General features: G+C 38.0%; 1 protein-coding gene and 1 long non-coding RNA gene across 4 annotated transcripts; both read right to left on the reverse strand.

The window, feature by feature from the left end:
• Positions 1 to 70,197: 70,197 nt before the first annotated feature.
• Positions 70,198 to 218,652, reverse strand: RSPO2 (R-spondin 2). Of its 3 annotated transcripts, XM_038555332.1 has the most exons (6): positions 218,312 to 218,652; positions 217,399 to 217,663; positions 141,844 to 142,032; positions 123,147 to 123,290; positions 121,066 to 121,254; positions 70,198 to 72,039 (listed from the first exon to the last, which is right to left on the reverse strand). In XM_038555332.1, the coding sequence occupies exons 2-6, from the start codon at positions 217,490 to 217,492 to the stop codon at positions 71,924 to 71,926; spliced, it is 732 nt and encodes a 243-aa protein (XP_038411260.1). In that variant the 5' UTR covers positions 217,493 to 217,663; positions 218,312 to 218,652; the 3' UTR covers positions 70,198 to 71,923. The 3 variants fall into 3 exon arrangements, with proteins under 3 accessions (XP_038411260.1, XP_038411261.1, XP_038411262.1); XM_038555333.1 differs by lacking the exon at positions 218,312 to 218,652 and having other exon boundaries at positions 217,399 to 217,969; XM_038555334.1 differs by lacking the exons at positions 217,399 to 217,663; positions 218,312 to 218,652 and adding an exon at positions 143,269 to 143,287.
• Positions 218,653 to 245,065: 26,413 nt separating this feature from the next.
• Positions 245,066 to 271,139, reverse strand: LOC102154405. Its single transcript, XR_005368530.1, has 3 exons — positions 271,003 to 271,139; positions 263,037 to 263,190; positions 245,066 to 248,462 (listed from the first exon to the last, which is right to left on the reverse strand). It is a non-coding gene; the product is annotated as an uncharacterized LOC102154405 (long non-coding RNA).
• Between the last annotated feature and the right edge of the window lie 17,219 nt (positions 271,140 to 288,358).

Genomic DNA, 288,358 nt, shown 5'->3' on the forward strand with positions numbered 1-288,358 from the left:
CAAGGTGCTTTGATCTCCCAGATACTAGATTTACTTTTGGATGTTAATATAAGGCAAATTCCACCATCTCTTTTATAATTCACTTACTTGACCAAGTTCATACCTCACACTGCAGTGAGTGTGATCTCTTCCCAGAATGGAAGACATTGTCATTTTACCAAGGACATGGGAATACTTACTTTTGGTTGGCCACCATCGACCAGGTAGTTGAAAAGAAGGAAAACTAATGCTGAGATTTGATGACTAGAAGTCAGTGGTTTTAGTCTATGAAATAGAATCCCAAGAAGTGGGACTATGATCCTAGTATCTTATTCTTCCAGTTTCCATCATTCAGTTAACCTCCAGTTTATTTGCTTTAATGGTAACCTATTGGAAAGTATGCGATAGCTTAGAATTTGTGTGATGGCTATCATGTGATAGTTTAGAATGTTGTCCCTGTTTATGCTAGAATCTCTCAATACAGTTATACACTAACATCAATTTGCTTCACCACTTTTTTTTTTGCTTTAACACTTTTTAACATATTTTCTCATAAAATATATTTTGAAAGCTGTATGGCTATGACTTACTAGGTTTTTTCTATGGTAGTTTTCCTCTGATTTTGCTTTCTTTTATATTCTGTAACAGGTAATTTGTTGGTTTTTGTATAGGAATACACTTTATCAAAACTTGCAGAGCCATACGATTCTCAGAACCACTCAAAATATGGCAGCAAATGTACTGTCTATATCTTAATTTTTTAATTAATAAATGTTATAACCATCATATGAATTTTATCCTCAGTAAAACATTAACAAGGATGCTTGGCAATTAACCTTGGCATAAAGTTAAATTAACCTGGAAGATATGTTTTAGCTTGTGTGAATGCAGGATAAGAGAGAAACTTATTGATGAAAATCTCTCCAAACTGCTTGAATCAAATTTCTTTTTTATTCAGTGTGATATAAGAACGAAGCTTCAGTCTTCCCAAGCTTCTAATATTATCTCTGTCATTTACAAAGCCTGTTGGGCAAGTCTGATTATAAGTAGAGCATGTGTCTCAGTGCACCCCGCACTGGCCCCATTTTATACCCATAGCTCCAACACCCTGAGAGTATTCATAGTGACCAATAAATTACATAATCAATCTAATTATTTGTCCCTGGGCCACAATTTGCTCAATTATAATGTGAGATAATTTGACCACATGACATAATGATAACTTCCAACCCCATAACTCTATGGAAGAAATCTATGTTAATTCATATAATTAGTTAATATCATGTAATAATTCATGATTATTTAATATCTGTACTACTTGTTGCATAGGAGTATTACACTGTTGTTGAAGAAAAGCTAAGAAGTTAGGCTAACTGGGTACAAGGGTCAGCCATTCACAAATAAGTTGTATGGTAGAAATACCACTTCAAGTTGATTGCTTGGAAACTGGAACCTATTTCCCCTTATAGACAATTTTATAAACTATTATTAAATGACAAAGTGAATGCAAAATGTTTGTAAGGGGGTTCCCCGAAGAAAAATGCGAAGAGGTTGTAGTAAGCCAGCCTCCAGAGAAGGACTATAAACTGATAGCTGTAAAGCAACTGCAAGCCAATCCCAGGTGAGGGTCACAAAAAATGGACAAAGGGAAACCAAAGTCTCTGATGCAGGAAGAGCCCCTTTGATTTCTTGACAGGATAATGACACAGCATGAGCTAATTTCCCTGGGGAATGATAACCAGATGGTTTCAGAGTGTTGGTCCTAAACCCCTTGTGAGATATGATTGATACGTTTATTCCAAATGCCGAAGAAGATAACAAAGTGGGGGAACTTCCGGCACTTCCTCAACCCCTTCTCCCACCTCCTCCTCAGTTGGCCCAATCATATCTCACTGCAGTTTGAACATTTGTATTTTTCCACCAGGGGATCTCAAAAAAAGAGTAAAGAAACACCTTCAAAAGTAGTCCCTTCTATCCAAGCTCTACAATGGGGAGGAGCCCTGATTTTCAGCTGAAATCTCCCCTTAGCCCAAAGGAGATAGAAGGTTTATTAGTGTGTGGTCCTTGTTGCTTCTCTAGTAAGTGGAGCTCCTCCTCTTTTCTCCCCTCAAAAGTTTCCTTCAAGGAGAATAAAGCACAATGATCCAGAGGAAATTTCACTCTCTCCAGGGAACCATTCCCATTTGTATTTTGGAATATTTGTAAACCTGATGTTTTAAATCAGGGGATGCTTGAATTATGCTAGTTCTAAAACATAGCAGAAAGATTATTCTCGTGATGGTGGTGGCTATATAGGTTTGTGTGTGTGTCCACCTGACAGATCTCTGTTATAAATTTTTCTTGTGATTTACCTTACTTCTAGGAAAATTAAAATTTGAATGGGGAGATTCTGGTCATGTGTTTCAGATGTCTTTATTTAATCAAACTTATACCAAACCAATTAATCAAGGTTATAAACTGATAGGTGAAGTTCCTGACACATGCTTCATCATGCTGCACATCAATGTGCCTCTTCTCTCTATCCTGCTACTAGCAGTATCTTCATCCAGGAACATATTCCATGAATGTTGAATGAGCCTACCTGAGGGGTCAGCAGATCCAAAATTTGGTCTTTTTGAATAATTCCAGTACCTAAAACAATCTTAGAAGAAGGAATAATTAACGATTTATTTTCCTCAGTGAATTCTGCTATGCATGATTTTCCATAATCATTAAAACAACGTACAGTGTCTGCTCCTCAGGCCTATAAGACAAATTTTATTAAAGCAAGAAAACAAACAAAAAATAAAATTCTCTTTAAGCTTCCAGGAGATAGAAAACCATGCCAGTCAGATTTGGGAGTACTTAGTACATTTGAGAATGTAAACACATCTTTCTATTATGATACTGCTATTTAAAAATAACGATTTTATCTGGAAACAAATCGTCTCTGGTTCTAATTTGAATTAGGAATTATAGTGAGATGATGTCACTCAACTAGTTGTATTAGGTAGGATACTGACCTTTTATTAAAATGATTATTCATACTAATATTTCCACTCGAACATCACCCACACACCTTCAAATAGAATCTGTTTTGGTTCCTGTGCAGTTCTGACACCTCAAAAACTACTCCTCCACGTGTTCCTTATTTTAATCAATGACCCTGCCTTCCCTGCAGGTGCTCAGTCAAGAAGCTGTAGTCGCCATCAACTTCTCCATTTTAATTAGGAAAGCTTGGTGAGTAGAACAATGCTTCTTATTTACCACCATAAACAAGTCACTGTTGATAAATGTTTAAGTGATTTTGTCATTATCCATCTGCATATCCTTAGGAAAGACACTTAACCTTTTAAAAAGCCAGTTTCTCCATTAATAAATTCATAGATATAGACTGTAGACATAATTCTGAGATTCTCTAATACTATGCTGCAACTGCACTCATACAAAGCTTTCTCAACAAAAAATTGATAATCAGTTAGTTGCTAACACTTCTTACATCTAGTTTTCCTGTAGGTTGGTTTCCTAATCCATATGCTTTCCAAAGTATCCTGTATTTGATTCTATTTTAGCATTTATCATTATCAAGTATGACTTTCTGTTTATTACCTACTCTTCAAGTAGATGCTGAGATTTTGGAAAATTAAAGTTCACATGTATAGACTATGACCTTTATCACTTTACTTCCCCTTCTTAGCATAGTATTTATCACATAGACTGTCCAAAATAGATTTAAAAGCATTTGAATCCCTACATTCACACTGGCCACCCTAGTCTAATCCACCTTCCTTCTTCTTCGGGATGATGGGGAAAGCCTCTTTAGCTGTCTGCCCTCAACCCCTGTACCTCCTTCAATCCCATAGAGTAGTCAGAATGATCTGCCTAAAGCTCTTTCTTAGTTTCTCATTGCATTTTTTAAAAGCTCTGAAGTCCTTCTCATAGCTTTACACCCGGCCATTGCCTACCTGTAAAGTCAGCTCATGCCACTCTTGCCTCCACTCATCCACTCCAAACACACCAGCCACTTTTGAGTTCCTCCTCCCTGTCTCAGGACGTTTGGTCATGCTGTCCTATCTGCCTAGGATCCATGAGAGTTCTCTCCCAGAAAAAGAGATACAGATTTTCCTGGGCTTGTGATGGGGTTACATCCCAATAAACCCATCATAAATTGAAAATACTGCTAAATCAAAAATGCAATTAATACACCTAATCAACTGAACATCCTAGTTTAGCTTAGCCTATCTTGAATGTGCTCAGAATATTTACATTGGCCTATAGTTGGGCCAAAGTCATTGAACACAGAGCCTATTTTATAACAAGGTGTTGAGTATCTCATGCAATTTCTTGCATACTGTACTGAAAGTGAAAAAAAGAATGATTGTATGGGTAAAATGGTAGTCAGAGTATGCGTTGTTCACTCTTGTAACAATGTGGCTGACTGGAAGCCAGGGCTTGTTGCCACTGCCCAGCATCACAGGAGAGGATCATACCCCATACCCCTAGCCCAGAAAAAGATCAAAATTCAAAATCTGAAGTATGGTTTGTATTGAATGCATATCACTTTCACACTATTGTAAAGTCCAAACATTGCCAAGTCAAACCATTATAAGTCTGGGATGGTCTTTACCTTACACCTTGAGTATTCTTGCAAGAAATCATCCTTTTTAAAAGATTTTATTTATTCATAAGAGACACAGAGAGAAAGGCAGAGACATAGGCAGAGGGAGAAGCAGGCTCTCCGCTGGGAGCCTGATGTGGGACTTCATCCTGGGGCTCCAGGATCATGACCTGAGCCAAAGGCAGATGCTCAACCACTGAGCCACCCAGGAGTCCCATTGCAAGAAATCATCCTAAGAAGTAGCACATTAACCCTTCTACAGCTAATCTACTCAGAATTTCTTTTCTAAAAAGGATAAAAAGGTAACAGTATTTTTGCCCTTCAGGAGTATATTTGCAGTTAGCTAAGTGGAAGATCAAAAATCTTTTAAGTCTAAAGCAAAATTATGATCCACTTCTACTGAAATGCAACCACTTCAGGGATAAAATATCGTAGAGCTTAAACATGTTGTAATGCTTTGCACTGAGATTAGAATTACCCATGAAGAACATCCAAAGATTGTAACTTAAGTTAGTGCTATTCTTCATAGAAATCATACAATATACTTCTTGCCCTTAATCGGCTCACAAGATCATATTATACTTCTAACAACAGACTGTATAGCAACATGCTGCCTTGTTCACACTCCATAAAGCAGCATGACATTCATGGGGACATTTCTCAGTGATTATTCCAAATTTTTCCAAGAAGATGACATCCCAAAGAGAAGAATCACTACAGCCTGATGCTTTCTAGATCTGAAGATTTCAAGAACATATAATAAGTTAAATAGCCTTTAATAAGTGCTTTTCCACTGCCAGTAAAATTAGATTTGGGGTTTTTTCCACTTGCTTAGAAAACCTAGAAATAGCATAGGCAATACTGTCAGTTTATTTATACTTAAAATCAAGCCTCCTTTCATGAGACTTAACGCTATCCTTTACCAAAGCATTTGAATTAGAGGGAAGTTAGAGGAGTTAAAAGCTATTGGAGGCATCTTTTCAGGTATTTTTCCCCAGTGTTTTGGAGGTACTGATGCCAGAGGGATGCGCTTGTAATCACTAAATAATGGGGAGGGACTCTCATGTGTACGTACACATAGGCCACAGTCTAAACCATCAGAAGTTTCTGACCCCAATGTAAATTGTTCTAAAGTCACTATTTAGAAACCAAAATAGCAAAGACATTGATCCTTAAGTACCTGGGAAAGTGGTATACTTCCTATGGGTCTCTGGGAGCCTCTGTGCGCTATGCCCTGCAAATGCAATCATGTTTATATAAGGATTAGTTCTCCTGACAAATATCTGGGTTTTGATTTAGGAACTGAATAGGACTCTACCACAAAGAGCCACTGGATCACAGACAGTGTGTTCTTTTAATTTACTTCCATAAACAGGCAAAAATTGAAGTCAGCTGTCAGCTTAAACGAAATTAAAGAGCTGCGTGTCAGAGCCACAGTTGAATCAAGATCAGTTTCTGAGGTGGGGGTATTGGGAGGTTGGATTTGTAAGCGTCCAAAGAAGATCTGTTGTTAGGTCCAAGAGCTAAGACTTTCACTTTAACTGTGGCTTAGATGTACTGTGCATTGTTTACTTTTCAAAAATTAAATTTAGACTGAAACTAATATCATTCCGAAAAAAACTTTCCTTACTTAAATGATGTACATGATCTCAAAGTATAATACAATAAATGTGCAAACCGTAACCATCCCTAATATAATTATAGCAAATATAGCTCAGTGTGCTGGGCTTGTGGGCTGTGAATCTCCTTGATATGGCCCATCACAAACTCATAATGCTTCTTTTAATGATTTTAATGATTGCCCTAATTCTGTCCTGGTATTTTTTGCTTCTCTTGTCATCTCACAATGACCTTGGTTCTGAGCCAGTCTCCTTTACAGAACATGGTTTTGGTGACTGGGGGAGACATGTAGGCAAAATCTCAAGCCTGGAACTTCTGATAATTCAATAAGCAGTACACACATTTATCATGTCTGTTAAAGTAAGTGCAGACATCTGTGGCTATGTGCGAGGCCTTCAAATTTGGTTAATGTAGGTATAAATGTAATTGGGGGCAATATGACATAGTTGAAAGTACACTGGCTGTGGAGTCAGATCTGGGTCTGATTTGTGACTTGGTTGTTCACTTCTTTGAATATTAATTTTCTCATCTGTAAAATCAGGATAATATTTCATAAGGATTTTTAAAAATGAAATATGATAATGTATATGATGTGCTTATGTAAAGCCAGATGGTGCTGAATAAAACAGTTATTCCCATTGTTTTATTAGCAGCTCAATGCAGCAGATAAAATCTTAGGGCCTACTGTGCATCCAGCACAGTGGAACACACAAAAGAAGTATGAAACAGCACTCCTGTCCTGAAGAAGCTTATCATCTAGTTGTTTGTTTTAATTATGGAAATAAGCTTGGAAAAAAAAAATAATGTGTTATTTGGGGGAGGGGGGGAGTGTCTAAATGAGCGGAAGGAAAACAAGAGTACAAGAGACCAGAGAAAGAAGAGGCAAGTCTGAGTGGAAACAGTGGAGAATGACTCCATGGAAGACATCAGAACTACAATGCATCTTGGAGATGGGCCTTCCCCATGTGGAGTGATTGAAAGGTGACAGAAATAAACATGGCCTATTGGAATGTGTAGCTTCACCAGAGCAGTATTTGTGCTGGTAGCAAGGTACAGTATTTTCTGAAATGTTTCTAGTAATGTTTAACAGGATAATCAAAAGTTGCCTCTCTCTCTCTCTCTCTCTCTCTCACACACACACACACACACACACACACATACAGAAAAGAGTATTTCTTGGGAAGGAGACTGAGATGTTGGGCCAAACAAAGTGAAATCCACATCTTCCTTGTAGAACTTCTCCGAGTCTTTAAAAAGCTAACATGTATAATAGAAATGTAACCTACTGTAGTGTTTAAGGATAAAGCCTTCAGTTGTGCCCTAAGTATTGTAAATCCCATCAGTGATAAAACGCATGGTATGCACTTCTCTCTTCTCCTTGAAGGAGCTTGTAGTAAGGGAAGAAATGTGAGACTCCAAATAAAAGAACAAAGTAGGGTGCAGAAATGACTCTTTGGAGTCATTTTACTCTGTGTAGAGTGAAATCTTGATTTGAATTTGGTGGCCAGGGTTGGTTGGAGAGGGCTGGATTGCTCTGCATTCAAAGATGCAAGGACATTGGAGAAAAGCAAGGTTGAGGGGTGGCCTTCTGACAATGAGGAGCTGGTGGGGGTGGGGGTGATGAAAAAGCAACACAGCAGTTTTAAGAACGGTTGTTTGAGTTAGTGTAATGTGTAAAATTCATCTTTCCTGAAAGTTGAGTAAAACCTATGCTATGCCAAAGCCCCATGTGTCAGGGAGCTTTATCAATTAACTTCTGTATCAGTCAGCTGCTGGGTCAACTGTTGGCCCATCTAGGATGGCTCAACTGGGATGGCTCATCTCTGCTGCATGTGGTCTCCATTCTCCAGTGTGCTAGACCAGGCTTGTTCATTCCCCTGGTATTGGCAAGGCTCTGAGACAGAGCACAGTCAACATCTCTTGAAGCCTACTCTTGAACGGGCACACTGCCACTTTCCAGATTTCTGTCGGCCTATATAAGTTGCAAGGGTGGCACCGGTTCAAAGGGCAGGGAAGCTGTCTCCAGTTTTGATGGGAGGGAAGATCTTTACCAAAAGTGACCATGAAAATATGAGCCACTTGGGAAGCCACCAAAGACTTGGAGTGAGCAGTAAACTTTCCATAAGTCATGGGGTGGGGCGTTGAGCCAAGATTCCTTCACCCTTCAGAGATACTCTGACACCGACTGTGACATGGGTGCTAGGAATATGCAAAAAGTTGCTACAGGATGTGATATACTCCTAGTTGATTTGAACAGGGATTTGATTTGAACAATTCTCTTGTTCAGTATCTAGAGTCATCTTTTAAATGTGGAAATCTTGTGGCGCCTGAGCGGCTCAGCAGTTGAGTGTTTGCCTTCAGCTGAGGGCATGATCTCGGTATCGAGTCCCACATCCGGCTCCCTGTGAGGAGCTGCTTCTCCCTCTACCTATGTCTCTGCCTTCTCTCTGTGTCTCTCATGAATAAATACATAAAATCTTTAAATAAAATAAATAAAATAAAATAAAATAAAAGTGGAAATCTGATCAACTAACCTGGTTAAAATGATTTTTTAGGGTAAATTCTAACCCGCTTACCACCACCTCTGAAATCCTCCTTAATCTTCCCCTTTTCCTGTCTCTCCAACTCCCCCCCTCCTTGCTCATACTAGCCTTCCTTCCCTGCAGCTCCCAACCTCTCCCAACTCCCTGCCATTCCACCTGCAAGCTCTTGACTGCAGACTTTCTTGTGAGAGGGCCTCCTTCCTGTGCATTATGTGGGTTTTAGCTCAAGCAGCATGTCTTTAGAGAGGCCTTCTTGAATCATCCAAACTAAAGTGTCATGTCATCTACCTCTCTCAATCACCCTCCATCCCATCACTCCATTTTATGTCCTTCATAGAACATAGTTATCAGGATTTATCTTGTGTATTCATTGGTTTACAGGCTTCTGTCTGTCCATCTCCATTCACGTGTTAGCCCCAATAGAGGTTTCTGTCTTCTTCATAACTCTGTCCTCCAAACTAGAACAGTAAATATTTTTGAGTAAATGAACATTTAGTGATGGCAGTGGTGATATTAGTTGTCTCCCACATTGTGGAGGCACATTTGTGCTAAGTAATATATCCACCATCACACAGATGGTGAGTTTGATCTTGGACCAACCACTGATCCCCCAGGTTTCTTTTAAAGATTTTATTTATAGGCAGAAGGAGAAGCAGGTTCCCTGCAGGGACTCGATGTGGGGCTCGATCCTAGGACCCCAGGATCACAACCTGAGCTGAAGGCAGACGTTCAACCACTGAGCCACCTAGGAGTCCCCTGATCCCCAGTTTGAACTCAAGATTTCTCACGTCCAAATCCCATGCTTTTAACACCTGTGCCAACCTTTATGAAGTTATCATACCTCTGTCATGTATAAAAACTGAACAATATACCCAACTCTCATTTCAGCAATAATTGGGTAAATTGGCATAGAGAAAGATATTTCACTCCCATGTCTTATTCTGGGTCTGAAGGGAAGAGGACATAAATATTCCAGATTGTCACAGAACTTTTCTTTTATTAAGGAAAACCCGTTAAGGAAGGCAGGAAGAAGAAGAATGTAACATTTTGAGCTCCTGCCATTTGTGAGGCATGTTATAAGTGTTTTGGTGATTAACACCCACACCACTTGTGACAAACACCACTATACAGATGAAGAAATTCAGATTTTGAGAGTGAAGAAATACACACAACTTGGAATTGGTTGTTCTATATAAATCCAAAGTCCATAAATATTCCATGACACCACTGGCTTAATGAGTGGTAGCCATGTTCTTAAGAGTAAAATGTGAAGAGTTTTACTGTCAACACCATCTACATTTCTTCTTTTTCACTGACATTTGAATATTCCCAGAATATAATATAATATTTCTTTATCAAAAACCTAACTTCCCTCTTGTTCAGTAATAACAGAAAGTTATGCCAAATTAAATAAAGCCACATTACTTAAACAGACTCACCAGAAACAAGCCAAAAGGCTGGACAGTGCTCAGCAGTGGATGCAATTTTGAATCTCCCAGGCACTTAAGGAATTTATTTTTCCCTAAGGCAATGTAAAACATGAGCCATCTACTCTTATATAAAACCAATCAAGCCAGATCTGTGTGGCAATTTTACTTAGAAGTCAACAACTGGTCCCTAATCAGTCAAGTTCCTTTTTAACTAAAGCCCGGGTGTGAAGCTCCTTCTGCTTTCATGGAATGTGCATCAAGGAACCACATACATGTGTCAAATGACCAGCCTAGAACCATCAAAACTTGAAATCAACATAGAATAAAATTCTATTTGATGAAGTATCCATTTTTGTGGTTTCTCGGGATTCCTGATGAAGGTTTCCCTGTATTTAGAGATAACTGAGCACAAATTGGCTTTGGCAATGCTCAAGCTCTCTATGGAACCAGGGCTTGCAAACAGTGGCAAGGTGAAAGTAATTTCAATGCCCTTTATCAGAATTATCACAAGAAACAGGGTCATATAAAACAAGTCTGCTTGGAGTTGACAGTGTCTCTCCCTGTCAGCAACTTCTTACTTCCTGATGAAGCATCCGTTTCCCCATCCTTAGGGGAGCAAAGCTTTTACTTCATCCACAATCTTTTGGCAAGCTGCTCACTCTGGATTTAAACTTTTTTTGAAACCATTTCCCTTTCTTCCTCAGATTTCCAAATGAAATGACTTCCCTGCAAGTGCTCTCCTGGCAGCCTTTCTCTCTTAGAAGGTCCCTTAGAAGACACATTTAGACATTCTGTTCCAGCCAGAAGGTCACCAGTGACAATAAGCAGCAAACAAAACACAGATTTGAAGGCATGGAGGGTGATGAAACACAATGTTGTTGGCTGCTTCCCTGCGAGAGCCAGCTGTTTCCTTCTTACAGTCCACATCCATGCTGATAACCAGCAGAATTCTCCAGGGCTCTCTGCCTACAGCCAAGCTCCAGGCTTGTTTGGTGCCATGGAGCAACCAGCACACTTCTGTTAATGCAGGATTGCTATAAAAACCAAAAGGTACCACATGCTCTCTGCTCCTTTCAATGCAGTACCCCCTTCTTTCTAAGATTTCTAAACACATAATGCTCCAGTTGTGCTCTTTAAAGATCTTGCCTAATAGAAAAGACTCAGGGTTTTGGTGTCTGGAGAAATGATATTGCTTTGCTGGTGCATCTATAAAGTCTAGTCTTGATATTTCTTATAAAGGATGGCATCATTTTGATCATGACTTAAAAGAAAATCCCAGGGTACTTAACCACTTCATCATCCTTCCCTGATTTTGAACTGAAAGCTGTCCTTAGGGGGCTGAACTCTGTCCCCTACTTCCAAACCACTTGAAAAGAACCTAGATCCTTTCTTCATGAACAAATAAGCCACATGAATCTATGACACCCTTCCCTCTGGTCTTTACTTCACATGTGCCCTCCTCTCCTTCCTTAGCTTTATTAAAAGTCTTTGGCCCTTTCTTGAACCATTGTCCCAAACATTTGTCCTCAGGGACAGGCCAAAGCTGCAGGTTGACCCAGCCATTCTAGCCTTTGGTACATACAGCTTATCTCCAGATAAATTATGGCTTCTCTTTTCTTCAGAGTTTTCCCATTTTAGAATTTGAAGTATGTTGGTAGACTGGATATTCAGATCTTGGGATACTATGCAGTTATTAAAAAGAATGTGTTCGGTAAACAGTATGGGTACTAATGTAGAAAGATGTTGGGATACATTGTTATAAAATAAAAGGAGTTGCAGGAAAAGGAGCAGTTTATATTACATTTTTGTCTAATATGTGTTGAAATATACATGCTAATTATAAAAACAATATATACTCATGGAAAAAAATTAAAAAGTACATACCTTGGATGGCCACTGGTGGGAGAGAAAATTTAACTTTTCATTTTATACAGTTTTGGTCTCCTTGAATTTGTAGCATGAGCATGCATTTTTTAAAAGAATTAGTAATAATAATAATAAATTGGAGGAGAACTAGTTATATGTCATAGTGTGGTTGGACATAGACTAAGGGAATTTCAGCTTTTCTCCCCTGGGTCAGTAGTTCCATCTACTGTGAAAGCAGTCCCTTGGTAAATGCCGACCCATGCATCTGCTTGATCAGCTGTGCATTCTGATAAACCATGAAACTTCTTTTCTCCTTCAAGTTCCAAGACATAGCACTTATTCTGCACTGAAGGTGCAGCCACACCACCTTCTTTATGGTGGCTCTTGCAATGTTCTCTCCCTTTGTACCATAAGGATGGACTTTGCAAATCAGTTTCTATCAACACCGCACTCTTGATCCATGAACCCATTCAGAAGAGAAGCAGAAGCCATTTCCTCTATTTTTTCTAATGTGTCAGAAAGATTACCCAGGGACTGGCCAGCAGACCATCTGAAACCAGGCATCCAGAGTCTTGGCCAGGAGAGAGGCTGCAGCTCAAGGACTGATCCCCCAAAGTGAGAGCATCAACTACTGAAAGAAGGAAACAAACAGAGCAGGTTATCCAGGGGCTGTGGTGACAGCAGAAAGTTTGGGCAGTAATTGAACAAAATAGGGTGAGTGGTGCCAGGAATTCAAGATCATGGAAGATTGGCAGCAGACCCTGTTCTGCAGCCAAGGGGCTCTGGGGTCAGAAAAGGTACCATCTTTATTGATTATTAAGAAAACTATGGAGGTGAAGGTTCTGTTATCAGAAGTAGAGCATAGTCTCAGAGAGTCACTAGCAAGAGGGCTGACTCATGCTGAGTTGCCTGATTGGCCAGATTCAGACACCTTTTAATCCCTCCACCCTGGGGAAGGATGGGTCATCACACTGCCTGAAATGAGACTGAATTTACAGGTCAAGTCGGCCAAATGGTGAGAGGGGGGACATTTGGAAAGCAGGTTAATCAATAATTTTGTCCCCCCAAGTGGGTGATGAGGGCTAGTTTAGGGCCATATAGCACAAGCCACAAGTGGGGCCAATGTCAGCCTGCTGCTGACGTTAATTTAAAATTTTAGAAAAAGAAAGAATCTATTCATTTGATGGGTCTTCTGCACATTCATTGGATACTAGAACTTGAAATCCACATCCTAAAAGTCTCAAGCTAGGGAGCAAAACATACACACAAACACACATGCACACACAGAAAAAGAAAAAAAAAAAACCTGAAGAAGTAAACAAAAACACCAGAATGACATCCTGCAATCTTGATGGGAAAAGTGATGACTTGTGTGGAGCCCACCACAAGGCCCATCCACAGCCTTGAACCCTGCTTGCAATTTTCTTTTTATGTCTAGATTAGAGGAACACACCCATTTTCCTTAAATCACATTTAATTTGTTTCTTGGAAATTCAAATATGTTCCAAGAGAGCAACTTCCCTATTGGCAAAATCTCCTCTTGGCCTGATCTTTCTCATGTCAGGGTTTGAGGCATTGTCCCTTTCACATCTCACACAGCAGTACTCACTGTTTCATCTGATGGTTTGGGGAAGTTGCAATATTTTCCTATTCCAGCACTGAACTGTTACAGCAGGCTGATTGTTGGAAAGGCGGAAAAGAGTGGGGTGTGGGCAGGAGGTAGTTAGACAATTACATTCTTTCCTTTAGCAGCCAGTAAAAATTGTGGAAGTATAGACAGTCCAACAGGGCCCTGTTAGAGCAGTTATACTCTGCGACCACACCAAATAGAGCTCAAACTGGTGGTAGTATTTATTTCAGTGATACAAATTTCAGGTGGAGAAACACAAAAAACAACTTTGGGCAAATTTAACAAGTCATTTCTTGAGCCATTGAACACCCAGTGAATCAAAACGCCTCCAAATGCCCATATTGGAATTTGAAATAAAACTACATTCATTTAGCAAGAGTGCCTGGTTACTGAAAGGCAATCTGCATTCCTGTTCAAAATCTAGCTAAATATACGTGGTGCTGTCATTTCTAAGGTCTAAATGCAATTCTGAAATTACCTCCCAGAACTTTCTCCTGGTATATTTCCAGGGCTTGTTCTTCAAGAAAAATACCTGAGATTTTCCTCCCATTCCTATTTTCTTGAGTTATTATGGTTGATAAACAGGTGGTGGACACCGTATCCTATTTAATATGCTTCTTCTTCACTCCTTTTGGCAACTATCTAGTAAGCCATTTTATGTTCATTTATTTAAACATTTATTCCATAAACATGTTTTATCTGCTTAGCCTGCATGCATAGTCATGGTGCTTGGAGCAGTGACGACCAAGATGTAAAAAGCAAGAGACTATTTTGTACACGATGATCGCAATAAATATTTAGTGGGTCAATAACTATCATATAGAGAGATGGATGTAGCAATTCACCAGTGGGGCAAAATGAGAATGATCAATTCAATTTGAATGGACAAAGGAAGTTTTTAGAGATAAGATGCTCGAAAGTCTTGAAGGACATGTGTGATATCTGCAAACGTGTTATGGAATGAGTATTTATGTTCTCTCAACATTCAAATGCTGAAGCCCTAACATTTCCCCAGTGTGTTGGTATTTGAAGGTGGGACCTTTGGAAAACAATTAAGTTTAGATTTGATTATGAGAGTGGGCTCTCAGGAGGATACTAGTGCTCTTATTATAAGAAGAGAGACCAGAGCTCTCTCTCTCTGTCTCTTTCTCTCATTGTCATGTGAAGACACAGTAAGAAGGTGGCCAGTTGCAAGCCATGAAGACGGCTCTCACCAGGAATCAAATCTGCTAGCATCTTATCTTAGACTTTCAGCTACCAGAACTGTAAGAACTAAGTTTGTTGTTTAAACAACAACACGCCCCTCCCTTGGTATTTTGTTATGGCAGCCCAAGATGACTGAGACAAATGGTGAGGGGGATGGCACTCCGAACAGAGGGAACAGCTCAGCATTCCAAGGTGCAGGGATTTACAATGGTGTGACCACACTGAGCAAGGGAAGTCCCTTCTGCTGCTGCATCCTAGCGGGGTGTGGGGGTGTGAAGGACTACCCCACCCCCAATACAATATACACCATCTCAAGGGAAGCACAGCCTTCTTGCCTCCCTGAACCATGGCCAATTGTGGATTCCTATGGGAATATTGTAGGCTTCAGATGTTTTAAGGTTATTCATAAACATAAAAACACTGCTTTGCATTATTTTATTTTATTTTATTTTATTTTATTTTATTTTATTATTTTATTTATTTTTTGAAAGCACAAAACACACGAGGGTTTATTAACAAGCTGGAGCTTAGGTCCAAATATACCTGACACAGCGGAGCAGGGACTTGGACCCCGAGGTGGGTTCCAGCTGAATTTTATGGGCTGGTAGTGCACTCACCACGCATGGGACCCTCCGGATAGGGTCCTGGGGGTCTCTTGGATCCCGGATGAGCCCCCAGATGTTGTGCCCAAGATTGCAAATCCAAGAAACCGCCAAGGAGCCGACACCGATGCAAGCACATGAGGGTTTATTAACAAGCTCGAGCTTGGATCCAAGTATACCCGACACAGCAGAGCAGGGACTTGGACCTGCTTTACATTTTATTTTATTTATTTATTTTTTTTTTTGCTTTACATTTTAAAAGCAATTCCTACACATTCCCTAGCTCATTTGATTTGTTGTGCAACTGTGTAGTAAACAGAATTCACCCCATTTTCTTTTTTCTTTTTTTTCAGTATTTGCCCCATTTTCACCCTTGGTTGGCCCAAGGCCACGGCAGCTGGTCACTTCCTCCTCCTTCCTCTCCTTCAGGCTGTCCACAGTGTCTTAGAATTCTTTCATCATAGAGAAAAGGGTCTGCCTCACATAAAGGTGAGAACCATTTCTTAGGCCCTTTTTGATCACCGGCAGCAAATTATGTGACAGGCTTCTAAGAAGATGCTTAGTAAGCAATCCAGAAGGGAATGTGAAGTCCTTTCGTTCCATGTTCCATACCCTGAGTTCCTGTGGCTGCTGCCCTGCCCTGGGACCATACCCTAAGGCAGGGCCACTCACCTGAGTGCTTCCTGTTCCCTGCACACGCTCTTTCTCATGCACCTCTCATGCACCTCAGGGCTTGTCCATCACCAGCTTATTCACTTCCTCATACTTAGCACAGCAAGGAACTAGCAAACATTTGTTATTAAATTAAGTGCACTTTTCATCATTTTGTGACTAAGAGATAATACTCAAGCCTAAAACATTACTTGTAGAGATTTCAGGGATACTTGCCTGTGTGCTATGTGGCAACACCACTTGCGGAGGTTCACTGGGACCCTAGATATCCAAGCAAGGTGATTTTCATGACTTGCTGGGTCCACAGCTAGGAGAAATGCAGAGGACAGCTCCTCTGCTTTGAAAATTCCACTTGTATTATTTCCATAATAGTACTCAAATGCCACCTAACATTTTCTAATCTTCCCTCTTTCAGTGCTATTAGAAATCCAAATACATCTCACTCTGCATAATAGGTAAGTTTCTAATTTTTGTGCTGTAGGAGAGAACACATGATTTAAACCAATGATCCAACAGATTTTTTTTCTTTTTTTTTTTTTTTTGATCCAACAGATTTAAGACAAAAATGGCTGGATCTAATTTTTCTTACTTATTACTAGTTATTATAGTAAACATGTTATTTAAATATTCAATATATTCAAGTAAATTAAATATATTGAATATTAAATTAAATATATTAAAATAAGTTTTAGAAGAGGAAATTCAATAATTTTTATCTTACATCTTTTGAATAGGAAGTAAAGTTCTGGAAGGGAAATAGGACAATATATTAGGGTAAAAAGTCTATTTTTCCTGGGGTAAGAGTTTTAGAAACTTTTCCAAAAAGCTATTTCTTTCTGTGCAGATAATGAGGAAGGATAAAAGAGGCCCACCACACAGCTTGAGCAAGCCTAAAATTTGACATGCAGATGACCAAAGTATGCTGAAAAACAACTTCTTTACTTTCTTTAACTCATCTTGTTCTGCTGATGGCAGAAAAAAACCCTCAAATTTGCCACCAAAAGGCCACTATTGAGAGACTCCTAACTCTGGGAAACGAACTAGGGGTGGTGGAAGGGGTGGTGGGCGGGGGGTGGGGGTGACTGGGTGACGGGCACTGAGGTGAGCACTTGATGGGATAAGCACTGGGTGTTATTCTATATGTTGACAAATTGAACACCAATAAAAAATAAATTTACAAGAGGCCATTATCCCAGTTTTTTAAAAGTTCCTTTTTATTTCACTCTGGTTTAGCTTTATAAATATCCAGTCAATTCAAATTTCAAACTCATTATAGGAGCTTAACTAACATTCACAAGGCTGGGGAGATTTTCCTTGTGCATAAAGGATAAAACTAAACCAAAGAACATTTTGGGTCACCCTGTGTGACAGTGGCCCTCCCCAACACTGGGGCTCTCCCACAGCCACACTTCCCCTGCCCAAGTCCAATGGAGCTCACTTCCACAACTTGGGCTCTAGATTCAAATTCCTAGTCTCAAGTCCTACAGAATTTACTAATGGGGCAATCTTAAGTAAGTTAATTCAATCCTTGGCTTGCTCAATTGTAAAACGGTCAACTGCTTCATAAGAATTAGTGGCAAGGATTAAATGAAATAACACTCATAAGGGAATTAATGCCACTGCCTCTCAAACTATGATGAGTTTCTGGAAGATTTTAAAAATCCCCAAACAGCTGTGGAAGATACTTTTTAAAAAATACAGCAAAGTGAATTATTAGAAATCATATATATGTGTGTATATATATGCAATATACATACACAACACTTTTCCCTTTTTTCTTTATGTAAAAATAAAGGCAAATATATACACAGTAGAAGCTCAGATTACTGCAAAACTTCTAGCCACTGTAATTTTTGTGTTTATCTCGTCATCACCATTGACAGTTTGCATGCTTTGGTCAGTTGGCCACCCTTTGAGTAGCACTGCCTTACATAGTGCCTAGCACAAACATGTACTCAGTGTTAACTACTACTATGTTGATTGAGCCCCAGTAGAAAGAGCAAATAGAACATGGAATAGTATGCATCTTAACTCAAGCTCAGTGCCATCAGTTGGTGAATACTAAGTATTCATTAAATTTGAAATAAACATGAAAATGTCCAAATCACAATGACATCTGTAACTTTTATCCATTTATCATAAAATAAAATAAAATAAAATAAAATAAAATAAAATAAATAAATAAATACTTTAGAAATAATTTCATTTTATACATGAGAAAACTGAGACTCAGAACTGGTAAAGCCTAGCTATACATTAGAATTAGCTGGGAGAGCTTTTAAAAACTACTGCTGCCCAGGTGCCACTCCAGATGAGTTAAATCAGAGTCTCTACCCCTGGGACATGGACCTGGAGATGCTTTAAAACTTGCCCATACTGGGCAGCCCAGGTGGCTCAGCAGTTTAGTGCCGCATTCAGCCCAGGGCTTAATCCTGGAGACCCGGGATCGAGTCCCATATCGGGCTGCCCTGCATGGAGCCTGCTTCTCCCTCTGCCTGTGTCTCTGCCGCCCCCCACCCCCACCCTCATGTGTCTCTCATGAATAAATAAACAAAATCTTAAAAAAAGAGAAGCCTGCCCATGTGATTCTAATGTTTGGGGCTTGGAACAGATTTTCTAATAGAATCTATTGCTGGATAAGGCAGGACTCTTAGGTTCCTCCCTAGTATCGACAATAACATACCAGTTACAGAGGAGAACTCACTGCAGGGGAAACATTTGTCATGGACAATTTAGGTGAATAAACTACTTTGTGAAGACTAAATTTAGGGCAGAGGAGGATCTATATTAAATAGCGGACTGATGAACCTAACTTATGACCCCTACAAAGGCACCTAACTTGGTTTCTCTAAATACCTATTTGGGTGTTTTGTGGACCTCAGGAGGAGCCATTGATAAGCCTGACTAGAAAGGTGATAGGGTATACTCTATATAACCTTCAGATTCAGCTGGGAATTCCAGGCACACTTTTTAAAAATGAGATATCCTATTTCCTCCTTATTTCCAGAATTGCACTCAGAACTCTGACTTTTATGATGTATTATTTTTCTCATTTGGTTTCCCTTGGAAGAGAATGGAAACTCTGAGTCTTGGCCACACTTCCGTCCCATTCTGATTTCCCCATCTAGCAGGCCAGAATGCTTCATGTACTTTCTTTAATATCAATGGAATTAAAATGCATTCTATGGAAAATTTACAATGGAGATTTATGGACTTCAGAAACATAATAAAAATTAAGTTGAATGTTGAAGTTTTCTTAAAGGTAGAGGTGCTACATTTGATGTACTTGCCAATGTTTAGTTTGGGGGCAAAGAATTTAAACTTTCCAAAGATTCTTTTATTTTATTTGTATTCAAAATATTGGTTCCTAGACCTCCCCTGTAGTGTAGAATTCCCTCTGAGCTATTTGGGAAAGTCTTAGGGAGATACACTAATAAGCGGGGTAAATTCGATCACAGCCCAGTCAGAACTGTGGATGTGCTCCACTAGGACAGAAGATGATCTCATGAGGGAGAAGAGATTCTAAAAGAATTCTGCAAACCACTTCCTGCTCTGCCCACTTCACTTTTCACATGCAGTCCTACCAAAATTCTCCCTGTCTTGAAAGGGTCTCTGTGAGTTATGTCATTAGTTTTTAAAGATTCTTCTGCATGGCACTTAACATTTGCCTAATGAATTTGCCCTGCTGGATTGTAAGCTCTGTGTGTATCTTGTTCTATTTCTGGTATTGCAGTACTTAACACAGTGCCTGGTGCAGTGTTGTTCAATCAGTTTTGTTGAATGAATGAAAGAATATGCTTCTTCCCACCCATACCCCCCCACCTACACACACACACACACACACACACACACACACACACACACACGTTTCAGCAATTTTATGTATTTGCCAAGACTACTGGAGAATATCCTCATATTAAAACCTTTTAAGTCTTAAGTTCTTCTTTACAAAACCCACAGACTACTCAAACGTTATACTATTGTTACAAAGTCAGAAACCACTTTTTAAGATGGTTTTATGGAAGGCCTGAAACTTTAAACTCGGACTCCGACTTGGTCCTGGATCTTGAGTCTGCCACTTGCTAGCCATTTACCTAATTTTACAAAGCCTCAATTTTCACATACATAAAATGGCAAGCATTATTAACAATAATGAATAAAATACCACAGACCATGGTTGTGAGGATGGAATAAGAGAATATATAATTTAAAAGCTAGCAGCATTTCTGGCATAGGGTCGGTCCTCAGTTAGTGCTTGTCAAATCTAAATTTTAAAAAGAAATAAAAAAAAAAACCCAGCAATGCCAATTTTGGATGGAAGGCTTCCCGGTAGAACTGGCTGTTTAAAGGTGAGAAGGCTCAGAGTGTCGTTCACCGTAACTGCTCCCTGGGCTCCCCAGCCACAGCTCCTGCAGGATGATCCTTTATTCGGCCTGTGGTTTCTGGAGTCACATCAGAGGTTTGGGGTCATTTGAATTAATATTCCCTCTATAACAATATCAGGTATCTGAAACTCCTATTTTTTGTCCTGATTACTTTTTAAAAATCAGACTCAAGGTTATTCTAGAAACTACAGTATAAAATAATATATTGGTTTGATGACTGTTTACGAAATTAGTTCTAAAAAGTTTACCTAATATTACACTCAGGAACTCACAAACTTTTTTATACTTTGATCTCCTTGATTTATTTTGAAGAATGTTTTGTACCTACTTTTTTTCTGTGTAAGTCTTGCCTTTATCCAAAATCAATAACTGTTTCAACTGTTAACTTCATAACTGCTTATGGAAGTTGTGACTTTAAGTAAATTATTTAACCTCTTTGTACCTAGTTTTCTTAACTCTTACATGGGAATAATAAAAGGATTTATCATCTAGGGTTATATTGATCATTAAATATGTTAATTCATGTGAAGCATGTTTAAAGTGTCTGGCACCTCGTAAGAATTAAATAAATATTTGCTACTGTAATAGTGCTGAGTGGATAAGCTACACACAGACACACACACGGACACACACAATGAAACTATATAGAGACATAAACAGCAATTACTACTTATAGTGACTTTAACTGAAAATATTACTATATTAGTTCATTGTGCTCAGATCGCATACTAAACAGGTATTTCCAAACTTTCATGTAATTGAGAACCAGTGCATACAGAGTCTAAAAATCTCATTAATGTGCCGAGATATTCCTGAGTATTCTGGAGTTTCTCCAACCAACCACCCACATCAAAATATGTCTCATGCTTTTAAACATGGAGATGCCTGTGCCCATGCAGTCCTGTTGAATGAGAATCTATGGGTATTGAGCCAGGGAATACACATTTAAAAAATTTTTATTAAGCAATCTCTATCTATATTCTGAAATTTGAAAATAGCTATGATAAATTGAATTTGTTGACTCAGTATTACCATGACTTATTCACAATAGTGTCATAATACCTCACTATAGTAGGTAACAGAAAAATGTACTGTTGGCCTAATTCACAGAAACCAAGGTCAATAAACAATTACTGAATGCCTCTATGTGTCAGGCAGTAAGTGCTGAGTATTTAAAGATATATAAGGCCATATTTCTTCCCTGGAGATGCATACACTCTAATCAAGTTGCTTATAGTCTAGTTTCAGAAACTACTTCTTGAAATATTCTCATAAAGTCTGTGTCAGCTAACCAAGATCCAGATTGTAATAGCTACTGTCTGAATCTAATGATTCATTTATGTAGAAATGGTATTTTATAATAAGTACACAAGCAGAAGAAGAGAAATCCATCAATTAATCAACAAACAGATCACATTGGGGCAAGAAGAAAAATAAAATCTCTGTAATATAAAACCATGGAAACCACTCATTCATTCTACCAGAACTCTAACCTACCAAAAGGCCAAGTACAGAGTTCTAAAGGAAGCACCTAGTTTTCCCTGGAGTGGGAAAGGGTCATAAAGCTAGTGTGCTTAACATTATTCAGGATTTCCTGCAACCTCTTATATTGCAATTATAGCTAAAACTCAACAGTAAGTTAGAGGGAGCTCAGCTCTAATGGAAATATCTCTCTTACACATTCCAACACATATTCCTCTGGAACCTGAGAGATACTACTGGAGGCCAAATGCATCCTGGTTTCTCACCAACTGATCCCTCCCAAAGTTCAACAAAGCTCAGAGTTAGTCAATCAGAAGTTTGTCAAGAATAGTCTACAGGAGGAGCTGCAAAATAAAGCTCTAACTAAACAAATTTAAATTAAAAAAAAAAACATAGGTCAGGTAGGTACAATAGCTTGAAACAATAAATCTGGGTTGTTCTGGAAAATCATAAAATATAAACTCAGCAAAGTGCAACACTTTTATAACACAAATCTTGAACAGCCTGAGTCTAATAGGGAATAAATTCTGATATTTTACTTTTCCTCCTACTCCTCTTAAAAAGAAGAGGTCATTTTCTTACATTAAAGTGTACTTGTTCTTATCTAAATTGACTGTGAGTTGTTTAGTTTAGATAGTCAGAGGGACAACCAAATGGATAGAAAATACAACATACATATTGAGTTTTCTCCATATCCTAAAATTTTTCTACATTAGACTAAAAAAAATAGAAGGCATATTTCATTTGCATTGTTCACCCCAAATTGAAAAGCCAGTTTCCAATAGAAGAACATGAGCTGAAAAGTTGCCAATAAAATAGCTGGGTTTCATAAGCCATGGGACTGCTTTCTCAGTACAAATAGCATTTGTGGTTTCAAACAGGGAGTCTCTGTGGCTGGGTTCAGTGAACGACGACTCAAATCAAACTTTGTGTAGCTGTTCTGACAAGCAGAAAATGCATCAACATTCTCAAAGCCCACCAAAGACTGTCAGGGATGGGGACTGCCATGCTTCTGTTTGGCCACAGAGTGTCCCCCTCTTCATTCTTTGCTCACCTGGTCAGTTTCTTTAATTCAGAAAGTAGTCCTCTTTCATCCTAGGACAAACTCGAGTTTGACATCTTATGCAAATGGTAAAAATCATGTACCTACGCACATACACACACACTACTGTTAGGCAGCCCCAGTCCTAGATTGAGCTATTGTTTTGCCTTTGAGTTCACTGAGAAGTCCTTTAAAAAAAAAGAAAAACAAAAAAAGAAGAAAGAGAGGGGAAAGGAAGGAAGGAGAGAAATGGGGAGGAAGGAAAGAGACAAGAAAAAAAAAGCATCTTCAATGGGGTGGTAAAGAGAAGTTTTGAGCCACCCTATAGAATACCCCTCTAGGAGTGTCTAGCATCAAAGGATGCTTTTTATATTCAAGGCAGACTCATTCAGTTACTGAGACAAAACCAAAACCCAAGTCTCAACTTTGGGGCTCTTCTTGTTCCAGCCATCTCCCACGAGGCCATGTAGAAGAGAGAAAGTGTTTATTTATTGCTCTATTATGACTGAAACCAGCATTATTTGGCAGTTACTTTCCCAAAAGTTTAATGTCAAAACTTCAATTTCATGAAACAACGGGTTTGGTCAAGGCCAAAATGTTTTGAGAGTAACTTTTTTTCTCATGGTATTTCCATTGCTGGTGCTAGCCAAAACCCAAACTACATACCCAGATGAAAATAAACATAAATCAGAAAACCCCAGAAATGGTCTGAGCCTAGTGTGAAGAGTGAATGAATGATGACTTAGGTTAGCTTGTATTTTATCTGAACTAGATCCTTGATTTTTCTTTTCTCTTTCTTTTTCTTTTGAACTGGTTAGATCAGGATTTCTTTTTACTTTTCTTTAGTTTAGATCCTTGATTTTTATACAAATAAAATTGTTATATCCCCTCCCCCAATAAGAAATATCCAGAAATTTAGCCTACTTCATTAGATGTCAGGCAGATTCCAGTGATTGATGACATATCACAGTTATTTCTTCAGTTATTCCTGGTAAGGGGGCCCAACTAGGATTTGACCTTTCTTTATAATAATATAACAAATATAATAATAATAATATAAAAGGAAACCTTGAGTGTCTACCCTCAAATCACTTGTCCTTGGGGAAAATATGGTAGTACCTTTATGTGAGTTGTACCTTAATGATAGAAGTAATAGAGTCAGAAATTCACTCAGTTATTACCATTTTATTTATTTGTGGACTTGGTGACTTTTTTCTAATATGGACAGGATGAAGCACATAAAAGCATTTATTAAAGGACATATTTTTGCCTGAAAACAAGCCCTGTTTCTGCCCCCACAGGATGTTGGTGCTCTCCACAGACCTCGTGTTGATTACCCTCTGTGGGAAGTAGCGGTCAACTCTAATTAACTAATTTACTTTCAACAAGTGTTTAATTAGGGCCTTTGCCCATATGTTGTGCTCTTTTGAAGATTCTTCACAATGTAGGAACTTGATTAAAATACACAGAATTAGTCTGGTTCTCTGACACGAGTGGACTTTGACCTTGTAGGAAATAATGGCAATCAATTGACAACTATCAAATTCAATAAATACATATCAAACAACCTAGAAAGGCATTGAGCCATCCACACCATAGGGATAAAGTACTGTGGCTTCAGAGAAAAGAATTGAGGATAAATACCTGAAAACCAAAGTACAACATTCAAAAGAAGCAAAATTATAGTTACTGATGGTGGATTGAGAATAATCACTATTTTTTGACTAGTAACTATGTATCAGATGCTTTCTACACTCTATCTCATTTAGTGCTCATGAGAATCCTACAACCAACATCATCCTCATTTTCAGGTCATGGGATCAAACCCCAAGTCCAGCTCCCTGCTTGAGGGGAGTCTGGGGTTGTCTCTCTCCCATCTCTCCACCCTGCACGTGCGCTCTCTCTCTAATATAAATAAGTAAATCCTTAAAAAAAATCGTCCTCATTTTGTAGGTACGTCAGCAGAGACAACTGGCCATGGTCACATCTGACAGGTTGCAGATTTGAGATCCAAACCAGGAAAATCTTAGGGCATCGCAGATGTACATTAAGAAGTGCTTCCCAGAGGAATCCCCAGAGAAATCCCCAGAGGAGCTGGAGGAATCCCCAGAGAAGCTGGCTAAACTGCAGATTCTAACTCAGTGGGTCATGGCTTCTGAGAGTCTGCATTTCTAACAGGTTCCACTTAATACTTATGCTATTGACCCTCCAAACACACTTTGAGTGAAGGGATAGTGAGCATTTCAATGAACTAAAATGTGGTGAACATGACAGAGGCTATTGGGAATCAGAGAGGGTCAGCAAATTAATCAATGACATAGAGATAATTAAAAAAAAGAGAGTGCTCTGGAGGGGCATTTGGCTGGCTCAGTTTGTAGAACATGTGTCTCTTGATTTGGAGGTTGTGAGTTCGAGCCCCAAGTTTGGTGTAGGGATTACTGAAATATAAAATCTTAAAACAAACAAACAAACCTCAAGTTCCATGGCCAGACTGTGACTATAAATCCTTTATTCTTTCTTTCTTAAGTATTAAGACTATATGACTATAAAACACAGATATGGAGGAAGTAATGATTAAAATTGGAGTTTAACAATTGTCTCTTAAAAAAAAAAAAAAAAAAAAAAAAAAAAAAAAAAAAACAATTGTCTCTTAGAATGGCCCAGTCCTGGTAAAACAGATTCCACACCACGTCGATTGCCATCCTTGAAGACAGGGGATAGGAAATGGAGTGTGCCTTTTAAAAACTAAAAACTCTATTATCATAGAGTAGGTAAGGATGAAAGCATTGCTGGAGTAAGCTGAGGTGCTCTTCCCCAGAGTAGGTGCAACATGCAGGAGTGAAGTGCAGACTCAGGCTCTCTGGTTTGAATCCCAGCATCACCCACTAGCTGTTTGACCTTAGTTTTTTAACTTTTCTGTGCTTCTGTTTATATGTAAAATTAAGATAATTACAGCACATGCCTCCAAAGATTTTCCCAAGTATTACATGGGATTTCACTGAAACATGCTCAAAACACTTTCTAACCTGTAATAAAAGCTACGTGTTTCTATTAGGTAGTCTAAACTTGTTTTACCTGATTTGCTGAACATAGAATTAGCTCTGACATACCAGTAGAGAAGAAGCAATGGTAAAAATGAACCTAATTAAGGTAGAGCAAAGAAAATCTTTAAAGCCCAGCTCTGCCAGTAATTTGCTGACCCTGGACAATTCACTATATTTCCCTGGGCCTCAGCTTCCTCACCTGTAGAAGAAAGAGTGTTGAGTGTACTGGAAATGTCAGACATTTCTCTCAGATATAATAAAGATCTATAATTCTATTATGGAATGGGAAAAGAGAAGAGAGGCATGGGAATAAGAATTACTTACTTACAAAGCTTTTAATAAGACTGTTCAACCCCACTCTCCAGATTGCTAGCGCCTCTTCCCACCAATTAAGTCTAAAAAGAAACATAAAAACCTGCATTTGAGTAAGTACCTCCTATGATTCTGATGTATGTTGTCCCCACTCTTTGAGAAACGCCATCCTAGGTAATACAGAAAAAAAATCCAATCTAGAATTGCAGTTTTTGCAAATAATCCATATATATATGTGATCCAGATATGGATAAATGAAATAGTCAACATAATGACAGCTTCTCTTTACTGAGTACATACTCTATGCCATGCCTGCAATAAATGAGATATTTTATGTGTATGTGTATAAAATACTTATTTTTCATGAAATTCCTGCAGATGTTTTGAGCTAGACTTCAAGTTATGTGAGCCGACTAATTTCCTTTTTTAAAAAGAAGAAAAGAAAAGGTGAGGGGAAGGGAAGAATCAGAGAGAGAGAGAGAGAGGGAGAATCTTAAGCAGGGAGAAACCTCATCAAAGTTCAGCCATTGAATGTGGAAGATCAAATGTTTTGTGGACAGAGTCAACATTAAAGGATTACCTGTGAAAATCAACAAAAAATAAATAGCTCTGCATTTGATTTGTTTAGTTTTGATTGTTTTAACAGAGAAAATAATGGTGCTGGGTAATACATATAAGACCAATCTCTTGTTAAATCAGTACTGTACTTAACTTTCTTCTGATATCTGAATGTTCTTGGAAGTACTAGCTTTATATTGTCTGGACTATAGGAATAAATCTTTGACTTTCGACAATTAAAAAAAAAATCTTACTCTCCACATATGTGAGATCTCATAACCCTGAGATCATGACCTGAGCTGAAATCAAGAGTGGGACACTTAACCGACAGGGTCACCCAGGCACCCCTATTAATTTCCTTATTTTAGCCATGTTGAGTCAGGGTTTTGGTTCCTTGCTGCCAAAAATACCCTAACTGATTCACATATTCTATTCAAGGCACTGCAGGTTTAAATGAGTTTCCCCCAAAAGCTCAATGACTCATTACAGAGGAAAAGAGTATCAGACTAGTAAAGTGGTGATAAGTTTCAAAACAGATTTCTTTAAGATGCTATGGAAATGCTGGGGAGGGATAGCAAAGCTTTAGGAGCAGGGAGCCTGAATTAATTCCTGAAAACTGAGCAAACATACTGTGAGAGAGGCGCTGCAGTCACTGTAGGCAAAGGGACTAGCTGGTGCTAAGGCACAGTCTCAGGAGAAGCCCCGCAGGTGAGACAGTGCAAGAAGTGGGGCTTACCTGCCTGACTCAGTAGTATAGATGAGCAGCAGGTCTGTTCAGGTGACAAAAAATGATTTTGTCTCCTCTGGGCACTGTGTGGCAGATGCGTCTGGGATGATTCCATTTTGAAGCTGACAGAACTGAGTTCAAATCCCAGTGTTGCACCTTATTAGCTGTGTGGTCCTGAGGAAGGTTCTTCACCTCTCCAAGCCTCCATTTCCTTGTCTGAAAAGTGGAGTAAATGATGCCTAATTTGCCAGTAATTTCAAGTTGGAAGATAATGAGTATTAAAGTGCTTGGCATGTCATTTTTATTATTAGTTCGATTATGATGAGTATGTGCTAAGAATGCAAAGAAAGAAAGACGTTGTCCCTGGTTTTGTGATGCTTAACATTTACTTGGCAAGAATAAGGTAGAGCAAATCATTTACTGAGAATGGGAATGCACCAGGTAGTATGAGAAGAACTCTTTCTGAACTTAATTTGATTATGACAAACGTTTAATTCATTCGAACACAATATAAACAGGTGATCAAGGTTTCATTTAAGACCATGGTTTCCAGGGGATCCCTGGGTGGCGCAGCGGTTTGGCGCCTGCCTTTGGCCCAGGGCGCGATCCTGGAGACCTGGGATCGAATCCCACGTCGGGCTCCCGGTGCATGGAGCCTGCTTCTCCCTCTGCCTATGTCTCTGCCTCTCTATCTCTCTCTCTCTGCCTATCATAAATAAGTTAAAAAAAAAAAAAGACCATGCTTTCCAGAGCTGCATGGAGAATTGATTGTAAGTAGAGGCAACAGAGTAGGGGAAAAGGCTGTCCTTGGGGAAGGTGATGAGAGAGCGGGAGCTAGAAGCAGTGGCTAAGTAAAGAAAACTGGTAGATTGGCAAGATATTTAGGAGAATTGACTGGATTTGGATTTCATGCCTGAGGTACAAGTCGTGGGTTATGCTTGTGTTTCTATTTAGGAATGTTTCATGTTGATGTCATCCTGGAAAATGTGAAAAGTGAGAGCTAGAGCTAGAATCCTCATCGTTCTCACCTCATCCTGCCTGACGATTGGCTGGCAATTGATTATTCCTGCCCTGCAGTCTGCATTATTGATGTGCAACTTTCAGCATGCTGCATTACAGCTTGCCATTTGTGTCTAAATTTTCCATATTCGGGGTTCTCAAAGTTCAGTCCTTAAGCTAGCAACATCAGCATTATGTCGGAACTTGTTAGAAATGCAGATCCTTGGGCCCCATTCCAGAACGACCGGCTCAGAAATTCTGAGACTGGGCCTCACAGTCTGTGATTGTGGTGGCTCATTAGGTGATCTGGATTCAGGTCGGATTTTGTAGATAGAATCAGGAGTCTACAACCTTCAGCACACCAGGTGAGAACTGTGGCTTCTGATAGAGGCCAGGGAGGCCCTAGGGATAGAGCTACATAATGGAACTTTCTGTAAAATAAGCTCCAACTGGGAGAACTGCAGTGAATTTGGGAAGCTCTGTAGCTGATTTGGCACAATCTGGGTCTTCTTCCCAACGCAAATCGCAACACGCAGAGTAACCATGATCTATACTGTAAAACTACGCCAGGATTAGTCTAGTATCAAAACTTCCAGCCCCACTAGGAGAATAATTGGGGCTGCTGGAATTTGTGAGGGGTCATCAAAAGGAAAAGTGTCACTCAAGCATGCTTCTTGTACACCCTGGGCTATTCCACTATTCTCACAGACAAGGCTACTCAAACTCCAAGAGGCAAATATAATAGCCCGTCATGCCAGGTCAATAGGTAGAATTTTAAGGGTCAATAAGCCATAGTTTTAAAGGCTCCTATTACAACTAGGCCACTGGACAAATGCTCAATTGTCTACTGGCCTCTGTGGTATGACTCCATGCTTCTTGGGGAGGAGGAAGTTTCTTGGCTCTTAGGGAAAGGGGATTAATCCCATCATGACCCCTGGATCTCAGGTCTCAGCTGCCCTGACTAAATGGTGTTCCTGGGTGGGCTGCAAAGTTTGACAATCTCTATAAAATCCCTTCCTGTCAGTTTTTAGAATAAAACCCTCTAGAAAGAAGTATTTTCTTTCTTGTTAAATAATTTATTTCCTCATCAGATGAACTCTTCTGTCAAAATATTGTTGAGAGTGTGTAATCTAAACTGCCTATCCCTGCAGATACAAAAACTGTGCTTCTAAGATCTGCCTTCTCTAATGACGAGAGGCTGTGCTGGACTACCTGTAGCTAACTGCAGCTGCTGACCATCGGTGCTGCTTAGTTTCTTACAGTTCGTCTCCTCCCTGACCCTCTTAGCTAATTATACTAACTGCCCTTCTCACAGACATCCATGGGCAGGATCTAGAAACGTAGGACTACCCAGAGGTCAAATGAGAAATTTTCCATCTGTTTGTTTTTCTCTAGTCTTAATAGGAATTATTGGGGCACCTGAGTGGCTCAGTGGTTGAGTGTCTGCCTTTGGCTCAGGTCATGATCTTAAGGTCCTGGGATCGAGTTCCGCGTCAGGCTCCCCACAAGCAGCCTGCTTCTCCCTCTGCCTATGCCTCTTCCTCTTTCTGTGTGAATAAATAAATGAATAAATAAGTGAATAAATAAATAAAATCCTTTAAAAACATAGGGATTGTTAAGTGCAAGTAGCCATCCAGCTAATTCTGACCTGTCCTGAGGATCATCTGCAACATTTCCTCTACTGCATTGCTATCCATTCAGCACTGTGGCCATCACATCTGGACTCTCAGAACACACTAAGCTCTGAGTGGCCTTGGGCAAGGTTTTAGTCTATGCAACCCTCACTTTGTTTATCTGTAAGATGAGAGCAGTTGTAATGATTAAATACAAGAATGCATGTAAAGTTACTGTGGGACCAAGTACATGGTGATGGGCAAATGTTAGCACTGAGATGATGATGACAATTGTAGTAGACTATTTTGGTGTTCCCCCAGATTCCCTGGGATCCCTTTATACCATTTTTCTGTGCTTTTCCCTAGAGGCTTTTAACATGGCTGTTGGGTGTAGAAATATTAAAGCCCCAAGAGTCATTGGAACTATAGGATACTCCGGAGCTAAGGAAACAAAAAGTATCAAAGAAATGAAGAAAAGCAATTTTCCTTGCTAATTTAACAAAGTGGCTTTACCATAGTTTTATGTTGATACATCTTGATGTTGTGGTCATTTACAATGTCATTGCTCACATCAATGCCAATATCAGTATGCATGCCAGCTTAACCTGATGAAGGAAGTCATGACCTCATGAATGGGCCAGTAGCCAGTAGTGGGGTAAATCATTGGTAGCTATAGGTAGCCATGTGAGCAATTTGATAGAATTCATGGGACTTTATTTGTAAACTCTTAAGTTTTTCCGATATAACTAAGGAGTCTTCAAAGTGACCTAAAAATCCATTAATACTACATAAAAAAACACAATTAGAAAAATGTAGCATATTATTGAATCAGTATGGATTTTCTCCATGACTTATAAGATGCAAGAATGACTGCTATAGAGCTTCCTACTTTCTCACACCTCCTTCACCCCACAGGACCATGGATGAGGAAGCAGAAGGGAGGGCTAGGAATCCTAGATGGGTTGGCCAAAGGAGAAATCCAAGTTCTTGCCCAGATCCTTCTTGTCCACTGTAATTTAGCTGACTGAGAACCTGGTCACCAACAGTCTATGGTATGAAGTCAGCTGCTCAGCAGTCTGTCTTCACATCTGACTTTTTCATCTTTATCCCTACCTCCCGTCCCCCCACCCCACTGCAGAATATTCTGTGTGAATTGTCAATCCCACTAGTGTATGATAATAGAGAGTTTGTGATAAGTTATTGATGCCTATATTTATTTTTCTATATCTATTCAATCTAGCTCAGCCCTCCATAACCTGTGGGAAATCTAACTGCAACATCTTTTTATGGATTCCCTTCCAATGATCATCTAAGAGTCCTGGAACTTCCTGGTAAAAGAAGTCTCCAAGTCTGTGGATTCTATTCTACCATTTCTGACTAATCAGGCCCCTGTGACTCGCTTAAGAACATTTTCCTATGTCAAACCTCATCTCTAGGACCTTCCGACCAGGCTCGTATAGCCATGGTACTCAATGCCATAGTTCTTAATACGAGTTCCCCAACATATGGTCACCTTACCTGAATTCCTATCACCTTTAGGTTTCCATGTGCTACCCCTCTTTCCTCCAGTGCAATTTCCTTTACCCTTCAAATAGAATCATTCTTCTCTGGTCAACCCTTAAGACCATCTGATTTAGAAAAATCCAGCTCTAAGTTTTCATAATAATAATAATAATAATAATAATAGCAACAGTTTACTTTAGTGAACACTTTTATTTCCAATACTATGGTGAAAACTAAAGTTACAGTGAATATTTAAAAACTTACCATCTAATTTTTCAAAAACAGAAAAATATGTGGAGAACTGCAAGACATGGTACTGAGTTCTGTGATAATAAAATTAATATGGCAAAAGAATAGTAGTGTCCATTTTTTGAGAATTTACTATCTCTTTTGCATTGAGCCAAGCATGTTCACTTATACAGTATATATCTCTTCCATTTATTCCTAATAATGAACTGTTTTAGGTACATTTTGAGGTTTATGAGGCACAGAGGTTAAGTAACTTCTACAGTATCTTCAGATAATAAGTAACAGCACTAAGATTTGAATCCAGATCTACTGACAAAGACTACTTTATTTTATTCCCTTTCCTACTCCAACATGGGCACATAACAAGGGGTATTGTAATCAGCTTTGGAGCCTAGGAAGAGCTCTCTCATAGAAAGGATGAAAACTATATATAAGAGGAGACCAAAAGAATATTTAGGTGTTAGCCAGGCAAATGACAAGTGCATGTGTGTGTGTGCATGTTAGGTGGAGAGGGGAGGTAAAGGGTTCCTGATAGACTAGCAAGTGCAGAAGTCCAGAGTCAACAAAGTACATTGTTTATTACTAGTGCTATCTTCTGGTATTTTTGAGATATAAAAGATGGGGAACTCCAAAGCTTAAAAACTTAAACTGCTCTGAGAGTGACAGGGGCCACTGATAGGCTTTTAAGAAGGAATTAGCAAAAAAAAAAAAAAAAAAACAAAAGATTTACATTTTAGAAAGATTATGTTGTATACAGTGTGAAGAATGGGCTGTAGCTGATATGTCTGGAAGTGAAGAGGTCTGATTCTCACCCCCAAATGTGCATGTGTCTTGTATGTATTTTAGTGTATAACTGTGATAGTATATCATATCTTTGTGTTTTATCTTTGTGTACTGGATTCATTTATTCAATGAGTATTTATAGGGCGTTTCTCAGGCAAGAGCATTACAAGAAATAGGATTACAGACCAGTATCCCTTATGAATATAGATGTAAACATATTTAGCAATGTATTAGCAAATCAAACTTAACAATATGTAAAAGACATCATGACCAAAGGAGCTTTTTCTCGGTACTTAAGGTTGGGTTCGCATTTATTTAAATATCAAAGTAATTTACTATCTTATTAGAAAAAGGGGGGAAAATCATATGACTCTTTTCAATGGATGCATAAAAATATTTGACAGAATTACACAGCTACTCAAAAAAAAAAGAAATTTAGCAAGCTGGAAATATAAGAGTATTTCCTCAAATTTCTAAGGACATGTACAAACATCCTATATCTACCTACTATACTATTGGACTTCTCTAAGATTAGGAACAAGGCAATGAACACTTTCACCACTTCTACTCAACATTGTAGGGGATGTCTTAGCAAGCCCAATAAGACAAGAAAAAAGAAATAAAAGACATAAATATAAGAAATATAATTGAAGTGAGCAAGTCCAATTGCAACTGCCACTTCAGATATTTCTGCTGGCACAAAATACCACCACCCCTGGTGTCTAGAGCATAATAAATGCTTTTTCTCTAGCTCAAAACCAAGAATAAACAAAAGCAATTTGCTTTTACTCATCAGGGTAGCAGTAACTTTTCCTATTTTGTCTAGAATTAGGTAAACTCTCCAACTCTGATCCATAATTGAATTTCTCAGGAAGCTTGATTGTTTTAGCATCCTACAGCATGCCCATCAATCCTCTACATTTTTGACACCATTTTCATAGGCTCTAGAAAACAGAAAGTAGCAGATTTTATAAATGTTTTTGTAGGACAGAAAGTAGGAAGTAAAACCCAAAACAGTGCAGAGATTTTATACCTTGATTAAATTTCTGGGGATCCAGTAGTCTGGGATATACATGAATTTTTATCTCCAAAGTGAAAGATAAGTTGCTATACCTATCACCTTTATGTCAAAGACTAATGATATCATTTGTTAGACCTCTTTAGACTTTTTTAAAATTTTTATTTATTTATGATAGTCCCAGAGAGAGAGAGAGAGGCAGAGACACAGGCAGAGGGAGAAGCAGGCTCGATGCACCGGGAGCCCGACGTGGGATTCGATCCCAGTTCTCCAGGATCGCGCCCTGGGCCAAAGGCAGGCGCCAAACCGCTGTGCCACTCAGGGATCCCCTCTTTAGACTTTTGAGACAACTTATAACCTATTTTAGTTAGTATTCTGACCAATGGACTAAGAGACCTAAAGGTCTACCAGTTTTGAGTAGAATCTCTCCAACTTGTCAAAGTTTAGACCGGTGGAACTCATGGAACAAATTAAATTAAAGCATTTTTTTTTTTTTGAAGATCAGGTTGTTGTTTGAAGTCTCTGGTAAGCCCCAATAAGAGAATCATAGTAGAGGTTATGGAGAAAAACTATGCTTTTCTACAACTATTCCCCTTTTGGAGAAAAAACAGCTCTTGGTTTGCAACTGGACCCTGACAGAGAGTGACTGTGGAAAACAAGATGTCTGTGCAACCTGAGCTACCTATCAAGAACTGGGTATTAACTGTTACACCAGCAGATAAAGTTAGTCATGTCCACACCACTCCATCTTCAAGCAGAAGTGTAGCTGGACAGAGCTTTGAAATTATAAACTGCTTGAACAGATAGCTTACATTTCCATTGAAACTACTCCTGTGGCACTGCTATCTGTGTAGAGGTTCATGGGGGAATTCTATAGAATGAATGACTAAGAAAGAAAGAAATTTAGCTTATTTTGAAGATTGTTCTGTGTGATATGTTGGCATCAGCTTGAAATGACCAAGAATATCCTTGGATGAAACATGGGAATGGATATCCTAAAAGGCAGAGTCTTCTTGGTATGCTTCTCTTTTTTTTTTTTTTTTTATTTATGATAGTCACAGAGAGAGAGAGAGGCAGAGACACAGGCAGAGGGAGAAGCAGGCTCCATGCACCGGGAGCCCGACGTGGGATTCGATCCCGGGGCCCCAGGATCACGCCCTGGGCCAAAGGCAGGCGCCAAACCGCTGCGCCACCCAGGGATCCCGGTATGCTTCTCTTTGTAGAGTAATTTGGGACTGTAAAAATGGCCATGCAAGACATAACTTTGAAAAGCAATTTTAATATTCAATGGAAAAGCTATTGTTTTGTGTTGTTCTGTGACCTTTAATTTTTTTTTCAAAATTAAAAATTTTCTCACTATCAATTACAAATGTATGGGGAAATAAAAAATAGTAAAACAAATATTCATTCAATATACTGTAATTTAAAATATTAGAAACATTGAAAATAAAAGCATTTATTTCTTTATTTATAAAAAACAAAAAGCTCATCAAAAGTAGGTTAAACAGTGATTACCTCCTTGCTGTATAAATTACAAAATGGAAAGAGCTTTCTTTACTATGCCTTAGTGAATTGCTTTATGCAGTTTCTCATAGTTAATGTACCATGGTAACTAGAATTTGAATTGTGTTGAGACTAAACCATGATATTTATTTAACTAAACCATGATAAGTGAAATTTGTGCCTATCAGAACCACATAAAGTAATGACTGTATTTTGGTTTTCCACTTTGCCTTGAAGGACAGATGATCTAAGGCATGGGTCTACACTGATCTTCAGGCCTGGTTTGGCTATTTGGTCAGAGACTCAGGAGGGAGAATTTTTGCAGATTAGTGTCAAGGAGGTTTTGGAAAGGGTTATCTGGTCCCTGCAGAATGGGCCCAAAGTGTGAACAGCTATTTCACATGTCAGTGTTCACTGGCAGTCTCCTTTGTGGAAGAGACTTTCAAAAATAACATGAGCAGGATGGTATATCCTGTGTATGTCAAGTCAGTTTCATTCCCAGTCCCCCAAATGTTTGATCCATGGACTCAAGAACAATATGCCATGATGACAGGGATATATCTGTTTTATGCAGGATCAACAACATAGACTGCTCTCGCCAAGCCTAGCCAGATTACCCCCACTTTGGGTACACAAATTCTGAAGATACCAATACTGAGTCCTTAGAGAACTAGCCAGCTGATAAAATGTTGATTATATTGCAGCCCTACCATAGTTCTGGCTGCTATAACAAAATACCACAGACTGTTGCCTTATGAACAATAAAAATTTACTTCTCACAGTTCTGGAGGCTGAAAGTCTAAGATAAGGATGCCAGCAGAGTCAGGTGAGGGCTCCCTTCGGAGTCACAGTTCTTTACTATTCTCACATAGTGAAAAGTGTCTAGAGAGCTACGAGATTTTTTATTGGAGACTTGATCACCTCCCAATGGTCCCACCTCCAAATACCAACCTCTTAGGGATCTACATTTCAACATATGAGTTTTAGGGGACACAAATATTCAGGCCTCAGCAGTCATGAAAGAGACAATGATTTGGCTTTATGAAATAGGTATTTCTGGATTTGCCTCTTCTACCCACAATGCTTCTGTTAAAAATAACATCCACAACTTCTTCTCTATTAGAGTATTCTACATGGTATAGCTTATCCAAGAAATTCATTTTTCAGCCAAAGAAATGAGCCTATGGGCTGATCCTCATGGAGCTTACTAGTCTTACCATGTGCCTCCTTACCCATATAAAAGAAGGTGTGTCAAAGATGTAGTTACGGCACCAGGTGGCGATTGACACTGGAAGTTTGGGCTGTGGCACACATTCTAAGCCAGTGATTTAGATGAAGTGCTGTTTCGCCCAATGTTAGACTACATGGGCCTGGAAACCCAGGAGTGGGTGTAGGTGTGACACCTCCCATTATAGTCCTTTTTTATCCACCTCTAAAACATGTTTTCACTGTTCCTAAAACTCTGAGCTTTTCTGGTTGGAGGATTTAGCACCCAAGAGAGATATTCCTCCACCATGTGACATAGCAACTGTTGCATTGAGTTGGGGACTGAGACTGTCCTTTTGCCAATTTAGGCTTCTTATGCTACCTGGCAAACAGAGCGGAAAGTTACCCCTATGCATCCCAGATGATTGATCCAGATCTGGGGGCTGCACACTTTTCGGTAAAGGGGTAGATAACATACATATATTTTTGGCTTAGTGGGCCATATGTGTTCTGCCACAATTACTCAGCCCAGCTGTAGTGATATGAAAGCAGCCATAGTTCATACTCAAATGATTGGCATGACTGTATCCTTACCAGGCAGGTTCAAGGCACAGAACCAAAAAAAAAAAAAAAAAAAAAAAAAAGGAAAGGGTCTCTTTCTCCTCTGGAGTCACCCCCATTTGATACATATACAAGCAGATGTCCTTTCAAATTCTCCATGTTCCTGCCTGGGCCAATAAAATGGGGAATTCTAATCCTTTAAGAAGTACTGGGAAGAATTCCATGATTTCCTTGCCAATTTTTCATTTCTACTTCTCTCTGGACTTGAAGAATCAGTGAGCATGTACAATTGTGTGTCAGTTTCCACTGAGCTCTTTCTTTGGGGAAGTTTCATACCTGTATATTCCTGAGTGTGTGTGTGTGTGTGTGTGTGTGTGTATACACACACTCTCTCTCTCTCTTTCTTTCTCTCTCTCTCTCTCTCTCTCGCTATATATATATATATGTACCATATACACTCTGTGCTGCCCTGGTCTCCTCTATGTAGTAAGTTTATTGGGAAGTCAGCCCTTGCAAGGACAGAAAGTTATGAAGGTAGGGAAGTCTGCAACTGCTTTTCCTTGTAACTGGTGGGTAAGCTTAGCCTCTTCTTTAATAACATCAGCCCTTGTACCATATTTTATTAACTGATTTCCCTCTCCTAAACCTCTGCGACATTTCAGGATACTCTGAAAAAATTTAAGATGTCTGTTCAAATGACAGTTTTCTATAATACCTAAAGGGTCTTGTTATTCTGAATGGTGTTTTAGGATCATGAGTGTCCCTTAGCATGAGGAGGGGAGAATATAAATTTCCCTTGTAATAGGAAGGTCAAGGATTCTGGAAAGGCAGGAACCCAACAATACTTTTTAAAATTGTTCTAGCCACTAAGCAAGTCACTTTAGATATATCACTTCATTTAATCCTTGAAACAATCCTTTAAAACTTGTAACAAGCTACATATTGTATTCCTATTTTAGATGAAAAATGGTAACTAGAGATGTTAAGTAATGAAGTACTGCTACACAAACTAGTAAGCAACAAAACCAGATGTTAAACACAGATCTCTTTGAATCCATGCTCTTAATTCTTGTGCTATAGTATCAATTAGGAGAGGGGAAATAAAAACAATAGTCATGATCTTTTGTCAACCATCTGTCACTTCTGCATAATAACAGAAACTACCCAAGAAAGAGGCAGTTTATCTGTGGTCATTCCTAAATGAGGGTTAAGTATTCCATAAACCAAACATCTTCCTGTTTATAGAAACCCGAACTCGAGTGTACCCTAAGGCACAATTCCTCACCAGAGATGCAGTTCCTGGCCTCACCTGGTACAGTGATCCATATACGGCTAACACAACTTGTGGTGGAATGATGGAATAAAAGAATTACAAACAGGATTCTGATATGGAAAAATCTGAAGAGGGAGAGCTTCCATGGTCCAACATGTTAGTGTCACGTTTTACACTGTCTCTACTTTGTCAATATTAGGCAATATTCTCATTGTCCTTTATCTCCACAATTTCTATACTGATAGCAATTTTTTTTCCTGTAAGTTATAGAACCATCATGGCCCACTGAAAATCCATAATATATACAATTTATTTTGTATTCCATAATCTTCTTATACATCTTGAATACCCCCCTCCACAGCCACTGTACAAAACTTTGTCTCCTCAAATACCTTCACTCAAAACAAATAACACCACCTACTTTTACTGAGAAGGAAGCCATGTGACATATTTCTCCATTCATCTTCTTGGAATTCTCCATGCCTAGATATCATGAGGATTTTCTTTGTAAATTCAGAATATTTATCTTAAAAAATAGAAGGACAAGTGGAGATGCACAATAGACAACTTACAATAATTTGAGTTACTTTGGTTTATACAGCTAAAAATTCATGTAACTGTCCAGCCATCTGGCTTACACATGGAAGAGAGTAGACTTACTGAATTGGCTGAGAACAAAAGAAGAACCATCTGGTCATCCAACAAGCATTGCTTGAAGGCCTACTCTGAGCAAGAAACTGTAACCAAAGTCAAGGGTAATAGTTTGGTCATATGGGGCTCAATACAAGAAAGGCTTTTTCCAGTTGTTTAAATTGTGAGGCAAGAGTAGTCTATCTTAAAAACCTATAAATATTCCATTTGTCAACCAAATACCTACCAACCACATGAGATATTATAAAAAGTTTTATTTTTTTTCCATTGCAGGAGAGATTAAAATAATTGAGTTACTTTTAACTCAATGCTTCTATGGAATGATAATTCTAGGTCCTTTTCCTTATTCATTCTCTACCCAGAACTCTTTTTATTTCCACATTCCTTTAAAAATGTATCTACTCTCAAGTTTATCTTTTTGCTGATGACTCATAATCAGTTTTCTCTAGTCCTAGGAAATCCTTAAGCACCAGTCCCACTTAGCCCTGCCTACTGGGCATTTCCATTTGGATGTTTTTCTGTCTGTCCAAAATTAAAGTATTTGATCAAACTTATCCTTAACTCAAAACTCAGCTCTCTTTCTGAAATATGCATTTCAATCAATAGCACCATTTTATTCTTTCAGTTACTTTGGCACAAAATCTTGTAATCACCATTGAGGTACTATGTCCTTAGGCCTTAGAATTGATCAATCATGTTGATTCGATATTTCTAATGTTCTCCACCACTTTAAAAAAAATGTTCCACCTACCTTTCCAGATTCATGTCTCTCTATTCCTCAGGCTAAGGATATAGTATCAAATCTCTGTCTTTCTTGCCATTTCTCCAAATAAATAGGCACATTCACTATTCTTATTTTAAGAGTTTGTTGTTTATTAATTCTAACATTTGTCAAAATGTAAATGGATTTGAACTGCATTTCTCTACAGCTACCATGAATAAAAATCACTCACTTCCCTCCACTTTAAGCAGTACATTTTAGAGAATGGAAGGATGAAAGTACATTACTAAAATACTTGAGTCATTTGCAATTCAGAAAAAACTCTAGATAAGTGTGCCTTATATTATTGTTTCTTATTTTTACACATGACAAGGCAAACTAGGCCAACCTACAACATTATTATTGCACCTATGGGATTCCTTTATGAGCTGGTTCTGCAAAGAATGGGCCACAGTCTTTCCTGAATATACAATACTCAGCTCCAGGATTTATATAAATTGACATGTTGCTAGTAGTAATCTCATTTCCCTGCATTGATCCGTGGCTGCACTTAATTTACTAAACTATAAGCACCCTAATGGCAGGGACTTTGTTTTCAAGTAAGCATCTGAATTCTTAGATCCTAGCAGAGTGTGGCATTTTATAAATTTGTTCAGTAAAGAAACCTGGATACTTTTTTGTGTGTGCTTTTTGAAGATATTGTTAAAAAAAATAAAAACACAAACCACAGAATGGGAGAAAATTGGGAAAATGACCTATCTCATTAAGCATTTATATCCAGAATATATAAAGAACTCCTAAAACTCAGTAATAAGAAAAAACAAAATAATTTAAAAATCCAGTTTTTAAAAATGGCAAAATATTTGAACAGATAATTTACCAAAAAAAAAAAGAGCATCAAATAAATGGATGAAAATATGCTAACAACATACAAGTAGGAACACAATGGCATACCACTATACACTTATTAGAATATCAAAAATGAAAAAGACTGACCAAATGTTGGTAAATATGTGAATCAGCTAGAATTCTTATCCATTTTTGTGGTAATGAATAGTACAATCACTTTGGGAAATAGGTTGTCAGATTTTTAAATCTTAAACTTACACCTATGGTAGACCTAGTCATTTCCCTTCTAGAAATCTACTCAAGGTAAAAGAAACCATGTATCTTCATAAAGACTTGCATATGAATGTTCATGACAGTTCTTTCATAATAGCCAAAAACTGGAGATGACCCAAATGCCTATCAACTACTTAATAAATAATTGAATTATGATATATTCATACAAGGAAATACTCAGCAATAAAAATGGATGAACTAATGATATGTATGACAAATATATAAATCTCAAAATAATTATACTGAATGAAAGAAGCCAGGAATAAAGAGAGTGAATACTGTGCTACTCCATTTGTATAAAATTCTAGAAAATTTAAAATACAGTGACAAAAAGCAGGTTACTAGTTGCCTGAAGATAGATAGGAGTTCAAAGAGAGATTACAAAGGAGCACAAGGAAATTTTTGAATGTGTTTTACACTTTAAAAGTATGCAGTTCTTCATTAGTTAAACCTTGATAAATCTGTTGAAGAAGCAGGAGGAAAAGAAGGAGGAGAAAAGAGAAGAGGAAGAGGAAGGAGGAAGGAGGAAGAGGAAGCAGAGAAGAAAGCCCTGCTGTTCACTGTATTTGAGGATCCCTATCATGTGATTAAGTATAGTCACAGAAGAAGACTTGCATTTGTTAAATGAAAATCTCTGAAGATTATTGTTGTAAATGTTAAGATGGACTCAATCGTTTATTCATTTAACCTATATTTATTTAGAACTTATCATCTTCTAGACAGTATTTCAGGTGCCAGAAATATATGTGTGAATAATGCAAGTGAAGTTCCTGCCCTCTTGGAGACTACACATTTTATGGGTTTGAGGGAAAAACATGCTTAACATACAAATAGGTTCCATGTCATTGCCAGGAATAGTGAAGCAGAAGAAGTTGGCAGGAATGATGGGGAGAAGCCTTCTATTTTAGCTTGGATGGTCAGGGAAGATCTGACTGGTGACACTTGAGCTTAAAAAGCTTTTTATAATATTAATGCTTTTAATTCATAAATTTTCATTATTTCATACTTCATATTTTTGAGACTTTGGATAGCAAATTAATGTTCTGAATAGTAACTGGTATTTCTTTGACCCTTTATGTGACTTACCTCCTCAAACTTAAGAAAGAATTTTTGGGGTTTGGTGGTGGTGGGGTAAGCTATAGAGACTTTAACAAAATATATATAATTTAAAGGCCTGTGAGATTTCTAAAAGCCAAACACCAATTAGGAAACCAGTTTCAAATTAGAATCATCTCCCTTAATTACCACTTTGAAGGGAATTACCTTGCCCCCATAATAGAACATGTAGCTCCCTTTCATTTTGCAGCTGAGTCTAAGTATTCTGTTTTTTATTTACCTGTTCTTGTCTGTACTGATTTTTACATGTCAGAATCAATATTTTCATAGCAGTTAGTGCTGAGATCATCTATATGATCATATTGGCACATCTGTGTTATTGACGTTCACTCATCCATCCCAGAATGCACTAAGCAGTCACTATGCTTTGAGCGCCAACAGTAGCATGTGACTGTGGCAATGAAACAGATATAAACCTTGAACTTGAATAACTTATTGTCTGCTAAGGGTAATTACATGGAAATAAAGGAGAAATAAAATTATCAGAGGTAATTGAATTACAAGATAAAAGAGAAGGAGAAAGGCAACTTGTCAGACCCACAATCATGGGATGTCCTCAGTGGTCTTTCCATGAGATGAAATTTCTCCCCCTCTTTCTTCAATGTACTGTACCTAGTTCTTTGGAGACAACTAGACTTGGTCAAATCTCTGTGGTAGCCTCAAACATCTTTCCAGTACTTAAACTTTCTCCAGCTGCTCATCTGAAATGGCAGAGCAACAATAAAGATTAAAGGATATAGCAAATACAAAGTGTCTAACAGATTAGACGTCTATCTAATGTTCATTCCTTTCTCCTATGTTTTATTCATCCTACACACCCAAGTCTGATTTTATACTTCGAAACTTTAAAAAATATTGTAAAATATTTCAGATACAAAAGAGTTTAAGTAATAAGATGATAAAATCTGCTTCAGAAATAAAAGTTAATTGATAGTTGACATATCCTGTGTACCAGACCCCCTTATCTCCCAGTAGTACCTCCTCCAAAGGAAGTAATTTCTATCCTGACTTTGCTATTAACCCCATGCCTTTCTTTATATTTTTCTTATATTTTTAGAATTAATTCATATATGCTACATATGTATACAGAGTTGCTTTGTGTGTTTTTAAAGCTTTACATAAATAACATCATACTCTACGTATTCTGAAAAGCAGACTTTCCCGAAATGTCTTTGTAAGATGCATCCTTGTTGATCTGTATAGAGTTAATTCAGTCAATTCTCTGTTCACACTCTTCCATCACGTGGACGTTCCATGAATTATTTATTTATTTTTCCTCTGGCTGGTAGGCTAAACAATGCTGCTCCAACACCATTCATAGCTATACAAGATGTCCTATGCAAATGTGTGAGACTTTCCAAAGGGTATAGTTGGTACTGAAATTGTTGGATCATGAAATGTGCATGACTTCTATTGTCAAATCCCACCAACAGTGTATGAATTCCGACTTTCCTACATTCTCACTAATTCCTGGTATAGCTATATATAAAATATTTTTTCAAGTGAAATGGTGTGTATTGGTGCTTCAGTATGGTTTCAATTTATGTTTTCCTTTCTACTACTGGACTTCAGCATCTTTTTACATGCTTATTGATCATCTGGGCTGCTTCTCGGATGAATAATTTTTGCCCATTTCCTCAACACATCTTCACAGCAGAATATCTCACACTTTTATCTTCTCCAACTTTAAATTTGTTAAAGTTTTGATAGAATGCACTTGAACCTTTTGGAATATTAAAAAATAATAAGATCTTCCTCACCAACCTTCTCCCCAACCACCTCAGTTTTCCTCATTGTAATGAACTTTTCTTCAGATCTGAAATATGAAAGTGCATAGGCATCATTGTTTCCTTAGTACTGCCTGTGCATTAAGAAAAAGGAAAATAGTAAGTAGAGTAAAATTTCGAGTTCTATGGCAATGTTTAAAGGACTAGAGAGACCACAAGCAGTCAAGAAGCTTTCATTACCCTTGAGCAGAGAGACAGGATGAAGATAAGAGAGAGCTCGAGCTGTCCTTCAATATAGCAGTCCCAGGAACCAATGGCTCATGCATGAATATGTCTATCCTCATAGAGGATGCTGAACACCGAGTTGTATAGAGATGAGGAAAGGGAGTCAGCATCTGTTAATCAAAGGTTCTTCATGAAGACTGTGAAATCATGTTGGATGTTGCTTCAAGGCTCTCTGACATTAAAAGGAATAATATGCCTATGACTTCTATTTATTGTCTGTTGTATAGAAAATACTTTACATACTAGGTCATTGGATTTCTCAACACTCCTAACAGTCTGTTGAACCATTTCATAGATGAGGAACCTGAGGTTCATCCCCGGGAAAAGTTTACCCATAGTCCCGGCTGACAGGTTACAGATCTTGGATATTGCTTGCCATGTGATAAAATCTATATATTTAATTGAAATTGATGGGAAGGAGAGTTTAGTTTGGTATTCTCAAGTTCAAATTACATAATTACCCACCTAAAAGTAAGAATTACCAGTTTACTGGGAAATGTCCAGATTGTTTCACACCATACTTCATGTGAAGTATGAACTTCATGAAGTGAACACCACTTCATGTGGTGTTTCTTTACAAGGATGCTATCATGTGTTTATATATATATCATGTATGTATAAACATGTGTTTATATCATGTGCATATAAATCTCTGAAAGTTGGATACCAGGTTATAACCTGAGAAAGATCTGTCTGGAAAACCAAACAGATGGACATTTCTAAACATACAGTGTTCTCATCCTCGTACATATTCCCCTGGATATTGTTAAGGAGAATAAGTCACTTTTATGCAGCAACCTTCTGGGTTTATCATAAAAATGATAGAGCCTAAGATTTAGGCAATTTGTGAGCAATTTTCTTTCCTGCGTGTGGGGAAAAAAATCCCTAGGATCCCAAGCTTTCATATGCTAGCCAACATGAAAGCCTCCAGTATTTGTTTCCAGAGCTCCCTAAAACATTCCCAACTGTCCCAAGCTCTCCATTCTTGGAGGCCATGGGAAGTAATCTAATGTGAACTCAAGGAGTCTAACTGCTGGTACTAAAGAGTAGATTGCTACTTGAAGAAGTTTCCCAGATGAAAACCCCAATGTCTTTTATACAGAAATTAAAACATTTGTTTTAAAAGGTGATGTGTTCCCTCTGAAACTCTTTGTGCTTTCAGCAGAATGAGTCCAAGCCAATTTGGAGGGGGGGGTGGTATTCAACTTTAAAACTCCCATAGCCATGAATCCACAGAAGCTGTTTACTCCCTTTGAAGTTTCCTTTCACTTCAAGCTGACAGGGTTTTAGCCAAGTTTGGCTTCAGGGGACCTTCAGAGATTGTTCTCTGCCCAGGTTGAGTCCTCTCTGTGTGGTGGTTTAGCCCTTGGCTTAAATTTCACAGGGAGGACCCAAGTTGCTGAAGTCCAAGGCAGAGAGGATAAGTGTTTCCAGCACAGGAAGAGGCTTGTGAGAGGATAGCGTATGTATATGTGTTCATGTCGGTGTGTGTGTGTGTGTGTGTGTGTGTGTGTGTTGCTTTGGTTTTGCTGAAATGAGCCCATGAGATGTATATTGAAAGCTAAATTGCACTTAGTATGTTCTGAACATTTACGTTTATCAGATCTAGAAATAAATTTGTTTCAAAATGGTAATGATTATACAATGGTTATTCTCTCCATATCATTATTTTCCATGTAATTATTAGCTGACTTGAGATAATGATGAAATAATCTTGGTAAATGGTCTAATAAAAAAATAGTGTCATGCCAAATCGACCGTGAGCAGCAATGAAAAAGTAGCACATGAAAGTGGTTAAGTGTATTACCCAAAGTTCCCATTACTGTATTCAGCCATCTCGCCTTACGATGCACTAATATTTCTCTTAAATAGGGTCATGGATCATTAATTCCCTGGCCTTGAAATCTCTTATTATTAGAAGTGTTACTTAGCAACTTTTAGACATTGAAGTTACTCCAAATAAGAGAAGCCAAAAGGTCTGTTGGTCTGTTCACTCTTATTGTAAAAAACGATTGATGTCCTGTCCTGGAATATTTTTCATTTGCTTTCTTAGAATTATATTGTCTTGACTGGGATAGGAAAAAAAGAGTAAAATATGAGTTTCCTTGGCTCCCATAAATTAGCGAACAAAATCACAAACATATTTGATGTTCATCTTATATGTCTGCCTCACTGTTCTTCATCTATGAAAATGACTCTCTTCTCTCCTCCAAATGTTGTATTAGTGTTCAAATAATATACGCTACCTAATATCCAGCTAATAGATGCAGCAGGCTCATATAAATCTATTTCTTTTGCTACAAGTTTGATTGCATTGGCTGTAGTATTTTGCTAAAATCTGTCAGATTTATCTTGATTATGCTAACTGGTGAAGCCACTAGACCTATTTCAGAATGAGAGCACCACTTCCACTATGTTCCTTTTATACTTTAATATACACTTCCATTAGGCACTCATCATCCTGTATCACATGGTCATGCTTACTTCCAGGGCTGAATTCATGGGTGGGTGATCTGTGCGATCACGCAAGGCCCATGGTTAGCACGGCCCCACTCGTGGTTAAATGCTGCACTGTGGCTTTCTTAAAATTCTTAATTTTTGAAGAAGAGACTCTGCATTTTCATTCTGCACTGGATTCACATATATAGCTGATCCTGCTTATGTGTCTATCTTCTCTACTGGAGATAAATTATTTAAGAGAAGGAATTGTACTTCTTGATCCAATCCGATGCATGTCGTAGGGATTAAGTTAGCATCATGGAGAGCATAAACCTTTGATTACTCATAATACAACCTGATAATACATTATTACTTTGTGTCAAGCCTTGAACAGAAACTTCAACTTTTGAGTGGGAGTTTGTGTCTACCCGATTCAGTCAGTATATTTTAGGTGTATCAGTAATGTCCCTGGAATGCTTTGGGTACTAAAGCATGAAAAGTTAAGGATCAAAGACACAGTTGTTCCCAAGAAGGAGCTTAGAGTTAAATGTAATAAAACTAACATCTGATAATAGAAAAGGTTATATGATGAAATTTTAAAAATCTCATATAGTTATTAAGTTAGCATAATTCTTACTGAATAATGGGGTCATCTAGCAAGTAGTGGCCATCAGCTACCATCATTCTCTTTGTTCTATTTATAAATAATGCTTGCCTTTGTTAATTTTTTCCCTTAAATTAGATCTCAAAATCTGTTTCTTTGGGATACCTTCATGTACTACTGGTGAGAATAGAAATTATGATAAACTTTCTATATGGTAATTTGAAATCATAATAAAAAAAAGTCTTAAACATATGCAAACCTATTGACCCGGGATTTCTATTCTAGGATTTTCTCCTGAAGCACACTGCATCTGTAACAGCAAAACATTGGAATAAATGCCTAATAAATAAATCATTTTAAAATGACATACAAAATATTTATATTATTTTAATAATATTCGGGTAACTATATATATGACAATAAAAATAAAATATAAAATAATTATGAAATCATATTTGAGCCAGTATGATTCGAATTTTATTTTTTTATGTATAAATGCATTAAGAAGTGGAAATAAGCATACAAAATGCTAAAAGGTATGCTTTTTTGGGAGAAGAGATTCTAGATCATTTTTGTTTTCTTTTTTACATTTCTGTATTTTAAAAATGATTTTAGGGACACCCGGGTGGCTCAGTTGGTTAAGCTTCTGCAGTCAGCTTAAATCATGATCTTGGGATCCTAGGATGGAGCTCTGAGTTGGGCTCTCCGCTCAGCAGGGAGTCTGCTTCTCCTTCTGCCCCTCCCCCTGCTCAACTCTCTCTTTCTCTTTCTCTCTCCAACAAATAAATAAAATCTTTTAAAAATTAAAAAATAAAAGTTAGTTTTAAAAGAGTTTTAAAATATCAGTTTTCAATGTTTGAGAAACCTCCATCTTTGTTAAAAATACTAACCTCAAGTTATATACATGTATATCAAAGATTGTAATTAGAATGTAAAAACCCTTAAGCTATATTTTAATTTTCCAAGAAGAGATGCAAACCCTAATTAATCCTTAAAGGCAATGATGTTGAACATGGGAAGTGCTCCTTTATACCAGTCTTTCAAAAAGTATCACTTGGAAATCGTGTCGTGGGCAAACACCAACTGTCCAACTTTGCAAATCGTACTGCATCACCTTAGGGGCATAGGAAAACAACAAATCTTCTCTGGATGTGTGGCAAATGCCAAAGTAAATATGTATGACCACAACTATTGGAAACAAGTCTCTTTGAAAATGATGACAGAACTTTTCTGTGTTTTAGTGGAGTACTTTGTTCATAGTTCAGTTTTAGTTCACTTTTCTGTGTTTTAGTGGAGTACTTTGTTCATAGTTCAGCACTTCGTATTCAATGTGTCTGACCATCTCTTTCCAGGTCTGTTTCCATCACTAAACTTCATGGTGCTTGAAGGCATGGACCATGCATTTTTCGTGTGCCCTCCTAATTCATAGTCAGGTACTGGCATATAGTAAGATACCATATGTGTTTTGAGAATTAATAAGGAGTTGCAAAGTCAAACCTTATTTATCTTAAGATGCGTAGTATTGCTTGACATTTAGTGTTCAACATTTAATGTGAAATATGCCCTATGAAGTATTTTTATGAATTATTCAAATTATATAGAAGCACATCGTGGTGCCAAACTTTGAATAAGAGGAGGGAAATATGCCTTCAGTTTAGTTATGATAGCCATCTAGTCCAGGAAGAAACACTTTTATCAGACATTTTCATTGACCATGTGGCTGCCAATTTTATATGCAGTTATTACTAAACAAATTTATACCAGGATAGCCTGCTATAAACAGAACCAAGGAACTTAAATAAATTCACTCACTCAGTCTCTGTTTCCTGTTGTATCAAATGGAAATATCACTACTTGTTCGTCATACCTCACAATTTTTGTATGAACCAAATTTTTTTAAATGTATTTTATATATGTATTTTTAATTTATATATATAGTATATATTGTACATATTATAAACATTTTGAATTGCTGCAGAAATATTACTTGTTATATGCAAGGACATACTCTAACTGATCTGGAAACAATGATTTAAATCCAAGATCCCTGTCTTCAGGGAATTTATAATACAATTACAGATTTGAATTGTTTAGTCTAATGGAGTAACCAATGGTTATTTGGGATCGCGGAGAAGAAGCACTCTCATGAAGAGTCAAGCCATCAAGTCCTCCTATTCCTATTATAGACTTTACGAACCTGCACTTCCAGCTGCTCAGGCTTTCAGACAGCTTGGAACCTTAATTTTGGTAATTTTGCACATTTGAATCAGTGAGAAGAGGCAAGGATTCTTATTGTTCTTTTTGAGTTTGTTTTGCTTTGAATAACATATAATTTCCAAGAAAAACCATGGACCATAACTTTCCCTAAATTGTATTTCTTGAGGTACACGAAGGGAAAATAGAGAAGTAGGAGCAGTAAGAAAGAAAGAGAGGGAGTATGAAGGGCAGAAAGGGAGGGAGGGAAGCTGGGAAGGAGAGAGAATGGAATCAGGATCCTCTGAGAAGGCTCCATTTTGTATCTCACCTTCCCCTGGTCTCCTAGGCTTGTAAAAAACACTTGCCACTCAATGTATTTCCTCGGTGAAGACACTTGATAAAGATTTTAATATCTTTGTATAAAAGCTTTAAAAAGTATAATAAACCCTCCTAAAATTATCATCACGATCATCATCACCATCATCATCACCACCACCACCACCACCACCACCACCACCACCACCAAACCAAAAGGAAGGGAGAGATTCTATTTAAGAAGTAAGTTCATACAGTAGTATAAAATTGGCACCACTAAGAAATTCTGCCACCTTGGGTAAACTCAGGCATGTCCAAGATATAAATCAAATTCACCTTGGACTTGGACAGTTTGAGTTTTACCTGGAAGAACACAGAAGAAATTGCTCAGGTAATAATAGCCCAGAGATTTATGCAGAGCAGATGTGGGATGTGAGGTGGGGAGCAAACCACTCCCATCCCTCTTTTATCTGGGCCCCAATTTCCTGTAGCTCCATTGTCTGGGGAGTCCAGACCAAATTCTGGACTTGCTATAAACTTTACTCAACCTTCAACTAGACTCATTTTTATGTAGTTTTATATTAAATCATCCAAGGCCCTTACAGAATCATAGGGTGAGTTTGTGGTAGCTTTTCCCCCAAATTATTCTGGGATATGTTTGGGTTGGCATTTAAGCACCAGTTTTACTTGTCTCAGAATGTAAATCAAAGAAATAATCATTTCTGGATAGATTTAGACCCAAATATCTCAATACAGCCCAAGTATATATACAGCCAGTAGAATATTCTATGTTTTGATACATTTTTATAAAATGCAGTTTGTGCATCAAGACAGTGTTTTATAACAATCATGTCAGTACTAAACTCAATCAGTATTGTGGAGTAAAACAGAAATCATATAATCTGAGAAAACATATTTAATAATTGGTGCCAATTTTTAGATGGTGGTCTTTTGAATTTTCTAAATTTCCTAATTAGGGTGTAGCAAATTTAATGAAAAAGAACTGCACACAAGCCCCTAATTACAGTGGAGCACCACTGATATTGAGGAGCTAAAGAAAGGGTAACTAACATACCATCCATTTTGCCTGTTGCAATTCCACAAAATGCATCAGAGTTCAAAACTATAAGATGAAACACATTCAGCCAGCCTGTTTTCAAAAGCTCAACAGTCTGTGTTTTTGAAATGCACTAATTTAAATTTAAAGACACATATTTAATGTTTCCCCTTTGTAGATTTTCAGCAGCAAACACACATGGAGTCACCATCTGTTTTCAGCCTGGTTCATTACCAATTCATCCCCTGCTCTGTATTATCAGATCAAGAGGGTGGACATAAATTTGGCCACCTGGGCACTGGTGTCATTAACGTGCAGTCCAGCCACACACTCATAAAGTGGTTTTGCTTGGAGCTGTAACTTAGTGGTGCTTCCTTTTTCCATTTGATCAATGTTGAGTTTTGCTCAGTAAGCTCTTAATAATGTAATTTCAGAACAGACTAGAAAACACCAAGAACTTTTCAGGAGTATTTTGCCTGCATATCCAGGAGAAAATGATTTACGTTTTCAGGGACAGACACAGACCAACAGAACAAAGCTGTCAGGAGTAGGATCAGATAGGAGAGGAAAAAGGCAGAGAGAGAGAGAGAGAGAGATGCATAAAGACACAAACAGCAACAGAGAAACACAGAGTCCTGTTCATTTTATTTTTTAATGAATATGTGTAGAAGAGTTCAGATTGTTTAATATAATTTCCAAGTATACCTTGTGATTGAAAATGGATGAGTCTACCTTTGCTCTTTGTCGTAAACGAAACTCATAGCTATTAATCCCAAGCCACTTAGTTCATCACGAAATAGAGTTGGCACACTTAAAACAGATGTTTTACTTCCCTGATTGAAACTTTAACTGACCAAGTGTCACTTTGCAAATTACATTGATTTGAGAACTACTCTGATAAATTATGAGTTAATTAAAACAGGTAAGTTGCCCTGATTCCCTTTTCAACATTGAGCAAAATCATGGATACACAATTATCTTAGATATATGATAAGAAATACTTTATAGTGTAACAAACACATCCTTAAGAGAAATTTAATGTAATTGAAAAATTAAACAAATATATAAAAACTCTCACTCCTGACTCTCATAAAAACTTTCTTCTTGGGATTCTAGGCTGATTCAAATTTTAATAATCAAAAATCAGAAAGAAAATTTTAGATCATTAACAGAATTCTTTACTGAATAATACTATATATGCAATTTTGAAGAATATAAAGATGGTGTACAGATCATGGATTCTTCTTATCTCAGGGGATTTACAACTAGTTGATGAAATACAAATAATTCACTTGTTGAAAAAAATTATAACATTTTATTTAAAAGTGATATTAAATCTTGAATCACATTTGCTGTAGAAATTCAGAGGAGAATATCAATGATAAGTCAGGGAGATAAGGCTCCATGAAGGATATGATGGCCAAGGGGAACCTGGAGAGGAACAATGTATTAGTCTTCTAGGGCTGCCATAACAAAATACCATAGGCTAGATTTTTAACAACATAAATCTATTTCTCATAGTTCAGATGGCTGAAAAGTCCAAGATCAAGTTGTTGGGAGGTTTGGTTTCTCTTGAGGTCACTCTCCTTGGTTTGCAAATGGCTGTCTTCTCACTGTACCCTCACATGGCCTCTCCTCTAGGCACACGTGCTTCTGGTGTCTCTTCCTCATCTTTTTTTTTTTCCAAGATATTTATTTATTTATTTATTTATTTATTTATTTATTTATTTGAGAGAGAGAGAGCAAGGGGAGGAACAGAGGGAGAGAATCTGAAGCAGACCCCACACTGTGGAGCCCCACACAGGGGAGCTGAGATCATGACCTGAGCCAAAACCAAGAGTCAGACATTTAACCAACTGTGCCACCAGGCGCCCCTCTGTTCCTCTTTTTATAAGGGCACTAGTCCTACTGGATTATGGCCCCACCCTTATGACCTTATTTAACCTTATTTACCTCCTTAATGTTACTATCTCTAAATACAGTCACACTGTGGGTTATGACTTCAACATACAGATTTTGAGAGGATGTAATTCAGTTCATAACAGATGGGATTTGGATGCCGATATATGCTGTGGGGTTGGTGGTCAGTGATGTGATATGTGATAAGAAGAGGCAATCAAATATTAGCCTCCTTTACAAAGAATAATTATAAGCTATCATTAATAGTAGTTTTTAGCTTTATTGAAGCATAACTGACAAAATTTTAGTATATTTAAAGTGTACAACATGAGGACTTGATATACATATATGTTATGAAAACTTTCCCCTCAATTAACAAATTCATCATCTCACATATTTAATGCCCTCCTGTTTTGGTGAGATAATTTAAGTTCTATCCTCTTAGCAAATGTCAACTATACAGTACAGCGCTATCAGCTTATGATCAGCATGAACTATATTAGCTCCTCAGATCCTACTCATTTTAAACTGAAAATGTGTACCTTTTTACCAATCACTCCCCATTTTCCCTACTCCTGGCAACTACTTTTCTACTCTTTCTATGAGTTTATTTATTTATTTTTTGTTTTACATGTAAGTGATACAATGCAGTATTTGTCTTTTTCTGCCTAAGCTTATTTATTTGGCATAATGCCCTCCAGATTAATTTATGTTGTCACAAGTGTTAGGATTTCTTCTTTTCTAAGGCAAATAATTTTTCATTTTATATATATATACACATTTTCCTGATCCACTCATCTGTTGATAGATACTTAGGTTGTTTCCATACCTTGGCTATTGTGAATAATGCTACAGTGAACATGAGAATACAGATATCTTATTGAGAGAAGAGTTTTGTTTCTTTCAGATATGTACCCAGAAGTGGTATTTCTGGATCACAAGGAAGATCTATTTTAACTCAAGGAAGCTCCACATCATTTTCCATAGTAGCTGCACCAGTTTATATTCCCACCAACAGTGCATGAGGGTTCTCTTCCTCCACATGCTTGCAAGCATTTATTATTACGTATTTTTTTGATAATAGCCATCCTAAGAGGTGTGAAGCTTTTTGTTTGCTTTTTGGGGGTAACAAGAACAATTTTAATGGAAACTGAAGAGATTAGGCTCTAGAATAAGTTCATATTAGTTAAAAAGGAGTGTGAAGGATTTTAAAACTTCATTTGGGATTAACTTCTTCATTATTCAACATTTATTTTTGTTTTTTTCCCAGTTTTTTTTGCATTATAATTGACATATAGCTTATATTAGTTGAGAGTGTACAATGTAATGGTTATATATATGACTATATTGTGAAATGACTACTACAAAACATTAATATCTATCACCTTACAGTTACAACGTTTTTTCTTGTGATGAGAACTTTTAAGATCCCTCACAGCAATTTATAAATATATGGTACAGTATTGTGAACTATATCATTATATCTCTAGGACTTATTTTAATGCTGGAAGTTTTTTCTTTTGACCACTTTCTTTCATTTTCCTTACCCCTACCTTGCTCTCTGCCTCTAGCAACCATCAACCCATTCTCTGTTTCTCTGTTTCCATGAGTTGTTTTTTTAGGTTCCACATGCAAGATCCTAAGTATTTATCTTTTTTTGTCTGACTTATTTCACTTACAATTATGTCCTTAAGTTCCATTCATGTAGTCACAAATGACATTATTTCTTTCTTCTTTATGACTGAAAGGTATTCTATTGTATGTTTATAAACATTTTCTTTATCTATCCCTCAGTGGACACTTTGGTTGTTTCCATGTCATGGTGATTGTAAATAATGCTGCAGTGAACCTGGGGGAGGAGACATCTCTTTCAGTAATGATTTTATTTCATTCAAATGTATACCCAGAAGTGAGATTGCTATATCAAGTGATTATTCTATTTTTAATTTTGGGGGAAACCTCCATACAGTTTTCTGTAGTGGTTGAACCAATTTATACTCCCATCAACAATTCACAGAGGTTCCCTTCTTTCCACATCTTCACCAGAATTCCTCTCTTGTTTGTTACTTAGTTTTGATGATAGCCATTCTAACAGGTGTGAGGCAATATCTCCTTGTGGTTTTCATCTGCATTTTCCTTATGATTAGTTATGTTGAACATCTTCTCATGTACCTATTGGCCATCTGAATGTCATCTTTTGAAAAAAATGTCTGTTTAGGTCCTTTTATCATTTTTTAAATTAGGCTATTTGTTTTTGCAGTTGAGTTGTAGCATTTCATATATATTTTGGATATTAATCTCATTGGATATGTGTTTTGCAGATGTTTTCCTATCCCATAGATTGTTTTTTCATGCTGTTGATGATTTCCTTTAGTGAATAGAAACTTTTTATTCATATTATACTTAAATTCAATTTGCCAACTTTTAGTATAACACCAAGTGCTCATCTCATCGTGTGCCCTCCTTAATGTCTATCACCCAGTTACTTCATCCCCCTACCCACCCACCCCCTTCTGCAACCCAGAGTTAGGAGGCTCTCCTGGTTTTTCTTCCTCTTTAATTTTCCCCACTCAGTTTCCTTCCTTTCCCTATGGTCCCTTTCATTATTTCTTATATTCTCCGTATGAGTGAAACCATATGATAATTGTCTTTCTCTGATTGACTTATTTCACTCAGCATAATACCCTCCAGTTCCATCCATGTCGAAGTAATGGTAGGTATTCATCCTTTCTGATGGCTGAGTAATACTCCATTGTGTATATATACCACATCTTCTTTACCCATTCATCTGTTGAAGAACATCTTGACTCCTTCCACGTTTTGGCTATTGTGGACATTGCTGCTATGAGCATCAGGGTGTAGGTGTCTTATCACTTCACTACATCTGTATCTTTGGAGTAAATACCCAGTCATGTCATAGGGTAGCTCTATTCTTAACTTCTTGAGGAATCTCCACACTGTTTTCCAAAGTGGCTGCACCAGTTCGCATTCCCACTGCAGTGCAAGAGGGTTCCCATTTCTCCACATCCTTGCCAACATTTGTTGTTTCCTGTCTTGTTAATTTTAGCCATTCTCACCAGTGTAAAGTGGTATCTCATGGTTTTGTGGTTTTGATTTGTATTTCTCTGATGGCAAGTGATGTGGAGCGTTTTTTCATGTCCTTGTTGGTCATGTGTTAGTCTTCTTTGGAGAAATGTCTGTTCATGTCTATTGCCCATTTCTTGACAGGGTTGTTTGTTTTTGGGGTGTTGAGTTTGACAAGTTCTTTTTTTTTTTTTTAATTTATTTTTTATTGGTGTTCAATTTACTAACATACAGAATAACCCCCAGGAATATAAGGGAAGGGAGACAAGTTCTTCATAGATCTTGGATACTAGCCCTTTATCTGATATGTCATTTGCAAATATCTTCTCCCATTCTGTAGATTGTTGTGAGCAGAACCTTTCAGCCTGATGTAGTCCTAATTGTTTATTTTTGGTTTTGTCGCCTTTGCTTTTGGTGTCAAATCCAATTGCTGCCAAGATCAATTTCAAGGAGCTTACCCCATATATTTTCTCCGCCCCCCCCATATGTTTTCTTCTAAGAGTTTAACAGTTCCAAATCTTGTAGTTAAGTCTTTAATCCATTTTCAGATATTTTGTGATGTATGGTATAAGGTGGGGGTTCAGTTTCATTCTTTTTCATGTAACAATCCAATTTCCCAGCACCATTTATTGAAATGACAATTTCCACATTGTATATTCTTGGCTCCTTTGTTGTAAATCAGTTGATCATATATGCATGGGTTTATTTCTGAGCTCTCTATTTCTTTGGTCTATGGGTCCGTTTTTATGCCAATATAACATTGTTTTAATTACTATAGTTTTATAATATTCTTTGAAACCAGGAAGTGTGATGCCTTCAGCATTGTTCTTTTTTTCTCGAGATTTATTTGGCTACTTATGGCATCTTTTGTGGTTCCATACAGATTTTCGGATTGTTTGTTTTAATTCTATGAAAAATATCTTTGGATTTTGACAGAGATTGCATTGAATATGAAGATCACTTTAGTAGTATGGACATTGTACATTATCAATTTTTCTGATTCATGAACATAGGAAATATTTCCATTCATTTGTGTCTTCTTCAATTTCTTTCATCAGTGTCCTACAGTTTTCAGTGTACAGATCATTCACTTCTTTGGTTAAATTTATGCCTAAGTATTTTATTCTTTTTGATGCTATTACCAATGGGATTATTTACTTCATTTCTTTCTTTTTTGAGAGAGAGAAAGAGAGCAGGGAGAAAGAGAATCTTTGGGGAATATAAATAATAGTGAAAGGGAAAATAAGGGAAGGGAGAAGAAATGTGTGGGAAATATCAGAAAGGGAGACAGAACGTAAAGACTGCTAACTCTGGGAAACGAACTAGGGGTGGTAGAAGGGGAGGAGGGCGGGGGGTGGGAGTGAATGGGTGACGGGCACTGGGTGTTATTCTGTATGTTAGTAAATTGAACACCAATTAAAAAAAATAAATAAATAAATAAAAAAAAGAAAGCTAAAAAAAAAAAAAACAAAATTTCATAACAAAAAAAAAAAAAAAAAAAGAATCTTAAGCAGGCTCTACAATGGGCTTCAATCCAAGGCTCAGTCCCATGACCCTGAGATTATGGCCTGAATCAAAATCAAGAGTCAGATATTTAACTGACTGAGCCACTCAAGAGCCCCTTGTTTTCTTCATTTCTATTACTTGTTTTACATTGTTAGTATATAGAAATACAACTAATTTTTGCATATTGATTTTACATCCTGTAATTTTAATGAATTCGTTTATTAAGTAAAATGGGCTTTTTGGTGGAGTATTTCAGGTTTTCTATATATAACATCATGTCACTCACAAAGACAATTTTACTTCTTATTTTCTTATTTGGATGTCTCTCTCTCTCTTTTTTATTTTTACCTTGCCTAAATGCTCTGGATAGGACTTGTTGAATGAAATGCTGTGTTGAATGAAAGGAGAGTAGGCATCCTTGTCTTACTCTTGATCTTAAGGGAAACACTTCCAAGATTTTATTGTTGAATATGACATTAGCTATGAGTTTGTTATATATGGCCTTTATTAAGTTGAGTACATTTCCTCTACCCAGTTTGTTGAGAGTTTTTATGAAGAAAGGGTGTATTTTGTCTAAAGCTTTTTTGCATCTATTGAAATAATCATATAATTTGTAGTCTCCATTTTGTTAATGTGGTATATCACATTGATTTCCAAATACTGAACCATCTTGCATCTTTAAAATAAACCCTACTTGATCAAAGTGCATGATCCTTTTAGTGTACTGTTTAACTCAGTTTGCTAATATTTTGTTGAGAATTTTTGCATCTTGCTCATCAGAAATATTGGTCTCAGTTTCCTTTTCTGGTAGCATGCCTGATTTTGGTATTAAGGTAATGCAGTCCTCATAAAATGAGTCTGAAAATTTTTCATCCTCTTTTATTTTCTGGTAGAGTTTGAAAATATTGATATTCTTTAAATGTTTGGTAGAATTTACCAGTGAAGTTATCTGACTTTAGACTTTTTTGTTGGGTATTTTTTTTTTATTAAAAATTCATTCTCCTTACTAGTAATTGATCTAAGTTTTATTTTTCTACATGATTCAGATTTGGTAGATTACTTATTCCTAGGAATTTAGCCATTTATCCAAGGTTGTCTAAGTTGTTGGCGAGCAATTGTTGATAGTAGTATCTTATGGTCCTATGTAATTCTCTGGTATCAGTGGTAATATCTCCTCTTTCACTTATAATTTCATTTATTTGAGCCCTTTCTCTTTTTTGCTGTGGTGTGTCTAGCTAAAGGTGTGTCTACTTTATCTTTTTAAAGAACTAGATCTTAATTTCATTGATCTTTTCTATTGTCTTTTGGTCTGTATTTTGTTTATTTCTGCTCTGATCTTTGTTATTTCCTTCCTTTTGCTAACGTTGGATTTAGTTCTTTCCCCCCTAGTTCCTTGAGGTTCAGTTAGGTTGTTTACTTGATCTTTCTTTTTTTAATGTAAGCATTTATCAGTATAAACTTTACACTTAGAACTGTTTTTGCTGCATCTCATAAGTTTTAGTATGTTGAGTTTTCATTTTCATGTCTCAAGATATTTTCTGATTTCTTCACTGATCCATTGATTGTTCAGGAGCATGTTGTTTAATATCTGCATATTTGTGAACTTACCAGTTTTTTTCTTATAATTGATTTCTAGTTTCAAATCTTTGTGGTGGGAAAAATGCTTGATGTGATTTCAGTCTTATTTTTATTATGAATAATTTTGTGGCCTAACATATGATCTTTCTGCAGAATGTTTCAGGTGCACTTGGAAAGAATGTGTTTTCTGCTGCCATTGGATAGAATGTTCTGTAAATGTCTGTTAGTCCCCCTCATCTAACATGTAGTTTAAGTACAACGGTTCCATATTGACTTTATATCTGGATATTCATTGTTGAAAATGGGGTTTTGAAATCCTCTATTATTGTATTGTTCTCTATTTCTCCCTTCAGATCTATTAAAAATTGCTTTATATATTTAGGTGCTTCTATAATAGGTACATAAATATTTATAAATATTATACCTTCCTATTGGATTGACCCTTTTATCATTACTTAATGACTTTCTTTGTCTCTTATTATAGTCTTTGGCTTAAAGTCTATTTTTTTCAACATTACTATAGCTACCCCTACTTTCTTTTGATTTCCATTTACATGGAATATCTTTTTCCATCCCTTCACTTCCAATCTATGAGTGTCCTTAAAGGTATACTGAATCTCTTGTAGGCAGAATATAGTGGGTTTTCTTAAAAAAAAAAAACTTTTATCCATTCAGCCCTTTTATGTCTTCTGATTATAGAATTTAGTACATTTACATTTAAAGTTTTGTTGAAGGTATGAACTTAATATTGCCATTTGCTCATTGTTTTTGTTGTTGTTGTTGTTGTTTTATAATTCCTGTTACTTTCTTCCTCTCTTCCTTTGTGATTTGGTAGTTTTCTGTAGAGTTATGTTTTGATTCCATTCTCTATATTTTTTGTGTATCTACTGTAAGTTTTTGCTTTGTCATTAGCATGAGGGTTACATAAAATATGGTTACATAAAATATAACAGTCTATTTTAAGCTGATAATTTGAAAGGCATACAGAAACTTTACATTTTTAGCCCCCCCCAACATTTTATTTTTTGATGTCACAATTGACATCTTTTACACTGTGTATCCAAGAACAAATTATTGTAGTTATAGTTGTTTTTAATATTTTTTCAATTTTAAAGTAGTTATAAGTGATTTATGTACCCACGTTACATGATAGTGTTTTGAATTTAATTAGATATTTACCTTTGCCAGTGAATTTTATATTTTCATATGTTTTCCTGCTACTAATTAGTATTCTTTTATTTCAGCTTGAAGAATTCCCTTTAAAATTTCTAGTGAAGTCAGTCTAGTGGTGATTAACTCCTTCAGCTTTTGCTTGTCTGGAAAACTGTCTTCAATTCTCTCTGTCCTTCAATTCTGAAGGACAACTCTGCTGGATAGAGGATTCTTAGTTGGCAGGGTTTTTTTGTTGTTGTTATTTTAGTTTTTTTTTTTTTTTCTTTCAGTGTTTCGAATATACTATCCCATTTCCTCCTGGCCTACAAAGTTTCTGCTGAAAATCTTCTTATGGTCTTATGGTGGTTCCCCTATACATAACATGTTGCATATCTATTAATGATTTTAAGATTCTCTCCTTACCTATAACTTTTGACAATTTAGTTACAATGTTTCTTAGTATGGGTCTCTTTAAATTCATCTTATTTGGTTCTCTCTGGGCTTCCTAGATCTAGATGTTTGTTTCTTTCTCCAGGTCATGGAAATTTTCAGCCATTATTTCTTTCATAAGTGTTTTGCTTTTTCTGTCTCTCTGTTTTCCTTCTAAGAACTCTATATTGCATATATTGGCACACTGGTCGTGTCCTATAAGTCCCTTAAGCTGTCTTCACTTTCTCATCTTTTTTTCTTTTTTTGCACCTCTGACTAGATAAATTCCATTGCCCTTTCAGTTTGCTGATACTTTCTTCTGTTTGATCTAGTCTCCTATTAAATTCTTCTATTGAACTTTTCGGTTCAGTTATTATATTTATCAGCTCTTTGATTTATTTGGTATATTCTTACATTTTCTATTTGTTGAAATTTCTAACTTTGTTCATTCATTGCACTCCTCTTCTCAGTGAGCATCTTTATACTATCATTTTGAACTATCAAGTAAATCACTTATCTCCATTCTTTTAAAGTCTGTTTCTGGAGATTTATCTTGCTCTTTTGTTTGGAAAATAGTTATCTTTTTCTTCATTTTCCTTGATTCCTTGTGTTGGTTTCTGCACAAGAGATAAAATAGCTACCTCTCCCAGTTTTGATAGAATGGTCTTCTGTAGGAGATGAACTTCATCAATTATCCCAGCCCAAGGTCTTGGTTATCTCTCAAACATTTATGATTGTCCAAGTTGACTTCTTTGTTCTTAGTCTCTCTCAGAGGTTGAGAGGTATGCCAAAGCCCATCAATATCCCAAAGGGGAGGATTACTTTCATCATCTAAATGGAGGCTGACTGGAAGCTGGACATTCAGGCAGCAGCTGGGAAAGTATGTAGTTTCCAGGAAGAAGTTGGGGGATGGCTATTTTGCCTCATCCCTCTGTGCTGGGAGTTACAGCCACGGTGGGAGAAGGGAGTGTTTCTACACCTATTAAGAACTGCTTCTTTGTTTACTACATTTCTATGGGGTCACAAATGCAAGCTCTATTAGCTATCAGTGCTCAGAGACCTGGAGGTTTGTCCTTCATGCAGCAGCTGTGAAAGCTGTGGTCCCAGACATGTATATAAGCTCCTTCCAAGGAGATACTGGTGACTTGGAGTGAGCTAGAGGAAGAAGGTGGAGAAGGGGTCCACCAGCTTCTCTGGTCTCCAGGAAGGATTGTTGCCAGCCCATAAATGTAAATTAGAAGGCTGACCATCAAACAAAGCTTTTAAAGTATGCAGAAAAACTCTTTCCTGGAAAAGACTGTGAGATGTGCATTTTTGCCTGTTTCCTCTACACTGAGGCCCTAAGAGAACAGCCAATTAAGAACTCCTTTTCTGTGTGCTACAATCCTGTAGGATTTATGAATGGAAGTTCCATTGGGTATCAAAGCTAGGCAATCTGGGGACTTGTCCTTCAGGTGATGACACAAAACCTAAGGTGCAGACATGTCTACAGACTCCTTCCAGGGAGATACTGGTGACTTGTAGCTGGTGAGGGAGGTGTCTACTGGTTTCTGTGGTCTCCAGGGAGGATTACAGGTAGCCCCTAGATGTGTGCTAAATTAGAAGCTTAACCATCAGGTAGCAGCTTTTAACATATATAGGTAGACATCTTTCAGGGAACAACTGAGAGATGAGCAGTTTTGCCTGTTCCCTCTGCCCTGAGTCACAGGGAATAGCAACAGTGTGTATTCACACCAGTTAACAATTGTTTGTTTGCTATAGTCTCTTGGACACAAGCCTCCCTGTCATTGAGAGCTAAGTGTTTAGAGGTTCTGTTCCTCAACAGGAATCTTAAAACTTGGGGTATTACATATGGTTCTTCCTCATGGAGAAACTGGAAGTTGGAGTTCCCTCTTGATTGGTGTTATGCTGGGAGTGGTGTTGATGGTAAATGTATATCTCAGTCTTTCCTATCCACTCTGATGTCGATATTTTCTCATTTGCTCAATGTAGGAGCCACTTAGCTAATTTCTAGATCTCTTCCAAAGGTCATTACTCTCTAGCTATACATTCAGTGTGTCTGTAAGAGAAGGAGAATTCAGGAGCCTCCTATTTCACCATCTGGTTGACTGCCCCACTAATAGATTTGATAGATTGCCTACTCTGGTTACATAAAGTAAATATGTGGAGAAAACCTATAGAGATTATGTGCTACCATGGCTATCTAATGATTATGTATGAATCTTTGGAAGTTTGACAACAAATTATTTTACTGCCATTATCAGGATGTCAAAGTCTGCCATCAAAATAAGACACTTTATTAAAAGTACATATCATTTTTCCTATTCTAATTCTAAACAAGTTGATTATTTTGCTCAACAATTCTTTTGACTTTTTTTTTTTTTTTTTGCTTTTTTATTATCTACAGACCAGGTTTTAACTAATAAGTAAGATAGTTTCTTGATCCCAAGAAAAAGTAAACTGAAAAACTGCATTACAGAGTAAGTCCATGCTAAGGTCATGAATAACCCCAGAATTTCAGTAGCTTAATACAATAAGGGTTTATTTCTTATTCATGCAAAATCTGATTTAGTTTTGGCAACCACCCAAGGAAACTGTTTTCCATGTAGTGACTCAGAGATCTAGGTTGCTCCATCTGTGACTATAAAGGTGGCCCTACCTCATAGCCGAAAGAGAAAAGAAACAGAACAGACATGTGCTCATAAATGCCCTCACTCTAAAGTGACACACATAATTTGCAGCCAAAAATCCATTGGTTAAAATCAATCACAAGGTCCCATTCAACTGCAAGAAGATTGAGAAATGGGATGCTTCCTGTTGATCACAAAGGAAAGAACTCATTATGAGTCAGCCATCGGTGTTTCTGCCATTTAGTTTTTCCAGATAGTATATGTAGGAAAGGGCAGACTTGGGAGAAGCATGTATAATGGGGGAAAAGGTTAGAAATGTATTTATTTAATTTGAAAATGTAATGAAAGTCCTTAAAACTTTAGTTATCCTGTTTTACACAGTAAACATTGAAAAGAGTATCTTAACACTTATCTTGCTTTCCAGTTAAACACCATGATTTTGTATGTGTGGGTAATACTAACTCTGCTCAAACATGTATGGTCCTGCATCAGAGGGCTGTTACAAAAGTACCTCAATAATTACAAGTTTAAAAAAATCCTCATTGTTGAAAATTACAAACCCAAGGACCTATAATTCACAAAGTGCTTGTTTTGTTGTTCACTTGATATAGTTTATTAAATTTGAAAGAAATAAAGGAAAATTCTTTCTTGGGTCATTGAGATAATTATTTCATCATAAATGTAGATGAAATTGGTAGGTGATATAGTAACCCGAAATTAAGTATCATTATCACATTTGTGTAAAGAGTAGTTTCCAAAGTTTTTTGAGCTTTGATTCATTTTAAGTTCTTTCTACATTGAAAACATTTTCAAGGAGATTATAAAGTATTGGTTAGTTTCACTCTTGGAGTGTACAATGAAGAAAACAATTTGAGAAGACCGAACTCCTCAATTATTACAAATTTTTCCTAATTGTCCTTCACTTCTCTTGATATTTTTATTCTAAAATGAGAGGGAAGGAAACTATGTAAACTTTAAATCCCAGTTCTTGGTCACTGTTAGCAACTACCTGCTCCTAGTTTTTCTCCCTGGACACTTTTCCAAATCTCTTTACTGGTTCATGTTTAAGGATCGAATGCTTTTAAGTCTCTTTTCTCTTCCTTGGTCATTCTCTGCATCAGCCCATAAGCATCCTTGGTTCCCAATGCCATTTATACACTCACACATCTCACAATTTTATCTCTAGATCTGAACTTTTCCCTAAATTCCAGATTTGGAGATATCTAGCATCTAGAGATCTAACAGGCATCTCATACTTATGTGAAAAATAGATTTATGTTTTCTCCAGTTTTCCCCCATCTTCCATATATATCCTGTTGCATAAGGCAAAAACCTAGGGGACATATTCGGTTCCTTTTTTTCCTTCATAACTATCCCCTCTATCCAACTCACTGGCAAGTGTGTGGACTCTTCTGCCAAACTATGTCCTAAATATAATCACTTCTCTTCTTATTTACTGCCACCTACCAGCCCAAGTCACATTAATTCTTATATGATTACTGAAATAACCTGCTGATTTGTCTGTCTGCTTTCACTCTGAAAACCCACCTTCCACACAGCAGACCAAGTGAATAGGTTAAAGGAATCAAATCACATCATTCTCCTGCTTAAATCCTCCAACGATTTTTCTAAACATAGACTAAAGCTTTGGCCATAGCTTTCATGACCCTTCAACAGCATAGCCTTTGAGTCCTCCTAACCTCCTGCTGGTCCCATGTTCCTTCTGACTATACTCCAGCAATCCTTTCCTTTTGTCTGTACTTTGATCATACTAACTTTGTTTGCACCTTAGGGCCTTTGCACTAGCTGTTACCAGTGTCTGAACTACTTCTTTCTATACCCAGCATCCAGACTTCATGCCAAAGTTCCCAGAGATGCCTTTCCTGACACTCTTGCCACTGTCACATAATCTGGTCTACTGTCTCCATAGTAGAGGAGCTTGAGAGGATATAGAATGTTAGTCTAAGAATTATCTTTCATTCAAAATGAACAAACCAAGAACAGAGGCACTGCAACCATTGCTTGTTAAGTTCTGTAAGGAGTAGCATTCATTGCAAACTCAATTTTCATAGACTAAGGCAGGAAATGGAAGCCAAACTCTAATGGAAGGAAAAAGTACCAAGATAATGGGGAATACAATTGAGGAAGTATGGATCCCAGAAGTAAAGACACCAATAAGTATAAAGAATCATTTTTTAAAAGTTTTCTTGGTTGTGTTTAAAATGAGTCCACTGCATTAATTCACACAGACTAGGACAAAGGAAGAGTACACCACTGACACACATCACAGAAAAAGGACAGAGAGGCCCTGATGTTGAAGAGACAGAGAAGAAAGAGAAAGAATGTCTAACCAGAATGCAGGAGCTTGGGGCTGTGAGAGGATACTAGTGCTACTTATACTGGTGAAAAAGATAGGAGAAAACTTAGAAAAAAAAATTTTTTTTTTGTTTTTTGAGTTTTTACCATTTCACTTTAGATTTGGGCCTGAAGTGTGTATGACATCCTTTGGCAAATAAAGACATCTAGAATTGGGAGTTAGCTATCAAGAGTAGAAATAGAACTTTCAGACTTAGTCACACAGAAGGTAGTTTTAAAATGGCATATTTTTTCAGTATATTTGTTGGACTTGTGTAGAGGCAGAGTGTGCACAGCTGAGGCAGAGTTAGAGGCAGCCTCTCACAGAGTTTGTAAGGAGAGTCCACCAACCAACAGGTCATCTGCTATATTTAGACTGCCACCTGTTTTTTGTAGCTGGCAAGCCACTAATTTTACATTTACAAAATGGTTAGAAAAAATCAAGACTACTATGGTGAAACACATGAAAACTGCATGAGAGTCATACTTAAGTGTCTGCAAATAAATTTTTATTGCAATATAGTCATACCCACTTGTTTCCATACAGTCTATGGTGGCTTTCATGCCACAGTGCCATCACCGCTGAGTTGTGGTTACCAAGACTGAATTTCCTATAAAGCCTAAAGTGTTTACTCTCTGGCCCTCTGAGAAAAAAGTTTGCTAACTCCTCTAGGAAGAAGTCTTGTGGCTGTCTTGAACTAAATTAGCAAGAGAAAGAAAGGAAGCCAGTAGAAGAGAATCAAGTGAAAGTTGAATGTGCACCTGGGTGGCATGCTGCCACAGAGACTGAGGTTATAAAACTGGAGGACTCAATTGACTCACAAAGGTTATAATCCTAGACTTACAACTTTACTTTTCTGTCTTTAGGGGTACCTTGGTGGTACTGGTGTTTCTGAGAGAGACTGGTCAACACCTTGGGCATGAAGTTGACCTGGGAAACCAAAAAGCTATAACTCAACTGTCAACTTCAATCTCTTGGTCATTTTTCCTTGGAACATCTTTGTTGGGAAGGATTCTGAGACTTGTGTTTAGCTCAGGAGTGGTTATCAGTGTCTCCTAATGTGGGGGGAGGTAGCACATGGCAGTTTGTTATAATGAGTCATCCTAGATTAACATGGGAAATTGTCTAAATCTTTGACACGTTTTTCAGACAGACGGTTTGACCTCTCAGGTTTTATGTATTTATCATTTACTTTCAAAGTCATTGTTGCCCTTACATCTGTGCCTTCACAATTCAAGGATATCAATCATTATGGTAAGTATGTCCAAGTTTAACTGAAAGGAATCCTTGACAATTTTACAATAATCATCCTGATGCATTCAGTCTTTTCTTGATCCTTACAAGCTGCGTAGGTAAAGAGAAAGTTAAAAGGGTACTGTGTTTTTTAAGGTTTTTATTTATTTATTCATGAGACAGAGAGAGAGAGAGAGAGAGAGAGAGAGAGAGAGGCAGAGACACAGGCAGAGGGAGAAGCAGGCTCCATGCAGGGAGCCGGACGTGGGACTTGATCCCAGGTCTCCAGGATCACGTCCTGGGCTGAAGGTGGCGCTAAACCACTGAGCCACCCAGGGTGCCCAGAGGACTGTGTTTTATGTAAAAAATTACAAGATAGTATTTTAGAAGAAACTGGAGGGTATTTAAACAATAGCACTATCAATATATCAACAGAAAAAGTGGTGGAAATATACATAATAAGTTGGAGTCAAGCTAAGGGCAAGGATATTTAGGGTAATGAAGCTGTCTAGAAGAGAGGCAAAGAGAAACAGCACAGCCACAGCAAAAAGAAAGTGGAGAAGTGGGGAAAAGTTCAGGAGATACTTCTGAGGTAGGCTCATTAGAATCTAGGAACTGATTAGATGTAGGGAACAATGGGAGTAAATGATTACAAGAATGTTCATGTAACCAACTATGTAAGTAAAGACTTTATTAACTATTAAATGGGGAAGGCAAGAGGAGGAATTGTTTTGTGGGAAGATGTTAGTGATTATGTTGATTATTTGCTTGCTTGCTCCTGGGTCCATGTTGTTCCCTAGAGAGGGAACTACATTACTCAGGCTCCCTGGTTTCCAGTCAGGTTTGAGCAATAGGTGTGGGTAGATGAGCAAAGATTGGAAAGTAGGGATAAGTTAGGTAATGTCCTTAGGGGGACCAGATATTTTCCAAGATTTTAGCTCCCACCAGATAAGCTTCCTGTCTTTGGTTCCAGATTCTAGCTTTAGCTACAGTCCTAGCTTTAGCTACAGTCTAGAGACTGAGAAAAAAGTTTGCTATAAGAACATTTGCCAGCTCTAGCTTTAGCTACAGTCCTAGCTCCAGCTAAGTGACCTTACCTTTTTTAAAAGATTTTATTTATTATGAGAGACACAGGGGTGGGGGCAGAGGGAGAAGCAGGCTCCAGCAGAAGGGACTCGATCCCTCGAGATCTCTCCTCGAGACCTGGGACTCGATCCCAGGTCTCCAGGATCAGGCCCTGGGCTAAAGGCAGCGCTAAACCACTGAGCCACCTGGGCTGCCCAATGACCTTACCTTCTGGATTTGGAAAACTCAACCTCTTCCTTCTATTCCCCCTGCCTTAGGGATGACAGTAGCTTCCTGCTGTTGTTAATCTCTGGGTGATATTGTCGTCCCCACTTCAGCTTGCCTCCTTTATTACCCGTGTAATCAATTCTCAGTGTTCAATTCCCTGTTTGAAATACCTCAACTGGTTTATTTCCTTGACTGGAGCTTGACTGATGTGGTAATCGATTCAGTTTTAGATACATTGAGCTTAACTGTGTGGCTCCCTAGTCAAGATCTCTAATAGGCTTGGAAATCATTACCAAAGACCTGGGGACAGAGAGATGGGTTTGGAAATCAATAGCATACAGATGGTATCTGAAGCCATAAGGTCATACTTCCCAAGTCGAGGAGGTGAAGAGATTAAAAGATTAAATAGTGGGCTCACCTATGAAATGTCAGTATTTTGAGTTTAGGCTAAGAAAGAACTTGACCAAAAAGAAGTAGAAAACCCGGGTTAGGAATGTCATAGAGGTCAAATGAGAAATGAAATTCCTAAAGGAAATAAAGTTTACATAAAGTTAAACATTGTGGAAACAGGACACACAAGAAAGGAGGCAAATGTTCTTATATTTACCAAGGGTAACATCACTGCTCCCTTGGTGACAACAATGACAATGCAGTAGTGGGGAAGAAATCAGTGAGAAGGGAATAAAGTCAGAGCCATCAATGACTATAAACTCCTTTTTCAGGAGAGCAGACAGTGAAGACCTTGAAAGGTCTTCAAGGAGCAGACAGTGAAGACCTTGAGAGGTCTTCAAGGTCTCACTGACCTTGAGAGAAATAGTGCCTGAGTTAGAGGAGAGGAAGAGCTGAAGAAATGCCAGAAATGGATACTGAAAGACCACACAAAAGATGAGGAGGCCAGATGCATGAGTGGAATGGTTATTCCTTTTTGAAAGGGGGAGGATGGTGAGATTGGTCAACATTAGATATATTTACAGGGTTACTAATTCTACCTTTTCTAATGAATTATCAAGTAGTATCTACCATGTACAAACTTCTCTAACATGAACAGAGGTATTATTTCACTTTTCTCTCGCCTACTCATAGCTCTCAAAAAAAAAAAAAAAATGGAGGAATCCCACACCTCAGGCTAAGTGCTTGCTTCTCTCCAAATGTTTCTAGCAAAACATGAAAATTTCATGTATACAGTGATTGCTAGTAGCATATGAGAACATTCATAAAATTGGCTTTTCCTAAGTGCTTATCCGTCAAACTGTTGTCATGAGGACATTTAAGGTGTATTCTCTTAGCAATTTTCAAATATGTGGTATTGAATTAACTATAGTCACTCTGCTGTACATTGCCTTCCCCATGATGTATTTGTTGTATAAGTTTGTACCTTTTGATTGCCTGCGCCAATTTCCCCTACCCAAATTTGACAAAGCTGTGATCCCATGACTTACTTTTATAGATGCTAAGCTCCCTGAAAATATTGAAACACCAGTTTCATATATTCTATATTTATAGACATCATGTAAATATAGAAATGATATAGCTACTTTTGGAAAACCACCAGCTCTTCTTTGTATAACCCGACAGCTATAAATTACAATGTAGTATGTGTCTGTTGTATATTTGCTTATAACTGGAAGGCTTAGAAATGAAGCAGCTATAAATCAATTCCCACAAAAATAAAAATTTGGTCAAATAATGTCCCAGCATCAAGCAATAAATCAAAGGGAACGAATGTTTTCATAAATATAGTTTTGTTGATGAGAATGGAATGTGTTTTAAATAATTTAAATATCAAGAAGAGAGGCAATAACAGGTAAACTTAGGTAGCAATTTAGTATATAACCCTGTGCTAACCGTACTTTACACATTTTACCTAATTTAATCCTTAAAACACAGCCCTACAGACAGATAATACTGTTACCTCCATATCACAGATTAGGAACAGAGCCTGAGAGAGAGAATTTGTCCCAGGCTACTCTGGAACTCAGGCAGTGTGGCTCTAAAATCTCTGCTGCCCAATGACCTTACCTTCTGGATTTGGGAAACTCAAATTGGATTTGGGTCCCCTGGATGGCTCAGTCAAGTGTCTGACTCTTCATTTTGGCTCAAGTCACAATTTCAGGGTCATGGGATCAAGCCACACATTAGGCCCTATGCTCAGCAAGGAGTCTGCTTAAGATTCTCACTCTCCCTCTGCCCCTCCCCAGCTTGTGCATGCTCTCTTCTCAAATCATCGTTTTTAAAAAGATCTACTCCTAACCACTCTAGTGTAATTTATACCCATCTAGTTCCTAGATAGTTACTAATATTGGTTTTTAAAAACTTTGCTTTTTTTTTTTTAAGGATTATTTAGGGGTAGAGTATTGCTTTTTTCCCTAAATGTATGGCTAAAGAAAACTTCCACAAAGAATAATTTTGAACTTTTTTAATGCATGAAAAGATCATCTCAGAAACAGAACAGATACTGACTTTTTAACGATGAAGCATTATATAAAGAAGCCCCCTCCCCACTTAGTAAATAGGAATATAGTGTAAATAGATTGAAAGGAGGTGAAAACTTTAGGATTCAATGCAAATCCTAAAGTAGTATACAACATTCATATATGGCTTCTTATCTCATAGCAATAGTATTCTCATAATGATGTATATGACATTCATACTTATGGTAAGATGCTTTTGACTCAAAAGTTAAACAAAAATGGTGGAGAGGTAGTTTTGCCAATGCAAGGTGAGAAAAAAGGCTTTACCTTGCTTTTTTTTCCCTTAAACATCTGTAACCATTTCACTTTGTTCTAATTTTCTTCTGAATTAGTCAAGACAACAATGATGCTTTTAGAAGCCAATTTCAAAACCCTCTAGGAATGGATTCCCCCAACTACACAATGATGTTTTTGATACAACTCCTCTGAAAGTCCCCTGGAAGGCTCCACAGTGTTCTTCTGTCTTGGAAAGGTTACCGATTTTGGCTCCAAGAAGACCTGTTAAGATCTGACCAGCAGTTATAGGGATCCATTCCTATTTTCTCCTCGAATTCTATGCATGGTCTCATGATGGTAATTTCTACAGTGACCCAAGAATATTGTTATGTACCCTGTCATGGTAAGTCAGGGATGGCTTTAAATAAATGCGTGTGTGTGTGTGTATAATAAAGTTTGAAACAAAAGTTTGAAAAATTCTCTAGCTAGGCAGTGAGACAGCATGATGAGTACTAGAAGGGACTGCATGTCATTCCTCATGTTTTCAATTGTGTTTCATAAAGTCCTCACATCTCAGATGGAAAGGGAGTTTCCGCTTCTGCCTGTCACATGCTTTATCTGCATGAGGAGACAGAGGGGGGAAGGTCTACTGATATTCAAATTCTTTGACACTGGTCATTTGAGCCTATGTACAAACTAGCTTATCTTATTTTTACAAAGGGAAATAAGCCCTCAAAAGAAAAGTTAAATGTCAAGGGGCAACAAAACATTGGTCAATTCGCAAATCTAGAACAGTCATTTACTGGACAATGGTTAGGAACCACTAGAAACAAAGTGACATTAATTGGGGATGACTTGTTACACATCAGAAAGCATAAATATACAGTAAGTAGGAGGTTTATATGTTGCCCCACAGAATATGTACAAGTTGGAGCTACTGTGAGGCTGAGCAGGAATTCCTGGACCATACCCCCAGCTCAAAGCGGATCTCTGCATACATTTATCCTTGCAAATGCACAATGTGAGAAATCAAGGTTGCCAGTGAAACAGCACTTTGCCTGCTGAGTGTCTTCTTCCCCACAAATATGCACAAGTCTGTTCTCCAGTGGTGGTCTGTGGCCTCACAGCTCTTGCCCCCTCCATGGTGCCACGATCTCTCAGTGGCACATGGAGCCAAGGCATACGCTGGACCCCTACTTCTGCTTCCACTGGTTCGTAAGCTCCTGCCTTCACAGTCTCCAGATGCAAATCAAAGCATAAATAACAGGCCACGCTCGTGGCTCCTCCATTCACAAGGTTACTAGGAACAGATACTGGTCAAAGCAGCGCAAGTGCCACATGCCAGTGTCCAGGAGTGGAGAGTAGCTTTGTGCACTTTTGCAAAAATACCCACCCCCCCCACAACAACAACAAAAAAATCTACCCTACATGTCTTTTATTTTACTGATTAGCCCTGTCTGTAGCTAGGAAGACACTGTGTTGCTCCTGGGCTCTTTCTATCAGCTTCCTCTTCTTTTTCTTGTTCTTCTTCTCCTTTGCCTTTGGGGCTCTCTTTCCTACAATGGGGGAAAGAGAAAGAAATGAAGACACGTCAGAAAAGAAAACACAAAACATTAAGACCTTTACACAAAGCCCATCTGGAAAACATCACCTATGGAAAAAGCAGCCTCAAAGAGAAAATTGTTCACATTAATTTTGACGGAATAATAATAATTTACTAAATTGGATATGCTGTCTAAAACAGAGACTGATCTTCCTGTTATAGGGAACTGGCATATTTAAAAACCTCCCAGCGGCCTGATCAGTCTTGCAAATATCATCCTGCCACAAAAATTCCATTTATCCCCTCCGACTTGTAACAATACTACCCTTTACTAGACATCTTTACATCTTTCTCCTGCTCCACATGTTGGTGGGTCGAAAGAAAATAAGCAACTATCTACAGTAAATATACCAGAAGTTTCAAACTCCTTTCTCCCTGCCCTCACCCCCAGGAGAAAAAAAAAAAAAAAGTCTTGCTTCTAACATTATTCCTTCCCTGCTCTCCAAATGCCCGCATATGAAATGACATAGGTGGAATACTTCTTTGTTTTCTATAAAAATTCATGAGGACACCATTCCTTATGTGGCTTATGGCCTCTTATACAAATCTTCTAGACCAGTTATTCTGATTATTGTGAGCAAGAAAAATTCTGGTTTGTCCTGAAGACCTGGCAATAGGTGTCTTACTACCAGAAGATCATGCCACCACATAAGCCTATTCTCCTCTTTGCTTCCACCATCAGGAAGACCAGACCATTAGCTAAATCGTTGAGATTTGTCTCCATCAGGAGTTTTTTAATATAGCTCTCCCTTTGCCTCCACTGTATTTCACTTCTTGGATCTTGTGGTGTGGTCCATAGTTTTTACAACATCTCAACATTTCAAGTATGTATACCAAAGATCGTGAGAGAAAAAAAATTTAGGTTCTAAACCCACAGGAATCATGGGAATTTTAGGACAGAAAAGAGCTTAAAGGTCACTGAGTTGTGCAGAAATTAAGTAATCACCATACACCTTCAGAAGAGAAAGATTCTTCCCTCAACAGACTGTCAACTTTCCTACTTCCATTTTAATTGTGTAGTCCTACATAACTTCTCTCTTTGGTGAAGTACAGCTCTTAGATATTATAGTAATCGGTACCACAAATAGGACATTCAGTTCTAACACATGCTTTCCATCCTTCCAAGACCCTTTATCACAGGGACATAGCTGGCCAGCTTTTCAGTTGAGACAATGGAGGTGGCAGCTGAGGTAAGAAAAGGAAAAGAAACAGGCCAGAAGTTAGGGAGCTAGATCTATGCCTTAGGAAAGCAGAATCATACTAGATTACAAGAGTCTAGAAGATTTCTAAACAAGGGAGGGATTTCTCATTTTGTTTGGGATGGAAAACCGTCACATGGTTGCCACATAGTTGACAGTTAACAAGCATTTGCAGAGTAAAACTTTATCACAAGATAAAGAATAATTTTAATAGGACACTAAAGCAAAATAATCAGAATATAATCATGCCCTCACAGTAAATTATGACAGCCCCTGAAGTTAATTTCTGGTTCTTATTAAATTCTAGCATTAGTGTTACATGGTATCTTGCCATCTTTAAACATAGTTAATCCTACCCAATGAAACCATAGTCCAAACCATCATTAATCAAAGAAGTGGTAAAGTTACTTTAGATATAATGATGAGACACACACCTAATGAAGACAGAGAGAGGAAATACTTAACATAAAATTTCATATTTTAAAAGAAGCTTCAGTTATAAAATTTTTAAAGATTTCCCTAGCTCTATATTTTCTCTAAACAAACAACAAAAACTTTAGTTAAAATCACTGCTGACTACACTGTAAAAATGAGCTGATGTTTAATTTAATCAAAGCCTGGAGTTTCTTTTAAAAGCAAATTGAAATTGAGTAAATGGAAAAATAATATTACTAGATGTTTAAATGTGTTAAGATAAAAATATGCTATTTGTTCAAGAAATCTATTCACATTCATCATTTCAATTTTTCATGTGAAAAATGTACAGTACTTTCGCTAACAGAAAAATCTATGCTAAATAACTGGAAATTCTTATTTTAAGAGAGGGTCAATTTCATGCCACTTACCTAATATATCATTCTGATGTAATCGTCAATATCAAATGGTCCTCGGGTTTGCTGGCTGATATAATATAGTGTGATAGGAAAGTTACTCAATATTTGCATTAAAGAGTTCATGGTATGGCCAAAATTTCAGCAATGCTTCTGGAAACTTACATAAAATAAGTTTTCAAGTTGTACAACTATTCCACTGGCAATAAGTTATATGGTACTGGTTTCAACTAAAGATGTTTGGGAGACCTAATTACAACCCTAAAAATTTTCCTCAGAAGTCTCTTTTGAATGACATCTCTATGCTATTGGTTCATTGCTTGGTTTTGTTTCTGGTCAGCCCCATTTCTCATGTAGGATACATTGCAAATACCAGAGAATTAAGATGGTTAGCCAAGATTTGACCACAGATAGGCCTAAATTAACTGAAAATATTTTGTGGTCCGTAGTAGACTATTTTGACTTAAAACCCAACTCAAGGTAATAAAAAAATACTAAAATAAAACCTAAGGTATAAAAAAGATCTTGTACATATTTTCTTCTGAACTCTGCTAAGATTTTCAAACCTAAGAAATTGGTAAGATTAAAGCTAACAGAAAATACAAATACTGTTTTGATCTATACATTTGAAAATATGTTATATTGGACATTCAAGTGTGCTAATTTATGTTTGTTTCTTTACACCTGTGGCTGTTTAGACTATGAGATTAGACTTGGAGAATGCCTTCTAGACTTTCAGATTATTTCACATTCTTAAGCACATTCACTCTGTACAGGAAGCATTTAAAGGCAAGTATGATGCCAGTCGCCCTAAGAGAAATTCAATTCATGGGTTTAGCTTTCTTTTTAGCTCACAAGTGACAGCCTGGAAACTATACTCCCAAGATCAGCAGAAAAAGGTTTGAGTTTAATGAGGACATTATCAGCCTCCAGCTATATCCAACTTTAATCACAAATTTGCATATCTTTGTCCTGAGTGCTTTAAGAATAGTGGCCTTGACAAATCACTGGTCAATCTCTTCAGCACTGTTCTATGGATGCAAGATGACTGGCTCAGATGTTACAGTTAAGGAAGCAATAGGGTTTAGTAGAGAAAGGCAGAAGGAAAGGGAGCCAATAGGTAAGCGTGGTCTTGTAACTAAGAGGTTTGTTGAGGCATCATACTTGTGACCCTCAGTTTTTACATTTATAGAATGAAAATGCTTGATCCTTTTTCACCAGAAAGTTGTATAAAATGTCATGAGCAAGACAAGATCATCATCAAAACAAAGTTAGAAAGATACCATCAAAACCACGCTCTAACCAACACAATTATATTGATTTGCACACATGTGGAAATGGTCCAACAGGATAACCTATCAACTCTTCTACAGAGAAAGGTGAACAGTCCCTTATGGAAATACTCCTAACGGCCAGCTGTAGATGACTGCTATTAGAAATAGGATAGAATATTTTCAACCAAGATATCAGGCAGACTCACAAATTACATGAAGCTGTGAAAATATGGACTCCACTGCCAGGCAGGCACGAACTTCATTCTTTCCTAAGCCCCAAAGTTGAGGAAAGTCTTCAAAAGGTTTTTCCCCTCACTAGGTTTAGGTAAGTTTTTTCATAATTGGGATCAATGATTCTTGTGCATCTATCAGTGAGGCACAAAGGTTATGTAGGGTTTCCAATAAAGAAGGACAAACATATGGTCTCATTCATTTGGGGAATATAAATAATAGTGAAAGGGAATAGAAGGGAAGGGAGAAGAAATGGGCAGGAAATATCAGAAAGGGAGACAGAACATAAAGACTCCTAACTCTGGGAAACGAACTAGGGGTGGTGGAAGGGGAGGAGGGCGGGGGGTGGAGGTGAATGGGTGACGGGCACTGAGGAGGGCACTTGACGGGATGAGCACTGGGTGTTATTCTGTATGTTGGCAAATTGAACACCAATAAAAAATAAATTTATTATTAAAATATATATATATAATTCAAAAAAAAAGATTACTAAGTGTTTTAAGGAAGACTTTCTTACGGTAAATGAAATGAGAGAATTTTGAAGAAAAAATTCAGTAGCTGTGACTACGAAACAAAAGTCCCTCCCTTTCTCTCCACACGCACACACTTGCGCACATGCACTCATGGACACACACACACACACGGGAAAATAAGCCACAATTATGACAAATGTAATTTCCACTGCTAAAGCCACAACTGTGATGACAAAGGTGATCATCTGAAATCAGGACTAATTTATATTAAATTTTAATGCTATCTTTGTGATACTAACTTGAAACCTGGGTTTCACTGTATTTATGAAATTCACTAAGGAGACTTGGGGATCATTTCAGAGATTGGGTCATTCTTCAGAGCAGCTGAAATTGAGGGACAAAACCTGAAAACCACAAAGCTGGGGAGTTTCGTTATATTTCAGAGGACACGACTAGATGTAGAACAGAGAAATTTGCTTCCACTCTTCACAAGGACTGAGTTGTAGACAATGAATAGCAATTTTGAGCTATTTTCTCTTTCTCATATGGGCAGCTTGAGTTTGCCCAAGAATGAGTAGCAACAGATTTATTTATTTAAGAGTGATTGATGATTCTCTGGAAAAATGCCAGTTGGTTCCTAAATATTTTAAAAGCTCATAAAAAACAGACAAAAGACTTAAATATAATTCTTAAGGGAAATAAAAACAGCTAATAAATATATGAAACAATCGAATCTCACAATTAAAAGTGCCAAATAAAATGAATTGCCACTGCCAAGAATCTTAAAAGTAAAAAGTGAGAATGTGGTAAGACAGGCATCAGGATGCATTATAGAATATAAAATTGATACAGTCTTTCTAAAAGCCATCTGGCAATGTGTACAAAAGCATTAAAATATTCATAACTTTTGACTCAGATCTAGGAACTCATCCTAGGAAAATAATCTAGACTTGGACAGAGATTTATGCATAGAGATGTTTACTATAGAACTCTGAAAAATTGTAAATTACCAAAATGTCCTACTACACAATTTTTCATGACCTCTTTTTTATGATTACTGAAACAATAAGTGTTTTCTCAACTGTGAAGCATTTGTATCTTATGGTCACAGTGACTAAATTTTTTCCCCTAAGAGAAATTGCATGTCCCTAAAATTTATCATAAATAGGCATAAGGCAAAGGTTGTAAATCAAAACATTCCTCTTCCAGTGGGAAGCAGACTTTTGAGTAGAGTGGTCAATCATAATTGAATCTAAGATATAAAAACTTGAGAACTACTGAACTACCTGAACACTTTTAGCATTAAGAACGGATGTTAGTTCACAAAGCTGCTTTAATCTAGAAAGGTGTCCAAGTAGGCAAATATAATGAGCATGACTGGAATCTACCACAGTATATTCTACTTAGTCTAAAATAAAAATCCTCCACTGTCTCTAACGGTTCTTAATAACATATTAATGGTTATTTTACATCAGCTGAGCCTCAGAGAAAAGAGCCTGAATAAGCAAATGAATCTGCTCTGTCTCCTTATTTATAGCACAAGGTTCTTTAGTGTTCTTAGTGACATTTATCTGATTTTTAAGAAATAACATCTTTTCCACTATAAATACTGCATAGATAGAAGGGTTTCAAAGGACTGACAAATCCTTCATTCAGTGACTGTCTCCTGACTGTGATCAAATTGTTTTTGAGAACAAAAGAATCTAGACACAAACCAACAAATTTTGAAGTGCTAAAAAATAATAAGCTATATGCTGAGGAGATTTTAGTGGGCATCTTGAACTTTGAGTCATATTGTGAAAATCTTCCATGTGGTCACTTAGTCATTTCATCTTAATAGAAGAGCATGTGGGGGGCAGCCCGGGTGGCTCAGCGGTTTAGCGCCACCTTCAGCCCAGGGCCTGATCCTGGAGACCCGGGATCAAGTCCCCCGTCGGGCTCCCTGCATGGAGCCTGTTTCTCCCTCTGCCTGTGTCTCTGCCTCTCTCTCTGTCTCTCATGAATAAATAAATAAATAAATAATAAATCTTTAAAAAAATCTATAAAAGAGCATGTGCTTCAAAGATCTACACATAACCCAGAGATAACTCGCAAGTAGTTGTTTTGCTTACAAGGGTATTTGCAGGGAGCAACAACCATCCAAAATAAAAAAACAATTGACAGAATGGACTTCTCTAAATATGTAAACATGAAAATCATTCAGAATTCCTATGTATGTTTATGATAATTTGTAAGGAACTAATTCAATAAGCCAATTATGACCGTGTGTTACTATTTGTAAAACTTGCCACATTGTTATTGTAAAAAGAATAGTATGAAATGGCTTTGTCTATAAGACCTCTCCAATCTTCCTATATTAGGTGTCTACCCTGTTTTGTCGAAAGGAAGCCCCACTTGGTTTAAAGTCTTGTTTCATGTTCAGTGTTATGAAAATGGAAGAAAAGAAAAGCTTATCCTAAAGATTACCTGAACCTTTACAAATAAGGATTCCTGGACATGGTCTTGCAAAATTTCCCCATTTTATAGCTCTGAAGAAAAATCCCCTGCTACAGACTCCCCAAACCCTACAAACTCATTTGAAGTCGCAAGGACTACAGAAAAGTAATTTGAATCAGATCTTGGTTTCTTCCATATAATTTTGGCCATTCCATTTGATTTAATATAAACTCTTAGATATCTGGTACTTCAAAAAAAATCAGTTTAAAGATAAGATTCTATGGAGTTTAAGATAGGTGAGAATAAATAAACAAGTAGAGGTGGTTTCAAGAATACCTATGGTTCTTTCATAATAACTAAGTTACTGCTTAGTCACTAATGACAGTGACAAGGTGGCAGAGACACATTATACTCCACCATTTCACTTGTGAGAAAATAAATACATAACTCTACCACAAGGGGGCAATAATTCACTTTTACGGTAAGGATCTCTGGTGTAAAATGCCTGCAGGGGAGCTCTGGAGCTCTCACTTCTTACTTTTTTTTTTTTTTTTTTTTTTTTATTTGCATTTTTTTTTATTGGTGTTCAATTTACTAACATACAGAATAACACCCAGTGCCCGTCACCCATTCACTCCCACCCCCCCCCTCCCCTTCTACCACCCCTAGTTCGTTTCCCAGAGTTAGCAGTCTTTACGTTCTGTCTCCCTTTCTGATATTTCCCACACATTTCTTCTCCCTTCCCTTATTTTCCCTTTCACTATTATTTATATTCCCCAAATGAATGAGAACATATAATGTTTGTCCTTCTCCGACTGACTTACTTCACTCAGCATAATACCCTCCAGTTCCATCCACGTTGAAGCAAATGGTGGGTATTTGTCATTTCTAATAGCTGAGTAATATTCCATTAACCCCAGTTAGAGGCTTTTCTTTTTCCTTTAAAGCCAAAGATAAGCTCTATACCAAAATGTCCTACTACATAATTTTTCATGACCTCTTTTTTATGATTACTGAAACAATAAGTGTGTTTTCAACTGTGAAGTATTTGTATCTTACAGTCACAGCGACTAAATTTTTTCCCCTAAGAGAAATTGCATGTCCCTAAAATTTATCATAAATAGGCATAAGGCAAAGGTTGTAAATCAAAACATAACTCTTCTAGTGGGAAGCAGCGGACTAAAGAATGGAGAGCAAAGTCCAAGGACAGCACAAGGAAAAGTATAACTGCACTGCTGTTGAAAAGATGTCTGAGGGTCAAGGGAACTAATAAGAAGTCAGATGAATGTGCTTTTCAAACAGTGAGTTAGGGTAAAAGCATTATTCTCACATCCAGGTTGCCATTTTATGGGGAAGTTAATACAAACTATTTGCAAAGAACAGCTCCTTTTCTTGGATCCCTTATCAATAAAAATAGAGTTGCAAAACTAAAAATGATCTTTGTTATATCTTCTGGTCCAGGGAGTGCCCACAGATTTAATATTAAGTATAAAAGCTGATTGTCACATGCTGATTGCTGACAAAGGGTTCTGATCATTTTGGCCTCCCAGGATGATGATCAGTTGGCCATGTTGGGGAGGGTAGAGAGACAGACTATGGCAGGTATTTGCTACCCCTACTGTAGTCCAATTCTGCTAAATGGTTAAGATACGAAGCAGATGAGGCACAGAAAACTCGAGCAACCTACCCACATTCCTACAGCTTCCTAGCAGCTGAGCTAGACTGGCAATCAGGTCTCAAGATCTCTCTTATGTACCTTTCCAGCTTTAAAGGTCACTGGATAAGAACATAGTTTAGAGTTATTATTCAAAAGAGGGAGAAAAGTGTTAAAAGATAATATTTCTCTGAACTTCATAACTGAAAACCCTCTATGAATTGCAAAATATCATCTGTAGCCTAAGACTTTCTGTAAATGTACACAGCATTAACTCAATGCTTACTCTTTTTCTTTTAGCAAGGTGCAATCTGGAAGTTTCTTAGGTAGGGTGATTGAGATGGTGGGCCTTCCTAATATGTATCATGTACTGTAAGCACTTCACATACATACCTTCCTAGCTGAATATTGTGAAAAACATTCACTACTCAAACCATTCTGCTGGAATGTTTCATAGCTACATACCCTAAATTCAAGCAGAAAAATTTGCAGAAAACTATGAGGCTCATTTGGCACTCTTCAGTTAAGTCAGAAAACATCCAGTTTTCAGAGAAAATGATACAACTGATTTCATTTTTCTCCGGAAAACCAGAGAAGAATTTCAAGTCCCTCCATAGCTGACTTCGTACTGTACCAGAAGATACCTTTTAAGATAATTCTATTAGAATAAGAGGATTTAATACCTTCCTCTTGGTCTTCAATCAATAACCATGAAATAAAAAAAGAAGTCCAAGATACTACATTTAGGACTATCATCATATGGCAAACATTTATTTAATTTGGATTCCACACAATTTCTGTGGAACTTAAAGACATACTTACAAGTAAAATGAATTAGCCATTTCTACTTTTTGGGTTAGAAGGAGTCATCAGTCCAAGCCACTGCTCACGTAAGTAGCAAGCCTCACGTGAAGACAGCCAGCACAGGATTACATAAGGAAATGCCTGTTCTGTGAAGCATCATAAGTGTATTCCCTCCTCTGCCCTCAGCACATTAGCCCTCCTGCATTAAAAAAGTCATCATCTTCTGTTGCAATTTTGTTTGCCTATATGTCATGGCTACTATGCAAATAACTATAAATAGCTACACTTTAATGCCTGGTTAAACTCCTGGTCTTTCTAAAAATCAAATTGCAGATATTTATTCAAACTTAACTAAAAAAGGGATTGGAGCAAAGATATATGGACTAGATCTAAACACTGAATGTGGTAAGGAACCAAACCCACCATCCATCATAAAATGAACTCTCTTGCTCTTCCTGAACTCCATCCACATGGCTTCTACCCTCAACCTCAGCTTACATACTGTCTATAAAGGCAACCCTGGCCCTGAGGAAACCCCTTGACCTTTCTTTCAGCTTACCTCTCTCTTCTAACTACCTCAGTCTCTTGGTTTGATTGCATATTCCCCAGAGAGGGATTCAACATACCTTGTCAAAGAGCCTCAGATGCCTGGCCAGCCCCTAGGATGGGTCACTCTCAGGTCTAGCCTGGAGAGGGGGTGTGGGGTGGAGGGAGAATCATGTGACACTAGACTGAGCAGGCATCTAGGATACATTGTTAGGAACATTGGTTTGGGTGTCAAACCAACCTAGATTCAAAGCAGAGCTCTTCCTCTCAGAAGCTAGTGATCTTTGGTAAGTTACTTTTCTAATGCTTAGTTTACTCATTTCTAAATTGATAATATCAAAGGTACCACCTATGAGGGGCAAAGAAAATATGTGTACAGTTCCAGATACTATACCTGGCGCATGAATGTTAATTATAGTACCAGGAGGGGCCCTCGTGTGTATTATTTCTAATCCTCAAGACAGCCTGCAAGGTAGGCATTATTTCCATTCTGCCAATGAGGAAGTAAGTTTAGAGAAGTTAATAGCTCAAAATCACATAGCTCGGCAATGATTCAAACCAACATCTGGCAGATTCTAAAACCCGTACTCTTTCCACTATACTATTTGGATCCCCTGTGCCCAGCAAAATGTCTTTGATCTCATAATCATTTAAATGGCTGCTGAACAAACAAATTAATAAGTAAATACTAGGCTGAAGAAAGGCATCAATCTTCCCAACCAGTCCCCCAGTATATCAGGGTTCCCTTGGGCCACATTGGTTTCCCAGTAGGCCTGGCCTACAATGTCCAGTTCTCATATTAATTATTCCCTGGGGTTAAGGCATTTAAAGCCTCAGTTTCCTGAGGTCAAGCAACACATTTAGCATTTCCAGCTCAGTATCAACAGTGCGCCTGTGGCAAAAACCAAGGGAAGAAAACACAGGATGTTTCTTTTTCAGCTGGGAGTTGGAAGTTTAGACCTGTGGTTCCAAAAGCCAGTTCATGGGCCAGACATAGAATCCTCCAGGGAGGTTTTTTTAAATATAGGCTCCCTAGCCATACACTGACTCCTGAGTGAAACCTTCAAGATGGAAAATCCAGAATGGTTTTTAAGCTTCAGAAGTGATGCAGCACAAAGTTAAGATTTTATGCAAGTCTAGAGCATAGAACTCTTTGGAAAAGGACATGGACAAGATAAAGAATGAACTTTGGAAGAGGATGTGAGAGCACTTCAAAAATAAATGGCAACCTCCTTCCCAACTGAGCTAAGAAATAGCTTCCAAATTGTGAAATGAAGCAAACCACTCTGTGCTGGGACTCCCTTGGTTCTGTTCGTGGTGATGCCCCCAAGAATCAGCAGACATCAAAGCTGCCCCTGTGTCAAAAGGAAGGTACATGCCCAGGAAAGGGGCCCCTCATCTTTATGCTCAAGCTAAGGTGTAGATCACTCACATTACATCAGACTCATTTTTCCTGTGTTTGTCTTCCAGAAACTTCCTTTATTCTACTGAGTCTCAAATTCATTCAATTAACAAGATTGTTTTGAAAGACAATCTGGTTTGCAGAAATTCTAAATTGACAAAAAAAGAAAACAAGATTGTGACTGAAAAAATTTAAACTATTATCAAGTTGGGGGCTTCTTCCTAACTAGGCTATGGAGTTGGCACTTCAAAAACTGGAAAGAGAAGAAAAGTACCCCTCAGACCAAGTGACACAAATATTGTGTCAAATATTTAATAGCAGGGGTGCCTGGGTGGCTCAGTCTGTTAAGCATCAGCCTTCGGCTCAGGTCATGATCTTAGGGTCCTGGGATGGAGCCCCACACTGGGTTCCCTGCTCAGCAGAGAGTCTGCTTCTCCCTCTGCCCCTTCCTCCTGCTTATGCTCTCTCTCCCTCTCTCTCAAAATCTTTTAAAAAATCTAATGCCAGAGGTATTAAAATATTATATCTGTATTACAAGAAGGAGGCATAGCCCAAGTCTTTTTTTATTTTCTTTCAGAAAGGTACTCTAAGCTTCTTCCAAATTAAATAATCATCATCCACATCATCATCTGGTGTTAGCTGTGTGCCAGGTACTAAGTTTTACATAGAACTCATTTAATACTAAAAATACTCCATTGAAATAGATATTATCTTTAGTCCTACATTAAGATCACAGAGGTAAAGTAACCCAAGATGACAGAGACAGCATATGGCAGGGTTCAGATTTGGATTCAGGTAGTCCAGTCCCCAAGCTTACCCTCCTAACTATCATCCCATTCTCTCTCTCCCTCCTCTCCTCTCTCTCCCTCTCTCCTCACCTCAGTGTTATAAATGTGATGTCTAGAGAGAGAGGAGAGGAAGAGGTCAATGTTCTAACACTCTTCCCTTTAATCAGAGACTCCCACATGCTCTATGAACAGGCCATTCACAGTAAAATGGCTGGGCCATTAAATTCATAAAATGAAGGCTGGTCCCATCGTCATTTTGATACAAGACCAAGATGATAAAAGGCATTTTTTTCTCAACAGAGAAAAAATTCTTGCAGGACATGGAAAGTAAACAAGTATTTGCCAAAATGAATAGTCTCTATCTATAAGTAAAGGCTAAACAAATGTTACATTCACTGTACAATCTTTGTCAACCACCCAAGTAGCAGCAATGGATCTCAATTAGAGGGAAAATACTGGACAAGGAACTCTAAATAACATGTTCAACACACCTAATGATTATTAGAGATATCACATTTCTAAGGTTTTACAAAGTCTAAAACCTTGCTAAGTTATCTTGAATCCTAATATCTTTGTCTTTGCCAAATATTAAAAGAACAGAACGTGGGTAATTATTTTTTACAAACATCCTGGTGTTTAATAAAAAATATTTTACTCTCCAGAAAAAAGTATATTTTACTGTTAAACGTATCATACAAACTAAAATCAAAGGAAACTACTGCTCATGTACATATCCACATCCACACAGTAAATATCTGCAGTATTTCCCAAGCATTACTTCTATCACGATTTTCTAATCAGTTTTATTTAACGGAGATGTCAACGGAAATCATGAGAAACCAAATTTTACAATTAACATGAAAAAATGTAAGACCTCATGGAAACAATTTTAAAGATTTATTGATTTATTTTAGTGGGGAGGGGCAGAAAGAAAAGGAGAGAGATTCTCAAACAGTCTCTGCACTGAGCACAGAGCCCCACGCCAGGCTCAATCTCATGACCCTGAGATCACAGCCTGAGCTGAAAGCAAGAGTCCTTGCTTCACTATGACACCCAGAAGCTCTGTAATGATTTTAAGTGAATCTTCATTGAATCAGAGATCCAAGAGGAGATTCATCCTCCAAATTACTATACTTACAGTAAGGATATCACCTGGAGTTCCACTATAAAAAACTACATAAGGAGTATCAGTGAGCAATTATGTTTTAAAAAAAATAATAATTTAAAAAAAAAGACTACCTTCTCACCATCTTGGCAGGGCAGCAGGCTCAGGACCCGTGTTGAAACAGGAGCTAAACTGATCAGTGTAGTTAAGTTAAAAATTCCCATTAACAGCCGAGGAGCGCCTGGGTGGCTCAGTCAGTTAAGCAACAGGACTCCTGATTTCGGCTCAGGTCATGATCTCTGGGTCCTGGGATTGAGCCCCACTTCAGGCTCCCTGCTGGAGATTCTCTTTCCCTCTCCCTCTGCCCCTCCCCCTGCTCGCTCTTCTTTCTTCCTCTAAATAAAAATAATTTTTTAAAAAATGCCTGTTAATGGTTGGAAGTCAGGAACACTGAAACTAGGAAACAGTGGGCAAAGCACTGCACATCCACTCTGCCCAGGTACTGCCCCTTTACTTCGCTTTCAATAATGCAAGGCAGCCTAGCCAAATGAGGGGACTGAAAACAAAAATGTTAAAAAGAAAAAAAAAAAACATTTTTAAAGGGACTTTTGGGAAAGGCTAGGAAAAGAAAGATGTCATGTCTCACAGGGCATTAAAAAAATCTTTTTTTTTTATATTTTTTTTAATTTATTTTTTATTGGTGTTCAATTTACTAACATACAGAATAACCCCCAGTGCCCGTCACCCATTCACTCCCACCCCCCGCCCTCCTCCCCTCTACCACCCCTAGTTCGTTTCCCAGAGTTAGCAGTCTTTACGTTGTCTCCCTTTCTGATATTTCCCACACATTTCTTCTCCCTTCCCTTATATTCCCTTTCACTATTATTTATATTCCCCAAATGAATGAGAACATATAATGTTTGTCCTTCTCCGACTGACTGACTTCACTCAGCATAATACCCTCCAGTTCCATCCACGTTGAAGCAATCTTTTAAAAAGCAGAACCACAGTCTACCTTTCACTAAGTTGCTCATCAAAAGTAGATGAAGCTGCAGAGCTCTAACATCATTGTAATAACTCCTTTATTAGGGAAGTCAGACACTGAGTTACTGAGATGTAAAAAAGCTTTCCTGCTTTGCCATTTTCAAAAAGACAGTCAGAAGACAAGGGATGATTAAGAAACTCTGGAAATCACTTCCAATCAGTTTGATTCTAAACATAAAACTGATAAAATGTATCAGTGATAAATGGTAAGGATTCGTACTTATATTTTGATATACTCATTACCTCATAAAAAAGTATCTTTAACTGCCTTAAAGTAAGCATTTTCCAAGACTATCGAAAAATTCTAAAAACCACCAAAATAGGCATGCCCAGGGCTCATCGTTTAAATGTTTTATTAAAAGCTAAATTGTAGCATAAATTAACTATTTTTTCTTTCTTTGAAAGACAACTGCAGTTATATTTTAATGACCAATTTAATCTTAAATGCTAGGTCACTGGCAGGCAGTTTCAATAGCCATGAAATAGCCCATCCTAAAAATTCCTGTGCAGTTTCTCTGAGGTGTGTGCATGTGTATTCATAAGCACATGTGCATCTAAAACATAGCCTTCCATAAACTGTACCTGGATATACTGTTTGAGAAAACTGTTTACTTATGCTTAAATATGTATGTGTGCATCTCAGAACATAAAACTAGAGAGGAAGATTCACCATGAGAGATTCCCAACTCCGGGAAACAAAGGGTTGCCGAAGGGGAGGTGGGTAGGGGGATGGGGTAACTGGGTGACAGGCATTAAGGAGGGCACATGATGTGATGAGCACTGGGTGTTATACTATATACTATATCTTGGCAAATTGAATTTAATAAAAAAATCAAATTGAAAAAAAGCATAAAATTATATTTTTAGGATTATGACCAAATTATATATTTCTTAAAATATAACATTAAAAATTCTGGGGGTTTAATCATAAACTCAAAAAGAGTTGCAAAGTTATTATGGTAAAAGTTTATGGTTTGGAGCACTAATCAGTGCTACTTTTCTGGCTCTCACAAAAAATATTTTACCCTGAACAGCGAAGTTCCTCCAAGGATCCAGTTTTTATGCCATAAAGTATGGAAAAACAATTCCTACTAAGGGCAGAGCAGGACTTTAGATCTCTTTCCCAGTTACTGTATTTACAAACAAACAAAATATGGATGAGGAAAGTGAGGGAGAAATAAATATTATGGCTTCCATTCAACTCAAATACAAATTTGTCTAAGGGACCATTTCATAAATATCTCATGTAGATATCACTAAGGTCACAGAATTGACAGGGAAGCATTTTATTCATGATAGGATATGATTTTCAAAGCTTTACCATAACACTACTTGTTAAAACTTAAAAGCAGATACAAAGATTACTTTGTCATAGATCCTATTCTAAGGATTTCCATTATAGAAACACTACAGAGACTAATCATAAAGAGTTTCTGAAAACTTAATCCTCTAGGGAAGTCTGCAATGGAGAGGTTACAAAAGCAAAATGGCAACATTTGGATTGTCGCCATTGTGTTCTCAGCCTCAAAGTTAAGGTAAAAGACAGTTTGAGGATGTTAATATTGTATTGAAGGCTGGAAATTTGCTAAAAGAAACTTCAGGTGCTCTCATCACACACGTACAAAAGGTATAGGAGTGCTAAGAGTGGGCATCCTCTCAAACACCACACGTCCTTGGTGACCGCTGCAGGGGTCCACAGAAGCTGTGAGGGCTGTCAGGGACCTCAGTAGCAGGTCCAAGTTCAGAGTCTAGGGACCAAAGCAGGCAGCATTGGTGGCTGGAGCCTGTGATGTGCACACATTTGGCCACAGGGAACCAGCTGCAGGTGCCTGGTTAGTGGCAGAGGCCAGCTGCAGACACACACATGGTGGTGGGAGCCAGGACAAAGGGCAAAGGTTAAGGCCAACTGCAGATGCCCTGGAAGCTTTGGGAGCCCTGGCTGTCAGTATGCACCCCTGTGGCTCCTGGTTCTAGTCACTGGCGCACAGCAGTAGAGGCTGGTGTAAGGAGTCAGAGTGGGCGTGGGTACACAGCCGGGGTAACTAGCTACTGGTGGGCTCAGTGGTACAGGCCAATGACAGGAACCAGGGCTAGACCCGGGTCCACGGGCAGCTGCCAGGGCCCTGGCTGTGTGCATGCCTTCCTGAGGCTGCATGGTCCCTCCATGGGCATGCGCATAGCAGCAGAGGCCAGTGACAGAGGTTAGGCTAGAGGCACACAGGTACACAGCTAGAGGTGCTAGTGCTAGTGAGCCCAGTGGTGCAGGCCAATGATAGGAAACAGGGCCAGATTCAGGCCCACAAACAGCTGTGGGTGCTGTGGCTATGGGTACACACTTTCATAGCTGTTCTCACCATAGGTGCACACATGGCAATGGAGGCCAGGGATGGGCAGCAGCCCAGCAGCATTTAAGTGCATGGGGGAAGGGAGGGGCTAGCCCCAAGAGCACTCACAGCAGTGAGGGTCCCCTGGGGATGTTCTAAGCTGGTGTCTTGTGCTCACATAGCCATGGAGGCCCAGACTGGCTTTCTGTGTGGGTCCTGGGCTCTTAGCAAGGGTTTAGGGCAGGGAGCGGGTAAGGACTCAGGCAGCTGGTATCAGCAAACATGAATACCTGTGGGGCAAAAACTGGTGAAATTCATGAAGAGTCTGGGTGACCCTTGGTTTCTTCACTGGCGAAAGCTACTAGTGTCACCTGTGGAACAGGTCACTGGGAACTGTGGGGCCTCCCACTGGGCGGCTGATACTGGTAGCTCCTGCTTTTCTGCCTTGTTCTTAACCGTCATTATACATCTTAGCTTTGCTGGTCTCTGGGTGGGGTGATGGAAGTGGGTCCTTCATGCAGGACCCCAAAAGGCTGGGGAAGCTGAGAGGGGAACACTCTCTAGCTTGGTCTTTTCTCTTGGCTCTGACCAATACAGTCATGGGAGATGGAATGCTAAGGGCAACATGCACATGAGAAAATGCTCCACAACACTGGCCATCAGGGAAATACAAATCAAAACCACAATGAGATACCACCTCACACCAGTGAGAATGGGGAAAATTAACAAGGCAGGAAACAACAAATGTTGGAGAGGAGGTGGAGAAAGGGGAACCCTCCTGCACTGTTGGTGGGAATGTGAACTGCTGCAGCCACTCTGGAAAACTGTGTGGAGGAGCTCTTGGCAAGGCTCAAAGTGTTAAAAATAGACCTGCCCTACGACCCAGCAATCGCACTGCTGGGGATTTACCCCAAAGATACAGATGCAATGAAACGCCAGGACACCTGCACCCCGATGTTTCTAGCAGCAATGTCCACAATAGCCAAACTGTGGAAGGAGCCTCGGTGTCCATCGAAAGATGAATGGATAAAGAAGATGTGGTCTATGTATACAATGGAATATTCCTCAGCCATTAGAAACGACAAATACCCACTATTTGCTTCGACATGGATGGAACTAGAGTATTATGCTGAGTGAAATAAGTCAATCGGAGAAGGACAAACATTATATGATCTCATTCATGTGGGGAATATAAAAATTAGCAAAAGGGAATAAAGGGAAAGGAGAGAAAATGAGTGAAAAGATCAGTGAGGGTGACAAAACATGAGAGACTCCTAACTCTGGGAAATGAACAAGGGGTAGTAGAAAGGGAGATGGGCAGGGGGTCGGGGTGACTGGGTAATGGGCATGCTTGGAGGGATGAGCACTGGGTGTTATGCTAAATGTTGGCAAATTGAACTCCAATAAAAATTAAAAAGAAAAACAAAAACAAAAAACAAAAAACAAAAAAAGAAACTTCTTTCTTCCCTTTTTGATCATTTACTCTCAAGTTTGTCACACAGCATTGCCGAAGTTTCTTAAGTGGACCCCAGAGCTCTCCCAGAGTTGTTTTTGTTTGCAGATATTTGGAGAGAACTGAAGGCTGAGGTCTCCTCCTCTGCCATCTTGACGATGTCATCAATAATCTATTTTATAAACTAAGTGGTGGGTACAGGGTTTTTATTCTATCATTGTTCTTTAAACTTTACTTATAAATTATATGTACATTTTGGCAGCTATGATATTTAAAAATACAAAATCACTGTAAAATGTTTAAAGCTCCTAGAATTAACCATTGTTAACCAAAGACATACCTATAAATACTCATGTGTGTGTTTTAAACAAAAATGTTTCCATATCATGAATGCTAATCAACTACTAGTTTTTTTTTAATAAATTTATTTTTTATTGGCGTTCAATTTGCCAACATACAGAATAACACCCAGTGCTCATCCCGCCAAGTGCCCCCCCTCAGTGCCCGTCACCCACTCACCCCATCCCCCGCCCTCCTCCCCTTCCACCACCCCTGGTTCGTTTCCCAGAGTTAGGAGTCTTTATGTTCCGACTCCCTTTCTGATATTTCCTACCCATTTCTTCTCCCTTCCCTTCTATTCCCTTTCACTATTATTTATATTCCCCAAATGAATGAGAACATATAATTCAACTACTAGTTTCTTAGGATATCTTAACAAAGGTTCCCCCACCACCAACAACCACCAAAAAATGAGTACATTGGCATCACAGTTTGTAATTGTTACATATTTGAGTATCTTTATGTCCTTTCACTACAGGAACCCTCAGTATCCGGATCTAATCCATTCCTGAAAACGTAATGAATAGAACATTTTTGGGTAGTAGAACCCGTCTTCCACTTTGAAATGGAAAAAGTAGTTTATTTCCGGTTTATGAAACTATACCAACTAGTTTTCCAGAACACCACTAAAAATCCTTAGTAAGCATCTATTTAATAATCCAACCAAGGGTTTCTGAATAAAAATCATTTAAATAGCCAAATTACCTAATTTAGTAAAACCAAACAAACTCTTTGCTAGGTGTGTTTTGTGTTAACCCAGCAATGGCACTCTATGGGTATGGGAAAGCTTCCACATTTGGGAAATAGAGTAGTTCTCTGGCAGTGTGACCTCAGGGTATGATGTTCTTGGTTCCTTGTATGCATATGTCACTCCAGGGGTGGAGTGTGTTGCTCCGCTGAGTCTGGGCTGACCTTAACAACTTGCATGACAGAGGTGATGTTCTAGGACTTCTTTTCTAAGAAGCCTTGCAGCTTCATTCTGGGTGATGAAACCCAAGCAAAACCCATGGAGAAACTATGTGGATAGAGAGATGCTCAACCAGCACCAAATGTTCCAGCCATGCCAGCCCAGGAACCACACGTGAGGGTAAGAAGCCTCCAGATGTATCCATCTTCAGCAAAGGACAAAACAGAATGAACACCTCCCAAGTGAGAGCCTCTAACTGCAACCTGTCAGCCATCAGATCATGAGAAATATTTCTTTTACAAGAAGAAATTATTTTAAGCTACTAATTTACTAAGTTTAAGCTACCAAGTTTGGATTCTTTGTCATGCAGCAATAGATAGCCAGAATATGCATTTTCCTATTGGGAGAACCAGTGGGTGAGATTTCCCACATGTCCTTCTTGCCTGGACTCACACTCTGTGAATCCATTATGATAGGGCTCCTTTCATAAATCTGGAGTGAAAATTTTTGCCAGTAATTACATTAAATGTTGCAACAGTGACAATTCTGGTAGCACGGAGTACCAGTAAAGATCACGTGGCTGGATGACAAGATTATCTAGTTACATCCTTCATCTTTCAAAAGGTAGATGCTAGTTCACTTTTTTTTTTTTTTTTACACTAAAACTGCAAGTCTCAGCTTGATTTTTATTTTCATAGATGTTTGTGGAATTTTTTCTTCATCTCTCTTATTCAAATGTTTTTGCCAGGCTGAGAAAATTATCTCTGGCTCTATAAACTAGGCTCTTCATTTTTCCACTGAATTTTTTTTATTGTTATCAGCTTTTCCACCATCATTTTCATCAATTTGTCCTTATCTTCTAAAATGTTATTATTTTCTCAAGATTTTCCTTGGTATCATTAATCTATTTTCCAAATGATCAATGCTGTATTGGACATTCCCCCAGCAAACACTGTGATGGGCTGTTCTAGGCTTAGCTTGCTATCATTCTTTATCTCGCCTGACCTCCCTTCTCATGGGATCACATCGTCCATCAATCTCAACTCAGGCGCTACTGCTTTCTAACCTAATTTACAAAGAGGTCTACTCTACATCCTACTGAGGACAAACTTTACATTTTTCTTCTGTTCTTCTCATGCAGAAATATCAGGAGTCTGAACTTTGCAGCTTTTGAATTATTTTCCTCTCATTCTACAATAATTATTCCATAAATTCTTTTTTCCCCTTCAAAAAAGAGCAAGTCTACTCAGATCTAGGAGTTAAATTGTGAGGGCTGCCTTAGGACCCGCTCTCTGTCCATCTGCTTGTTGATTAAATTCCATTTTCCTCCCAACTCATGAATAGCACTTGATTGGCCCATCCCTCAACCTAATCCAACGTTTAAGAAACTATTCTCTGCTGTGACTATGGTGAACTAGTATGGAACCTTCTCTTACCTACTGTCTGGATTTCTAACACACCGAAGGGAAATACATTAAATTATAATCTTTAACAGTAATTCCTGTTAGGGTTCTTTCTGTCACTTCCTTGACTTAAAGCACTTAAAGGAACCACCCTTTGCAGGACACAGTGTGCCACCTACTTCTTACGCATTTATTTTTCTGGGAGTTGGTGAATGCTTGTAGGAAGATGTAACAGAAAGGCTTTACGGAGAAAGAGGTTAGAAAGAGGAATCTGGCTTCATAGATGGTTTATCCTTATCATTAGGAGCACTAGCCCCGAAGCCAGACAATCTGGATCAAATTCCGACTTCATTACTGAACGTGTTCAAACCATAGCTAATATTGATCATCTATGTGCCTCGCTTCCTCACCTGGAAATCAGGAATAACAACAGTACCTAACCTGTACAATTACTGCAGTAATTTAATGAGTTAATATGCCTAACAATATCTGCATATTGTAAGTATTGATTATTACTTATAATTATCATTCTATTGTTATAAAGCAGAAGCCATGCAACAAAAGGACATCTGTCCAGTTCTCTCATTGGCAGAGAACTTTCCTTTTTGATTTGGGGGCCAGCTGGTTGAGAGTGAAGCTGTTTCTAGCTCTCAGGTAGACATGGTCATCAGTAGCATCACATAAACGCCCCTTGACTTATGCTTTTCACTCCAGTCCTTTTGGTTTTTTGTTGTTGGGTCTTCCTTTTGGATTCTGACAACAGGTTACAGTTTTACCCGTTCCATTCTCTAAGTATTTTAGGACAACTCCATCTAGATACCGTTTTTAACCAGAGGCCATTGAACATCAATCCTAAGGATGTTCAAATATTAAAACTTAAGTTTACATGACAGAGTAGCTCTCAAGTCCAATTCTGTTTTGTTTACATCAATGCTAAGTGTCAAGTTCTAAAAATCTCCTGACTCATCAGAATTATTAAATGCAGTCCAGGAAATCTCACAGTGCTGGACAGGACTCTGAGGGCTCATCTACTTCATCTATTGGTCTTAAAATATGTCTACAACCATTTATCCTGGACAAAGTATTTTTAGAGACCCAAGAGAATACTTAAGTATTTTTAACAACCTTAAGTACCAAGGAGCTCTTGATTATTTGAACCCCAAACCCTCTTCTGTGGTTAAGTATGGTTTCTCAGAGAAAAAAAAAAAATCGTTGGCCACCAGGTTCCATATAATCTTTATGGTCTTTATGCCTTATTAGATCATCCTTTACTACCCTTTTTAAAAATATATAGTTAACAGATGTACTGTTTAGCTGACAAAGTTTGCATAAATAATTGGCTTTATATAAACACATACTGCCTATTCTTCTTTTGAAATGTCATATTTATTTTAAACAAGAAACTAAAAATTTAGTCTTGCCAAATTATATAAAGCTTTCTAGCCTAACCTTTTGATTCCCTTTACTAGAAGTACTTACATTATATAAAAGTAACGGAACTGGGAGAAATGCCATTCCAAATTTTTATGTATGGAACATTTAAAAGTGGTGAGTTCCTACCATGGATATTTTCCAACAATCATCTTAGTTCAGGAAAGCAATATAGCATAGAGGTTAAGAACACGCTCTTTGGGGCCTGAGAGCCTCAGTGTAAACCTTAGTCCTGCCACTTCTGATCCAAAGCCTCACAGCTGGTCTCTTGCCTAAGCCTTGGTTTATCATCTATAAGATGTGAGAAACAGTAGCTCCTACCACATTAAAAAAAAAAAAAAAAAAAGGTGTGGTGATTAAACAAGAAAATGAAGTTTTTGCCCAGTTCATGGCACATGGTAAGCACTGGATATACGGCAGTGGTAGAAATGGTGGTGTATCACGGATGCTAAGAAAAAAGACCATCAGTGATACTGTGAGAGAAGGAATAGATCTTCTTTGCCTTCCTTAAAGCAGCTGCATGGAACGATCTAACTCAGAGCCAAGCCACAGAGGTTTGACCTCACCCCCCGACACTGCTGTGAGCCCCAGTCCCGGCTGTGCAGGCCCAACTCCACCCGCCACGCGCTGTTCCTTTTCTGACTTCAAGAGCAATTTGAAGCTGCTCCTCCCGCCTCTGATGAGCAGTTACTGCCGGTTAGGATGGGATTTACTTGACATCCTCTTATTTAAACAGCTTCGCAAAAGTAATTTTTTGTTGTTTGGAGAGGATAAGGAACACTACAGAAGTACTCCTGCCCAACGAAGTGAGGATCACGCAACAAAAGGAAAACACACCCGAAGGAAAACAAATGTGTAGAGGAGATAAATTCACTTTGAGATGGATGTTTACCAGAAAAGAAATTACACCCACAGTTCTCTCAGTTGGGGACCAATGGCAAGCTACATGCCCCCTGTTTAGCAGCTGAAAGCCAGCCAAATCCTGTGGCTTGGCTGCCTCACAAGCTTTAAATAGACGAACTTGCAGAACAGCACCCAAGTAAGCAAATAATGTGCAAGCTGCTCTCGGCTAAGAATAGGGAGAGAGAAGATAGAAATTTTTCAATAACTACAAGCTTGAAGAGATTATGCAGATATATGGGTTTAGCTTTGCTAAGGTAGAAAACGTTCAATTAAGTTTCCAAAATCGCTGAAGGCCACTTTCAAACTCCCTCTCACCCTCCGTCACCTTACAACGATCTAGGATACGTTGTAGAAAACTTAGAAACCTATGAATGTCATCTTTTCAATAGCTGCTTTGCTGCTTGTATTTTTCCCCACCTACCCTAACAGGTTTCCCCACTGTGGAGAGAAATGCAAAGCAATATGTTTAGACTATTAACTCTGATTTTTAAAGAAGCTATTAGGTAAAATATCTGGAGAGAAAAAAAATGTTGCCAGTAGAGATTACAAAGCCCAATTCAGCTATAATATTCATAGAAAGAATCCATGTATCTTCTTTCCTAGTTTGAGCATTCTGGGTGATTCTTACCATCAGGATTGCTTTCTCTATATTCAAGTGGACTGAAGTTAACAACATCATTTATCAGTTATCATTAAAATATACCCAGGTGCTACACATCTTGCATGGGCTGATCCGTTTAGTGTTCATTATGACACTGAAGGCAGGCCTTATTTCACAGATGGAGCAACTGAGGGTTGTGAAGGTAAGAAGCTGCAAAGGTCACAGAGCTATTGAATCAAGGAGCCCAATGTGAGCTCCAAGGCTTTTACTCTTAAAACATTATGTTGTAGTGCCTGCTTATGTAAGCGCTTCAAGAGTTACAAATCAAGTAGAAGTGGAGTAGGAATGTGGCTTGAAAGAAGAATGAAGATAAAAGAGGACCTAAACTTTCCAGGTCCTCCTGGCCAGACCCCAGTTCCTCTTACTATAGTACTTTCCCACTGCCCCCATTTCTGGAGCAGCATGGATCCTGCAACTTTGAACTTCCTGCTGACGAACATTCTAAATCCGCTCATATATCAGATCGAGCAAATTTCCCGCATTACATTGTTACACCAGGTCACCACCAGGATTTTTCATGATAGGCAGATGCATTCTGAACCACAACACCAAACAGCAAAGCACCAGGGACTGAAATTAGTCTTGCTTTAACGTAATGATTTCCAAGTATGTTGCTTCATTTCTAAATAAGTCCTCTAACTCACCATGGGTACTCAGTCAAGCCCTATTAAATGTAACAATTTAATGGAGAACCTGGACTATTGTCAGAAGAGGACATATGCTATTCCCTAGATTGAGAGCAGAGCCAGGGGTTGAGGTTGGCCCTATTAGCAGACACTTAGCTTGAGCACTGTGTGTCATTTTTCATCTCGTGACTGTATGATATGGTTCAAATCCTAACTTAGCTAATCGACATGCTAAACTACCAAGTAAGATTTTATAATCCAATTTGTTTGTCATCATTGCAGCTGTTTTAACCAAACTGTGCTAATTTGTTTCAGGACATACATAAAATCCAGCATTCCTCTACTCAGGCTGGAAACATAATGCACTCTCCCAGTGAATTAAGAAGTTTAGATGGCTCCCATAAAAACCTGTGACATGAAATTAAGCTAATTACAAGACGCAAATTTAAGGTTTAAACTACTTAATAATTCTAATTTTGCACTAAAAAATTGAAACCAACAATGAACAAGAGTTACTTTGTATAAACTAACTCTCTTCAAATTAATGCTATTTCCTTTATAGTAAAAAGGAAAGTTAATATAAAGTAGGTCTTTATTCTTCACATATCCTCCAAATCATAGCTCTGCAGTACTTATGGTTCCAAGATACCCAAAGTCCGGTAATGCCCTTGGTAATCTGAGATCTGTAGTACACTTGTGACACAAGCCTCCTTTATTTTCCCTTCAAATGCTGTCAAAGCACATGAATGTTATCACTCTGTATTACTTTATGTTTGGATGCTTGGCACCTACAAAATTAATTGGATCATTTGTATCCAGTCACAGAAATACCATACCAAAAATAGAAAAGTAAAAATACAATAAAATTTGCAGAAGTCCAATTACACAAAACTAGAGACTAACAACTAACATGAAATAAGCAGTTGGCCGAAAATTTAAAGTAAAATGACCACACTAATAGAAGAAATGCAACATGTGCTTAAAAAAAAAAAAAAAAAAACTATGTCACTAAATAGTTAACATAGAAATTTTAATAACATTTAATAAAGTGACATATTTATTTCAAGGTGATACCAAAGTTAGATAAAAAGGTTCTAGTTTTGGGGCACCTGGATGGCTCAGTCTTGACTCTCGATTTGGGGTCAGGCCATGATCTCAGGGTTGTGACGTGGAGCCCCATGTCAGGCTCTACACTCAGCAGGAAGTCTACTTGAGATTCTCTCTCTCCCTCTCCTTTCTCCTGCCCGCCCCTCTCTGGGGTGAATAAATAAATCTTAAAAAAAAAATTCTAGTCTTACATATTAAAGAGATTCTCTTCTAGAACTGGTTTCAAGAAAAAAAAAGAAAAAAAAAAAAAAAGACCAGTCAAGAGATCAGTTAGTAAAAGTGGGCAAAGATAAGGAGCAGCAACAAGCTGTGAAGGTAGAATCAAGTGGAATCAGTGACCAAACGGACAGGGAAATAAGAAGAGAGGAGTTTGGGATGATTTGCAAGTTGTGGCTAAAATGAGTAGGGACGTGATGCCAGCCTCTGAAATAGAGCAGAGCCTTTAGAAGAGCCTGTTTGAAAGGAGAATTAGGAGTCATTTCAGATGTTTTTAATTTGCTGTCCAAGGGGGAAAACCAGGTGGAAATAGGAAAATCAGGGCTGGGGTAATAAGGGCAACCAAGACAGGACAGATAGAGGATTAAAACATAATAAAGAAAAAGTCGTAACAGATAAATAAGGTCTTCCTGGAGAAGGGCTAAGACTCAGGAATACCAGCGTAGCCTTGAAAGAAAGTGGTGTTTTTTTCCCATGAGAAAATGCAAGTGCAGTAGGTACAGTGTCTGAAGATAGGAAGGCAGGTGAGCCAGTCACCTCAACTGAAAACCATAAGGAGAAATGATCTGAGAACAGTCAAGGTCAGAGACACCAGCTGTGCCAAATGAGAGATAGGTAACGGGATCCTGAAGCAGGGCTGAGGAATTAGCTATGCTTGTGAGGACACCTGTCCTCACAGTCTGATTGCCTCAGCCCGACACTCAATCAGCCTGGAGGTGATGAGGCTGAGTTGCAGATTCCCTTCCCAAGCCCCTGTGTGCCGTTCAGGCATAGAAAGACAGCCAGGATGCAGCCTCCTTGTGAACACTGCTAACGGCTTCTTCACTTAGACGTACATACACCTCTCTGAGCCAACACGGAGTGTGTATGAACCACGTCGCTATCAATAAGAAAAATCAGACGGCATAACATTTCCAGTATTACAGCCTACTCCATACACATGTTGGTCCTGCTATAAAAGTAAATATAAGCTCACATAAAATAATCAACTTCTGAAAAGCATTGGCCAAAGAAATTGCATATATACTTACATGAAATATACATGTATTTAAATTACTCATTCTCTTTCATTTACTTCCATACTCATAAAAATACTGGTCTCAAATTTATCACCCATGTAAAAGATATATATTTATGTAAAAAACTTAAGTACCACATTAACAACTCTAAAAAAAAATGTTGAATCTCATGAACAGTTTTCTGGAGGAATACATATGCCAAGTTTTACCTCAAAGGAATGTTTTAAAACTCATTTTCGTAAAACAATTTTTCAAAAAGAAGCTAACAGGACCTTAACTCTATTTGTCTTAGCTGGCGCCACTCAAGACTCCAAAAGCTTAGAACAGAAGTTAAAACTATCATTGTACAATACAACAGGTTATAAATTCAGCATTTTTAGTGCAACTTTGTACTCATTTCAATCCATCTAAAAATTAAAGACCTTATACTTGGACCTGATAATGTAGTCATAAGTATCCAACTGTGATAATTTCAAAACTCTTTGCCATTGCGGAATTCTTGGACCATCATCTTAAAAAATAAAATCACCACATAATTTCTAATATTCCTATTTTCCTAAGCTTTTAAAGGAATATGCACTCTGCCTATCATAAGCAAAGGTTACAAAGACCTTTCAGAAAAGAGGAAATGAAACTGGCAAAGAAATGGAAGAGGAAACCCCTCATTAATAAACAAATAAATACAACTGAAAACAGATGAAGTGTTTTTAAAAACATAATAAAATTATGCTTATTCTGTATGTTAGTAAATTGAACACCAATAAAATTATGCTTTAAAATATAAAACAGTCTGGCAAGGTGTGATAAGGCTGATACACTTTGCTAGTAGCACAGGACACATAAAAGTTCTTTGGAAAGCCATTTGGCAACATAAATTTTGGCCAAAAAATTCATATTCTTTTATGCAGTAATTCAACTACTTACTCTATCCTTTTTTTTTTTTTTTTTTAATGATAGTCACACAGAGAGAGAGAGAGAGAGAGGCAGAGACATAGGTAGAGGGAGAAGCAGGCTCCATGCACTGGGAGCCCGATGTGGGTGGGATTCGATCCCGGGTCTCCAGAATCACGCCCCGGGCCAAAGGCAGGCACTAAACCGCTGCGCCACCCAAGGATCCCTACTTACTCTATCCTAAGAAAATAATCTAAAATACAGATTATATTCATAATGATAATCACAAAAATATTTTCTTATAAAATAATTTCAGAATTTATTATAGTAGTACAAGGTTAATTACACAAAATTTTAAAGTACAAAGGAAGCACGTTTTCACACATCCTCATTCTTTCAGATACCAACTACCTACTTCTATTCAACGGACTATTAAACACTGCAGATTGAACAGTGTGATAGTCCTTCCTGTCATAAACCTTAATTTCACCATCAGGAAACAACCACTATTAATATCTTGGTGACTTCCAGTTTATTTTTTCTGTTTAATACATTTACTACATTTTTTAGTTGGCTGATACTTATGACTAGGAATGCTATTGATTTTTCCAACCTGATCCTTTTTGCTCAGGAGCCTTACTAAGAAAAAGAAATAACTCTTCCCCAATGCAGGAAAATCTTAAATGTTCAGCTTTATTTTTTTTTAAGATTTTATTTATTTCTTCATGAGAGACACACAGAGAGAGAGAGAGGCAGAGACACAGGCAGAGTGAGAAGTAGGCTCCCTACTGGGAGCCTGATGCTGGATTCGATCCCAGGGCCTGGCGATCATGACCTGAGCCACAGGCAGATGCTCAACCACTGAGCCACCCAGGTGTCCCAAGTGCTTTAATAAATGACTTTTGATTTAGGCATGTAAAAAAGATCATAGGCTTATTACATGGAAAGCATCTTCTCATTTCCATAAAATATACATATTTACATATACTATAAGATTATATGTATATAATATATATTTTATACAATACTCAGATTTGAATATGCCTAAAAATGTTCAGATGTACAAAAATTTTATACTATGGTAAATCTTTAATAACTTTAAAGCTTATTTCAGAAAATATACATTAATAATACAAAAAAATACCCATCACAAGATAAGGCCCAAAATAGATGTAATCTAAATATTCACCTTCTAAGTCTTACAATCTTATGGCTTCCTATTAGGTCCTGCATTTGTGAGAAGTCTTTTTCCCTCCACCCCAGGAGGATTACAAGATTTGTGGAAACCATGACCAGGTCTCCAGAAACGGGAATTAGAGACATATGCCCAAGCAAGTGGCAAGAATCAGAAGACAAAAGGGCACAGGACTGATGTGCCAGGTCCACAGAATGGCGCTCTACTGAATGGCAGAGTGAGTGGCCCTTGTGCCTCATGAATAAAGTACCTAGGTTTACATGTTTAACAGAAAGAGCTAGGAACCTGGAACAACACTACTACCTTCTGGAACCCGAAGAGCTCTAGTGTCCTAGCAAGCCTTCCAGGGCAGCTGAGGGAGTTGATGCGCTCACACAAGCAGCCAGAGCACACAGGAAATGTGCATTATGGGCGGACCCCTGGCCCAGACCCCCGGCACTGTCCTACACCCCTCACAAGCCTGAAAGGTAGATTCTGTCGTTGGCCTCACTTTACAGAAAAGAACAACAGTATCAGCGATGTGTGTAAGGGCAAACAGTTAATGAGTAGCAGCCCAGGAAAGATCATCTGGACTGCTCAACTGGAAAGCGTTTGCTCCTTCACTCCATTGCTATTCCTATCTTCCATCATTTGAGGGATGAGAAAAATAGAAACAGATGGAGCAAGTGCCAGCAACGGAGTCCCAGGTGTGGTGGCATCAAGGTTGGAACAGGCTCTCATCAACTGGAGATGCCAAGTCATCAAGGAACGAAGGCAATCCACAGTGGACACCAAAATATTTACTCCTAGATATCTAAACTTGGCAAATCTACATTATAACCTTTCTGTAACATTATTCTCACCACGCCGTTTAATAACTGGGTATTTCACCAAATGCATTTGTCCATATTACAGGGAGCACTCCTCCCCCATATAGTCAGCAGACCAGTTAAGAAAATATACATTTGGTCATACACACATATACAGAGGGAATATGATTGAGGTTATAAAGACTGATATTTCTAGAATCCTGAACCTGTCCACAATAGGATACTTGAAATTGTAGTGCTATATTAAACGACATTCTTATAACATTAAAATTTAGTGTCATTTATGGTTTAAATTTCAAGTCAGAAGGAGAAAACATTTACTAAGGCTTGGGAGTTTTACTGTCACAGATAAAAATTTTGGTTTTGCTACATTTCTTGGCATGTGTATTAATTCAAATATTTTGCTTCTGTTTAAAGCCTTTATGAATTCAGAGCTCAAAAATATTAAGAAATTATTTAACCCATGAACATTCAAATAATTTCATCTTGGGACAATTTACAACTATCCCCCAGTTTCCTAGGCAAATGCCTCCTTAAAACACATTATCTTAAACCTTTCATTTATAAATTCCTGCAGAATTACTTAACATATTGAAATGAAAGGTTTTCTTTTCAAAATACACAGACTCTCTGCCCACAACACTATCAGCACAAAAGGTCATTTATTAAAGCTACAATATCCCACCCACTTAGTGAAAATAAATAAATACAATAAAACAGGTCATAACTCCCCAGCCCATCAAACCAATGGATTAAAAATTGGGTGGCTCACCTGATGGTGGCTATAGAAATGTGAAAAGTATTTGGAAGCTAAACATGAAGCATAGGTTCAGGAAAAAGGAGTCCTTCCCCAGAGGCATATAACCTCTGAAGAGACAGGTGACAGATGTGCCTATAGACCAAAATAAAATAAAGATCTGGCCAGCCAAGCTGAGAAGGAATTTAACCACCACAAAAGCTCATGTCAGCACATGTTGGTGCCAAATGTATCCCTGCAATCCTTGAGAGTAACGAATTTTGATGAATTGAGGCAGTAGGTTGTGGAATTGAAATGAGAAACTTTCCAAGTATCCACCTCTGACTGCCTACACCTCAAACACTGCCCATGTTTTGTCACTGCACAGGCTGACAGTGGACTATGGTGACAGATTTGAGTTTATACTGGTACAGTGTTCTTAATGACCGAGGGGGGGGGGGAGGCGTGGAGATGAAAACAAAGCCTTGAATCAGCACAAAATACAAACTGAACATCACTCCCAAGACTGAAGTCAGGTCTCTGGAAAGCCCAACATGTCTACAAAAGATGAGGAAAGGGGTCATGGAGAAAGGAAACATGTTTGCAAGCAAAAATAAAACTGTAACTCTGGCTTATTAACTCCGGCCAAGCCTAAACATTTTTTTTTCTTCCAGTTATGATTGAGTCATATGGCCACCGGCAGGAATTGTTATCACTTCATTTTCTGCAGAATGTTTCAGAAACTTGAAACCTCCCACACTTTCCCCATGTGAATACTCTGGATTTTTAAACAACCATGAAGTGTTTGCTTCCAAAATTGAATACATTGGATGGCCCAGTAGTACAGCTGATCCATCACAAACCTTGTGTATTTGGGGGGGGAGGGGTAACTGAAAAAGTTATCAGACTGAATGGCACAATGATTAAGAAATTCATTATGAGACACACAGGACAGCAATTTTAATTAAATTAGCATTCACATTGAGGCTGTCTCTGTGCCTTCGCCTCTGCTTTGTTGTTCAATCGCTCAAAATGGAGAAGTTTGCAAGCATATCCTGTGAAATGTTGAAAGTAGCAGCATTTTGAAAACTTTCTCTAATCTTTGTGTTAGTGATCCCCATGAAGCACCTGCCCAGCCATCATGAACATGAAGGAAAAGATGTCAATTAGGTTAAATGCTAAATACTTTGCCCACATTCTATTAACATAGAAAGAAAAAGAACTCAGTGTCCAGTGTGTGCTACAAGCTTGGTAGTAAAACCAATCCTTGATTTTTCTGTGGCTATTTTACAAACAAAATGATTTTATGTGTTTTCCATTAAAAAGCATCTGTCTTAAAAAAACTATAATTGCTTAATATCATCTTTGAACCAGAGCCAACTTTACGGAGAGCTCTGCTACCAAAAGATCCAAACTGACATCCTATAAGCCAACGGAGAACACAGCTTCCTCAACGTTTTAGTTTGTAGCCATCTGAGAAGCTTTAGATTTCACCATTGTAACATCATCTTCAATGGAAGTCTTGCTTTTTTTGCCACTGAAATGACTAGAGAGGGCTTTGCCCCAAGTGGATTTCCTCCTGGGCTAGTCTACTACTTCCTGTAGTTTGGGGCTAGTTCTTAAATTTGCACAGAGCTGGTCATTTTTGCTTAGTAGATATGGTGTTGGATTTTGCCTAAAAGGAACTTGAAATGTAAAACACCAGGTTTCATAGCTCCATCCAAGTTAAGTATGTGTGTTTTGTAACAGATGCTAGCCAGAAATGCAAATGATTTCTACAAAGTTCTAATCCTGTTATCAATCCCTTGAGACACACCCCCTTAGCCTTTCATCTCTCCCCTGGCTATGGTTCTACATTTTATTGCATGTTTTAAAAAAGAAAAACACTAGTAAAGATACCCTAGTTTCTGGTTTAGGAGCCTCAAGAGATGACATGGAGGTGTGGATTTGAGCAGTTTTCTAATTAAAAAGTCAAATGGTCTGTTTCTCTTAGGAAAAGCTTCAACTTTCAGTGTCTGCACATTGGATGTCTTGCTCATAGCATCTTGGCCCAAAGTCATTCAGGATTGGCCTCAGCAAATCTCTCCCTGAAGTAGGGTCAAGCGAACAATGGAGATGCAGGATTCCAAATAAAAAGGAGTCTATATACCTTAAATACGTGTAATTTTCTTTTTAAAAATACTGGCTTCCAGTTACCAAATGAGTAAGTCCCTGGAATAAAAGGCATTATATAAGAAATATATTCAATACTATTGTAATAGCATCATACGGTGAAAGTTGGTAGCTACACTTGTGATGAGCACAGTGTAATGTACAGAGCTGTTTGAACAGTATGTTATACATGTAAAACTAATATATACATTGTCAACTACACTCAAGACAGTAAAAAAAAAGTTTGTTTTTTTTTACAGAACTTGGAAATCTGAAGCAAGCAAGCACAATGTTGAAAGAAAATTTATACCTATAGAAAAAGCAATTTGAAAAGTTTTGCCAAATAGATGAAATAAGAAAGAATCAAATTCACTGAACTGTTTCAGCCATTGAGGAAACCAATCACAACTCCTTTCTGAATTTTTTTAAAGCCTTAATATATGATCCTTGATGAATTTCTCAAGCAAGTGACACGAATGCTTCTTTTATGGTGTCTGTATCCCCTGCCTTTGGTTCTTGCTTTCATTTCAGTGGCTTTTAAACTTTTTCAAATCTTAAGTCCCTTCTTCATCATGGCTCCTGGTTTGTAAAATGCCCTATTATAATGAAAAGCCATGCATCTTAGCAGAAAATGTGAATTTTTTCAGTTCTTCTCAAGACAGTGGATAGGGAATCCTTATACCAAAAAGACAACAATTACAGCCAGACCCTGGAATAACCATTGCAATTCATCTGGGGCTGTGACACAGCTCATGGTCAGAATCCAAAAAGGAAGCTGAGAACAGAGTTGTTGGAAGCCACTCTCCTACATTCTTTATCTAGAAATTATCTTCTGTGGTAGCCTTACTCTAAATCAATCTGCATAAAAGTCTAGGAACTTTGGTGTACAAAAAGTCTTGCCAGATCTTTGGTCTAGATTATGATGATGACATAATCTAGCAGCTCCAAGAGCCTAATAAGTGAACATACACACAGACACACCACTATAACAAGTAGATGCTGAAGTCATTTGTGCAAACATTGTCTCTACATAGTATAACAGACCATTTTTTGTGTTTTGGGGCTTCATCTGTAAAATCCATTAAGATAGCCCCTGGCAGATATTTCATGAATTACTAAAAACATAAAATACAGTTAAACTTATATCATCATAGATACCACCCTGACAATGTTCATTTCCAGTGGTTATGGGCATCAAAACACAACCTAACCAGTGAGGAGTTGGTATTTTATTGACCCCATTCTGTTCACACACAGAAACCTGCTTGGTTTTACAGTTTGCAGAACTCAGTAATGCTGTAATTCTAAAGTAGTCCTTAATTGAACACTCAATAAACAATGTAGTAAAGAAGTGAACTCTTTACAGTTAGTGATGAGTTAATCTGGTAAATTATGCCCATGAAAACTGACCAAGGAAAAAATACAAAATGGAAAAGACATTTGAATTCAGTAATGTAAAGGCACAAAACACAGAATGTTTAAGAAATGTAATATATATAACTTTCTCCCAGGGACAGAACTGCCTTCAATGACCTGCCACCAATTATCTGACTTCGATTAAGTTGTCACCATCTGTAAGAGTTTTAAACTAGGGATGTTTTGTGCCAGCCTTTAGAGGTCAGAACTCAAGAGTAACTTAGGGAACAACTCAAACCAAAAAAAAAAAAAAAAACAAAACAGAATAATCTCAAAGCATCCCCAGAATAGCCCTCTCTCCCCAAGAACTGTCCAGAGTGGCTGGGCTGTTCATGATTACTGAATAAAAGCGGGATGTCTCTTCCAATTCTAGATCCAGCTTTAAAAGCGCTGGTGACAGAAGGTGGCTGGCCTCTTGTTAAGAGGGGAAAACGTACTGGCTGAGCAGTTAAAGGTCTTTTTTCAGCCTACGTGAACATTCTGAAAACCCTATTGCTAGTACCATGTACCTAATGCCCAAACCTCTTGAAATTCTGACATCATAACGATCTCCTAAGAGATACATTACCTAATTATATAAAATGTCAAAGTTTAATTTCCTCTACATCGTATCAAATTCAGATTTAAATTTGAGTCTTAAGATTCTAAAATTCTTTGACTCTGTGTAGAGTACTAGATTTGTAGCCTGAAGTAACACTAGGAAGTACAATTTAAAAACTTACTTTTTTCCTTTGTTGATAAATGAAAAAAATATTTTGTATTTAAAATACTAAGATCTTTTTGTCCTACCCTCCTCCTCCCTGAAAAATCCAGATAATAAGACACAAAGTTCCCCCCCCTCCCCCCCGGTCACCAGGAACTATATATATTTCCTTTTTCTAGTTCATGGATGAGGGTAGTTTTGGCTAATAGCTAATTCTGATTTCGTTGTTGTTCAAAGGAACAGATGCTGAAACATAAAAAGTTTGAATGCATGGACAAGCTAGTTTTGAAACAAAGGTATAAAATGAACTTAAATTGTGTTTGCTTTTTGTATTTGAGCTATCTTTGTTTCTTACTGGGCTTCTATCTCCAGTAGCGGACAAATGCACTAATTTTCTCAATATGGAAAATGCCAGCATTAAAGCCAAAAAAGTCGGGTTTAACATAATTACACTAGATTTCATCAAAGCAACTTGGCACTCATCAAAATTCAATCCCAGTTAGTTGATGAGATTTCATCAGGCTGCTTAAGAAGCAGGGAAATAAACAAAAGTGGAGAGACAATGAAAACAATGTGACAACTGTCAAACAAAATGCCTAGCACAACATTGAACATTTCCCTAAATGCACTGCTGAAACTACTAATTCTCATCCCCCTATTCCCAACTCTCTCTCTCTCTCACACACACACACAGTCATGTGCAAATGTATATAAAGGGAACAAATGACCACATATTTCGAATTTTCAATCTTTATGCATTCATTGCATAATACTGATTGTGGAATCATTTGTTACTCTAAGTACTAAAAGTTGCATAAAAGATGGGCAATTTGAGGGCTACATGGGTTTTTTTTTTTAAGTTTTTAAATATGGGTGCTTAAGAGGTCACCACCCTTGTTTGAACTCCTTTAAGCAAGTTCTTAATAAATATAAGCTATTATAAAAGGAATGGTTCAAATTAGGCTACTAGCAATGGTACAGTTTTGCAACTAGATACGCTCACATGTCATCCACCTGGTGGAAAGTTTCATGTAGTGGTTCTTGGGATATACAAGTCTTCTGTTTCTGATAAAGGAGAGGCAAACTGGTAACAGCAATAGAGTGCACTGCTTCAAACAGTGCTACAGAAGCTAGCCAAATAACTCTTAATTCAAAGCATACTTGATGACTGTATTAGGTCAATCTGTGCACTTAGAGTTGACAATTATACCAAATAGAGGAAGATCTGAAATGCAACAGACACTTGACATTTGAGGCAGAAATTACTTTAAATTACTCAAGTTAGCAATACCATTCCCAACATGAAAATACAAGAATACTACAAGAAATCTTTGCATACACACAAGACAGAGGCATATGGTTTCCTTCTCCATAGCTTGGATGTAAAATGAAACGGAGAGAGAGAGAGAGAGAGAGATGAAAGTCTACATGATATACATCTTCCATTTTGTTGTTTTACCATTTCATCAGAGGGTCATTTAATTTATAATCTTCAGGAAAGAGGTGGTTTAGAAAATGGATTTTTCTATCCACAGGTATTTTGGAAAATAGACTTCATATCAGCCAAAGTCTGTTGTACATTTTCTATTTATAGTCCAATTATTACTAATTCAAGTTTCTAATTGTGGTTATCTCCGACTAGACATTCTAATAACTAAAGTAAGATGACATCAATGACTAGAAGTGATCATAGAACCGTATCGCCAAAAGTGAGCAGAAAAGGTATGAGACCTTCCAGAACTGTCTCCCAGAAACAAGAGAATATCTACTGAACAAAATGTTAAACAGGCAGCGCAAGATGAAATAAAGTTTTGCTCAGAGCATATCATGTGCTTACTCACCTTATACCATTTTAAATGTAGGTAGTTTGTAAATCCCAATGAAAAACTATAAATTAGGGATGCTTGGGTGGCTCAGTGGTTGACTGTCTGCCCTTGGCTCAGGTCGTGATCCCAGAGTCCTAGGATCCCCAGAGGGAGCTTGCTTCTCCCCTCTGCCTATGTCGCTGCCTCTCTGTGTCTCTCATGAATAAAATCGTAAAAAAAAAAAAAAAAGAAAGAGAAAGAAAGAAAAAAAAGAAAGAAAAGAAAAAAAGAAAGAAAAAGAAAAAGAAAGAAAAAGAAAAAGAAAAGAAAAAGAAAAGAAAAAGAAAAGAAAAAGAAAAGAAAAAGAAAAGAAAGAAAGACTATAAATTAGCTGGAGAGATTTTTTGTTTTCATTGGACCATCATTGTGTTTTACAGAGTCCCCTGCAAACAGTAGATATATTGTTGAATTCAATCCATGCTGTTATACTACCATTCCAAGAGAAAATATTGCAAAAATGTTAAGGCCAGTCACATGGAGGATGTCTATGTGATAACATGAACAGTCCTAGTTGTATTACCTCTGAGGAATTCCCAGAAATTACTGTAGGCTGAGAGATAAAGAGGCCGTGTGGGAGAAAAGAGCTCCAAGGTTGATGTTTAAGCAAGAATCAAGCTTTGCCTCTACCATTTACCATGAGTCTGGGTAATTCACTGGGCACCTCTGCACCCCAGCTTCACACACGTAAAGGAAGGGAGTTTTGACTACATCGAGGGTCAGTGCCCCAACCCTTGCACTGTTCAAGGGTCAACCGCACAAGGGTCCTTGTTTTCCCCTGCAAGGAACCGAGTTTGACCACTCTAGGTCTAGAGCTTCTTTCCTTCTAGAAGTTTCCTCAAGATTAAATTACTGTTACAAATAGGTTCAAGAAATTGAATTTCTAGGACACCTGGGTGGCCCAGTGCTTGAGCATCTGCCTTTGGCTTAATGGCATGATCCTGGGGTCCTGGGACTGACTCCTGCATCGGGCTCTCTACAGGGAGCCTGCTTCTCCTTCTGCCTATGTCTCTGCCTCTGCGTGCCTCTCGTGAATAAATAAATAAAACTTAAAAAAAATTAAATTTCCAAAGCAAATGTATCTTTAAGCACAGTGCTGCAAAACACATCACTGACTTTGTTAAACATCTGTACCCATGTTCCTAATTTTGGGCTCATTACCTTATGACTCAGGTGGCTAGATATTATAAACTATGTATCCTATGTTACACCCGTGCTTTGGTTTCTTTTTGAATACTCACTTACCCAGCTTGCATTTATAATTGAATCCCCACAAATGGACAGAGATTTCCTCTTCCTTGTGATAATTTTTCAGTCAGTCTCATATTCTTCTGGCACCAGTCAAATCCACGAGACTTAATTTGGCAATCTACTCTTACTGATTTTGAAGTATCTGCTGAGCTCATTCCTTCTCCTTGTCTCTCTACCTTCTGCCCCAATTTTTTCCTTTTGCTTCCTAATACGTGTGTTGTTTCAACAGATTCTCTCTCTTTGTATATATATATGTATATTCTCATTTATATATATATATTTATATATGTGATTATATATATTTATATATTTGTCACATATATTTATATATGTGCCCAAGGATGCCTGGGTGGCTTAGTGGTTGAGCATCTGACTTCGACTCAGGGCATGATCCCAGAGTCCCAGGATCGAGTCCCACGTCAGGCTCCCTGCATGGAGCCTGCTTCTCCCTCTGCCTGTGTCTCTGCCTTTCTCTGTGTCTCTCATTAATAAATAAAAATCTTTAAAAAAATTTGCCTATACACAAACCAATTTTGTCACACTTTTGCTCATCTTCTCCCTCCTTCACCCTTGACTCATTTTTACTTCTTCAAATCCTCTCCTAATTCCAGGTCTGTATTCTGAAGTTTTGTCCCCTCAGCTAGCATTAACCGGCCCAAGTCCGCCTGAAAACTTCCTCCTTTGCAACACTGGAGGCTTGCTCTGCACTAGTCCTAGGCTCATACGGATACACAATGGCTGTCCTAGCCATTTTTAGAGATTAATGTTTCCATCTTATCACCTAGATTGGACTGTAAATGAGGAATAAGTTCAGCTTAGAATGTGCTCCCACATATATTAGCTGGAATAGAAGTTAACCTGTACTCTCTGCCCACAAAAAGGCTCTTGCAATCTTCTACAGAAATAAAAAGGCCTTAAGTGGAGACCACAATGAATGGAAAGTGGAGAAAAAGAGGTGGGTGGGTGGGTGGGTGGTTATTAATCAAATAAGTAACATTCTACATTTTCTGATCCTCAGTGGTTTTAAATGATGATATTTAATCCTCATGACAATCCTATGAAGCAGGTATCTGCTATTTATCCCCATAATACAAATTCTGAAGCTTAGATTAAGTAAATTTTTCAAGTTTGCATACTTTCAGGTGCTTGAGGAAAGATCTGGGTCCTAATTTATCTGAATGTAAAGAAGAGAAACAGAAGGCCGAGAGCCTGGGTAACTGGAAAGTTAGAGATACCTTTAGGAAGGATAACCATCCCGGGGGGGAATAAGGTTTTAGAAAGACAACAAGGTATGTTTTAGTTATGCTTAGTTTGACATGCTGGCAAAATATCTAGAGAAAGCTGCCCACCAACAGCCAAACTGGTGTGATTGGGGCACAAATGGAAGATAATTTCACATCTGAATGACAGCTGAAGCTAGCAGATGGGCAGAAATCAAAGGAAAGAGAAGAGGCAAGAGTAATCCAGCCATGGGAAGAATGAAAAATATAGCATTAACAGAATTACAATAAAATGTAGAATAAAACCTATTTGCATATATGCTTATTTACTCCCTTAAAATGATCCTATGACATAACATCCCCATTTCGTTAAGTCTCAGCTTCGAGAGATAAAGTAATTTAACCAATATCATTCAACAAGTAAGTGATAAAAACCAGGATGTATCAAATTTAAAACTCTTTCCTCTATTTTTCCATACTGTTTCCCCGTCCCAACCAATATACAATCCTGACATCACTTCAGGCATAAAATAGAAGTTAGATGAATCTTTGTCAAAGACATCCAAGGTTATGTTGGGGGAGGGGCAGTGGAGAGAAGGGAGGAGAAAGCCAAGAGCAGGAGGACTCAAATGATTAGAATTAGGGAGAATATGGGATGCACTGCTTTCTATGCCTGCAAACATCACCAATTGGTAACTATGTAGTTTTCTCCTGAACCCAGAATCTAACTCAGAATCCTTCTCAACCCAACACAAAGCGGCTAGTAAACAACATGCTAGATAAAACCACCTTAGATTATATAACTGAAATTAGGGCTTGAAGGAACATTTTCATCTTTGATTTGAATATTTAATTAATTTAATGGGTATATTCTAAATTTTCAGAGTATTTGAAGCTGGCTTGTAAGGGAAATCTATCAGAAGTTTAACATCACAAGCTTGAAAATAGGGAATAACACATCTAAGGGTCTTGGTAAATGGTAAATGAAAGTAGCAGTTAGAAAGTAAATATAGTTTGGTTAGGGTGAATGCAGAATGCGCCTAGATTTTTACAAAAATAAACTGCACTAATACAAACTGGGGGAATGGCTTGGCTTAAAAAGTTGGCAGAAAAAGATAAGGGTCACAGCAAGACAAAATCCTGCTCTCTTTAGAAAAGCAAGCATAACAGAAAAATGCATAAACATCAGAACCCATAAGTATTCTCTGGTAATTCTCCCAAACTCAGACTCTGCTTAACACTCTGCCCCAAATTTGGGATGTAAAGTCTACTTACTTCCATGTCACCAACACAACCTCAGCCACTTCCATGTTCAACCGAAATTCCGCTAAGATACACTTGGAGGCTCAACTGCCCTGTGGCTCTGGCTCTCCACTGTGTGCTAGGTAAAATGAAACATCCTGTCCTCTTCACAGAAGCACTTTTGCCATCTGTATGCAATTTATATTTTTGCTGGGAGTTTTTGTAACTGCCCCTAACAAACTCTGCTACAGCCAGGCTCTTTTGCTCACCCTCTCTCTGACACAACAGGGACACTGGCATCTGCATCTTTCCCCCACAATGTTCTCCCAGTCTAAAATGATGAAAGGAAGGAAGGAAGGAAGGAAGGAAGGAAGGAAGGAAGGAAGGAAGGAAGAAAGAAGGAAAGAAGGAAAGAAAGGAAAGAAAGGAAAGAAGGAAAGAAGGAAAGAAAGGAAAGAAAGGAAAGAAAGAAAGAAAGAAAGAAAGGAAAGAAAGAAAAGGAAAGAAAGGAAAAGAAAAGAAAGGAAAGAAAGAAAGAAGAAAGAAAGAAAGAAAGAAAGAAAAGAAAGAAAAGAAAAGAAAGAAGAAAGAAAGAAAGAAAACATATTTCCCACCCACCTCCTTTTAATAAAATTTTAATTTTGTTCTTCAGGAAGCATTTCCTGGCCACAACAGCTAAAAATGCTATTTTCTATAATATCAGAGCCTGTAACAATGCTTACATTTACAAATTTAACTTTGCTTCTTTCGTTATTTTGTAATGTGCATTTTTCTCCTTCCTTAAGGAGACTATAAACTCTTGATTGTATCACTCTCATCCTGCTCGTTTCTCATGACAACATATTTTAATAAACTCAGCTACACTCAGTAAGCATTTACTTCAAATCTATGTGGTTCTCTCATATCAAATAGTTTTGACAAATTAAAATAATTGAAGGCCAGCCTTAAAGAAACAAAAACCAAAATGGGTTATTAAAAATATTAGTGCAAGACTTGAGATAATCACCGGAAATAAATAACTCGTCTAAATATACAACTCCTGATTTTTAAAGACTTAGAGAGAGAGAGAGATCCAACAAATGAGCACACACAAGTTGGGCGGGGGTAGAGGGGAGGGTGATGTGCGCAGGGAGAGAGAATCTCAAGCAGACTCCCTGCTGAGTGTGGAGCCTGAACTGGGGGGCTCCATCTCAGGAACCCGAGATCATGACCCTGAGATCACAACCCCAGCTGAAACCAAGTCGGACACTTAACTGAGTCAGCCAGGAGTGCCTGCAACTCCCGAACTTACTTAAGAACACCTTACTATATAGAAAAGACACCACAGTTATTGGCAAGTTCAAAGGATAACTGACCCTCAAAACAACTACACGTTTTCTAGGTCCTCCACACACCATGTGGAGTATTCCACATGAAGTTCTAAATGTATTCAATATTTATTAAAAGAACCTATTGGACAATTGTACTCAAATACAACTGATAAGTCAACAAATCTTGATTCTATACTGCCCAGGCCTTTAGATAGTCAACTTTCACAATTATGCCTTCAGCTTCCATTGAGGAATAAACACTCCCAAGCTGCCTGTCTTCTGCAAACATACACTAGGGATGTGGATATTGATAAAGACACTGTACACCATACCTTTCATTATTCTGAATATGATTCCTCATTTGAGAAATCTGTTTCGTGTTTGTCTCTGTGGAACTGAAATGTTTTCTGTAAGAATCATTAATCTCTTTAATTCTATGACACAAGTCCCACCCCTTCCTACACACATACATATTTTCATGTGTTTGAAATTGGAATTAATACCCATGTTTGTGTGTGTCTGTATATATTCATATACACACACATGCATATATCTATGTGTACACATTAATATGTTTATGTATATATGTTAATATGCATATACATGTGTATATATACTGATTTTCCCCCTAGGAACTATTAAATTCTTTTGTATTTTATAATCATTTATTTGAAATTAAGAGAGAAAAGGCCATATTTACTTTTCCCCTTTGCCTTGGGTAGGAAACCCAAGGCCAAATTTCTGGCTCAATTATTTCAACCAACATAGATTCATATGGTCTATTTTCTTTATCAGTCCTGAGCTCTTGTTATAAGTTTTTCCTAGTCCTGATGTTTAAATTTTGTTTTGTTTTAGCATGTTATTAAATATTTTTACATTGTTATTATGAAATCCTTTGACTAATAATAAGGGCATAACATCAATTACCAAATGTCTCTTGATTATACTAGTTCAAATATTTTACTCCTGGTTTCCAAAGTCCTCAAATAGAAGAAAATAATACTGACACACAGAAACAGTAGATCCAAGTATTATATAAACAGGTCAATTGTAAAGCAAAACCTACTGCCTTTACATTTTTAGTTTAAATTAATGGTAATAACTTTTGCCACCTGAACCTTTTGCCCCACTATTGCGCAGAGTAATTTTATCATCTTAACCACTTCTCTATGATGACAACATGAGTCATGCTGAGATTTTAGTAAAACTCTGTCATTATTTCCATTAAAATGTTTTCTTTCTGCCTCTCGATCCTGGATGATATCCACAACTACAGTTCTAAGTCAGTCTAGTAGCTGGATAAGTATTTACAGGAAATCTCCATGAGTAAACCGCCTGCGCCCTTTTTATCAACATCATTTAAAGATTCTAGTGAGGTGTCTGGTGAGGAAAGTAAGTTGTTCTGAGAAACCATTAGGGGATTATACTTCAGGCTTTCTTATCTCATAAGGGGAAAAAAAAAGTCCCCTTGAAGGGGGGAAAATAAACTTAACCACTGACACCATGTGTGTCCTATTAAAGTTGTTTTTATTTTAGAGTGTTGTAAAAATTGCTTTATATATTTTACATTAAGATCAGAGTAGCTTACTGCTGTGTAAAATTCCTAAGAGAAAGGCCCCTTTGGAATTGTCCTGTCCTTGCCTTGTTACACACAGAACAACAGGCCCTCGGTGGCATGTGTAGTTGAGAAATCCTTTTTACAAGTACCCATAAAACAGACTAGTACATGCTGCTCTGGACTGCAATTAAATGAGGCTAGTAGAGAATCCCAGATGGGAAGCTGGGGAGCGGAACAAAGGTGTGGCTTCTTTCACTTGCTCACTCCCCTGGTCCCTCAGGCAAATAAGGCTGGCACCCAGACAGGCTCAAAATGAAACTAGCGGAAGAGCTGGTCTTCTATCCCTTTCTTACAGACTCCATGTCATCAGTGCTTTGCACCCCCTTAGATGTTTATGTCTAAGTCCACAACCATACTTACTTTTGTCCTCTCAAATTTTTGTCATCTCCAATGCACACTGCATGAGAGCCCACTTCCCTGCTCCCTTATTGCCTTAGACCCTTACCCTCTGCCATAGGAGAATCACTCAATCCTAAAGAAATCAATGCTACAAAGCAACAAAAATAAAACCACCATCACCAGTATCAACAGTCCCAACGATGATGCCTTATCCACTTTCCAGGAAACAAATTTAAAGAATTAAAAAGGGATGGGAAGGGGGGCAAAGAGGGCAGGAACACTTTTCAAGACACTGCCTGAAGGCTCATTGCTCAGACCACAGAAGCAGGAATTAGACACTGTGGCTACTGAGAGAACCATCTAGAGACAGGTGGATCTTGGTTAAATATCAACTTTACACAGTAAATATACATCAACATTTAAAATGTGGCTGCTAAGTGGGTGACTGTCCCAGTTCATTATCTCCATAAACAGGACTATTAGCGGTCATGTGTCCAGAGTACCTGAGAACCAGTACAATTTGCTTCAAGTGACTAACACAAATAGTATTTAGCACAGCAAACAGAGACACAAGAATTTCCTCTTTAGATGCTTTCTTCTTCATGTCATAATTCCAGTACCTACATTCCTGACAGCTCTGAAAGCTTAAGAAAAGAGGTTTTTCTCTTATCCTCTCTCTTCCAAACTACTCTTAAGGTTGGCATGTATAAAACAGACCACATAAATTGCAACTCAAATGTAAACAAAATGTACAGAAATAAAGAACATATGTCTAAAGCATATTTTCTTGACCTGATTCTACTGCAAATGTGCTTATTTCCTGCTCTCCATTCAATCCAGCACAATCCACAATCATCTTTACTTAGATTATCTAATACCTAGTCCACATGTTGCTGTCAGTTTATGTACTGACAACAAAGATTAGAGAGGTCTTTCTTTTTACTATTGCTTTTTAAAAAGTAGATGTTTGCAGAAATTGTTTCTAAGTTGCTAAATAGTATTTTCTTTTGTTTTCTATCAAGCTAAAAGCCACTTAAGGACAAAGTAGAGGAGGGTCAGGTAAATGTCTCTTAAGAGGAAGGAGTTATTTTCAAATTGAAATAGTATATAGTAGCAGATTCCATGTTTAAATTTTTAGCACAGTTCTGAGAAAATCTGACAAGGGCTTAAAGAATCACATCATAATGTTGCTAATAACTACCGGCAGGGCGAGCAGAGGCAACCACAAGCAAAAGAGACAGAAAACTGAGCGTCAAAGTATCACCTAAATTACTCTATCAGTCTGATTGCTTGACTGGGTCAGAAAGAGAAGAGCCATGCTGGGCACCCAAAATGTGGGGGGTGGGACTCAAATTCCCAGACCTTCCAGGGAGCCAGGGGGCAGAGTGCTGCTCAACACAAGGTAACCTCAGAGGCTAGCCCAGAGGGTGCTTCCAAAACACTAATGATGGAAAACAATCATCTGGATGTCACACTTTCCCCAACAAAATGAACCAATGATACTAAAATAAAAGAAGAGGGTCTTTGTAAGGGCAGCTCAATTAAAGCAAAGCCAGTGGTTCAATGCCTTGGTGTTTAAGGAAATGACCTTGGGGGTAGGTTTTTATATCAGGTGGAAGATATTGAGAGGTGGTGGTAATGGCAGGGCATCATTTTTTTTTTTTTTTTTAAGTATTTGTAGAACAAAAGTAAGATGATGTGTCTAGGCTACAGGGGAAATAAAGTTGGCTTCTTTGATGGACAGCCCTAGCTTTATCTTTGATTTTTATTTCAAGGAACAGGGAAAACTTGGGTTTCCTAGACAGCAAGCCATTGAACCTGTTCTTGGCTCTGCCACTAGAAACCTGCTATGTATCACCCTGGGCCAGGCAGAGGCTCCCCAGATTGTAATTCCTTCCTCTTTTTTTTTTTTTTTTAAAGATTTTATTTATTTATTCATGATAGTCACAGAGAGAGAGAGAGAGAGAGGGGCAGAGACACAGGCAGAGGGAGAAGCAGGCTCCATGCAGGGAGCCCGACGTGGGATTCGATCCCGAGTCTCCAGGATCGCGCCCTGGGCCAAAGGCAGGCGCCAAACCGCTGCGCCACCCAGGGATCCCTTCCTTCCTCTTTCTTAATTTAACTTGGAAGAATCAAGGACATTTAACAACCATTGCATCGATAGCTAAAAAAAAAAAAAAAAAAAAAAAAAAAAGGCTTCCTTAGCTCTTCAAAAGGTCTCCTTCATTTAGATCTCTGAACAAATGTTATTCCATCAATTTCCCTGAATACCCTGTATAAAATAATACACTTCCAGCCCAATCTTATACTAGTTTATTATCCTGTTTTACATTTCTTGCCAATCTCCATCTCCACATGAAATTATGAACTTATCTACTTCTTTATTGCCATGATTCCCACTAGAAAAAGGTCTGTAAAGACTCTGAGCAGTATCATGCCTAGACCAGTGAGTAGCACATAGCAGCGCTCAAGATCTGGTAAGTTAAAATTAGTTGTCATGGGATCTTACAAAATAACAAGGAACGCCATACACACGGGGCAGATTATTTCAGGTTGAGGTTATGTTGGCCAGTCCTGAACATTACAGTTACCCAATGACAACAATTTCCCCTGTACATGAACATCTTCCAACTCCATGCTTCCCATGATTTTGTTCTTCCATTTGTCATTTAAATATATAATAGCATATTTCTATTTATGTATTTTTAAAGTACAACATGGTCCAGACTTGAAATCCCTTCCATTTGAATCTCCAGATTGTGTATTAACAGAATAAATTAGTCCCTACAGAAAAAATTATATTAATTAAGTGTCCTCAGGGGGAAGTGAAAGGAGTGGAAGACAGGTATGAGCAATGAGTATGGTCTTCGAGTCGTGCTTTCTTTTCTGCCCTTGTTTCCTACACTCGTTCTTTATTTTCTCTTACTATTTACCCCTTTTTATCATAGTCTCTTTTGACCTCCTCCCCTTTCTTTCTCTAGCCTCCTGGTATGTTTGTGGCTAAACCACAGGTCATAGGCGGATTTAAGGAGTCTTGCTTAGTCTGTGAGGAGGCAGGAGGGGTGAAAAGCTGCCAGATGTGAAAGGCTTGGCAAATGCCTGGTACAGCTACTAGAAAAGCATTCAGTCCTTCTGTCATGAACAACGCTCTTGGGCTTACATGACAACCATAGAACTTGCTCGTATCTTTTGGCAATCTGTCTTAGAATCACTGGATTTTTAGAACTGGACTGGATCTTAGAAAATGTCCCCCCAATGCCCTCAATTTACAAATGAGGAAATAGAGGCCAAGAGAGGTTAAGTGACTTGACAAGGGTAACAGAATTAATGAGTTGACAGGGTGCAGAGCCCCAGATCTTGTGATCTCCAGACTAGAATCCTGAAGAATGAGTGTCAGAAAATCCTAAAAAATTCTACAAGTATGTCATCAGAAATAAAAGAAAAATATAACTAATCAAAAAGAAAAGTTGGGGAATGAACACTGAGTAACTTCATGACTTAAGATATCTCTAGATATTCTTTCTTTTTTAAAACATCAAATGAGGATGCAATAATTTAAAAATAAGCTAAAGCATTACACTGTTTTTATCTTATAGCCATTTATTGCCATTTATTGTCTCATTTTTAACAGATTTCAGTGTAATATCTTATACACTTAGTGACTATTCCATTTCTCTGACCTCTAACTTATGCCTTCCAGTAATCAAAAACAGCTGATTTTAATGTGCCAGTGCTTTAGTGTGAAGGAGGTTAAGGCTGCATTTGTGTGCAATCAGGTTAAGATTGGCTCCAACAGGAGAGAAATCCATACATATGTTGAAAAGGTCTGAAAAAATGCCTGTATTCCCAACCTGATTATGACTACATTTTTGCATGGTTTGTCAAAGCAGATCACTGAAATCAAGTCAAGATGTAAAATGGGATAAAGTGGTTTTCTTCTCCATTCTTCCATTAATCACCATGACCTATGGAAGAAAGGCACTTTTCCCTTCTCTCACCTGAGGCAAGGTGGGATACTCCACTGGAAGTTATGCCAATTTTATCAATTGGTGCTCAAGTTCCAAAATTAATTTTCTACTTTTCATTTCCAATTTTGTAAATAATAGTGTTTTTTTTTTAATTGGAGAGTAACTTCCCATTTCTATCAACAATTCTATTTTAGTTTCCTTTTTATAAAGCATAAAACAATAAAATTCTGATTCAACTTTTTAAACCTACTAACTTTAAAGGTTATATAAAACTTGAATTTATTAAACTGAAAATGTAGATATAGGGATTATGGTCATAACTGCTTTCTCCTAATGAATAGTATTTGGTACAACCTAAGTATGTACTAAGTGTTCATTAATGTTTCATTTGTAGAAAAGACATTAGCATATGACACAAACATTTGTTTTGACATAATTTCAATTGCTAACAGTGTCAGGTTATATTCTATTAAGATAGTATACTGTTGCTAGAAGCAAAAAATATAAAAATGCAATTAACATTATAGGTTAACAATGTAGCTGTTATCTACAAAATTCTCAAGCAAGACTGGGGCTAGGTCAAAATAATTTCAGAGGGGAGGGGAATGTGCTGGTTCTTGTTACACATAAGCATGTTTGTTATAGGAGCATTTTCAGGTTAATTTTTGCTATTAACGTAAACCACAATTGGGGGACCACGTTGCTGAAGAGGAATGGTGGGGGGTAGTTACATAAACAATATACAACAAAGAAAGTCTTTATTTCCAATACCTGAATACATCAGGTTTGTTTTTAGGCACAAGGTTGCAGGTTAAATGCTCTCAGCTATCCAAGAAGTGGCTTATTAGTTTTGTAAGAAAATATTTTCTTTTATTTTGACTGAAAAATACTCAGTTTAACTGAACAAAACCATCCTTGTTAGTGAAAAGCAGACCCAAAAAAACTTTGTTTCAAAGACCCAGCAAAGAAAAGCAAAACTAATTCAAGAGGAAAAGCTGCCTTCCTAATAGTAGCTTCTGAATCTGGATCTAATAGTTCTCAAAAGCCGACTGGAGTCTTCAAGTCTTAAAAAGTCTTGTCTTCCTCCATGGATCATAGATATCTCTACGTGGAAGCATAATGGGAATATAAATCCATTAAGCAGATAGATATTCTCTTTTCTGGGCTACAGCCACAGAGCTGAAAAGCTATGCACCAACAGCAGGAATGGAGGCAAACAAACGTCTTGATTATTTTCAAGGGCAATTTTCCAAACGCCACTTTCTTTTTTGCTTTTCTATTTTGTGCACCAGAAAAATCCCCACTTCATTTCTGGCAATGTAGCATCCGCTAGTGTTAAAATGGTAACAAATGATTATGCTTTAAGAACCCAAATGACAATGCTAAAAACTGCATTTCCCTGTACTGACTCAGCTTCCTCCGGCACCTGAGCTATGTTCGCTTCTCCTAATTTGTAAATGGGCCTAATCCTGTTATTACAGAATAATTACTGCAAATCAGCACAATTACTACAAAGACATGAATAAACACACACATACCAGTAGCTGTTTTCTACAAATTATTATCAAAACAGAGGGAACCAGCTAATTGTGGTAACATTAAGACAACATTTATTCCTCCCAGTGTTTGGGCAAGTTTATTTTAAGTTGTCATCCTCAACTAGTAATGATGCAGATGATTTTACAGATTTCATAAACCTTTCTAATCGAAACTTCTCAACTGAAAGTTGTCCGCTTCCCTCAGAGCAACATCTGCAAAGGCCTGATTTCATAAGAACTCTCTTTCATAGTACATCAGTAACACACACACACACACACACACACACACACACACACTTCTAGAAATCTCACTTTAGAAAGCTCATTTGTCCTAAGTTCACAACCAATTGTCATGAGATACATTTGAGGTATCATGAAAACGAACCTTTATATTCTTTACATTCAAGCATTTGTCTCTAAGTACAGTGTGAATTTTTACCCTGTCACTGATGTTTTTTTTAGGTTTCCTTTGTGGATACTCTACACGGAGGGTGGTTAGGGAGGAGAATTCAGAAAGCACACAGCCCACATATGATAGGAACTCTCTAAACTCACCTCCTGGACAATGCCTCATGGCCATCTTACATCTCCTGGATTCGGCGATAGTTGGACATGGTATCGTGTCTTTGGCTGGCTTTTTAACAATTTGCCGTGTTCTGGTTTCCAGACCCCACTTAAATCCACATGTGCGATTATTTCTGCTACATGTTCCCCATTCACTCCAATGGCCAACTTCACATCCTTCTAATAAAGAAAAAAAATACAAACACCAAAAATAATTTGGTATCCATTTGCTCCGCTGTCATAAAATTTATATAGCTGTGTTTCTCCACACACCCTCCCACCTCCCATCAGATAAATTAAGTCATACAGCCCCAAAGACCTGTAGTCCCCTTTTGGACACTTCAATTCTTTTTTTTTTTTTTTTTGAAGGAATGCTATTGGTCTATTCTAAAGACACTGAAATATATAGTCTTTAAAAGATTCAACAGCTAAAAGCCTGTAGAAGATTCTCTTTTCAAACCATGACAGAAGACATAATTTTGCATTTTAATTCTGAATGCCCCCATAGTAATTCATAAGCATGTTAGTTTTATTTTGGAAGTCAGTACTTCGTGAAAAGGATAGGGAGTTTATTTTGCATTTTCTGGTTATCTCAATTCTTTCAATAGATATCTAGAAACCACTGTATGTATTTATTCCCTAAATTGGTGCTCTATATTACTAGAAGTATGGTCAGATATTTGAAAATGTTTTTTTTTTTTATTGGTGTTCAATTTACTAACATACAGAATAATGAAAATGTTTGTTTTTACGTAAAAGCTTTTAGCACCTCCTTTTGCAAATTTATATAGTGGAAATACCACTACCTTCCAAAGCCCTGGGGTGGGGAATAAAAGGATCAAAATATGCTAAGTTAAACCTCCTCACCAAATTCACCCTTAAAATACCCCTTTGAACTGGCAAATACGGATGCAGGCCCCAAGTCCACGCATGGTACTTCAGCATTTTAGATCTCAGCTGGCATTGTGGTTACTCTTAGATTTTTCAAAGCTGTTTAAGATTTTTTACGTGGGAAAGTGCATAGGACTCTATTTGTAATTTTTTATATTTAAGGATTTTGTAAGAGTTTCAACTAAACATTTGTAATGGGTGTGGGTCTTGCATCTCAAAAGCAAATTCAACATTCTGACTATTCTCTTCTGGTGACTTTAGTAGGGTGTCACTGGTATGAACGTATGAACCCATACATAAACAGGAACATAAGTACACATCTTCCAAAACCTGTCATTTAAATGTGTTCTCTGCAAACCTTCAAATATTTTAACTATATTTCAACAATATTTCTGCAGGAAAAAAGTTCTCATTTTTTTAAGTCTCTATATATGGAAATGGAGATGGAAAATTTCATTTATAATACATAATTCTGTTATAGATCACATCAGATATATGCCAAATAAAATTCAGGGGTAGGAGTGCAAGTGGATGTGGTGACAATGCCATTACACCTGCAGATTAGATTCATATTAGGCACTCATCAAAATGCACATACTCATAGATCTTTACCTTTTCATCAGTTGTATAAAAATATCAAAGTGTTTTTCAAACACTCAAAAAGTACAAAATTCGTAAAATGTGTATTCCTAATTATTCGTGAACAGTGTATACATGTATATTAAGTTATGCATTCTAGATATCTAAGTGTAGTAAAAGTAACATTGTCTTAATATACGTTTGCAACAATCAACAAAATATATATTGCACAAAAATTTTCTTTCTTGGTAATGCTTGAAATTTTCATTTTTCTTCTAAACAAATTTTTTTCTCTAACAGTTACTAATAAATTAAGGTAAGAAATGTATGTATTACAGATGATAAAACCATGCCAGCCCTTAAATATTTGAACCTAGCCAACATACATCTAGTAAATTTTGTAGCAAGATTTAATAGGAGACTACTGATGTCTTGACGCCTAAAGAATTCAGCAAGTCAGCAAAGAACTTAAATAATTTTCAGTTCTAATTAACAACAAGAGAACCAATTTGTTTTTAGGTTGAACATATCCAGCATGCATTATTTTTTCAAGAAACAGGTGTTAAAATAAAAGTTTGAAAGTTACATGAAAAACTACTCACCCACACATTCCATGGTTTCATCTAATGGTGCAAAACCATCTGGACATTCATCAAAGCAACGGCCTCTATGCAAATAAAAGCCTACTTTGCACTTGGTACAAAAGTCTTTGCTAAAGCAAGAATCACAGTTTTCTATTCTGCATCCTAAAAATAATTTTTAAGAGAAAAAGAAAATTTCAGTCAAAGAAATTTACTTGTTTTGCAAGTAACAAACACTCAAATTTACCGGTTAGCTCCATCGAAATTCTAGTGGTCAGAGAAATATGTGTTCAACTCATTTGTTTCCTAATGCCATCTCATTCTAAATCACTCCTACCTCTTCCAACAGCTCACCACATCAATAGGCTAAGACAACATTCCAGCCTAGAGCCCTAGGCAGCATCAGACCCTTCAGAAAATTTTGCAACTCCAAATGAGATTAAAACAAAGGATTAAAAAGGAAAAGAAAACCCGCCCACTACAAATTGCATTGCTGCTGGGATTGAAATCTGTTCTGCTCTTCAAAAGGCCTACAATGAAAAACACAATGGGAATACTCTAATCGGTATCTTCTGTTTCAGGATAGTAAATTAAAATTTTGTTTAATGCTGGTCAGTGCTGGCATTTACTTCAGCAGAAGGGGTCTTAAACTGGAGGGGTAGTGTAGGTCACTAGTTTGAAAACGTACAATGTGCCAAAGGCTTTACATGCGTTTCTATTTAGTCTTTAAAATAACCCTACAAGGTGGGCAGTAATATCCCTATTTTTCAAATAAGAAACCTGAGATTGAGAGAAAGTCACAGAGCTAATAGTGGCTGAGCTGGTTCTGAAAGGCCTCCAGACTGATTGCCTTCTAAATCTGCAATCTTTTCTCTATAACGCACTAACAGAATTTCACTAGTTGGGGTTTATGAAAAAGAAGTGCTGTTTATGTCAAGTTTGTTTTGAATCTCAGCTCCACTCTTAGCAGCTCTGTGACTCTGGACAATTACAGGCCTCTGAGAGTCTCTTTCATTCTGTATAAAATAGGAATATCACTGACTTTCCAAGGGTGTTGTGAAGATTTGTAATAGTATATGCAAATCAACTGGCTTATAAGAGGTAATCCGCACATAGGAACAACAGGAGATTAGAAACATGTATTTTTCCACTAAACCACAGACATTACAAAAAAGTGTAAAAAGAACTAATTTATAGGCTAAGTATCCTAGGTCAGATTCCCTGGTAGGCCAGTAACATCCGGACCAGGGACCATTGGCTTGCCCAGATGAAAATAAATATACTCTACTCTTCGAGTAGAGGAAAGAAGAGAAGGTTGGAGGATTAATTAAAAGCTCAGATTTTCAGCCGATTATACTACATTACTTGTAGCAGACTTAACTGATGGCAACTAACAATACATAAAGCGCTATGAAACCTCCATGGCAACACGTAACAAGTCTCTTTATACCACTACTGTATTTGGTTCATGATTCAGAAAAAGCTTTAAAATGTACAGTTCCTGTAAGCAAAGAGATAATGGAATAGAAAATATAACTAAAACATGAAATTACTATTTTGAAAATTGAGAAAATAAAGTCAAAAAAGTAAAACGTAAAGACTAAAAAAGTTATTAAAATAGATTACATTTTTAAATAATGGCAAGTTTCTGGACCTATAAAAAGAAAATGGCAACTCTTCATCTTTTAATTTGGGGCCTAACAGGTCTTCAAGCATTAAATGACCACCATGAAGCAGCTACTGCAATTTGTAAAATGTTACCAAATTTACCATTGGATAACCAACTATGTGTGAGTGACAGTTCATGATCAAATTACACTATTGGTCTTTTGGGGAGGATGGTGGATAAACAGTTTCTCACTCCATAAAATGTGCATTTGTAATCTTAAATGCTGTAATCTATATTTTAATGAAATGGTGGTGGTCTATAGTTGGTCAGTAGCTTCTTAATCATGGTCAAAATACATGACCATCATGTCCACACATTTTTTTTTTAAAAAAGCAAGCAGCCCTTCCTATAGCTGAATTATTTTCCAAGAAATGATAAACATTCCAAAGATAAAACAGAGCTAAGGAGTGAAGAGAACAAAAACCATTTATATTAAGAAAAGAGGACTGTACACTTCATAAATCAGCTGTTATCTACAAAGTCTAAGTTTCCTTTAAAACATGGATTACACCAATAAGCTTTTTGGCCTAAAAGTTCTAGTAATAAGCATTTGGAAATAACGTTACAAGGTTCTCTACTAATCTTGACATTCACTTGTAGCTCCCTTTCTTCATTTCATTCCATGCCCCTAATACCAGTTCACAGAATGTCGAATTTCTGAAATACCTATCATTCTCTGTAAAGTCCCTTAGGACTTCTTCAGGCATAAATCCTGCTAAAAGAAAGCTTGATTATTTGTCCTCAAATTTAAGCAGACCAAATATCTGATGCATTCAAATTGTAGATGACGACAACCATGAAAAAGCACGAGGTGAATTATGAGCAATGAGTGAGGATAAGTTCTATCACTAAGTGAAAAAGGCAAGTTGCAGGATACACAGGTTATGGTACAGTAAAACTGTGTGTGTATGTGCGTCTATAAAGGAATTTAGAGACGTTAATTTGGGAAGGGGTGGTGGAATGTCAAAATAGGTTTAAAATGATACATTTCTGACTCATTAATCTTTTATAACTAATGCATTTATGTATTAAAAGAGCTATTTCAATAAACACTGTGACCTGCTTAAATTTACAGAAAATAACACTATTAATATTCTGAGACAAATTATTTTGATTCCAACAGGTAAGAATGAATAAAGGAATAGTATTCCATCCCCATTTTTTTTCAGTTATGTGCATGAAATTATACCCCTTAAAATGCTGTGAACCTACCCTAGCCTTCAAAATACACAACTGTTTGACCATCTCCTGTCCAGCAGTCTGTTTCCATATGTTCAAGGGTACTTTTCCTTCATTCAAATCATAAGAAAAATCCCCTAAATATTTTTTATTCAACAAAGCAGTTAAACAAAAGCTTTGGTTCGCACCAAATCCTAACATTAACCAAAGCTCCACTGACCTTTCTTGTTGCAGTGACTCCACCACAATGTAAAACCAGCGCAGGTGGCCCAAACACTAGCAGCCTAAATGGAGACAACTCATCACCAGCACCTTTAAACCAAAAAGCTTTTTAAAGCAATTGCATAAGCCACCTACTCTGACGATCTGCTTCTTGACAGGCTTCCTAGAAACCTTTTCTCACCAGCTCCAGCCCCATGCACAAGCCCCCTGTCCTGTTCAGCTACTTCTCCTAGAACTCACTCTTCTACTTTGAAGAAAACCACTGTTTGTGGGGCCTCATGGAACTAAGCTTTTTCTTCCAGGCCACATCCACACTCCCAGAAATATCTTCAGCTTGTTATTCTTAAGTGAGATTCACATCAACTTTATTAATTCACTTATAGAAAAGTGAAACATTCTAAGTAAAAATTCAAAATGGGTGAAAATACAGAAATATTCTTATTTGCCCAAATGGTACATCAGGCCTGCCTCCCAAGAATAGCCATTGTATTAACAGCTTGGGAAAATCTTTATGTTAATTTTATAAATAAATGAGTTTTAAGACACCAATGGGATTATTCAATAGACTAATGAACTTTAGAAGACCCTTTATAGCTTAAGAAAACAGAGATACCAAAGTTTGCTAGACACAGAGTTCTATAAAAATCTGTACTTTAAGTCTTTGCTCAGAAACAAGACCTTGGTTTAGCCAACTTACATGCTTCTAAATTACAGTGCCTCCTCAAAAATGTAATCCAAGCAAGTGCTGCCAATATGGATTTAAGTAAAATTACTGTCCAAGGGAAACTGTGTCCAAATGCAATCTGATGGGGCTGTCATTTGGTGAGGCGAGCTTACCCTGGCCAAGAAACAAAACAGGGTAGGTATGCCTCTGCTGTCCTTCCACAGTATCCATACAGGCTCCATTATAACATTTTTCAAATTGTATTGTAGTTCAGTTCAACAGTTCATTCCAAGCATTCTCCAAAAATGGAGCATGTGCCAGGTATTGTACCGGACCCAGAGAACATCAAATTCTAATGCCCATTCCCTGTCCTGGAGGTGCAAAAGCCAAAGAGAGGGGGCATGAGGCAGTCATAAAGCATTGCAACATAGCACAGTAGAGATTAAAGGCATGTGCTGTGTACAGTAGAGACAGAAAAGACAGAGTTGTTTCTATTCTGCCATTACAGTTTTTTCCTTTTAGTCTGTAAATTCTTTGTTTCTAACACAGTGCCGGACACGTGGTGGAGTTTTAATATTTGCCAAGTGAACTAACATAAGTGCCATTTAAAAACTCAATTCCTTTATATTTAAAAACTCATTTAAATGCTTAGTATGAGATTGTTTGCACATGCCCTGTAAATATCTTTAATACAGAAAGAAAAGCCCTGGTTGCTGGAAAGGACTGCATATCTTACTGGAAGAACAAATGGTCCAACACCTGAAAACAATTATAATAGAGAACATAAGTATTAAAGTGTGGCAGGTAATATATGCCAGGGAAGTTGGAACCTCAGCTGAGCAGGTTTTAGAGAGACAGTGAGAAGAGTTGAGTCTTGGCAAGGGTGATTCCATTCATAATCACACAACAGAGAAAATTCATATGGCACATGATGGGCCCAATGAACAGCAGCTTGAATGAGCTGGAGATAGAAACAGGAGATGATTACTTAGGTGTAGATTGCTGTAGCTGGAGAATTCACTTATTTGACTTCATTTCCAAAAAAAATGTGAAATTATAAATTAGTTATACTTTGTATGATTTCAAATATTTAAGTACTAATAAAAATGAAGTTAGGTTCAAGATTAGGACTTGGTCTGACTAGCAGTGAGAGGTCTTCATAGATTCTTGAGCATGAGAACAACATGACCAAGATGGTACCTGGTTTGTTCCCTCATTTCAACAGACATAAGTGCCAGGAGGCAAAGCATCATGATGGGGAGCTAGAGGCACAGATGAAAAAGTAAGGTTCCTGCACTTCAGGATCTTGTTCTACTAATAGCAAAGCTACACAGGCTGGCAATGAGATAGGAATGTGATTACTCTTTCATATATGTATAGTGAGTGGGAGAGTGTATACTTTCAGGAAATTAAGTTTCCTGAAAGAAGGAAGAGGGTGGGGGTAAGGAAAACCATCAAGAGGCTCAACACTAAGAGGTAACAGTCATGGGAAAGGGAGTTATAATGAATCCATACAATTGACAAACTGGGTGGAAGAGATAAAAAACTAAGAAGACTCCTAGAACTTGGTGTCCTAGCCCTCTCAGGGCTTTAGCACACCAAGACAGTGAGTTTTGTTTATCATTCCACCAAAATTTATGTGACAAGGACCATCCCTTAGTGAAATATCTCAGAATGGCCAATCTTATAAACAAAATAATTAAAACCTTAAATTAAAAGCAGAAAAACCAGCCTTTGTGAAACTCAACTGTGAATGTAATTCTATATTATTGCAATTAATAATTGGAGAAATGGACACAATCAGTGAGGTAGAGAAAACCTCAGAATCATAAAATGCATCCTTTTCTATTACTTCTTGATGATCAGGGTTGTTGGGTGGTTACAGGCTGCCTGAGCACACCTAAAAATCTGCTTACTGTCCAACTGCCCTTTATTAGGCCTTATCTCTATTCAGCATGTGGCAGACACAGACATCCACTAGGAGTATCTAGTCTTCAGACTAGAGTTGAAAGTATCAAAACATCAAGCCAGCCCCTGGAAAAGCCTCGAGTTTCTCCTCTCAGTATATGCTAAGCTTTTAACAAATTCAAGGGACAGACTGTTCTAAAAAGACATTAAAAATTTGACCGTTAGCAATTTTTCACATGGGAAGTACTAAACTGTGCAACCTAATATGAGGGTTTTAATTGTTTAAATATTTTTTAGGCTCCTCTAAAAACTTCAAATACTGCTGTTTAACATTTCTTCTCAAAACTTGCAATAACTTATGTTCCTAAAGTTTTTAAGCTTTGTGTTACCAAAATCATGCATTTCTAATATGTACTATTGCAGTAATCTCATTAGACTAGGGACTGTTGAAAACTATGACCTAATATTTAAAATTACATTTTTTCTAGTACGGTCTATTTACACAGAGCTCATTAGAAGCTTCATTGTGTTTCAACCTAGAAAAATAAAGGACAGATTCAGAGGTTTCAGGACTCAATGATTTATACTTAAAACTGAACTATTTGTGTGATGATATAGAAAACCAGTACTACTAAGTTAAAAAGATCCAAGGTAGAGATCTGTGTGAAACCCATTGGAATGGGGTTAAGTAAAGATTGTCCTTATTAGTTATGAGAATTAGTATAGGATGAAATTCAACTACATCAAGTGCAGAATTGGAGACTTAGAACAGGAGCCAAAGGCAGGAAATAAGAACTATGTTGAGAATATAGTGGCCTTTCAAATAGCACAGTGGTTAAAAGATCTGAGGTTAGAATCTTGGCTCATTTACTATTATGTGACTGTGGGCAAGTAGACAGAACTCTTTGCCTCAATACTATCGTCTATAAAAAGAGGTAACATCAGTTCCTATCTCAGAGTTGTTGAGAGCATCCAGAGGCCTGACAAAGGCAAAATTTCAGCACAAGATCTAGTGTGTAATTAGTGATCCAAGAATGTGAGATATCATGAGTGTAAAAATTTACCAACTAGGACAGTCCAAGAGGGAGGATAAGAGAAAGTACAAACAAGCTACTAGGATACTCCATGTGTAGTAGATATGTACATACGTGTGTATATATAATTTTAATAAATCTTTATATCTGCACACTACTCAAATGAAAGACATTATCCAAACACCAATACCTGTAGTCAATAGAATGGCTTTACCCTTGTTTAAGTCATGCAGCTAAAGAAATGGAATATAATCATTCTACCTACATGGAAAGTCATCTACTTCAAACATGAGGAACCAACCTTAGGAAAACAAGAGATCCAAATGTAATTTTGACCTTAGAGATATGGGAAATTACACTCTCTGTACCCTACTCCCTTCATCACATAGGAGGGGAAAATACTTGACCTAACCATATCAGATGATTGTGTGGAGTACCAAATTCAAGAGAACAAAAAGAACAGGTGAAAAGTACCATGTAAAAATTGTATCATTCCCTAGAGCTAAATAAGCCCACCTAAAATATTGCTATACTGTGTATCACAAAATATTCAACAGATATTGCTAGAAAAGCGCAGCATCCTTTTTTTAAGGACAATGAAGATGTTTAATTTATGAAGTGTACTAAAGGTGGTCTATCCTGGCCCTTAGGGTAGTGACCACAGGGTATTAAAATTCTGGCCTTGGGTTTTAATTTTAATCAAGTTGCAATTAGGATGAATGGAATCCAGCCAGAAATTTATATATTGTTTTCCAGGTAGCTGTCTTCTATGCCAAAGTGTCCTTTATTTTAACTTTGGGGGATACGTATAATTTCAAAAGTAGCCTTTTTTCTCCTGACTCATTTTAAAGTGTTAGAATAGTTCATTTTGAAAAATACCCAAAATTCAAATTTTTGAAATATGTTGGTAGATGCACTGTAATATTTGAATGTTTAAGAATTGTATCTTGCCAAAAAAAGAAAAAACTATATCTTGCCCACCCACACACAAAAAAAAGTGAAGAAACACTGAGGTTTGTGTAAAATCATGTGGTAAAACAATGAGGAACTATAAAAATGTTGGCTCCACTTCTTGTATATTCAAGTGATACATATTTGAAGTCATTCTCAAAATAGCTGAAATTAAAACTTGGACACATTTGCCTTGAATACAAAGCTAGGTGTTTAAAGCTGCTTTTCTCTCCCCCGCCACCCCCCATTTAGAGCAGATGAGAAGGGAGGACAATTTCCTCAAAATCAAATGGGGAAGGAATGCAATAATTAAGTTATTTTTAAAAATCATAAAGCAAATTAATGTCTCATCAAGCTTTATTTTCCTATCAAGTAGCAGATCTTTCATCTTGGTTATTCTTTGTGCCTCTCCTTTTTTTGGTAACTTGTCAGCCTTTCATATTAAGGTAGAACCAGAGCAGTTTAATAATCTTCAGACCTAAGACTTAGTTGAATTTTTCCAAATGTTGGAAAATGCATCTCTCTCTACCCAACAAAACAGAAAAGTGGACAGAAGCTAATATGAGTCTTGCTTGCCACTCAACCCTAATGCAAGGAGAAAGAACAATCTTAATCCCTTCACACTCCAAATATGCTAGAGCAGGAATTGGCAAACTTTTCCTCTAAAGGGCTGGATAGTAAATATTTTAGGTTTTGTCTGTATAAACTACTCAACTCTGTTGTAGAGCAAAAGCAGCCAAAAAAAAAAAAAAAAAAAAAAGCAGCCATAGACAACCTGTAGACAGATATTAAGTGTGGCTGTTTTCCAACAAAACTTTATGAACACTGAAATTTGAAGTATCATTTTTGTGTACCACAAAATATCGTTCCTCTTTTGCTATTTTCCCCCACCACTTAAAAAAAAAATCTAAAAACTATTCTTACAAAGGCCCCACAAAAAGATGGCAAGCCATACTTTGGCCATAGGTCATAATTTGTTAACCCCTGGGCTACAGAATGATTGAAAGCCATGGGGAATATTGAAAGAAAAGAGGAAAAAAAAGAAACAGGTTTTATTTTTAAAACACCAAATGGTAAGCATTTAAGCTTAGGGAGGTTATTGATATTGGTATCAATATCAATCATCTGACTGTGTACATAAAGCAAATATCAAATGAATAATAGCATGCTGGAATCGAGTCATTTTAACTGGGAACATTTTTCCTTCCATGATTTTCCATACTAAATTGATAAATCAAGAAAGAGGACTCTATGAGTTGTCAATGCGTCAAAATCCCATGCTGTTTTAATAAGCTTTTAGTTTCTTGATTGCATATGGCATTGACTGGTCAGTGAAGGGTAGGTTGGAGAGAAAGGACAGTACCAAATGATGCATTTTGGCTAAAACCTATTTAATATTTATGCCTAGTTTTTTTTAATTAATTTATTTATGATAGTCACAGAGAGAGAGAGAGAGAGGCAGAGACACAGGCAGAGGGAGAAGCAGGCTCCATGCACCGGGAGCCCGACGTGGGATTCGATCCCGGGACTCCAGGATCGCGCCCTGGGCCAAAGGCAGGCGCTAAACCGCTGCGCCACCCAGGGATCCTATTTATGCCTAGTTTTATGGTCTGATATAACTGCCCAACTTGGTGAAGGTAGCCTTGTTATGTCTGCTTACCCAGTTTGATGATAAAAGTAGATAGTTTCAGCCATGCTATGTAGTGGCAGCAAACCCCCAGGCTTGTCAGTGGACTTCTCAGAACTTGTTACCTGCTCTGTAAACGGGGATAACACTGCTTCAGTCCTAGGATTACCAGAAGCAAATGAAAGGATGGATGTGAATGCACCTTAAAACCTTTAAAAGTGTTAACTAGGAGCCATACTTGCACAAAGGAAAACAGTACAAGGTAGCATCTGCCTTTAAAATAGACATGCTACTGTCAAACTTGGGTCTAAACTGAAATAAGAGTCTCATGCAAAAGAATTACCAAACCACAAGAAAATTAAATGTAAGCTTAAGAAACAAGACTTCCTCTATTAAATAACAGAGCAGGCTTTTTACTTTCCAACCATCAGGATTCTAATGAAAAATAAAAATAAAAAAAAAAGGAAACCTTTTATAAGCATTGAGAATTACAAAGCCATGTTTGCCACAGAGATAAAAATAGTTATTCTAGCTCTCAGGATATTTGATATAACTTAGCTTCTAGAAAGAGAGAAAGTGTGTCCCATTAGTTTTCTCTAGAGGATTATGTAATACAATTAAAGCAGGTGTGCTCACAACAAAGTGCTATGGCATCACTGACATGGAACAGCATATGAAACATTCGCAGTGTGCAGGGAATAACCATTACTGTAGCTGCTGATGACATCTCTGAAGTGGCCTACTTCTTAAACCCTTGATGGCTTAGCCACACTGGAGCTGCAGGTCATAATGATGGGAACTAAGATGGCTCTGTTACAGACAGCCACAGAAGGGCCACCATAATCTTTTAAAGGCTCCAGTTAGTCATGTCATTTCCCTTTAAAATCCTCAGCAGCTTTCCTTTGCTTCTAGGATCAGTTTAAATCCTTGATTTTAGAGCCCAAGATAATTCTGGCTAGATACATCCTACTTCCTTAGCCTTGTCGCCATGGGTACCTCTACCGTGGCCAGGGTAAAGTTTCCTCTAAACTTCCCATGTTGTCCCAGCATCCAGATACTAGAGACAACAATTCTTGTCTTGCGATTGTCATAATCCTTGCATCAAAGGGGACCCCATGAAGCAAACAGAACACATCTTATTCTATTCTATATCACAGGGCCTAGCAAAAGTGCTTGACCTAACAGATGACAACAGGTGTTAACTGTGGAATGACTAACAAATATACTAAATTTCTATTAGCTTAGAATAAACACTGAAACAGATTCCACCTTGTATATTTTAATGCAATAGCATGATTTTGGTATAAAAATACATTATAAAGAGCCCCATCTCCAAATCAGGCACCAACTTATTGCATACTACAATGAAGCTTTTTTTTTTTTTTTATCTTTAAGAAACAAAAATAAGGCCTATTCCTTAACTATAAACCAAGTAGAGAGGAACACTGGAGAATGTACTTTGCAGAAACCAGAAATTATAGAATATATAGAGAGTGAGTCATAAAGAGATCAATATGAAAATGGTAGCTGCCAACAGTAAATATTATAGATTTTTTTAATAGACTCATGACAGTTATTAGACCTAGAAGCCATTACCCAAGACAGTGCTGCGTAATTTGTGTAAGCTTGCAAAGCTAGTTTCTGTCAGAGCTCAAATCAGAGCTGAGTTCCTCATAATCATACACAGCGTTCTTTCAAAGATGTGATTTAACCACAAATTGATTTCTCTTTAGAAGATACAAATCTCATGTCTTGAAATCCTTAGTGGGGTTTAAAACACTTAAAATGGTTCACCATTTGGGGGGGGGGGGGAAGCAATCAAAAAACATTGAGATTTTTCTATATTCAGGTTTGTAATTGTGCATAATAGTTTCATCTATACTACATGGTTTATTTTTTAAGGAACAATATGACAAATAGAACATTCCACTGGTGTATCTCAGTCACTGGAGTCATGCTGTTCCTGGCTAATTATGTGACTTTCGGGAAGTACTTACTTAGAAACCTCAATATGCACATTTTTTTGGTGGAGGGTGAAGGGGAGGAGGCAGAGGAAGAATCAATTAGGTCTCTTCCAGATCTACGCAATTTTTTTTTTTTAATTAAGGGAACTTCTACACTTCTGGCAGAAGCCTCATAGGGTTGTGAACACATACACACAGTCTCATTCTGGATGATCAGTGAAAGCATTAATTGAATAAAACATCCTCCCTCTAAGCTACAACACTTCTCTCTACCTGAACTCCACCTACAAAATGATGAGACAGGAGATAGTTCACAATGTACCCAATTACAGAGAAAAGTATCACCCAATTGTTTTTATCATCTATCATCATCAAATTAAAAGAATAATAAAAACAGTGAAAAGAGTGGTCATGTGATGAATAGCCTCTCTGGTTGCTCCACTGTACCACTACCTTCCTAATCGCTTTTCACATCTCATCAAGAAATTGGTTTCTTTAGTTTTATGATTTTAAATGCTAAAAGTAGTTAATAGGAATGTCCTCATTAAGTATGAAAGTAGTTTCAATGTTAAGCTTGTATGTTCCATAGACTTATAAAGTAATCCCTCTTTAAAACAAACTGAAAAGCACGTCAAGAAACATGGAGTCCAGTAACAAAGAACATAGCTGGTCACCAGACACACATTCCAGTACCAACTCTGCTGTGTACCAGTCAGTGAATGAGTAACTATTAAATTCTCTCAACCTCAAATAGGAATTGATTGTATAAGCTGTTGAAAAGACTGAGGCAAAAAGAAAGTACTAAGTGTCTATTATTAGTAATAAGGACAAGATATCTTTCACGGAACAGCAGCTAATATTACTGAGCCCACTCCCCTGTTCTCAGAGACCTCTGCCACCTAGGATTGATAATCAGTCAATTCTTATGTGTTGAACACCTTTTAGGTGCCAAGCCCTTGACTGGCTGGCTACAGGCAATTATTGTGGCTCTGTTGAGACAAGTTTGGATACAATCCTCTGAAGCTAAAATCAATTGACAAATGTTTTGTTTTATCCTAGTCATAGGTGCATCAAAACAGCCAGCTCTCTTGCAGGGATGGAATTTCTTAAGAAGAAAGCATAAGAATCCAGAGACTCAGCAGGTAATGACATCTCAATTATCTTCTGATAAGGAGGCAGTAGGACCATTCACATGGTCCTTTTTAAAGAACTATTAAAGAACTATTCCTTAACCTTATCAAGTTATTGTCAGTTTTTTAACTGGCTGGTAGCAGCTCTTTTTGTAATGGTGTAAAAGCCACTTTAGCCAACGAGCCTTCCCCAGCTGGCAGTAAACTTTTAACCAAGAGAGTGTGTTTTCTGTAGAGTGCACTGTAGGGTAAGGTCCCTCTTTGGGAAAGAAACCAGCTTAAGAGAATGTCCTTTCCAATGGTGTCAATTAAAAGTAAGGACCTACCCCTTACCCCGCTCAAAAAAGCTATTCTAAAGCTTAACAAATAAGTGTTTTGTGATTTTATTTTCTCCAAGAGAAGCAGCATGGTATGGTTAAAGAAACATAGCTAAGTGAAATAAATCAGAGAAAGGCAAATATTGCATGATACCACTTATTTGTGGAATCTAAAAAAAGAGAAAAGAAAAACTCGGGGGGAGGGGGGGCGGAGATCAGATTTGTGGTTACCAGAGGCTGAAGGCAGGGTGAAAGGGAATTGAATGAAGGTAGTAAAAAAGGTACAAACCTCCATCTGTAAGATATGTAAGTATCAGGGATGGAAGGTACAACATGTGGAATATAATTAATACTGCTTCTTGGTACATTTGAAGAATGTTGAGAGTAAATACCAGGGATCTCAGCACATCTCATTTCTTTTGTTTTTTTGTATTTACGTGAGATGACAGATGTTAACTAAATTTACTATGGCAATCCCTTCACAAAATACATAAGTAAAATTGTGCTATACATCTTAAATATACACACTGCCATATGTCAATTAGATCCCAATAAAACTGGGTTTAAAAACAAACAAAAAGACACACATGTGTTAGAATTAGAATCTCCGATCTCATCCTTGGCTCCGCTTCATATGTATGTCCTTGGGTAGGTTTCTGAATCTCTCTGAACTTGTCTTTTCAATCGTAAAATGTAAACATTTACCTACACATCCTCACATATAGCTCACAGTTGTCCAGATTTGATTAAAAACATTTTAAACACTCCTGTTAATTTTAAATACCTAGACCTTTTTCCAAATGCATCATTAAACTTCATCCAGAAATGGCAGACATTTCTAAAAGCACTCAAATTTGACATGTAGTAATTCTTTAAAAACACCTAAACACTGGTCTTGGAATTCACAAATTAAGGGATGGTTATATTTAATTGTGAGTTTTCTTACATGTTCAAAATTACTAGTTTTTAAATCTGTATCAGCTCAAAACATGTCAACATTCTCTTAGCCTAAAACATTCTTATGAAGTGCCAAAACAAGGCAGAATCATAAAATATAGAATAGCTAAAAACAAAAGTAGCAAATTCCCTGGATTCTGAACTTATTTGTTTACAAATGATTTTTAAAATACACTGTCTCTGGCAACAAAAGGATATGTATTATTTTCTTATACATAAAAAGTGAACTAGTTTCTCTTCCTGTCACTTCAGCACATTTCTAATCCTCCTCCTGGCAAATGAATAAAAACAAAACCTTGACTGATAGTAGCTAAGATGATACTTTATAGGTTACTGAGTGAACAAGCATTCTGTCCAAGGCTACTATGGGTAGCCTTGGGTCCCTATGTCCTCCTGTCTCTTCAGTGATCTTATTTCCTCAGCTGTCCCCCTTTTTCTCCACCTCATCCAGCTCTTTCCAAGTCTCCTTCCATCTTTATACACACTCACGCACACACAAAGATCTCCTAATCCAAGAGCCTTCTTGCTATCATTAGATATTTTTCAACCAGTGTAGCAATGAAGGAATAGAAGAGGACTATCTATAATAGTGATGGCTGCTTGCCTAAATCTCCATGTGCTTCCTCAAACCACAGCAGTTAGGATAGTGCTCCAACAGTAACAATGAACTACTCCCATTAAGGTCAACAGTTTTATTGTTTAAACAACTCAACTTTGATATTGACCACTTGCTACTTTTCAAGCCTTCCTACTTCTTTCTTCTAGGACATCAGTCTCTGGTTTTCTATTTTCCTGGTGATTCCCTCCACAGGCTGTCCTTTGCTTGCTGCTAAATGTCAACATTCTTCAGGCTTTAAACCCCAGGGCTCACCCCTTTACCCCCCTCAGTTGATATCCTCTTTTTCCCGCCAATGATTAAGATTAGAGCTCCCTTGAGAGCTTTGAATGCTTACATCTAACTGTTCATTAGGTACTTTCCCCAGGACATGTCATACCACCTTGAACTCAACATATCCCAAATGAACCATTCTCTACGATAATGGCCTTTCTCACCAGCACATATGCTATTCCTCCTATATTCTGTACCTAAATAAATTTTACTGCCTAGCTCCCAAGCCAAAATCATAAGAGTAATCTCAATTTCTCTCTTCACCTTTAGCCAACAAATTATCAAGTCCTCTTGATTCTTCCTCAATATCTCTCTCCATGTACTTGTTTCCACTATGACTACCTTCATTCATTCACTCAACAAATATTTGTTGAACCCCACTGTGTGTCAGATACTGTTCTGCATATCATGAGCCTGAAGGTAACATACCAAAATGCCTTTCCTCCCTCTTGGAGCTTACATTCTAATGGGAGAGGTAATAAGCAAAACATAAGCAAAATATACAGTACGTTAGTTACCCATAGTGTTAAGGAAAGAAGGGAGGGAAGGAGGGATAGGGGAGCAGGGTAGGAAAGGAAGGAGGGATAAAGAGGGAAGAAATGAGATATTGGGATAAAGAAAGTTAACATTTAAGACAGATTAGCCCGGGAAGGTCTGATGAGAAAACAGCCATTCTTGAGCACCTGGTGGGCTCAGTTAAGTATCAAGCCTTCTGGCTCAAGTCATGATCCCATAGTCCTGGGATGGAGCCTTGAATTAGGCTCCCTGCTCAGTGTGGAGTCTACTTCTCCCTCTCCTCCTCCCCACCCCTGATCCTGCTCTTGCACACACTCTCTCTCTCTCTCAGTGCCAAGTAAATCTTAAAAAAAAAAAAAAAAAAAAAAAAAAACACAACCTGGAAAATGTTTAGTTTATCTTAAGAAAATAAATCAGACAAATGTATAAAACTACATGTATGTAGTGAGAGACTATGAGGATATTCTTCATGTAACTGTTTATATTAATGAAAAACTAAAAACGAAGTTTAATAGGTAATGAAATATACTAGGATATATCCACTCAATGGGATGTATGCAGCCATATTTAATGACATTAACAAAATGTTCATAATCCTTTAAAACAAGTCACAAAACAGAACAAGGATACATTTTAAGGGGAGAAAGACATAAACATGCATAAAAACAAAAGGTTGAGAATAGAAGCCAAGATGATGTTAACTTTTGTTATCTTTGGGTGTTTTTTTTTTTTTTTTGCTTTTGCCTTTTAAGGCCTATCTGCTTTCTAGGCTTTCTACAAGAAATATTTATAACAATTTTAACAAAGGAATAAAGTGTTTTCATATGAATGAGTTTATCAATAAATGCGAAAAATAGGAGAAAAATATCACCTAACAGAATCAGAGATTATGGCAGTTCTTATTGTCCATTAGTGTATATATTTTTCATAGTATGCTTCAAATGGTTAATGAATTGGATTTTGCCAGCAAGTCTGATTTTATAAGCTCCATACCATATGTACCAACAAGCCAACCCTAGCCAACACTTCATAGAGCAAGTCTTCCTTCAGAAGGAGGATATTTGTTTTGCAGCTGAAATCTTACTCTAGTAATTAGAAAACAGATGAGCACGCTTCATTTCTAGGAATTTTTATAAAGCTACTGTTGCTTGAAGTATATTTTTCCCTCTATGATAGAGCAATAATCACCTATGTAAACAAAATGTGGATAGGATTTCAACTTCTAAATATGTGACAGCTTTTCCAATATAACTCCACCTCCTCACCTCTGAATAGAATACAAACAACAATGGAATATATGCAAAGTATGGGGGATAAAGCAAATAATCAGTATGAAAGTACCATGGCCATCCAAATTCCCATACTGAAAAATAAAATAATTTTCCACTTTCACTTTGATTCGCAGGAGTCTTAATAAGCCCTTCCCACTTATATAAGTAATGATTTCCTCTAGGTCAGTAAACTGCAACATCAATTGCATTCACTTACTATAAGTATATCCATAGCAAACCTGTTCTCACATGTAAATTCCCTTTCCAAGGCTGATTTACAGTCACTGCTCTCCTTTCTAAGGGGTAAACTCAGCCAAAATGTGCTTGTTAACCCTTGCCTGGATGTATCTCCAAAGACGACCCTTTGAAATGCTATGGAGTATTGCTGAGGTAGCTGTCCAAACCAATTTGCCTGGGACAGTCCTGGTTTACACTAGTGTCCCTGCATAGTTATTAATAGATTTGTCAATTCCTAGGGCTGAGTGACACATTACAGAGCCAGCCTACTGTCTATAAACAGGATATATAATGCTAGGCCTAGAACTTGGAATAACTGCCGGGAGCCACCTAACTTTATCTTCCTTGTGCGTGGATATGCACCAAATATTCATGGACTCCGATCCCGCACAACTCCTCCCCAACCAGTTAGTCTAAAGCAATCTAAATAGGAATCCATTTCAAGGTAAACCTATCCATCCATGGAAGTTTAAAAAAAAAAAAAAAAAAAAGCTATGGGAGACATTTACTAGGATAGCCCCCAAATCACACAACTTAACAAGGTACATCCTTGCAAAAATTAACCAGCCTGTTGATACATGTTTGGATTAATAATTACATAGGCAGAACTCCCAATAAACTTATGAACAAAAGTAGATCTGAATTTCCTCTGAGCCGATCTATTTCTATCTCTGCTAATGGCAAAATTATTCACCTTGCAACCTTAGGATCAAATTTGATTCTTTTCACTCTCTGAAATTAGTTACTAAGTCCCATTGATTCGGTTCTTTAAAGTTCTGGAATTCATTATCCACTAACCTTTCATCAGAACAGATTTCTAACTTGCAGTTGTTACAGGAGCCTTCCTCTACTTTCTATCCTTCTCCAATTTATCTCCCCACTGCTGCTACAATCATCCAGAACAAAACAACCTCCCCAGGCCTCCTCTGCTCAAAACCTGCAGGTAATATCCAGACTAGTTGGCCTGGTATTCAAAATCTTTATCAGTTCTCCATTCCAACCACTCTTCCTACTAAGCACATATGACTCAATGGTTCTCATTCAGGGATAGTACTGCTCCACAAGGAGGGTTTGAAAAAGTTTGGGGACATTCTTACTCATCACAGTGACTCATGGGCACAAAGGACATTCGTCAACAGGGACTGAGAATACTAAGTGTTCAGCAATGTAGATTAAGTTGCCTTGCCAAAATACCAATAGCATCCCAGATGAGACTTCTTGTTCCCAACCACGTTATTTTTAGACATGTGTGGCTCCTTCTTTCTAGAATCTATTAGTTCTTTCTCCTTCCAAAATAATATTGACCTTAGAGGATTCCATTCAAACTCTCCTCTTATCTAAAGACCTTGACTGATTTCATAGTCATATACACAGTAGTAATGGGAGAAACTTACTCCCGTAACGTACTGCTTGCCTGCTGACACAGCTTAGTGTACTGAATTAAGATTAAACTTCTTACCCATTTGTCATTTCACTCCATGTTATTTTTTCCTTATCCTCTATGCCCTAACATTTAAGCTCCTTAAATAAAGGGATGTTTCTGTGACATCTCACTTTTTTTAAACTCCAACTTCTACTGCTTACCTAGAAGTTGAGAATCATTCTATAAGTGATTTTTGGAATAAAAATCATTCCTGCATGCCTATGTACAGAATGCCACTACTTAATAACTTTTTTGTAGTTGTTAAACTTAGAACTCAGAATACTGAAGGTAAAATAAATATTTTAGTTATATCTTTTATCAGCAATGGTGCTTTACAGAACCTTAAATGTATTAGATTATAGATTAGACTAAACAAGGAATTACAAACTCAGATAAAAAAGGCAAAAGAAGCCATAGACACTGTAGTAAAGTGGAGAGAATGTTACCAAGATATTTAAATTCCTTGGAGATTTTGAGGGTGGGGGGGTGCTAAGTATGCTTTACAAAGATCTGCTAACAAGCTGTGTTTCAGATGATTGTTATGCAAATACTTAAATAATCTTAAAAAAAATAGTGTGTGTACAATATACTTCTAGACAAAAGATAAGGGTCTTTATCCTACCCACTCAAGTTTAAGCTTAGGCTATTTCTGTAGCATATTAAAAGTAAACCTTTTTTTTCGGTCCAAATTTTCAACTTAGCTTCCCCCACCCCCTAAGTTGCATTAACAGTAAATAGTATATAAAAGTCAACTGCTCACTTGCACATCTGTTCATATCTGGGGCTCGGTGTCCATAGTACCCAGATGGACAGGAATGCAGGCATTCTCCATACTGGCGCATGCCTTCTCTTCGAAGAAAGAAGAACAACTTCTGTTGACATCGGCTGCACCCATTGTCCTTTGAACAAGACAAACAACCCTTGCAAATGGGATTTGATACATAACTAGCTGTAAAAGAAAAACACAAAACACATGTTCAAACATAAATATGATCAAGACGTCTAGTCAATACAACTTGGTGAGAAGACAGGTGTCTCTTGTCCTTCTCGAATCACATAGAAATGTGCTAAAAACATTCTCCCCCCACCCCCACCCCCAAAAATAGATTAATTCACAACCAAACTTAGAAACAAAGGAAACTCAGGGTTAGAGCTGTTAGACCAGAGAGGCAGGCCTCATGGCAGGGTCTTGAATCCAGGCCAAGAAATATGCATATGAAGACCAGACACTTAGATCTCTTTATATAGACTGGAGTTGTGAGGGCTGTTTGGACGTAAAACAAGTACTAGAAGCCTTCACACCTCAATTTACCAGAGATGAGGATTTCAATCACAGATTAGGGCTGTAGGGTAGGTGAGCACTGTACAGAGAAAAATACAATCCATGAGCAACAAGAACCCCAAATCTGCAATACATCTAAGTATGGGATCCAAGTTCAAATTATCAGTGTAGAGTCAGTAAATCAAGAAGCTAACATTAAAAAAAAAAATTAATCCATGAAAACCTACAAAGAAAAAAATATGAAACCACCCTTAAGAAATTTTCTACAATTCTGAGACCTGGAACTTGTATGGAAAGCCACCCTCACATCAAAACAAACCAACAACCTGGACCAGCAAACCTCTATGAGGAAGAATCACCAGTCTCAGAGAGATGCCTCTCACACCTAAAGATTCAGAAATAACAGAACTATCTGAAAGTCTTTAAAATGATTATCTTCAGAATACTTGAAGAGATAAAAATTAAGATTAGAAGTCACAGGGGAAGAACTGATATCATATGACTGTGCATTAGAAAATGAAAATTCTAAAATAAAAAAATTCTATGGAAAAATCGAATAGTGTAAAAGAAAAATATTTAACCAGAAAAAAGTTTAAATAACTGTAGCACCAAACACAATAAAAATGAAAATGTGAAAAAGGTAAAAAGCCTGTAAAAAGAAAATGAAAAAGTTTTAATGCACAATTAGATGTTATAGAATTAAGAAATAGAGCATGAGTAAGACATAATATCCAAAGAGATTGTGACTAATCAGGTTCCAGATTGAAAGGGATGAATTCTTTAGATGAAAACTTCAGAGATCTGAGTAGATCAGTAAAAACAAGACTGCATCTGAACACAATGTATTTATAACGAAAGAATGAAGTCAAACCAGACAAACATAACCTAGAAAGGAATGTTTACCTCTAGGTAGACATTCAGGCATCTCATCAGCAATAATATACACTACCTTCAACCTGTTAAGGGAAAAGTATCAAACTATAACAATTCTATAAGCAATTAAATGATAGTTTAAGAATGACAGCAAAAGGGATGCTTGGGTGGCTCAACAGTTAAGTGTCTGCCTTCGACTCAGGGCATGATCCCGGAGTCCCAGGATCAAGTCCCACATTGGGCTCCCCGCATGGAGCCTGCTTCTCTTCCGCCTATGTCTCTGCCTCTCTCTCTCATGAATAAATAAAATCTTTAAAAAAGAAAAAAGAATGAGCTCAAAATAAAGCGAAGGAATTTATTAATCACTCGCCAAAAGAATAAATTGTGTACATTGGAGAAATTAGAATGGAACTCAGAAGGAAGTAAAACGTAATAATCAATAGTGACCAAATCAACTGATATGTTGGTGTGTCTATGAAAACTATCAATTTTTAAGAAGTAATGATCAATATCCACGGTTTAAAAATACATATTTTTAAAGGAGTTTATTTTTTAAAAGATTTTATTTATTTGACAGAGAGAGAGAGAGCGAGCATGCACACAAGCAGGGGGAGCAGTGAGCAGAGGGATAGGGATAAGCAGGCTCCCTGTTGAGCAGAGAGCCCAAAGTGGGACTTGATCCCGGGCCCCCAAGGCCATGACCTGAGCTGAAGGCAGACGCTTAACTGACTGAGCCACCCAGGTGCCCCAATAATAGATATTTTATATTTAACAGTAGTAACATGGAAGACTTGAGGAGGGAAAGCAAAGTTAAAGCATTCAAAGTTTCTAGATTTTGAATGAGGAAGACCAATATAAATTAAACCTCCTTAAGTTAAATGTACTTGTTTAAAACTCTCAGTAGCAACCACAAAAACAGGAATAGTTAACTGCTAAACCAGTGACAACCACAGATGTAGTAAGTGTACAAAATAGGGGGTTACAACCCAAATGTCTGTGACCAGGAGAATGGATAAATTGTGGTATATTTTAATGATAAAAAGAATTAGACGATGGACACATAACCAAACAGGAATGAACTTATATACACTATACTGAACAAAGGAAGCCAGACCAAAAAATGAAAATAGGGTATGTTCCGTATAATTCTATTTATATTGATGTCAAGGATACGATATGTGAAGCTAATCTGTGGTGACAGAAATTAGAACATAAAATGCCTTTGAGGGTTTGGGACTGACTGGAAAGGGGTGTGCAGGAACTTTTGGCAGGTGTATTTGTTTCCTAGGGCTGCCTTAACAAATTACCACAATGTGGTGGCTTACACACCAGGAATTCATTCTCTCAATTCTGTGGACTGAAGTCTGAAATCAAGATGTCCATAGGACCATGTTTCTTCTGAAGCTCCTAGAGAAGAAACCACCCCTCCTGGTGGCCCCAGATGCTCCTTGGCTTGTGGCAGCTTATCTCCCATTTGATTCCATCTTCTCTATGTATCTCTGTGTGTCCTTTCTGTCTCTGATAGAGACATGGTCTTTGGATAAGGGCCCACCTTAATCCAGTAGGATCTTCTATCTGTCCTTACCTTCATTTTATTTGCAAAGCCCCTATTTTCACATAAGGTCACATTCTGAGGCTCCAGGTGGACATGAATGAGAGCAGGGCTTGGGGGTGCGGACCCTATTTAACCCACTACAGGAGGCAATAGAATGTTCTAACCTTGATTGGATATTGGCTACACAAATGTATGTATTTTCAAAACTGTCCATTTTTTATAAGTAATGTGCATAATTTATAAGTAATTTGTATCAATTTTTTAAAAAATAGAACAGTGGATAGGAAGGCCATACACTAACTTCAGGGTAATGTAATTGTAATTACATCTCTTTCAAAGATTCTATACATTATGTTAAATGCTCACCTATAGGATATTCTTTACTTTTATGGTTTGTTTTAAGTAACAAAAATAATTCATTGGAGGGACAAAGTGGGAGACTACTAAGTGTTGAAATAGCATCTGAAAGTTGATATGTAAACTTTATAGGAGTGTGCTACATCTAATGATGAAAAGAGTAATTTAAGAGAAAAAAATACTGTTTCCAGCCCTGGTATAAAATTAAAATTGACATAATCTGACATCCCAACATAATTTCTTAAATGTGAAAAATTTAGTTATCCCTATTCCAAGCAAGATTATAAATCTAACAGGATGCATTATTCATTCACTCATTCATTTTATCACACTCACTTCAGTTTATCAGGTTCACTCAGAAGAAGAAAGAGAAGGAAAACTCACCAATTATTGAAACTTTTAGTTTTAATGCCATATCCTATTTGCCCTACATAAAATTTTGCATATAAAATTAACATCAAGCCCTAAGTATTCAGACTAGCAGCTATACAACAAAGTACACTGGATACCATGCCCTTCCTTATAATCATTCAACACTTGAATATTTACAGCTACTTGTAGCAGATCTAACCAGGTTTTAGTTCCACAGGATGCTCTCCCTGCTTCTCCTGGGTTACCACAGCCCTGACTTGATCTTATAGCTTCTCTTCTGGGGAGAACCCAAAACAGGAGTTTGGCTCCCTTTTCAAGAGGTAAAACAAAGAACTACCAAGTCAGTTAGAACCAGGAATCAGAACCAAGTTTGCCCTTTGAAATGGCCATTAAAAATTTGCTTCTTTCCACCTATACACCAGAATTTGTCCTATCAACTGTTCAACTGCTTGTATCTGCATACTGAATCCATTCCATGGACATTCTCTTGCTTGCAAAACTATTGATGCTTCCCACACAGTTTCTTATTTATTACCAAATATTCTAAAATCTGCAACTGGGGAGGAAAAAAGAATCAATACAGATGAAAAATTACTTCCTCAGATAGAATTCCTAATAAAATTTTAGGAGACTACTTTCTAGACATGTATATGTGTATGTAACATAATTTGTATTTTCCATAACTGAACATACTTGCCTTGTATCATAACTTGCTCAATTTCAGCCAAGTAGGGAACATCTCTTCATAGCAATGAAAAAGGCCAACATCACTCTCATTTATTTTTCGAAGTGTCAGTTCTAACTTCTGCCTCAATTTACCGCAATCACCCATTTAGTTATCCCCAAAAGTACTTTTTTGGAAGACCACAACCAGTTTTCTAATCCTTAATTCAAGACCTCATTCTCCATTTCTGGTCCTCACAATTCCTGTAACCTGGATCATTTCAGAAAGTTTTATTCCTCCTCTGGCTTCCATGATAATGTCTCCTCCTATACACTTAATCCCAATTCTGACTATTCTGATTTCCACTAATCCTCTCATAACTCAGACCCTTATTACTTCTAAGACCATTATAGTGCCCCAACCCCATACCCACCTCTTTTGTATTCTACACTCTGTTGTTGATTTTCCTGCTTTTATGTTCATTATAGGATTTCGGTTATACCTTATTCTGACACAGTAATATTGATTTATAAAGTCTTTTCACATAGCTAAATGAAAAGAAGTCTGTACTATTTATAATTTCTCCAGCTGCCTTCTAGTGGGATTCTATCCTGATATTATTATTGGTGTCCTGAGCAAGATGTAAGGAATAGGTAAGTTTCAAAAACTGGGATAGAGCTCAACCTTTCTGTTTAAGAAAGGGGTGAAAACTGGAGAGAGGGTAGGTAGGGGGCAAAAAGCTGGGTGAGAGGAACAGAACTGGAGTCCTCAGTAGCTGTATGATGGACAAAATGACTTTGGTGGGGGTGGTGCAGGGGGGCAGCAACTAGGGAAAACTCCTTTTTATTTTCATAAAGAACATTTTATGTTCTTAGACAACATAACCCACCTTAAGTACAAAGACACTATGGCATGATATTTGTAGAAGCAATCGATGACCCTTGTGAAAGAGGAAGGCTATTGAACTAGGAGCAACCAGGAGACTAAGACCAGGGCTGAGGTTGTTGGCTGGAGCTGCATCCAAGGGAGTCCCACACAGCAGAGCCGCCTGCAACATGTCTGCGAGCAGTGCGCTGGCTGCCTTCTGCTCTTCAATTTAACTATAGATTTAAAGAGGAATTATCTCAAGGTTATCCAAATCCCAAATTAGCTTTGCAAGTAAAGAGAGAATTTGGAAGATTTACATATGTAGCAGAATGGTTTTAAAAGGCTCTGTCATCACAAACAAAAGTTGAAGCTATACTTACTTTTAGTTCAAAAGTTAAACCAAGAGCTCTTTATCACCATAAATCACACTATATAGTAACAAGTATGGAGAAGAGAGAATTACAGAACTGAGACAATCAACATAAATTAAAGGCTTTTTGTTTTGTTTTTATGTATCAGAAGCTAACTTTCATCTTGACCATGAAGATTTTAGAGTCAACAAATTGTGCTCCACATTTTTTTAAAAAGATTTTCTTAAAATCATTAAAAGCTAGGCCTTATTTGCTTGAACCTTGACTGACAATAAAAATGAATCAGAGAATACTTATCTTAGTCCATATCGGATATCTTTATAACCCTACAAATGAGGAATTCTCTTAAAGCAGAAGTGATGAAAGCCACATCCAACCTAAGTGCTCTTCCCATCCCCCAATCTCCCTTAGCCATTAATAATGCTCCTCAATACTGAAGGACAAGGGCACATGTAATTTTTTTTTTTTGTAATTCAAAGCTTCATGTCCCAAACCTCAAATAGACTTTTAACTTTAATTAACCACTGTCCAGTGTCAACTATCCTAGTGCTCTCTACATTGTAAATCACTAACTTAATTCAACAAGAACTTCTTCGTCCATTATATGACTATACCAAGCTCAATATCTAAAGCCAGGCAAAAATAGACTTTTAGACATGACTACAGTAATTTATTTGGTCAGGATCTTAATAAGTTAAATGGCTCTGCCTATTGCTATGAGATTTAATTCAAGCATGCAGGTGAATAAACAGATCTTAATTCCCAGCTTTGATGACCATGTTTATTTGCTTTCTCTGTAAGCTTCAACTTTTCCAACTCTAAAGCCTGCTGAGATCCAGAGCCTCATCATTCCAACCAAAACACTTTTTCTAAATCTAGACCCACCCAAAATTCTAAAGATGAAATATATCACATAAAACATTAAAAATCTTCAAAAAGGTGTCAGGCAGTAGTATTAATACTAATCTACACATATCTCCTTGACAGGGAAAGGAGTATGTGGGTATAGAAAACAAGCAAAATTGTCAAGTAGAACCCAGATAAGAATACCAGTATTACTAACAAATATATAGAGAGTGAAAAACAGCATAAATATTATTTAATTCCAGTTATTTGTGCTCCACTTAAATTGCAAAGTAAGTCTGGTCTCTTATGAATCCTAGTATTTTAAGTTTGATCTTTTGTTAAATTAAATCCAGTTACTCACATTTTATCCCATAGTGTCTTTTATGTAGGTGTTGAAGGCCCATCTGTTTCTAATATACTCCTAACACTTTTCAAAAGTGTTCCCCTGTTTCAGGATTTAGTTCTTGCCAAGCAAGAAGAAATCTAAATTCCTTCTCGGTGAAGGCATCCATTCCTGACAAAAGGTACAAGTTTCTAATCTAAAATAACAGGACTGAACAATAGGCTGTTGGCCTCAGCCTCACTCCATATTTGCTGGTTAAATAAGTGTTCAAAATATTTTTTAAAGATAAACAATTATTATCAACTTCACTGATCAAATTTAAGGCACCAGTAACAAGAAACCTGCCTACTGTATTCTATCTATACTATCCAAGTTGGGCACAGATCCTCCCACTAGAGCTTGGCCACACTAGTATAAAAATCCTTTGATCTCAACATGTACTACCCAAACTCAAACTCAACTGAGCAATCAAGGTCATGAACTAAGGAACTACAAAAGATTTGACCAAAATGAAAAAGTACTATCTTAGGATACTTAGTTTTACCCTAAATTGTGAATATTTATAGAACATAGCATCATGGAACACATAATCTGTGATGTAAAGACAACAAATTTTAATATGCTAGATTATAATCGTGCCCCAGAAAAAAATGGATGTTAAAAATTAACAATTGTTAATAAAGCTTAAACAGAGCTAAATTTCTAAAGTGTCCACTTAACACGAATTTATTCTAGAAAAAAAATTGAGAAAAGGCAAACTTGCACCAAAAATCCCCAAATCCCACAATCTCTAGAATTAAACCCTATTTCTCAAAATCCTTTTGACCTAAGTTAATAGATAATATTTTTAAGTAAAAGGCTTAAGAAATTTAGCTTCTCAAAGTAGTACTAGCTTTGATAAATCCATAATTTGCTAAAAATTTGATATTTAATAATAATTCCATTTTATCCACCTAAAATAGGACAATTAGAAATGAAAGACTCAATAGGATCTTATCTCTATAATTCATCATAACATTTCTAAAAATTTATAAGACCCCCCCCATATGGAAATCATCTTTAGAAATGAATATTTTGATGACATTAAAAGTCTTAATTAGATGATCTTGCTTCTCTTAAAAAAGTATGTATCTCACCGTACAAAAATTCAAGCCTACCAGGAGATTTTAAAGTAAAGGAGAGAGAGAGGTAAATGGAGTCACAGATTTATATTAACAAAGTGCTAATAACTTGAGGGGAAAATTAAGAAAATGACCATGGTTATAGTCTCCTCATTACTCACCAGTACCGGTGCCACTTGAGCCATAATCCTCATAGATTCGCACCTCAGAAGCATATTTACCACCACAGTTAACTGTGGCCATAGTGTGGTTTGCTGAGTGGGAATTTTTTTTTTTTTTAAACACAGAGCAAGGAAGCAGAGAGCCTCTATGAGTCGTGTGTCATGCATACTTCAAGTGGGACAACTAAAATGTCACAGGGAAGCCCAGAATAGTCAGTAACTGCCATTTGAGAAAAGATGAACCAAGATATAGTTGCAAAATAAATGTGGAGCCTTACATGGATCTGTTTGAGAGCACAACAAACCTATCCAGAACTTCACAAGCCATAGACATCATTAACAGTTAAAACAGTCTGCCCAAAGTGGAGTGAACAACTCAGAACATAAGAATTGAAAAGAATTAAATGGGATTTAGAAATGCTCCAAAAACATGTTTCCAAAATGGTCATTAACACCTAAGGAAAAAAAAACAAGTCATAGATATGGAAAAAAGTGGCTGTGTATACATAGAACCAGATAAAATAAAATAAAATCATAAGCCCTCAATGCAGCATATACAATTCCCTAAATGATGAAGTGTTTCCCATAATTAACGCTCACTTTGGAAACCAGGTCTATAAGAATTATTCCTTTCCTTCCCCTAAAACTCAGACACAAAAATCCTAATCCTATACTAGGTGTTAATTCTGACAGATAAGTGCGGGGGATAGTACAATTAAGGATCAGCACACACTCATCCCAAAACTAAGCTACTGAAGTGGACAAATACGACCATCAGAATCCTAAGCTCTTCAGCTTCTACAACTGCTAACACCAAGAACTTTAATTAGTAGATGAAAATCAGAAAAATAGAAGATGGTTTGAGATTGCTCCTTTTTTCAAAGATACGTGTTTTTGAAATAAAGAATCATATGTTGTATAAAATAAGCCACCTGCTTGAGACTGTAAGATAGGATTGTTTTATGGAGTATGTTTTTGTCTCTAACACTAAAAGAGAAGCAAACTTAAAGTTAGAATGTGTGTGATCCTATAAGCCATTGCTAGAAATTGCTGTGTAGTACAGATTACTCATGCCAAGTGTTGGCTTGGGCTTTCACGACATACTTAAGCAACCCCATGGAAATGTTGACAGACTGTTGGTGCTAATGTTAACTCCAACATGAGCTCTAAATATATACATTTATGAAGATTGTGAAACCAACTCTTACAGGGCTTCATGTTTACATAAGAAGATAATCCAATTATTTAAAGAGAGAAAAACAAACTGCTCACAAACAGAGCCAGAATTTTATTCCATAAAGTACTTAAGTACATCTTACACTAACACTATTTCAAAATAGTTTTGCATACTTTATAAGTACTATAACATAAGTGCCATAGTATCTGACCTATCTAACTTCCTGTAGAAAAAGTCTCCCCTAATCTGACTAAACAAAAATTAAATTGTTTTTAAAAAGGGGAAGGAAGGGGTATAGGAGTCTATTCAATATATATTCCCATTCACATCATATATATATATATATATATATATATATATATATATATATATATATTATTCAACTATCCCCCATATACCACCTGCATGCTAGAATAGAAACTAGTTTGGTAACTCCTGCTTATTCCACTTTTAATTTAAAACAATAAGTGGAAAGCAAACTGGATGCTTATTTGGTGTCATAAACACAGCCCTCAAGAAGAATCTGTGTCATAACTACCCAGATTAAAGACTCCATGTGTTTTAGATGTGGAAACTTCCATGGGTCATACCACTGTGTTTTAAATTTAAGAATGAACACTATTAGTTACACTGTCCCAGAGAAAGGTTTCTTCAAACAAAGATAATAAAAATTTTTTAAGTTGAATTAATGAAAAACAAACTAAGAAACCCTTAGGGCTAACATTATTATGCAACAATTATTCAAGACTACACTGTGATGCAAAAAAAAAAAGTGAAAGCTTTATTATATTCAATAATTTTTAGGTCGCTCTTGGTAAAAATCACATACATGAACAAAAATCAGAATGACTCAACTACTAAACCTCCAGACCTACACAAGATACAGCTCTTGATTTTTATTTTTTTTATTTTTTTTAATTTATTTTTTATTGGTGTTCAATTTACTAACATACAGAATAACCCCCAGTGCCCGTCACCCATTCACTCCCACCCCCCGCCCTCCTCCCCTTCTACCACCCCTAGTTCGTTTCCCAGAGTTAGCAGGTCTTTACGTTCTGTCTCCCTTTCTGATATTTCCCACACATTTCTTCTCCCTTCCCTTTTATTCCCTTTCACTATTATTTATCAATGGTTTGCATTTAACATTTATCAACAGTTTATTTTAAACTGTCTTGTCAACATTCCTCACAACCATCTTTACCTTAGACCCAGTTTGAAATCTATCTGCTTCACCAACATTTCATTCTCAGAAAGTTCTGTCTATTCAGAACAAGAGGCAATGAAAACAAGGAAAGTCAAATGGGGTGGGGGCTGGGGGGAGAAAAAAATTGAACTCTGGAGAATACGGTATGTGACAAATTGCAGGCGACATGCTTTCATACTTTTTGAAAGTCATGCTTATTACTCATAATTAACTCAAATAGATCAGAGAATTTAAGAGACCTTTCCAAGATCATACAGTTTGTTGGTGACAAATTTGAATCCAGCTCCCTCAAAAGCCATGCTTTTTCTTTTCCCATTAAGAGATAGATGTACAGCACTTGGGAGACAAAACACACCCCAGCATGATTGAAACTGCGAGTTTTCCAAATTAGGCTGTCCCCTTGTCATCTGCTCACCGTGCTTCTGCTGGTTTTAGCTGCAGCAAAATAACCAAAGTTCCTTCTGATGATTAGTCACTAACAACACTATACTAATTCTTTCCTAACATAACTAGGAATATATTAAGTCTCATAAACCAACAAAATTAAGAGGTCATCCACAAAAACATTTCTGAGGAACACTGCTGAGACAGCAAAAAGGTAACTCGGGGAAATGGTGTTACAGGTTTCTTCTGGCAGAAGTTAAAGAGGATCTTCAGAATTGTAAATGGAAAGTATTTAATTGTTGGGGCATACAGCAAAAGGCCAGCACTTTTTCCACAGGGATCTCTACTTGCTTGACAAGTTCAAAGAAAACACACATAGACACACACATACACACACCCCTACCCAAACCATACAATTTCCTGCAAATGGGCCACTCCCCTCTGTCTTTGAAGACAGATGCAGTCCTGGCCAGGGGGCCTTTGAAGTAACAGCAGGCATACCTGTGTAATTAGAAAGGCTGGGGACGCCACTCAAATGATCAAAACTAAACTTTAAAGATGAGCTGAAGTGGGGAGATGTGCACTAACATTCTGAACAGAGGAGAAATCTGTTCTAGACAGATTTGGAGAGTAATGTGCCACTGTTCTCTGACCACAGTTCTCCATTTCCTCCAGGGCTTGGAAGCCAAAAGCAAATCACCTATTAATGGAAAACCATAAAGAGCATTTGGTCACTCTCAGAAAGTGGCCAAACTATGCCTACGTGTTTACAGACAAATGTATATATAACCACAGACATGGATATATACCTACATTCACATACGTATATACAAATGTATGCATATACTTTTTTTTTCTGAACCATCTGAGTACAAGTAGGAGACATTATGCTCTTTTATCTCTACATTTTCTCGGTGTTCAGTATGTATTTCCAAAAACAAGGACATTGTCTATATCAGCCATATTGAGACAATACTATTTTCTGATCCATAGTCTACAATTATTCCATAATGTCCTTTGTTTCTATTTTTCTCCTACACTAGAATCCCATCCAAGTTTATGCATTGCATTAGGTTGTCATCTCTTTAGTTTCCTTTAATCTGATCAGTTCCTCTTTCATGAGCTTGCATTTTGGAAGAGAATAGTCATTTATTTATAGAATGTTTATTTGAGTTTGTCTGATACCCCCTCACGATTGGCCACACATTCTTGGGATAACATATGAAGTGATTAACATCCTTTTTTGTGTGTTCTTTCTTGTGTGTGCCAAGCGGCACCTAATGAATTTGGTCACATTATTCGTGACATTAACCTTGATTCCTTGGTTAAGATGGTGTCTCCCAGGATTCTACATTGCAAAGTTACTATTTTCCTATCTTAGTAAGTAATTTCTGAAAAAAAAAATACAGTAACATCATATAAATATCCTGTTCATCATCACAATTCCACACACTAGTTATGGTATCCAGTTTTTATTCTTGCCCAAGTCAATTCTCATTCTGATGGCTCTCAAAAAATAATTTTCTAATTCCATCATTCCTTCTCCATTGATTAGGGGGCATTTCAGTGTTGCATAGGAGGAGCTTGCCCTTCTGCATTTGTTTGTCTGCTTGTTTACATCAGTAGAGAATCATGGATTTCATTCAGTGGATTATCATCTGATACTGTATTTAGTGTTCAACTTATTCTTCAAGGTGCTGTGGTTTCTAAGCTGTATTTTATATGCATGCCATGAAGTGTCTGGGGGTGAAGAGGAAAGATTTAATTTATCCTAGAAGAGCTAAGAAATAGGTGGTAATAGGAGCTAAGTGTTAAAAAGAAAGAAGTTTGCCCACTGGAGTTGGATATCCCAAAAATAGGGAGCAGTATATGCCAGATGCACAGGGTTGGGGAATGCAAGGGGAAAAAAATGTTTAATAGGTCTGATAAATCTTGGCTTATTTCATTGACAATATCTTTCAGCCAACAGCAAAAACAACAAAAGAAGCCACTCAGTACTTAAGTTGGATTCAAGGAAAAATGTGTAGAGAACACAAAAATGATGTTACCATGGAGTTTATAACAGTAGAACACAGAAACGGACTAGAAATATAATTGAAGACCTCAAGAATGTGTATTATTTTTAAGGTTGAAAGGATACAGGTTTGGATTTGCAGTCTATGTTTCTAAATTAGAATAAGTGTTAAGAGGATATTTTTCAAAATAAGAAATCTACTGGGGCATCTGGGTAGCTTAATCAGTTAAGCATCTGACTCTTGATTTCAGCTCTGGTCTTGATCTCATAGTCGTGAGTTCAAGCCCCACACTGAGCTCCATGCTGGGCATGGAGCTTACATAAATTCTACTTATGTAATCCCAAGGGGGAAAAATAAGTAACATTCTACAGAATTCAATATGGTTTTATAGCAAGTTCTCAGATTAATTCAAACATTTTAAGCAACATGTACAAAAGGGTACACTCAGGAAAAAAATAATCACAAGAGAAATGTGACGGCAGCTAAAGTTTCCTAAGGTTTATGGAATATTTTTAGAGCAAAATTAACAAAAAGGAAAAGTGAAACCCAACTATTAAGATACAGGTAATATTACATGAAAAAAATAAATTTTTATTTTCTGCTTTCATTTTTGTAATTGTTAAAAATGAAGACCTTCAAAGTGAAGGAAAATCAAGCATAGCTTTAAAAACTATTGAAATATAAGCAGGAAGATGCTAATGAATTATTTAATTATTGAGAAATTGATTCCTGGAAAAAAAAAAATGAAACAGGAGTGGTTTTTTTTGTTTTGTTTTGTTTTGTTTCTTTTGTTTTTTTTTTTTTTTTTTTTTTTGAGAAGAGAGAGAGAGAGAGAGAACACACACGGGCAGGAGGAGGAAGCAGAGTAAGTGGGAGATAGTATCTTAAACAGGCTCCCCACCCAGCACAGAGCCCAAAACGGGGTTCAGTCTCATGACGGAGATCATGACCTGACTCAAAAATCAAGAGTCAAACACTTAACCAACTGAGCTACCCAGACACCCCATGAAACAGGAATTTAAATATGAGATGGATCAATGTTTGATTTTCAGTAAGTTGGAAAACTGAACTTCAAAATCTCCAAATTCTAGAAGACGCTTTAGGACATCAGGGTTGTAAACACTTATAGTTTAAAACAGTTATTATAAGCACCTATCCTGGTATTTGTTACTAAGAATATGTCCTATCAAAACTAATATTATTTTAAAAAACATAATTTCCCCTGCTTTCTATACCTATTATATATCATTACTTCTATGTACATAAATATCTATGGATAGAAAGAAAAGTATGGAAATGCACACATACATTTTTGATAAATTATTTGAAAGTTGTAAGTATCACAATACTTCACATGAAATTTAGCATACACTTTACCATTTTTCCATTATTAATATGATAATTTAATTCAGGCAGGTATCAACCTAACACCATTAGGTGAAGGTTTATTGGGAAATAATATTGCCCAGGAGATTATCTATTAATTCCAAAGGGGGGAAAATGCCTTTATTTCACAAGCAGACCAGGGAACACCTGGTTAAAACTTGCCACATTCAGGCCAGGGACCAAACACTGCCCAAAGCAAGCAAAGAAAGCCGCTACAGACAACTTGCCTAAAGGATAAAGTGGCCAGGACAAAAATAGAGTGCACGCAGCACATCAAAGTGCTAGGCCCTGGAGAATAATGGACACTATACTGCAGAGCACCACAGCATCTATTCTTCATAAGACCATTACCCTCAAGAACAAGAGATGTAGCTGACTTTCCTAACACAGAAAGAAGGCATAGAAACTTAGATGAAATAAGATAGAAGAATTTGTCCCAAGTGCATGAACAGGACAAGGCCACACCCAGAGATCTAAGTGAAACAGATACAAGTAACATGCCTGATAAAGAATTTAGAGTAATGATCATAAAGGTACTCATTGGACTTGAGAAAAGACTGGAAGACCTGAGTGAGACCCTTAACACAGAGATGAGGAATAACATAGTATGGAAAAAGAGCTCAGTAAATAAGAAACATGCTTGATGGAATGAACAGCACACCAGAAGAAGCAAAAGAACAAATTAATGACCTAGAAGACAGAGTAATGGAGAACAATCAAGCTGAACAATAAAGAGAAAAAAGAATTAGGCAAAATGAGAAGAGACTTTGGGATCTCAGTGATTCCATCAATTTAATAATATTTACATTATAAAGACCAAGAAGAGTCAGAAAAGTGGGCAGAAATTTTATTTGAAAAAAATAATAGCTGAAAACTTCCCTAATCTGGGGAAATGAAACATATTCAAATGTAGGAAGCACAGAGAATCTCCAAAAAAATCAACCAAAGCAGATCCACACCAAGATATATTATAATTAAAATGGCAAAATACGGAGATAAAGAAGAAACATTAAATGCAGCCAGACAAACACAACAGTTACATATGTGAGAAACCTCTTAAGACTATTATGGGATTTTTTTCAGCAGAAACTTTCTAAGCCAGAAGAGACTGGCATGATATATATATATAAAGTGCCAAATGGGAAATATATGAAGCCAAGAATGCTCTACCCAGTAAAGCTACCATTCAGAATAGGAGAGATAGAGAATTTCTCAGACCAACAAAAGGCTAAAGGAGTTCATGACCACTAAACCAACTCTACATGAAATGTTAAAGAGGACTCTGAATAGAAAAGTAAAGATAACAAGAGAAAAGAAAGTAGGAAGCAAAAAAACCTATAAAAATAGGTTTCTCTTTAAAAGTCAGTCAAGGAACTCACAAAATAAAAGGATGTAAAGTATGATACCATATATCTAAAATGTGGAGGGGAGAGAGGTAAAGAATGGGTTCAAACTTAGGCAACCCTCAACATAATCTAGATTGCTATCTACAGATGATATATATAAACCATACGGTCACCACAAATCAAAATATAGTAACAGATATGCAAAAAATGAAGAGAAAGGAATCTAAATACATCACTAAAGAAAGCCAGAAAACTGTGACAGAAGATCAGAGAAAAACTACAAAAACAACCATAAAACAGGTAACAAAATGGCAATAAACATACCTCTTAATAGTTACTTTTAATGTAAATGCTTCAATCAAAAGACAAAGGATGACAGAATGGATTAAAAAACTAAGACCCATCTACATGTTGTCTATAAGAAACTCTGCTGAGACCTAAAGACACTTATAGATTGAAAGTGAGGGGGTAGAGAAACATCTAATACACAAATGAAAGTGAAAAGAAAGCCAGGGTAGCAATACTTCTATCATACAAAATAGGCTTTTTTTTTTTTTTTTTTTTTTTTTTTGAGTGTGGTAGGGGCAAAAGGAGAGAGGGGAGAGAGAAAATTTTAAGCAGGCTCCACACTGGGCTTGATCATAACCTGAACTGAAATCAAAAGTTGGACACTTAACCAATTGAGCCACCCAGGCACCCCAAAAAAGTAGACTTTAAAACAAAGACTGTAACAAGAGACAAAGAACACTATGTAATAGAGACAATCCAACGAGAAGATATAAAAATTATAAGTATTTATGCACCCAACATGGAACACCCAAATATATACAACAGATAATATTAAACATAAAGGAACTAATTGGTAGTTATACAATATCTGGGGGAAGTGAATACCCCACTTACAACAATAGATCATCTAAACAGAAAATCAACAAGGAAACAGTGGCTTTCACATATCAGACGGATTCAACAGATAGATTCAGGACATTCCATCCTAAAACAGCAGAACACACATTATTTTCAAGAACACAGGCACCATGCTCCAGAATAGATCACATATTAGGCCACAAAACAAGCCTCCATAAATTAAAAAAAAAAAAAAAAAAAAGACTGAAGTCACACCATGCAGCTTCTCTGACCACAATGCTCTAAAACTAAAAGTCAACCATAGGAAAAATATCTGGAAAGACCACAAATACATGAAGGTTAAATAATATGCTGCTAAACAATGAATGGGTCAACCAGAAAATAAAAAGAATTTTTAAAAATCACATTGAAAAACAAAGGAAAATGAAAACACATAGTTCTAAACCTTTGGGATGCAGCAAAAATGGTCTAAAGAAGGAACTTTATAGTGATACAGGCCTACTTCAAGAAGCAAGAAAAATCTCAAAAAATCTAACCTTATCCCCAAAAGAGCTAGAAATAGAACAGACAAAACCTAAAACCTGCAAACGGAAGAAAATAAAGATTAGAGCAGAAAAAAATATATAGAAACTAGAAAAATAGCACATGTCATTGAAACCAAGAGCTGGTTTTCTGAAAGAAAAAATAAACAACATTGATAAACCTCTAGCCAGACTTTTCAAAAAAGAGGACTCAAAATTACAAATGAGAAAGGAGAAACAACAACCAACACCACATAATTATAAATAATTATAAGAGAATACTATGAAGAACTATATGCCAAAAAATTGGACAACCAAGAACAGATGAATAAATTCCTAGAAATCTACAACCTACCAAAACTGAGACAGAAAGAAATAGAAAATTTGAACAGATCCATTACCAACAAAGTAATTGAATTAGTAATCATACCTCCACCCAAAAAAGTCCAGGGCCAGATGGCATCACTGGTGAATTCTACCAAATATTTAAAGAAGGGTTAACACCTATTCTACTCAAACTATTCCAAAAACTAGAAGGGAAACTTCAAAATTCATTCTATGAGATACCATCATGACCCCAGAACCAGATAAAGACACCACAGATTAAGAGAGAGAGAGAGAGGGAGAGAGAGAGACAACTACAGGCCAAGATCTCTGATAAATGTTGATGCAAAAGTCCTTAATATTAGCAAACCAAATCCAACAATATCTGAAAAAAATTCACCACGACCAAGTGGGAGTTATTCCTGAGTTGCAAGGATGGATCAATATTTGCAAATCAATGTGATATACCACATTAAGAAATACGATCATTTCAATAGATGCAGAGAAAGAATCTGACAAAGCACAACATCCATTCATGATAAAACCCTCAAAAATTGGTTTAGAGGGAACATAATAAAGGCTACATATGAAAATCCCACAGCTAACAACATATTCAATGGTGAAAAACCAAAAGATCTTTCCTCCCAAGGTCAGGGACAAGACAAGGATATTCATTCTCACCACTGTTATTTAACATAGTACTGGAAATCCTACTCTCAGCAATCAAAAAGAAATAAAAGGCATTGAAATTGACCAGGAAGTCAAATTTTCACTATTTGCAGAGGACATGATACTATATATAGAAAACTCAAAAGACTCCACCAAAAATATTGCTAGAACTGATAAATTTAGTAAAGTTGCAGGATACAAAAATCAACATATAGAAATCTGTTGCATTTCTATACACCAATAATGAAGCAGCAGAAAGAAGAAAACAATCCCATTCACAATTGTACCAATAAAGTAGTAAGACACTTAGGAATACACCTAATCAAAGAGGTGAAAGATCTGTACTCCGAAAACTGTAAAACATTGATGAAAGAAATTAAAGAGGATACAAAGAAATTGAAAGATATCCCATGCTCATGGATTAGAAGAACAAATATTGTTAAAATATCTATACTACCCAAGGCAATCTACACATCTAATGCAAAGGGAGACAGAACGTAAAGACTGCTAACTCTGGGAAACGAACTAGGGGTGGTGGAAGGGGAGGAGGGCGGGGGGTGGGAGTGAATGGGTGGCGGGCACTGGGGGTTGTTCTGTATGTTAGTAAATTGTACACCAATAAAAAATAAATTAAAAAAAAAAAAACAAAATACCAACAGCATTTTTCAAAGAACTCGAACAAAGAATCCTAAGATTTGTATGGAATCACAGAAGACCCTAAACAGCCAAAGCAATCTTGAAAAAGAAAAGCAAAGCTGGAGGAATCAAAATTCCAGACTTTAAGTTGTATTATAAAACTGTAGTCATCAAAACAGTATGGTACCAGCATAAAATTTGACACAGAAAACCCAGAAATAAACCCACAACTATATGATCAATTAATCTTTGATAGAGCAAAAGGAACATGCAATGGGAAAAAGTCTCTTCAACAAAAGGTGTTGAGAAAACTGGACAGCAAAATGCAAAAGAATGAAACTGGATCACTTAACACCATACACAAAAATAAATTCAAAATGGACAAAATATTCAATGTAAGATCTGAAATCAAAAATCCTAGAAGAAAATACAGATAGTAACCTCTGATAGTGGCCAAAGCAACACTTTTCTAGATAGGTCTTCTCAGGCAAGGGGTACAAAAGTAAAATTCAACTATTGGAATTACATCAAAATAAAGCTTCTGCAAGTGAAGGAAACAACAAAACTGAAAAGGTAACCTATGGAATGGGCGAAAATATTTGCAAGTGACATATCCAAGGAAGGGTTGGTATCCAAAAGTTATAAAACTCAAATGTACAGAAGACATGAATTGACATTTTTCCAAAGATGACGTACAGATGGCCAAGATACATGGAAAGATGCTCAACATCACTCATCATCTGGGAAACACAAATCAAAACTACAATGAGATACCACCTCATACAAGTCAGAATGGCTAAAATTAATACAGGAAACAATGGGTGTTGGTGAGGATGCAGAGAAATGGGAACCCTCTTATACTGTTGGTGGTAATGTAGACTGGTGCAGCCACTCTGGAAAAACAGTACAGTTTCTTCAAAAAGTTAAAAATAGTGCAATTGCAGAATTGTGGGGTAGTTATAATTATTTACCTAAAGAATACAAGAATACTAATTCAATGAGATAGCAGTGAATAGCCAAATTATGGGAAGAGTACAAATATCCATTGACTGATGAATAGACAACATGTGGGGTGTGTGTGTATGTATGTATGTGTGTGGGTGTGTATATATATATATTTTTTTTATATATATATGTGTGATATATATGATGGAATAATATTCAACCATTAAATGAAATCTAGCCATTTACAATGACATGTGACATGAATGAAGCTAGAGCGTATTATGTTAAGTGAAACAAGTCAGTCAGAAAAAGACAAATACCACATGATTTCACTCATATATGGAATTTAAGAAACAAAACAAATGATCACCGGGGGGGGAAAAAAAGAGGAAAACCAAGAAGCAAAATTATAGAGAATAAACTGATGGTTACTGGAGGGTAGGTGGGTGATAGGTTAAGTAGGTGAGGATTAAGGAGCTCCACATCCGCACTTGTGAGGAGCACCAGATGTTGTATGGTAGTGTGGAATGACTATGTTACATATGTAAAGAAAATATTACACAGTATAATAACAGGAATTTAAATAAAAACTTAAAACTTATAAAAGTCAATACCCAAAAAACAAATTAAAAAATGAAAGACATGAAAAAATATTTCTCGAAAGACAAAGAGATGACCAACAGATACATGAAAAGATGCTCAACATCACTCATTTTCAGGGAGATACAAACCAAAACTACAATGAGGTATCACTTCACACCTGTCAGAATGACTAAACTCAATACAAGAAATAATAGGTGTTGGAAAGGATGTGGAGAAAGGAGAACACTCCTGCACCGTTGGTGGGAATGTAAACCAGGGCGACCATAGTGGAAAATAGTATAGAGTCCTCAAAAAGTTAAAAAATAGAACTATCCTATCATCCAGCAGTTGCACTACTGGTATTTACCCAGATACAAAAACATTAATTCAGGGACCCCTGGGTGGCTCAGTGGTTGAACATCTGCCTTTGGCTCAGGGCATGATCCTGGAGTCCTGGGATCGAGTCCCACATTGGGCTCCCCTCATGGAGCCTGCTTCTCCCTCTGCCTGTCCTTCTGCCTCTCTCTGTGTGTCTCTTATGAATAAATAAAATCCTTGGGGAAAAAAAAAGACATGAATTCAAAGGGATACATGCCCCCCCATGTTTATAGCAGCATTTACTTACAATAGAAAACAAACTACTTTCTACATACATTTAGAAAAATCTTTTTTTTTTTTTTTTTTTTTTTACACTTAGAAAAATCTTAGAAAAATAGACACAGGGCAGGCCAGGTGGCTCAGCGGTTTAGCGATGACTTCAGGCCAGGGTGTGTGTGATCCTGGAGACCAGGGATCGAGTCTTACCGTCAGGCTCCCTGTATGGAGCCTGCTTCTCCCTCTGCCTGTGTCTCTGTCTCTGTCTGTCTGTCTGTCTGTCTCTCTCTCTCTCTCTCTGTGTGTGTGTGTGTTTCTCATGAATAAATAAAATCTTTTAAAAAAAATAGACACAAAAATGTTAACACAGTTAATGCAAAGAGGTAAAATGAGTCTGCCTCCTTTATACTGTTCAGCACCTCACAAATGTCTTGCAATGAACCATACCACTTTTTCAACAGAAACAAGGCTATTTTGGAAGTAAGAGGTTAATGGTAATTATTCTGCCTCAAAATGTTTTCAAAACTTTGAAGAATTTGGTTTTCAAAATAATTTTGGTACCAAATCACGATGGACCCTTTCTCTCCATTTCTTAGTTTTTTAAGTTATCCACAGTTTCCCATATGGAATTTAGAAAAAACAAATCCTTTACTTACATCAGTGATTACATGAACAAAGGAGGACATGTGCATTTTAATCACATGTACTGCATGCGCATGCTCATCCATGCAGAGGAACTAATTGGGCAGGGAGGAGTTACTGGCTCTTTAAAAGACACACACAAAAAAATCCTAATTTGCTTAAAATATACACAGGAACCCAAAAGCCTTAATAACCTTAATTATAATTTCCTCCAAGTAGAACATTTGTAAGCCTTAATCCCTTTATTGAGTTTATTGCCAATGATTAGGCAAAGTACACAGAACGGAGTGTGCATGTATGTACTTAAACTTAATGGAATCAAGAAACGTTTGTGTCATTTAGCCACCATTTTCAAAACAGAATAGACATGTTTAAGATGGAAAAGGAAGAGATGGAAGAATTCAGAATAGGTGAAAAAGTAAGTTTTCTAGATTAGCTCAACATCCAAATAGAGTATTTGGTTCCTGTCCACACAAATTATTTGTTTTAATTACACTCCTTGAACTTTCCAAAAACATATTTTAAGAGAAAGCTTAAACCAAGATTGGTTCTGAAAACTGCAGTGCTGCATTAGCAAGTAACACTTTAAAGCCTCATTTGCAAAATATAGTTCTCAGCCCTGCAGGAGCAGCAGCAGCCACTGCCACCAACGGCAGAGTCTCAGGCCTCACTCCACACCTAGTGAATCCAAGTCCAAATTAAAACAAGATCCCAGTTGATTCTTACACATTGCTTTAAGGCATTCAAACCTAGGTTCTGAATGTAACACCCCTCCCCCCCACCAAAAAAGTAATAAAATAAATCTCCATACCCGAAAACACTAAAATTATCTTCGTGCATTCCTATACATAGATTAAAATTGATTCAAAGGGGAATTTTGTATCTTTATCAGAAAAATCAAAAGTCATAACTGAAGTAGAATCTATTAAATATTTCAATCTTAAACTGCAAACTGAAAATGGGTTGATGTACAAGAGAAATCCCAAGGGTAGATTTATTTCCCAGGGTTACTAATTGACCCTATCCAACCTATAGTGTGGGAAACTCCTGGGTCATAAAGTGTAATCCATAGTCAAATACAGGCTACATAATAAAAAGATCTCCCAAAGAGTTGAAAAATGTGCTTTAGGAGTGCACTAAATACAGGAGAATTAACAAAGATTAGGAAAAATGAAAGTTAAGGTTTTCAAGTTTTCATTCATTGAAATTTACAACCCTCATATTGGAATTTACCCTAAATTTACAACCCACACAGATCTGGCACAGATCAGAGTCTAATGGGTCTTGCCACATTGGATCAGACTCATAGTCCTTCCTGTCCAGGATTCTGATGATGGCACCAGAGGACATGCTGTGGGGAGAATGGCTGCTCTTTGATGTCAACCTCAAAGGTTAGGAGTGTACCCAAAACATCCTAGTTTCTTGTAATAACCCGTTATGAATCTGTAATCCACAAATTTAGTTAAATCATTTTGAGGGTATTTATATTTTCCACCCCTACTTCCTCTTAGAGTAATCAGTTCCATAAGTTTATAACTAGTAGGGTAAGGTGACAGATAGTTCCTACTCACCCAATGGAACAAGGCAGTGTTCCTACTATCAATACTATTCATACCCATGACATCAAAACCAAAAATAAAAACAAAACACAGCCATATCTCTTTCCAGCACTTGCATCTATATATGCCTAGTTCTTTTTTTCCTCCCTCTGGGCAGGCACCACATACCTTGACCCTTTTAGAATCTTTCTTTCAACTTCTTCAATTTCAGGATATATCTTTTTAAGGGATTATCAGTCCATAACAAGAGCAGGTATGCTATTAATTTGCTTAAAGATAAGAGAATGTTCTCTACTTGATTTCAAAATTCATTTCTTGATGATTTAAAATCTCAGTCAAAATTCTCGGGGATCCTATAAAACCCTCATCAAAACTAACAAGTTCAGTAAAACCAAGAAACTTCACTTCCCACACTCATAATTCATTTTTTTTTTTACTTTTTCCTTATATTTATTCCCTACTGTGAACATAAATTCATCTGCCTGTTTCTATGTCTGTATGCTCAGATAAGCTCAAGAGCTTACCTCCACCCTTAATATCTGATCCCCTTGGCCTGCTTTCAGCAAGAATCCTTTAAGTTAGTAAGAATATTGCCATAGCTTTGATATCTCCCTTTTTCTAATTTTGTCTCCACTAACCCCCCTCCCCACCCTAATCCTTAACAATAAATCCCCATTGTTTTCCTGTTGTATCTGGAATTGAACCCAGTTCTATACCGAAATTTTCTTCTATTTGCAGATTCCTGAATATGATCTGCTTCTACAACTATTGTCCCTGCTTTCGTTCTCTTTGACAACTATCTCTTTGACAACTATCGGCATCTATGATAACTTTTGATAGTGAGGTTGCCATAAAAAGGAAAGGGACTCTTCTAGAGAAACACATTCTCCTAACTTCCACCAATCACTTGGGTGCCCAAGAAGAACCAGAGAGGAAATTAAGAGTTAGATGGGAAGGTCCATCCTGAGATTGAAATCTGGGAGCGAGGAGATGGCCACAGAAGATCTCCAGAAAGTGTCCAAGAACATCCAAAATGGTCACCTGCAAAGCAGAATAAAGACATTTTCTGACATGAAGGTCTCAAAAATATACATCTTTTACAGTATTTCTAAGTTACTGAATGATATGCTCCACAAAAGCAGAGAATTAAAAAACAAAAAAGTGAAAGATGGAAGTCCTGGAAACACGGCATCAAACACAAGTTAGAGACAAAAGGAATGCCCAAGAGGATGGTGAAGAGAAGATGCAGAATAAGACCCAAGAAGGAGGCTGCCAAGCAATCAGTCTAGATTAGAGATGATCAAACTCTGCAAAAAAGTTTCTCCAAAAGGATACAATGAATAAAATAGCTATTATCTTCTCACATACTAGGAAGAGATTTAGGCAAACTGAAGAAAGTTTAGAGTTGAATTAGGGATGCCTATATAGAGGAGAGAGCATCTCCAGAGTAAACAAGTAACTCAGGGCAGGAAATGCAATAGATATACATGCTATGTAGTTCAGCTGTGTTTGCATGGTTTTAAGAATATAAACATGAGGTATCTAACCTTCCAAAATTATACTCTATACTTGGAGGATGAGGAGGGGAAGCAAGTTTCCATGCAGTAAGTAAGTAAAGTAGCATAAATGGGCTAAATCCTTATCCCCCATAGTGGAAATTGAATCCATAATGCTCCAAATTAAAAAATAGAGTAATAGAGGCATGTTATGGAGAATTATGAACATAAATAACCAAGATTCTAGAAGAGTTCCAAGTATGGAATGAGTAAGCCACAGAGATAAAAGGTACAGCACAGGGAATATAGCCAATGGTATCGTAACAGTGGTGTGTAGGGACAGATAGTAGCTATACTTATGGTGAGTATGGGGAGTATAGCATAATGTATTGTCCAATCATTACGTTCTACACCTGAAACTATGTAACATCATGTATCAACTACACTTTAGTTAAAAAACAAAACAGATGTGGGACACCTGGGCGGTTCAGTGGTTGAGTGTCTGCCTTTGGCTCAGGGTGTGATCCCAGGGTCCCAGGATCGAGTCCCATGTTGGGCTCCCTGCATGGGGCCTGCTTCTCCCTCCACCTGTGTCTGCCTCTCTCGCTCTTGAATAAATAGATAAAATCTTAATAAAAAAATAAAAGGTGAAAGTACTTGGAGAAGAGGTGGCCTCCTGGGCATTGGGACAAGGGTAGTTTTTCAGAAAAAGCCTGGTCGAATTATTTGACTCTAAACCATACGTGTGTATAACTTTGATTAAAAACAAAATTTGAAAACAAAAAAATCTGCTTACTGTATTTGTTATGAGTGATTTATCTATACTTAGGAAATTTTATATTTTATAGGATGAAATTAGAAGAAATTTCAAACTAAAGATTCAACTGCATAACATTTACAAAGTTAAAGGGAGAGAAAATACACAGCCAAATGTTAGTTTTCTGTGGGCTGTCAGCAATTAATATCACAATATTCAAATTCCAGATTTTTCTAATTGCTACTAATTATAAGAGTAACAAAAAGCCTTTAGAATCTGAAGGCTCATTCTAAGGTATCTTGCTTCATTTAGCAATTGAACAAAATTTATTTGATGCAGAGAAAAACAAAACATGGTTTGCCATAATGTTTTTACTTAATTGTGGATAAAATTATACCCTGAATTCGTATTTTCTTACTAAAAGAGAACTTTGCTTATATATTAGCAGAAAATAAGTCTCAAGACAGACACACAGATCACCTTATTTTTGATCCCTTTTGGGGTGGTGAGTGAGCACTTTTATTTTCCTCGAGGGGGGAAATGAAAGAATCAAAGTTATCGTGATACATTCTTATATAAAATATTGAGTTTACAAGGAAAGAATGCCTGTATTAATGATACATGGCATTGGTTATAAATCCTTCTCACACTGTGGCATATTAACCAATACTTCCCAAACTTCCCTTAGGTCAACACAAGAGACCTCAAACAGCCAACTAGATTAACTAGGACCACATCAAGCAAAACCAGGCCACACAGAAGTACTTTCCTACATAAGAGACAAAACAATACATGTACAATTTCAACAGTTTCTCAAGCTGTTCCAGTGTTGGCTGACACTTAGAACTTTCCAGACTTAGCAAAAATATGGACATTATCCAGGCCTGAGGAGTTGCATGTTCAATAAGAATTAAATCTCTTTGTTCCTGTTTGCCAAGATGACTCAAAGTCTTAAACAAGAATGGCAGAGGAGGTAGAGACAGGATAGAAACTCCAGATAAAAGCATTAACAATAAATTCATATATCACCTAATGTGAAGTTTTTTTTCTTCCAGTAAAGCACTAAGAATCTAAAAGTGCCAGTACCCTGAATTTCATGCCTTCATGATCACTTAGGGAATTTGGCTTTTATATTTAACAATTCACACTTTAAGAAAACAGACTTCATGCCAGCCCAAGAATTGCACATATGTTATTGCATATACGTTTAAGATAGTTTTGAAAACTGATGTATGGTGGTATATTTAAGTGTAGGCAATGTAATACAGATTCTTTTAAACATAAATACAAGAGATGTGTCAACTTCTATCAACTTGATAGAAGATTTATTATGTTATTTCTGGTCTGTGAACCTCATCGCCACCAATATTTTCAAGCCTAACAGAATGAAGTCAACTCATGATGTTATAGTCAGCTACCTGACACGGATTCTGCTTACTAATAAAATACAACTCTTCCCAACCTCTCTCTTTACTGGATCTTCCACAAAGCTGACCCACACCTCATGGTAGGCTTTCCCTTTTGTGGGCTTCCTACAGTCTTTTGGTCTGTCACTTTAGAGTCACATGTTTACATGTTGCTTTTAAACTTCCCTTTGAGGGAAGTTTACTACTCCCCTACTTTTCACTCAAATCAAGCTGTATGAGAAAGACCACGATCACCTCCTTTTATTTGTTTTTTGTTATTCTCTGTGATTAGGACAATATTAGTCTTAGGAAGGCTAATGTCCTTGCTGATTGAGTATATGTTAAGGATAAGACAATCACATCTTTCTCACAAATATTATAATTCCCTATTGGTATATAATGTTCTTTTCAAAATGTTCTTAAAAAGAATAGATTTTGGTGTTCCTTAATACTAGTGGTAGGAAGACTAATCGGTAACTTACACAGGTCAGACAATTCTAGTTGCCTACCCTTCTTTCAGGATTCCACTTTTCTTCAAGGAGGCAATATACTTGGCTAAAAAGCTGAGGTAGTTAGGGGACATTCATTGCATGGCACTGTACTTTAGGCAGGAACAAGAGTGTATTCCAGCTGGGTCTCTCTCTCCTCTTTAGAGGAAGCCAATAGCTTTTCTCAAGTCTTATCCAGGAGACTTCTGCTTGTATCTCAGAGATTAACATCTTACATCCCTCACCATGATCCATTACCAACATCTACAATCTTCACCAATGTCCCCTTCTGTCCCTTTTCTGCACTTCTATGACCTTCTTTCTCAACACAGAACTTGGACCTTCCACAAGCATACACAGTTTCATGCTTCCAACTCTCCCCTCCATCTGATCCTTCCTCCACTATACTATACAATATTTCCTTCAATGAAAATATTACTCTTCCCCTTGTTTAAAAACCCACTATAGTCTCTACTACTCCAAAACCATGCTTAATCTGCTCTGACTGATATTTCATCCCTACACAAAGCACCACCCTTAAACTCTTGGGTTTCTGCATCCACACTTCACCGTTAAACCCTAGTATAGCTTCAATCCCCATTTGATCTATTTTATGTCCATAATTCAAGGTTCACATCAGACTATTTCACTCCTTTTATTCATTCAACAGTTAGGATAGTGTCTTTACTATCTAGGATATAGGAAGTTGTGTCTTTTACTTATCACTATTCCCTAACTTAAAAAGGAACATGAAATCCCCTCCAGAAAGCTGTCTCTGATATTCTTAATCACTTTGAAAGGCTTAAAGGCCACTGTAATATGTCCCTGAGACATGCTGGACTGTCTTCTGTTACTATATTTGTCACATTATGAGGAAATAAACCAGCTGTATGTCTGTTTCAGTGGAGCATAAGCTCCTCAAAGGCAAGTATCATCTCCTTTATATTTTGATGTGCTCGCAGTTCACCTCAGTGCTTCATATCTTGTATAGATGTTTGCTATTAGGTAAGAATATATTGCTAAAATGCAGTGCCTTTCAACTAACAAGCTGTGGCACACATACCTTTTACTTGGCTATTAGAAAATAAGGTTCCTAGTTTCCAGAAATAGTCTAATTTAACAAGATGGGTAATAATGATACATCAAATTTAGTGTAACATTAAATAATAAAGGGGAAAATCTCTAAGGTTTGGTCTCAATCATTTTGAACAAACTTATGACAATGTTTCAAAGATCATGGATTTGAAAGACAAATCTATTGCATCACTTTGCAAAACAAATCATTAACCTATTTACTTAGTGAGTTTGACTCACCTGGATACATAAGTAAGCTTTATTCCCCCCCCCCACCCCTCCCCCACCCCCACATACATACCTGCCCCATTCACTACTCTGAAGCTCTACTCTTTAGTCAGGTATCAGCATCTTAGGTACGCTGAACAGATTCCATAAATGAAAGTCAAAAATTATAGTCCTTGCACTCCTTTTTAAAATATCAACTTGAATATAAAGCCTTTCCCCCCCTTCCCATACACAAGAGGAAAAGTCTAATTCACCAACAGCTTGGAGTACATAGGAATTGGATCCATTAACTGCCCAGTGTGCTATAGAAGAAAAAGGACTACGTTTGCACTTAAAGGACACAGTTCTATCCCTCTCCTTGATTGTTCTTAATGTTCTCAGGAAGAAAAGTGAACATCATCAAAAGGAACATTGTTGTGGAGGGGCTAACACCCATACTGACTTCTCTAGGCTTCAGTGCTCTCTGTAAGCATCACACACATCTTCCAGCTAAACCTGAGTTTACGCTGCATCCCCCAGTACAAGCATTAGCCAGACCTCCTCACCACTAGGCTACAAAGGTCCTGCTAAGACTATAATCCTCATCTAACCTGTAATCAAACACACAGGCTCCATCTTCAGTGCCTTCTCTAGAAGTGCGTCCCATCTCCGTCTCCTTCCTCTTCCTTAGATAGCAGAGAGAGCAGCAGGGCACTACCTAAGCAAATTTCCCACAATGGCAGGCAAGGCTGTCTCCCCCTTCTGTCTTAGCAACAAAATTTAGAAGTTATTTTCTTGAAGTTCCCACCCTTGTCTCTGGGGAGGAGAAACACTTCCCCTTCTGGCCCAAGCTCCCAAGGAGTAGGACAATTTGTGTGAAGATGTAAACCCATACAAAGATTCAGAAATTGATATAAAATAATAGTTGTGTCTGGACAAGGGTAATGAAAGGGGACAGGCTTTTCTTGTTCTTTCATGAAGATCTATTTGTGTATAACGAGTGTAACTAAAATAAGAAAGAAAGAAGAGAAAGATGGAGAGAGAAGTAAGGGAAGTAGATTCCTTATAATGACTCAATCATCAAGTTTTCAGAGTCTTAGTACTCATGTTACTATTTATTAATTTACTCTTCAGAAATAGTAAGAAGAGCTTTTCCTCATGGTTAGTGCAAAGGAATAAAATTATATCACTTTAATCAAATGCAGCAAATTCAGAATAGAGAAAAACATCATAGTACTTAAGCATCCCTGAGGAGCATGCCACATTGCCCCCAGAGTCCATTCTAAAAATGAAGCTTAGAAAACACCAGCTTCTGGTTAAAGTCAATCAACCCAGAAACAACAGAGTCTTTGTCAAGGAAACCTGAGTTCAAGTGCATGAGGATCAGATAAAACACAACACATGGCATCTGAACTAAAATGATATGCTTTGATTTTAGATTAAAAGTTAAGAAACCAGCAGAATGCAAACACTTAGGAGAAAAGGATGTACAAATAAAATTAAGATTGGCTTCCTCTTAGGTGGGGACATCGAACAGAAGAGTGATAATATTAAAGGTGTTGCAGAACAGCGCTATAAACATCTTTATTTGTAAATCCACAATATGTATGGTTCCATTTAAATAGGACATTGTGTTACAGTCACAGATAGTAAGTATTAATAACCAAGTGTTTAGAAAATACGTTGTTTAGGAAACTACAGGTATTAAAAGAACTATCAGTTTGGTAAAGCACATGGCCATGCAAATACTCTTTAGGGCCTGCATCCTATACAGGGGGGAGGAAGTGGTGGACGGAAGGAGTTATGCAGAGCTGGGTCTCAATTACGGCTATAAAACCAGCTACCCAAATTCTTTTAGAACCTCTCGTTAGTGCTACTCAGATTACCCAAGATAATAAAAAGCCAGGAAGCATAGGGCTCTTTTGACCACACATTAAACATGAATTAAATTACTGAAATTTCATGGTGTATAGCCCCAATATGGTCGGTTTCTGTGTTTAAAAGTAGGAAAACTTAACAATTTTATACACTGGGAGACTTCTGAAGGAAGAAAACAAGTTGACACATACTTAACTCCAGAATTCTCTCCAAACTTGGAGAAAACTTGGATTCAGTTGCTTCAATGAAGTAAAAGTTATATTACTCTGAAGAGGTGCACAGGGTTATTCTTTGCAGCATTGTTTGTCCCTGCAAAATACAGGAAGCAACCTAAATGCTCATACCCAGGAGTGCAAATCAATAAATTATGATACTGCCACACAAAAGGGTACAATGCAGCCATAAAAAAAATTATAAGAAGATCTCTAAACTGATAGCAGTACATCCTGGAAATCCTAGGTTAAAAAAAAAACTGCAAAAAGAATATCTAATATATGTTACCTTTTATATCTTGGTAAAAATTGAGAAAGACAATTCACATGTCTGTTCATCTGTGCGACAAGATACAAAAGATGAGAATAAACTAGAAACTACAGAGATGGATTACCTGCAGTCGACAGGTGAAATGGAATGGAAAAGGTAGAAACGACAGGATGTGTGAATACATACACCTCTTTTGTATTGACCTGATCTTCAGAATCATCTTAATATTTGACATCCTCAATAAGTTAAAAACAAAAAGTGTGGGGAAGAGGAAACTAGTCCCTCTCCCCACAAAAAAAAAAAAAAAAGCCAAAAACAGAAACAAATCAATCTGAATTTCAAATAAAAGAAACATCCTAAAGTGGGAGGGGAACCCAAGTAATTTTGAACACAATATGTTTACTACATATATTTAAGCTAATGACAAAGAACTCTAAACAAATACTGATTCTTAGTATATTTGTTTTGCACAGCAGTATGCCTCAGCATTTTTAAAAGTATTATATTTTAGAACTGAACAGATATGTAAATATACTGTGCATGACAGGTTTCTTGCAGCTAGAAAAGAGACTTCAAAATATGGAAAGAGGAAACACTAGAATGACCCCTGTAGTGTTGGATTAGAATTAGAAGCCATGGCAGCAGGAGGGGTTTTTAATATAGACATACATGTATATGAATACATGTGTATACACACCCAGACATAAATACACATGCATATATTTCCTAGCTTTGTTTGCTGAGAAAGTCTAGAAATAACATACCAATAGCAGTGAGCATATCTAGCAACCAGATTTTGTTTTCTAAACCCCATTCTCAACTAAAAGGAGCCATGTCTCTTTGGAGAAATTCCTAATTCTAAGACTGGGTCTAAGTTAAAAAAATAAAAATAAAAATCAGCCTGAGACATCTTGTGCCAGAAAACAAGTCCAATCTTAGACAATCTAAACAGGATAGATAATAGTAAGAAATCATAACCCATAGAACAATATACCATGAATCCATACTGCTATAAGTTAATAAATGAAGGAGAAGAAAAAGTTCTTCTCTGCATAATTCCAATGAGTGATTATAGAATAAATGAGGAATTGGGAGTTTCCCCACTTGGAAACCACCATAGTAATAATCATTTCAAGCACCAAATAAAGCCACCAGTAAAAGTATCATAAAGACATTTTACATTAGTATCAAAGTATTTCCCACAAGATACTAATTTCAAAAAGCAATAATTAAAAGTAATATCACCAGAACTGGAATATTTCATATGCTTCCTGATACATGGAACAAAAAAACACATTTCTGTCATATCTCTAGCAAAAATGCAAAACTTCAATTTAACCACAAGGAAACAAATTCAAATTGAGGAACATTATACAGACTATTATTAATCAGTACTTTTTTAAAATGTCAAGATCATGAAAGACAAAGGTTGTAGATTTAGTACAAATTAAAGAATAAAGAATCCTGAAAATTAAAGGAGTGTACAATTCCAGACAAGATCTGAAACAGATTTTTTCCCCTCCTACTACATAATACATTAGTGGAAAAATTTGAATAAGTCCTATAGACTACATAGTAGTATTGTATCAGTGTTAGTTTCCTAGATTTAATAAATGTCATTATTAATTAGTTTTTTTGTTTTTGTTTTTGTTTTTTTTAGGAAGTACACATTGAGTTTTAAGGAGGAAGCATGACAGCAACTTACAAAATTTCAGGAAAAATAGGTATGATATAGCAAATGTGAAGTTTGGTAAGATATTAACATCTGAGGAATCTAGATAAAAGGTATATAATTGTACAAATTTTATAACTTCTATAAGTCTGAAATTATTTCAAAACAAAAATTTAAATATATCAAGTTTAAGCGGAAGAAGCACTAACCAATCCATTTCAAAATTAAAATAATTACCTATAAGAACTATGGCAATTAATACAAAGTGGTTTTGTGAAGTTACTAGTTTTTCCAAAGAACCAAATGTCTGTCATTTCCATATTCCCTAGTGCTTTGAAATAAATCATGAACACTTCTGATATTTCTTATATATAAGGCTTATTACTTGAAAGATCAATATGCTCAAACATATGCATTTTCCTCTTAAATTTCTCAGGAGAGAAAATATGTAATTAAACATCAAGACAATGTCTTTCATTGAATAACTACTTGTTAAACAGATAACATCTACATCTGGCTTATCCAGTTTATTCAGTGCCAACAACAAACCACCACCAGACTTTACCCAATTAGGCTTTGCCAGATGAATTACTAATCTTGTCAATTTGCATGGATCCTGCATGAATTCCCACATGCAGGCACAACACTCAACACAGTCAAGGTAATGAAAACCACTCTAATAATTTCAAGAAACTTTCAGGCTATACCTCTTTTACAAAGGCATTTTTTATCTTGGAAAAAGAAGAGTAGAGAGCTTGCATTAAAAAAAATAATGGAGATTATATATATATATATATATATATATATATATATATATATATATATAAAAACTGTTATATGTAACTATATAGTTATATATATATAACTCATATCCATGAGTTCAGTTATAACCATTCATTCCAAGCACTACTATACATTGGATTTTTTTTTAATTGAGATATAATTGACACATAACATTGTAGAAGTTTAAGGTGTATGATGTATTGATTTGATACATTTACATATTACAATGTGATTATCACTGTAGCGTTAACTAACACCTCCATCACAGCACATAATCCATTATCCATTAAAAGATGGATCAGGATGGGTGTCGTTTTGGAGAGTGAATTCTAACCAGCTTTTTTCAGAGCTGAATAGAAGCAATGAAGGATCCTATTTCTTTGGATTCCATTCTTTTCAAAAACAAAACCCTTCTGGATTTTTCGATTCACTCCCTAATATATTCTTATCCGGTTTTCTATTCAGTAGTCCACAAGCTCCTTTCTACATTATACACTATAAGGTTAACTGTAACCCTTGTTATCCTTCAAAAATTCAATGGTTTCTAATGTTTCCAATAGTCTCTTACCCTCTATTGCCAGCCTAGTGACTCATGTAAATAATTCCATATACCAAAAGTCCAGCGACCTGCCATACATACATGGAGCCATTCTATATATTCTATTATTCAACAAAGTTTCAAGTTCCTAACTTGACACTCAAGAAACCAACCATCCAGTTTGTCCAGGACTAAGGGGTTTCACAGGATACAAGATTTTTCAGCACTGAAACCTAGGTGGTCTCAGGCATATTGGGACATTTGGTCACCCTAGCTCTGTAACCTAGCAACTGACTTCTTGACCTCCCCAATGCACCTCTGCTTCTGATGCTCTTATTCTTTAGCTCATCCCGCCCCCTTTATGTCCATATATCCAACTGAAAATTATTCAAGGACTTGTCCGAATGCCACCTTCTCAAATGTTTCCTTTTCTCCAATCCCGGAAGTAATTTCTCTTTGTTGTAAATTCCAAAGCAACTCCTTTGTTCTCTCCTTTACCCCAGTTGTTTTTGTGTTGGGCAGAAAGAGGGCAGATACTTACTCCCTACTCCTGAGGTTTCCTTCTTCACAGAGGGCTATTTACAGAACACTATGCACATTCTCCTCCCTCTCACTAATTCTTCTGCAAGAAAGGGGAAGGGAGTTCTCTATATGAGAATTTGGAGACCAGGAACTCTTCATTGAAGACCAGCGTCCTCCTCCATCTTTTACTCTTTGGAATTTGCTTGCATTCCCAAAGCATTACAGAAGCAAGAGTCTTGTGGCCACACACACTATCTATGCCTGGCTGGCTAGGCATGTTTGAATCCAAGGTGTGTGACTAGGAAGTTCATTCATTTTTACTCTATATCAAAACCATGTTCTCTAATATCAGCTTTACCAGTAACAAGAATGATTTTTTTAATCTGTCACCTAATGACAAAAATGACCTCATCACCATTCACAGCTTGGGTAGATAAAAGGAATGGTATTTATCGACTACCACCCCCTCTAAATGGATTGTATGGTCTCCATAGCTCATAGGTAGGTGCCTCCTAACCTAGTGAGTAGATACAAATTTTAGTATTGTTATTTTTTTTTCCCCAATCACGACAGACTGAAATCCATTCAAATCCTACAGTGGGTGCTTACAAGCAAGATTTTCTTAGGTAAGTCTCCTAACACCCGAGTTTTATTCTTTTTCCCAAATGAAGAGTTGCTACAGAGACTTGTGATCCACAAAGCCTAAAATACTTACTCTCTGGCCCTTTATGGACAAAGTTTCCCAGCTTCTAAGGATTCTTGTAAAAATTACAGATCCGGGGATCCCTGGGTGACACAGCGGTTTGGCGCCTGCCTTTGGCCCAGGGCGCGATCCTGGAGACCTGGGATCGAATCCCACATCGGGCTGCCGGTGCATGGAGCCTGTTTCTCCCTCTGCCTATGTCTCTGCCCCTCTCTCTCTCTATGTGACTATCATAAATAAATAAAAATTTTAAAAAAAAATTACAGATCCGATGCTATTTATTGCTAGTGCCTAGCATATTTTTGGCTATTATCAATTTAAACCCATGGTAATATTTGAAGTAATATTTTTAAAAAGAAAATTTCTATGGACATATAAAATTAACAGCTAAAATATCCTATACTCAAATATTACACACCTGAAGGAGAGAAAACACACCCACAAAAATCATTTTAATTTGCTACAGATTTAGAGGCTCAGGAAGCATTACCTACCATAAAACTCTTACACTGCAAGACACCTACAAGACAACGTTTATCAGTCTTCCCAAACATAATGATAACTTTTAAGACAAAGATACACTAAACATTTTTTTCCTCTAAAAGGAAACTTGAAATAGAATGTGAACAACAAGCATATTTACATATTTAATGTTCTTCAATGGATTTGAAGCAGAGGGTAGTTATGGGAACCATTCCAGCTTGAAGAGAGTTGTGAAAACTATTAAGTCTGACCAAGACACTACAATAACTCTACCTTCACTTAACTGACTCCTTCAACATCCTGTTAAGTGCCAGGAATCCAAAGTAAAGACAGTCCCTGTCCTTGTAGAGTTCAGAGTTCAGTGAGGAACATAAACATTCATTTAACAAGGTTATCTGAATTCTTCGAGCTGAAGTTCAAACACTTTCAGCAGCAATGACCCTTCTCCCCTTCTCTCAGCTCCAAGTCAGTTTGTTTGGTACCAGGATAAAGGAAGAGTTTTGCAAGGGAGGATTCTAGGATGGATAAAAAGACAAGGAAGCTTGTGATATTGCCCAACCCCTTGAATTGGATTTCAGTTCCAAAGTTCAAAAGGTGAGGTGTCCTAGCTGGGTGAGTTGGTTGAGGAATTGGTGGAGAAACCCAATCAGAATTCATTCATATGACCAAAATACAGTGTAGAATTTGAAAGTGTGCCTTTTATCTCTGCATGGAAGAAACCTGGCTCTGGTATCCAGCAAGTGGGCAACTTGAGAAGTTCCAGAAGCTAGACTTTGGTCTTGCCTGTTGCCTGGACTGCCATGAGCAGTGGCCATGCCAAGGCTCCTCCACAAATGGCTTCATGAGGCATGGATGTTGATTAGTGGTGAAGCAAGGGAGGAGAGCCATGATGGATGCCATTTGGTGACTGCATTGATGCCTGGAAATAACTGGAGAAATTGATGGGGAGTGGAACTCTCATCCTTTTATCATTCCTCCACTGGTTTAAATATGCTCCACTCATTTAGGATAAATATGAAATTAAAACAAATACATTCTGGTAAATGCTCTATGTACAAGCTCCTTTGGAAAACTAGAGGAGAACCTCCAAAACTAGCCAGTGGAAGCAAGTCAGAAAGAACTCTAACGAAGTCCAGTTCTGTTTTTAAGAATGTAACAAGGAGGGATCCCTGGGTGGCACAGCGGTTTGGCGCCTGCCTTTGGCCCAGGGCGCGATTCCGGAGACCCAGGATCGAGTCCCAGGTCGGGCTCCTGGTGCATGGAGCCTGCTTCTCCCCCTGCCTGTGTCTCTGCCTCTCTCTGTGTAACTATCATAAATAAATAAAAATTTTTTAAAAAAGAATGTAACAAGGAGGGCCATCTCCTGTTATGAAGTAAATGGTTCTCTATTTTTACACTTCTATTAGCTATGCTGTTTCCCTCCTTCTAAAGATATAATAATGGGCTACATTTTATCAAGTGTATCTAACTCTCATTGAAATCATTGTATGGTGTCCCTGAAGAATTGGCAAGCGTTTTGCTACTAACATAGCAATATTCTTTAAGGATCAAGAGGACTTTTTATGCTACCAGAGAAAAATCAGTCTCTCCTATTGACTGAGTTCAGTTTCATTGTTAAATTATTCTTTTATCTCACAGGATATGCATCCAAATTACATTTTTGAACTGGAATAAGCATAACTTGAACCAGACAATGTATCAGTCATGGTGTTAATAGGCTTGAATCTACCACCAGATTAATCTTTCTTCAAATAATGGCTATAAAAAGAGGGTACCTAAAAAGATACTACATTACTAATATATCATTATATGATACAGAAAACTAGACTCAGGAAGTTATAAGAATAAACAGAAGGAGTCCATTATAAGATTTCCTTTCTTGTGGTGTAACTAAATGGCCTTATTATGCCACCAACTAAAAAAATTATGTTTATTACTATTATTAACAACACTTTGAAAACTACAGAGTAGACTGTCAATCCATTTTAAAAGAAGGGTCCAAACCTTTTCTGGTTCCACAAAAGCCCTTTCAGAACATGAGGAATACAAGTATTAAGTGTTACCTGGGTGAGAATAAGAAAGGACATAAAGATCAGAATAAAGGACCATAATTTTCTACATTCAAAATTCAAGATCAGCCATGAATGAAAACGTAATATCAATCTTTACTAACAATGAGAATGCTAAGAATTGAAGCTTAGGGTAATAAGTAGAGTTTGTTTCTGTCTTTGCTCTCTCCTTCTCCCTCAGGAGAGAGGCAAGGAGAGAGGCAAGGATAGAAAAAAAAAAAAAAAAAAGAGAAAGAAAAGATGACCTTGAGTCAGGAGATCTACCAAGCTGCCAAGATTATGTGGAATCTTCTGGAGACAGTGACTAGCAGCTTCCCTCATCTCTGGAACAAGTAGAAAAGAAGAGAAAGGTTATAGAATAAAATAGGATTGGTGCCCCACACTTTGCTCGAAACAAAACTGATTCAGCAGTTGCAATGGTGGCTAAGATTGACAGAGGCCAGTGAGGGAGAGTGGACAAAAGGGAGGTTGTCATCCCATATACCAAAAAAAAGCTTGTATAGGATGAAGCACTGTTTCAGGGACTGGACCACATGCATACAAGGCAAAAACATATTCTCATCCCAATCCTGCCTCTTTAACTCAGAAACTTCAAGTAAAACACCTTGCACACTCTTGTCCTACTTCCAAAATTAAGATCCTTTTAAAAAAGGAATAGGAAAGCAAAGAAAGTTACAGAGGGGAAAAAACCCACCTATTGGTTCTACCAAATTTAGGCCTAAATGTACATAATCTTAAACATGTATAACTTTCTTCCAAATCAATAGTTCCCATTTCTATCTTGTATTGTGGCCACATATCCTAGATATTTAGTGAACATTTTCCCTCAGCTGCCTAGGATTCCAAAGTGAAGATACTAAAATTAAAAACACAAAACAAGGGGCAACCCAGGTGGCTCAGTGGTTCAGCACTGCCTTCGGCCCAGGGCGTGATCCTGGAGTCCCAGGATGGAGTCCCACGTGGGGCTCCCTGCATGGAGCCTGCTTCTCCCTCTGCCTGTGTCTCTGTCTACCTGCCTGCCCCTCTCTCCCTTTCTCGGTCTCTCAAGAATAAATAAAATCTTTAAAACAAACAACAAAAACCCACTTCCCCCTATCAATTTTCCTGTTTCTTTTCAAAAATACAAATAGGGCATCCCGGGTGGCTCAGTGGTTTAGTGCCACCTTCAGCCCAGGGTGTAATCCTGGAGTCCCAGGATCAGAGTCCCATGTCAGGCTCCCTGCATGGAGCCTGCATCTCCCCTCTGCCTGTGTCTCTGCTTCTTTCTCTGTGTCTCTCATGAATGAATAAATAAAATCTTTTAAAAAATACAAATAAATATACAAATATCTTATTGTATATCGCAGCACAAATTCTTGGTCACTGCTCTTCATTCCCCAGATCCAGTAAGTCATCAGGTTGAGGATGCTTCTAAACTATTCTAGCATCTTTTCTTGTAACTCAATATGAGGAACCTAGTCCAGCTGCTAACCTGTGCCAAGATTACTGTGAAAACTTCTAGGCAGCTTCCCTGATTCCAGCTTCCTCCCCTCCAAACCACTCATCTTCCCCATGCCACACTTCCATCTCCCTCAGAAGATGGCAGGCCTCCAAGGCAGGTGTCAGGTCTTATTCAACTCCAAGTGGCCATTCACATGTTTGCAATAGAAATGTTCCGTTACCTCAGAATGAGGTGCCACATGAACACCAATTTATGTTCAAAATTAGATCTCTTTGGACTCTTCCAGATTATTTTCTTTAAATATAGCCTTATGAATCTTTGCAATCAGAAAGTTTGCTTCTTATTAGGAATAAGGCCTTGCATGGAGTTTTGCAATTCACTTGTATTCTGGACTTTCTAGACCCATGTTAATCTTAAAAAAAAAGAAAAAAAAATTTAATGGGGGGGAAAATAAAACCAGGCAGATGAAAAAAAGGAAGGTGGGTGTACTTGATGCTGGTGGTGGTGTGTGGAAAGGCATGGGGAGCAAAACCAAGTTGTACATTCTTTATGCAATTCCATCATAATTGGAAAGCTAAAAACTACAACCCAATGGCAACACCCAGCGCTGAGTCACTGTATTCTTTGTGTACATTTTTCTAAGAGCAATCAAAATGGTAATTGTAAGACTAACTTTAACACATGAAATCACTGTGTCTGCACGGACATGGAATGCGATATGAAAAGTAATCTCTCATTAAACCAGAAATTGTGGTTTACATTGTTTAAAACATGCATTGGATTGTTCATTCTCAGGGGATAGATCATAGTGCTCCTTAAGGACAGAAAATTGGAGAAAGTATTAGTTCCCTCCACAAAATACTTAAGAAATCCCATGAGGTTCTGCATTTCCCACCACCCCCCTCCACTTGTTCTAATTACATCTGGAATAAAGTGTTCCTTAAGTGTATCTTTAGTATCACCCTTAAAAATGCCATTTTCTCAAAGAAGAATCCCAATTCAAATAAACTATTAAAAGCCATTTTTAGAGACAATCTGAGAAATTTGGTTCTGACAGATATTAAAAGATGCTGAGGAATTACTGTTAACTTTGTTAAATGGGCTGATGGCATGGTAATTCTAAAGAACCATATTTTATAGTGAAGTACCTTATAGTAAAAATAGGGCATCTGTGATTGGCTTTAAAATACTTCAGCAGCAAGGGAAGGAGGGGGGCTGGGGGGCTCAGTCAGCTAAGTGCCCTACACTTGATTTTGGCTCAGATCATGATCTCAGGGTCGTGAGATCCAGCCCCATTTGGGGCTCCACACTTTGGGGGAGGCTGCTGGAGATTCTGTTGCTCCCTCTTCCTCTGCCCTAACCCTCAAGTCATGCATGCTGTCTCTCCCTCGCTCTCAAAAAAAAAAAAAAAAAAAAAAAAAAAAAAAAAAAAAGTAAAATACTTCAGCAGGAACAACAACTAAAAAAAGGACAGAGAAAGAATAGTTGAGTCTGAGTGATGGATATGGAGAGATCCCTTCTAATTTAAATTCTTCATAATAAAAAAAGTTTTTAATGTCTACTTGTTCCTTTTGATGTAAAGCTCAGAATAATGACTACAGTGGCCTAGCTTGAGAAGGTACTGGGACCATACAGGGCCTCAAAGTAGAGAAATTTGCTGTGACCAGGCTATGACTGAAGCTATATGAAAATCAGTCCAGAAAGCATTGGAAATATAAGGTCTAGAAAATAGATACATCTTAAGATACTCTCACATGACCAAGCAGACTCCTAGACAGAAGCTAAGTTTTATTTTCTTTATGTTTTGACTGAAATCACCAATTTTATCCTGTACAGGTTGTTTTGCCTCCCATCCCCACCATAATATACACCTGTTTTACATTAAATCATTGAAACCTATTGAAAATTCCCTCCAGGCAACCACGCTTTCCACATCTTACCAATTACTCGATAGGGAGAGAGGAAAGAAAAAAAAAAAAAAAAAAAAAACAGAAGTTGGGACAAGAAGATTGGATCCTTCTCCAAGAAAATAATGGAGACAAAAGACCAAATGGTTATCGGAGGAGTATCTAGCAGTGATTAGGGAACTTTAAGAAATCTGGATAGCTTTTCTGAATTATACTGTTATCTTCAAATTCCTGCTTCTCCTAGCTGCTTCTTAGGATCAGGGACAAGATAAGGACAAGTCAAAGATTTGGCAAAACTTTCTATTGAGTTTCAAACTCCCTTTTTGCATTTTCTTGCTGTTTCATCTCACTTTTGAGTATAAATTAGTACCTCAATTAGTAGTTCCCACATCAACAGCATAAGCTTCCAGTGAGCATGGTCACTGTGTTCTCCCATAGTTCTAAAACACCTGGGCTTCCGATACACAGAAACGGAGCCCCCCCACAACTCAGACAGTCTGTTTCAGTTTCTCTGGATTGTATGTAGCCCAGGCTTCCAATGTCATTAAATGCTCCCCCAGGTTATTCTCACCATTTTCAGATTTCAGAACCACAAAGTCCATCCATGTGCTCGCTAATGTAAACATTTTTCTTGATATTAAATAGATTAGGAAGAGAGAGACAAAGGCATCTTATGAATCTGTGCATACTGTCCTCCAAGCATTAAAAAGCACCTTTAAAAATGTTTGCATTAAAAATCCAAAATTTTTATTAAAACAAAACACAACTTGGTAGAATTAGCATTCTCTTCATGCCACATAAACCACCACTGGGGCTTTGCTGTCCTCATAGATCTTAGTACAGCATACAAAACAAATTCACCTCATATTATTAAAATGTGTTAAATGTAGAGCAAAAGATAGGTTCTGTGCACTCTATAAAAGTCTGCCTATATTTCAAGATTTGCCTCCTCGGACAACCTCCTCTGGACTCAGTAGAATAGCCCGAGGCATATCTTATGTACCTGTGTCAACAGTGCTTTTTTATGTTGGGCTGTATTTACCTGTTTATCCTACAGATTTGAGCGTCCCCAAAAAGACCATGTGTTTTTCATTTTCAATTACCAGTATCTAGGAAGTATTTGATAAAATTATTTGCTGTGCCAACTGGGTATTGTAAACATCTATATTCTTGAGTGGCTTAATTCATTTGATGAGCCCACTGGTGTAGACAAACAGGAGACTAAATTCTGTACCTTTCTCTAACATTTCCCTTCATTCTTTCAGTAGGTCTTATATTTTAAGAATTTCTAGATTTTTTTTAATAGTTTCTAGATCTTAACTTCATGTTATTAAAATCCTAGCATTTAACAGTCTGGCAAAGTAAATTTAAAAATCTTAAGTTCTAATATCTCCTCCTGCAGCAATTTGTCATTGCTTAATAGTAATAATCATTTGCCTTTGAGAACGCACTATATGCCATACTGTTTCATATGCTTTCCGTATATTCACTCATTTAATATTTATGAAAACCTTACAAGGTACTGTTATTCCAATTATACTGAGGGTAAAAGTGAAGCACAAAGGTGTCATGTACCTTGCCCAATGTCACTCAGGTCCTAAGTGACAAAACCAGGATTCAAACCTAGGCAGTCTGGCTTTAGTGTTTAGGACAAAAGAATGTTTCATATGTGTTTTTCTTATGCTTAAAAGGAAGAGAATGTTTGAAAGATGGTGTTCATAAGGTTCCTTTCAAAAGGAGAGCAAAGAACTGGATAGTGAGGACAGCCCAGGTGGCTCAGTGATTTAGCCCTGTCTTCAGCCCTGGGCATGATCCTAGAGACCCAGGATCAAGTCCTACGTCAGGCTCCCTGCATGGAGCCTGCTTCCCCCTCTGCCTATGTCTCTGCCTGCCCCTCTCTCTCTCTCTCCCCCCCCTCTCATGAATAAATAAAATCTTTTGAAAAAAAAAAATGAACTGGATAGTGAAGAGGCACTTCCAGCCTCCACGGGGCTGACCTAGCCCCTCCCCCCTCCCACCAACCCCAAAAGGTCCCAGTGCCCTACTGAGCAGCCAAGCAAATCTACCCTTTCTCATGGTTGGTCATCTATGAAGGAGTATAAATAAGGGATTAATCAAGAAAATAATACTGAGTGCCTGTTGTTGGAAAGCTCTGAAGAGAAAAATAGTCTTGACTGGAGTACTTAAAAAGATCGAATTAGAAGAGCTGTAGGAACAAGCATTAAAACACCTACACTAACAGAGTAAGTGTTAGAAAATAGACATATTAGAATTTCCTGTTTTAATCCATTAACTTCTCAACTTGTGTGATCACTGAAGGTATCCGAATTGGGTGTTGTGGGCTAGATTTCAAATGGAAGGAGTGTAAGGAGTAAAGGCATTTCAAAAGGGAGGAAAAACAAAAGAAAACCTGATATAAACAATTGCTTGGGTACCATATATGCTACAGTTCAGTTGAAGCATAAACACCTAATGGTCTCAGATGGTTGTAAAGGCAGGCTGAGTCCAGATCAAACAGTGGATGAAATACCACACTAAGAAAATTAGCCTCCAGGTGTTAAATTCCTAAAATCCGAGCATCATGGGACGCCTGGGTGGCTCAGCGGTTGGGTGTCTGCCTTTGGCTCAGGGCATGATCCCGGAGTCCCACATTGGGCTTCCTGCATGGAGCCTGCTTCTCCCTCTGACTAGGTCTCTCATGAATAAATAAAATCTTTAAAAAAATAATAAAATCCAAGCATCAGAATGACAGGACCAAAGAGGAACAATAGGAAGACTACCCTGGTTTAAAGTGTAAAACTAATGGAAAGAGAAGGGTAATAAATTGAGAAAAATTACTTAACAGACTTTTGCAATAATCATGACTGAAATATTGATCTGCGCCTGAGCATTGGCAAGGAGAAATTCGACAAAGGATGGATTTGATTTCGAACCAAAAACTAACAAGTGTGGATAGTATAGAATATAGGGGTCTGAGGAAGACAGAGGGTATTTTAAGATGGAGCCACAATTTCCAACCTGGGACCGGGACGGAGGGGTCACTGAAATCGGCAACGAGCAAGAGGACAGTGTGCAATTCTGGGGTCCCACTTGTCCTGCTCTGGCTGGGGGAGGTCCTACAGGGTACTCACTTTTAGGACAAAGTGGCCAATAAAGTGGAGCTCTCCAGCTTGCAAGTGAAAATACAGGGCTTGTCAGAAAGATTTTTCAAGTTATCAAACAATTTTGGAAAGCCCCAAAGCATGAATTGAAATCAGGTTTCTTCTCTTTGCAACATTCTAGAAGACATTAAAGAATGAATGCATGATAAAAAAAAAAAAAAAAAGAATTCAATGGGGATATAATTTTTTCCCCAAAAAAGTTGGACAATGAAAGAAATGGCAAGAGCAAAAATTGTATTTTAAGGGCAGCAGAGTCAAAGGACGTTTTCATTTTACATGTAATATTGAAGATACCTAAGAACCTTTCAGAGTCAAATAGGGAAGTGCCAAGGAATAAGAGCCAGAAGATAAAAATGGAACAGATCACATCTGAGCAAAAATCCTAGGAGGGGAGGCTAAAAGTATAGGTAGGAACAACAGGCCTCATTTCATCTGAAATAGCAGGAAAAAACTTAAGAGAATGGATAAACTAAGAAGTTTTTAAGTTGAGTAGGATATGGGAACAGGAAAGCACAAGTGTGGGGAGAATGAGAAAAGATTAGTGCTCATTACACGGACAGCTCTGTTCCTCTAGGTAAAATATGCGGCAAGGTTGTTTTCTGACTGATGAAAGAGTATGAAATAAAGATCAAGCAAGACTACAGAGAACCATTTGAAAGGTGTAGGAGGAGGTTACAATAATGTCCAAAACCAATGACAAAAAGGATCTCCAAGAAGTGGTAAATCCCACAGTGATGGGTAACCATACACCAAACAACCCTTAGCAGTTTGAGATTTGCATCACAAAAGGTTAAAGGGGAAAGCAATAGGATAATAAAGACCACAGCCTGGAAGGTGATTTTTATGAAGCAAATGTTTGTCAACCCCACCCCCACCAAAATTCATGTTGAAACTCTAATCCCAATGTGATAGTATTTGGAGGTAGGGCCTTTTGGAGGGTAATTAGGTCAGGAGAGTAGAACCCTTGTGAATAGGGCTGGCCCCCTGATAAGAAGGAACCAGTGACATGGCTAGCCCTCTCTCTGCCTTGTGAAGATACAAGGACATGGCTGTCTGCAACATGGAAGAAGATCCTCACTGAAAATAACCATGCTGGCATCCCAATCTCAGATTTCCAGCCTCAAGAACTGTGAGAAATTTCTATTGTTTGTAGACTACCCTATGATACAGCAGTCCAAAAAGACAATGTCTACCAATACAATATGCACGCGTGATCTCTCTCTCTCTTTCTCTCTCTCTCTCAACCTGTGGTTACAGAAAGGTCAAAGAAGGTCAATTAAATGATAGTACAGAAGGATTGAGTTATAGGAATTGCTTTCAACAGAAGATACAAATTTGAGAACTGAGAATTAGAAGAGTCTTAAGATACAATTCAGTATCTTAAGTAACTGTAGAGAAAAATGAGACCAAAGACAAGTTCTCAAAGGTCACCCACATGGTACCTTTGGGTGCTGAGTTTAGAGGAATCCTGTGCTCCATCTGAGAAGCAGCTAATGGAGGGTGGTAAAGGAATGCCCTGAAGGTCTATGCATGGTGCCAGCATGGGGAAGGCAGAGGTAAATGTAGACACACAAAGGAGATGGGTAAATAATAGTAGTGGGAAATAATGGCTAAGACAAGACAGACAAAGGAAAAGCAAGCTTTCTTTAACAAGGAAATCTGGAGAAATGAAAGCATGGGTACCTCATGAGAAGATTCCAGAAAAGAGGCATTATGGCCTGCAATCCAGATTTCGTTACAACTCGATATTGATGCTCATTAAATGTGGGTCTAATGAATGGCAAGCAGATGGGAAAAGTCGTCATACAGAAACAGGAGCAACTTTGCCATTAACGTTGCTTTCTCCTGACACCTGAAGAACCGAAGTGACAAAGTAGGAAATCTAGGACAACAGTGATGGGTAACAGATGAGAGAAGCATGAAACTGGCAGCCTGGGAAGCAGAACAAAACTGGGCAGTTGGGGAATCAGGGACTTTGTTTGGAGTCACTTTTGATCCTGGTCCCATCACATGCTAGCTCTAGGAACGTCTGGCGTCACCTCTTAGCTCCCTTAAACTCCTGCCTAGCAGCTTCCAAATCTACAGCAAGTGGCTGGTGCAAGGAGCAAGTGAAATCCTGAACGCCTGTCAAGCATATGCCTGGGACATACTAAGCGTACACAAACTACAACAAAAATAAGTGGTGGCTAGCATTACTAGAAGGAAGGAGTCGCTAAGGAGTCTCAGGCTGTGAAAAGCAGAGGCAGTGGAGGCAGCCCAGAGGGGTCAGGGAGGGAGGGAGGCAGGGAGGGAAGAGGAGAAGATGAGGCAGCTGCACAACAGCAAGTGCCTTGATCAATGGGACCTTCAGAATAAGCGTACTCGATTTGTAGTGGGAGGTTTGTTTTGATTAAAATGCTTGCTCTGCTTACATGTGATGGTAATGCGCCGGCACCCTAAAATCCTGTCTCAGCCTCGGAGAGGCAGAGGCTGGGCTGCTGCAGCTGAAAACCCCAGCCCTGCTAGCATAGAGACCTCCACTGTGGTTTTTCTTGCTCTGAAAACCTCATGGTCTTGTTTCATTGCTTTGTTTCTCAAAATGGTGGCAAACAAGTAATATTTTGTTCCTAAGAAGGAACAAAACAAAGTGTCTCTAAAGCTCAATCTAAAACATTATATTGCTCTTTTTGCTAAATGACTACAGGGGAATGGTTATTTTACTTTGGTTAGAATTTTTACTAATATACTTTGGTGGGGGGGGGGGGGGGGGATGTAGTATCTTGGAAAAAACCCAAACCAATAGTCTTAGCACCTCTCGCCTTGAAGCATGCCAACATTCTCTCAACCCACATTTAATATGAAAGAAAATTAAAGAGATAACCATGACAACTTGGCTGCACATTGTCATTGTGACAGCCAGTCACGAGGCCAAGGAACACGAAAGCTGTAGCTTGGTCAGGGCTGTCCAAGCAGGGGTGAGGAGAGGGGTCTCTGCATGGCAAAGCAAGCTCCAGGGAAAAGGAAATGAAAGAGGCACTTGTACAAAATATTGTTGTAATGACCAAGAATTTAAAGGATGTTACATGGATAAAACTGCATTTGAATCATTGTCAATGGCAACTTAAAAGAAAGGCTTCGTTTTTACACAATTTTTTTTAACACAAAAAGTTTCTCTTGATTACAAAGCCCGTGTATTCAGACTCAAAATCCAAATGCTCTCAGAACATTCCTTTTTCCCTTTATTATAGAAAACGATACATTCAAGCTTATAAAGAAGTAGGTTTCATTCACTATTCGCAAATACTGAAACTTACAAATATTAACACATTTTGGGGGGAGGGGCATGAAGGAAGGGGAAGAAAGGTCTGTGCCACATGTAGCTGCCACGCAAGCTTAGCTGTAGTATATTCACCTTTTCTAGACATTAAGAAGATAGCCATCTTGTCCGTATATGTTACACTGATATATATATACATCTTAAACAGTAAAAGATTTTTTTCCCTACATCTACCTAAGTGAGTTGCAGGGGAAAAATATGTGAACAATTTGCTAACTGCTTACTCCATTCAGATTGCCATGGAGTCGGCACCCCCAGGATATATATATATATGTTTATATATATGTTTATATATATATATATTTTATATATATGTTTATATATATTTATATATATATAATGGTTGGAATTAAACTGTGTAATATAAAACACAGCTGCATTTTAAACCTCCTTCCTACCTTGCCATCTTTATCCATTGAACTGGAGAATCCCTGTGTCTCAGGTTCACATCAGTAAATATTCAATAAAACATGAAACACCTCTTATCCTTTTTTACAAGGTAAAAAGCCAGGACAGGGAGAGCTAAATGCTAAACGACCCCTATTCCAGACAGTGCACACAGCAGCAGCCACTGCTGGAGGAAGACTCGCCCGCACACGTCTCAGAGTATGGAAGCCATTTGTTAATGAGCAGTCATAATTTCAGCCTGGGGCCTGATGCAAAAGAAAACGTTTGTACATTTGCAGAGCAGTATAATATGAATTCACAAATGCAAAGATAAAATGTGTTATCATTTATCTTGGATTATAATATCTGGGGTTTGATTGCCTTGTGAAATGTCCAAATCAAGAACAATTACAGATTTTTCTCACTCCACATACACCATGAAACACTTAAGTACTTCTTTAGACTATTCAAAAGATCAGAAAGGATGAAAATGACTATTCAGCAGTAGACAAAACCATTAAGATGTGCATAAGATACGATGTACAGAGGAAAAATACAGAGAACTCAGACTAGCAATGAAAATAGTTATGGGTCGCTTTTTAAACCATTAGTCTAGGAAAAGAACAATCTTCCAGCCTATCCAGCCATGTAAACTCTTTCCCTTGGGTAAAAATTGGCACTTTGAGACAAAAGCATTGTTGCGAAATACTACGCTACTAACCGCACAGGCACACCCATATTCTGAAATGGTTCAGGCTTCAAGTCCAAAATTCAAGTCTGACTTGGTGCATTGATGCAATTCTGCCAAAATATATGTGGAATGGGCAAGAATTTAAACATTCATCCCACAAATTCTCTTTCCCAATATAATTGTCAAGGGCAATCTACAGGATAGGCTTTCTAGAAATAAACCATTTGGATAAACACTAAGTTTTTACCTAGTCAGCAGTCATAATTTAAAGAAAAAAAATTCTAGTCATCTCCAAGGATACTATTGATCTCAAGTGTCTAGAGAGGGGAAAAAAAAAAAAAAAAAAAAGGTAAAAAAGGTAAAGAGAAAAAAAAGAGGAAATGGGCAGGGGGGAAGCAAAGATGGAGACAAAGTTGCACGAGCCAGCATGTAGAGACACGTTTCGCAGGACACAGCAACCGGGAAGCTGTTCCTTTGTCAATGGGTACCCGGTAGGAGCAGGGCTAGCACTTAGAAATATTTGTATCACCTTCCTCCCCTTCAGAATTACTTAATATAACCTATGGGCCTTATCCAGGATATGAAATATTATTAATGAATGTGGAATTTCATCATGTACCAGAAAACACTATTCAAAGCTTTCAATCTTATGATAAATATTTAAATTGCAATCTTTAATCCTGCTTATGGCAGAGGCAATGCCAAGTATATTAAGGGAACTTTGGACAATTTGTGACCTCATGTGTTGTCAGCAAAAGTGCTATCTTCTGATAACAATGAAGAATTTGCACACTTCACCATACAGGCTCCTCAGAACACCTCAGGAAAGTTCTTGAGAGGCTGCTGGGCAGTGTTTCTTCTCACTCAGAAAACAACTTGGTAAAGTTGATGCAATTTAAGGGAAAGTCTGTGGTCGACTCCATTTATAATATTCACCCAACGTCATGGGACAAGTTAAGGGATTGACCCATGAAGATTCTCTTATTATAAAGGGAAACTATCTACATATAAGGGATATGCTTACATGTATTTGCTAAATAATTCTTCAAAAAGTTAATAAGAACAAAAAAGTTCTAGCTGTCATTATGTGCTGGGTACTACGCTAAACCCTCTTGAGGCATCACACTCTAACCCCTACAATTATCCTAAGGAGGTAGGTACTATTTACATCTATCTAACAGATGGAAAAACTGAGCCTAAAAAAAGGTTGAGCAACTTGCCAAAGACATACATACAGCTTAGACCTGGGATGCTAGCCCTTCACCACCCTGCCTCTCTTTATAGGCCTCAAGTCAGCTTATAAGAAAAGTCCTGAGGAACCTCAAAAAAGCAAACTCTGGGGCTTGGGTCAGGGAAGTGGAGCTCCCCTTTCAAGATCCATTCAACTTTAGATCCCACTCAAGGCTGCATGAGAACTCAGCAGTTAAAATTAGAAATATCAAAGTCACAAAGAAACTGAAATGTTAGAAAATCTCTTATTAGAGTCAGGAAAAACATTTGTCTAAGTTTTGATACTTCAAAGAATCATTTTCATCCACCTAGAATCTTGGCTTTCCAAAAGGACTCATTTCCAAGCTACAACTTAAACTTTACTATACCTTTAAATCCTTGACATTTAGAAATAAATACAAGAAGAAGCTCTTGCCATTCCTTTCTTTTTTCTTTTTACCCCAAACTGGGAATTACAGAACTTAAAAAGTTTTCTATCTTGTACATAATTCCATAATCTTAGGAAAATAGAAACTCTAGACCACTCACAGCACTTTTTCCACTATACTCAACTTTGAGAAATCCTTAGCACCCTCCAAACCACCTATGTTTCCAGGATATATTGGTTTTAAACCTGCTGCATTTTCAAATAGAATTCCCACAGCCCAGAAAAACCTTCCAAGTGAAAACAAATTGCTTTCTTCACTCACGTGTATTTAAATGCGAAAATGTTACCCTTCATAAAATGTTGGAACTTAAGGTATAGATCAATTATAATACTGCTTAATTTTAAAAAGTTTCTAGAATAAAAATCATAATTTTGAAAAATTTGTCACTTCTTTCATAGGATCATACTAAGTACCTATGGATTAAGTGTTAAAACATGAGTAACAAAAGCATGAACATACAGATTGAGGAAGCAAATATAGTAAAATGCTAAATCTTTATTCGAGGCTGTGGATAGGTGACTGTTTATTTTAGGATTTTTATGTTTCTGATTATTTCCAGTTCAGCAAAATTAGAAGTGAAAAAAATTTTTTAAATAACAAAAGGAGGCAACGTGGCATTAATAAAATCCTATTTGGAATGAACAAAGAAATAAAGTGCAAGCATGAATAAATGAAACAGTCTCCAGGAAAACTGCTGCCACTATCTGGTAAATGTTGAACAGGTCCTAAAGCCTGGCTGGGCTGGGTAGTCTGTTCCTATCTCACAACCTCTGCGTTACACACACACACACACACACACACACACACACACAAAAGGCAGAATATGCTCTGATATCTGGAAGAAAAGTTACACCCCCCCCCACCCCCACCTACAAGGACAGAAGAATCACTTGGGGGAAAGAAAGTTGCTCAGTTGCGTTTTCCTAGGTTCTCCTTTACTGACATGAGCTTTCAGATTTCTTCCCAGGAGATGAATTATGGCGATGGCTACAGCAACATGCCACAAATGAATCAAGAAGTGAGGAACCCTCTTACACCATAAAATTAAAACCACATGTAAGGATGTGTGCAAGAGCTGGAGAACGCTGCAGGGCTTTCAGCAATGAGCAAAGCTGTTCTCCCCCACTGCATCCTGATCCCACCAATAACACAACTGGCAAAGAAAAAGGAAACTCATGGAAATGTTGAGAGAATAAAAACTGGTAGCTAGTATTTTTTAAGCTCACCTAAATATTAAAATAGGATGCCTATTACTATCATCCAGACAATGTGTCACTGGGCAGTCACTGAGTTTAGAGCATTATAGAGGCAGCTTATGTGAAGCAGAAATCAACACTATAAATTTAGTACAGTTGAGGATTGAGGTTGGGGGCTCCATCAGCAAGAAAAAAGAAAAAAAGGCCACAAAGAAATTCGTTTTCTTTTAAACTGGTTGCTTCTTGCTGTATACAAAAAATGTAGGTACTAAGAGATGCCCAATGACCTAAAAAGAAATAGTTCATATACTACCTATTGACTAGAAGCCTCATCAGTAAAAATAGCAATGCACAGAGAAAATGCATGAATGTTCTGAGAGTAGGACAGAAGGGCCCAGACTTATCAGGGCCAAGATTTTGAAAGAACAGGCCAAAGTAGATATGAATATCATCCCAGGAAATGAAGAGGACAGACAGGGAGTTGGTCTTTAGAGAGACACAATGGGGGGGGGGGGGGGAGGAATCAATCACATAGCCAAATTCATTTTTTTAACATGAAACCCAGAAAGATTCAAGGACCGTTGTCACAGTGAGAGATGGCACCCATCCAGAGGGAATTTGAACCCAGGACTCCAGCCTTAGAAGACACTGGTTTCTACTAGATTATCACTAAAGAACTCAAGTCACATGCACAAAAACAGTCCTGGAAATCTACTGTTAACATAGTGCCTATAGCTAACACCACCACATTAAAATGTATTTTAGTTTACTTAAAATTTGCTGAGGATAGATCTTATACTCCATTTTCTTATGACAAAATGAATACTAAGGGGTGGGGGAGAAACCTTGGGGAGGTGATGTATAGGTCTGTGGCCTTGATGAAGGTGATGATTTCACAGGCATATACATATCCTCAAACTCAAACTATACACATTAAATATGTACAGCTTTTGACAAGGCAGGTATTCCCCACTAGAATTTTCTAGATCACACGTAAATTGAAGTCCATTTCTTCGGGCATTTCCACTCTAGTTCTTTGGTAACTTCTATCAAACTAAGCCACGTCCATATTAAAGTAGCAGTTTGTGTAATTCTTAAAAAGTAAAAATGCTATTATAGGAAATTTTTAAAAGGTGTTAGTACTTCTAATAGGACTCCTTTTCACAAGGAAATAAGTCTATAAAACTGGATAATCATAGAACACTAGGAAATGGAACATCTGTGTACATAGGGTTCTAGATTAGCGCGTTTCTACCCCTGCGTTCGTTACCTTCCTGCACCTGGCTAGCCACCTGCCCACCTGCCCACCTGCCCACCTGCCCACCTGCCCACCTGCCGAGCTGCGGGTCCCCTAAGCGCACGCCTTTTCTGTTCTTGCCCGCGCAGCCAGCTGGGGGGAAACGCCCGCAAACTTACCGACAATTTTTTTTTAAGATTTATATATTGATTTATTCATGATAGACACACACAGAGAGAGGGGGAGGGGCAGAGACACAGGAGGAGGGAGAAGCAGGCTCCATGCAGGGAGCCCCACGCGGGACTCGATCCCGGGTCTCCAGGATCACGCCCTGGGCCAAAGGCAGGCGCCAAACCGCTGAGCCACCCAGGGATCCCCCTTACCGACAATTTTAAGCGAACGTCCCCCCGCTATTCCTCAGCGCCGGCTCAATGCCAGCTCTCTACAAGCCACACATTTTCTCTAATTCCTACGGAGTTTGGAGTACCTAGGGGTTCGCTGGCATTAGGATGCACTTTTAAGAGACACTATTTTAGGGAATCTTTCAAAATACTGAATGGACTTTATTAGAGGCCTGCGTGTGGTGGCAGCTAGGAGCGAGGAGCCACCCCGGCCGGCAAGGGGGGCGCACCCTGCTCCGGGGCCCCGCTGGCCCGGCCCCGCCCCCAGGCTGGGTGCTCTACTCTGGAACCCGGGGCTGCTGAAGAGGTGGCAGGATTTTTGGAAAAAAGAATATAACTATGAATTTTATTGTTGAAAGAATTCTTGGGTCTATTTAATCTAAACCTTTTATTTTAAATAGGCAGTAAGATCAAAGGGTGAAGTTCTCGCTCTCTGTGTCCTCCTCTGTGTGTGTCCTCCTCTGTGTGTGTGTGTGTGTGTGTGTGTCCTCCTCTGTGTGTGTGTGTGGTGTGTCCTCCTCTGTGTGTGTGTGGTGTCCTCTGTGGTGTGTGTGTGTGTCCTCCTCTGTGTGTGTGTGTGTGTTCCTCCTCTGTGTGTGTGTGTGTTGTGTCCTCCTCTGTGTGTGTGTGTGTCCTCCTCTGTGTGTGTGTGTGTTGTCCTCCTCTGTGTGTGTGTGTGTGTGTCCCTCCTCTGTGTGTGTGTGTGTGTGTCCTCCTCTGTGTGTGTGTGTGTGTGTCCTCCTCTGTGTGTGTGTGTGTGTGTCCTCTCTGTGTGTGTGTGTGTGTGTCCCCTCTGTGTGTGTGTTGTCCTCCTCTGTGTGTTGTGTGTGTGTCCTCCTCGTGTGGTGTGTGTGTCCTCCTCTGTGTGTGTGTGTGTGGTCCTCCTCTGGTGTGTGTGTGTGTGTCCTCCTCTGTGTGTGTGTGTGTGTGTCCTCCTCTGTGTGTGTTGTGTCCTCCTCTGTGTGTGTGTGTGTGTGTCCTCCTCTGTGTGTGTGTGTGTGTGTCCTCCTCTGTGTTGTGTGTGTGTGTGTCCTCCTCTGTGTGTGTGTGTGTGTCCTCCTCTGTGTGTGGGGTGGTGTGACTTCCCTCTGGGGTGTGTTGAGGGGTGTCCCTCCTACTGTGGGGTTGGTGTGTGTCCGCCTCTGTGGGGTTTGGTGTCACTCCTTGTGTATTGTGTGCCTCCTATGTGTGTGTGTGTGTGTCATCCTCTGTGGTGTGTGTGTGTGTTCGCCTCTGTGGGTGTGTACTACTCTGGTGTGTGGTGTCCTACTCTGTGTTGTGTGTGTGGTGTTCTCCTCTATGTGTGGTGCTGTGGTGTTCCTCTGTGTGTGTGTGTGGGTGTCCTCATATGTGTGTGGTGGGTGTGTGTCCTACTCTGTGTTGTTGTGTGTCCTCCTCTGTGTGTGTGTGTATGTCCTCATCTTGTGGTTTGTGTGTGTCATCCTCTGTGTGGGTGTGTCCTCATCGGTGTGAGTGTGTGTTTCCCTCTGTGTGCGTTGTGTCCTCCTCTGTGTGGTGTGTCTCCTCTGTGTGCGTTGATGTGTGTGTAATCTGTGTGTAGTCTGTGGTGAATATGGTGAGTGTTTGTGTGTAATTTAATACTGTCGTGTGAGTCGTGTGTTGTAATATATGTGTGATGTTGTGTGCTTATAATATGCTGTGAGTGTGTGTGTATCAATATGTGATGTGTAATATGTGTGTGTGGTGGAATAATAATATACAAAAAAAAAACAAAAGGTAAAAAAAAATAGGTAAAAAGAAAATATATCTAAGGTAAATCATTTTATATAGGGATAAATATATAAATAAATATATATTATATGGAGTAAATAATATATAAATATAAAAATATGGATAAATATAAATATATATATATATAATATATATATATATATATAGGTAAAGATATATATATATATATATATAGGGTAAATATATATCTATATATATATATATTATCTATATAGGAAGATATATATCATTATATATATACGTAAATTAATATATACGTATACGATATATATATATATAAGTTTAATGATTCTATTATATATATAATATATATATAGTAATATATAAATATACTATATATAATATATATAATATTAGAATAGAGTACTATTATATATATATATTAGGAGTTCCTTATATATATATATATATTATATCTATATATATATAGATAGATAGAGTATATATATATATATATATAGGTAATTATATATAATAGATAATATATATTATAGGCTTAAGTTATGATATATATATATAAAATAGTAATTATATATCTATATATATATATATATATATACGAGTTAATATATATATATAATACTATATATATATATATAGGTAATTATATATATATATATATAGAGTAAATTAATATGATATATATATATAATATATATATATATATAGTAATAAGGTTATATTATATATAGTATCATTATATTATATATCGGTAATTTATATATATATTTATAATATAATATTAGGTAATTATATATATATATAATATATATTAGAGTTAATTATATATTTATAATATATATAGCATAATCATATAAGGTATATATATTCTATATATATAGGTAATTATCATATCTCTATAATATATAAGTAAATAGGAATATATATATATATATATATATTATATATATAGGGTAATTATATTATATATATATTACTATATATATCATGATTAGGTAATTATATATATATATATATATTATAAGTATATGCTAAGTATATATATAGTAATTATAGTATATCATATATATATATATATATAGGGTAATTATGGTAATTATATATATATATATCATCTATATAATAGGTAATTATATAATATATATATATATATATAGTCATATATAGGGTAATTATATATAATATATATATATATATATATATAGGTAATTATATATCTCTATATATATTATATATATATCATAGGTAATTATATATAGATATAATATAGGTAATTATATTCTAGATCATATAGGTAATTACATATAAATTATATATAGGTCTATATAAAATCTTATATATAGGTAATATAATATAAATATATATATAGGTAAATTATATATAAATATACTAATGATAGGGTAATTATATATATAATATATATATATATATATATATAGGGAGATAGAGTTATATATATATATATATCATATATATACTAGGTAATTATATATATATATATATATATATAGGTTAATTATATATATCTATATATATATATATATATATATAGTAATATAATATATATATATATAGGTTAATATATATTATTATATAGGGAATATTATTCTATAGTAATATAATTATATATAAATATATATTAGGAATTTATTATCTTTATATATACTATTCTAACTAATGTCGTCTCTTCATCTCTCTTGATTCTCTACGTTCTCTCTCTCTCTCTCTCTCGTCTCTCTCTCTCGGTCTTCTCTCTCTCTTCTCTTCTCTCGTCCATCTCTCTCTCTCTCTCTCCTGCGGTCTCTCTCTCTCTCTTCTCTCTCGGGTCTCTTCTCTCTCTCTCTCTTCTCTCTTCTCTCTCTCTCCTCGGTCTCTCTCTCTCTCTCTCTCTCTCTCTCTCTCGGTCCCTCTCTCTCTCTCTCTCTCTCTCGGCGGTCCTCTTCTCTCTCTCTCTCTCTCTCTCGGGTCCCTTCTCTCTCTCTCTCTCTCTCTCTCTCTGTCTGGGTCCTTCTCTCTCTCTGTGTCCCTCTCTCTCCAGGCGTGTGTGTCTGTCCTCCTCTCTCCGGGCCTGTGTCTGTCTTTCTCTCTCCGTGTGTGTGTGTCTTTCTCTGTGTCCTTATCTCTCCGTGTGCGCGTCCTTCTCTGTGTGTGTCCCTCTGTGTGTGTGTGTCCCTCTGTGTGTGTGTGTGTCCTTCCGTGTGTGTGTGTGTGTGTGTGTGTGTCCTTCCGGTGTGTGTGTGTGTGTGTGTGTCCTTCGTGTGTGTGTGTGTGTCCTTCCCTGTGTGTGTGTGTGTGTGTCCTTCCCTGTGTGTGTGTGTCCTTCTCTGTGTGTGTGTGTCCTTCTCTGTGTGTGTGTCCTTCTCTGTGTGTGTGTGTGTCCTTCTCTCTCCGTGTCCGTGTGTGTGTGTCCTTCTCTGTGTGTGTGTGTGTCCTTCTCTCTCCGTGTCCGTGTGTCCTTTCTCTCTCTCTCCGTGTCCGTGTGTCCTTCTCTCTCTCTCCGTGTCCGTGTGTCCTTCTCTCTCTCTCCGTGTCCGTGTGTCCTTCTCTCTCTCTCTCCGTGTCCGTGTGTCCTTCTCTCTCTCTGTGTCCGTGTGTCTTCTCTCCTCGTTTTGTCTTCTCTTCTCTGTCCCGTTGTCCTTCTCTCTCTCTCTTCTCTCTCCTTCTCCATCTCTATCCTTCTCTACGTGTACCTTCCTTCTCTCTCTCTCTCTCTCTCTCTCTCTCTCTCTCTCTCTCTCTCTCTCTCGACAGTGAGGAGTCCTCCTGGCCTGCTTGCTCTGTCTTCCATGTCTGTGTATCTCCCTCTGTGTGTGCGCGTGTCTGTGTCTCTCCCTCTCCCTGCACATGTGTGTTTTGTGTCTCTCCCTGTCTGTGTGTCCTTGTAGGTCTCTCTGTCCATGCATGTGTGTCTCCCCTCCTCCCCCGTGTCCGTGTCTCCTTCCCTAGGTCTGTGTGATCCCTGTGTGCATCCCTCTCTGTGTGTCTCTCTGTCTCTCTCCATGTCTCCCTGTAGATCTGTGTCTCTGTCTCTTGCTCCATGTATCTCACTCTCCCCTTGTGAGCTGGGGCGGTGGGGCCGGGAGGGGGAGTGTCTGTGTGTGTTGCTCTCCCCATGGCAGGGGGTTGGGGTTGTGTGGGTCTCTCTCACTCTCCCTGTGGGTGTGTGTCTCATTCTCCCCATGGTGGGGGGGTACTTGGGGGCCTCTCCTCTGCCTCCCCTCGTCTGACACAGTTTGTGGCAGAGCTAGTGAGGAATTGCTCATCAGGTTCACTTCGGGCAGAGCTGCCAACAGCCATTCCAGCCAGAGCACATACACCTTAACACCGACCCGAGAATCTAAGTAGGAATAGAGATGGCAGATTTTATGCTTTCTAGGCCTCCACTGTGTCCTGAGTCTGTATACGTGGATCCTCTAATAGATCATGAAACCTGGGCCAGCTGCTGCCCCAGTCCATCCTGGGGAGGACTCCTTCCTGACAGAAGGCTCCCCACAGGCTCCCCTCTTGCCTCTTCCTATCTTGGCCCCAATAATTTAACTGAAGAAAATGAAGCAAGAACACAACGTGCTTCTTTAGGTACAATGACCGGAAAAGGAGCTGGTTAGGAAAAAGAGGGGGAAGATCTTTCTAGACAGAATAAGTAACAAATGCAAAGGTCCTAAGAATATTCTTCAGAGCATTTGAGAAACAGAAAGAGCCCAATAGGACTGAGATACCAAAAGGAGAGTCAGAGATAAGCAGAAACCAGGTCACACAGAACCTTAGTCTCAGCAAGGAGTTTGGGTGTTCTTGCAGCAAAAAATCTCTGAAGTATTTAAGTAGCAGAAGCAAAGGCTTTGACTTTTTTTTTTTTTTTTAATAAGTAATCCCTCTGAGCACCCACGGGAAAAACCAACTGGAAGCCTACAAACATGTTTCAGGAAGGCAACAAATGGTCTACAAAACAGCAATAGACTTGGAAAAGGGACTCAAAAACATACTGGAAGAGGGCATATAGAATGCAAGCAAGTATTGCTCAGAAATGAGAAATAGAAGTTTAAGCTACTAAGTGGATATTAATGTTTTGTGGAGCCCGGAAAAGAATATCCCTATTTAAATAGTGAGTTTCTCGGGGAAAAGAAGAGGCTTCTTTGGATTCAAGAGGAGTCCAACAAGGAGAGGCTTCTTTAGAGAAAGATTTTACAGAAAAAGAAAAGAGGGAAAGGGGAGAGATAATCTCAAGCACCCTCCCACCGATCATGGAGCCTGATGCACGGCTCGATCCCATGACCCTAAGATCATGACCGGAGCTGAAATGAAGAGCCACTCACGTGTCCCTCCAACAGGAGGTTTTAAATTATAATTTTATATACATTATATATAAACACAAATGTATTTAAAACTTTTGATTCTTATATGAAGAACCAAAAGCTCAAGGCAATAAGCATCCCAACCCACCTACCAAATTAGCATCAGTGCAACACTCTGGAGAACAAGTAGCAGTAAAATCAAAAGCCTTAACCTTTCCATCTTGATGGTTAAGAGCATGGTGGAATCCAAATGCCTAGACTGAAATTTTAGCTCTAACATTTATTAGCTGTGTAAACTTATGCAAAATATTTACCCTCTATGCCTCAGATTCTTCCTCCATAAAATGGCTAGCAAAATAAATCCTACCTTCAAGGTTATAGTAAGATAAAATGTAGCATGAAGAACTACGGTTGGCACACAAATCACTCAAATGTAATGGTTATAATATATCATAAAAAATCCTGCACTTATTGTGGGGATCATTTTGTGATTATAAAAATAGTTAATAGTTAATCTCTTCCTACACCGGAAACTAGTAGGATATTGTATGTCAGGTATACTCTATTAGAAAGAAATCCTCCACAGTTGGTTGTTTTGTAAACTGCTTCTACAAATAAAGTGTCAAGTCTTTACCATTTGCTTCCAGGACAAAACACCGGAATGTCTCAACAAGAGGGAGGTTTGTTACCAAAATAACTTTCAAAACCCAATAAAAGAAAAATGAGGTCTGAAAGACATGAACTACTAGCCCTAATTAGTGGATACTGCTCATTTGTTCCCTTAAAAACATACAAGTTGAAGGGGTTAAAGAAAAAAAATAAGATCATTCTCCACCTTTTATTAGTAAAAGAAGCTCGGTGCATTCTGGTTGTTTTCTTGGCTTGCAATATAACTAATTTCTTTGACTCAAAACTTTCTGTGCTCCTCACAGCACCACAAAGGGACTTCACCTGTGAGAAAGGCACACACCTACAGTGTTTAGTTCTCCCCACAGGTTTGTTCTGGTGAGCCTTGTATTAAAGCTGCTTACGTTCAAAATTTCTAGCAGACTATTTAATACCATCTCTTTCATAGGCCTTTGTGAATTAAATTTTCAACTTCACTAGACTGTTAACTGTACATATTCTAGGTATCACTGAGTAATATAAAAGCTACACTAACTGGATTGGTAGCAACAAGCAAAGTTTAAATGGCTATAGGAAAGAGTCCGTAATTAGAGCCAGCTGCAACTCCTAAGTAGGAAGTAATTTTTTTTTTTTTTTAACAACTTAACCCACAGAAGACAGAAGCTCTAGACCCATTCTCGATACACCTGCAAAGTCAGGACTGCACAACTGCCAACAGGCTACCACCGATGGCTTTGGAGCACATGTTCTAAGTAGCTAGCTGCCATTCAGGTCAAGCTTTGGGGCAACTTTTAGCCTTCTCATGTGACGTCCTAGTATCCTACAACATCCAGTTGATCTCCTCAAATATTTTCCTTCCTCCCTTTCTAAGCCTTTAGAGTGTTTAAGTAGCACAAAGTACTGTTTTTCTACCCAATGAGCCTCAGATTACACGAGGCTGAAGCTACCGTATGTTCATTCAGGAGCTTCTCTGAAAGCTGTTAACAGAAAACATTATCAGAAGATGTCTAATAGAGTTCAGCTTTTCAGAAGGTTTGCATTTCATTCCTGTTAGCAGTAGCCAAGAGGATTGTTTTGAGGTCATTTGACCACTCATGTTTCAGTAGGCAGACACTACTGGAAGATTTCTCCTCCTCCATCTGACAGCAGGCAATGGCCTGACACAAGACATTTTACTTGTTCATAGTGAAGTTAACCCCGGGGTGAGCCAAACATGCACCAACTCCTTCCTCTGAACATTTGCAATTAAAGGGGAAGAATTAGACCTATTGCCTGCTTTTCCTGTAAGAACTGTGTTTCATAGTAACAAAGTATCTATGGTTGAAAAAGAACAGTTCTTTTAATAGAAATTTAGCTAATAGATGTCAAAGGAATGATAAAATTAGGGGAAAAAACTAATTTGTAACACCTAATAAAAGTGATGATTAAAAAAAACAATGGAAGGAACCATTAGGTGAAAGGTTAATGGGAACCTTTAAGTGGAGGGATCAGGCTGTTACCACATGAACCCAGGGATTCATCTTAGCATCACCAAGAATGGCACAACGGATGTCAAGAGCTTCCCGATGGGGTGTAGTAGGATTCACATGCACCACCTGTGAAGTGTTCTAGCCGAAAGAGTGGAATCTGAATCTAATTAAATCAAGGTGAGCTTCTAGTTTACAAAAATGTGAAAGATAAAGGAATAAGTCAAAGGACACCCCCCCAACCCCACATAAGAGAGCAAGTAGAAAAATCCAGAATGTTAGGTTATTCTGCAGAAAATAGATCTGATTCCCCCCACCCCAACTCCATTAAGTCAATGGCATGGGAAGGAAGCTCTAGAATCAAAGGAACTCAAGGAACCTACCAACCAAGTACAATGAGTGGGTTTTATGCGAATGCTGATCCATACATACCAGCTATACAAAGACATCTGAGGCAGCTGAAGTTTCACTGCATACTGATTAAGAGAGGTTACCAAGGAATAGCCAATTAACCAATGTTAACGACATTGTGGTTCAGTAAGAAAATATCCATATTTGTAAGACATGCATTCAGAAATATTTAAGGTAAAAATAATAATAGAGATTTGCTTTATAAACAAGTTTAAAAAACCCCTAAAGAATAAATGAAGTGTGGCAAAATCTCAGTGTTTGAATGACAGGTGTATGGACAGGTTTTATGTACCCTCTCTGCCTTTGTGTATGTTTGAAAATTTTCACATTTAAAATAGGAGAACAGGGCAACTGAGTGGCTCAGTTGGTTAAGTGTTTGCCTTTGGCTCAGGTCATGATCCCCCGGCTCTAGGATCAAGTCTGTCTGTCTGTCTCTCTCTTACCCACCCCTCCCCCAAATAAATAAATTTAAAAAAAAGTAAAATGTGAGAACATTTAAAATAATGTGCTACTAGCCCTTTATATATAGCAAAGGACTATGAATACAACAATATTAGATGCCACTCAAAAAGTGAAAGGGAACTAATTTAAAACACCTCTGACAGCAAATGCAATGTACTGTAGGACAATATGAAGATTGTAGTAATGTTCTATGACGGGTGCTTACAGCCCTTGGAGTTCAGTCAACTTCACTAGGAAATCAGTAAAACGGATTTTTCAACTTCAGCTGAACAATAAGCCACTTTGATTCATAGTTATTTGAAAAAGAAATAAACGCCACTCAGGTGATTCTTTGGATTCATGAAGTTTCATAGAACTCCAGAAGTGAGAAAGAATTTGAGGTTTCCTAGTCCAAACCCTATAAACCATGTCTAAAGCATCTTCTCCCCCAGGGAAGGAGAAGTCCACAAGTCCAGGGATACTGCTAACATCATCCTGCACATGCAGTACATAGTCTATTAGAGGCGGGACAGCCGCACACAATCATTCTACTTCTATTGCCATTAATACTAATTAAGGTATAATTAATACTTATTCCACAGGGTGTTGTGAAAATCAGGACATAAAGAACCTAAAGGCCTGGCACAGGTTTATGGATTAAATGTGTTCCCCCAAAAGAGATGAAGTCCTAATCGCCAATACCTAAGAATGTAGAATTATTTAGAAATAGTGCCTTTGCAACCGTAATCAAATTAACATGAGGTCTTTAGAGTGGGCTCAATCCAATATAACTGGCATTTTTGTAAGAAGGAACAGAGACCAACACAGAAGTGAGACAGCCATGCAAAAATGAAGCAGAGATTGGAGTTATGCAGCCACCAGCTAAAAAACATCTGGGGCTTCCAGAAGTCTCAAGGGCCCCCCCTCTGCAGTCTCAGATGGTGCATGGACCTGCTGACCCCTTAATGTTGGGCTCCTAGCTTCTCACAGAAATGTGAGGAAGTTAATTTTTGGTCTTTCAAGCCACCTAGTTTGTGGTACTCTTTTAGTTACAGCAGCCCTAGGAAATCAATACAGTATTATACTATGTGCTGCTGATGCACTTCTAAAAAGGACATCTAGGGGATCCCTGGGTGGCGCAGCGGTTTGGCGCCTGCCTTTGGCCCAGGGCGCGATCCTGGAGACCCGGGATCGAATCCCACATCGGGCTCCCGGTGCATGGAGCCTGCTTCTCCCTCTGCCTGTGTCTCTGCCTCTCTCTCTCTCTCTGTGACTATCATAAATAAATAAAAATTTAAAAAAAAATTAAAAAGGACCTCTAGGACAGAACACTGGTGTGGACTGGAGACCCTCCTCTGCCTCATTCTTCAATCTAGGTAAATATTCCTCTTAATGTAGCCAATTATTTTTTGCAACCGTATCACATCAAAACCTGAGGATAAGTCAAAAATCAATGATAACCCCTTGTCTCCAATATCCTAGTCCTCCATAGTTGCTTCTTTGATCTTAAGAGAAAAACTCTACATTTGTTTTCTGTTAAAATTTCATTCATAAATTCACTGTGTCATGCCCAGCCATCAGCATTCTTTAACCCATCAACTAACATTTAAATGTCCTGTCCAACTTCATGTCATGCAAAAGTATGGTTGGCAATACCAGCTGTCTTCAACTTAATCATTAGGAAAATACTGTTCCAAATGCCTGGGTGGCTCAGTCAGTTAAGTGGCTGCCTTTGGCTCAGGTCATGATCCCATGGTCCTAGGATCAAGCCCTACCGCAGGCTCCCTGCTCATGCTCTATCACTATCTGTCTCTCCCACTCTCAAAATCTGAAGAAGAGGAGGGGTGGGGAGGCAAGGGAGGGAAGGGGAAGAATATATTGTTCCAAACAAGGAAAGAATCCTTTACCAGGTGTCCCTCAAAGTAGACAATCCATTACTTACCACTCTTTCAAATATAATTCAGTAACATTTGATCATATACCTGCATTTCCCTATCTTTCCCAAAAGGATTTAAAGCCTATTTTGCTTTCCTAAGTACAACCTATTATTAACAAGTTTTTGTCAAACACGTATCTTCTAGTAAACCTATTCAAGAAAGCAAAATATTTGTATGGCATAACCCAACCTGGCTACAGTTGCATTGAAATCTGGCTCTATTCTAATTAAGCATTCTAGAAATTGACATCATGGTCACGTAAAAATTGAGAAATAGGTCTTCTTTCCTTTTTTAGGAATTCAGATTAAACTTCAGTATCTATAATGTTTATTACAAACATTTAAAATTATGACTCAGAGGCATGAGATACAGAATCTAATTAAGTAATTTTTAGTATTCTTCTTAGAAAGATAAAAGTCTTATAACTTGAGTCAATAGTTGTCAACAAGAATTTCTATTTAAGTACCTAGTAGAAGCCAGATGCATTACAGATGTGCTCATCGTGGCTCTTACAGTTTGGTCTTTAGAGGTCCCTCTACACTCAGTATAGTCACTGGCTTTATAACACTTTTAATACCCTTGGTTATAAAAATTTTAAAACACCCTGTTGTGGGAAAAAGGCAATTTCCAGAGGTTGAATACCCAAAAAGGGTCTCCTCCATTAATGGATAGTGTCCTAAATACAGCTGGTAACTTCCTAGGAGCCTCCATTTTGTCCCTAATTCCAAAAGTTAGGATAAATCACATCCTTTTTTCCACATGACAGGCCACAAGTCTTGAGAAGGGAGTGATCTTGTCCCTGCTCTATCTTCCCCTCTCTAGGGCTCTCCCATCTCCTTAAAAAACTCTCAAAACTCAACAAAAAGAGGACTACTTGAAGCTTTCTAAAGCCTTTACAACAGTTAGTATTGAGTCACTTTCAAATCAAAAATCACTTTCAAATAGCAGTTGCAAAGGACTACTTTATTTCTGCTCAAGGGAACAGTTACATTGCACCAAATTCATAATTTTGGACAGTTTTCAAGGGACAATTTCCAAGCCCTAGGTCACTTTACAGAATAGTATTATTTAAAGGCAGGACAAAAAAAAAAAAATCATTCAGTCAAGAATCACATTAGCCACTGCAGGATTTATGGACCAGCATAAGTTGTGGTCAATGGCTTCCCTAACTCCACAACAAACCAACCTCAACCCACTAATCATGCTCCTGGGAACCACAGCTGTCCATTATCAAACAACATTTAGGTTTTTAAATTACTTAGTTTCCTAACTTCAACCAAGTTCCTCTATTATACAAACCTGATGGAAGGACAGTGACACAACCGATCTTTCACTGGTAGAAGGAACACTATGGATAGAACGGCCTTAACTTCTTGCAAAACATAAACATATTCTAGATCCTTAAAAAAATTTTAAGCTTGTTTGCTCATTCTGTTCACCCAATCTACAGCTGCTCTCTGCCACTTCCTTTTATCTTCGATTTGCAGAGAACACTCAAGAGTTCCCCAAAATTCCCCTTTAAACCTGATCCTTAAGCACACAGAACACTTCCAAAAACAAAAAACCTCTAAAACATCAAGACTCAAGCATCAAAAATTAGAATTAATTTTAACAAAGTATTCTTCTACCTCTAAGAACAACCCAGAGAGCATGACAAGTCAAAGACCAGGATTATCTTAATTTTTAACTAGTGATGGTAAACTTGGAGCCCCAAGGGCAATTCTTCTCAATCCACTGGCTGCCAAGAGGTTTTCCATTCAGTGCAGTCTTCAAGCATCAATGATGGTAGTGAAAAACAAAATACCATAGTTACCCCAAAAGACTATGGTAGGGTCATAGTTACCCCAAAAGACTATGGTGGGGGAGGCGGGATGGGTAGAGGATTCACACCTGGTCATAGGGATATTAATTCCACCATGATTCAACTCAACTGAAAATTAGTGGGGGGGGGGGGGTGTTAAATATGCAAGGTCCTAATTATGCAAATCCCTCACCATTAAAAGCCAGCTTTTATCTATAAGGCAGCGGCATTAAAACACAGCAGGTAAGGTGAACAATAAGGAGCCAGAGACTTTTTAAATCCTCCATCAGACTTCATTACATGAGGAGGAAAGAACCTTAAAAAATTTTTTTGAATTTTCAAAATATAGGACACTTTCATTATTCTCAACAGGTAAAAATGTGAGAGATTAAAAGAAATGGACATTCTCCGTAAAGATTAAAGAATGTGGCAAACAATTAATTGGCAAGTATTAATTTGCAGTTGTTTTGGCCAACTCCAAATTTTACCAGCTGGTTCAGGTATGCACTTTATGGAAAACCTTCTTTATAAAGCTAATGTTTTCCAAAGTGACTTAGAAGCTGGAATCCACCTCTAAGTTGACAGGATCTTTATCTCACAGATCTTAAAACTTCGAGGTTGGTTAAGTTTGCCTTTTGGTGAGGCTTTGTCAAAAGGATTAGGGACCCAAATCAGAAATGCCCCCAGTAAGGCCGAAAGCTCTTTATTTGTTCCTTTTTTCTCCCTTTCTGTGTGGATATCAAGATGATCACAACATTAATCTTACTAGAGAAAGCACAGGCGTTTTCTCACCTGAACCAACGGGACAAAGCAAAGTAAGCACACATCCAACAGAACATCAGAGAACAAAGCAGCAGGAAAAGAATGTAAAGTGTGCCCTCTATCGGTCTGTGAGTTCTAATTGCCAAATTGGCAAGTTGTATCCAGCGATAGGGGAGACATGAAGGCCATCCTAGTAGAAAAATTATAAGATACGCTGACCCAGCAGCAAACACCTAGCAGAAGCCCCCTTGACCTGAAGAGTGTTCAGGCTGGTTCTGACCAATCTGTGAGCCTGTTGAGCAATATATAGGAGTCCTGTCAATGCTAGCATATGTCATCAGCTGAGAAATCACAACAGCAATTTCTAAAAACCCTATATTCTGTTTTATTAATGAGGTAAAATTAGACCATATGAGAAGAGGGTTTTAACAAAACCCCCTTATTCTGTATATTTGGTGCTTCTACAAACTTTTTAGAGGAGCGGAGAGAATTAAACATCCATTGTCTTTGAGTAATGGATCATTAGCCAAGTAATTATTTACAGAGATAAATCTTGAGATAGTGCTTCTGATGTTCCCTCATACTGTGTAATATGTACATGGCAAATAGCTGGAAACCTACTACCTGGAAAATAAGATTTTAAAAAACAAATGTGTTTATCAATTTGGAGCAGCCATTTGGCATCAGGCTAGTTAAGAAGGTCTACCTCTTATTACTTTAACCGATGCTCCTTAACCTATTGAAGGAAACAGATGAACTATGGCCATTTTGAGACTTCAGTGAGAGCTTTAGATCCTCTCTCTATACCCTAAAAAAAAAAAAAAAAAAAAAAAAAAAAAGGTTTTGCTTTAGTTTCAGGGGGGCTCACAAAAACCTTGGTTCCCTCTCTGGACCCCAAATTAAGAAACCCTGCTCAAAAGAAATGTGCTAACTAAACTCTAAGTGCCCTTGATAGCCTTCAAGTGATGAGAACTCAAAGATCTTAAATGAATTTTAAGGGTTTTCCCCAAGCAACTAGGTAAGAAAGCAAACTACTTATAATTAGTTTCTCTACATTTTAACAGAAAAAGAATATTTAATAGCTTTTCTCTAATCTTGGTTATTCTAGTTATGATGGTATAACATCTACAGGAGTATACATAAAATTACACACACACACCCCTCTACACACAGGGTGACACACACATCTGCATAACCACACACCTACAGACACACATTTGTTTTGGCTACTGGTATTCCTAAAATTCATATACAAAAATCATCTTAAAACAATGGTCAAAAAATTTAGCAATACAAGTATGCAAAAAAATTTTCATAACCAGATCACACTTTCAGTCCTACACTTCAGGTACCCCCACCTATTCAGCCTTCAGTTATCAGTTAATTTATTAGCACAATTAGGAGTTGAAGTTCTGAGGCTCAGTAGAAGTCCGTGGTTCAAAGAACTTTGGAATGGTTTCAAAAGGGGATTTTTTTGAATGAACAGTTATGTTGGACACATAATGCATGCAGGAGAGGCAGGGAGTTCAGGAGGATTGCATTCTACTGGTTCTAGCTATTTTTCATTTAACTTAGTTATTGTTTTTTTGTTTTTTCGTGCTTAAGATTTTTATCTATTCAATGGTGAGGGGAGCATAAGTGCGGAAGCAACAGAGGGGGAAGGAGAAGCAGACTCCTCACTGAGCAGGGAGTCTGACATAGGCTTCTATCCCAGGCCCCTGGGATCAAGACCCAAGCCAAAGGCAGACACTTAACTGACTGAGCTACCTAGGCGCCCCTAACCATTTGTTCTTAATATAACATTTCACCTTCCAATGCCTACAAACTGGTTGCACCTTCTCCAAATAATGAAAGGTCAATGCCCTCCCAAAAGGCACTATACAAAAAAAAGGGAAAAAACTAGGTCATCTATTGATACCTACAGACTTGTTCCTCTCACACACACCCACATTTCTCACAAATATGTCTGCACAGTTATGGGACACTAACATCACGAACACAAGAATGCAGATTGAAGGCTTTTCCTGCACAATATGGGTTATTAATATAATTGCCTTTTAGGAAGAGAAATACAACTTTTATTCCCCCTAAATGATTATTCACATGGGCCAAGTGTTTGGGGATGAAAAAATCCCTGGTTGACCCTTTCTCTAGAAGTGCTTTTAAGATATAGATTAACCCCACCCCAGAATTTCCCCTTCCCTGCCCCAAGCTCTCTCTGCCAGGTGGGGTGCTCTATCATTCAAATAAACTAGTATACAGATACACCAACAAACACTAGTGTGCTCTACGAAATTCTGAAGATTATCAGAAAAGACTTCAGAATGAAGGCTAGACTGGGGGAGGATTTATAGCTCAATGTTTTTGGTCTTTAAACTTTAAAGAATAGCAAATAATGAAATTATACCTACTATCTAATAATCCATACAAATGTCGACTATGCATAAAGAACTTAGAACTTTTGTTTTTTGAAACTTAAATCACCAAAATTATTTTAAGGGCAAACAAAATCTCATCATCAAGGCCTTTTTGTTTAGCCACAACTTGTAGAGAAGCACTCTGTTAGGCCTGCTTTGGGGATATAAAGATGAACTGCCGAAGCTCTGCCTCAGAGTTTGAAATATGATAAGGATAGGGCATTTGGCAAAATAACCAGAATAAAAGGGAAAATGAGAGCATGCTTTAAGAGTTGCACAGAAGGCTGAGAAAGTTATGAGGGAATAATTGATTCTGGCTTCAGGAAAAAAAAAAAAAAAGGCAGAAAATTCCAGGGAGTGGGGGTGGCTTCCTAGAGGGGGTGACTTCAGCTGAACACCATCAGATGGCTCAACAACTTGAAAGACTCAAAACACATGGTGTGCCTGGAAGTGAAGTAATCCTGTAAAGCTTACGCGCGTAGCCCTTCCAGGGTGGTGGAAAATTGGAAATGAGCTGCCACTAGGTGGTGGGGAAAGCATTGAATGCAGCGCCAAAGAGGCTGGCACTTAGTCTGCAGTCAGTATGGAGACCCCGGGGGAGTTGGGATTTATGAACAGAAGTCCTATGATCAGATCCGTGGTAGAAAAGCATTCAACAGGGCAGCCTCAAGGGATGGAGTGAAGAAGAAATAGATGCTGGGAGAGGAGGAGTCCGTGAGGGTCTGAGCTAGGAAGTACCTTCTGGGATGGAAAGAATGAGGGGGAGATAAACATTTCCAAGGTAGATGTGCCAAGACATATCGAGCCAATGAAAGAGGCAATAAGGAGGACAAAGACGACAGGGAAGCTTCCCAGCTGGACTCCTACAAACCTCATAAACAGAAAAACAGCAGAGAAGACAATAGCAGTTTCAAGTTCACACATGCATGGAACGGAGTATCGGTATATGAGGGTGCTTGGCCTATCTCTCCATAGGGCAGTAGCTGGGAAGTCAGAAGGTAATAGAACCTTAAGCTGAAAAGAAAAAAAAAAAAAAAAAAAAGCTTTTAAGTTGGAGCTGGTGTTGAGGGACTCTACATGGAAGTAACAGTTGAAGATACAAGGAAGAAGCCCCCAAAGGAAAGAACAGAGGAAAAGAAACACTGGTCTATACCTACTCTGAATGAGAGGACCAAATAAGAGAAATGAGCAGAATAGGGGAGGCAGAAAAAGTATGAGGTCACTAGTCAAAGGAAGAGATTTTTCTTTGCAAAGGAGGGAGATCTCCAGAGGAAGGAGTCAGGGAGGACTGCAGCGAGGTTGGTAGCCTCGCAATGAGGTGAATAGAAGGAGAACACTTAGGAAAATCTTTTCAATAAAGTGGCAGATGCAAAAGCCCAGTTGTAACTGATTAAAGGGTGAATGGAACAGGATTATCTATCAATAGAAGGTAAAGGTACAAGTGAAGGAAAAGGGAAGAGATTGGAAAGCAATGGGAGGAAGAAGAAAATTAAGAATTTTAGGATTCACGGGGAGCAGCATCCTTTAAAAGAGGGTGACTGGGGCAGCCCGGGTGGCTCAGCGGTTTAGTGCTGCCTTCAGCCCAGGGCGTGATCCTGGAGACCTGGGATCGAGTCCCACATCGGGCTCCCTGCACAGAGCCTGCTTCTCCCTCTGCCTGTGTCTCTGCCTCTCTGTCTCTCTCACAAACAAAAATCTTTAAAAAAAAAAAAAAAGGTGACTGGCATGGAAAGGTCCTAGAGAAGAGAAGAACAGGTGGGGGCAGCCCTTGGGAGGAATAAAAGCATACTCTCCTTAATTATTCTCCCTCTCCCATCCGTTCCTGGTCCTGTCATCTAAGCTAAGACAAGAGAATAGGAAAGAGGACTGAAAATCCTTTTTAGTTCCAAGGATCTAATCCCCATAGTCCTACTATCTCCAACCCCTTTCTCCCCAAACGCACGAATACACATACACCTGTACACGTATATATCCCTTCCTGAAGGTATGCCGAATTATATGCATTATGTGTGCTCTTCAGCATTAACTAGAACCTTCCATATTTATTCCATATAAATTCCATATTCCAAATAAGATTCCATATTTATGGAATTAAATATAATTCCATATTTTAAATTATGAAAGTGTAGGAATATGGACATGCAACACTATACCTACAATCAATCCTTGATTGCTGCAGATGAGAAAAATGGGGGAAAATTGGGGGAGAAAAAAGGAAATTCAAAACTATTTTCATCCCAGGGTTTATCACCCCCTTTTAGCAAAGTAGTTATCAGGCGTTATATCAAATGATTGTCGGTCATTTATTTCCTGCACTTAGGAGGGGTAAGACTGCTTATTCCTCGGGGGCGAAAGGGGGGGGGGGAGCTTAAAAGACAGTCAGTTGGAAGGAATGAAGTAAAAAGTATCCTGGGTAATCCATAAACTGGCCAGTTAGTCTTAATAAATCAAGAGGTGGTTTTGCATTAGGGAATTAGAAATGTCATTTCCAACTTGTGATTTCTGCAAAATTGGATGCTACCCAAGCTGGATTTATAAGCAGATAAAGCCAGAATTAAATGGAGGCCTGGGGGAACATCACCTATTCTGAATCACTTCCAAATTTCAGTAGAATAAAAGGTTGGTTGAGACGCAGCAGTTTTTCAACCTCTGTGCACTGGTAAAATACTAGACAGAAAAACTCAGAGTTCTACTAGAAGAACAAAACAGCCCATTAACGGAAGAGAATATTTATATGCAAAGTTAAACATCACAGGAGATTTTCTGAAATACTCGAACTTTAAAAAAAAGGTAACACACAAGATGTATTTTAAAGCTTTCTCACGTAAGTGTAGGTAAATATATTCCATGTGTCATCTGTATTTCCGAAAGAAGACCAATGAGAAATAAGCGATCATTAACAGTACTTGTAAAGGCACATATCTCCAAATCTCTCCATTAAATTTTTATTTAGCCCTATAGCATTAAAGAGAAAATATTTAGGTTTTTCACCAACCTCAGTTACCAGAAACATACCACACTGTTTGTGATCAACACTTCAGTTTCACAGAAGAAGCCAAATCTAATCTTAGGGAAAATGAGAGGTTATGGAAGGAGAAGCTGAGGCTTTGCTATGGAAAAGACAAGGCAGGAAACATTTGTCATATTATGCCCCCTCCCATCCAACCACTAGAAACACCAATTACATATCTGGGCCTTACTATTTTTTTAAGCAGTGTTATCATAGATGTTTTCATAGATCACAGTTAAAATGTAATTGGGCATATAAACAGAATGAAGGAGATAGAAAAGTTAGTCCCTTCATACTAAACTCAAGAAATCCCACAAAACATGATAAAGTTAGGATTGGTCTCCGCCTCTCAGTCCTTCAGCCTGAAATGTGTCTTACAACCATTCCAAAAAAATGAAACAAGTCTACCTAGTTTACCATACAAATAAATCCTAAGTGGTTCCAAGACAGGTACAGGCAGCCAGGGTTAACAGTAGCTAATAATGACCATGCTTTTGAATGAGAGGGTGGATGAGAGGGCCACCGAGTTCCAACTGTCACTGTTTAGACAAAATGTGAGTTGTCAAACAGTTTTTCAAAAAGTTGGCATGTGCCTTTTCTCTACAGGATTTTCCTTAGTGTTTGTGCCTAAGAAAAATTAATGAGGCATAGGCCCTATTAATGGTTATCAAATATATTTTTATTTTAGGATTTTGTTTTCTAATAAAGGGGAAGAAAGAGTGTAGACAGAGTTGTTTATGATGATCTCCCCAATACTAGGTGTGGCCAAAAGTAGGGAAGGCTGATGTTCTCTCAACCTTCTGGTTATATTTTGAAATACAACATACAGTTAAAGGATACATTTGCTCTCTATTCCAAACTGGATGCAATTGATTTTAACTGACTAAATTATCTAATCTCTGCCAAGAATTTTATTTCATTAAGAAAATGATATTATAGAGCATCTGAGATCATAGAGCAGACTAAACATAAAGCCAAAGGAGTTCTGAGAATGCTCCACAGTGAAGGTTTGATTATTTGCAGATGGAATATAGAAGGGAAAAAAAAAAAAAATCAGCTTGCAGGCATCAGCCTAACCAATCCGGGTATCACTGCTGCCTCCACAGTAGCACAAAGCCAAGAAAATAACTGATCTTCTAAGCCACAACACTTTTTTTTTTTTTTAAGGTACTAATCACTTTTCTCCCTAGAAAGTAATATTTAACTGCCACTATCCAAAACAAAAGGAAAAGGGGAAATGTTGGTACCACAATAGGCTCTAGCATGTCAACTGTCACTGCTGACATGATTTGGCTAGTGGTCAAGCATTCACCAAGGAACTAATTTAAATCAATCTCCTTTGGGAAAGGCAATTGTTTGGTATGCGCAACAATTGGTGTAGAATCAATCAGTGGACATGAGATCAATTAAAACCAGCTTAAGTTTGTGAAGAGGGACAATTCACACAACCTGAGTTAGATCTCTATTCATTTCAATACTAGCACAATGCAATCCTTAAGCTTCCTTGCAAAGCAGAAAAGCTACTATCACCCTACGCTGTCTAGCCAGGCCTTCAAGTAGTTCCACTTTTAATTAAAAACACAGTATATCCTTTGTTGGCACAGATAGTGTGGTCACTTTTAAAAACCGTAGTTATTTTAGCCAGAAACTTGGAACTTGGGAAGGGACGTCTGTTAAGAAAAGGGGGAAAATGCAAACTTTGATTAGAATTTGGTGGTGGTTGTTTTCAAACACAACCTTACCAATTTACACATAGTTGAAAGTGGTGGAATTCTATTAAATCGAAATCCGAAAGGTTGGTTTGGCAAAAGGGACTATTGCACACTTTAGAATTGGGTTTCTCAGTGTCAGCACTTGAGGATATGGAGGGTAATTGCTAGGAGATTTTGCCAAAGCAGCTTTGAAATGAATAGGTTTTGTGTCCGATACCTAAGGCGGCCCAGGGCCAACCTGAGAGATGGCCCTGCCGGGAAGAGCGTGCAGTACCGCTTCTGGCCGCAGGAGTGCTGCAGCGCCCCCCATCAAGCGGCACCGCGGGGTCAAGTTCTACCCAAACGCTTAGGTTAGATTCCGCCACGCCCGGCCCGAGGGGACCGGCAGCGGGGAGCAGGAAGACCTCACGAAATGGCTCGGTCCTCTCATAAACAACCACCTGGCAAAGCGTCGTAGGAATTTCTATCTTTGCACAAACTCTAAGCATCTCCGTTTTTTTTTCCCCCAACCAAGAAGCACCTTGTGCTGTCAAGAGGAGATAAATCTTCTCCAAACACTTTTGACCACTGTGTAACCAAAAATTGCCAGATCTGAGTGTAATACCTCAAAAGAAATTACCAAGTGGAGAAAGGAGCAGGTGGGGAGGAGGCCTGGAGGAGGAGATGGAGAAGGACGTTTTCAAGACTCCGATCGATATTTAACTTTCACGGCCTCTGGGAAGAAATTCCTCCCTAGCATTTTTATGCGAAACGATTTCTGAAAATACGCACTTCCCAAATGTCAGACATGAGAAAAAAAGAGAAAGGGGGTAGACTTTTTAAACCTCTGTAGCGTCGATGGGAGAGCAGAGGTTACTGAAGTCGCACACCACCGGGTACCCCGAGCTCCGCCGCCAATCGCCAGCCCCGCGGGTAGGTGACAACAGCTTAACGAGGTCCTAAAAAGCTATGAAAAGTTAGGGAGAGAAGAGCGATCCCCGAAATCCGGGTGCCGGGCCGGGATTCCGTAAGACGAGTTCTAAACATATCATAGGTCGAGTGAAACTTTTATATCCCAGAGGAAAGAAAGGAAAAAAAAGTCAGAATCTGTTCACTTCAAGACAAATTCTAACCGTGCGCAAGTCCAAATTGCTAGAGGAAGACAGTTCCCAGGGGCTGCTGGGCACCTTCCCTGCGCGGCGATGCGCGGACTGCGTGTGTTGGAGCTGGGTTTAAATTCCCCAGAAGACCCTTCCTTCCCCTAAAATGCAGCTGGATTAGCTGCAGCCACAGCAGGACTCAGAAATAGGCGCACAGTAAATCTGCCTGAAAGCTCCTTCTCTGAAATCTTTCTGGAGGCTTCCACTTGCCTTCCCCGCAGCGCACACAAGTGATGGAGATTGAGGGAGCGGTTAAAAAGCCAGAAGTGAACTTCACTGGGAACAGAAAGCGTATGGAGAGAGCAAAGTCAGGCCGGTCCCCGAAACATCACTCTGCACGCCAGCGCTCCCCAGAAAACCTGCGTACAAGTTGCTGATCAGTGCAAAAAAGTTCAATAAGTCATCCCACGCAGTCTTAGGTTCCAGAGACATTACTTTTGCCCCTTCCCTATAAATGCAGGTCCTCCACCTTGACTTGGTACCCCTCCCCAGCTCTCACTCGCTCTCCCCCAGTCCCCCCCCCCACACCCACACCCACACCCACAGTGCTAGGCCGTGTTCAAAGCGATCCGGGGCGCACGTGAGTGGGAAAGGTAGAGATGCGCTACAGGGAAGACGGTTAAGAGGACTGGAAAGACAAAGAAGAACTAGAAGAACTAGAAACGGATGCCGGATAAGAAATGGGAGCGAGAGACAGGGGTTCAGGAGTAGAAGCGCGGCAGCGAACGGGGGGGGGGGGGGTACGGCCCGCACCACTCGGCCCGGAGCGCCCGCGGGGCTCCCCCGGCTCCCCGCACGTCTCGCGCCGGCTCGCAGCGCCTTCCGAGCCCAGAAAAGACCGTGTTCTGCCGAGCTCAGGGCCCAGGGGTGCAGAGCGGCGGCGCGCGGGAGCGGGCAGGAGGGCACCGTGCGCCCTGCGGGGCCTCGGGAGCCCCGGCGCGGCCCCACGCACCTCGCGCGGAGGAGGACTCACCTCGCTTGCTGCGTCTCCATCGGTTGCCTTGGCAGTGGCTGTAATCCATACAGTTCAGGATGATGAGGGCAAAGGAGAAGAGGCGAAACTGCATCTGGGCGGCCGGGCGGGGGAGAGGCGCCTCTCAAAGCCGGGGAACTGGAGAGCTCATCCGAGGAGCCGGCGCCCACCGCGCGGCCAGGGACGACGCAGAGGGCGAGGGGCCACTAGCCCGGGGGGCCGCGGTGGTCAGTTCGGCGCGGTCAGCATCGCTCACCCCGTGAACCTGGGAGACGAGGAGGAGAAACAGCGTGGAGGGAGCCCCGGGGAGGCAGCTGCCTCTACGCGCGTCCCAACTTAAGAAGGGGAGGGAGGGGCGCGAACCCACCGGCGGGCACGAGCCGCGGGGCGGTCTAACCCGAGCGCACAGCTGCCGGCGACGAGGAGGGGAAGGTGCTTTACAATCAATGAATTGGCAACCTCTGCGCAGCTACCGGCTCCCACCCGGGGAAGCAGGCGCGTTGCGCGGCCGGTCCAGGGAAAGGAAAGCGCTCCAAAGGCGTCAAGGGCGCAGGGTTCAAGGAGCCCCCCGAGGTCCAAGGTCCCACGGCGGGTAGCCGAGCGCCGCGGCCGCGGTGGCCGGGCGCGGGTCGCCTACCGTGGCACTTACGGCTCGGGCGGTGCGGCGTGCCTAGGCGCGGCGCTCCATCCCGGGCCGGGGCAGCAGGTCGCCCCGCTAGCACGTGGGCCGGGGAAAAGTTTGCCGAGCGGCCCCGGGAGCGCCCGCAGCCCCCGCGGGTAGGCAGCGCGCCCCCGGCGCCCGGGGCCGGCGGGGCCCGAGCAGGAGCGGCGGGCGGGCGCGTCGGCAGCCTCGGGGATGCTGCGTCCCCGCCGGGGAGTGCGGTCCTCGGGCGACCCGCGCGACCGCACTCACTCTCGAGGTCCCTATGCCACTGTGCGGCCTCCCGGCTCCCACTCCGCAGCCACCCGCAGCGAGGATCTCCCCCTGTCCAAGCTGTGCGAGACGGAGCGGTCCCGCGAAGCCGCAGGGATGTGGCGAGCGCACTTTCCGACGGAGATGCAGCGCGGCGGAGGCTCGGGATGCTTCTATAAGTAGGTGGTGCTGTGGTCCAAGGCATCTGAGTCGGGCTGCCTCGGAGTTCCTGGGTCCTAAAGCCAGAAACTCTCGGGTTTCCCTGAGGTCCTAAAGAGCGCTGACAGCTTCCAGCGAGCCCAACCCCAGCAAGTCCCCTCCGGGCTTTCCTGGAGTGCGCGGCCGAACCCGAGAGTGGCGGAGCCGGGGGCGCCCCGGGTCTGCGCTGGGCGGGGGAGCCCGGCTGACTTCACCCCCCGCCCCCCCCCCCCGCGTCTATTTCGGGCGCTCGGGGAACCGGTTGCAACCCCGGCCCTGACCTTCCCGCGGGAGGATCTGACTGGTGGCCTCTCCTAGACCATCCTTCCCGGGCTCCCCGCCGGGGATCGCTGCTTCAGACGGGCGGAGTTTGAACTTGAGCCGCAGCCCGAAAGACACCACACCTCTGCCACTTTTTAGTTGACGTCTCGGCTTTGTTTTATGGGAAGATCTGTTAGCACGGCTGAAATCAAAGCGAGCCCTCAGTGTAGGGAGTGAAAGGGGCATTTCCGATAGCTTTTGCTTACCCTCGGAAGTGTTATTTCTTGACTTCGTTTCTTCTCCAGGAAAATGGAATAACTTGTGGTCCTCTGCCTGCAGGACTCAAGAAATTGGGACCTTGCTGCTTTAAACAAAAGTTCACTTTCCACTCAACTATTTCTCAGTCATAATCTTCCTCTCTCCACCCTCAGAGACTCCCTGATTTAAACCTCTGGGTGCTCTAGTTTGGGGGACTACTGTTTAACAAAGTGTTACATGGCATACACTTGATGCTACTGGATTTTGTTGTTGTTGTTGTTGCTACTTAATTTCATTGTGTTGAAATCTTCTGTCCTGACCTCATTTCTGTTCAAATGAGTGTAATTACTCCTTAGGCAAAGGTAAGATTTTTTTTTTCTGCTAACCATGGCAGTATATTTGTAGATATGACCATATGCTAGCATTTCATACCCCTGAAATTTCCTTCTCTATGCTTTCAGTGTCAAAGATTTTCAGAAATTTAGAAACTTGAGATAATCATGTTGAAACAATAAGACTATTGGGATAGTCATGTTTATTAACTGTTCCATTATTGTCCATCCATAACTATTTTTACAGACATCACTATTACGTAACGATATTTATGTGCTAAGAATTTCAATGTTGTTTCCTTTATGCATGCCTGAGAACATCCAAGATAAATCTGAGTTGAGGTCACTGGTCCCATTTCCTAGATAAGAAAAATCAGCCCCTGAGACTGGCCCACAGGGCACAAAAAGAGTTGACAAAACACATTGCAGGAATAGTAGATCTGTTTCTCAGCTTTCAGAGTCTTTGATTTTTATCACAGAATTGGAAGCAATTGGAAACATTTCAGCGTAGGGAATGGCCTAGCATTTAGCATGATGGCTCAATATTCCAGTAGATATTCCTCCCTCATCATAAATACCACTCATATGAGGCACACACCAAATTTATTGTACTTCTAAAGAAGTTAAAAGCCTAGGAGAATAAAGACTTCTCTAATAAAGCTGTCTTTCTGTACAACTTTGAGGCCCCTTCAAGATCAGTGGTTATCAGTGTCTTTTAGAATATTTATTAATTTTTTTCTTTTAAAATATTTAAGGGCAAAATGAGCACAAGACTAAGTAGATATAACTGTACCACTAACCACCTAAGGTCACTTTTGGCAGTTTTCTGCATCTTAGTTTCCTTGGCAGTATTCTCAGGAAATTAGAACAAAATCTCTTCCATCTCTGCCATGTTCTGGTTGGCAATCAATTTTCTATTTCTATCAAGAAGTTTTTGATTCTATGAGGTCTAACCCAGGTGAAGACAAACTCATCATTGATAGATTTTCAGTGTAGAAAGATGCCATTCATTAGTTAAATTACAGGCCACTTTCAACCTTCTGCCTTTGAAGATTACTTTCCATAATTTCAATCGTTTAGGTTGCACAGTTGGAATTTTTTAAAGCCCGAGATCCTTTTCAGTTTAGTGAACAACTAGATCAATTTCATTTAAAAAAACAAAAAGAATTTTAACAGCACCATTTCTGCTGAAGTTTGGTTGTTGCTCTTAAGAAAGAATAGGCTCTGGGAGAAGAGCCTTAATTCCTTTGTTCTTATGCTCGCTCCTGGTCTGTCTCTGCTTTTTAGAGGATACCACTGAACCTCCAAAATCTGTCACACTTAGTTCTTGGGGTACGTAGAGGCCCACATACTTCATCTCTTAGAGGCTACTTTGTTGATAATGCAGACTTTTTTTTTTTTTTTTTTTTTTTTTTTGCTATTCACTGAATATTTTTCCTGATTTCAAGAACCCAGGAATGTTCTTGCTACTAAAAAATACAACCCTAGCAGATCCTAAACTATCATTAACTTTAATCCCATATTTCTGCTTCCTTTCATTTCTAAACTCTGAATGTGTTGTTGTTGAGCCTCACAGCTCACAGTTTCTCCATCTTGGAGACTCAGTGGACTTTTTCATCAAACTGAGTTTAAATGGTGGTTTCATTAAACCAGCTTTATAAATAGATATGTGCCTGGTGTCTGTTTACAGAGAAACATACTGGTGAGATTGACTTCATACCACTCACTGGCGATAGAGAAGGTCAAGTAAGGGCAGAGTTAGGGAATGATGTTATAGATGGAAGGCAACTTGTGCACTTTACTTTCCCAGCTTGTAGCTCATTGATACAGCTAAAATTCAATCCTTAAAAAAGAAGATATAAGGAAAAGGCTCTCTGCCAGCCACCCAATTCTCCTCCTCAGAGACAACCAGTTATTTGGGTATAACCTTCCAGGTTTTAAGTATACCTCCAGAGATATGTTGTGCTTATCAAGAAAATGTGAATGTGTGTGTGTGTGTGTGTGTGTGTGTGTAGATACTATATATAGTCTTGCCCCTATCTTTTATGCAACTAGTGGAAAACAGTATTCGTTAATCTGCACCTTGATTTTTTTTTCATGTATCTTAAAGTTCATTTGGTATCAGCTCTTAAAAAACTTTCCTTTATATACAATCACATATAATTTCATTGTATGGTTGTATGTAGCCAGCTCCCTACCAAAAGCCATTTAAGTTGTCTTCATCTTTTTCTGTTACAAGCAACTCTTCAGTTAACCTTTTCATGGTTCATTTTACCTTTGCATTATAGATTCCTAAAAGTAGAAAAGTTGGATCAAATAGTTGGATATGTGTGTGTGCATTCTTAAAGTTACCTCCCGCAGAGGTTCTATCAAATCACAGTGTATAAAAGTGACCATCTCTTTATATACTGGCCAACATGTTTGCATCTTTGATACTCCTAGGCAAACAGTGATACCTCAGTAGTTTTAATTTTTATTTCTTTTAAATAAAATTATGTGTTTTTAATATGCTTAAGCGATTCCGATTTCCTTTCCCACGAATTCTCCAAAATTATCTATGTTCTTTTTTTTCTCTATTCTTGGTCATTTATTTTTGCTTTGTAGAATATATATATATATAAATAAATATATATATAATATGTATATCTGTATATATGCACATATATACACACACATAATCTTGTGATTTTCTTACAAATATTTTCTCAAGTTTATGATTCTTCTCTTTCTTTTTAATGTATATAATGACCATGCTGCAAACTTTAAAATATTTTTGTGCAGTTAAATTTGTCAGTGTTCTCTTGTATAGACTTCTGTTTGTGTCCTACTTGTAAAAACTCTTCCCCCTGCCATTTTAAAATTTTCATTTGAAAGTTTTCTAATACATTCTTTGATGTTAAAAAACCATATTAGTGATTTTATGACTGTGTGATGTGGCTACATTATAATAGATTTAAAATTTTCTGAATCTTTCATATTTGTATTCACAGATTTGGCAGACTTTGGCTCCAACTCTCATTTTCATTAGCTAATTTATTTAGAGTTCTCTTGTCTTTTACGCTATCAGATATTCATATTCTCAGATTTAAAGTTTCCCGCATTTTGTTACTTGTTGAAATTTGTTAATGTTGTCTTGCCCGTCTAGAATTTATCCATTAATTACATCAAAACAAACTATGGCATTTTGGCCATTGCATCAATATTGATAGTATCTTTTTTCCTGTTAAATGTAAGCTGAATATTTATTTTACTGGTTGTATGTCAGAGCCTATGTTCATTTATTATATTGTGTATGAAATAATTAAATTAATTAATATGAAAGATCCTCAGCAGGGTCACTGACCAGTCCTTATCCAAGCTAATTTGTTGTTTTTAAAAGCTGCACCATAATCACTTATTTAACATTTGAAAAATGTGTAAATATTTGACTTCTCCAAATGTTAATACTATGTTCTGCCACTTGAGAACTCTTCTGTAGACTGATGTGATAAGGCTGATTTCTCATTTTGCTCTCCATCTTCATGGAAGGGATCCAGGAGGCTCTCTCTTCAAAGGAAATCCAGTTCAGACCAGCTCATAAGAGAAAACTCAAGATCTGACTGAAGTTTTACAATTATTTCCTTTATTTAATCTGTGTGCTCTGAACTCTTTTGAACTAAAGTAATATGTGTCATGTCCATTCTTTTCTGGGTGAATGTGGTTGCTGGAAGGAAGTGTTACTACACTTGGTTAATGACAAGAGCCACAAAATGATTCCCAGCTATTTTAAGACTTAGACTCAGTTTCATAAATATGAATATTTTGTTTGACACTCAATTAGCCAGGCTAATTGGGATAAACAACAGGACAGGTAATCTCTGACAGCAGGAAATACCCTTCCCAGAACTCTCTTCAGAGCAAGTATCTAAAATAGATATACTTCTCCTAAGCAAGTGGTTTGTCTTTAGCTTACAGTTATAATGAATTGCATTACTGTTCAAGAGCAAATTTGTGGCTTACCATCAGCAAGGACGAAAGAGAGGCAGGCATTTATGTACTAGTCTCATTTCTTGCTCCGTTTTATGTTTCTAGTTCTCTTTGCCCTTTGCTGTGTTTTTCTCACAATGTACTTACTTTGCAGTATTAAATGTATCTTTATAAACCACTTTAACTTTGAATTAGTATAGAAAAATTTAAAATAACAATATACACGTTAGATATATGATAATACAGAAATATATACACAGGTCAGAAAACCAATGGGGGCAGGGACAGGGTGGGGGTCTTCTAGTTGCTGAGTATGTCTGCTCTAACTTTGCATTCCAGAACAGGAAATATCTATGGTGTGAATTTGGGGACCCACTAGGCCCATTGGGAGATGGACCCAAGCCAAAATGCCGTTAATCATCCAGTCTTCATAAGCCCCTTCTCCTAACATTTTATTTTATTTAAATTCAATTAATCAACATATAGTGTATCATTATCTCTTGACATTTGAGGTGTTAATAATTTAATACTAGTGCCCCAAAATCTGGTTACTTCCATCTACCCAAAACACAGTCATCTGAGTAAATGGCCCCAGGTCCTATTGGGGATGGCCAGGAGAAAGACTCACAGTGAGGATCCTTGCTCAAGAGACCTGACCTTCTCTACATTCAAGGAGCTCTGGGGCTGTGAATTGGCTCAAGTATGGATTGGTTAAGGGCCTGTGACTCTGTATTGTGGTGACTCCATTTCTGTTAACCAAACCTGAAGGTTTTCTGTTATATAAATCAAATGAGACTTTACTAGGCTGCATATCTATTTCAGTCCTAGGGAAAGAGTAAGTTACAAATGCCAACTACAATCATATGACTAGTTGCAGAAACAGAAAATAAGCATTTCTTTCTTCATTGGATAGGAATATCAAAGATTAGTGTTTTGTCATCTCTTATTCCTCTGCTATCTAACATAAGATGTATAGATTATTAACCTTATTTCACAGTATTACACCATGAAATATGAAATAGTGTGATTCAGCTAAAAGAATGAATATCACCCCAAGATGAATAAAAGAACATGTGAGACTTTGTATATCCTCTTTTGGGAAGATCAATATGTTTCTGTGTAGATAGGTGTGCCATGTTCTGTGGAAGTATAAATTTGCTTTTATCTTTCTCTGGGAGTTTAAATGTGGTCAATTGAGGTGTGTATTGATACCAGATTATCAAGAGGATGGACTGTTGCAGTTTTTACTTCCACCTGGGTAAAGTTGGAACCATATTTCCCAAATCCCCTGCCATGTAATGATGTTGAGTTAGAGCTGGCTAAAAGAGGAATCTACACAAGATTTGGAGGACAGAAATAAAACAGTCGGCCAAGACTTTCTGAAGGTCTTTCTGTAGTAGGATGTGATAATGGATAGAAGTTGAGGTACATAGTAAGTACCAGCTTGAAACCCACTTTTCTACATAGAGCCCACCCAGAGATCCCAGACCCACAACTAGACAATTAGCTGTAGAGACAATAGATTTCCAGAGACTTCTCCACAAATTCCCCCTTTACCGTAGCACTATGATGGTTGGGCATGCTTGGCTTGTCACGCACATTAGTAACTCCTCTGGTCCTCTAATTCCCCTTCCAGACCTTTATTTTCTCAGTTTCTCTCACAATTCTGTGAGATCTAATTCCTATAATAACTCCAGCTATACCACCCAGTGAATCTGCTCTCCTGACTAAACCATGGCTGACATAAAGATTATCTATTGATTTTCTATGTTTAAAAAAAAGAGAGAGAGAACTTAACCCCTTTTCCTCCCGCTTCTTCCCTACACACCATCCCCCCATCTTTCAGTTATAGTCAAATCAACATATATTTTTTAAGATTTTATTTATTTATTCATGAGAGACACACAGAGAGAGGCAGAGACACAGGCAGAGGGAGAAGCAGGTTCCTCACTAGGAGTTGGATGCAGGATTCAATCCCGGGATCCTAGGATCATGCCCTGAGCCTAAGGCAGACGCTCAACTGCTGAGCCACCCTGGGGTCCCCCAGTCAGATCAATAGTGAGTCGTCATGTTTTATTCAGAGCCATGTCATGCAGTAAATTATAACTACTGTTACTTTCCCTTGCAACTTTTTGTTTTCTCTTCTGCAGAGTTTTCTGTGACTTACCAGAAATTCAATGCAAACATTCTTCTGGTGTTCTTACCCACCTCCTAATATGTTTATTGATACCAAGTAGACCATCAGTTTCAACTTCTTAAAGTTCCTCTTGAAGGCTCTGGAATGCTTCATCTGAGCCGGTTACCCTTTGGCCCTGATACATAGTTGTCATTCTGGGATGTCCTTTCACTATCTTCCTAGGAATTCCCTTTCCCTCTCACCTCTGGTGGATTTTGTTTCCTGTGTCCCACATCTTCCTCATTCCTAGTTAATCCTTCACTGTGGTGAAGGACATTCTCCAAGAAACCAAGAGTTTCTTGAAAACTTTTGTATAGGAATAAATTTTTTGAGATTTTGTGTATCTAAAAATGTCCCTATTCTACCCTCACAACTGGTTACTTAGCTGAATATAAAATTTTAGATTGAGATTATTTTTCTTTGATAGCTTGGAGACATTACCCGGCTATATTTTACCCTCCAATATCACTGTGAGAAGGCCAAAGTCATTCTAATCACGGATTCTTTTTTATGTTGCTGTCTGTTGCCCCTTCCCAGAAGCTCAGAGATCTAAAATTTCACTGTCAGTACTTTGCTGTGGATCTTTTTTCATTATTCTTGCTGGAGGTTCGATGGCCCTATAAACCTGCAAATTCATGTCCTTCAACTGATCTCTGGTTATTTTGTGGATTATCTCTCTCCCCCCTATACACATTTTCTCTCCCCTCCTTCCACTTTTTTTTTTTTTGAATACCCGTTTTCCAAATATTGAACATTTGAGCAGTCTTTTAAATTTTCCTATATTTCCTCTCCTATTTTTCATCTCTGTCTTTTTTACTTTACTTTCTGGAATATGGCCTCAACTTTATCCTTCAAGTCATACAAAGAATTTTCCCGGGATGCCTGGGTGGCTCGGCAGTTGAGCACCTGTATTCAGCCCAGGGCATGGTCCTGGAGTCCCTGATTAGTCCCACATCGGGTTCCCTGCAGGGAGCCAGCTCTGTGTATGTCTCTGCCTCTCTCTCTCTCTCTCTCTCTCTCAGCCAGCTCTGTGTATGTCTCTGCCTCTCTCTCTCTCTCTCTCTCTCTCTGTCTCTCTGTCTCTCATGAATAAATAAATTAAATTAAAAAAATAGTTTTCTCTTATCCTTCTCATTATTTTAATTACAAGAGCTCTCTATCTTTTTAAAATATTCCTTTTGGTGCCCAGTCTTGTTTATTACAGTTGCTTTACTCTGTGTTTATTTTGCTCCTTACCTTCCATCTTTAAGGATTTTCTTGACATTTCATCATTCTTTCCTATTTCCTTACATTTTAAAATGAGACATTGAAAAGCCAATTTAAAAGAAAACAATCATTTGGGTGATGCTTGTCACCTTGAGATTTACCATATAGGAAAAGTGGACCATAAGTAAACTGACTGAGACATTTCATGAGAGAAATCAAAATATAATTTATTTAATTATTCTCAATATAGTTGGTCGGACTTCCTAAAGGTAAATATTCCTAATATTCTGCTAAGAGGGACAGCTGAGGGGTAGGCAATTGTCATCTTTACTACTCCTTTCTTTGACAATTTTTCCTTCTTTTAGGTAAAATATTTTACCTTAGATTTAGTAAGGTTTCAGAAGAGTGCAAAATTAAAGGCAAAAAAGTGTTCTACCATTATTTGTCTCCATATTTTTTTTATTCATTCAACAAATAATTATTGAAGCCCTATATATTGACACCATTATGGGTGCTGATGATACAGTGCTGAGAGAGGAAGACAAGATCACTACCCTTATGGAGCTTATATTATATCGTATATATATTATATAGATATTACTGGGAAGGGTTAAACAATAAAAAGTAAATAAATAAACAAGAGATTGTCTTTGTTTCCCAAAGAGTTTACTTGCTTTTTGTAGTTTTTATTTTGACACAATTTCAAAAAACTACAAATACCCTTCTCCAAGTATCACCAATTATTTAAATTTCACTGTATTTGTTTGTTTGTTTTTTTGAGTTCAATTTGCCAACATATAGCATAACATCCAGTGCTCATCTTGCCAAGTGTATTTGTTTTATCATTCACTCTATCTCTACACCTATATGTATTTTTTGAAACCAGTGATGAGGAAGTTTTAAATATGGTCTGTTACTTCCTAAATACTCCAGTGTATATTCCTGAGAGCAAGAACATCCATTTATATAGTCTTAATGTTATCAAAATTTGGAAAATTAACATTAATATAATATCATTATCTCACTCAGAGCCTCTATGCAAATGCTCTCAGTTGTCTAATATGTCCTTTACAGCTACTTGTTCCCCAGGTCAGAAGAGAATCCAGGATCACATACTACATTTTACTGTCATGCTGCATTATCCTCTTTAGCCTGAAACTGTTTCTTAGTCTTTCTTTGTCATCCATGGCCTAGATGTTTTTGAAGAACACAGTCAATTTTTCTTGAATGTCCTTTAGTTTCGATTTGTCTGATATTTCCTCATAATTAGATTCAGCTTATGCCTTTTATAGGGGGAATACTATGAAATTAATGCCATGATGTTATCAGGGCATCATATCAAGAGGAACACGATACTTGACCTGTCCCATTATCCATTACTTGGTTAAGATATTGTCTGTCAGATCTTAAATGGTAAAGTCACTATTTTTCCTTTTGACATTAACAATTAATTTATGAAAAACACTTTGGGACTATATAACTATTTTCTCTCTCATCAAACATTCACTCACTATTTTTCCCATTCCTTAATAATTCTTATTCAAATCAATTATTACTCTGACAGTTGCCAAATGGTGACTTTCTAAATATGTTATTTCTTCTACATTTATTAGTTGCCTATCATAAGAGAGAGCTTTCTCTTCTTCCTTATCAATTGATTAATATCTGTATAGACCCATCCATGGATTTTTATTTTGTCCAATGAATTATATTGTATTACCATATCTATTTTGATTCTCAATTTCTCCCAGATTTGGTCTTTGGGAGAATCTTAAGCTGGGTTCTGTGTTCTTTTCACATGTTCCAACATTCTTTAAGTATTTTTTTCAATTTTAGGAACAACCATAACTTCCAGACTTATCTTGTGTTTTCCCAGTTCCAGTCCTGCAAAGAACATTTTCTCCAAAAAGGACTGGTTCTATTTAGTGGAGAATTATATTTGGAAACTGAGATCTGAGTGCTGGGTTTATACAATGCAAGTAGTATCATAGCATCTAGTTTTTCTCAGCATCAGAGTTAAAATCATGAGTGAGTTCTTTATATACACTCCCATTCCAATCCAAACACAGAGTTTATTCTAGCCTTCCCCCTTTCCTTGTTTGTAACTTCCTCTGCAACAGTGACAAATGTAAATTGGAAATAAATATAAAAGTAATTACTGCTGTTGTGTATCAAGAAAAACTTTACAGAGATGACATATAATCTTGGTTTCGAAGGCTGAATAGGATATTATCAGGGAAGCAAGAAAGGGCATTAAAGTCAAAAGTGATAGAAAACAGAGATTTAAAGGGAAATAGTAGCCTAATAAACCAGTGTACTAATGGGATAGGGTATGGAGAGAGGGATGGAAGATAAAGGTTTAAATTGGCAAAGTGAACTGCAGACATGTTGCAGGTGAATGGATTTCCATGGTAACACCAAGGAATTTTATCTTCAGTATGAATTAAAGATTTTTTTTTTTAAGTAGAAGGTGTAACATATTTGATTCTACCTTAGGAAGATAATTATTTCAGCAATACTTAAAATGCCCTGGAGGGAAACCAGTTCAGAGGTTAATTATTATATACATATTTTGTCATATATGGTATATGATTATACTATGTATGATATATTTATACACACACAATAGACTTTCATGGTAGTTGTGTTCTATAAAGTTGCCATGAACACTAAACCAACTATGTAGAGGAAGAGAATCAATGAACAATCCAAGAAGAAAATTTGGGGTTGGGAAAGGGAATCAAATCTAAGGGGATTACAAGAATAATAACAAGGCTAGTAAATGTTCCCTGAAGAGGACAGGAAGTAAAGGAACTATGCAGCCAAACATGTACGTAATACAATTCTAAATAGGCAACATTATTTGACTATTTGGTACTCCTTGCTTGTATCACCTTATAATTCTTATCATGCTTTCAGATGGTAGAAGTAATTCAAAATTGGAAAAATAGATATTCCAGAGTCCAAAATAGACCAAGATGACAGTACTTTGGAGAAATAAGAAGCACCTTATACCATCAATTTCAAGACAGAGAAATAAAGATGTTCATCAAAAATCATGAGAAGTTGATCCATTACATCACATTAAAAAATGTAGGTTTGGTAACCCCAGTCTCTCCACAGGCAGAGTACAATGAAAGAATGGGACAGAAAACTGGGAGAGCACACAACAGAAAGAAAGGATCAGGAATGATGAAGCACAGAGCAGGGTTTTCAGAGAGAAGATTTCCAATTCCCAGGAATGGCTGGCTACATTATTTGAACCAACTCTTCTGCTGAAAACAACTTTTAAAATGCTGAATATAATAAATATCTTTCCAACAGCCACAAAGAGCTAACAAGATAGTAAGGAATAACAGGCCAAAGAACCCAGGATGTTAAGTGAGCACAGAAACCACTTTCATCCTGAGGCTATTTACCCAACATAAAAATGCAAATTTCCATTTTCTCTGGAAAGGGAGGGTTTCTTGTAGAAAGAGAAAGAGAAATTTAAATCAAGGATAGATACTAATTGGGGAATTAAATAGAAGACCCTCCTCACAATAACCTGGTATCCCCTGCTATATACTTAAGAGTCAGAGTGGTTCAGCAGTAAACTAGCCCTCACCACATCTAGGATCCAAGATTTACCTCACCTGGGTGGAGACACTCAAGCATTGAATTTGAATTAAGATGATCCTGGACTGATAGTCCCCCACAGGCGCTGACAGAAGCAAATTCAAAACTTGCCCTGGAATAAAGTACCCTCATCCTGAATTCACATTATTCCAACCAATGATTTTTCAAATACAATAACCAGCACAAAATAAAAGAGAAGGAGACACACACACAAAAGAGTCACTGTGGACAAGAAACAACAGACAACATAAAGAGATCCACAAAGATTGTTATAATCAGACAAGTTATAAAACTATGCTTTAATGTGTTAAATGACAAAAACAAGCTTGACAATATCTGCAGGGAGTAGAATTGACAGAGAGTGAGATAGGAAAAAAAGGCTAAGAACAGTAAAATTGGGGGGAGAAATAGATTCTTGATGACATTCTTTTTTTTTTTTTTTTTCTTTTTTTAGAGACAGAGAACACCTGTGGGTAGGGGCACCCAGAGAGGAAAGAGAGAGACTTTTTAAGCATGGCACCCTGCTCAGGGTTCAATACCACAATCCTGAGATTATGACCTGAGCTGAAATCAAGAGTCAGCCACTTTACCAACTGCCACCCAGGGGCCCCTAGAGGACATCTCTTAAATACCTAGACTCTATGCCTATAGGCCTGATGCTTTTCCATTTTATAAGGCAGAACATTCCCTTTTTCTGCTCAAGCCAGTTTGAACTGGGTTTCTGTAACTTGCAAACAAAAGAGTCCTGGTTTATAAGAACTAGATTCAGAGCCCTGGTCTAGTCACCAAGAATAAAATATCTGAAAGAGAAAGAATCAGTTAATGAAGAGGAATGGAAATTTTTTAAAGGGGAAATGATTTAAAAATTCAGATAATGAGAATGATCTATTTGTCAACCCCTCCTAAAAATAATCTCCTCCTACTGAATTTCTATAACACTATAATTATCCTTTTCTGGCACTTAAAAGGTTTTACCTTATATTGCAGCTAACTTTGTATATCTTTAATCTCTCTTGTAAATCTGCATACACTGGGGAAAAAATAGTCATAGGATTTCAGAATTATAAAGTACCTTGGACAGACTTAGTAGAATTTTCGTATTTCATAAATTGAGGTAGGGACCATGTCTGTTTTATCTTGGTATTCTAGATGTATTTAGGAATAATACTGATTGACTGAAGGAATGAGTTAATGAGATTAAAAGAGAAAAGGGAATAGGAGAGAGGAGAAATTAAGAAAAAATGAGAGATACAATAAATAAAATGTACATATTTTGGGAAGGGGAGAAGAGAAGTTGGAAGAAAAAGAGTAAGAGAAGGCAGAAGAAATTAGGAATACTGAGCAAGTCTCCAGTTGTGAGCCATATTATAATGCTTTTCTTCTAGAACTTTCTAGAACTTTGACCCTTCTAAATTTTCTCTGCTGATGCAAATAATACAATTTATTTTTTTAATATCCTGAGGGCACATCAAACCAGAGGAGGAAGGAACACTGGATGTATCCTTCAGGGCTGGGAGAGTCCTGATGTAAATCATGGAAGTAGGGGTGGGTTCTGGAAATGGGTGGGTTCTGGCAAGTTGGTAATGTAATGGCTAGATTGGAACGGCTTTATAGAACTTCATGATTATCCTGGTAGACTGTAGTGTGATTTTCAATTATTTGTTTTCTCTTTCCTTTAGGGTAATTATCCATCTTCCCCATTGCCATGGAAACTACAATGACTTCTTGTGGGAATATACCTCTCTGCCCCATTGATACCAGTCTTAGCCATGTGATTGGTTTTAATCCACAGCATGTGTGACTCATGCCATATCCAAGCAGAAGCTTTAAGAGCCATGGTGAGTATCTCTTGCTTTAGGTATGAAAATGACATGTTTTCAATAAAAACTGCTCCTTTATCCAAGATCCTATAATAAGAGGATCACATGCAGCAGAGCCACAGCCTGATCCTCAGACACCTTTGTTATTCTGCTATTGAGATTGAAGAATCATTTGTTACCAAAGCAGAGCTGACTTATACATCAGTAAATTGCCTTTGATGCACAAACAGCAATATTTTCTAAAATAAATTCCTGAGTTACTTTATTTCCAGGACTACACACTCTGACACAAAACTCGTTCAGAAAAAAAAAAAATGCCATGTTTGAAATATAATTTTGTCTATGCTTATAAACCTTTTTAATTTCTCAGTATCCATATGTTCATGAAAGAGAACTATAAAAATTGATCTGTAATCTGTATATTCACAGATCCACAATGTCTGAGAGTGTAATAAAAGAAAATCACCATACATCCTCCCAGCAACGACTTAGATTGCTTTGTTCTCATGCAGGAAAAATGGACTTTACTTTTAAATGTTAAAAAAAAAATTATAAGGCGGTCTGTGTGTATAGGGAAGACCACCCCTTTCTTCACCACTACCACCATAAAAATATTTACAGACTATAAATATCTTGGTTTCAGGACCCAACTGGTCATCTGATAGTTCAGTAATGGTCTTGGTGCAGAAAGAAAAATATGTTTCTTGGTTTTAGAGGAAGGAAAAGGAAAACAACTCCAATAGTTGCATTTTTTAATTCCAATCTGCAAAGGAAATGTTTTCTTTCATGAAAAACCAGTGAAGCAAGACTTGCCTGAATTTTTATATAAATCTTAAAAAAAAAAAAAGCAATGTACCATAGGTTAATACCACTTCAGAAAAGACGGGTTTTTCATTTAAAAGCTGATAATGAGCAAGCATGCTACCAGAAATATAGTATGTACATGAGCACTTACAGATTTAGCCAATCTGCTATATAGTCTTCCTCCTGAAAAAATTGAAATTCCTTTTCCTCTAAATCTAACAAAGAATAAATTTCATTTTCCTCCTTTCAAATTATAGAAAAGGAACGTAAAAATTGGAGAAAAGATAAAGGGATGGCTTTTATAAGTCATTGGAATTTTAGTTTCAGAAACATTTTGCTATTTTTTTTCCAAAAGGCTAGATACACAGAAAAATAATAAGAAAAATATGCTGTTCACTGCATCCTGAATCCTCATCTTTCAAACTGGACCTGTTTGCGAGTGTCAGTTAGTGCCTGCCAACTGTAGAAGCTGTATTCCTGCTGGAAAGTCCTAGCACGAGAATATCGTATTTCTTCTGGAGCGTACCCATTGCAATTTGCTAATATTCTTAAGGTGAGAGGTCCAATTCAGTTTGCCAACTGCACCCACCAAGTTGGTTTTGGAAGACGTTGACTGTTGGGTGTTCAGGAAGAGATTTTTTAGATTCCCCAATGTTTTCTATTTGTTTGTTTTCTTAAAAAAATACTCATCCATCAAATGAGTGGGTTAGATTTCCTTTCCTGTTTGGGAAAGAATCTGTTCTTTCCCCCTTTTCAGTGGCAATTCATTATTTTTACAAGATTAATCACTGGCCATAAATCTCATGTGTCTAAGATACTTGGCCTGCTCTTTGCTGTATCACAGTAAAATATTAGTAAATCTAATATAACAGATTGTGTCATCCAATGTATGTGTTTTTGAAAGTGGAAGCCAAATGTAAGTAAATTGAATTGGCTGACTTCTAAGAACCAGAGAGCTGTATGAGGTAGTTTGGACTGAGTACAATCTCAGCCTATCTCCGTTCTGCTCTCCCCCCTTCAGAAACAGGTATTTTCATTGCAAGCCCCTAATTGCTAGAAGAGTGGTCTTTGTTGACCACAAAGGATCATTATGCAGCCTAATGAACTGGAATTTGGAATCTTCCATTGCTTTTCCCTCCATCTCTCATTGCACAAACTCTTGTATCAGCTTTGCCCCCTAATGCACCTGCTCTGCAGGTGTGCATTCTCTCCAATCCAAGCACATCAGCCCCCCATCAGGTCCAATCAGATTTCTCACAATATTTTTGGAAGAAGAGGAGGTATCCCCTTCTTCCTTGTGTATCCCTTTTAACCCAGGCCATCATCTGCTGCAGAGGTCACAAACTCAAGCCTCTATTCAAGATCAAGTAGGGAACATATATGAGTAAAATGAGTAGGTGGGGACTGCGGAGAATTATAAATTATACATGTCCCATTCAGAGAGGGCAGTCACTACTGAGTTCTGGCTACAATTTTTCATGTAAACATTTGGTCTTCTCAGGCCAAATATTTTTCTTTTTTTAAGAATAATGGTGTATCAGTCAAGATTCAATCAAAAAAACTATACAAATCAAATTTTATGACATATCCCAATTTCCATAGGTAGCTACCTTAAAGTTTTAAATATATACATGCATATGCACATTGTTTACCAAATAAAGACTGTGTGTCTCTACTTTGTGATAGTGAGTGATATTTCTTCCCACATGTAAATGGACAGAAGTGGCCTCTTAAAAAAATTTGCTGAAGTTACAGTCTCAACTTTTCAGTATTGCAGGACACATTCAGTTCAGTAACCTCAGGCTACTTTGCTTTGTGACTATTCGTTTATTTTCTTATTCATCTATCAGATATTTATGGAGTGCCTCTGCTAGGGGAGGGTATATGGAGAGAAATAGGACATGGTATCTGCCTTCAAGGTACCTATGAACTACCCAGGGAGTCTGGCATAGAAACTAAGTTAATATGGGTGTAGGTATTTGTTGAATGCAGAGACAAACCATCATTGGGTTGTTTTCAAAATCAGTTCTCAAAACTGCAGTGCTGCCCAATCTTCCATTAATTTCCCATACCCACCTCGTCCAGCCCACCCACTCTTCATATCACATATGCTAATTACTGTGCATGCTGAAGGAGTTGGGTGTGTCTGCTGGTTGCGTCACATTCACTAAACTCCATGACTCTACCAAATTGTGCATATCAGGAAGTCAGTTATACAGGCCACCTTCTCAAACATGTGACATCTATGAATGGGCAAACACAAAACAGAGAGAAATAGTGTTTCTTATTGCTCTCACTTTTCTCATCCTGATTTCTCCCTTACCCTTTATACCCCTATTCCTCTTACCCTAGTATTCACTGCTCATCTACAGGGAGAACACAGCAAAATGCCTGGCATGACTTCTAGCTATTAGAAAATAATGGAATGAAAGTCAGTCTCTCTCTAAAAAAAAAGCAACATGTGTGTAATGCCCTTTGAGATGTCCCCGCCTTAAACCCTAAGGTGTAAATAGGTATTCAAATACACCAGGACTGAGGAATGACATTAAAATAGAAGGGTTTTCAGGTTTCTTGGAATTATTCTCTCTCTCTGCACTTTAAAGCTGAGTTTTGAGTCTCTATGTAGATGAAAATCAACAAGTCAAGAGTTTTTACTATCATCTGGAATAAATTATAAGCTATAGTTAAAGAATAGCCAATGTTCATTGAGTACCTTTTCTGTTTCAGGTACCATGTTAGAGGATGTATGCTACCTAACTTAAATATTTAATTCTTACAATTTATAGGTAGTGTTACCACATGTCCAGATGAGAAAACAGAGTAGGAGAAATTGAGTGACCCATGCAAAAATCACACACTAGTCAGTGGCAAAGACCCTGGGCCCTGGGTCTTCCCCATCAAACCACACTGTTACTTTAAAGCACACATGAAGTAGATCCTTGCTCACTCAGTTATGAGTTTATATGGACAGATCCCTTAGTTGTATCACCTGATCTTTATGCCAAAGAAGTAAAGAATGCCAGAAAATAAATAACAACTTCAATGACAGCTGTATTGGACCAATGTTTCCTAACCAGGCTGCATGGTTATGGCAAAGACACAGGGTAAAATGTCTATGAATTGTTTTCCCTGACAATAAGCAGGACCTGGTAATAAATATAATCTTAGGATAACGATGGTTATTCTCTTGTAACTCATTGCAGGAGTAAACTGGCCTAAGACTGAAGTTTGATGGATTTGACATATATCCATTTTAAAATGCTAACAGACAACTTGTCATCAGTTGTTATCCAACATTAACTGTCAATGCCCCAGTAGAGTTCAGCCTCTCCACAGACCCCCTAGGTCCAGCCGCCTACCTACTCCCACTGACTACACATGCTACCTCCATTAAAGCACTGCATGCACTGAAGTAGTTACAGGTCTGCTGCATGCTTTACACCCAGTAAGTTCCATTACTCTAACAAATCGGGGATGCAAAGAAGCCAGGTATACACCACCTTCTTAGGTCCTCAAATCTGCATTGAATAACACAAATTCTACAGCTAACCAGAAGATTGAAGAAGGTCTGGTATGGACCAGATTCCCTCCCACCCATTTTCCAGAAGTCCATAGTCTAGAACTCCAATGAGATAGGACCTGGTTATCCCTAATGCAACCACAGAAGGAAGTAGGGGAGCAAATACTAGGCCTTAATTTTCAGTGTGCAAAGGCTCAGCAGGGAAAAGTAGAGCCTGGCTATTTCCCTATAACTCTGAGCCAATTTCCAACTCAAGCTTTGTTATTTTTCCAGATCTAAAAGCCCTTCTATTCAAGGTTTTCTTCACTCTCCCTCCCCCACAATATCATAAGCCCATTGATTTGTGCACTATTTGGAATAAATCTAGCCACATGATGAGCACTTGTCAGGGATCCTCCCTGAAAGAGACTATGGTGAAGCACACTTCTTCCTGCCTAGTGTGCCTACACTGCTATTGGACATTCTGCTTCCAAACTTTTGATTTGCAATGGTGAAAGAGACTCTAAATGAAATAGTCCCCTGACCCATTATAGAGGCCCCACATCCTTTGCTTCCATCCTAGACCCTCAAAATTAAGGGATGTTAATGGCATTTTTCCAAGGATATCTGTCATTTACATTGTAAAACTATTCTACTTTCTTAAAAAGGACAGTCATAACCCCTTTATACCTTCTTTTAATTTGGTCTTATCTGCAATGGACCTAGCAAAGATTCATGAAAGTTCATAAGATACAGTCTTCTTTCAAATTTTATGTATAGCTGGGATGCCTGGGTGGCTCAGTCAGTTACATGTCTGACATCAGCTCAGGTCCTGATCTCAGAGTCATGGGATCAAGCCTCATGTCATCAGGCAACCTGTTCCCCTGTGGAGTCTGCTTCTCCCTACCCTTCTGCCTCTCCCCCTGCTTCTTACACTCTCTCTCTTAAATAAATAAATAAAATCTTTTTTAAAAATTCGAATTTTATGTATAGCTTCTTTATTCCATTATTCCTTTGGTCATTTCAGTTGAGGGTGGAAGGATTCTATGATTCTTGTGTTCATGATACCATTCTTCCCTAAAGTCATTGAGACTTCTTCTGTTTCCTTGCTTAGAAAGCCATTCCCAACACATTCCTCACCTTCCTGGAATTTTGATTAAAATATCAATTTTCATTAATTGTAGTTTTTTGATGCTCAAAGAGGGCTTTTGTACCCAAAAAATATTATTTAGAATTATGAGGGATTTAAATATTTGATATAATAAATTTCCCAAAATTTAAAACCAAAATTGTCCTGAAAGCTTTAAACCTACCTGAATAGTTCAGTTCTTTTATTTTACCTATAAATTTAGTACATTTTATGTAAAACGTGAACAATAATTTTCAGGAGAATCTTTAATTAATGTTTGGTCAAATAATGTAGAACTTACCAAATTCTACTTAAACCATTTAATTTATGGACTTAATTCAGTTCCCTAAGCATTGTAAACTCCATTTCAAATTAGTGTATTTTCTTTTAACTGCTTGATCAGGCAAGGGCACAGCACTTCTAGATAAATCCTTCCTAGCATTTACACAACTATTTTTAGTTTTTCTCAAATTCTTTTATTTATTTACTTTTTTTTAGAAAGAGAGAGGAGAGAGCATGTGCATGAGTAGGGGAGGGTAAGAAAGAGAGAGAGAAAATCTTAAGCAGGCTCCATGCCCAGTGCAGAGCCCCATGCAGGGCTGAATCTCACAACCCTGAGATCATGACCTGAGCTGAAATCAAGAGTTGGATGCTTAACCAACTGAGCCACCCAGGTGCCCCTTAAATTATTTTCAATATTTCAATAATTTTCTAGAATTTAGACAAATTTTCTTAACAACTTTCAGCTTAAAATAACAAACCTAGTATCAATCTTTTAAAGCTGGAATCACAGGGTTAATCTTTCAAATTCTCTAACATTTCAAATTATCTTTAACACAACAGACTATAAAACAGCATGCACAGGTTATTCTGAGTTAACACAAAATGAGTTTAGCTAGGGTTTGATTTCCTTAGAATCTGAAAATATAAATAACAAGATAAACTGAAGAGCTACATATCAAACTCCAGACTCCCAAACAAAAAATGTACATTCTTTACAAAATGGCAATGGAACACTGAACATGTATTAGGCCACAAAGGTATCATCAATAAGTTCTACAAAATGGAACTAAGTAGGCCATGTTATGGAGCCAAAATATAATTAAATTCAAATAAAAAATAAAGACCAAATAAAAGAAAACCATTTATTTATAAATTTAAGATTACTTTTCTAAATAATTATTTGGTGATACAAATGAAAATTGTAATAAAATAATATTTTAACAGCAATAATTGATACCAACATATAATAAGCTGGCAATATGTCTTATTGACTCACCCTTTTCTTGTCATTTACCTCTTGATCAAGCTTTTGCATTCATCAATGACTTTAGTATCTGGCTGGCTGTTTTCCTATCACTTATTTTCATCATTCTTAGTGAATTTAACTTCATATAAATAATTCATCCAACACCCAGATGTTTCAGTTTTCTACTTCCTCAGTTGACTTCTTGGCTTCTTCCATGGTTAAAAAAGAAAATTTCTTTCTAATTTGCATTGGAAATGCATTACAAGGGTATCCTCATGGTATCATATCATTCATCCCATAATAAGTACTATGCTAAGATATAGTTTAAATAGACCTATAAGGTTACCTGACTCCATCTATCACTACCTAGTTATTATATTTATTTTAAAACTGGCTGTTTAAAGTATAAGTATTTTATTAACAATGAAAAATGAAATAAAATACTGAAATGTAACTGAAAAGACTCATAATGATCATTTTTAAACAAACAACTAAAATCTCATAAGCAAAGATCTAATTTCTAGTAGTACAGTAACACTACTTCAAAATACAAACTCCTCCAGCTTCTACAGTCTATTGTGCTGGATACATAGTTTACATTAATATATAGTTATTGGCTGATTGACATAGTGTTTGCACATAAGTTGCACTTATTTACTAGATGCTTCTAACAATGTCTAAGAATAGTAATGAAAGGGGCAGTCAGTTAAGTAGCTGACTTTTGATTTTGGTTCGGGTCATGATCTCAGGATCCTGGGATCAAGCCTTGTGTCAGGCAGGCTCCCTGCTAGGGATTGTCTCTCTCCCTCTCCCTCTGCCTTTCCCCCTGCTCTCTCTCTCTCTCTCTCTCTCTCTCTCTCCCTCTCTAAAAAGAATAAAGAAATCTTTTTTAAAAAAATACCCATCCATAAGGAGATAACTAATCAGAGAGAAAAGAATAGCAAAGATGAAAGATAAAAGAATAAATAACTGATTTATGGCATGATATTGACTTTAAGTATATGGGGGTACTAGATAGGGGTTCTATTAATCTGCACATATCAGTCACTAACTGAATTACCTAGAGAGGGGATTATTATTCTTATAAAAGAAAAAAATATGGCTATAGATAGTGCAGGACTGGTATAGTAGCTCCATAATGTTATCAATATCCCAATCTACTTCTCTCATTAAGCTCTGCCATCCTTAGCATTTAGTTTTCATTCTTTTGATCATTTTATAAACACAAGATGATTGCTTAATCTGCAACTTCTAGTCCAGGTTCTAGAAAGATCAAAGAGATGAAAATCATAGGATTATATCAAGGTGCAGAAAAAGTATTTGACAAAATTCAACATCCTTTCACAATAAAACCCTCAACAAACTGAGTACAGAAGGAATGTAATAAAGGCCGTATATGACAAACCACAGCCAACATCATACTCAGTGGTGAAAGGTTGCAAACTTTTTAAGATCTGGAATGAGACAAGGGGTCCTTTCTCATTATTACTTTCAATATAGTACTGGAAGCCCTAGCCAGAACAATTAGGCAAGAAAAACAAATAAAGGGCAGCCAAATCAGAAAGAAAAAAACCCAAAATTTTCTGCCTGCAGATGACACGATCTTATGAATAGAACATTCTAAAGACTCCACCATAAAAACCTGTTAAAGTGTAAAAGTGGTTATCAGGGAATTAGAAGTGAGGAAAATAGGGAGATGTTGATTATTGGCTACAAGCTATAAGATAAATAAGGTCTGGGCAGCCTGGGTGACCCAGCGGTTTAGCGCTGCCTTCGGCTCAGGGTGTGATCCTGGGGTCCTGGGATCCAGTCCCACATCAGGCTCCCTGCATGGAGGCTGCTTCTCCCTCTGCCTGTGTCTCTGCTTCTCTCTCTCTCTCTCTCTCTCTCTCTCTGTGTCTCTCTCCTTGTGTCTCTCATGAATAAATAAATGAAATCTTTAAAAAAAAAGATAAATAAGGTCTGAGGATCTAATATATAATCTGGTGACTGCAGCTGATAATACTGTGTTGTATAATTGAAATTTTCTAAGAGGGAAGAACTTAAATGTTCACAGAAAGAAAGGAAGGAAGAAGGAAGGAAGGAAGAAAGAGAAAAAAAAGGTTAGACTGGAGGAATCCTTTCACAATGGAAATATATCATACATCATATGTATACATATATCAAGTAATCATGATGCACACTTTAAATACCTTATGTATTTGTCAATTATACTTCAGTAAAGCTGAAAAACTTTTAGAACTAGTAAATGAATTCAGTTGCAGGATAAAAAATCAATATACAGAATCAGTTGTATCTCTATTCACTAACACTAAACTATCTAAAAAAGAAATAAGGAAAGCAATTCCATTTACAACAGCATCAAAAACAATGAAATAATTGCGAATAAATTTAAACAAGGAATAAATGAAAGACCAGTACCTTGAAAACTGTAAAACACTGTTGAAAGAAATAGAAGACACAAATAAACAGAAGTATTTCCCATGTTTATGGGTCAAAAGAATTAATATTAATATTGTTAAAATATTCATACTATCCAAAACCATCTGTAGATTCAATGCAATCTCTATTGAAATCCAATGGCATTTTTCACAGAAATACAAAAAACAATACAGCCAAAGCAATCTTGAGAAAGAAGAACAAAGCTGGAGGCATCATACTTCCTGATTTCAAACTATACTACAAAGTTTTAGTAATCAAAATGGTATGTATGGTACATATAAAGACTGACATAGGTCAATTAAACAGAATGGAGAACCCAGAAATAAACCCATGCATTTACAACTAATATTTGACAAGGGAACCAAGACTATTCACACAACTCAATCGCAAAATAATAATAATAACAATTATTATTATTTGATTAAAAATTGGGCAAAGAAATTGAATAGACATTTTTCCAAAGAAGGCATACAAATGGCCACCAGATGCATAAAAAAGACGCTCAGCATCACTCCATCAGGGAAATGCAAATCGAAACCACAATGAGATATCACCTCACCTCTATTAGAACAGCTATTATGAAAAATAGAAAAGTACTGACAAGGATATGGAGAATAGGGAATTCTGGTGCACTGTTGATAGGAATGTAAATTGGTATGGTCATTATGGAAAACAGAATGGAGGTACCTCAAATAATTAAAAATAGAACTACTATACGATGCAGCAATTCCACTCCTGGGTATATAGTGAAGAAAATGAAATAACTATCTTGAGGAAATATGTACATTGCCACATTAGTCACAATAGCTGAGATATGTAAACAACCTAAGTGTCAGTCCATCAACAGATGAATGGAGAAAATGTGATGTGCATGAATATTACACAATGCAGTATTATTCAGCCATGAGAAAAAAGCAAATCCTGTCATTTGCAACAACACGGATGAAGGTTGATGACGTTACGTTAAGTGGAATAAGTCAGAGAAAGAAATATACTGTATGATATCACTTACATATGGAATCTAAAAAAGCCAAACACACAGAAACAGAGAATTGATTGGTAGTTGCCAGGGGTGGGGAATGCAGATGCTCGTCAAAGAAACAAACTTCCAGTTATAAAATGAATAAGTTCTGAGGATTTAATGTGCAGCATGGTTTGACTACATTGTATTGTATACTTGAAGGTTGCTAAGAAAGTAGATCTTAATTGTTCTCACTACACACGCACAATGATAATTATGTGAGGTAATGGATATGTTAAATAACCTTATTGTGGCAATCATTTTGCAATATATATATAATCATAACATTGTACATCTTACTTACTTATATTGAGATATATCAATTATATCTCAATAAGGGGGGGAGGGTGGAGATGAAAGAAGCACCCAAGAGGAAAAGGTGGTGCCATGTCTATATCACAAAACAATTCCTACAAATTCTTTCCTGTCTCACTGGCAAGAATATTATCACTTCTTACTCCAAAAGAACTGCTCAGAACAAAATTGGGATTATATTTTTACAAAAGAAAGGAAGAATAAATGTTAGATAGATGACCATTAGTTTCTGCAATATTGAGAGTAGAAAGAGGGAGAAAATTCTTGGAAAGGGCCTCATGGAGAAAGTGATGAAAGAGCTTGATCTTTAAAAATGGCAGGAGCTGAGTATCCCTATGAAGACCAAAGGAGTACTTCAGTATCGTGAATAGCATGAACAGAAGGAGAAGTGGATATGAGTGATTAGCCTGACATATTCCGAGAACAGATTAAGGCATAGACTATGCTGGGAGCAATGAGAGAAAGCTGAATTGATGGAGGGAGTTCAAGTTGTGGAGATCTTTGACAGGAAAGCTTTGGACTTGACAAGAAGCATATTAAGGATCTACTGGAAGTTTTAAAGCAAGAGGAAGAATGTATTTAACTAATAGTTTAAGAAAATTTTCTGTGGTTGCAGAATGTGGTACAGATTAAAGTGGAAAGAGATTGGATCTATTTGCTTATGAAGTCACTGAATAACATCCAAGTGCTTTCACTGCAACAATTATAGTTGTTGCCCAGCTGAAGGTCTTAGAGTTACCCTAACACGAGTGTTTCCTGACTAATGGCTCACAAACTGGCAATCATCCACGACGTGCTCGCTAATCCACCCGAAAATGCTATTCGTTCTTAAGACAGTACAGAACAATATTGTCACTATATTTTTAACATGTGAGACATTATCTACCTTGGATTGTGGCAATTGAGCTTTTGAGGAGGAAATACAAATGATGATTTTTAAAAAGCAGGCCATTTTTATTTTGGTCAGTATGCTCAAAGTTAAGTGTTGACAGTATCCATGTGTGAAGAAGTGTGTGAAAACTAATTTTTATGCCAGTGTCCTTTTCAAACACTGTGCATCAAAATTCTGGTTTAATAGCTTGCCTGACTCACTATTCTCTTCCATCCCTCGGGCAACTCAGATTTCTGCAGTAGGCTGGAGTTTAGCCGCACCCCCGGCTTGGGAACCAATCTTCTTCCTTACTATTATTAGAGGATTCTGGAATCATAATCAAGTAGCTCAGTGACTCAGCAACCCAGCATGAAGTCAGCTCTGCTTCAGGAGATGGTTAACCTTAGATCCCTTTCTAGTGATTTGATTCTTATCATGTTTTTCCTTGTTGAACACTCTGTTGTGATGCTTGACCCAATGCCCATCCCTCCAGAACTGAGATCTTACCTGGGTCCCATCAGTCCTCCAGAATGCCAATGTCCTAACCCTGAGTCCCAATGCCCTCCACCTTCTGCTCACCCTTCCTGATGCTTCTTCTTTTCTTGTTGACATGTCTAGCTATTGCTAATTCCCAAATCCCCAGCAGCTCACCTGCTTGTACTTATTTCCTCCTATTTCCTATTGCTTAGAGTTGTCTGGTCTCCTGAGTCAAGCCTGTTGAACAGCTGACTATAATCGTGTCCTGTAGTTTTATAAAGTTTCACATCTCACAGCCTCTCTTTAAGCCTTTTTGCTTATGGAAGGATTTTCAAAAAAATATTAATTCATTTTTATTCTATATACTTTTCCCCCTTCCCTTCCCATTCTCAGCAGGTAGCCAGGCTCCTAGGATATCCTTGATACAGAGAATTTTGCTGAGAAGTCAGAAGCCATCCCAAAAAGATGGCTTTTTTTTTTTTTTTTTTTTTTTGCCTTTTGGACAAACTTACTGAAGAGCTTATTTTAAATATCCTGAATTCATAGAATAGAAAAATGTGTATTCTATGGGAAGTAAGAGGAGTGGGGGCTTGGGCCATATCAGAGAAGCACATTTGGGAGTTGACAAAGACCTCAGAGGTTTGGCTGTATGAATTACCGAGAAACCTAGGCCTGGGAACCCCCAGTGCCCAAGGTTCCCACAGCCCACACCCTAAGTGTGCTACAAATGTGGCATAGATACAGAAAAATGGAAGGACCGTTCCAGGTGGTATAAAGGCATCCTAATAATAACACCTTTAGTAATGGTGACAGGAGGGGAAGCAATAGGAATGAGGCTGATCATTTCTCCAGCCTATGTGATAGGGGTCCAAAGAGGAATTCAAGTTGGCTTTTTAAGTAATCCCAGATAACATAGCTATAAATATGACACAAACCCTGCCTTCAAGGAATTTTAAGATACATGTGGAAAATAAGACAAAGTCGCCTATATAATATGTATATATATATATCACAGTGTACATACATAATACAATAATACATATACATAATACAATACATAATATATCATAGTAAATAATATAACATAACAACATAACATAGTATCTGTACCATTAAAGATATTAAAAAATTTATCTCTGATTGGAAGATTCAGAAACATCTCCACAGAGACCTAAAGAGATTGGAAAAATTTACATAACCAAAACCCCTTATAAACAAAAGGAATCAAAAAGTTAAAGCAATATTCAGTGGAAAAACCATTTGGCTGGAACTTATGATGCCTAATGTGTGATGGGAGGCAATAAAGTTAGAGATTATATAGGACATGTTGATCCTCTGTTCTGCTAACAGAGAGAATGGAATATACAAGTGATCAGAAGAACTGTGTTAACAATGTGGGAGACTAATTCCAGACAGAATAGCCATCCCACACTATGTCAAGAATTAGCTAGAAGAAGGTGCCTGGGTGGCTCAGTTGGCTGGGCGTCTGCCTTCTGCCTTTAACTCCAATCATGATCCTGGGGTCTTGGGATGGAGCTTTGCATCGGGCTCTCTACTCAGCTGGATGTCTGCTATGCATCCACTTAGCCCCCCATCTCACCCCACCCCTGCCATTTCCTCTGCTTGTGCCTGAGCGCACGTTTTCTCTGTCAAATAAATAAAATCTTTTTAAAAATTAGCTAGAATGTAAAAACACACTAATGATCTCTTAACTCACTTATAACAAATGGTAGAATCAATGAGCATAAATTAAGATTGGCAACAGCTACATTATGAAATCTCCAATCTGACCCAGGAAAGTTAGGCTCACTGCAAATAAAGATCAGAAGGGGATCCAAAAATTACAAATAGAAAAAGCAAAATTGGCATACTCAATATGGACCAAAAAACCTAATCAATGAATCAAATTTTATTGCAAAATTTTTCACAGAAAGTATCTCAAAAATGGTAGAATATATTAATAAAGTAAGAATGACAGTAGAAATATTAGACATTTTTAACTGCAGCCTATAGAAAATCAAAGAATTGCATTCATTTGGTGTAATTCACTTCAGAAAAAAAAAAGTTTCTCAGCAAATAAAACTCACCTGTGGAATAATTCCGAAGAAATTCTCCACACCAGCACCATAGCGTGAGAATGGAAACACGACTTTTATTCACATTGAATCATCAGCACTTCACCCAGTAAAGGTCTCAGATTTCCTTTTTCATTTTATTCAACAATTATTTATTGAGTACTTACTGGGTAAAAAGGCTCTGTTAGGTGTCCTCAATAGAGCTACAAACAACAGAGACATGCCCTTGACCTCGGAGATCTTACAGTGTCTCAGGATCTTACCAGGAATGCTTCCAAGTATGCTTTGTTGTATAAAGATGTCCACAGAGATTCTGGATCCACTTCATGTTCCTCTAGATCTCAGCATACTAAAACTCAAACCATCTTCTCTAGCTTAAGCATCATGATGAGCAATGTGCAGCAAGGTGTCATAATGGATTTGGTCTTTTCAGATTCTCTTTTTTCTAGTTGCATTTTAATCTTTTTACCCCCACTCTATGGAAGTATTTAGATACAACTGTGTATCAAATTATTCAGCTCCCCAATTTAGTTAGAAGATGAAAAATGACACTTTGCAAGTAAATTGAAATTCAGGAGTGAAGTCTAAACCCCACTAGGAATGTATGAAACTACCCCCACACATTCAGAAATTATGATCATGACTGCTTATTACTTTGTGTTCCTTCAAAAGGATGTAGGTTATTTTCATAATTAAAACTATGGTAATCCTTATTTCATCTTTCTGTATATTATCAAAAATGCCCATCCCTTCATATCTGCCAAAATACAGTTTCTGGACTTGGCGAATGATAAAAGCCTTCCTCTTCAAACCCTCGGGGGTAGCTACAAGAAGAAACTCCTGCTGGGGCCATTGCTGCCCAGCACTTGACTACATGATTGTCTCACAATCAAGTATCATTGGGTTTTGGTTCCTTTTAGAATACCAAAGTAGAAATAAATTTAAGTTCTATTAAAAATACTCCCTCCCCCCAAAAAAATACTCCCCAACCATTTTAGCACAGAGGAAGGTCGTCTTCTGAATGAACATATCAAGTACATCCGCATTTCGCAAACCAGGACTGTAAAGGATTTTGGTGGTGGAGAAAAGAAAGGAGGTGATGACATCAGCTTTGTCATCCCACTGTGGCCCTCTGTTCTCTCTCTCACTCTCTCTCAGCCTTTTGCTTCCATTTCCACCATCGCCAACTCTCCCAAATCCCAGCTCACTCATTTAACACACATTCACAAAGCACGAAGGATGTTTGTCACTGAAGATAAAACACACCTATTCCTCTCCTTTCCCTTTGTCAAGGCTCCCTGCCACTGTGTGTGTGTGAGGGAGTTAGGAGACGGGGTGTGCCACAGAGCTCCAGGGAAGACCTGTGCGTCAGCGTGGACCCTTTGAGTTTGCCCATCATTGTGATCAGGGCAGGATTTTAAGGTCCCAAGCAAAGCAATTTAACAACTATCCCTTCTCTTTTTTCTCTTTAATAAATTGCCACATCACAGTGCTTGGAGGGGCCAGAATATACTCTGTATTAATCCCATTACCAAAAGCAGTCTCTTTAGAGCAAGACTTAAATCCCATCTCGGTTCTGACACAATAGAATTCTCAGAAGCAAAACCTTCTCAGGGAAAGAGCAATAAATCAGGATGCAGCTCCTCCCGGAGTCTTCGCCAGCAAATGTATTTTCCAGGCAAATAGGAGCTGGCGGCAAAAAACAAGTGAGCTCAGGTTTCCTGTGATGCGATTACTACCTTGGGGGAGGGAGAGAAGGGTGGATGGAGAGAAAATCTGACCCTACCTTGGACTGAAAAAAAAAAAAGAAAGAAAGGGAAGAAAAAAAAAATCTGGCATTTTGGCAGTCCATCTACAAGCGCGTTCTGAATGCCAAGTGCACAGTAGAACCCAGCCAGAAACAGAGACCTCCGGTGCCTTGTGATAAGCCACTGTTCCCTCGCTCCGCTTTTCAATAGTGTCAGGTGAACAGAGTCTAGCGCTGCAACCTTAGAATGGGGCGAACAGCAGCTGCAGGGCAACCGAACACCCGCCGGACCACAGCGCCGCACCGCCGGCGGGGGGAGGAGGACGCACGCCTTTCTTCTCTTCAGAGAAAGATCTTGATACTTTGCCCTTTTTCTTAACCTTTCCTTTTCTGCTGTGTACTCCAGTCAGGTTTATCAGTCAGCGGGCCAAGTTGGACCAGCGAACGCCACACCTTTGCCTGGACAATTGCACCCTGGGGGGTTTCCGGGGGTGAGGAGCTTGACCACCCAGCCACTCACCCCAGTCGTCATCTCCTTATACTCAGAGTGTCAAGGGCGCCCCTTTGGAGCCCGGAGAACCGAACTTGGACTTTGGCTGTGTGTTCTTGAGCATCATACCTCACCTCTCTTGAGCCTCAGCTTCCTCGTGTCTGTGATGACGATCATGATGTATGCCCGTCAGTGCTCTGTTAGAAATTAATGAGACAATAGTAAAATACTTAGGATCGGGTCTAACACGTAGGAAGCACTTGAACAGCAAATATTTAATGTAGGAATGTGCAAAACAGATGTGGAAAAGCATGGGTTTTATTTTACCTGGAATGTACTTTAAATATCTTCTTGTTCATTTGGTCCTTCCATTGGCCCATCAGGGGTCAATCTCTCTGCCTCTAAAAAAATTCCTGCCCAACCTCACAGAGCTCAGGGCTTCTCGCTCTGTGTACCCAAAGCAGATCATATGAGTATCTATCTACACTGCAGCAATTCCTGCACTGTTGAATGAGGTCATCTCCTCGTCTGTCAGCCCTATCGTGCCATAAGGCAAAGGAGACATTGTTCAGTTACAAAAGGGTTACAAGCACCTCTGTGGCCAGACTGCTTGAGACCAAATCCCATTCTCACTTTGCCAGTTAACTGCCTCAGTGTTCTCCCTGAAACTGGCTATAATAGTAATAGGGCCTGCCTCTCCAGGTGAGCTTAAAAGAATGCTCAGCATCATAGAAGTATTAACTTTTATTATTATTCTCCTCTGCGTCCCCCAGAGCCTAGGAGATAGCAGGCGTTTGAGGCATGGGTTTGGAGGAACCAGAGAATCACTGCAAATTACAAAGAGAGTGATCCATGTATATCTTTCTGGGCAACACATTACACAGTGATTCAAGAGTGGCTAAACTGGTATCCAAAAGATTTGAAAATAGGATCTTGAAGAGATATTTTCTCACACATGTTCATTGCAGCACTATCCACCATAGCCAAAATGTAAAAGCAAACTGAATGCCTATCGATGGGTGAATGGATAAAGAAAACATGGTGTATACACACAATGGAATACTATTCACCCTTAAAGAAGAAGGAAATTCTGTCATTTCCTACAACATGGATGAAGCTTGAGGACATTATACCAAGATGAAATAAGCCAATCACAAAAGGACAAATACTGTATGATTCCACTTATATGAAGTAGCTAACAAATCAAACTTATAGAAACAGAAAGTAGAAGGGCTGGGGAGGGGGAAATGAGGAGTTGCTCTTCAATGGTATAGGGTTTCAGTCACGCAAGACTGAAAAAGTTCTAGAGATTTAATGTGCAGCAATGGGCATTGAGTTAATAATACTGTTCTGTACACTTAAAATTTGTTAAAAGGGTAACAAAGCAAATTTAAGTCTTGTGTTCTTTACCACAATAAGAAAAAAATACATATTTAAAAAAAAAAAAAAAAAAAAAAAAAAAGAAAAAAATACATATTTAAATCCTAAAAAAGAAGCACTAAATTGGATGTATGGAACCCAGCCCTGCAAGCCTATTTTTGCCCAGCCCCATGCGAGGTAAGTGCTGGCCTTCCCGAGGCAAACTTGACACAGTCCTGGCTCCTTCTTTATGAGAAGCATCAACGTCTCCACATCTGCACAAAGGTAAACACCTTTGTGCTTTCTGTTGAATGCCTACAAACATCATTTCAGAATACCTAAGGCATTCAAGTAAGGAAGACAATACAGAATAAGGGATGCCTGGAATAGTAGAATAATGTTCTACTTTTCTGTCTATTCAAGTAGTTTGCTTTCCAAACTAGTCTTCTGCTAAATAGCCTACAGTTTTCCCCCTTATAACACTTATCTCCTCTGGCATTATACAATATATTCATTGGTTATTGGTCTATTGCCTGGTAGTAGAATATAACTCCATGAGAGCATAATCAGGATATGCCTAGCATATTGTGATGCTCAATAAACATTTATTGAATGAATGAATGAACAAATGAGTGAGTGAATGAATGAATGAATGAATGAGTCCCTTATTAGAGAAGAACAGGAAAAAATAGTTTGTCCTTAGCTTGACCAGCAAGGTTAAGGTGCTTATGTTGAATAGGAAATTGTCTTTGGAAGAATAGAATCCCTTTATCTCTTTGCATTGCATCATTTTGCCCCCTCTAGTCCGAGGATGCAGACCCCAGTGCCACTCTGCAACACAATAAATATGAATTTAGTTATGATTTCTTAACTAGATATTTCCAGCACACACTGAACTTTATAGATTTTTATGAGCTAGGTAATTCCAGAAATTGAACTGCGTGACAAGAACTCATTAGACATAGGGGATGAGAACCACTCAGGTAGGGCCAAGAAGACAAACATAATTGTGTTGTCACCATTTCAACAAACTCTCAGATAACATCCCTTGAAATTGGGTTCAGGAGCAAAGAATGAGAGGTGTCTAAAACATGTAGACTTGGAGTATTATCCAGATATTCATCCAATCAGCCTTCAAACACGGAGTCCTCACCCTGAGCTAAAACTCTTCCTCTTTATTTCATTTCAGAGTCAACCAAACTTTCTACCACAGTCATCTGCTAGGTTTGGAAGGCTTAGAATCCTGAGGTTGCAGAGTCACTCTTTATTCCGATGCCTGCTTCACAGGCTAATGAAGAGGACGAACCACATCTTCCTCATTCTGACCCGTGGAGACCCTGTGTCGAAGCCATCAAGAGGATACTATTCATACTCGTGCTCAGTTCCTCTGAGCCTGTATTTCCATCTGTAGCATCCCATGTCATGCCTTCTGCAGGCCCACCGAGGATTATTTTTATATGCTTCATTTGGGCTTTCTTATGAAATTCTGGGCCAGAGCACTTTCCAGAATAATTGGAGAAGTTACCAAGGCTTCTGAGGAAGAAGATACCAATGGCATTTTTTTTTTCCTTTGGAACAGTCCCAGGGAAGAAGGTTTGGGGGAACCTCAGTTGGGCTTATGATCCCCCTGCATCAACAAACTGTCAGTAGCTGACTTTGCACAGCAGTTCCAAAACCAGAAACCAAAATAACTGCCACTGAGAACCTACTGACAGCAAGATTTTACAGCATTTTTCCCTGTTGTGTAACCCAGCCTCCCTTCCACCTTCCCTCCCAGAGATCATTCTGTAGCCAGGAATTGCTTCCCTTTTCCTGCCCCAAGCAAGTGCCCCACAAGTGCATCTGTAGTTTATAAGACTCCTCAGTCATATTGGATGTGGCAGGAAAGGACTGTGGAAGAATGAAAGCAGAAGATGAGATCTGAGACTGTGAGTTCTCTCCTAACCTCACTCCTGACCAGGGTAGCTCAAGACGAGCACAGGGTCCAGGAACTATCACAGAGAAGAAACACAGAGATACAGATAAAACCCAGATCAAACGCAAAATCAGTTGCTGTGTTCAAGTACAGAGTCAGGAGAGGCCAGCAGAAAGCTGCCAGCAGATGTGAGTGAGAAAAGGAAGGATTTTTGTCTCAGAGGTGGCGATGGGGAGACTCACAGAAGAATGGTGTGTATGTGGCACTGATGCTGCTGATGATAATGATCGAGTAATAATAGCTACCATGTATTAAGCACCTGTACTGCAGCACCGTGGTGGGTTCTTTCTATGCATCAACTCATTCAGGCACCAGGCAAGGTGCACAACTACCTTTAACTCCATTTCTCAGATGCAGGTCCCAACGGTTAGAGAAATTAATAACTTGAGCATGGTCATTCAGTTGCAGAGAAGAGCTAAGACTTTAGCTCAGGTCTGTCTGAAGCCCATATAGCTATCCCAGCCCCTGGATAGGGCTACTGTCCTGGCGACCTGTGGAATGAACCCCAAATGGAATATTCAAGTTCTGATTTATGCCCTCCTTCTTCCAGCTCCCTGCTTATTGAGCATGCACAGGGCGAAAGGAGGATAAACCAGGGAGGCCATTGCTGCTTTATTCCTCACCTAGGGGTGGCTCTATGCTGTGATTCCTAGGGGTGGTGTCCATTGACTCCTGTGAGGAGGTGACAGGAAGCAACTGGTAGTCCACAGGGAGTCAAGCAAGGTGCCATGCTACACTTCTGCACAGTATTTCTGCCTCAAGACTCCTGGGCCCATGGGTGCCCACCTGTACTCACTCTTGATTGCTTCTTTAATTTCCCATCTGAAAGTTCAATTTGTCAGTAATTCTTCTGTTTATAATAATACTTTAGCCCCCGCCCCCCACCTCAGCTTTCGCTGACTGCTCCCACACCCTCCTATGAACATTGCTTCCTTCATCCCCAATGTGGAGAACAGCTGACTAGGAATGCTAAGCCGAAGCCAGCGAGCCCCCAAGCAATGCTTCCTTGGCAGCAGACTCTGAGTTGGCAACAGGCATGCAAGAGCTCCAAAGAACACAAATATTCCCCCTTTTTTTGGGCAGAATTAATGGATAAGTGCTTTTAAAAAGACAGGAATAGAACGGAGACTGGGAAGAAAGGAACAAAGAGGAGAGACTTTTGACTAGGTAAGAATCCCACATCAGAGCTCATCCCCTAGGCTGCGGCGATGACTTGTACTTCATACTATACGCGCACCCAAGCAAGGGTCTTCCTTCTACATTCGCAGCAGCTGCTCTCACATTGTCAGAGCTCCACACATTTTTGTTTTCTGTAGTGAGAACAGAAACCATTTCTCTTCCCAAAGGTAACTATTATCATGCTGATAGTGATGATGATAGCTGTCAGGTATACAAGCCCCTATGCTAAACACTTTAGATGATGATGATGATGATGATGATGATGATGATGAATGATAATGAGAACCCACAGTTTCATAGTTTACTAGGTACTAGGCACTGTTCTAAGTGATTTGTATAGATTAACTGATATACTAATACATCAGTTAACATACAAATCCTTACAGCAAAATGATGAGGTAGGAACTATTATTACAGATGGAGACACTATAGAGCAAAGAGTTTAAGTGACTTGCTCAAAGTCATGGCTGTGAAAGGTAGGTATTTATCTCCCAAGAACCTAAGGCTCAGAGGGGTTTAGTAATCCATTCAAGGTCACACAGTGAGAAAGTGAAGCTGAATTTCAAACCAGATCTGCTACAGTCCAAAGCATATACTATTAGCCAGTATGTTTGATTAACTCTCATTCTCTCTATAGATATAAAGATATATATATATATATACAGATATGTATATACATGTGTGAATGTGTATATACACACACCATCCATGCAACCTAGAAAATGAGAAGTTTGATGAGGCCAAACATACGATTGTGTTTCTATCCAAGAATTTGAGTAGAAGACGGTCTATGACAGCCTTCAAAAATTTCACATTTGGGTCCAAATAGAAAAGGATTATATTTGAAAGTGACTTGGGCAACATGGAAAAGCAGCTGAGGCCCCTTTGGCCCTGTCCTGCCACCTATGAGCAGCTGAAAGGATCAATATTTTAGCATGCCCGATTTGGGAAGCTCTGCCTTGGAGAAATTTTTCAGGCAGGTAAGCAGGAAGTGAAGAGAGATCCTACCTTATCTTCTCTCTTCTCCCCTTCTTACCTCTTCCATTTTCCTGCTCCTTCACCTGCTCTGAATTTCAATGGCCCCAGGAAGAAAAAGAAATGTGTTGAATAAAGTCAGTGTGGGGATCCCTGGGTGGCGCAGCGGTTTGGCGCCTGCCTTTGGCCCAGGGCGTGATCCTGGAGACCCAGGATCGAATCCCACATCGGGCTCCTGGTGCATGGAGCCTGCTTCTCCCTCTGCCTGTGTCTCTGCCTCTCTCTCTCTCTCTCTGTGACTATCATAAATTTAAAAAAAAATTTTTTTTAAATAAAGTCAGTGTGATCACTAAAAAACAAATATGCCTCATCACCTAAAAATATGCCTCATCACCCAGTCATAATTTTCCTTATTCTTTTCTTCTTCCCCCAGGAAAAAAGAACAATAGTAATTAAAATAGAAACATTAGGAGGCCCCGAAGCAAATTGTGAGCACAATTTGCCTAGAAGACAGCCAAGCTGCCGAATTCACTTCCAGCCCCGCCACTCGCCCCCCACCACAAACAGCAACTACTGTCTTGCAGTGCTGGAGTCAAAACCTGCCTACTGGGTGCCGCACAGGCGTGCGACCACTCCGGGTCTCCCTCGGAGCCAAAGCGGTATGAGCTGCACCGCTTGGGGCATTTTTTTTCCAGAACAGAATAAACATTGGCGTACATATCATCGGGAGCAGGCGTGCCCTGGCAGAAGGGCACGCTGTGTGACTGGCAGCCAATCTTTGGCTTTCAGTTTTATGTTTCCAACTTCTAATTGAATTGCAACCACACCAGGAGCAGTTCTGCTTCATTTTTTGTTGCATAAGGCTGATGGCCCAGGAGCACAGGGGCCGTGGAGGTCTCTGGAGCTCAGACTGGGAGTGAGTGAGTGCATTCCCAAAGGGGACTCCATGCGTGAGAAAGGGAGAAAAGAGGACAGAGACCATGAGCCTTCACCTCTCTGCATTTTCCGCTCGAGGCCGCGCAGCGATAGATGCCAGGCAAACCCTGCTGCTCCTCATGCCAGATGCAATGTACATGTGTTGTCAAACTAGGATTAGTTTGTTATTTCTCCTTTAAGTAGGTTAAGCTTTTTTAAGCAGGGGGTAATTAAGATTATGACTAGACGAGGAATGAAGTCACGGGGCTTAATGAGGGTATGGTAGTTACCCTCGAATGCAAAGGATAGTAAGTTTGCTTTTATTGGTATAAAAAAAGAAAAAGAAAGGATACACAGATAGCTCCATTCACCATCCCCAGTAGAACTGAGAGCACACAGGAGCTCTAACGTAGACTATCACATTTTTGAAAGGGTTTTCTCCCCATATCTCCCTGCTGCTCATTGGCTCCTTCAATCCTCTATCATTACTGATTTCAGAATACTAAAAGCATATAGCTTTATGCTCAAAGATAAAATTGGCACACACACGCTTTCTGCTCACAGGGGCTATCTGCTGCAAAGAACTTGGTGGGAAACAGAAAGGGGCAGGGGATCAGAGAGGTTGTGCAAAGGCTCTATCTGTGATTCTAGGTGATTCTATCTGTAAACTGTTACAATAGCCTGCTTGCTGGGCTTTCAGCAGCTCTCAGGGGTTCTCTCCCAAAGAAATACAGGAGACTCCCAGTCTCCTCACTTCTGATTGTTCCTCCCTCTGCTCCGTTGTCCAACGCAGCCGCCAGACTGGTGGCTCGCAAAGGCCCACTTGTTGGTGCCATTCTCCTGTTGAAATTCCTTCCCAAGGGCACAGAAATGCTGCCCCAAGGGGCATCTCCTGTAAGTAATACTTGCACGTTTCCAAAGATGAGAATCTTCAAATCAGCACTGTGTACTGACTGGCAACACATTTAATGTCTATCATTAGTGGATTGGTTAAATAAACCATGGTCCAACCACATAATTGGAAAACATGGAGCTGTAGAAAAGAATGAGACAGATCTGAATGTGCCAAATGTGCTGATATGGGACAATCTCAAGATTCAAGTTTGTATCGTATGTTCCTGTGTGTTCAACAAAGGAAGAAGAAAGAAGATACTTACATATAGAATATTTCTACAAAGATACACAAGTACACAAGTAATCATGGCTGTGTCCTGGGAACGGGACTGAGGAACTGAGTATCTGTGGTGCCAAATTTTCTTTTCATTGTATGCTATTTGCAGGTCTTATAAGTATGTGTATATATTACTTGTGTAATAAGAAACACTAACTTAAAAAACAAGAATAAAACCCTGATGTAAAGCGCTTTCTCACCATCTAATGAAGGTACTTCATCACTCCGCCCAGCCCAGCCCACCTTTGATGCCTTCTCTGCTGGCTCAGGTTGCTCCCCACCATTTGTCACTGCCTGACACGTTCCTGCTACCCAAGAACATGCCACACACCAGCGCACAGCTGGGTCTCCTCATCTATGTATTGAGAATAATAACAGCATCTATCACATAGATTTTTTTGAGAATTAAATAAAACATAACAAGTACTTATAACAGTATCTATCTAGCAAATAAGTTTTCCATAAATATTAGTTGCTATTATTATTATTATTATTTTTATCCTAGGGCCGTTCTTCTCTATAGAAAAGCCTTTGTTCTATTCTCTTTCTGGTGAAAGGCTGCTTATAGTCTCTGGCCTAGCTCAAATGTCATCCTCTCTGTTCTAACAATGTCTGAGCACTTTGTTCATACCCTTTGTGTGGTGCTTTTCAGTGTCTATCACATTAATAACATATTTGTCTGCTTCAATTCATACCTTATGGGCTAAATAGAGCAAGGCCTGTGACATAGATTATTTTCTATAGTCTAATATAGTTTCTCTGCAATTATTTAGAGAATTTAGTGTAATGAAAACAGTACGAAAATCCCCAGAAGATGTAGCATATGTGTATTGCAGCAATCAAAATCCTCTCAGAGTGTGTGTGCTAACGGTTTCCCCACTGTGACACTGGAGAAACCTTCTGAGAAATAAGTATTGACATTAGTGCTAAGATTCCCCTCAGGGGATCTGAGTACTTCACACCATTTTGGTTGTCAGGCCGCACTGTTTACAGCTCATTCCTTCTTGCCAGAATGCTGGGCCAGCTTTTAGTACTTAGTAATATAGATTGCAAGCTAAATTTTGGCTGATGTTTAATTTTAAAAAATGCGCATTAAAATCCATAGAAGAAGAAGAAGAAGAAAAGACTTGAATAAATCATTATAAGAGATATTTCCTGGTTGATTATCATTTTGGAGTTGAGTTTCTAATATTAATACAGTTACATATTCAATGATCTTCCATGCTCATGTGAGAACGAATATATTATTCAGGAACATATAACACAATCCAGAGGTAAAATATCCGAAGGGGTAGGGTGTCTTGGACTGATATATCTCCATGGATAATGTGTTATCAGAATCATATGGAGGTACTTGTATCAAGACTCGGGTTCCCAAGCTTTACCCAAGGTGGTGTCTCTGGCCATGAGGACCCTAGAATCTGCTAGCTTACATAGGATACCTTGGTCATTCTTAAGTATATTAAACCTTGGAGAGCCAGTGATTTATAACCGCATTAAGACAATTTGGCTTAAATAAGAAAGTTCGGCAAATATAAAGATCTCGTGAAAAGTCAAGCTCCACCAAGTCACGAAATATCTACCATATGCTGCTCCCCATCTTACGTGCTCCTTAGGCAGGGAGCATCTTTGGTTCTGCCAAGCACCTTGTACGATGTCATGCTTGCAAAGATGTCAGATCTATAGCCAGGTTGGGACAACTGTAGGGAACTGGAATGTGGCTAGCTAGTGATTGATTCTCTTTCCCTTTGGCTCCACGTTGAGTTTCTCAACTCTAATTGGAGATTCTCTTTTCTGGGCTTCAGGCCTGATTAAGGATAATGGCCATGAGAAGGAAAAGGGAAAGCAACATAGTGTGGCTTGAGTCTCAAGTAATATGGAACCCAAATAATGAGAATTGAATCACGATTATACTTGATCTTTGCACCTGCTTGTTTTGCATTTTTAAATGCCTTTCTCTTGAGTAGATACAGTTGTCTCTTTCAGTCCTTCTTTATATAACCCTGTAAGCACATGGCATAAAGATAATAATCAAAAGCAACACACTCCACTCAGCAGGTTCCTCTTCCCCCATAGTAAATAAGTCAGTTCAGTATGATCTGAGAATCATTGTACTTTGTGAATGAATCTATATATTCACAGAGATTTACTGCAAAACTGTAGTCTTTAGTGGAAAGAGTATTTGTTTTAAAGTCAGTATCTATGTTTAAGACCCACTCATCTCTTCTTAGGTATACAACCTTAATAAACCAAGTCATCTCTTCTTTCTGAACCATAGTTTTCCTGTCTGTAAAATAAGAGTAAAAATTCCCACTTCACATTGTTGTCATAAGGATAAAAGAAATAATATTGACAAAGCACTGAGAATATTGTCTAGTACATAGTAAGTATTTAATAATATCTCATTAATTCAATCATCAAATGACAAAGCATCCATGATTTCCAACTATGCAGTATTAACTTGTGTTGCTATGAGAAATACTAAGAGTAGTACAGATCGTGCTTAAGCATGACCAGCTACCAGCTGGTGCTTATCTACAAGATAAAACCTGATACACACAAACTATAGCAATATTGTATACAAATTTTTTAAGTAATACAAAATACATCATAAGGCAGTGTGTGATCAATTGCTAGAATAGGGGTTTAACTAAAAAATCCAACAAATAAGAGTACTGAAGAAATAATTTAGAGGCCAGAAAAGTGATTTGCTAAGATCACTTTGAATATTACTGAGACATTCATGAAAGTATATCTTTATCCACTTAACAAATATTTCCTGAATGTCTACTATACCATGCACTATAGGCTCTGGAAAGCAGTGATAAACAAGACAGAAGGATCCTGGCACCATGGAGCCTATATTTTAATGGTAGGGAAAAGACAAAAAAAAGAATAAATTAATGTTCAAAACGAACATAAATCTAGATAGTGAATGACAAATTCTAGGGTAAGGCATCACAGTAGGACTAGCTGGCAGGTAGTTTAGAAATAGAGTTAAGGAAGACCTCTCTCTTCAGGGAATATTTAATGAGAGACCCAAATGAAGTCAGAAAGTGAAGCAAGAAAAGACCAGAGGGAGGACAAAGGAGCAGCAAATGCAAAAGCAGGAATGAACTTGGTGCACAAGATCCTGCGGAAGACCAATGTAGCTGGAATGAGATGAGCCTGGGGAGCAGTGACAGGAGATATGGTGAGAGAGGAAAGTGGAGGCCAAATCACACCATACCCTCTCAGCCGTCAAAAGAGGGGATTTGACTCTAAGCTCTGATATGAGCCCATTGCAGGATTTTGAGCAATTGAATGGTACAATTTAATGACTTCCTTCACATAGGAGTGAAATGATTTCCTTCACATGATCATGTGTGGAGAACAGATTTATGAGGTAAAGAGGATAAATATGAGACCAGTTAGGACATCAGCACATGGCTCTAGAGAAGAGGACAGTGATGTAAGCTGTGGGAGATTGAGAAAGGGAGCTAAAAACACAATAATTAAAAGAAGAATTTAAAGAGATTATTAAAGGAGAAATGATGAAAAATATGGCAAGCTGGTGGACAATATATGAAAAATAAAGAGGATACAGAAGAAATGAATTAAAGCCGGATGAGAAGTAGGAAGCTCAGAGAGAGATTATTATCTGGATAATAGAGTATAAAGACCTGGAATCTGGAGCTCATGCTCTTGAATTTGAATCCCAGGTCTACCCTTTACTCTCCATGGGCCTCTGGAAAGGTTCCTTACCACAACTAAGCCAGTTTCTTCATCTGTAGAATAGGAACAACAATATCTGCATCATAGAGTTGTGAAGGTCAAATGAGAAAATATCTATTTCCTTACATATGGTAGATTCTCCAAAAATATTTGTTCATTCCCTTATACCTCCAACTGAATTTAAACTTTACTCATCTCCTGCTAATAGCAAGACCGTCTAAATACCATTATTTAGAAACATGTGTAACTTCTTCATGGAAACTTTATTACAGTGGATCAACAATTATATTTTTGTTACTTACTCTATTCTCCAATAATCCAAGGAGAATTCTAAAAACTGGCTCTGCTTTATGGCAAGATGGGAGATTTCCAGGCAAACTGTGTGGTGTAGTCAGATCACCTTAAGGGGAATCTCCGTGCCAAGCCCTATTTACCAGATGGCCCAGTCTTAGGTCCACTGAAATTGTAAACTGTGAACGAGCAAACTGCAGGGCAATTTTGATTGTCTGGGACACTGTATAGAAGGAGGCAGGCTTTAAGAAAATCAAAGCATAAACTCTATAGGGCTTTATGGATTAAGGTCACAGCCCCTCAGTGAATACATAATGCCCTAAAGATGATTCCCATTTGTTCATCCAAAAGGAGAAATGGACCAACAGAAGGGAGGTGGCTTTTATTTATTTCCATTGTGCTGTACTAAGTGAATCCAGGACTCACTGTAATTTCCTGTCAGAGCCACCCTTTCAGTACAGCTTCCTATTCATGCAGCATGTAGGAAAATTGAAGTTTTCTAAAAATGAGAATGAACCCCATTAAGCAGTTGAAGATAAAATGTTGATTCAGAGCTGCCCAGTATGAGATACAGCTCAAGGTTTGGTCTTTCACACTGCTGGAATTTTATTTAATTAAATACTATTAATAAATTAATACTTAAAAAATAAAAAAATAAATTAATACTTTATTAAATACTGATCACACAGCCAAACCAAAACAGAGAGTACTGTTGGTATAATACTGGGGTGACATGCAAAAAATAATTTGGGGTGGAGCATAGTGGAGAAGGGAAGGTGAAAGCACATATGAAAGCTCTCACAAGCTAGGGATGAAACAGGCAAGCACTTCTAAATCAATCAATAGTTTTTTCATCTCCCCAAAAGACACTAATGCTTAATTGGAAATAGTGGCCATTGAATCATTGACTGAGAAAGGATCACCACAATATATCTAGTTACCATACATAATTACAAAAATTTTATTCTTGTAATGAGGACTCTTAAGATTTACTCTAAGCAATTTTCAAATATGCAATAGAGTATTATTAATTATAGTCACTGTGCTGTACGTTACAGCCCCATGACATTTATAACTGGAAGTTTGTGACTTTTGACTCTTTAGCCATTTCACCCACCACTCACCCCTCTCTGGCAACCAGCAATCAGATGCTGTCAGAATTTACCAATGATCATATTTTCTATAGTGCAAGTGATAAACTGAATCATGGGAAGAAACAAAAAGTGTTCTCCCTGACTCAGGTATTTTGATTTGGACAATGGAGTTTCAAATCATGTTCTTGATTTCTATGAAGATTTTAATGAAACTATGGAAAAACCAAAAGATTGTTCATATCTTGCTCAAATAGAGCTAGATTTTGCTTATCTATCTGTATATTCAGCAGATATACTACACAAATGTAAATTTTGAAAAATTCTACTTAGTCTATAAACTTCTTATCAAAGAACATGAGATCTTACCTGCTAAATGTTCTACACACCTTGTACACAACACTACTTTAAAAAAATAAAGGAGTAAAGTTTATTTACCTGTAACATCGAGGCTTTCATAATGAAAACATTGGTCACTTTTTAAAATGTGTAAAATGTGTAACTGTATGGAAGCTCTTAATGAGATTATTGGCTCTATAGGAGTGGAAATTGTCTCCTTAGACATGTGCCTACAAGTTGGGTATCATTGTTCTCAGCCATAGAAAAGATGTTGAAACATTAACTTGCCATAAAAATCATATTTTCAAAGTGTGGCACAAGGAGAATGTCCCTTAGGGGCGCCCGAGTGGCTCAGTTGGTTAAGCATCTGACCCTTGATTTAGGCTCAGGTCATGATCTCAGGGTCCTGGGATTGAGCCCAGCATCCTCCATTCAGAGCTCAGCAGCGAATCTGCTTCTTCCCTCTCTCCCTCTGCCCCCACCCCCATACACACTCTCTCTCAAAAATAAATGAATAAATCTAAAAAAACAAAACAAAACTAAGAATGTCCTCTAATTTGCAAATGCTTTGAGGATGAGAATGGAAAAAAGACTACAGTTAAACAGAAATGTATATGCCATTCCTTTGAAACTGTTTGGTCTTAGAAGGGGCTATAAGGAACCTACAGAAAGGTGAAGGGGCTGCACAGGAATTGTTCAATGTTACATGTAGATTGCAACAAAACTTATACACAGAAAAAGAAATTACTCTTTTTTTGGAAATGAGACTGCTTTCAAACGCAGAAAATGGCAGACAAGTTCAACAGGACTTTCTCATTTCTTCACTAAAACTGAACCTTATTTGGAATCCAACTTTAATTTCACAAGTTCAAACTACGTCTATGCTTTAAAATCATTTTCCCTGAGAAATAGAGGTTTCAGTGATGGTGACATGATTGTGTTTTGAAATGATAGACAATTTAGATATGGGCAACTAAATGATTAACTTCCAAGTGGTTTTATGATTAATAAGCAGCTGGCCTATCAAAACGGGTCTGTGGATTCAAATTGAATGGACATATCAGGAGACTTAGAAACTAATTCTTACAAGCCTAAAAACCTGGTGTTACTAGTGAGTAAAATCCCGAGTATTCAATGCTCAGATTCTTTTGTTGAAAATATTTAGATCATCATGTTGGATTGACATCAGGAATCAATGTAATGTGGGTTTAGTAAGAGCAGAGCAGCAAAGTAATTTTACATTTGATTATATTTACTTTTGCAGCTACAAAAAAGAAAAAAAAAAGGGATGCCCTAAAGAAAAGCTTGCAGGCAGTTCTGAGAGGTATTATTGGAAAAGGAAATTGAAAGAATAAAAATACTCTACTGGATCATGATTCAGAAAGAAATATCTCATTATTATTTTTATTAGATATAGTTAATATCTGTGTAATTAGTATGGATCTTACAAATAATATAGCCTGAAATAGTTTAATATTTAATAAGATAATAAGAATGAAATCAGAGTAAAGAAATATTATCAAAATACTGTTAACTTTTCCTCACCCCTATGGTTTTTAAGTTAGTCCCTATCATTAATTACTAATTGCCACTGCTAGTTCTATTACTTTAGTTTAAATCATAACATTTATATAAAAGAAAAGTAAATAATATAGAATTTTATATAATTTCAAATAAACACTCATTTTCATATCTTTATATTAAAGTAATAACATATAAACTACTTATTATATACTATATGGGGCTATAAAAAGTTGCTTACTATTTCTCTCCCAGCCAAACAGTATTCCTGTGCCCACAAAGTGCTCCCAGGAACACTCTTCAGTCACCCTTCTTCAGACAACTCTCCATCAGCCAGATTTCAGAGAGCCCGCTGATCGATGCAGAAATGGTTCCTTCTTTCATGAACTTCCAGACTAGCAGGAAAGAAAGCATCAAATATGTAATTATAGAGATAGTGTGTGGAAAAGAATGGGGCTATCCAGAGGACTAGAAAAGCACAACTGCAAGAGCCAGTTGGGGCAGGGAAGGCTTCCCTGAGGAAGTCACAGCTAGTCAGCTCCTGTAGGCTTAAGGGAAAACCATTTGCAAGCCCACATCTCCAGCATTGGAATGAGTCCAGGATTGCAAACCCATAGACTGTAGCACAGATTTAGACTGAAGGCGTCCTGTGATCTTTACACAGTTTTCAAAAAACTCAGGCTACTTTATATATACATATATATAAAATACTGAGTTGGTATCCTAGCTTCACTCTATATCCTTGATCAAATTATTTAACCTCACAGATCCTCGGTTTTCTTATCTAGAAAAAATATTCTTTCAAGGTTGTTGAGGAATTATGTGAAGTGTCTAGCACTTTATATACAACAATAAAAAAATATTATAGCAATGTAAGATTTATCTGCTATGGCATCCTACTATTCCTCATACTTAAGCCGTGGACACATAACTTGTTCTAGAATAATTTGAGAGAGAGATTGATTTCAGCTGAACCAAAATAGCACAGAAATACTTCCAAATATCCAGGTCTTAGCTGGTTTGCCATTAAAAGATAATAAGGGGCCTGGAATGAACTTTTTCCTTGCTGGCTAAAGTCTAAAGGCATTCAATACAATGTTAAACTTATTGATTTTAGTTCCCACCTGCTCGACTTGCATCTTATTTCCTTGACAGCAAGATTAAAAGAAAAGAGCAATGAGTAATGGAATGTCTGGGGCAGATTTTGGACACAGGAGATAGACTCCGAGTGTCTAAACTTGCACACATATCAGCCTATATCTCTTTCTGATCTTCCTAGTAGAAGTACATTCCTTTGGTTTATCCTCACCTGATCTCTTCCATTTCCCTACTGCGGACTTACCAGACCCTACTCCAGTCATACCCTTGATAGCAGAATGAATTCCATCATCTCTTTCGGTGGGGTGTCATTTGTCAACTGGAATAAGGGCCTCGATTGTGCAGAGGAAGCCCTGAATATCGATAGACAACTCCTGGCTATCAACACCTCACTTTTGCCTTGCGCCTGATTTCAGCCTGGCTAGCTAGGTGTCAGAGGTAACATTCCTCTTGGAGGTTTCAATACCCTCCCTTGTGACCCCTTGACTCTGCTTGATGACTTCCATGATTTGTTTCTATATATTGAGGAAGGTGAGATTTTCAAGCTTACAGAGGGAGAAAAGCAACCAATTGGATGCCATTTAGCCCTCAAAAAGAAATGGATTGAATATCAGCCAATTTGTTTTAATTCCTGGAACTCCACAACTTACAATATCCTCTGGTTGGGCTGGCTGACTTCCTGACCCCATTCACTTTCAACTGATTTTATTTTTTATTGTGAAATATGTCATCCATAAAAAAAGGATGTGTAAAGCATACATATACTTTTTAAAAAAACTATTGTGAATCACATACCAAGCTCCCTCCTCACCCTGTCTCTCTCAATCTCTCTCTCTCTCTCTCTCTCACACACACACACACACACATGCACACACACTCATTACAATATGATAGAACATCAATATCTCAGGGGACTTCCCATCTCTTCCCCGGGTATAATACTAGTATAACTTTTGTGATAATCATTATCAATAGTTTCATCATTTACATATGTTATCTCTTAACAATGTAATTTAGCTTCACCTGTCTTCAAATTTTATAAAAATGGAATAACAGTAGCTTTTATTTTGTGACTTGCTTATTTTGTGCCATATTCTATTGTAAGACTCATTCACATTGATAGAGAGGTATAATGAGTTGATTTTCTCTGCTCTATAGTAATCCATTGTATTGGGACACCTGGGTGGCTCAGCAGTTGAGTGTCTGCCTTTGGCTCAGGTTGTGATCCCGGGGACCTGGAATTGAGTCCCTCATCAGGTTTCCTGTATGGAGCCTGCTTCTCCTTCTGCCTGTCTCTGCCTCTCCCTCTGTGTCTCTCATGAATAAATCAATAAAATCTTTTTTTAAAAAGTAATCCATTGTATTACTTTACTAAACTGCAGTTTCTTGTATCTATTCTACTGCTGGTGGAAATTTGATTTGCCACGTGTACCTTGCTCCACTTCTGCTTCCATGTCTTTGTCCCAGCCTAGGAGACATGTTTTCTCCCCATGTATTTAATTCTCTCAAAATATGAATATTGTTCTGTTCCTGATTCTTCCTCACCAGTTCACTGTCCATTCTGACAGGTCATAGATGTTGAGGTGAGACTATTTAGTTACTGAATTACTAATGAGCACCTTCACAAATTAATCAAATATGGGATGCCTGGGTGGCTCAGCAGTTAAGCATCTGCCTTCAGCCCAGGGCGTAATCCTGGGGTCCTGGGATCGAGTCCCACATTGGGCTCCCTTCATGGAGCCTGCTTCTCCCTCTGACTGTGTCTCTGCCTCTCTCTGTCTCTGTCTCTCATGAATAAATAAACTCTTTAAAAAATTAATCAAATATTTTGAGTATTCAGTGCTAGGAACTTAGACTCAAGACTATGCAATTTAATATTCAGGAGAGCTTACAAATATTTTCTTTTACCAGCACTGTTGGACTGATAATAGTGCTCAGTTGGTATAGGTTAATCCTTGATTGACAATAATAAAAACAGCGTAATTGCAATAACAATAGTAGAAGCTAACATTTATTGTGTACTTACTATGTGTAAGGCACTGTTCTAAGAGTTTTAAAAGTATTAAATTATTTCATCCTCACAGCAATACTATAAGTACTACTATGTTAATCCTCGTTCTATAAATGAGAAAACTAAGACCAGCAAAATTATGTGATATACCCAAAGTCATACACTAATGAGTATTAAAGTAGAGGGAGTAATAGAAACTTAAAAGATAGGTTAGTTATGCTATGCTGATTTACATAGGCATAATAATAACAACAAATAGTAACAACTATTACTATCTTTACTGTGCAAAATACTAAATTGAGCTCCCTACATGATCTCATTAATTCTCACAATAATTCATTGTGATGAGTATTGTATTTCCAATTTAAAAGGAAAGTTAGCGGGATACCTGGGTGGCGCAGCGGTTTGGCGCCTGCCTTTGGCCCAGGGCACGATCCTGGAGACCCGGGATTGAGTCCCACGTCGGGCTCCCGGTGCATGGAGCCTGCTTCTGCCTCTGCCTATGTCTCTGCCTCTCTCTCTCTCTCTCTCTGTGTGTGTGTGTGTGACTATCATAAATAAATAAAAATTTTTTAAAAAAGGAAAGTTAAGCTTAAAAATGTTAGGTAACTTGCCTAAATATCTAACAAGTGGCACACTAGGGTTTGAACCTAAATGTGTCTTACTTCAACATTTATAATCTATCCTAACACTCTGCTGTCCCTCTATAGATTTTATCCAGCTTTTGACATTGATTCATTTCCTTCTTAAATCCCAATTTCTTCTTTCTTTCTCTCTCCTTCTTTCTTTCTTTCTTTCTTTCTTTCTTTTTCTTTCTTTCTTTCTTTCTTCTTCTTTCTTCTTTCTTTCTTTCTTTCTTTCTTTCTTTCTTTCTCTCACCATAGGATGTGGTGGAAATAAAATCTATAAAATTCAACATTCAACTTGCAATGATGTCTAGGGAAAAGAGGTCATCACTGGTTGGAGTCACAGTATTAAGTACTCCATGGAAATTTTTTATCCATTCTATTCTGCTGTCACCATAAGTGTTTGGATGTAGCCTAGGAAGAAAAAGTGAGTGTGACCATTGTCCTGCTCAGTAAGACTCCAAAGAATATCAAGACATTCTCTTGGCCCATTAGCCCTTCCCTTAAATGACTCACTTCTTGCTTGTTTCCTAAGAATGGAAATTACCAGTTGGATACTTCTCTGTTCTTTGTTGCTCTGATTAGTGAAAGCTATACATCACACAATGCTTTTAAAACCACTGTACAGAAAGTACAATTATAATAGTAAGTCTAATTGTTTTTATAGTTTGTAACATAGTTTAAATAACATAAGCAGCTAAATCTTGGCCCCTGAAGTGGCATTTAGCTATCTTTTTGGTTATTTATTTAACTGCAAAACAATTAGTAAACTGGAAATGTAGATGTGCCTTTGAGAAATTCCCTTTCTGAGGCAACCACAGAGAAGTTAAAAACATTAGTACACACAGAAATGATCAGGGGATGATACAAATTAAAAAATCAAGATGTAAATGCATTTTTTTCCTTTTCACTTTAATTTACAAGCAGTAGAATTCACTCCTTTAAGTGCACAGTTCTACGAGTTTTGACACATGCACAGAGTTAGGTAATCATCACCATAAATGAGATACAAAGAGTTCCATCAACCACAATCCCCTACCCCCACCAAGTCCTTTCTGTGGTACTTCTGGAGTCAAGCTTTCCTCTGACCTTTAGAGCCTGGCTACCATTCATAGTTTTCCCTATAGTTTTACTTTTTCAGAATATCGTATAAATGGAATCACATGGTATATCTGGCTTCTTCCACTTAGTATATTGCATTTGAGATTAATCCATGTTGTTGCATGTACCAATAATACATTCTTTTGTATGGATGAGTACCATTTTATTGTATGGATGTACTATAGTTTATCTATTCCCCATCTGAGGGACATTTGTATTATTTGTAGGATTTGGTATTGGGAATAAAGCTGCTATAATATTCATATACAGGCTTTTATGGAAAATAAGTTTTTTTTCTAAATTTCACTTAATTAAATGCCTGTGAGTGGGGCTGCAGGGTTGTAATGTGTGTGTTAAACCTTGTAATAACTGCCAAACTGTTTTCCAAAGTACCAGTTTGCCTTCTCAGCAGCACACTATAAGAGTTCCAGTTGTTCCACCCAGTCCTGTATACAAGGAATGATCAGGCTTTGATTTTAGCCACCTTAATCAATGAATAATGGTATCGTGCTGTAGTTTTAATTTGTATATCCTTAGTGATCAATAGTATTGAACATATTTTCATGCATATTTACAACATCCGTATAGCTTCCTAACAAATTGTCAGTTCAAATCTTTGCTCTATTTTTTAATTGGATTGTTTGTTTTCTAATTTTTGAGTTTTCATTATATAATTTGGATCTAAGATCTTTTTCAGATACAAGATTTTCTCCAACTGTATGGCTTCTGTTTTCATTTTCTTAGCAGTGTCATTTGCAGAGTAAAAATGTTTTACGAAATCCAGTTTGTCAATATTTTTCTTTTACGGACTGTGATTTTGATGTTGTATCTAAGCATTCTTGCCCTAACTCAAGGCCACAAAGATTTTCTCCTACATTTACTTCCAAAATTTTTATAGTGTTCCCATTTACATTTACGCCTATGGTACATTTTAAGGTAAAATTGGTATAAGGTGTAGAGTATAGGTCAAGGTGCATTATTTTTGCATATTGATGTTTGTTACAGCATGATTTTTTGAAAACACTATTCTTTCTCCACTGAGTTGTCTTCACACCTTTGTCAAAAATCACTCTGCCATGTATGTAGAGGTCTATTTCTAGACTCTCTATTTTGTTCCATTAATCTATGTACCTGTTACTTTCAGGAATATCATACTACCTTGATCACTTACTTTTAAAAGTTATTAGTTTTTCTTAATCAAAAGAAATTACCAAGGTTCATGTGGTCCTGAATTTAAAATAAAATTATTTCAGAGATAAATGTTTTCCAGATGTCCTTTAAAATTTATGATTGATTTATATACTCATGTTGACTTAAGAAAAACAAAACAGGGCTTAGGAAATAATTCAAACATCTAAGCTATTAAAATTCAGATGCCAAGATAAATGAGTTGAAAATGTGCAATGCTCATCTTGTTTCTGGAGGCTCCAAAATTTATGACTAAGTTATTTCTATAAGTCTAGGACCAATTACTGCTGTTTCCATAATGTTTATTTTTTTTTTTGTTTCCATAATGTTTAAAGCAATCCTGCCACTGTACTGGATTCAAATGGATTAATCTGTATTTTAAGATATGGCTGTGATTCTCAAAAATCTGACTTAATAAAGATAGTGAGTGGAATAAAAGAACTTCTAAGAAATATTTATTAATTTTCCACTTTTTTACTTTAATAAAAATATTTTTCATAAATAGAAATTTACCTTGAAGTCCTCTAAAATCAGAATACTTTTTATTTAAGATTTTATTTATTTATTTATTTGAAAGAGTGAGAGACAGCACAAGCAGGATAGGGTGGGGGAGCAGAGGGAGAGAGAGAGGAGACTCCAGGCGGAGCAGGAAGCCCAATGTGAGGCTTGATCCCAGGCTCCCTGATCCCAGGACTCCAGGATCATAAGCCAAAGGCAGCTGCTTAACCAAGTGAGCCACCCAGGCGCCCCTAAAAATCAGATTAATTTTTCTATCTCCATATCCCATTTCAAATATTCTCAAAGCAGCTACATGCTGCCCTGCAAAACCGCTTCTCCGATACACGATATAAAAGTTAGGGCAATCAGATAGATATTCCAGCTCAGATAATAAATTATCATGTCACCCTATCTAAAATAAGTTTTGAGTCAAAGCTATTAATATAAAATTAAATATTCATTAGAGCAAGTACCAAGTGACCAACGCGAAATGCATAGCAATTTAAAGATAAAAAGAATTATTGCCTTCTGCTTTTAATGAAATGACACATCGCAAGTTGGTGTATACAAGCACTATCAAATAACAAGATGGAGTTTTCTAAAGCACTATTACTAATATGTTTAAAAGACTATAACTGAAAGAAGAAAGTTGAGCATAAGCTAGACTCAGCCCCATAAGAAGCATGAGCTTGTCTGCTTTGGTCCCTATTCTATTCTTGGCACCTAGCATAGCACCCAGAATAACTTCAGTCTACTGACTGTAAGTCTAGTGATTAAGTACATGGTTTTAGAGGTCAGGCAGAAATAAGTTGAAATCCTATATATACTAAAACTTTCATTAAAGGCAGTATTGTTTGGACACGTGGGTGACTCAGTGGTTGAGTGGGTATCTCAGGTCATGATTCCCGGGGCCTGGGATCAAGTCCTGCCTCCAGCTGCCCACAGAGAGCCTACTTCTCCCTCTGCCTAGGTCTCTGCCTGTTTCTGTGTGTCTCTCATTAATAAATCATTTATATATATCTATATATGGGCAGCCTGGGTGGCTCAGCGTTTAGTGCCTGCCTTTGGCCCAGGGCCTGATCCTGGAGACCCGGGATCGAGTCCTACGTCGGGCTCCTTGCACGGAGCCTGCTTCTCCCTCTGCCTGTGTCTCAGCCTCTCTCTCTCTCTCTTTCCGTGTGTCTCATGAATAAATAAATAAAATCTTTAAAAAATAAAAAAAAAATAATAAAGACAGTATTATGCAGGGGCACCTGGGTGGCTCAGTCAGTTAAGCGTCTGCCATCCACTGAGGTCACGATCTCAGGGTCCTGGGATCCAGCCCCTCATCGGGCTCCCTGCTCAGAGCGCGGAGCCTGCTTCTCTTTCCCTCTGTACTCTCTTGCCCTCTCTCAAGTAAGTAAAATTAAAAAAAAAAAGAAAGAAAGAAAAAGAAAAAGAAAGAAAGAAAGAAAGAAAGAAAGAAAGAAAGAAAAAGAAAAAGCATTATCCAGTTTATTTTTCTAAGTCTGAAGACATGAGTTTGAAAGACCCTAGTTCTAAAATTTAAATGTTTTCAAAAGTTAGGATTACCACATGAAAACCACTAAAAAGTCATGCTTTAGGCTTTAATAAGGCAATTCATAAAGAGGAGTTTCAGTGCTTGCCACATGTTGCATGAACAATGATCTGTGCACAGTGCTCACCTCACGGGGGAGGATACTTTGGGGCCGTAAGTGTGGGAGAGCAGGCCCTCGGCGGCCGGAGACCCGAGGGACACGCATACGCGGCAGCAGCTCCGCGCAGGCGCAGGCCGGGCGGCAGCTGCCAAGTACCCCTGCCGGGTCCTACCGAGGCAGCAATGCGGGCGGGCGGGCGGCCAGGCCCGCTGGGGTTGGGGGCGGCCCCGCGGCCGGCGCTCAAAGCGCTCTGAGGCCCCTGCAGTCAGTCACGTAGCAGCACCTGCTGACGCGCAGGCCCTCGGCTTCTAGTGGTTTTGCCTTCCTCTCTTCCACATACTTCAGGTCGTGAGATAAAACCGCCCGAGAGCCAACCCGAACTCACGGCTTCGCCCCGAGCCTCTGCTCCCCGGCGGCGCCTGCCGGCGTAGCCCCTCCCTCCGGGGCCTCTTTGTTCCAAGGTTCCGGGCTCTGAGGGTCGTTGCGTCTCCCACTGGGAGCCTACGCGGAACCCCGCACGTGACTCCCATGTGACAGGAGCGGAGACTGACCTCCCAAGCCTGCTAAAGGCAGAGGACGCCCCAACTTTCCTTCCGGAAAGGAACACGGGCGGCTTCGGAATGGCCCGGCACGCCTGTCGCCCGGTCGCTTTAAGCTGCGCACCAGAAGGTTTTTTCCTTACTTTCTTCTTGGCGTGGCAGCTCCCTGTCTCTCCTCCGCCGGCCCGGGCCTGGGCCGTTCTCTTCCCTGTGAGGGAAAACAACACAAACTGCCGAGTCTCCTCGGATCAACAGGTAAGTGATGTACTGATGGTTATCAGGCGGCGGTGCCCCTGGTGCCCTACCGAGGGGAGCTTCAGTTCCGAGGCCTGGGAGAGGGTGGGCAGTTGGCTACACCAAGCCGTGCGGCCCTGGAAGGCTTCACGTCCGGCCCTTTGGAATCTGTAGAATAGCCTTGAGGCCCGTCCAAGGGCCAGATAAGAGCTCCTTTGCTGAGTCCCAGACGCCGCCTTTGTTTCCACCGCCGCCGCCGCCTCTTCCTCCTCAGCCAACCCCTCCAGTGACCCCCCACCCCCCACCTCCCTCTCTCACTCCTGAGTCATCATCCTCCAAACACCATGCCTTGTGCTGAGTCTCACCACCACCCCTTTCCGGCCCCTCCCCCACCCCAGCGGAGGGGTGGGGGGATGGGGAGCCCTCCGCCATGAACCCGTCAAGAAATGGTACTTTCGGGAGGGATGGCAAACCCAAGGTAAATTATTGCAAGCCTTCCCCTCAATAAGGGGAGGAAATCAAAATCCCAGACATGAGAGTCCACCCTTGGCAATGTTAAGGAATTTAGGAAGAGCATCGCTGATAATGGGATTCAGAGCTCGTTTACCAAGAGGATGATAGAAGCCACTGGGCATGGTTATGAAATGACTGCCTAGGGTTGGAAGACTTTAGTTAAGATAGTCTTAACCACAGCCCAATATAGTGTTTGGTCACAAAAATTTAATAATGCAGCTACCACTATCTCTTTGGGAAATTTGGGAAATACAACTCTTACCGGGTTTGATAGGATCACTGGGTCCCGCCCTATGCTGACCCGTATGCCCAAGCCTAGTTACAGAGGCAAGTTTTTAGTCAGACATCTCAAGTGGCCATGAGAACATGGAATAAGATCCCTAGAGTCAAAGTACCCACCAGGTCCTTCACCACAATTAGGCAAAACCTCACAAAACGTTTTGTTGGCTTTATTAATAGGCTGCAAAATGCTGTTATAAAACAAGCTGATCACCCCCAAGCAGCTAAGGTTCTGGTACTGCACTTGGCTTATTAAGTGGCCTTTAGAAGAAAAAGAATTGCGGCAAGCAACTCTCTCAGTTCAAGACTAATTAAAAGCAGGCTACATAGAGTCCCCATATAGTCCCCGGAACATGAACATGCCCATTTTCTATGTCCCTAAAAAATCAGGAAAATGGAGGCTCCTTCACAATCTCCGCCAAATAAATGCCTGACGCATAGTGTCTATGGGAGCACTACAACCAGGTCTTCCACACCTAGCATTAACTCCCAAAGGTTGTCACCTCCTCATAATTGATTTAAAGGACTGCTTCTTCACTATTCCTCTACACCAGGATGGTAGAAAAAAATTTGCTTTCTCTTTACCTTGTATTAATTCAAGAGTCCCACTAAAAAGATACCAATGGAAGGTCCTTCCCCAAGGAATGGTCAACAGCCCCAGTATTTGTCAGGACTTTGTGGACCATGCTCTACAGCCTACCCATACTACATTCCCTGAAGTTCTAATATAGCAGTATATGGATGATACTCTCTTGGTGCATCCAGATGCCATCACCCCAAGACATATGCCCATTTGGCAGATTATACCAACAGGCAGGCTTACAAATCACCCCTAAAAATACAAAAGATGGAACCATGGAAATATTTGGGCTATATTATTATCCAAAGACATATCCAACCACAAGGAGTCACTATTGCAATTAAGAAGACTGACCCTCAACGACCTTCAAAAATTGCTAGAGAACATTAATTAACTTCGGTCCTCTATGGGCATTCCCACTTACAGCCTGTAGCACCTCTTCAACACTTTAAAGGGAAACTCCAACATCCTTTTTCCTCGAGTCCCCTACCCACAAGCAAGGGAAAAATTAAAGCAAATAACCAAATGGCTTAGTATTTGTCGCTTAGAATGAGCCACCCTTGGTAGTCCAATACATTTAATAATCTTAGACACACCTCACAGTCCCACAGGCCTCATCTGTCAACTTCTCCCACATGTAGGGGTCCTAGAATAGACATTTCAAGCCCATCACCCCAAAAAGAAATTTTGTACTCAATTTAAACAACAGGCTTACTTAATGGAACAGGAACAGGTTTGGCACCAATGTCAAATACTTACTGGGTGACCCAGATATAATTAATCCAGGACCCAATGAGATGGATTTTTAGGCAGCTCTCCACCAATCTAAAATCTTTCAAATAGCATTAGTTGATTCTCATGGAAACATTAATTTTTCTTCATCATGAGACAAAATCATACAAGGCTTTCAACTCCTTCCTCTTGCCTCCTTTACTGTCCTATCTGCCCCTCCTGTTCCTGATGCCTTAACGGTCTTTGTCAGTGGATCAGGAAAATTGGGTAAGGGCTCAGTCACATGGCTGAAACAAAGCACTTGAAGACATTTTCTCACTATACACCACAGCTCCACTCAACGAACAGAACTTGGTGCTGTCATTACAGCTCTTCAACATTTTCATGATCACCCTTTAAATATTGTTACTAACTGCTTACATAGTTGGTACAATTCAAGTCATTAAAACAGCCTTTATCCATAATGGTAATGGTGAGAAAATTTTTAATATGTTTAGATACCTTCAACATCTGATACAGACCAGGACAAAATTAGTCTATATCACCAATATCAAGTCTCATTCTGGCTGCCAAGTCCTTTGGTAAAAGGTAATAAAAGAACTAACAAATTAATAATGTTTTCTACAACCATAAAAAAGCACTCGCTTCTCATCAGTTTTTCCACCAAGGGACCAAAGCTTTGGCTTTAACCTATAAAATACCTTTATGACAGCCTCAAGAAATCATCATTAAAACCTGTCCTGTCAGTGATACTCCAGGATTGCCCCCCAAGAGGGGTTAATCCATGTGGATTAATAAAAAAATGAGATCTGACAAAAGGATGTCACCCTTTATGAGCCCTTTGGGTACCTTAACATACCTCCATGTGACTATTGGTGCTTTCTCTGCCCTACTCCATGCTACAGCCCAATCCAGAAAAGCTAGTAAGCATTTTAAAAAACATATTCTATCTGCAATCACCGCTATGGCCTTCCTAAACAAATTAAAACTAACAGTGGTCCTACTTTTACTTCCAAGGCCCTTAACAATCCTTTACAAAACATAAAAGACTAAACATGTAACTGACATCCCAATTAACCCAACCAAACAAGCCATTGTCAAATGGGCCAGTGGCTTTATAAAAGTACAACTGTATAAATAAAAAAGGAGGAATATGGAGACATATATTTCCCCTCAGGAACAACTTTATAAAGCAGTATTTACTCTAATTTTTTTTAATTGCAAAGCATCAGGACTTACAGCCATAGAACAAAACTTTGTTCCTGCTCAGAAAAAGCCTCTAGGGCTCTATCAGCATCTCCCACAAGGACCCCAATGGCAGAGGCTGATGAAATTGTTAACATGGGAAAGAGGATATGCTTCTGTGTTCTCTCCTTTGGGACCCTTTTGGATTCCAGCAAAAGCTGTACGACCCTACCATGAGCTGGCATCTACAGGGATCAAGCCCAGTTCCAGAACTTCAGAAGCTTGCAGTCCAGCCACCCTTGGGGATGATGACAAAGAAAAGGAGATGGAACCCCTAACCTCCACGATGTAGTCCTCTAGGCCAACATGGGGGTACCTGAAAAAGACTCACTACACAAGCAGAAAAAGCCTTAGAAATCATGGAAACACCTGTGGCTCCTGAAAATGTACTTCTTTCCATGTTTGCACACAAAACTATTAATTCTATAACTCCCAAGTGCTGAAGTCCCTTTGCTACCTGTTTCATAGAACTCTCCATGCTGAAGCCATGATGACCCTCCTGCAACAGTCTCGCTATCAGCCGATTCCCTAACTGCCTATAATCCCTTTGAGTTCAAACTTATGTAAACAAAAAGGGGGGAGATGTGGAAGAACAGGACCTCAGTGGGGCAAAGAAACAGTAAGAACAGGGACACACATAAGTGGCAACAGCTCTATGCATGTGGCAAAAGCCAATTATTCCTGCCATGAGTCCTGCTGAAAACAGCAATGATGGTGGATAGATGGCCAGGGCTGCTGAGGTCAGCTCTCTGTACCACATAGCCCCCTACTTAATGCTCCTCTGAGGCCTGTGCAGATAGTCATGTAGGCAGCTCCCTGCTGACCCTAGTGTGATTTGTTTCTTGAGCTGTTTTTCCTTCCTTGTTTCCACATATTTTATTTACACTGTATGATGATAAAACCTAGAGCCAACCCAGACTCGAGGCTTCACCTCTGCACCTTCACTTCTTGGCAGTGCCTGACAGTGCAGCCCCTTCGGGCCTCTCTTTGTTCCATGATATTGGACTCTGAGTAATAATTTCATCTCTCATCAGAATGCTCCACAAGGCATATAAGATCTCATGTATTTGTTTAAATTCAGTCTCAGACAGTATTGGGAGAATAAATTTAATAAAAAGTGGAATTATGTATCAAAAGCTGTTTTATAACTGTTTGTGTACTTTGACTCATTAATTCCTCTTCTGAGAATCTACCCTAAATCAAAATACAGAGTTCATTGAAGCATTACTTGAAACAATTACAACAAAAGAAACAACCTAATACCCAACAATAGAAGAATAGAACCAACATCAATTAGGAAAAGATTTTTGACAAGGAAGACTGTTTTGTTATATTGCATAATCAGAAGTGTATAACAAAAATTATGTATGTGGTATGCATTCAACTACATAAAAATATACACAGAATTAGCACTAAAACTATCTTAATTTAAAGCTAAAGACTGTCAAATTAGGTTAAAATAAAAGGCAAATACTTCAGATAAGAGAAGGAACTAAAAAATAACTGGTTTAAAAAAGTAAAAGATACCATAGAATATATTAGACAAACACAAATAAAATAGGTGTCACAAACATGAATTTCATAAAAAGAACAATTCAAGGAACAAAGCATTAAGTAGAATAAAAGATAGAAATACATGCGTACAATTATAAAAATCCATAACAGCTGTTTAAAAATCTGTGTATTAAATTACACAGCACTAAAATATAAAGTCATTCAGAATATATGCGAAGTATTTAGAAATACACTTGACATAGAAAATTTCAACATGCTATTATAAATTCTGTCATATCAGATAGAAAAAACAAGAACATTAAGATTTGAATAATTAATAGATGAATGATGCACTCTACAACCAGTACATATAATTTGAAAAGCACCTAAGTAAAGTAATATACTGATCTTTACTAAGCCAAAAATAAAATATTAATAGGTTCTACAAAAATAAATTATAGGGACACCTGGGTAGCTCAGTTAGTTAAACATCTGCCTTTTAGCTCAGGTCATGATCTCAGGGTCCTGGGTCCTGGGAACATGTTCAGCAGGAAGTCTGTTTCTCCCTCTCCCTCTCCCTCTGCTCCTCCCTGCTCATGCTCTTTCTCTCTCTCAAATAAATAAAATCTTTTAAAAAATTATAACAGACTTATTTTTAAATTGCAAAGCAATAAATTTATAAAATAATGGAAATATAAACAAAAACACCTCAGCTCCTTCAAAATTAACCATGTTTCTCCTATCTGGATCACAGTTTGTGGAATATAGTCAAATTGTCCAAAGGAACATTTTCATAAGTTTTATTATTTAAAAAAATGAATAGAGGTAAATGAAGTAACATTTAATTCAAGAAGCTATACAAATAAATACCTATTAAATTTTAGAGGTTCCCAGTGCTAGAGTTTTTCATTGTGTTGCAAGCAATTTCATCCATTCTTAAAGCTTCATTTGTCATTTGTATGGCAATCAAAATTAAATTAAAAAAACAACAGAAGAACAGAAATTAGCTCTCAAAAAGAAAGACCAAGCAAAGAGTAAAAGAAAACTTTAGAAAGAAAAAAGCTTATAAACAACTTGCTCAGTCAAAAAAGAGGTAAGAAAAGTTACTATAGTTATGAAACAATTATCATACACTACTAAAGATCATAAAAGAAAATAAGAGATCTTAAAATCCAAAACAAAATAGAATAAAAATTTCTAACAATAATTTAAAAGACAGTACTTCCAGTTTCTGCTCTGGCATGAAGTGAGCTTGGAAGTCATATCTTCCACCTTCATAAGAAGAAAAAGTTTAAACAAATGTGGCTGCCATGCCATAAGGCCACAAACAGCCCTGTGGAGTAATCCATATAGAGAAGAATTACAATCCCTACCCTAGAGCCAGCACCAATTTGCCTCCTTGGAAATATATCCTCCCTCACCCTTCAAGCTTTCAGATAACTACAGTCCCAGCCAACATAAAACTTTAATCTCATGAATGACCTGGAATAGGAACTAACTAATGCCATCTTCTGTTATCTTCTACTGCCTCAAATAGTTCAGTAAATTTTAAGTAAGATTAAAAGAAAAAATCACACTTAGACTTCATAATAACACTACAGAACATCAAATATAGAGAGATCTCCAGGGAAGCCTAACAGAAAAAGAAAAATGATCTTCAAAGGAACAAAACCTAGACTGACAGCAGACTTTTTCATAGCAACAATGGGGCCCAGAAGTCTATGAAATGTTGTGTTCAATTTTACTAAGAGAAGGGAACTATCAGACTTCTGTACCCAAAAAGGCTATAATCAAAAAGTCATTAAAAATGGAGGTAAAGGGGCCACTGGGTGGCTTAGTCGATTAAGCATGTGCCTTCAGTTCAGGTTATGATCCCAGAATCCCAGGATTGAGCCCTGCATTGGGTTCACTATTCAGTGGGATGTCTGCTTCTTCCTCTGTCCCTCACTCTGCTTGTGCTCTCTCTCTTGCTCACTCTCTCTGTCTCTCAAATTAAAAAAAAATATTTTTTAAAAATGGAGGTAAAATAAAAATGTCTTCAGAGAAGAAAAAACAGTGAGTTTGCTACCAATAAAATATTACCAACTGGCACAAAAGTAAGCACATAAAATAGAGAGCCCAGAAAGAAACCCATGCTTATGTGATCAATTAACCTATGACAAAGGAAGCAAGAATATACAAAAGGGAAAAGATAGTATCTTTAACAAATGGTGCTGGGAAAATTGGACAGCTACATGCAAAAGAATGAAACTGGACAGCTTTCTTACACCATACACAAAAATAAACTCAAAATGGATTAAAACCCTAAATGTGAGACCTGAAGCCATAAAACTATAAGAAAACCTAGGCAGTGATTTCTTTGACATTGGCCATCATAATAGTTTTTAAGCTATGTCTCTATAGGCAAAGGAAACAAAAGCAAAAATAAACTCTTGGGACTACACTAAAATAAAACAGATTTTGGTGCAGTGAGGGAATCTACCAACAAAACAACAAGACAACCTGCTGAATGAGATAAGATATTTGCAAGTGATATATCCAATAAGAGATTAGTATCCAAAATATAGAAAGAACTTATACATACAACCCAACACCAAAAAAACCCCAAACATCCAATTTAAAAATGGGCAGAGGATCTGAATAGACATTTTCCCAAAGAACATATAAATGGACAACAGGCACATGATAAGATGCTGAATATCACTCATCATCAGGGAAGTTCATATAAAAACTACAAAGAGCTATCACCTTACACATGTCAGAATAACTAAAATCAAAAACACAAAAAATAACAAGTGTTGGTGAGGATGGAAAGAGAAAGGAACCTCATGCACTGTTGATGGGAATGCAAATTTATGCAGTCACTGTGGCAAACAGTAAGGTTCCTGAAAATATTAAAATTTTTAAGATTAAAATTAAAAATAATAAGAATTACCATATGATCCAGTTATTCCACTACTGGATATTTGCCCAAAGAATACAAAAACACTAATTTAAAAAGATATATGCACACCTTTTATTATTTATTATTTATTGCAGCATTTACAATAACCAAAATGTGGAAGAAGCCCAAGTGTTCATCCACAGATGAATGGATAAAGAAGATGTAGTGTGTGTGCGCATGCGTGCATGCGTGTGTGTATATATATATATATACACACACATATATATGGTGTGTGTGTTATGTGTGATGAAATATTATTCAGCCATAAAAAAGAATGAAATCTTGCCATTTTCAATGACACAGACCTAAAGAGTATTATGCTAAGTGAAACAAGTCGTTCAGAGAAAGACAAATACCATCATTTCACTTATATTTGGAAGTCAAGAAACAAAACATATGAAAAATTAAAAACAAAAGAGACAAACCAAAAAAACAGACTCTTAAATATGGAGGACTGGTGATTGTAAAAGGAGAGGTGGGCAGGAGGATGGGTGAAATAGGTGAAGGGAATTTAAGTGTACACTTATTATGATGGAAAATGAGAAATGTATAGAATTGTTAAATTATTATATTGTACACTTAAAACTAATGTAACACTGTATGTTAATTATATTCACTAGAAAATAATTTACTAAAGAAATTCCAAAATATGTGCTTTAGTCACATGGAATGGGAACTGTAGTGGAATTGTTTAAAGTACAAGAAGGAAAGAGTTATTTGGACACATTCAGTCAAATCTTGATGGCATAAAATAACAAAACTGATGTCTTTCTGGATTGAAATAAATGCAAGAATAAGTTAGAATTAAAATACATGACAATAATAGGATACAAATGGGAAGCAGGTGACTGGAAGCAACTGTGGTAGGTTTGTGTATTGTTCAGAAAGAGAATAAAGATTTTTTTATTAAACTTAGATCTTGATAATGCAACATCCATGTTACAATTCCTAAGAAAATCCTTGGAATAATACCTCTTATTATTTGATAGATATGGCAACTACAAATAAGACTAATCCAAAATAACAGAAAATACCATTTGGAGAAAAAAGATGAGAGAAAGAAATATAGAAAGAATATAATAATAAGGAAACACAAAATAACTGTTAGAAAAGATATCCAAATATGTGTATGTGGTAACTTAAAACATACATATTTATATGAACAGATACACACACACATATGATAATTATATCTACATATAGTAATTAAAATAAACTTAAATGGACTAAATAATCCTATTAAAAGAACACAGATCAGGGCAGCCTGGGTGGCTCAGCGGTTTAGCGCTGCCTTCAGCCCAGGCGCTGATCCTGCCAGGGATTGAGTCCCATCGGGCTTCCTGCATGGAGCCTGCTTCTCCCTCTGCCTGTGTCTCTGTCTCTCTCTCTCTTTGTGTGTCTCATAAATAAATAAAATATTTAAAAAAAAGACAAAGATCATCAAAATACACTTAAGAAAAGTCTACATCTAAAACTACATCTAAATAAAAAGGTTTGGGACGCCTGGGTGGCTCAGCGGTTGAGTGTCTGCCTTTGGCCCAGGGCATGATTCCGGGATCTGGGATCGAGTCCCACATCCAGCTCCTTGCAGGGAACCTGCTTCTCCCTCTGCCTGTGTCTCTGCCTCTCTCTCTCTCTGTGTCTCTCATGAGTAAATAAATAAAATCTTAAAAATAAATAAATAAATAAATAAATAATAAATAAATAAATAAATCGGTTTTCCTTCCCCTTCCCCTCTTCTTCCCATTCCCCTCTTCTTCCCCTTCCCTTTCCCTCCCTTCCTTCCCTTTTTCTTTTCTTTTCTCTTCTTCTCTTCTTTTCTTTTTTCATTCCAAAAAGCAAAAACCCTGAATGAACTAATGTATTCACTAATGCTCTTAGATGCAAACAAAAGAAGTCACTCCAAATAGCTCAAGCAAAAATTAATTTGTAAATTATATTATGCGATCAATGAATTTCTTATACAATCAACTATCCCAACTTGGAGACTGTGCAGACAGAAATGATGCCCATATTATTCTGCTAGATGGTCCCTATGAAGCTGCTACTTCAGTGAGGTAGACACTGTAGCTGGTTACACTAGGCAGTGAACATTGTCACAATATTCTGCCTCTGGACAGTTCTGTTCCCATGAGCATTGGAATGGATTTCTGGAATAGCTGCTTCTTTGTGATGGAAGTTTCAAAGTGATGGGAAATAATGAGCCTAAGTCATATGCTGGAGAAGTTGAACACAACAAAACTCTGCAAGGAATAATTCTCGTCATCTATGTGAATGTCATCCTCCAGAGTTGTGTAGTACAACTGAAGGAGTCTGCAGAAGTCCTGGCACATTTTAGAAAGTGAGTTTTTGGATTCCAGCTATTAAAGGTATGATATCTGGAAGTGTGAAATTCTCCAAATATGAGAAAGGTGTTAGAAATTGCTAGTGACTGAATTGTGTTCTCCACAAAATTCATATGTTGAAGTCTGAACTCCCAGGACCTCAGAATGTGACTGTATGAAGAGATACAGTTTTTAAAGAGTTAATCAAGTTAAAATCAAGCCCTTAGTGTGGCCCTGAACCAATGTGATTTGTGTCCCTATAAGAAGAAATTTGGACACACAAAAGAGACACCAGGGGTGTGTTCCCATGGAAGAAAGGTCATATTAAGACACAGAAGGCAGCCACCACAAGCCAAGGAGAGAAGGCTCTGAAGAAACTGAACCTGCTCATACCTTGATTCCAGCCTCCAAAATGGTGAGAAAATAAATTTCTGTTGCTTAAGCCATCCATCTTTGGTATTTTGTTATGGCAGCCTTAGCAAACTAATACAGTGGCCGAAAAGAACAATTGTTTGCTGAGATTACTCCCAAGAGAAAGAAAGAGAAAAATTATTTTCAAGTCAAAATAGTGGTTGTTTTGGAGGGGTTTTCACTGGGATGTTGGAAATATTTATATTTTGATTTGGGTAGTAGATACAGAGCTGTGTATATGTGTGTCTTTATATGCATAAAATTTCACTGGGCCATACATTTTAGGTTTGTGTAGTTTACCATATGTATAATTTACTTCAAATAAAATATTACTTTTTTAAAAACTACCACAAAAAAGCTTGGCACCGGTTTTACTGGTAAGGTCTTTCATAGTTTTTAAAACTATATATTTCTCAGGCTATATAAACGGAGAAATTTTTAAGTAAATTTGTCACAGAGTTTATGACAGAATTTGTGAGTAAAGCTATTGAATTAGTTTTGTGAAATTAGCATAATTGAAATGAAGGCCAACTAAAAACTGGACCAATTTTACTTAGAAATGGAGATTTTTAAAATAAATTATTAGCAGTACATTTCATCAGTACATTAAAAAGTAAATCTTTTACCAGAACAATGCAGAATGTATTCCAGGATTGAAGATGAGAAATCTTGAGAAATTTATGAATTCTACCACATGTCAGTAAATGTCAAATTGCATTCAATGTAGATTCCGGATTTTAGAATGAATAAGCTACTAAAAATAGAAATAGTCATTTAAGATTAAAAATATATATGGTAAAATAAAAAAATAATAATAAAAGGATACCTACCATCATTACTGTTGGTCAACATTGCATCAATAAGGGATTCCAGAACAATAAGAGAGCGAATGAAAATTGAGTTAGCAGGAGTCAATGCTATTGTTTGTAGATAATACAACTGTATGCTTAGAAAACTAGTGAAAATCAACTTTACAAAGTTCTAAAATGCTTTTTAGTTTTCAGCAAAGCAACAGCAAAGAAGATAAATATGCTAAAGTAGCTTCTTTTCCAATCAGCTAAAAAAAAAAATAACTGAAAAGAATGATTCCATTTGCTAGAAACAAGAAACATAAAATAATTCTAATAGAAATTATGTAGGGCTCACATGACAAAACTATAGCACTTTCCTTATACAAAATCAGACTTAAATGTAGATTTAAATGTATGATCCTGAATAGACAGGCTAATTTTGCAAAGGTATCATTTCTTCCCAAGTCAACTTAAACTAGAAAAAATATTGGCATATGGTTGTTTCATAATGTGTCAACATTCCTTTCTATTTATCACAGGAATGGGTAAGAGAGATTCTTTTGGGAGATTTGGAGAGTAGAAGTGAGGCAGCAGCCATTTTGTAGCTTGTACACATTTTCACTGATCACAGCTTCATCTCTGGGTGTGATACAGTGGCAGCAGGCAGTGTTCCATCTTCCCCTGTATCCTCCTTTTTTTTGTTTTTTTGTTTTTTCCCCCTGTATCCTTCTTCACCTGCTTCTGACTCCTGGGACAGATGTGTGTTTGGCCCCATGATCAAAGGCAGTCACTTACACCACACCACCAAGGGCAGAGGCAATATGAACAGGCACTGGTATCACTCTGTCCCCAAGAGGCTCAGCTTGTGATTATGGCCTCACCTTGTCCTTGATCTTCCCAATGTTTCCCCATATTGCCTTCCCAGGATCAGATGCAAAGACAACAGCCTTGCAGACACTGCTTATCAGCACCTACAATTGCATAAGATCTTAGCTATATGTGTGAACCTCCTAGTGTTTTTGCTTCATAAAAACTGAGAAGTATGATTGCATACAAATTAAAACTTCTGAATATTAAAAACACATAAAAACATTTAAAGGCAAAACAAAAAACATGACAAAGTTTTAATGTCTTTAATACATGAAAAGTTCCCTCTGAATAAATTCTTAAAATACTAACTATACAGCCAGAAAAGAGGAGAAAATAGGAATAGCTATGTTAAAGAAATACTGTAATTGGCCATTAGACATATAAAATCAATATAGAATATCAATTGTATTTAAAGAAATACAAATTAAAATAAAAATTGTTATAATCTACCAACTATAATTCACTAAACTGTTAAAAATGTAAGTCTAATCTCACTAATAATGAGAAAGTAAATTGATATAAGATTTTCAGAGATCAGTTTGGCCAGATCTATCTAGAATCTTGGGGAGATATTAATTCTCTTCTAGATCTCTAACCTAAGAACACAATTAGTATTTGAATAATAATACACAAAGATGTTCATTGCAGTGTTATTATACTAACAAACTACTACATACAAAGTTATTAGAAAATAATAGGAAATTGGTTAAATATATCGTGGGACATTCATAAGATTTTGTCATAAGTCTTCCTCAAAAACTATGTACTTGAATTATTAAAAAAATAATGTCCAAATACAGTGCAGTGCTATGTGAAAAGAATAGCCTATAAAACTTTAAGTATAAGTTTTGTTACAAATCATAAATTAAATTAGATGTAAAAATAAAGGACTAGAAGAAAAATACATCAAAAATGAAAGTGATTATGTAGAAACTTATGGAATTTTTTAAACTTTTGTCCTTTGCTTTTCTTATATTTTTCTCTTTATACTTTGCTGTATTTAAAGCTTTTATAATCATAAAAGATAGATGCTGCTATTACATCAAATTATTGTCCCTAGATGATGGGATAAGGAGCAGCTTTCTGGTTTTATGGAATCCCATATTTTTATGCGTTAAGTTTATAATCTTTTTATAAAAATTATCCTTTTCACAATAACTCAGAGGCCAAGTGAACACAATTAAATAAAGGTCTCAGATACCAGTTTTTACAAAAAACGAGATACCTTTCTTTTCCCCGCGAGTATGAGATCTGAGCTAGAAGATGAATACAAATAGTTAAACTATGTTTGGTAAAGGTCTTGCCATTATTTTTCAGAATGTGATTTTTCATGGCACGACAGTTCTAATTGTTAGAAAGCACTCATCTCATAGAGTTCAACAAATGGTTCTAATTCTATCCTCTTGAGCCACACAGAGTATATCTAATCCTTCCTTCACATGCAAGCCCTTCAAATATTTGAAAAGTTTTCATTCCCCCTGGGTTTTCTCAAGGCTAAATATCTCCAGATTCTTCAACTATTTTTCGTAGGTCATGATTTTGTCTCTTCAACTCAGATGTCATCCTCAGACACATTTCTTTTTCAGACAATTAACAAATGAGAAAACCTTACTGACTAGCCACACACACACACAAAAAGACAAAAAGTCAATGGTAAGATTTTTTTCAGATTATTTTATTACTATTTATTAGAAAATAATTTCTTTTTCCTTTTAAAAGTTGAATTTCCAGAAACCGTTCTTCATTTTAACTCAAGTAGTCAAAGGATGCCTGGGTGGCTCAGCGGTTTAGTGCCTGCTTTAGCCCAGGGCATGTTCCTGGAGTCCTGGGATCAAGTCCCACATCAGGTTCTCTGCGTGGAACGTGCTTCTCCCTAGGCTGATGTCTCTGCTTCTCTCTCTGTGTCTCTATGAGTAAATAAATAAAATCTTAAAAAAAAAAAAAAGTCAGAAAATTCCAAGTAAAGAACACACACTTCACTAAATTATTTAAATACTCAAAGCAGGGGGGCAGACTAGACTAGTGTTTAGGAGCATAGGCTTTGGAATCAAACCATCTACGTTCAAATCCTTCTCTACTATTGATAGCTGTAAGACCTTGAGCATAATTCTCTGTCCTTGTCCTTGATGTTTATAATGGTAAACATCTCATAGGTTACCGAGAATTAAATAGGATATTGTATGAAAGCACTTAAGTCAGAGTCTAGCACATAGTAAAGTCTTTTTAAGTAAAGCAGTTCGTAAATGTTCTCAAAGTAATTTTAAAATCTTCTAAATAAGTCTATATGAAGATAGCGCCTATGGGAAACATATATACGAAGAGAGAATACAAAAGCATAAGAGTTATTAACTGGTTTTTGCAAAATTTCTAATCCTAAATGCATAATTTCATTTAAAAACTATAGTTTTACATGGGGTGATGGACATTAAGGAGGCACATGATGTAACAAGCACTGGGTACTATATAAGACTGATGAATCACTGACCTCTGCCTGAAGCCAATAATACCTTATATATCAATTAATTGAATTTAAATTTTAAAAAAATTTTAAAAAGAACAATTGGTACATACATATCCTTTTATGCCAATAAGTATTGGCATAAAATAAATAAATATTTTTAAAAATTTGTACTTTCACAAATCAAATCAAATCAAGGATACAGACCTTTACTGTGAAGGAGGTAGATAGAGATAGATAAATAGTTAACTAAATTGAACTAAATTAACTAAATTCAGTTTTCCAGGGGAGAAATGATGAGTGCTTGATTCCTAGAGACGACAACAACAATGAAGACTGTCATTTTGTTGAGTGCTTACCCTGTGCTAAGCACTCTACTCAAAGAGGAGGAAGAAAGACAGAGGGAGGTAAGGGAACAGAAGAAAGGAAGATGGGGAGAGGAGGCAAGGGGAGGGTAAGAAAAGGAAGGGCCAAGAGTGAGTGGTAGTTAACATGCAATGAGTGCAGGCACTGCGTTGTTTCACAGGAACTGTTTCATTTAATACCATAAACCTACAACATTGCTACTAGAAACCATCTTTAGAGAGGTTAAGTAACCTGCCCTCTATCTGAGGCCGTACAAATTCATTAACTGGCAAAGGATTCAGACCTAGTTCTAACCACTAAGTTAGTATCAAGGAGGGAACTAGATTAGGGCAGCAAAAGGACAAGGAAGAAAATACAAAAGTCTGGTGTCTAAATGAGAATCGGTTAGCAATAGAAAGTATGGATTTGAGTGAGGATGGGAGGTGGAATAAAAAGAGTAGACAGTAATTCTTTGGTTTTTGCATTTCTGAGGCAATATCCAAGACACTCAAAGCAAAGAAAATTGAAATAGTTCAATTACGCTAAATCAATTTTACATTGTGAAGGAATTGAACACTAAAGGTCAATAACAACATTTAAAAGACTAGCGAACATTCCTTTTACTTAAATCTGATTTCAGGGAAAGTAAAAATAAAACATGGAAGATAAAAAACACTTTCCTTTTTTTTTCCCCATCAAGGTGATTTTTTAAGTTTGGTAACTTTTAGAAAGGTCCATATTTGCCTCAGTTTGATAAAATAAAGTTTAGCAATGGGGAATGGATTTAACCAATATCTTCTTAAATTCATACACCAAAGGAAACCTTTCAGGACCAGCAGCGTGTTTTAATCATGCCATGTTCACTTTCAGAGGGATGTGGAGTCTGGCTGGTGATATTCCAATGCCGATGCTTTCTTCTTCTAGACACACACCTGATTAAAGGCTACAGGATCAAAGAGCAAACCACTTACAGCAAAGTGCTACAGATCCCAAGGCTCATCTGTGAATGGAATCATTTAAAACTATTTTAAAGGGTCATCACAAAGAGGGTGCTTATTTTTAGAAATAAGTTTTCTTTTGATACAAAGAAAAATGTTGGCCATTTCCCTTATGTTTATAACAACATTCCAATTTAATCTTCAGTTTAAAAATTCTTTAATTATTGCACAACAGTGTTTTTTTGATTGCATAACATTCACATCTCTATTTGATACTAAAATCTAGACTTTTCTACGTTTGTGTGTGTGCATGCGCATGCACATTCTTTTCCTTTATGGTAATGATATATGTTAAAGCTTTGGTTTATAAATTTGATTCTGCTCTCAGGGGAAAGCTATAAACATGAATGATGGGGAAAAATATGTTATAAAAACATCATATTTTAAGTTATTTCATTATGACTTACCCAAATCTTTTTTCTGGTAACAGCAGTGCAGCTGAAAAAGAGAATGGTATTGGAAAGCCTGGGTGGTTCAGTAGTTGAGCATCTGCCTTCTTTTGGCTCAGGGCACGACCCAGGAATTCCGAGTCCCCTGTATGGAGTCTCAAATCGGGCTCTGCACAGGGAGCCTGCTTCTCTCTCCGCCTCTCTCTCTGTCTCTCATGAATGAATAAATAAAATATT

The sequence above is a fragment of the Canis lupus genome, chromosome 13 (assembly GCF_011100685.1).
Source record: "Canis lupus familiaris isolate Mischka breed German Shepherd chromosome 13, alternate assembly UU_Cfam_GSD_1.0, whole genome shotgun sequence".
Classification (NCBI taxonomy): Eukaryota; Metazoa; Chordata; class Mammalia; order Carnivora; family Canidae; genus Canis; species Canis lupus.

Bases quoted from the DNA above. Each gene is read 5' to 3' on its own strand.
- RSPO2 (XM_038555332.1), bottom strand. From the start codon at position 217,492: ATGCAGTTTCGCCTCTTCTCCTTTGCCCTCATCATCCTGAACTGTATG. The intron at 142,033-217,398 runs GTGAGTCCTCCT...TTTCTTTTACAG, and splicing joins ATGGAGACGCAGCAAGCGAG to CTAGTTATGTATCAAATCCC. The intron at 72,040-121,065 runs GTGAGTTTAGAG...CCCCCATTGTAG, and splicing joins CATGAGGCATTGTCCAGGAG to GAAAGAGAGCCCCAAAGGCA.